General features: G+C 42.6%; 1 protein-coding gene across 1 annotated transcript; it reads right to left on the bottom strand.

Moving 5' to 3' along the window:
* Positions 1-38,058: 38,058 nt before the first annotated feature.
* Positions 38,059-219,312, bottom strand: bard1 (BRCA1 associated RING domain 1). The gene is made up of 11 exons (XM_041200077.1): positions 219,055-219,312; positions 216,419-216,475; positions 213,258-213,406; positions 176,058-177,121; positions 171,779-171,859; positions 166,356-166,528; positions 87,012-87,120; positions 85,584-85,716; positions 78,611-78,703; positions 44,711-44,814; positions 38,059-38,675 (listed from the first exon to the last, which is right to left on the bottom strand). The coding sequence occupies exons 1-11, from the start codon at positions 219,156-219,158 to the stop codon at positions 38,340-38,342; spliced, it is 2,403 nt and encodes an 800-aa protein (XP_041056011.1). The 5' UTR covers positions 219,159-219,312; the 3' UTR covers positions 38,059-38,339.
* Between the last annotated feature and the right edge of the window lie 69,046 nt (positions 219,313-288,358).

Raw genomic sequence — 288,358 nt, forward strand, 5'->3', positions numbered from 1 at the left:
ATCCCTGGAGTCTTCTAGGATCCACAGAAGCTGCAGGGATAGCTCCTCGGGGACAATGGTTACCCACAGAGGCTGTGGCTGATGGCACCCAGGCTGCGGCCTCAGACTGCAGCAGAGCAACGATGTAATGAGGCTCATGCTGCAGCTCGCAACTCAGTGGAGCAAACAATCGGGATGCTGAAGATGAGGCTCCGGTCTGGTAAATCCCTGCAATACAGTCTGCAGGAGGTGTCACACATTGTCATCGTCTACTGTGCCCTTTACAACCTGGTGCTGTAACGGGGAGACGAGCTGGTTGAGGAGGAGATGGAGGAGCTGCATGTCTCCTCCGATGAGGAGGACACCTACGAGGATGAGGCTGAGGAGGTCCTCGAAGGCGACGATGATGGGGATGAGGCTCTTGCATTGGCTAAATGAGGCAGGTGCACCCTCATAGCTGCTAGATTTGTGGAGGATGATGACGACATGCAGTGAGGCAACCCCATTCTTCCTCACATCGCATTTGTGAACGTTTGACTCCAGTCTGGCTTATGGCAGTATGAAAACCCTCTGTGAGAATGCTCCTGTAATGGAGATGCAGTGGAAGCCCTAATAGTCGCTCGATTGCAGGAGGATGATGACAACATGCAGTGAGGACACTCCATAAGTCTTCACATAGCCTCTGAGAATGTCTGACTCCTGTCTTGCCGAGGGCAGCTTGCTTGCACTCTGTGATCAGGGTCATATCATAGAGTCACAGCCATGGAAATTTAGTTCTGATGCTTTGTCAGCCTTCAGCACCTGAGCCCTTCAGGAGATGGATCACAGCATCAGTGGTCACAGATGCTGAAGAGATGGGGGCCAGCCCCATCTTAATGGTGCTGAGAGCACACAGAGAGAATGAGAGAATTCTGTGGTGCTTGCCCATTACATTCTGGCAGCAATGACAAGCACCGCCAAGGTGCAGGCTTCAGTCATGTGTCCAGTGAGTGTGAGGCGGGACCATCACTTTAGTCTGAAGGCGGCACGGAGCACAGGGAAGAGGCCCTGGACTGAGATACCTGTCTTTATCTTGTGCAGAAAGGTTTCACATCTGAGTTACAAGAACAAGGAGCCATAGGCAAGGAGACATTCTTGGGAGTTTATTGACAATAGTGAACATTATTGTCAAGTGATTAACACCCATACCCAGGCTGTGCAACTAATTCTTCTTCACTTTCCTAATACTGCTGCTATATCTTGGTGTTCCCCAGACATCCACAGTGCAGGTGGAGGTAGTCTGCTGACTGCGATGCCCTGTCTGTGATGACATTGGCGGGCATCCTCTGGAGGACCGAGACTTGGAAGGTCCTGGACTGTTTACAGGTCCTGCTGTGTGGCAGTGACACCCTCCTCGGCTTGTGGAGCTGGAGCAGCTGAGGTCACAGGAAGACGGGAGTCGGATGGACTGGACACTCTTAGAGTCACCTGGGTGGATGGCCCTGGGGTGTGCACCTGCTGAACCTCCTCCCTATGGGTGCCTGAGGGGCCCCAGGCTGACTCCTTGAAGAGAAGGGGTAGCTGGAGTGAGATCGAGCTATCCAACACCCCTCTCATGCACACACTTTTGGAGGCCAACTATGGCATCAGTGATGGAGCTAAGCTCGTGCAGCAGTGCAGGAGCGATGTCCTGGACCAAGGTCTCCATGGCGGCCGCCATCCTACCAGTGTTGACCTTGGAGCATTGGCATGCCAACGCTGTCACCTCAGCCTGAAGGCAGACGACTCCTCCATCATGCCTTGCAATCTAAGGAGTGCAGCAGACATTCCTTCCTGATGTTCCTGAGCTTGCCTTTGCTGCTCCAGCATCTGTGACATGACCGAGACCAGAGGCTCGTCATCTGACTTGGACTCAGCAAATTTCTGGTCCCCAGCAGTCCTCCAAGTGCCGGACACCAGGGAAGTCCCTGCCACTGCCTGCTATGGATCAGACAGTGTGATGTGCTCATCAGATTGTGTTCCTGAGGCTATTCTAAAGCTAGATCCCACCGAGGTGTGTTTCTGCGCTGTTGGAGGGTGTGGGTGAGCGCTGTGACAGGACTTCAGGTGCCTTCAGATTCCTGTCCAGAGGTTTCTTCAGGGCTCAATTGGAGACCCTGGGTCATGGACTCTGTCGGCTGTTTGGCAGATGTGCCTGTGAAAACAAAGGGAGGTAATTAGTGCATGGCAGTGGCCTGTGAAAGAGGACACAGCACTCACAGCATGGTTGTCTGATGGATGTTGCACTGCTGCATCCTCACTTGGTAGAGCAGCACCAACCTCGCTGTCAGCACAGGAACAGTCCATATCGTGGCCGGCCAGCTGGGTGACTCAGTTTTCAAATTCCGTGAGGACCTTGATTTCAGGCATTCTGCTACCGGTCTGTGACCTCTCTCTCTTGTTGTGTGCCAGCTTGTCCTGCATGGACAGAGATGGAGAAAGAGTAAGCAGCAATGCCTGCCAGGCCAGATGATAAGTGTGCCTGGCCTGTGAGGGTGATGAGTGGTCCCGTGGATGGGATGAGAACAATGAAGGTATGTGTGAGAGAGTGAATGGTGACATCCCAGGAGCTGGCAGTGAGTGAGATCGCTGTGGATGTGTGATGGGTTTGTGAGTGTGTCAGTTGGAAGTGAAGAGAAGAGTGACTTACGCTGGCGGAATGGAGAAGATTATTCATCCTCTTGTAGCATTGGTTGGCTGTCGTCTTCTGAAGGGCATTGACACTGACCACCGCTGCCACCGCCTCCCAAGCTGGATTGGTCAAACCGTTGTCCATCCTTCAGCCATAACTGGGGTACAGGAGATCCCGATGAGCCTCCACAGCATCCCGCAGTCGCTCAAGGGACCCATCGTTGAAGCTGGAGGCTGCAATCTTCTTTTCCTTTGCTGGCCATGTCTTCCATGTAGCAGTGGTGAGCTGGAAGCGACGAGCGCTGTTCTTGCGGCTGAGCTTTAAACATGGCGCCCGACATGATGCGGCAGTGGGGAGATGGTCGGCGGGTGGATGAGAGGACACAGCATAAATAATGAGGCAGATTTTGGGACGATATGACATGAAAAGCCGCCATCATGGCCGGCGGGTAAAATGTCACTTTACCTGCCTGCTACCGCACTTAGTGCAAATCTGGGAAAATTCCGTCCCTTATGTCCTCTTCACAACTTACTTTCCTACCTATCTTTTGTGTCATCAGCAGCGACCCTCAGCAGCTTTATTGCAGGGCCAATGCTCTGGGATGTTATTAGAGGTGTGAAGTTGGAGGGAAAGGGTGATGGGGGTGGGGTGTGGAAGCGAGGTTAGAGAGCAGGAGCAGAAAATATATTTTAAAACAGGCAGAAGTTAAATCAGAAATGAACTGGCAGCCCATTTGAAGCTGATGTAAATAAACAGGGGCAGCAATGACTCACTATCAGTCAAAATTATAAGTCACAATTAGCCCTATGATGTTGTTCTGTGGAGCTGAAGTTAGGACTGTGGCCTCAGGACAAGATGTTGTTGAGTATTTCTACTTCACAATGATAGGCTAATTTCTAACAGCCTGTCTGTGAACAAGCCTCTCAGTCAGTAAGAGCGTATTAAACTCTCTTCGAGAAGAACAGCTGGTGGATTAACATTTGCTAGGATCAGAATGGGGATCATTATAATACGTTTATATTATGCTAAGTGCTAATCACATACATGGGTTGTGCAATTACACATATTAATGGAAATAGGCCCTTATTGTTGCAGTCGGTAAGTGGATAGGTATTTTTTGTGGAATAGGATTTCACTCAAAGAATGAACGTGGGCAATTTGTCTTATTTTAAATAGGCTTTTTTCGAGTGCCAGCATTCCCTCCTGATCCATTTCTATGGAAGCTTTTCCTGCTGCTCTGCAATGAGACTGGTACACCTGTCACGGACCTCCACCTTTCACTTTGCCTGGGAATCCTGCTTCTGGGACTGGCAGAAGGCAGTGATGGGCACCATTGGCCAGCAGTATGAGTAAAGTCACAAGATAGGTTGGGATGAAAAAGGCTCACTTGATTGGATCCTTCCAGAATAGCAGTCCACCTGTCTATCCATTCCAGAGCTAAGCTGTTTCTTAATTGAATCTACTGCTCTGGTCTCAACCTCTCTTCCTGGCATCAGTTCCAGCTGTTGCTCACTCTCTGATAAGCCCTGATATTGGTCTAAATTAAGTGTCAACCATGGCTTGGTGGGGAGCACTCTCCAAGGTTCCACTTGAGACCCAACCATGAAACCCAAGCTGACACCCCAGTGAAGTACTGCTGGATGGTCGGAGATGCTGGTTTTCAAATGAGATGTTAAACCAAGGCTCTCTCTCTGGCCTATCTCTTTTCAAAAAGAGACCCAGCTTATAAAGCTATTGCTCACAGTTCTTCCCTCTGGTACCAGGACTCAGTCTCAGTGTTTTACTAAATGCCATCTCTAAGTCCAGAATGGTCCATTATGCTTCGGTAACCATAACGACCATATGTTCCTCCAAGTAGAGCTTGAGCATTGTGCAGCTTGGCAATGTAATACAACATCCTACATTTGCTTTGTTGCTCACACACTGTGAGAGAGATTTGGACTTTGAGCAAGGGTCACAGGTGCCTGTTATTGATCTTTCGCCATTTTCTATTCCATCAAAGTCAACAAACTTATTGCAGCCACTAATTCCCCTGAGCAGCTGAATCCTTCGCCCAAGTTTCTGTATCCTGCTTATTGCTTACTAGACACCTATCAGAACTCTGTCCAGCAACGGCTCCAGTTTAAAATTCTCTTCCTCAAGATTTCTAAGCTCCTCCAATTCTGTCCTCTCATACATCCCCGATTCCCTTCAGCCTACCTTTGGCAGCCATGTCTTCAGCTGCTTTGGCCCTAAGCTCTGGATTCCCCTCCCTAAACCTTTCTATCTCTCTCTCCTCTAAGATACTCATTAAAACTGCAGCTCCTTGACAAACCTGTCCTAACATGTTCTGTGGCACAGAGTCAAATTTTTGTTTAATAATTGCCATGACAAATTACGAGGTTATATTCAATAAATTTAATGGGATGTTGTAAAAATCCAACTGGTTCATTAATGTCCTTGAGGGACAGAAATCTGCCTGACTGACCTGGTCTGACACTATGGTTGATTCCTACTCAGCACAAATCGAGATGGGCAAAAAATGCAGCCTTGCCAATCTGAGAACAGGATAATACAAATATGATGCAAGGGCTAAATGCTCTATTAATCTGTCTCACTATGCACACCTCAAAGATGGAAAGAATGTCACTTTTAGACATTGTTCAAAGGAACTAGTCATTAATGTAACATTCAAAGTAAGCAAAAATATTCCACAATGTCACAAAGCTTAAAGAGAAAAACAAAGAGTAACCATGACAGTCGGTCTAGTGTGGCATTTCTGTATTCATTGGCATCACATGTGACTTAAAAGAGACTTCTGTGGCTCCCTCTGACCGCACTGATAACATGAAATCCACAGGAAATAGTTAAGAGAATTACACAAAGCCTTGATGCTCCCTCTACACAGCTGCCTGAGCACAGAAGAGATGATTCATCTCACCACACAGGGAACCCAGTGCAATTTATAGTCTTCAACTGAAAACTAGAAATAATCAAACATACTAAGCACTGGATTGGGTGGGGGTGGGTGGGTTTGTCCTTGTTAACACATAAGACATTCCCAGGGACCCCCTGTAAACACACAAGGTTCCCAGGGACCCTTTGTAAACATACAAGATTCCCGGGGACCCTTTGTAAACATACAATACATTCCTGGGGACCCCCGTCAATGCACAAGATTCCCGGAGACCCTTTGTAAACGTAAAATGTTCCTGGGGACCCCCTCTCAACATACAAAGTTCCCAAGGACCCCCTGTAAACACTCAAAACATTCCCAGAGATCCCTTATAAACACTCAAAACATTCACGGGGACCCCTTGTATACACACAAGACATTCCCGGAGACTCTTTGTAAACAGGAAACAGGGGGTAGCCATAAATGAGTGTTTTCCTGGTTGGCAGGATGTAATGAGTGGTGTGCCACAGGGATCAGGGCTGGGCCACCAACTTTTTACAATTTATATAAATGAAAGAACAGATGGTATGGTTGCTAAATTTGCTGATGACCCAAAGATAGGTAGGAAAGTAAGCTGTGAGGAGGACATAAGGAGGTTACAAAGTGACACAGATAGGTTGAGTGAACGGGCAAAGATCTGGCAAATGGATTATAATGTGGGAAAATGTGAGATTGCCCATTTTGGCAGGAAGAATAATAAAGAAGCATATTATCTAAACAGTGAAAGATTGCAGAGCTCTGTGATGCAGAGGGATCCGTGTGTCCTAGTGCATGAATCACAAAAGGCTGGTATGCAGGTACAGCAAGTAATCAGGAAAGCTAATAGGATGTTATAATTTATTGTGGTTGGAATTGAATATAAAGGTATGGAGGTCATGCTTCAATTGTACAGGGCATTGATGGGACCACATCTGGAGCACTCTGTACAGTATTAGTCTCCTCTTTTAAGGAAAGATGCAAATTCATTAGAAACAATTCAGAGAAGGTTTATTAGGCTAATATCAGGAATGGGCAGATTTTCTTATGAGGGAAGGTTGCACAGGTTAGGCTTGTATGCACTGAAGTTTAGAAGAGTAAGAGGTGACTTAATTGAAACACTTATGATCCTGAGGGGCCTTGACAAGATGTGGAGAGGATGTTTCGTCTTGTGGGAGAATCTAGAACTAGGTGTCATTGTTTAAAAATAAGGGGTTGCTTATTTAAGACAGAGATGAAGGGAAATTTTTTCTCTCAGAAGGTCATGAGTCTTTGGAACTCTTCTATAAAAGGCAGTGGAAACAGAGTCTGAATAATTTTAAGGCAGAGCTAGATAGATTCTTGATTAACAAGGGGGTGAAAGGTCATTGGGAATAGGCAGGAGGCTATAATCAGATCAGCCATCACCTTATTGAATGGCGGAGCAGGTTTGAAGGGCCGAGTGGCCTACTCCTGCTCCTAGTTCATATGCTTGCATGTTCGTATGTAACAGACAAGACATTCCCAGGGAAGCCCTGTAAGCACTCAAGACATTCCCAGGGACTCCTTGTAAACACTCAAGATTCTCGGAGACCCTTTGTAAACACACAAGACTTCCCCAGGCAGCCAGTGTAAACGCTCAAGAAATTCCCAGCGCCTCGCTGTAAACATTCAAGACATTCTGGGAGACCCCCTGTAAACTCTTAGACATTCCTGGGAGCCCCTTTACATATGGAGAATCCTGGGGACCATCCTGTAAGAACTGAGATTCCTGGTGGCATCCTGTAAATACAGATAGTCGGTGGTACCTGTGCAAATACTGTAATTCCCAGGAACCACCCCCCCCACGCCCGCCGTAAATATTGAAATTCCCAGGGACCCCCTGTGAATATGGAAGTTTCTGGGGACCACTAAAAACTCTCAGATTTTCCCAGGATCCTCTGTAAATACTGAGATTCCTGGGGTCCCCCTGCAAATACTGAGACTCTTGGGGACTCTTCAAGGTCCTCAGAGCGAATCGCTGCATAACCAACACACAGGCCTGGGAATATCTCCGACTTTTCCATATGGCTAGTGCATCCCCATCTATGCAGGTGAAAATGTGTCTGAACTCACTTAGAATCAAGCCCCTGTTAACAATGAATTCATTAAGGGAATTATTGCAAACTTCCTCCAGGCTCTTTTCCCTGTCTAGTTGTTTTGATGTTTTATTATTTCTGTCTAAACGATGAAGCAAACGAGCTGAGAGAATGTACAACGCCCAACAGCATTAGGGAGCTGAATTAACATAAGAGACATAGTCATTAACCCAGTGTGTTATGCTATCCTGTTATTTGTAATGTAGCTCCCTCACACTGCTGGGCCCAGTAATTCCTAATGTCCAGATGATAGTTCCTTCTGGTAAATTTCTTGATTGTCAATGTGCAAGTGCCCCCTTAAGCCCGCTTCAGTGCCAATGTAGCTGCTGACAGCGGGACTCAGAAGGCCGACCTATTGCTTGAAGCTTCATCAGCTGACATGTTCCCAGCGATCAATCCCTAGCTCCCTTCATCGATCGTCTGACATGTCCATCATTCTTCCTACACCAATCAGAAAGTGAATCGACTACATTTGCCATTAAATCCCTATTTCATTCATCCCTATGCCTGATGTTTTACAAAATTAATCAACGAGATTGCTCAAAGAAAATGTTTAAAAGCACATTTATTATTATATTTACTATCTGAAGAAGAGTCATATGGACTCGAAATGTTAACTCCGTCTTCCTGTCCACAGATGCTGTCAGACCTGCAGAGTTTTTTTCCAGCAATTTTTGTTTTTGTTTCAGATTTCCAGCATCCTCAGTATTTTGCTTTTATTTTTAATGCCCCTGTGATTTTTCTCCTGGATAGTTGCTCCAGGAAATTAATCTTTCATCCCTGGAGACTCCAGTGCAACCGCGTACAGTTTTGGTCTCCTTACTTAAGAAGGAATATACTTGCATTGGAGGCAGTTCAGAGAAGGTTCACTAGGATGATTCCTGGGATGAAAGGTTGTCTTAAGAGGGAAGGTTGAGCAGGTTGGGCCTATAGTCATTGGAGTTTAGAAGAATGAGAGGTGATCTTATTGAAACATATAAGATACTGAGGGGGGATTGACAGCGTCGGTACTGGATGTTTCCCCTTGTGGGGAGTATGGAACTTGGGGGCACAGTTTCAGAATAAGGAGTCTTCTATTTAAGACAGAAATGGGGAGGAATTTCTTCGCTTAGAGGATGATTAGTCTTTGGAATTCTCTACCCTGAACAGCAGTGGAGCTGGGTCATTGAATATATTCAGGACTGAGTTAGAATGGTTTTTGATCGACAGGAGAGTCAATGGTTATGGGGGGGCGGGGGCGGTGTGCAGGCAGTAAAGTGGAGTTGAGACCACAATCAGGTCAGCCATGTTCTTATTGACTGGCAGAGCAGGCTCAAAGGGCTAAATGGCCTACTCCTGCTCCTATTTCTTCTGTTCTTGTGTTCTACCACCATCCGTATCCACTCAGAGATGAGAGTGCCTCCAGTGAAGCCACCGCTGACAGCGGTTGCACTTCAGAAAGATTTTGATAAAGGACGTAGTGAAAGCTGAAAGCCCTGGGAAGTAGGAGAATAGACTGGATGTGAAGTTGACTGAAATGACAGGGAGGTAGGCACTATTGAGAAGTTGTTTTGTATAACAGGGGGCAGTTGTGCTCATCAGGACAGCAGTCTGCCCTTGGATCGCTGTCGTTTCTTATACACACACACACACACACCTGGATTTCCAAACCAAATGTGAAACTGTCCAAATGTGACAAAATCAGGTGAGAACAGAGGGGTGCTGCCAGGAATTGGCAAAGGGATGTGAATCATTTATGCAAGTTGGCTGGCAGATGGCAGATGAAGTGAATACTGGAAAACGCAGAGTGTTGCGCATTGGATGAAGCAACGTACTTCATAAATAAAAGGAAGAAATAAACAGGATAGGATTAGTACAAGGTCACTCAGAAAGGAATACAATAGTGACTACACTTCAATAAAAGTACTTCAAAGTGCTTTGCAATGTCTTGAGATTGTAAAAGACGTTCTATAACTGTAGGTTCATTCTTTCTTCTTTGTAGGGCCTTCTCATTAAATTAGCTGCTCTCAGTCACTGTTTAATCCTAGTTGTGAATAAATGCTTACTCTACAGCTGGCCCAACAAACCCGTGACCATTTATTGTGGTTAAATGGTTTGTTAGTTCAGAAACAGTTAAAGAATGAGTAGTGCAGGCAAATTGTATTAGCTCCCATTTCTTCACTGCTAATGAAATCACATTCCCAGCAATCAGATTTGCTGACACTACGTGCATGTAGTTTAGTCTGCTAATTCAGCAAAAAACATCCACTGAGAATTGTACGGTTAAAAGATTCATTCTTGGGGAACTGGCCAATGGATTTCCATTTTAAAGGTAAAGTTGAAGCTCAATGGCACACTCTCGCCTCAGAACGTTGTGGGTTCAAGACCCACTCCAAAGACTTGAGCACAAAATCTAGGTTGACATTCCAGTGCACTACTGAGGGAGTGCTGCACTGTTGGAGCTGCCATCTTTGAGTTGCAATGCTAAACCAAGGCCTGTCTGCCATCCCAGGTTCACGTAAAAGATCCAAGGGCACCATTCAAAGAAGCATAAGGGAGTTCTTCCTGTTGCCCTGGCAAATATTATCACTCAACCAACATCATTATAAAAGCAAAAACAAAAAATGCTGGAAAATCTCAGCGGATCTAACAGCATCTGTGGAGAGAAAGACAAAGTTAATGTTTCGAGTCCGTATGGCTCTTCTTCAGAGCACTATAAAAGCAGACTTGCAACTCATTATCACATTGCTGTCGGTGAGATTTTTCTCTTTACATTTGTGCTGCATTTCCCACATTACAACAGTGACTACAATTCAAGAGTACATTATTGGCTCCAAACCACTTTGGGACGTCCTGAGGTTGTGAAATGAATGCAAGACTTATTTTTTAAATTGGTTTATCTTGAATTCTACTTGCAAACTATTTAATCTTTTTGCTACTCCCTAATCGTAAAGAGAGCATTCATTTATCTTTCCTACATTTCACAAAGGCTGTATATAGTGACACCACAAGTTCCGACCAGAATGGAGATGATCTTGCCAATTGGACCTGGAGTCCTCAGTGCTACAAGTGACTGCGATTGATTTTATGCACGTAATTTGCACCATTCACATTTGATCTATTTGTATTGGAAAAAGGTTCTGTAGTTTTGATCATGAGTTCTGTTTTCTGCAGTTTGTAAAGGATCTGTTTAACTAGACTTTGTGTACCTTTTAAGTAAATAGATTTTGTTTCCTGTAAAATAGACTCTTGTCCGTTCTATTGTAACAGTCGCCTGTTTCCAATTCACTGGCTGGCACAGTGATGCCAATACTCACTTCATTAAAAACGACCCTTTCATTAAGGACAGGAATTCCTTCTCCAGATCATTTGTGTGTGTGGATATCAGGTCAGAACAGCATCAGGTGGGAGAGGATGGTGATGCAATGGTGATGTCACTGGACTAGCAATCAGGGGCCCAGGCTGACGCTGTGGGGATTATGGGTTCAAATCCCACTGCCACCACAGCAGCTGGTGGAATTGAAATTCAATTAATAATTCTGGAATATAAAGATAGTCTCACATCTAATGCCCATTAAGGGAAGGAAATGTCTCATCCTTATCCAGTGTGGCCAGGAGGATGAAGGTCTGGAGTCATGAGTTGGCTTCTGTCCATCAGCCAGGCCCCTTGGAGGCATTCCCCTTCCTCTGACAGTGGCAAATGGCACAGACTGAACAGCAGCTCTCCACCATGCTGGGATCTCAATGTTATGAGACCCATGAGTTGAGGACAAACCTGCTGCCGTGTGGGCTCCACCACAGAGAGGAGAACGCAACTGAGCATGGTTTGACTTCCAAAATAACAACAGAAAATGCTGGACAAGCTCAGCAGGCCTATCAGCATCTGCGGAGAGAGAAACAGAGGATGGAATTATCGGGTCCCACTGGCGGCAGACCTCATGGCTGGGGGTGGTGGGGTGGGGGTGGGGGGGGGTGGTGGGTGGTGGTAAAGGGGGGAACAATTTGACATGAGTCGCAGAATTTGGTGTCACGCCAGTGTGAAATCACTGCGGGATCGTCCACCATGGCAGAATGCGAACCCCGCTGGAGGCCAGTGTGAAAATGATTTGCATCCTGGTAATGGGATGCAAAGTAAGGCCTGATTGAAATTGTCCCCAATGCCTGATTTACCATTAGGCCGGTGGGAAAACACACGGCCCAGGACACATCTGGACAGGTATGACGTGCAGAAGTTGGGACTCAACTTTAGGGCCTTGCTCAGATTGTGGACATTCGAGGAGAAGAAGATGCTGGAGCCCCACATCTACCGTACCCCAGAGGAAAACATCCATCACATGCTGGGTGGATCCTCATGGACATGGATCCTCATGGACATGGCTCTGCCATGAAGCAGGTCTCTGTTGATGTCTGCTTTGGAACATCATGGTCTTGGCCATGGACTGCTAAGGATGATCAGTGATGTGGGGGGGGGGGCGCGGAAGAGGAAGGTCTAGGTGTGAGTGGGAGAGGAAGGTGTAGCAAGTGGGGTGAGGTTGGGAGGGGGGGATGAAGATGTTGGGGTTTGAAGTTGGGGGGGAATGAAGGTGTCAGGTATGGCGAGGTGGGGAGGGGGAGCAGGATATAACAGGGGAGAATGCAGCAAGTGGGGAGGTAGGTGTAAGGGAGAGATTTCAGAGAGGGAAGGTGCCCTGGGGGAGAGAGAGTTCGAGGGAACAAGGTGTACAGGAGGAGGGAGAGAGGGAGTAAGTGGGTGATATCTAGGTGAACGTGCAAGAGAGAGGTCTGTGGGGTTAATGACTGCCTTCTGGGGAGGCTTGTGAATTGAGGGTGAGCGTGATAGGAAAGAATGATGAGTGTGAGAGGGGGCAGAGGGAGCCAGGAGGGTGGGAGGGTGAGGGTGCATCATTGTGAACCTGAGCCTGCTGTAGATCTAGGTCCCACTGAGGTGTGTGTCTCTGCGTTGTTGGAGGGTGTGGGTAAGCACTGTGACAGGTCTTCCAGGCTGCCTATTTCTTGTTTGCTTTCGCGGCCATCTGGTCAATAGACATGAAATAGGCTGTGCTCTGACATGCTGTAAACATGGCGCCCGGAGCGAGAAAGCGCTGAGGTCACAGTATTGCAGGCAAATCTGAGCCTGCCAGCAGTGATCCAGAGTGTTTCCCGTGAATGCATTATTAATGAGGCACGCAGGGAAGGAGACGATAAAGGCACGAAAACCCACCATTCCTGCTGGTATGCAAAATGTCTTTTTTCACGCCCGCTACTTCACTTATTGCAAATCTGGGACGATTCTCCCCAGAGTTAATGGTTCAAGTCTGCATGACTCTTCTTCAGAGCTAAAGCAAGGTAGAAACTGTGTAGGAGGGGGTGGGGAAGGCGGAGCAAAATGGAAGCTCGGGAGAAATTTGACAAAGCTGTCATGGGTACAAGACAAATGGAGTGTTAATGATAGTGTTAAAGACTAAAGAAGGTGCTGATAGCAGCATAAAGGTTAGATAGCAGAATGTGTTAAAAGCAGAACAAGGGTCAGTGCTTTGTGAAAACAAAACACAAGAACAAGTGACAGATGGCTTGATGGGGGGTTGGGAGGGTTGGGAGAAAAAATTTGATTTAAAAAGGGGTCAAGATGGAGGAGAGAGTTCATGGTCTGAAGTTGTTGAACTTCATGTTAAGTCCAGAAGGCTGTAAAGTGCCTAATCGGGAGATGAGGTGCTGTTTCTCCAGTTTGCATTGGGCTTCACTGGAACATTGCAGCAAGGACGGACATGTGGGCATGACAACAAGCACGAGAGCATGGTTAACATCCGGTTGTTTCACAATTATTAGGGTGTCCCTTTAGTTGGCTACTAATCCCTACATGGGGTTCCAGACCCATAGCAATGATTGTTAATTGCCCTCTGTATGGTCTGGCAAGGCTCACAGTTCAAGAGTAATTAGGGATGGGCAACAAATGCTGACCTTGCCAGTAATGCCCACATCCCATGAAAGAATGAAGAAGGAAAAAGGCTAGGCTATGATGCCCTCTGTGCTCAAACAATTCCTCTGTCAATAGTATCTGCATTCAGAATGGGCATCTCATGTGAGATACCAGAGGGTAGCTGCCAGCCACGGAACCTGTGTCCTGAAAAGAGGTGGCACCTTAACGATGGGGGATAGAAGGTGGTAGATGCTGAAATTGGAACAATGTCAAAGAAGAATTTCAAGGTTTACAGGAGGTGCAGAGAAGATTTAGTAGAATGATATCAGCCTGGCAAGGCTTCAGAATGAAGAAGCTAGAGTAATTCCCCTTAAAGCAGAAAAAGTTCAGGGGAGAATTAATATTGGCATTCACAATTATGAAAGGTTTTGACAGAGTAAATAACATTAGTTTCCATTGTCAGGAAGGTCAGCAAATGAAGATTACAGATTTAAGTTAATTGGCAAAAGAACCAGAGACCAGAGATGAGGAGATTTTTTTTTTACAGTGAGTTATGATGATCTGAAATGTGCTGCCTGAACGGGTGGTGGAAGAGGATTCAATAGTAATTTTCAGAAGGGGATTAGATAACTAATTGATAGGTAAAATGTACAGGACTATGGGGAAAGACCAGGGGAGTGCAACTAATCATGTAGCTTTTTTAAATGGCCTCCTTCTGTGCTGTACTGTCCTATGGTTCTATGTAAAGATGTGAAGCATAAGCAATTCCAAATCATCACTGCCTCTTCAGCTGGATGGCTTACAACCTTGAATAGTACAAACTTGGCTGCTGCAGAAAGAGTACCTTACCGGGCTCAGCACACATGGGAATATGTGCAAGCAGCAAAAAATAAGGCTCTGAGCATCTTAACTGGTTTTATGTCAGAAGGTAATAGCTTCACTGACAGCAGACTGATTAACCATTGCACATTAAGTTGTTTAAACTGCAATCCATTGTCTATGAACTGAGAGTTATTTAGCTGCAGCCTCACTTTGACACAGAAAGACCTGACAAATATGAGGTCTCTTACTAAAAACCATAGTTCTGGAGAATACAAATTCAGGTCTTGACCCATATATTGTATTAATTATTTTGAGCTCTGATATTCTCCAATAATTGGCTGGTCTGATTGTAATATGGTAGGCAGACAATATTATGTGCTTTTATTTTATGAAGGAGGGTATCAAAATAGTAAATTGAAAGCAAATAAACTCAAGACACCAGCATAAAATCCAAACAAGGGCAAAATACTGTGGATGCTGGAAATCTGAAACAAAAAACAGAAAACGCCGGAAAAACTCAGCAGGTCTGACAGCATCTGTGGAAAGAGAAAAAAAAACAAAGTTAACGGTTCGAGTCCTTATGTCCTGTGCTCTGAAGAAGGATCATAAGGCCTCGAAACATTAACTTTATTTTTTCTCTAAAACCTAAATAGCTGGGTTTCCCCATTTATATTGCACACCCATTTGTGTTTTCAGCACACTAGCTTTAACCCAGTGTGAGAACCATTGCTGTGTAACACTGCAGTGATCATAGTAACTGCACCTTTATATCATGAGCATGTCCTCTCACTCATATCATCAAAAGCACAGATGGAGATCGTTCAGCTTCTCTTGCCTGCACTCTGAAAGATCTATGGACTCAGTTCCATTCCTCCCCATTCAGTCCATTATGTCTGTGCTGGTTCTCTGAATGAGCTGGTCACTTAGTCCCATTGTCCTGCCCTTTTCTTGTACCCCTTTCAATTTATAGGAGTACATAGCAGCTTGGTGTCCAACATTCCTGAAACCTCTCTCTGTGTGATGTTCATTCAGACCAGAATTGCCACCTTTTGTTAAGACCAAAACTGGACATCGGCCACAGTGTGGTTAATCCCTGTGCTTGCTCATAACAATGTAACGTATTAGAAGTTTCCAGGCAGCCACTTACAAACAGATTTTAATTACAATGGTTTAAAGCTAAGAGGGAGTCTTACAGAAACACGTGGTTTTGAGCCTTGAATGGATAAGTCATGTTAATATGCACCGTTCACAGCTCAAGAAAAGCAAACCATTAACATGGATCATTCAAAAATGTCAGCTTAGAGAACAGAAAGGTAGCTACAGCAATACAAGCAACTAGGTAGATGTTATATAAATAGGGATTTCCAAAAGGCAATTGATAAGTCTTGTTCAAAAATATACAACAGACAAGCATTGTGACAACAGACATACGGTGGAGGCCCAGAGAAGCAATGGAGCTGGATGTCACCAATGTAGCAAAGCTAACTGCATATTGGAACATCATCTTGATAAGTAGAATCATGCAAATGAGGAAGCGGAGGGATCAAAGTTAGATCTTTGTGCAATTCTGGAGGTAAAGCTGCAGAGTTGGTCACCAAAGCCATTGCTGGACATGCTCTGCCTATGATTGAGTAAGTACGAGGAAAACCAAGTAAGCTGGAGAATGGAAGAGAGGCTTTAGAGGTAAGTGGTGTGATAACTGTGTCAAGAGCTAGACAGAAATTGAGGGAGGAAAGGACAGATGCATGATGATGTTTGTGACTATAATTAGGGTTGTTTAGATGGTAGAGGAGAAACATGATTGGAAATTGAAATGAGGAGTTGCAGGAAAGATTTGAGAGGTGACAACACACTCAAAGACTTTGAAGAGAACAGGCAAATTGGAAATGTGGAGGTAGTTTGCAAGGACAGAGGAATAGGTGGTGGGTTTTGTAAGCAGAGATAGTATCTGAAGAAAAGGAACCATACACCCATCACAGAAATCATCAATAATTCTAAATTCTGCCCTAACTCCAGCCAACATGAACCAAAACAATCCACTCCCCAGTCATGCTGGGTGGTGCTGGACCTTCACTCTTTGCAAACTTCTAACGATTCCTAAATCCTAGAACCCGCCCTCAGTGTCACCAAGCACTTTCCTACAGCTCCCAGGTTTCCAAACAGACACAATGCAATTACATTAAAACTCAGTGATCAACACTTTTTCTCCAATATGCATTGCTTAATGTAGTTAAAATCCATCAGGTATTGCACCACAGTGAAAATGTAGAACTTGAAGCAGATTCATACTTTGTACTGTAAAGAATGTTAATGTTGGAATCATGCTGCAATGGAGTGCATGCTTTAAGTTTGTAATGGAGAGCACTTGCCACCAACTGGGGAAAGATGAGGGAATTATTGGAAGTGTACAAAAACCATTTCACACTGGATGTAGGGGGGAAACAAGAGGAATCTGTGCCTTAGTCTTGGGAATAAACTGGGATTAAGGAAAAAACTGGCTTCAGATTTATCCTTTCCTTCAATGTATGAACAGTGAATTTAACAAATAAGTATGCAGAAAGTATTTCTGATTTATCAAGGATATTTTTGGCATCCACAAAGAAGGGGAATTTTTAAAAATTCTTTCATGGGATGTGGGTGTTGTCCAGCCTTAATTGCCCTTGAACTTGCTAGGCCATTTCAGAGGGCATTTAAGAGTCAAATACATTGGGCCTAGAGTCACATGTAGGCCAGACCAGGTAAGTACAGCAGATTTCCTTCCATAAAGGACATCAGTGAACCAGATGGGTTTTATCATAATTGATGATAGTTTCATGGTCACCATATCAATTCCAGATTTATATTAATTTGAATCTAAATTCCACCAGCTGCTGGATTTGAACCCAGGTCCCCAGAACATCAACCTGGGCCTCTGAATTACTAGTCCAGTGACATTACCACTATGTCACCTCTCCCCATATGTGGTAGTCTGACTAATTCAGATCAGATTAATAGAATCATAAATTGATACAGCAGAGAAGTGACTGTTGTGACTTCCAGCTCTTTGGTAGAACTATCTAATTCGCCTCACTACCCTAGCTTACAGGCATGACATTTTTTCCCTTAAAGTATATGTTGATTTTTCTTTTGGATTTTATTATTGAGCCTACATGCACCATTCTTTTGGGTAGTGCATTCCAGATCACAACAACTCGCTGCATTAAAAATAATCCTCATGTCCCCTCTGGTTTGTATGCCACTTTCCTAAATATGCTCCCTCTGGTTAGTAACCATTTTTCCACTTCAAACAGCTTCCTGTTATTCGCTTTATCAAGGGTCATCATAATTTTAAATGCATCCTATCAAATCTCCTCTTAACCTTCTCTGTTCTGAGGAGAATAATCCCAGCTTCTCCAGTCTTTCCAAATGACTGAAGTCCCTCATCCCTGGTATCATTCTAGCAAATCTATTCTGCACTTCAGAGACATTGACATCCTTCCTGAAGTGTGCTGCTCAGAATTGAACGCAATACTCCAGCTGAGGCCTAAACAGGGAGCAGCTGTACTGGGAGCAGCTTAACTGGTCAACTAGGAACTGGTCAACTGGGAGTAGCTCACCTGGTCGACTGCAAGTAGCTCACCTGATCAACTGGGAGTAGCTCAACTGGACCAGTTCCAGTTTCCAAGAATGGCACCCATTGATAACTGATTTTTATTCCTGGGAGAGTTATATGAAAGTTAGCATAACTTCCTTTCTTTTGTACACTATTCCTCCATTAAAACAATGAGGAACTCATAGGAGAGAATTTTACCCCCGTTGGCCAGGATTTTCCCGTTGGGTGATTTGGGGGCGGGGCCCACTCGCCGACAGGAAAATGACGCGGGATGATGTCGGGAGAAACCCCCGATGTCATCCCGGTCCCTTTAAATTTTCAGGAAGGCGGGCAGACAGCGAAATCAGCTGTGCGCCTGCTGACCTTTCAATGCCCAACTGAGGCCATTGACAGGCTAATTAAGATTGTTAAAGACCTGCCCGTCCAACCTTAAGGCTGGCGGGCAGGCCAGTAGCCCCAGCGGGCTTCTGATAATACATGAAACCTCATCCACTGGCGGGAAGAGGTTTCATGTCCGTTTTTAAAAATTTCATAAAGTTTATGTGTTTCTTATTAACATGTCCCATCTCGTGTAACGTTGTCACATGAGGAGGACATGTTAATAATTTTAATATTTTTCTATTTTTGGAGTTTTTTTACCTGTCACTAATTTCCCTGAGACAGGACTTTGCCTCAGGGAGCAGTATGCTCTTTCGTGTGCATGTGTGAAAGACGCACTTTGACAGATGGGGAATCCCTCCTCCCCCCACACAGGAAGCGCATAGCACTTCCCATCGGGCAGGCCGCTGGGCGGGCCTCAAAATGGCAGTGGGCCCCATTTTGGCAGTGGAGTTCGGCTGCCCGCCCGCTACCGAGCTGGTGGGGCCCACCCACCCACCAAGGGCAAAATTCTGCCTGTTGGGGGGATTGTGCAGGGGTGGGCGCCCCCGATTGGATCCGCACCGCCATTTTACATGGGCGGGCCAATTAAGGCCCGCCCAGCATGATGCACACCCTTAAGGTTGGATGGGTAGCTTTCTAAAGAGCTTTAATTAGTTAATTAATGGCCTTCACAGGCCTTTGACAGTTCGGCGCGTGCACAGCCGAGTCGGCTGTGATATCACCCCGCGTCATTTTACACCTCAGCGAGCAGGCCCCACCACCGCTCATCGAGCCGAAAATTCTCCCCATGTGCTTTTTATCAGCCTCCTCGCCTGTCTTGCCACCTTCAAAAATTTGTGTATATACATCCCCAGGTCCCTCTGTTCATGCAACCATTGTACCATTTAGTTCAAATTGCCTCTCCTCATTCCTCCTACCAAAATGCATAACTTCAGACTTCGCTGTGCTAAATTTCATTTGCCATGTGTTTGTCCGTTTCACTAGTCTATGTTGTCCTGGAGTCTGTTACCATTCTCCCCAGGTTTACTAAGCTTCTGAGTTTATGAATTCTTTAAAATTATGTGCTGTTTACTCAAGTCCAGGTCATTAATACATCTATCTAAAGCAGCCTTAGAATCAGCAAGGATGCCTTTTACAATATTCAGATTAAACAGCTTATGTGAGGAACACAGAAGAACAGTAAACCCCCTAAATGTTGGGTTACTGTCAGTTATAACCATGTAGCAACCTACATCAATATTACTACATACAATAATTCAGGAAGCAAAATAAAAATGAAAATGCTGGAAACACCCAGAAGGTCAGCCAGCATCTGTGGAGAAAGAAACAGAGGTAATGGGTGGAATTTAATGCCCTACACCCTCCCCACCCTGAGGCGAGTTCCGAACCAGGGTGGCAGGGGCGGGGAGTGTGGAACGGTTTGATTGCATAGGAAGGTGTGGGTGGGGACTCTGCCGCAGACCCGCCCTCCCCACCTCTCCCCCCCCATTAAATCCAGGGCAGGAAAGCTTGCCAGTGGCCAGCCCACCTGGACACCAGCAGCAGGCATGGGACCCACCATGCAGGGAGGCTGACATGCAAACCCTATTGGGTTTGAATCTGTAAGGTTGTAAAGTGTCTAATTGAAAGACAAGGTGCTGTTCCTTCATCTTCCGTTGAACTTCACTGGAAAAGTATAGGAGGCCGAGGACAGAGAGGTTAGAGTGGGAGTGGGGTGGAGAACTAAAATGACAAGCTACAAGAAGCTCAGGGTTGGGTTTGCGGGTTGAATGGAGGTGTTCTACAAAGCGGTTCCTCTATTTGGTGTCCCAATGTAGAGGAGACTGCATCATGAGAAAAGTACATGTAAATTGCAGTTTCACCTAGAAGGACAGCCTAGGGCCAAGGTCGGTGAGAAGGCTGGAGGCAAAAAGACCAAAATTGCACCTCCTGTTCTTGCATGGGAAGGTGCCATGGGAAGGTAAGGGGATATGGGGGTTTTGGAGGAGTGGGTCAAGGTATCACAGAGAGAATGGTCTCTTCGCACTGCTAAAAGAGGAAGGGAGGGGAGATATGTTTGTTGGTGTCATTATTCTGTTGGTGATGGAAATGGTGGCAGATGATCAGTTAATTATGCAGGCTGGAAAGGGGTGGGAAGATGAGGACAAGAGGATTCCTGTTGTGGTTCTAGGGGCAGGAGATGGGGTGAGAGTAGGCCTGTCAGTTTGGCTTTACTGGGGGCGAGGTTTTGGGGTGAGGAGCAGAAGAGAAGAATATCATATTTTACAAACCTACTAGCATTCATTAACAAAGTCTCAGAGTTTATAGATAAAAAATTCCATGGATGTTAATAATCCTCATTTCAGCAAGGCTTTTGCTACAATGCTGAATGGAAGGTTACTCCACATAGAAAGGGAATCAGAATCAGTGAGTTGTTATTGAAGTGGTTTGATCCAGGAAACAATCATTTTTATCTTGATGTGATGTTAAATGTAGCCATTATCTTTTAGTGTTATGGAAGTCTGCAAGAGACAAAAAGTACAGCTTCAAACAAAGGCTTGACTCATTGATTCAATAGACTAAGATGTCTCAATGTTCTTTTGAATACTGAATGCAGCACTTATGCTTAAACAAAATCCATTAATCCCCTTTTACATTCCTAAACAAACAATGCATCGATTTCTACAGGTGGCTGAATGAATGCCATAGCATACAGAGCTATTTTCCCATTTCAAACAATTTAAGATTCCGCATTCACATCAGACTGATATTCTGAGATTCATCCCAAAGGGCATAACAACTCAGGAGCAACTTGCAATTGGATCCCAACTTCACATGGGGTCTTCAATGACTCTTATGGTCTCCTAAACATATTCAGCTTATTGAAAAGACTTCTGTTTCAGATCAAGCACTAACTGGCTGTATTATTCCAGAAAGTTTCTGAGGTAGTGAATGAGGGAAATGGAAATGTCATACTGGTGTGGTTAAGAGAATTCTCGAGACTGGGACTAAAGAACATTCGCTGAGCAGAGCTTTTTCCCGTTAGTGTTCTGGGACCTGGGGTTGCTTGATACTGAAAATTCTCCCACTTGGTGGCACCCTGCACTGTGATGGGCAAAGAAAACCCATCAAGGAAAAGTAAAATGCTTGTTGGCTCTTCAATCCTCGTTGACAACAAAAATATGCTTAGGCCAGGATTTTCTATGCGTCGGGCAGGCTCGGCAGGAGCGGGCGGGGGTGGTCAAGGAGCCGACTGCTGCCCGCGATCGGCCCCACACCGCGATTTCACACGGGTGGCCCAATTAAGGCCTGCCCTGCGTGGATCGTGAGTGGAGCGTTACCTGTGCGGGCGGGAGGAGGAGGGAGAGTCGGGTCCAGCGCTCTTTTGTGCATGCATGTGAAAGAGCACTTCAATCTCCCTGATTATGTCACCTGAGGTGGGACATGTTTTTATTTTTCAAAAAAAGTTTTCATTTAATTTGTAAAAGCTTTAGGAAACCTCAACCCGCTTGTGGATGAGGTTTGCTTAAAAACCATAAAGGCCTCTTGGCCTTTTCGCCTGCCTGCCAACTGTAGAGTTGGACGGGCTTCGTAAAATTCTGGTTAATTATCTGGTTAATGGCCTTAATAGGCCTATCAATTATTGGCGGGCATGCAGCTGACTCTGGCACACGCCTGCCGAATGAAATATTGCACGACTTTGCAATGATGTCGGGATGCACGCCCAACGTCATCGCGCGCCATTTATCATTCCGGCATGTTGGGCGTGCTCCCACACGCCGAATGGAAAATTCTGCCCTTGACAATGCAACAGATCTATTATCTGGACAATCTACAAACATATTTACATGCTTGTCACTCTTGTCCTCTTCACTTGCCGGACATTCAGACCACTCTAGCACTTCAACAGCAAAAGATTGAATTTATACAGTGCATTTAATGCAGCAACATGTCCCAAGATGCTTCATAAAGCAACATTTGAACCAAGCCATGCAAGGCGATTTCAAGCAGATGGCCAAAAGCTTGGTCATAGAGGTAAGTTATAAGGAGCATCTTAAAGCAGGAATGAGGTAGAGAGGCAGAGAGGTTTAGGGAGGGTATTCCGGAGTTTAAGGCCTAGGCAACTGAAGTCCGGCTGCCAGCGGTGGAGTGATTAAAATCAGGGATGCTCAAGAGGGCAGAAGCAGAGGAGCGCAGATACCTCAGAGGGTCGTGGTGCTGGAGGAGATTAGAGTTTGGATAAAAATTTTTAAATCAAGACATTGATTGACCGGGAGCCAGTGTAGGTCAGCGAGCACAGGGGTGATAGGGGAACAAGATTTGGTATGAGTTAGGACACAGGCAGCAGAGTTTTTGGATGACCTCAAGATTATGGAGGGTAGGATGTGGGAGACCAGCCAAGTATGCATTGGAATAGTCAAGTATAGATGTAACAAAGGCATGGATGAGGGTTTCAGCATTGGATGAGCTAAGGCAGGGGTGATGTCAGTCGATATTACGAACTAGACGGTCTTAGAGTTGGCATGAGGTCAGAAGGACATCTCGGGGTCAAGATTGCAAACAGACTGGCTTAATCTCAATCTGTCACCAGGATGAGCCATGGAGTTGGTCACTTGTTAACCATCCTCCTCAAGCAATGGGGAAGGGAGCAGAAAGAAACAGGATTCTTTTAAGGCCAAAATAGCTCCAGGGTGGTATCACGAGTGATGGAAATTTGGAACCAAGCCAATCCTTTGTGACAGATATGATAATCTGTTAATCGAACAAGTCTAATCTGTACGACTCTGGGCAGCCACTGACAGCAGATTAGTCAGTTTGATGTGGGAACTGGGAAAGATCGACCTCTTACTGAGGGCTGGGATTCTTCCCATAAACTGTATACAGTCCTGTAAGGTAACTCTCAAATAGATAGGTTCGAAGGTGGACACAGAGCTGAAATCTAATCAACATTTTTGTACTGGTAGGATGGGCAAGTTTTACTGGTTGCACTTCACTAGCATTATTGCACAATGGCCATTAATCCATGGCTCTGCACCTCAGCTCTCTGCTTTTAAGTAAGTGGTGTTATGATCCCACTGATGTTATTACTGGACAAACCAAATCCCAGAGTGGAACCCGGCTTGGTAGATCCTAACATTTATTTTTTGTTAAATATGTGGAGAGTGGATACTGAACAGAGTCACAGAAGTCAGCTGATGAACTTTTAACAAAAGAATAAAACATTTATAAAATGAGGAAAAAGGAACTATATTACAACATTCCTTTACCCACAACTATACCTTTACAAATATGTATAGATTTGTAAGGATAACACAAATTGCAAAACTGTCTTATACTCTAATGGTCACAGTAAGTACACAGTCCATGTCAACCAATTGGCGACATGTGGTCAGACACCCCACTCTCTGAAACCAAGTGACAGATGCCGCCCCAAGCAGATGCTATGGATCTCTCCTCAACTCTCCCCAGATGCTTGTCACATTGTGAGCCAACTAGTTTCACTGACTCCGTCTTTCACACGAGGGTTTCCAATCTCTACTCTCCGAGAACTCGCTTTTGAATCTTCTCCCAAACCAACGCTTTCTCTCAGATGCCTTCCACAAGGGTCCACCTCCAAGGATTCAAACTCTCCTTCTGATGTTCCTCTCCCATGGATCACCATGTGCATCCAGGTTTTCTTCCACACACTCTATTTCACTGACTCAGCCATGCCAACAGTACACCACTGCTTCACATGCCCATAGTAAAGTGTTATAGACTTCAGCTGTCTCTTTGGATCTTCTGGCTTCTTGCATGCTTTAAACCTGTATCCTGCAGCATTTTCTCTTTAAGCTTGAAACTTGGAGCCTTCCCCTCTGCTCCTTACTTTCACTTCCACAGAACAGGATCTTTTCCAGATTCCTGTCCTTGTCCTTTGACTAGAATGTCCTCTTGGGGCCTTTCCTGTTCCACTCCCCTGGATCTGGGGATTTTCTTCTTTAGTTTCTGGAACCTGTTTCTGCAGTTCCTTCTCCTGTCTCCAGCTTCTCCTGGCAGCTGCCTTCAACTTTAGTTTGGGGCTTGCTGTATGTCCCTCTGCTGTCCAGCCTCTCTGGAATCCTGGCTTCAACTGAACAGAAATTGCATTTTTTTAGGCTCTGTCTCTGTGGGCCTAGTGTTGCAAGGCAACAGCACAGTTTTTTTTAACCTTGCGTTTGTTTTAACTTCCCTTCAAGAGTCATAAAGTTTCCTTAGAAAGCAGACGCACACACAAAGTCTTAGACTCGCTGTCTCCACTTAAAAATAAAACTAGATCCCAGTTTCACCGTTTAACCCACAAATAGAAAAAAATATAAATTAACCTTAAAGATATACCTTATTCCTAACACACACAAATGCACATATAATTTAATTAAACTATCTCTATTTCCTGACAGTGGGGTGTGTCCCTATGGGCAGAGACTGTAAAAGAACTCTATAACTAAAGCTTGCATTTATGCATAGCCTTCAATGTGGTGAAACATCCAAAGGTGCTTCCCAGGAGCATTATTAGACAAAATTTGACAATGAGCCAGGTGAGGAAATTTTAGAACAGCTTGGTTAAAGAAGTAAATTTTAACGTATCTTAAAGGAGGATGGAGGGGCAGCGCAGTTTAGGAAAGAAATTCCAGAGTTTACGACTTCGGAAGATGAAGGCATGGCTGCCAATCATGGAGTGATGAGAGTTGAGGATGCACAAGAATGCATTGACCCACAGGACTAGATTTCCAGATATCTAGGTTTGGAGACTCTTAAACACTGCGTATGCATGCTCGCGATTTCAATGCACCTCAAATATCCGACTGACCCGAGTTTTAGGCTCACTTGGATTGGTTGGACTGTATCTTTCTATCATATCCATAGAAACTCATTAGTGCTGAAACCTGCTTGCCTTTTGCAGGATAAACAATTGCGTAATACCTGAAACTGTGAAACCATGTAGTGAATTAAATCCACATTTGCTATTTATATAAATACCAGTCAGATCCACTTCTATCTCTTAGCTTGATTCGAATGTTTGCTGGAAGAGAAAAAGTCAACTATGTGCAAAGAGTTTGGATGTGCAGGCAATAACTATGTATGGCCATTCTCAAGAAACCGAAAAATGTAGGTCAATATATCTGCAACAAGAACTCCAGGGATGGGTTGCCCTTGGACAGACAAACAACTTCACGCATCTCAATCCAGGGTTTCATAAAATTTTTGGCAGTTGAGAGAGAAAATTGATTGTGACACGGGAGTACTACATGTCAAGTTAAATCTCATGCAGAATTTACTTGGCTGATTCTGGCAACTCCAAAGTGTGCGTACATTGGTACATCTGTGCATTCCAACTCCCCAAGCAAATTTTAAACAAAAACTATAAATACTTTATGTACTTACAAAGAATAAATCTCCTGGCCTCATATTTGTTTTGCAAATGACTTGAAATAAGAACTGAAACTGCTGGAAATATTCAGCAAATCAGGCCACATTTGAGGAGACAGAAACAGAGTTAACATTTCAGGTCAATGATCTTTCATCAGAAATGATTTGAAGGTTGGCAAGTGATCTGTACCCCGTATTATAAAAAGGTTACAGGGGTCACTGGAAAAGATGGTCAAAAGATTTACAAAAGGTGATACCAGAATTGAGAGGAAGTATTCATCAAGAAAGATTGACAAGGATGGATCGGGTCCTTTTCTCTAGAAAAGAAAAGGCTGAGTTTTGTCCTGTTAGAGTCCTTAGAATTATGAAGAAGTTCAACAGGGTAGATATAGAAAAAATGTTTCCACTTGAAAGGAATCCAAAACCAGAAGTCAGAAATATAAGGTAGTCATCAATAAATCCAACAGAAAATTCAGGAGAAACTTATTTGCCCAGAGAGTGGTTAGAGCGTGAAACTCGCTACCAGAAGGCATAGATGAGGCTCATGGCGTCGATGTATTTAAAGGGAAATTGAATAAACACATGAGGGAGAAAGGAATATCTTGATAGGTTTAGATGAAGAGAGGTGGGAGGAGGCTCATGTGGAGAATAGGAATTGTAGCATACTTGTAATGCTGCTGGATGAGTAATCCAGAGGTCCAAACTAATTCTTCAGAGACATGACCTCAAATCCCACCACAGCGGCTGGTGGAATATAAGTTCAAATAATCAATAAATCTGGAAAAAAAAAACAGAGACTACCAGATTGTCATAAAAAATCATCTGGTTCAGAGAAGGAAATCTGCCATCATTACCTGGTCTGACTTACATGTGACTCCAGACCCACAGCAATGTAGTTGACTCTTAACAGCCTTCTGAGATGATCTAGCAAGCAATTCAATATTATCAAACTGCTACAGAAAAGTTGAATAAGAATTAAACCTGTTAGACCAACCGACATCAATGTAGGCAATAGAAATTGCTAAGAAACACCCTTCCCAGTCAACCCTGTGATGTTCCGCTCACTACCATCTGTGGACTTTTGCCAAAATTGGGAGTGCTGTCCCACAGTCTTGTCAAGAAACAGCCTGACATAGTTATAATCACTGAATCGTACCTCACAGCTAATGCACCAAACTCACTCTGTCACCGTTCCTGGCTATGTCCTGTTCTGCCAGCAGGACAGACCAACCAGAGGTGGCAGCAGAGTGGTATGCAGTTGGGAGGGAGTGGCCCTAGGAGTCCTCAACATCGACTCCAGCACCCACAAATCCATTGGCATCAGGTCAAACATGGGCAAGGAAATGTCCTGCTAATTCCCACCTACTATCTTCCCTCAGCTGATGAATTAGTACTCCTCCATGTTGAACACCACTTGGAAGAAGCAAGGATATACTCTAGGTGGCGGGTGCTTCAATGTCCAGCCCCACTACTGACCGAGCTGGCTGAGTCTTGAAGGAAAGATCTGCCAGATGGGGCCTGTGGAAGGTGGTGAGGGAACCTTCAAGGGAAAAACCTACTTAACCTCGCCTTCACCAATCTGCCTGTTGCAGATGTACATCCCCATTATAGTACTGGTAGCAGTGACTATTGCACCGTGCTTGGGAAGACTGAGGACACATCCATAGAGTTACCTGGCACTGCCAACATGCTAAATGGAGTAGACTCAGAACAAATCCAACAGCTCAAAACTGGGCATCCATGAGGTACTGTGGGTCATTGGCAGCAACAGAACTGTATTCAACCACAATGAATAACCTCATTGTTTGGCATCTACCATTACCATCAAGCCGGGGAGTCAACCTTGGTTCAATGAGGAGTGCAGGAAAGCATGCCAAGGGCAACACCAGGCATAGCTAAAAATGAGTTGCCAACCTGGTGAAGCTACAACACAGGACTACATCCATGCTAAATAGTGGAAGCAGCATGTGATAGGCAGAGCTAAGTGATACCACAACCAACAGATCAGATCAAAACTCTGCAATCATGAATCGTGTTGGACAATTAAATAACTAACCGGAGGAGGAAGCTCCACAAACATCCCCAACTTCAATGACGGGGGAGCCAGACACATCAGTGAAAAAGACAAGGCTTAAGCTTTGCAACAATCTTCAGCCAGAAGTGCCAAGTGTATGGTCCATCTTGGCCTCCTTCTGAGATCCCCAGCCATATTGATGCCAGTCTTCAACTTATTTGATTCACCCCACATGGTATCAAGAAATGGCTGAAAGCACTGGATACTGAAAAGTGTGGACCCTGACAACATTCTGGCTGTAGTACCGAAGACTTATATTCCAGAACAAGCCATACCCCTAATCAAGCTGTTCCAGTACAGCTACAAAACTGACATCTACCAGACATTTTTTTTTCATTTATTCACTCTTGGAACGTGAACGTCACTGACAAGGCCAGCATTTATTGCTCATCCCTAATTGAGCTTGTGGCAAATTGCCCAAATATATCCTGTCCACAAAAAGCAGGACAAATCCAATCTGGTCAATTACTGCCCCATCAGTCTGCTCTCAATCGTCAGCAAAGTGATGGAAGGTTCATTGACAGTGCTCTCAAGCAGCACTTACTCAGCAACAAGCTGCTTACCGATGCTCAGTTTGGGTTCCACCAGGGCTACTAAGCTCCAGATCTCATTACAGCCTTGGTACAAACATGGAAAAAAGAGTTGAATTCAAGAGGTGAGGTGAAAATGACTGCTCTTGGCAACAAGGCAGCATTTGACCCAGTGTGGTAAAGAGCCCTAGCAAAACTGAAGTCAATGGGGATTGGAGGGAAACTGTCTACTAGTTGGAATTGTACTTAGTGTAAATTAAGATGGTTGTGGTTGTTGCAGGTCAATCATCTCAATCCCAGGATATTGCTGCAGGAGATCCTCAAAGTAATGCCATTGGTCCAGCCATCTCCAGCTTCTTCATCAATGACCTTTCTTCCAACCTAAGGTCAGAAGTGTCAGTGTTTACTGATGATTGCACAATGTTCGGCACCATTCACAACTCTTCAAATTCTGAAATAGTCTGCATGCGGCAAAGCCTGGACAACATTAAAGCTTGGGCTGATAAATGTGCATGGTACACAAGTACCAGGCAATGATCATCTCCAAAAAGAGAGAATATAATCAATCCCCTCGAATTTCAATGGCTTTACCATCTCTGAATCCCCACCATCAACATCCTTGGGGGCAGGAGGGGTGGGGGGGTGGGGGAGGTATGGTTCACCATTGGCCAGAAATTTAAAAGAACCAGCCATATAAATACTGTGGCTACAAGGCAAGTCAGAAGCTGGGAATTCTGCAGCAAGTAACTCACCTCTGACTCCCCAAACTCTGTTCACCATCTACAAGACCAGTCCACAATCTCCATGTTATAAGCTAGGCTACCTGTGCCACATAGGTCCAAGAGCTACTTGATATATTCTTTTAGAAACTTGGGACATTGCTCCCCTAATGTCTCAGGTAATAAGTCATAGAGACCAGGAGGTCCAAAGTTGGATATCTGATCTGCATTGAGTTAAATGATCTCAGATGGAACATCAATTAGGGCACTTCAACTGACTCCAGAGTTTCAAGGAGGGAGGGTGGAGTTATGGGGAATCATTCATTATTCTTGCTTTGGACTGGTATCTCATGATTTGTAGGCGGACGAGGTAAGACTGTAGAAACTTGCATCTCTATAACCCCATTCATGACTTTAGGATGTCCCAAAATGTTTTACAGCCAATTAAGTACTTTGTGAAGTGTAGTCACTACTGTAATATAGGAAACTGCCAGCCAATGTGAACGCAAACAGCAATATGATAATGATCAGATGATCTGTTTTAGTGATGTTAACTGCTGGATAAATATTGACTAGGGCACCAAGGGGAACTTCATCTTCAAGAGTGCCATGGACATTTTTTTACATCCAGCAAAGAGGGTAGACAAGGTCTTGGTTTAATAGTTCATTTGAAAGATGGCATCTCCAACAATGCAGCTCCCCTCAATACTTCCCTGGAGTTTGGACCCATATTGTACACGCTGGAATGGGGCTTGAACCCACAACCTTCTGACTCAGAAGAGAGAATCGTACCACAAGGCAACAGCTGACACCATACTATTGATCATGGTTAAACTGCCCATTAAAAATCATTATCTGTGTTTACCTCTTAGGTACAGAGAGGCAAAAGGTGACTGAGGTGGGGAGGAGGATTGGAAATGGGATGTAGCCCATTTGGAGTCAAAGCCTTTGGAAGAGATGGGCAGAAAGTTTTTAAAAACATCCAACTATGAGAAAGAAGTTAGTCCAGTACACCGGAGGTAAAGGCAAAATATTCAGATACAGCCCCATTAATTAGGAGCAAAGTTTAAGTGTTGCAAACGTTGCATACCATACTACAAATACATTAACTCTGCTCATTAGACAGCTTCCCAATTCAATACACTATGTGATGAACATAGCAGTAAGAGGAGCAGGTTTTAATAATATGACCATTCTTGAAAATTGACAACCCACCTAAACATACAAAAGCCATATTCCGGCTTTAGGGGTACGATGAGGCAATCAGGGTTGCCAATCTGGCTGGGCGTATTTCTGGAGGTATAATCACATGACCAAACTGCCCCACAAAGTCAAGCAGCCTTTCTTCCCATCTCTAATGTTTTTTGTTTCTAATGAACAAAAGTGCTGAAAGAAAATGAGAAAGGTTTGCAATGTTTTTTTCTCAGTGCCCCTATAGTATTTCTCTCAGAGTTGCTGCCAGCAACATCCAGGAGATTAATTTTCACTTCCTGAACCCTCTGGGACAACCTTACAGGCAAGAGGCTGTGCTTTGATTCTGGTTTACAACCCAGCTTGTTTTGCTCAGTCTGTCTGTTAGGTTGCTGGCTCTGAAATCCCTCCCAATTGCTTGACTGATTAAATCCACAGTTCTGTTTGATGGCTTGTCAGGCAGCACTTGCTTTTAAGATGACTCAGTATATGAAATCCTTTAAATTCAAGATTCACAACACAAGGGTCCACCTACAGGGTAGGAGGCCCTCTGCAAGGATAAACAGGGTTGGAAAATGATACAACAGGCAGAATTTTGACCTTTGGACCTGTTCGCAGTAGAGGGAGGCTAGGAGCAGGTCAGGAACCTGAAAGAACATGGAACAGGTTTGGTGGTCACTTTCTAACTCAACCATTCCATTAGCATCCCACTTCCAAGATTACTGACCAAGCAGAGCGGGCGAGCATGATCAGGACCCACACCTCATTCTTCAAGCTTCACTATTTAAATGGACCTCAATGGGGGTCAGAATGGACAGACAGGGCAACTGCACTGATGGACTCTCAGTGTGGGATGGCTCTCCCCAGCTCTTGGAGGCATTCCTGGAGGTAATACTGTGGGTTTTAAGGGCCCGCAGAGCGATATTCTTTCTGGGAATCAGAAGATGCCAGCCTCTCAGTGCAAGCAGGTGTGGCTGTAAGTCATAGAGGAGGTGAACAGAAGGTGTGTAGTATCTTGACCAAGAGTACAGTGCCTAAAGAGGTTCAATGACCACATCAGGGCAGGAAAGATAAGTGACATCTCACATCCTGACTTACACAGTCATACATAGACACCCAGCCTTTTTTTTTACAGAATACCACAATATTCCCCAAAATATTAAAAACATCCATTCTCACACTCCCCACACCAGCACACTTTGCAGCTTGACCCATTCTCTCTCTCATGGCACTTCCTTACAATCCCATCTAAACAGCCACCATTGATACTCTCAATCATCTTGCTGCCATCTCAAATCCAACCCTCACAGTCACCCTCCGCAATTCATTCCATTCCATTCTCTCAAAACATTCTATTTCTCATACATGTAACTCTCTCTCCTTGCAGAAAAGAACACAGAACACCAGGGAGAGATGGAGAACCAGAGTCGTCATCTAGTCATAGCCACCCTGACCGATGCAGAACAGGCCATGAAGATCATCGGAGTGGTGGAGCATGTGGCCATTGGAGATGGAGCGGTGGGCTTCTCCCAAATACCTGGTGACAGAGCTAGTTATCACACAGACACATGGCACACAACATGCATTTCATGTTGAACTGACGTCATCCATTACTGAAATATGATGATCTACACAATGATGACATTGAGGTCTTTCCCTGAGTCAGTTCCAATTCATGTCTTTCATTCTTCACAGGTCCTTCAAAAGCCATACAGAAGATGCTACAGGAGGAGTAGAGGAGTCTTCAGAGGAGGTGTGCACTCTGAGGAAACACCACCACATGCCACTCTCTGCCAGCTCACGTATACAGACATTGGAGGGGCTGCCAAGGCAGGCTGTTGGATTGTCACATGATAAACTATACATTACAAGTCAAGAGGTGCAGGTATTGGAGACAAGACAGTAGTGGAGGGTCCTAATCAAAGGCCGCAAAGCACTCCAAGATCTCCTCAGCTGGATGCAGTTGCTGAGTCTTGAGGGTCATCAACAAAGGGGACTACACTGGGGCAGCAGCAGAAAATGTGTGAGCTTCTGTCAGCTTTCCAAAGGCAATGCGCATCATTAGAGGAGACCAAGATTTAGTCATCTGTCCCAATGTCTCTTTTGGCTCAGTATCAAATTGATTTCGTTGATTATATTCATATGAATCACCTTGGGACATTTTACTGTATTAAAGGCACTGTATAAATGCAAGTTGTTGACGACAGTAAAATAAAAAGGTGGGGAAGAATTCTTAAGAGATGAATATCATTAGCCAAAGTCTTGCTGAAGAAAATATACCAAGGACCCACTTATATTGTGTCATGGGCATATTTTGTATGTTTTATTGTTGTCTGTGATCAAAGCCTTTTTTATATGTGAGGTGTTTGTATTTTACCCTCAGAGTGACTTATCCCAATTTAAATCATTTCTAACAGAAAACCTTTGTGAATTTAAAAATAAAGTAAATTATTTAATATCACATTCTTGCCCAGAAGTTTTAATGTGACGTCTCACACACAAAGAAAAGATAAAAATGAGGAAAAAAGCAATAAAATTACAAGCTGAAATTATTTCAGTCTCTTCCGCTGCAGCCCTGTAGTTTCTTATCTGAATTGATGCTGTAGCTGGAGTGGGGGTCAGGCAAAGGCAGAGAATGCTCAGTAAGCTGCGAGGTTTCTTGTAGTGGTTTCTTGTTCCAGGAGGTTGGCTCTCAGGTGAGCTTGAGATTGGAACAGGTTAGGGGTGAATCTTTCTCCCACTGTCAAGGTATAGCTGTTTTACCTTGGCTGTGTGGTTGGCTTTTTGGATGATATTTCAGATAGGATTTCTCATGGTTTTTCTCTGTCCAGAATAGCTTCTGCTGGAACTTTTAAAAGGCAGGTACAAACATGGCTGCTTTAACCATGTGACCCATATAAGTCCAAAGACCTTTCCCAGATAAGGTAGTGGTTTGGGTGAATACCCACGCTGTGTTGTGGCCTTTCACATTTTGTTTTGAGACAGCCAGAGTCTTTGTGTTTGAGATGAGGGATCATCACAATACAATGAAAGGTCGCCGAGACTCACTTCATATTCGTCTAACACTCATTGAGTTTCGTTGTCTCTATTGTTCATGGTGAGACAAGAAGATGGACTGACTTCACAGTCCTGCTTGTTTCCAGTTCATACTTAACAAAAGGACTTGAGAGTTCCGCAAGTGGCTGGGATTGTTCATATTTTAATGAGATATTTGCTTGAGTTTCAGGTCTTGTCTGGAGCTCTATTGCCAAAGTCACATGACATGTCAGTCATCTTAAAATCTGCTGTGTCCTTTTTAAAAAATACAGCTTTAAAATTTAGAATATTGTTAGAGCAATGGGCGGAATCATCCCAGATTTGCACTAGGTGCAGCAGCGGGCGGGTAAAACGATGTTTTATCTACTGGCCATGATGGCAGGTTTTGACACTGTATCATCTCACGCCCTATTATTTATGCATTCCTGGGAAACACAAAGTTTCGATGGCAGGCAGGCTCTCATTCACCCACTCACCGCCTCGCCGCTTCATCATCTCGGGCACCATATTTAAAGTCCAGCCACGCGCACACATCTGTGTTTCCAGACCACGACTACTGCAGGGAAGATGTCCACGAAAGGCAAGAAGACTGCAACTCCCAGGTTTAGCAACACATCACTGGAATGCCTTTTGGATGCCATGGAGGCCTGCTGCGATGTCCTCCACCCCCGCTCTGACCACAAGATGGGCAGCTGAATCACCAATCTGGTACGGGAGGCAGTGACAGTAGTGGTCAGATCCAATGCCCTGCAAAAGAGGATAGCCACCGTGCTGCTACAGGCTGAACGGTCTCATCCATTCCACCAGGGTAACTCACTCTTCTCTTCACTCTCAACTCACACACTCATAAACCTATCACACATCCCCAGGGGCCACACATGTCAAGGGACAACACTACTAACTCTCACACACACACCCTCACATCTCCATCAGGCTCATATCCTCTCAAGCTCACATCCGCATCCCGTCCATGGCTTCGCTCACCACACAAACATTCCATGCAGTGTCATGTGTCCTGCTCACATTCTCTCCATTTGTTTTCATGTAGGAGAAGCCTGCTCACATCAGCAGGGAGAGGTCCCAGGCTGGGGGTAGAGTGGCCCACATTAGGCCCTTTGCTCACTTTGAGAAGCGTGCCATTGTGCTGACTGGTGAGGATGTGAACCCTGCCTGCGGCGATGGTGAGCTCAGCAGCGAGCATCCACCTGACGATCCTGAGGGATCGTCCTTCCCTCAACGCAACTGTGAGTGCTTTCTCTCCTGCTTTTGACTCTGCTGCCATGCACTATTTATCTCCACGTTGGTTCACAGGGGGTTCTGCCAAGGGATCAACACCCTCATCCAGACAGTCCCTCACCTACAGCCAAAAGGGCTCTCCTTCCAGTGAAGAGAAATAAGCAGCCTGGAGGACCCGCAATCACAGAGGGAGCAGCAGGGCCCACTCGTGATTCTGGGGGGAGAAGTGTGTATGTGTAGCAGGGTCCTTCGGAGCATCGAGCAAGCATTCTGCCACGTGGATCCTTCACGTTTCACGCTCATCTCAATGTCCTGAGCGTTTTCAATGCTGCCTGCTGGGATTTGCTTTCAGTTGTCCATCTGAACTGAGCTGCATCTCCACCCACCCACTGATCACACTCCCATGCAGCACCTGATCTCCCCAACACGACTCTCGTTTTACTTTCGATTTAGCCAGCATGGTCTGGTTTCACTGCACTGTGTACTTCCCCAACTTTTGCCCTCCCCCAGTCACCCATTTCCTCACCCCCATCACAGTTTCCCCCCCCCTCCCAACCTCACCCCATCCTGACACCTTCATTCCCCCTTCCCAATCTCACCGCCATCTCTTCCTCTCTCAGCCAATCCTAGCTCTTCCTCTCCCATCCCCCCGACCAAAATCCATTGTGAGCATTAACTGTGATTGAGCAAATCTGCTTTGCAGCAGGGCCTTGTCCATGAGAATCCAATCAGCATGTTATGGACATTCCTGCAGAGTGCTGTTGCTGTCGTGCTCCAGCATCCTCTACTCCTCGGATGTCTGTGATGCGAGCAAAGCCCTGGTGGGTAAGTCCCAACTTCTGCACGTCACAGTTGTCAAGATATGTTCTACACTGGCATGATTTCCCGCTGATGCAGGCGGACGATCTAGCGGGGCAGGGATGATCCTGAAGGGCTGGCCTAATACTGATATATTACAATGAGGTTCTCAATGTACGATGGCAGAGAACACAGCCTGCCATTAGCGTGCTGAACGGATTATCGTGAACTGGTTTCACGTCATTGTGAAACCAATCGCGCCATATTATCCGCTCACGCCACAGAACACAGCTGACACCGGTGGGCATGGAAAATCCCGGCCTACATGTTTCTTTTTTTAAACTTGAAAGGACATTGAGTTATTTGGACACTTTCTTGGTAACAGACCTAAGTTTTTTTTTTAAAGGCTATAATTCACTTTGGACTGTGAACAAACTGACTTTTCCAAGAAGTCACATGACTTCAGCTAAATGACCAGCAAGGTACCTGAGGAGCTGAGATCTATTTGAACTTTAATTGGAGAAAAAAAACTAGTATTTTCAGGCTGAGGCCTTGGTAATTTTCTGGAAACCAGGACCGAGATGAGTTTCTGTTTTGAACTTGTGTTTTAGACTTGGTTTTGGGAAGTAACCGAAAAGGAGAAGGTTGCCCAACCCACTCTCTCCCTGCCTTGACTGAAATTGTGTTGTTCAGTATCTAGCTAGAAATCCTCATCTCAGTATAGCTATCTATGTTTAGAAGCATGAGAAGCTGAAATGAAAGATCACAAGGATATCGATGCTGCTCTGTTCTCCACAGCGAAGCACTTTTGGACAACCACTGTGACCAGCGATCCATCTTCGTATGCAGGAACACCAGATTGACAGCATCAAAACCCTTCAAACTTTGTCCTTTTCCATAAAGCTTTCCCATTGGCCTAAAGGTGTTTTTTCCCCTTAAACATCAACCTCTGCAGAGACTCTCTTTTGTCCTTATGTGCATGTGTAGGGATTTAAAGGGGTACATTGTTATACTTCCAGGTTACAAATTGTATGTTAACTAGTTTTTGCCACTTGCTCTTTAGAAATGTTTCTTTTCATAATAAATCAATCATTGAGTTTATTGAAAAAAGCCTGGTTAAAGTCTCTTTTAGTCTGGTTCTAACGACAGTGAAAGTAAACAATTGGCCAGTTTGGTGAGTGAATAAAATACTTACACTTATGATGCGACCTGTGGAGTAGTGCGGCCAGTTGTAATATTGCTGCATGCCCATACTGGGCATGACGATTACCTTTTGGGAACTGGAACAGTTTTGAAGTCTGGTTGTCAAAGGACACAATTTTTTATTGAAATCACCTGGCTAGTGCAGCATAACTACAAGTTGCTTTTGTTAACGATAACACACCAAAGAAAGCACGAAATGGCACTTGCACATTTGTCCCACGAAGCTCTTTGGACAGCCAGCTTAAGCAAACCATGCAGAAGAGGTCTATAGCTGAGCTCAGAGACAAGAGTCCCAGAAACAAACATCTGGAAGGATAGCATTCTGTAGGAAGAATGAGGATAGGCAATGTGAACAAAATGGTACAGTGAAAAGGGAATGCTGAATTTTATTTATATATATATATAGATATATATATATAAAATACACATGCACAATTCTTTGAGGGGAGCAGGTCAAGATGATAAGACTGATTAAAAAAAGGCATACAGGATCCTGGCTTTATAAACAGAGGCATAGAACACAATAGGAAGGGAATTATAGTAAACCTTTATAAATCACTATTTAGGCCCAGCTAGAGTACTGGGTCCAATTCTGAGCACTGCACTTAGGAAGAATGGTGAGGCCCTGGAGGGTGCGCAGGAGATTTGTTAGAATACTAGAGATGAGGGACTAGAGAAGCTGTTCTCCTCAGAGGAGGGAAGGTGAGATTTAATAGAGATGTTCAAAATTATGAAGGGTGCTGATGAAATAATTTAAGAGGTATTGTTTCCACTGACAGGAAGATCAGTAACTGGATGACATAGGTTTAAGGCAATTGGCAAAAGAATCAGAGGGGAGATGAGAATTCTTTTTTTATTTACAGAAGCATGTTATGATGATCTGGAACTTGCTGCCAGAAAGGTATATTCAATAGCAATTTTCAAAATTGGATATATCCTTGAAAAGGATACACTTGCAGGGCTATGGGGAAGAACAAGAACGTGGGACTAATTCAACAGCAGCTCCTTCAAAGTGCCAGCACATGCATGAAAGGGTCAAATGGCCTCATTCTATGGCTTTTGATTCTATGACATTGTTGGAATTCATGATTTCTAAAAACTCGGGAGGCTTTTCATAGACCCGACTGACTGAACTCTGCTTAGCTGATAATGCTGCTGATAATTATACAGCAAGGTGCTACAGGTGGAAGTTTTCCTGCAAAGCTCTCCAGTCTGAACGGAAGAGGCCTACAAGATGATCCCAATTATCCTAAAATTATAGGCCTGGCTAAATCAAGAACAGTTTCACAGATTTTATTGGATTATTTTATTGGTTTATTTAAACTGCTGTTCATTTCAGTGATTTGGCAATAACCTGAGCGGTGGACAGAAATAACTCTGGGACAAACCCTCATTACAAAGCACATGATTTGATAACTAGCATGTTAATAATGAAAGGATTAACACACACCTACAAATGCTGGCACACAGCACGTCTGGATTCAAGTTAAACAGATGTATTTCATTATTCTTTTCATGTTAAAACAAATTGAGTGTGAAAAACGTGTAGAGCAAGATATAAAATAAATCTTTTTATTGAATGAGCCTAATTTAGCGTAATGAATACTTAATGTGACACAGTATAAGTAAAGTTACAGAGGAAGGTCATTATAAAGCAATTTTTAGTGATTAGTTTAACCAAATTTTGACACATAATTTTATTATTCACATTTTCTCTGAGCTGCTTTTACATCTTAAAGCAATATTTTTCATAATTTTTAATCAATAGTATATAGATGCACATTGTTTTGAGTCTTAATTTTATAAAATAAATCAACTCCATATATAGATATAATTCCATTAGTGCTCAGGAACCAAAAGCAGTTCAAATGATTTCACACAGTCAATCAGCCACGTAGAATGGGTAGTCCATACTTTGCCCAGCCTCACTTTTTCTGGCTTGTAATTACTGTCTTTGTCATAGATGATGTACTGTGTACAGAATGACTGATCTGAGCCAGGGAACGCATGGTAAGCCACAGTGTTGATGCTCTGAGTCACGTCGCTATCCGGCTTGGGCTGCCGGGCAAGGACCTGGCCCCCACCAACCTTGACCAAATGAACAAGCTCATCTTTCTTGTAACTTCTGAATGGCCCCATGAAATAGAAGTGGCAGCCATCAAACAGCTTTGGCAGCTAGCAGGCAGCAAAGGAGAAAGAAAAATGTTCGTTTAGAACATGTGACAGCACAGGACAACGATTGTTACAATACATTTCAACCCATACTAGAGACACACGCGGTACATAGCAAGGATCTGCAGAAAGAGTATTGGATTATAGAATAAATGTCGGATGCATGTACTTAAATAACAACAAAATTTCCCACATTCACCAACATAGAACTACCCAACAAATATGAAGCAAAAGGTTCAGCTGAAATAAACTCAAATGCAATAAAATGCTATTCCATGCAGGAGACTATGAGCATTTTGCAGACAATAGAACAGGTTATGTCAGTACACTGACCAAATATGAATGATGACAGTGACAATGACAGAGGGGGACAAATATTCAACCTTTCTAACTGACACCATATTCAGGGCCTTAGATTGAATTAAAAAGACTTTACAGCACAAACAGACTATTCTCTTGAAAGCCTCCTCTCACCCAACTTCATCTCAGCTTCTTGAACATACCCTTCTATTCATTTTTCCCCAAAGTATTTATCTAGCTTAATGCACCCCTTAAATGCATCCATGCTATTTATCACAGCTAATCCTTATGATAGCAAGTTCCGAGTTCTAACCACTCTCTGGGCGAAGAAGTTTCTCCTGAATTCCCTACTGATGACTACTTTATACTCATGGCCTCTAATTTTGGTCTCACTCACAAGCGGAACATTTTCCCTGCGTATACTGTATTAAATCTTTTCATAATCTTAAAGACCTCCATCAGGTTAACCCTAAGACATGCTCAGATCACTTTAGTTCAACTCAATGTGAATTAGTTATTTGCTTACTGTCTTATTTTTAATGCATTTACTGAAACAACTTTTGCTGCTTCAGGCATACACTCAGTCGACCAGAAAACCAAATTATCCTTGTCTCCACTCTTGATTAAGTAGCATACTCTTCACTCTGTAATTACGTGCCATTCTAGTTTCAATACTGTTTAGGATTTCAAAAATATGAACTCCTACCTCATCCCCAGGCATTGGCCTAGTTGCCAGGTTTCTACAGATCTCTCAATTATATCCCCCTTTTTAAAGCATTTTAATTATCTGCATAATACATTCAATATTCTGAACAACATAATGAATCATTATAATGAATAATTGAGATTCGAGGACCAATACAAAATTGACTGTGCTTGTCATATTTGGCCAATTAGATTTGCAATTTTTAAATTTGGCCTTGATTCCCATTATCCAGCAATTGATCACACAAGCAACAATTTCCTCATTCATCCTATTTGGTTTTCAACTTAGCATGAGGCAGCTGGTGGTATTTAAATACAGTTAGTAAGCTAGTCGCGGTTATAGTGACCATTAAACCACTGTCGATTGTCTTAAAAACCCATCTGGTTCGCTAATGTTCTTTAGGGAAGGAAATCCGCAGTCCTTACCTGGTCTGGCTGACATGTGATTCCAGACCGACAGCAATGTGGTCGACTCTTGACTGCCCTATGAAATGACTAACAAGCCACTCAGTTGTATCAAAGTCTACAAACAGGAATGGAACCGGCAATGATCACAGAGCACTGACCTAGGCCTTAGCTACATCTGAGGACTCGTGCCACGATTGGGACAGCAGTTCCACAGCCTAGTCAAGCAACAGACTGACAAGTCATACTCATGGAATCATACCTTACAGACTATATCCCAGGCACCACCATCACCATCCCTGGGTGTATCCTGTCCCACCGGTGACAGACCAACCAGAGGTGGCATCACAGTGGTTTAGAGTCAGGAGGGAGTTGTCCTGTGAGTTATCAACATCAACTCTGGACCCCATGAAACCTCCTGATTACCAACTTCAAAGGAAACCTCCTGATTACCACCTACTGCCCCCTCCCTCGACTGATGAATCAGTGCTCCTCCATGTTGAACACCACTTGGAGGAAACACTGAGGGTGGCAAAAGCACAGAATGTACTCTGGGTGTCCATCACCAAGAATGGCTCGGTAGCACCACTACTGACCAAGCTGGCTGAGTCCTAAAGGGCATAACTGCTAGTCTGCAGCAGGTGAGAAACATACTTGGCCTCATCCTCACCAACCCACCTGCCGCAGATGCAACTGTCCATGACAGTATCGGTAGGACGGACCACTGTACAGTCCCTCATGGAAATGAAACCCCATCTTACATTGAGGATACCCTCCATCATGTTGTCTGACACTACCACCATGCTAAGTGGGGTAGGTTTCGAGAACAAGTCTAGAAACTCAAAACCGGGCATTCAAAAGGCACTGTGCACCACCAGCAGCACCACAATTATATACAACCACAATCTGTAACCTCATGTCCTGGCAGATCCCCCACTCTACCATTACCATCAGGCTGTGGGAACAACCATGGTTCAATGAAGAGTGTAGCAGGACATTCCAGGAGCAGTACCAGGCATATCTAAAAATGAGGTGTCAACCTGGTGAAGCTACAACACAGGACTACTTGTATGCCAAAAAGCGAAAGCAGCATGTGATAGGCAGAGCTAAGCGATCCCACAACCAACGAATCAGATATAAGCTCTGCAGTTCTGCCACATCCAGTGGTGAATGGTGGACAGCAGTTAAACAACTAACAAAAGGAGGAGGCTCCACAAATATCCCCAGCCTCAGTGATGGGGGAACCCAGCATATCAGTGCAAAAGACAAGGCTGAAGCATTTGCAACAATCTTCAGCCAGAATTGCTGAGTGGATGATCCATCTTGGCCACCTCTCGAAGTCCCCAAAATCACAAATGCCAGCCTTCAGCCAATTTGATTCATTCCACCTAACAGCAAGAAATGGCTGCAGGCACTGGATATTGCAAAGGCTAGGGGTCCTGACCACATTCCAGCAATAGTACTGAAGATTTATGCTCCAGAACTAGCTGTACCTTTAGCCAAGCTGTCCCAGTACAGCTACAACACTAGGATCTATCCAGCAATGTGGAAAACTGCCCAGGTATGTCCTACTCACAAAAAGCAGGACAATTAGCGCCCCAGTCTCTCAACCATCAGTAAAGTGATGCAAAGTGTTGTTGACAGTGCTATCAATGGCACTTACTCAGCAAAACCTGCTCACTGACGCCCAGGGCCACTCAGCTCCTGACCTCATTGCTGCCTTGGGTCAAACATGGACAAAAGAGCTGAACTCCAGAGATGAGGTGAGAATGACTGCATGTGACATCAAGGTAGCATTTGACTGAGTGTGGCATCAAGGGGCCCCAGTAAAACTGGAGTCAATGGGAATCAGGGGAAAAATTCTCCACTGGTTGGAGTCATACTTAGCACAAACGAAGATGGTTATGGTTGTTGGAGGTCAATCATCTCAGTTCCAGGACATCACTGCAGGAATTCCTCAGGATAGTGCCCTAGGCCCAACCATCTTCAGCTGCTTCACCAATGACCTTCCTTCCAGGTCAGAAGTGGGGATGCTCGCTGATGATTTCAATGTTCAGCACCATTTGTGACTCCTCAGGTACTGAAGCAGTCTGTGCTCATATGCAGCAAAGATGGGGCAACATTCAAGCTTGGTCTGATAAGTGGCAAGTAACATTCATGCTGCACAAGTGCCAGGCAATGATCATCTCCAACAAGAGAGAATTCAACCATCTCCCCATGACATTCAATGGCATTACCATTGCTGAATCCCTCATCATCAACATCCTGGGGGGTTACCTTTGAACAGAAATTGAACTGGATTGGTCATATAAATACTGTGGCTACAAGAACAGGTCAGAGGCTGGGAATTCTGCAGCAAGTAACTCATCTCCTGACTCCCCAAACACGTCCACCATTTACAAGGCACAAGTCAGGAATATGATGGAGTGCTCTCTACTTGCCTGGATGCGAACAGCTCCAACAACACTCAAGAAGCTCGACACCATCCAGGACAAAGCAGCCCTCTTGATTGGCACCCCATCCACTCCCTCCACCACCGACACAAAGTGGCAGCAATACGTACTATCCACAAGATATACTGCAGAAACTCACCAAGGCTCCTTTGACAGCACCTTCCAGACCCCTGACCTCTACCACCTAAAAGGACAAAGACAGCAGATGCAAGGGAACACCACCACCTGCAAGCTCCCCTCCAAGCCACACACCATCCTGCCTTGGAACTATATCATTCCTTCACTGTTGCTAGGTCAAAACCCTGGAACTCCCGCCCTAACAGCACTGTAGGTGTACCTATACCACATGGACTGCAGCAGTTCAAGAAAGCAGCTCACCACCACCTTCTCAATTAGAGATGATCAATAAAAATGCTGGCCTAGCCAGCAATGCCCACATCCTGTGAAAGAATTTTTAAAAAGCAGTAAAGTAGCTTTTGCCTATAAACAGATGACTCAATAATTCAAAAGTTGTTTTTTGGCATTAAAAATTATCCAAATTATGGGGTGTAAAATGACAAAGCAAAGTAGAAATTTTTACATTTGTCTATGCCAGTTTTCAGGCTCCATATGACCCGCATCTCATTTCACTTAATCTCATCTTACTAATATATCTGTCTATTCCTTTCTCCCTCATTTACTTAACTAACTTCTCCTTAAATGCATCCATGCAATTCACCTCAATCCTACCACATAGAAGAGTGTTCCTCATTCTAATCACTCCCTGTGTAAAGAAGTTCCTCCTGAATTCCCTACTGGATTTATTAGTGACTATCTTATATTTACAGCACCTAGTTTTGGACTCCCCACAAGTGGGAACATCTTCTGTACATCTACCAGGGTGGCGCATTTGCATGTACTGGAAGCTACTTTTATTAATACACAGTGCCCTGTTCTTTGAAGACAAAAAGAACATGTACACACAAATCGTCTGTTTCAGCTAAACAAAATAAGTGATAGCCATTCGCTGGCTCATTCTTCAGGGCAATGCCCTGAGCAGAGTTAAGCTGCCTGGTTTAAATTTCAAACAATTCTTGGCAGTTAACTGTCAGTCACCATTTAGCAGTGCATTCTCCATGACAACACCTTAACCAATCAGTGTCCACTTGCCAACCGATCAGCACTCTCTTCTCATACAGCATAGAAGTTGTTGCTTCCCCTGACATTGGTGTTTTTGTGATTCTTCTAATGAATGCAAGATGAAAAGCTTTGGAAAATGTCTTTTTTCAGCAATACAACTACCCTATTGAAGCCCTTTTTAATTTTCAAGACCTCCATCAGGTCACCTCCCAGTTTTCTGTTTTTGAGAGAAAAGAGCCTTACGTGCAGTCTTCCTTCATTGTTATCACTTCAGTGCTACAAAATCTGCAAGGTTGATGCCAAAACTTTTTCCAGTGTCTCTAAATCATTTTATAATATGGAGTTCCAGAAAAATGCATAGTACACAGTGTGGTTTAACAAAGCTTCTATACAAGCTCACCATAACTTCCCCTCTTTGAACTGTTCCTGTAGAAACAAATTCCAGTGCTGTTTACACCTTTTATTGTATATGTTGTACCCGAAGATGATTCTAAACACATTTCTCTCAATTCCAAGACAATCCAATGGATAACCAGGGCATTGGTTAAGAATAGCGTAGCACCGGCCCGGAATGATACCGCACCACAAATTGGACGAGGTGGTCTCATGGAGGAAGAATCACAGCACACCGTTTCAGTACAAGTGGCAATTCAATTGAAATGTGCTGTCCAAGTCCTGCTGCCATTTTCACATCATCGCATAACCTAAATTACTATATGAAATTGGCAGCATAATTCAACGATGGAAACAGGCATTGACAGAGACACTCATCACAATTACCAATGCCAGAGGGTAAATATTTGCATCAATCTGCTAGGGCATGTATACACACATATGGTGGTGCTATGGTACTCAAAATCATTCTCATGGCAAGCAGAATTCTGATTTTTCTTTTTAAGCGTAGTTCTCAAACATAAACTTTACAAGAATGTTTCAAACGTTCCAAGATGGGAGATGAAAGGAAGAAGTGTTACAATTTGACAGCTTAAAGAATGGAAATGGTGTTGTGACACTAAGTAATGTTGTCATCATTAGACAAAAGCAGATTTGTGTTACCTGCTGCTCCTGGTTGAGTCGCCCACGTTTGGGACCATTTACACTGCTTATTTCATAGTCTTCTTCTACAACTCTGTCACTGATCTCCAGGCAGGCTGTCACCCCTTGGCAATTGAGGAAAAAAAAGCATTGCTGTTAACAAGCATTAAAGGCACATGGAAGCAATTCTCCCTAATACTTGTTTGTACACAGTGATGTGCTTTTCCTGTGTGTACAAAGAAAGCGACACAGCAGAGCAAACATGCGTGATTAAACCACTGTGCAACTACTCTGCAAAGAGCTTCAGTCCCTTTACTGCCAAAAAAGTTATTTATTCTGAAGCTGTACCTGCAATTGTTTTTTTCTTGCCATTACTTGTTTTGAAATATTTATACATGAATATGTCACAGTTAGATACGACATCAATCAGCAGAAATGTAAGCTGGCAAAGCTTGGTTGACAGCCAAACCTTGTGGCAAGGCACACAGCAAAATAGAGGTCTCTGAACTGACAATAACAACATGTTATTTATCTTCATACAATGGAAGTTGACTCAGTAACCCCTATGGTTAACATTATGAATTGATTGTAATTAATGGAGCCATTGGCAACTCTGATATTTTCCCCCTTTTCCTCAGGGTCCCTTGGGTAATACATTATTCTACACATGTAATGCTGAAAATGTGGAGACCTTGGGTACAGAACTTTCGTCTGACTAAAGTGGTTAATTGTTGACAGCCTGTTCTGGGAAGAACATCGAGTAAAGTGACAGAAGACAGGAGATACAATTTCAAACTAGGCTATTGAAAGTTCCCCAAAATTTAAAATATGAAAGCCACGTTAACAGGACAAATCAGTTTTCATGAAATTATAACGACATCAAAGAACAAAGTCTGATTAATTTGCATTTAGAATATGCATTATAATTTAAAAGAATCTGAGTAAACTAGACCAAAACTAAAATGTATTCTTTACCTAAAGTCTGTTAATATAATGAATTCAGGTTAAAACCTGATTTCCTTGAGTAAAGAAAACCTTGGATTGCTTTCATCTCCCCAGAGAGCTAAGCAGGAAATTTTATACCTCTCTGCAGCTGTTGCACACACTAAGGCTTTTTTGAAAAATAGCCATGTCAACAATGGAATTAATCAAGGCCTGGGTGAGAATAATTTGTTGCACAAATGCACACGGAAAGAGTTCAGTTTTACTCATTTGCATTAGAGAATAATGTCATGCACTGACCCATTATTAATGATGCGTTTGCCAATGAAATGCTGATTGTCACTAACTGTTGGGTTTTAACACTAGAAATCGCTTGTCACTATTTTAAACAGACTTCATAACCCATACAAATCAGTGTATGTATGCCTTCGTCTGCCAATTCTAGATGAACATTATAAGGCTCAGACTGAACAGAGTGCCTCACCAATGTACTCCAGTTTACTTAATATATCACATGATGCCAGGTGATCCTGACGTTGAGGTCAAATGACGACCCTCATTTGAAAATCACAGAATTACATAGCACAGGAAAAGGCCATTCAGCCATCATGTCTGTGTCAGCTCTTTGAAACAATTATTCGATTACCTCTACTCCCCTTGCTCTTTCCCCACAGCCCTACAAATTTCTCCTTTTCAGATATTTATCCCATTCCATTTTTGAAAGTTACTATTGAATCTACTTTCACCAGCCTTCAGGTATTGCATTCCAGATCATCATAACTTGCTGTCCTAAAAAAAGTCTGCTCGCCTCACCTCTAATCTGTTGCCAATTAGATAAAGACAGAGAATGCTGGAAACACTCCGCAGGGTCAGGCAGCAGGTCAATCAAGATTTATAATCACTGCATACATTTAATGATAGAAGTACAATACTTACACAAGTAGCATACTTACAATAATTATGAACTTTTATGAATCTCCTCAAAAAGTCAAGAACAAACTACTAAATATGAACAGAGATAAAAACTGAATATTGAATTCAACAACTTTAGGTCGTGAGCTTCCTCCCCCATCCCCACCCCTTTCTGTTTCCCCCTTCCTTTTTTTTCCAATAAATTACAAAGATTTTCCTTTTCCCACCTATTTCCATTATAAAAAAAACCCCACTAGAGCTATACCTTGAGTGCCCTACCATCCATTCTTAATTAGCACATTCGTTTAGATAATATCACCAACTTTAACACCTATGTGTTCTATTGTACTACTGTCGTTGACATCTTTTGATGATCTGCTTCTATCACTGCTTGTTTGTCCCTACAACCACACCGCCCCCCCCACCTCTCTGTCTCTCTATCTCTCCGCCCCCCACACACACACCTTAAACCAGCTTATATTTCAGCTCTTTCCTGGACTCGAACTCAAGTTCTGTCGAAGGGTCATGAGGACTCGAAACGTCAACTCTTTTCTTCTCCGCCGATGCTGCCAGACCTGCTGTGTTTTTCCAGGTAATTCTGTTTTTGTACTAAATATGAACGTCAGGCGAACCCCAAAAGACGTGTTTGTTTGACTTGCCCTTTCCATGAAATCAGAACATTCCAAGGCGGTTAATAACCAGTGAAGTATTTTTTCATTCATTGTTTTAATGTAGGAAATGTGACAGCAATTTGCACACATCAAGATTACACAAACAGCAATGTAAATGTTTTTTTGATTTGGTTGAGGTATAAGACACTGGAGGGAACTCCCCTACTCTTCTTTGAAATAGTGTTATAGTATCATTTACATCCATTTGAGAACACACGGGTCTCGGTTTTAGGTCTCATCTGAAAGATGGCACATCCTGACAGTGCAGTGCTCTCTCAGTACTACACTGCAGTGTCAATGAGATTCTGCACATACGCCTGTAGGCATGTACAGCACCTCTGATGGTTGGCAATCAAATACAAATCTAACCTGACTACAAAGATGCCCGCCAAAGCAACCACACAGAATCATGGCCCTGCTCATTCCTCAAATCTGAATAGTGTCTTCAACACCGATATGGCAGTCAACCAAGCCTATGGCTTAAAAAACAATCTACATATGATGCTTGAACTGAATGGAACACGCTGATCCATTGATCAGTTCCAAGAAAGTTGAATGCACTGCAACACTTGTCTGCATCCAAGGACAATGGCAGCAAACTATAGATACCAAGACACAAACAGCCAGGCTGCGATGTGCCTTATTTACACCAAGCTGAAACCAATGTTAATTCTGTGCATGCTGTGACCAACAAGAAAAAGTGCAATAAATAAGCCAGCATTGCCATTTTTGTTACACTAACATATGGTGCCACAAAGCAGTTGGAGAGATATCAGTTCATACCTACAAGTTCTTCACTCGACTGAAATAAGACCAGGAATTTATCCAATAACACTACTCGAGAGAAGCTGCAGGCTTTCTTTTTTAGTCCCAGAATAAAATCGGCATATTATTTGGGTGTGGGGAGGAGGAGAAAGTGACATTCTTGTGCACCCCAATATCTGATGTCACAATGGCTTGATCAGCACCTGTTTAGGTGATGGGTTTAATAAGGGAGCACAATTACTTGACCTCACACTAACATTACCACTTTGAAGCATTTGATAAGCCTTTTCAAGTGTATATGATAGAATCAAAGAAGAGTAAAACACTGAAGGAGGCACTTCAGGCCATCAAGTGTGCTCTGACTCTTTTGAAGGGCAATTTAGTTAGCCCCACTCTCCCTGCTCTTGCCCTATATCCTTGCGATTTTACCTCCTTGAAATATTTGTCCAATTCCCTTTTGAAAGCTACTACTGAATCTGTATTCTCCCCCCTATCAGGCAGTGCATTCCAACTCCTAACCACTCATTATGGAACTATTCCAGCAAATCTCTTCTAAAGCTTTCACATCCTTTCTATAGTGCAGTGCCCATAATTGAACACAATACTCCAACTGGGGTCGAACTGGTGTTCCATATAGATTTAGCAAAACTTCCTGGCTTTTGTACTCTAAACTATCCAGCCACCTTGAAAAATTCAACAGGTCTCTCTGTTCTTGCAACCTCTTAAAAATTGCATTGTCTCTCCTTTCTTCATGTACAATGCATCACCTGAAATTCTATTCAATATGTATTGAATTTCAACTACCATGTGCCCACCCAATCCATCAGCCTATGACAATGCCCTTTTGAAGTCTATTACTATCTTCTCACTGTTCACTACACTTCCAAATTTTGTGTCATCTACAAATTTTGAAATTGTGCCCTGTACCGTCAAGCCCAAGTCATTAATGTATGTCAAAAACACCATCGATGTCAATACTGAACTCTGGAGAATGCTGCCATATATCTTCCTCCAGTCCGAAGAACAATCATTCACCACAATTCTGTTTCCTATCTCTTAACCAATTTTAAATCCCTGTTTCTACTGCCTCTGTTATCCCATGAGCTTCAATTTTGCTAACAAGCTCAATAGGCTTAATATATGCCTAAGTACATCTAACAATGCTCTACTCTTTGGGCCCATTGCTGGACTGCAGTGGTTCAAGGCAAGCAACTCACCACCACCACCACCATCTTCTCAAGGGCAATTGGGGATAAACAACAAATGCCGGCATTGCCAGCTGCACCCACATTCCATGAATGAATAAGAAAACTTGAAGGACTATGCTGAGTTTGTATCCTTTCTCAATGTCAGCATTAACTCATCTCTTTCATCTCCCAGAGGTCTTGCAGGAGTGACGGGCGAGCTTATGATGGAGGAAGCCAAAGAGTATGCATAGGAGGGTGAGCACACTAAGGATGTATCATCACATGACTCCAACACACCCTTCATCTGCACAACTTGGTGGGTCCTGCATTGGTGATAGATAGGTTGGCACATGGTGAGCAGCAGATCACATGAGTTGGAGATAATGTGGGGAGGTGGTGACATAGTGGTATTTTTACTGGTCTAGCATTCCAGAGACCCAGGGTAATGCTCTGAGGACCCGGGTTCAAATCCCTCCATGGAAGATGGTGAAATTTGAATTCAATAAAAAAACCTGGAATTAAAAGTCTGATGGTGAAACCATTGCCGATTGTCATAAAAACCCATCTGGTTTGCTAATGCCCTTTAGGGGAGAAAATCTGCTGTACTTACCTGGTCTGGCCTACATGTCACTCCAACCTATTGTAACTCTTTCGAGTACAAACATGTTTCCATCTGTTCCTATTCAGATGAAGTTACATTGTTTCACCATTGTGAGATTTGAACTCTTAATCTTGGGGTTACAAACCCAGTACCATAACCACTTGGCTACTTAGGCCAAGCCTACATGTCACTCCAAACCCACAGCAATGTGACTCACTCTAATTGTATGTTATATTGTTAGGATACACAGGTGAAGGTCATTGTTTAATTAAGTACTTGGGACGGTGGCATAGTGATAATATCACTGGATTAGTAATAGAGGCCTAGACTAAATCCCACAAAAGCAGCTGGTAAATATGGGATAAATCTGTTAATTAGTTTATTTAAGTTCTATTGTTTTACTCAAAAGAATATAAATAGGCAATAGCTGGGTCACTGGGTGTGTGCGAGGAGAGCTGAGAGACTGAACAAAGCCAATAAACTCTCTCTATAACAAAAACTTGTGTTTTAGTTTTGACTTCACCAACCGATTTCAATCCTGTTAACAGCCATGACGTCTCAGACCTTTGTGCTGATCTCTGCTTCCATGGAAAGAGCAGCCATCTGAATGGAGCATCAGATGCGGCAGGTAACCGAATATATTCTGGCCAGCACCAATGGTCTGCACACTATCTGCCAGTTTACACAGCGTGCAGGAAATCTTTGCTCCAGTGGCTCAACTCCTCACTCACATGCAGCTAAATGCTCTCCTGCTGAGAAAGATGTCGTAGTTGCACTTGGGTGCTTATACCAATATTAATGTGGTTATAATGATGTTTATTTCAATGAATTAAAGATTTTATTTGAACACCTCATTCTCACAGCCTCCACTTTGTTGCAGCTCCCATTCATTCTGAGCAGTAGCTTTCAGGAATGATCAGCCATTATGGAGGAAAAGCTCTGAATATGATGACTGACTGCTGGAATGTGGCGGAGGTTGGTGGGTGGCTGCCTCAGGGTTTCCTGGCACTCTCAGATAACTTCAGACACAAGTGCAGCATGCTTGGATGAGTCATTAATGGATTTCTCTGGTAGCCTGGAGTGTAGCTGCAGGCACCATGGTCACATCTAGTTCCCCCTTAAACGCTGACCATTCTGTACCTTCCTCTTGCTGCAGCTCCAATCTTGGCAATGTTGTGAAGGGCACAGAAGATCACAGTTCTTCTGGAGACCCTTGATGGGGCACCTCCAGGTCTGTCCAGGCACCAGAAACACATCTTCAGCAACCCTTTGGTTCAATCTATAAAAGCCTGCATGGTGATGTGGCTCCTATTACATCTCTCCTCTGATTCACTGGCAGGGCTTCTCACAGGGCTTAGTAGCCAGGCCTTTAGAGCATAGCCCTCGTCTCCCAAGAGCCAGCTGCTGAGGCTATGTGGAGCAGAGATAATCTGTTGGAGATGTGATTGCTGCAGAATGACTGAGTCATGGTAATTCCCTGGATACTTAATGTAGACATGTAGGTATTGGAATTCCTTGTAATACATGAACACTCCAAGTTGATCTGAGGGAATCTTGATTGAAATGTGTGTGCAGTTAATCACTCCCTGTACATGTGGGAATCCAGCCACCGCAACAAAGCCAACAGCCCTATGTATCTGATTGGCCTCAGCAGTGATGCACTTATTGCCAGGATTTCGCAATCTGTGATCCAAATCACCAACAGACCCCGATAAGTAGTCGGGGGTGAAAAAATTCCGGGCTATATTAACCTTGATGGCCAGTGGCAATGCATGCTCACCTCGTCCTCTTGGAAGGAGGTCTTGCTCCAGGAGGTTTCAGCGATTTGCAATGACCTGCCATGAAAGCCTGAGGATCCTGAGGCACTGTTTGCTCCATCGTGTTGAGGAAGCTCACCCTCAGTCTGTAGACCCTGTGCTGGGGATGTTGCGTCCTTTGAGCTGGACCTCTCTGTCCATCCCTTCTGTCCTATGGCTGCAAAGGCGCGTGTTGCTGCTCCTTGTTGTTGATGCTGGTATGCCTGTTCCTCTTCAGAGGTACAGGCTACTCCCCTGCTGTAGTGAAGGCTGACAGCTGGTAAGCTTAGATGGAGGTGAGTAAACTCCAAGGTACTTAAAAGCAATTCCAAAAGGTTGAAATTGAACTCAACGCAGTGACTTCAGGCTGTCAAGTTGTCCCGCAAACTCAAGCCTTTCACTATGGCTGACCACAAGCTTCATGATTTCACTCTTTAAAGTCTTCCCAGCACATCAATTTCATTAAAAAATCTCTCCCCGCTGTGCTCTTGCCTCCTTTACCCTGACGAGGGGCAGAGAGCTCAGAGAACACATGAGCTGCCTGTTAAAGCCAGGATGCAGGGTTAAAGTGAAAATTGATTGAATATTTTAATTATTTAACCATCAGCTGCATGGGGCTTCCTCACTCGCCTGGGTCAAACAGGGAGTAGGCAGGATCATGTCATGTACATGATTCAATGCCAGTTTTCAGGAATTTAACCCATGTCCACACCAGGCCTATCTTCCACTGGCAGTTAAAATTCTTCCCAATAGGACAGTAATAGTAGGAGATCTCAACTACCCTAACATTAATCAGGATAAAACCAGTATACAAGGTATATACTACATATAGTACTTAAAATAGATTTAGGAGGACTTTCTTTAAACCAGTATGTAACAACTCCAACATGAGTAGGGACAGTTTTGGACTTGGTTTTAGCCAAGAATGAAGCAGGGCAGGTGCAAATGGGAGAGCATTTTGATGGAAGTGATCATAATTCAGTTAGATTTAGCATGGGTTTGGAAAGGGACAAAGATAGAGCAGGAACAAAAGTTTTATATAAGAGAAAGGCCAATTTTACTAAGCTGAGTTGTGATTTGACAAAATTGAACTGGAAGTTGCTACTTGAAGGTAAATCAGTGTCCGAGCAGTGGGACTCCCAAATCTAAAGACCCTTGGATGGCAAGAAGGACAAGGTTAAAAAAAGGGAATCTTATGTTAGATACAAAGAGCTCAAGACTGTAGAAAGACTAGAGATGTATAAGAAAGTGCAGGGGTGAAATTAAATAAAGAAATTATGAAAGCAAAGAGGGGACATAAAAAAATATTGGTGACTAAAATCAAAGATGCTTTAGAAATACAAAGAGATCAATCGTATAACTAGGGAAAGAGTAGCACCTATTGGAGACCATAAAGGGAATCTCTGTGTGGAGGCCAAAGACAACGGCATGGCTCTTAATACAGTGTCTGTGTTCACAAAAGTTGGAGATGAGGAAGACATTGTAGTTAAGGAGGAGGAGTGTGAAATATTGGATGGGATAAACAGTGAGAGTAGTAATATTAAGGAGTTCAGCATCTTTGAAAGTAGCTTAATCACCAGGCCCGAATGAATCTCAGGCTACTAAGGGAACCAAGGGAGGAAATAGCTGAGGCTCTGACCATCATTCCCTAATCTCCCCTGGATGTAGGAATGGTGCTGGAGGCTGTTAATGTTGTACCATTGTTTAAAAAGGAAGTGATAGATTGAGTAATTACAGCCATAGAGTCAGAGGTCTGCAGCACAGAAAAAGGCCCTTTGGCCCATCGAATCTGCGCTGGTCAAACAAGAACCTAACTATTCTAATCCCATTTTCCAGCAGTAGACCCATTGCCTAGTTAGCATAACCTTGGTGACACACAAATTACTGGAAAAGACTCTGAGGGACAGTAGTTATTTAAAAAGGCACAGATTAATCAAGGATAGCAAAGGGTTTCTTGAGGAAAAAAAACAAAAAACTGCAGATGCTGGAAATCCAAAACAAAAACAGAAATACCTGGAAAAACGCAGCAGGTTTGGCAGCATCGGCGGAGAAGAATAAGGTTGACGTTTCGAGTCCTCACGACCCTTCAACAGAACTAAGTAGTCAACCTTGTTCTCCTCCGCCGATGCTGCTGGACCTGCTGAGTTTTTTCAGTTTTTGAGGAAAAGTTTCTTGAGGGAAAGTTGTGTGCGATTAAACGGATTAAACATTTTGATGAGGTAACAAGCAAGGTCGACAAGAGTAGGATATTTGATTTGGGCCACATGGATTTTAGCAAGGCTTTTGATGAGAACCCACATGGGAGACTGGTCAGAAAAGTTCATATGGTCCAAGGGAAAATTGCAAAATGGATCCAACAGTAGCTCAGCTGCAGGAAGCAAAGGATAATGGTCGCTGGGTGCTTGGAAGGTTGTTTCCAGATGAGTACTGCAAGGTTCAGTAGTGGGTCCCTTGTTCTTGGTGGTATATAATACTGATATATGCTTAAATGCAGGAGGTATGATAAAGATGTTTGCAGATGAGTCAAAAACTGGCCACGTGTTTGACAGCAAGGAAGAAAACTGTAAACTGCAGAAGATATTAATGGACTGGTCAGGTGGGGCAAATGGAAATCAATCAGGAGAAATGAGAGGTAATGCGATGGGGGTGGGCAAATAAGGCAAAGGAATACGCAATAAATGATACACTTAGAGGTGTCGAGGAACAGAGTGACCTTGGGTTGGATGCCCACAGATCCCTAAAGGCAGCAGTACAGGCATGATAAGATGGTTAAGAAGGCATTCAGGGCATTTTTCTTAAGGCACAGAATATAAGAGGGAGGTTATGCCAGAGCTGTATAAAAAATGAATTACGCCACAGTTAGAATACTGCATCCAGTTCTGGCCACTGGATTACAGGAATAATGGGGCCATAATAGAAAGGGTACAGGAGAGATTTACAAGGATGCTGCCAGGAACGGAGAATGCTAGCCATGAGGAAAGATTGGGTAAGCTGGGGTTGTTTTCACTGGAACAAGGTGGGGGGAATTCAATTGAGGTGTATAAAACTTTGAGCACCCTAGTGTGGACGGGAAGGACCTATTTGTGCTAAGCCAAGGTCAATAATCAGAGGGCACAAATTTAAACTAATTAGTGGAAGTCTTAGAGAGGGTTTGCAAGATACTTTTTCAACCAGAGATGGTGGGCATCGGCAACTCTGAGGTAGAAACCCTCATTGTATTAAAAAAACACTTGAAGGGTGTCAGGGCTACGAGCCTGGAATGTGGGATCAGGCTAGATAACATTTTCTCAGCCAGCACAGACATGATGGGCCAAATAGCCTCCCTCTATGCTGTAAGTTTTCTATATTATGTATGATAGCTAGCACAAATCAACATTAATTTTAAGTTAAAACATATCTACATTTACAGCCTGCTTTTAAAATATGGAGTGAGCACTGACACCACAGTCAATGGGTTGGAGGTGGCAAACAGAGTCTATTTAAATAGAGATTCTATAAGCTACAGGGCCACTTAGTCCCTGACTTCATTACAGCCTTTTTTCGAAACACGGGCAAAATAGCTGAACTCAAGAGGTGAGAGTGACTGCCCTTGACATCAAGGCAGCATTTGACCGAGTGTGACATCAACAAGCTCTTGCAAAATTGATTTCAATAGGAATCATGGGAAAATGCTCCACTGGCTAGTCATACCAAGCACAAAGGAAGATGGTTGCGATCGTTGAAGGCTAATCACCTTGGCCCCAGGACATTGTTTCAGGAGTTCCTCAGGGTAGTGTCCATAATGTCAACTCCTCTTCTCTGCCGATGCTGCCAGACCTGCTGAGTTTTTCCAGGTAATTCTGTTTTTGTTTTGGATTTCCAGCATCCGCAGTTTTTTGTTTTTATCTCTGTGTTTGATTGACTGCCACTCCTCTTCAAGAAATGCCTACCTTGAAGTTTTGTTCGTCTCTGCGACAAGATTTCCGTATCTCTCTTTTGCCTTGTTCACCTTCACTGCTTTCCATTTCTCTCCTGGTGTTTGCCATTATTTTTAAATCTTTTATGCCCCCCCCCCACCCCCACTAGAGCTATACCTTGAGTGCCCTACCATCCATTCTTAATTAGCACATTCGTTTAGATAATATCACCAACTTCAACACCTATTGTTCGTGACATCTTTTTATTATCTGCTCTTATCACTGCTCGCTTGTCCCTACAACCACCACCCCCTCCACTTCTCTCCCCCCACCCAACCCCCACCCCCCCACCTTAAACCAGCTTATATTTCACCCCTCTCCTTGGATTCCCCTAGTTCTGTTGAAGGGTCATGAGAACTCGAAACGTCAACTCTTTTCTTCTCCGCCAATGCTGCCAGACCTGCTGAGTTTTTCTAGGTAATTCTGTTTTTGTTTTAGTGTCCATATTTAGCTGCTTCATCAATTATCTTCCTTCTATCATAAGGTCAGAAGTGGGGATGCTCGCTAATGATTACAAAGTGTTCAGTACCATTTGCAACTTCTCAGGTTCTGATGCAGTCCATACCAACATGGATAATGTTAGGCTTGGCTGATAAATGGCAAGTAACATTCATGCCACAAAAGTACCAAACAATGAACCTCTCAAACAAGAGAGAAACTAACCATCTCCCCATGATAATCAATAGCATTATCATTGCTGACTCCCTCACCAACATCCTGGGGGTTGCAGTGATCAGAAACTGAACTGGACCAGCCATATAAATACTGTGGCTACAAGAGCAGGTCAGAGGCTAGGAATTCTGTGGTGAATAACTCACCTCCTGATTCCCCAAAATCTGATCTTCATCTACCAGGCAGAAGTCAGAAGTGTGATTAAATACTCTCCACTTGCCTGGATATGTGTAGCTCCAATAACACTCAAAACGCTCGACACCATTGAGAACAAAGCAGCTTACTTCATCAGCATCCCATCCACTACCTTAAATGTTCACTCCTTCCACCAGATGCACTGTGGTGCCTTGTCAAAAGTCCTCCGAAAGCACCTTCCACACCTGAGACCTTTACAGCTAGAAGGACAAGGGCAGCAAAGGCGCGGAACACCACAATGTGCAAGTCCCCCTCCAAGTCACATACCATCCTGGCTTGGAACTCTATCATCATTCCTTCACTGGTGCTGGGTTAAAATCCTGGAACTCCCTACCTAACAGCACTGTGGATGTATCAACACCATATAGAATGCAGTGATTCAAAAAGACTGCTCACCACCACCTTCTCAAGGGTAATAAGAGGTGGGCAACAAATGCTGGCGACACTCACATTCTAAGAAAAAATTAATAGAACATAACAGAAACTCTCCAGAGTCCCTTGATAAAGTCAGCATTATTTTTCCAGCAAATTGCAGTGAGTGGCTAATAATTACATAACACACTCCAGCAAATTTACATAGATTTACATAAAACGTACAGCACAGTTACAATCCATTCAGCCTAAGTAGATCCATGTCAGTGTTAATACTTCACAAACACATCATCTTCCATCTAACTTCATTTCACTCCATTAACATATCCTTCTATTCCTTTTGCTCTCGAGTACTTATCTAACTTCCCCTTAAATGCACTTATGTTATTCACCTTAACTACTCCATGTGGTGGCAAGTTCCACATTCTAACCACTTTGAGTAAAAAGGTTGTATGTTCATATTAACGACTATCTTAGAATTTAGGGCCTCTAGTTTTGATCTCCCCACAAGTGGAAAATGCAGTGAGTGGAGGATAGTTCTCTCTTTCGCTTCAGGTACCATGCCCTGTGAGGGTGCTAACAAAAACAGAAGACACTGCAAAAACTCAGCAGGTCCAGCAGTGTTTGTGGAGAGAAAAACAGACTTAACGTTTCGAGTCCGTATGACCCTTCTTCAGAGCAGACCTCCATGTTAATCTTGCTGTAGAGGCGTGGATCATCTTCATTGGTGGTACATTCATCCAGTTTGCGAGGCTCTTTGAAAAGATCATTCTTTGTTTACCTCGATCTTTCCCATCAGCATCAAACTTTCTAAACCATGATTTCTTATTACCTGCCCAAGAAACTCCCCTGATCTCCTCCTGATCTTGGTCAGCAGAGTTCTTTTGACCTCAGATTTTACTAGCACCTCTTCATTGGTAGAATGATATGTCCAAGGTATTTCATTATTTGCCTCAAAAACCACAATTCTGCAGCCTCAATCCTTCTCTGCATTGCTTCACTGATAGTCCAACATTTGCTTCATATGTCAAAATTGGTGTGATGTAACATTCTGGGATTTTCAGCTTTGTTTTCATGGCTATTTTTGAGTTGATCATAATCTTTTTCATTTTTTGAAATGCATTGTTGGCCATTCCAATCATTTGTCTTATTTCTTGGCCACACTTTCCATCTGGATGTAACATATTCTCTAGGTAACAAAATTTGTTTACCTGTTTGAACTTTTCATTCTTTACTGTGATCTTAAATTCTAGTATGATTTTGGACACTACCAGACATTTTGTTTTTTTTTCAATTTATGCTCAGCCCTTTTTTCTCACTTTCACTCATTACTCTATCCAAAACCTTTTGCAGTTTCTCTTCAGAGTCGGCAATAAGAATGGTGCCATTGGCATATCTTATATTATTAAGGGTGTAACCTCAAACTAATAATCCACAAAGGTCTCCGAACTCTCTCAGAACGTTTTCACCATACAATCTGAATAAATCTTCACAAAATCACCTAGATCGCTCTCACCTATTTGGAACAAACTGCAGCCATAAAAGAGCTTTATTATCACTCGACGATCTCTGCCATCAAGGTCAAGAGACTTTAACATGCTCATCAGTTCTTCATGTTTCAATTTTTCAAATTCCTTGCTATGATCAATAAAACATATGAATACATCTTTTTTCATCTTGATGGCTCTTTCTGATGGCACGCGTACTGTAAAGATAGCATTTCTCATTTCTCTATCTTCAACAAAGCCACACTGAAGTGCTGAAATTTATGGCTTTATCTTGCTCCAGCCTTATTCATCAGTACTCAAAAGAAAGATTTTAGTAATGTGACTTGTCAGGCTGATAGTATGATGGAGTTCACAATCATTCAGGAAAATCATAGGAAAAGTTGGGTGTACATCTGGTGGATGCACCAAATGGAAACACAGGCAAGTTATCACGGAACGGAACCAAGTGCTTTCAAGATGGACTGAATACATACAAGACTTGAAGATAACAGACAAGAAAAGCCAACGAATTAATAATAACATGGATGGTCCAAAGATCATGAAAGACGAAGAAAGAACAATAAATATGATGAGCAATAAAGCCAAAGGCCCAGATAAAATAGTCACCGAACAAAGAAAAAGTTTAGAAGACTTCGGAATAGACAAACTGACTCTCATCTTTAATTAAGTTTACGACGTGGTAGAAATCTCAGGAGGTTTAAGTAAATCAATATTTATTGCGCTCCCTAAAAAGCCCATAGGACAGTTATAAAATACAAATTGTATGTGTAAAATCAATGCCAGCCACTTATAGTACTGGCAGGGGAGTCACCCGAGGATCTCCATTCTGGTTGGGACTTGTGGTTTCACTATAAGCAGCTTTTAAAATAAATCATTCGCAGCTGTTAAGAATTACCTGTAACTCTGTATATAGCAAACAAATAGATGCAAGTACAAACTACATAGAAGCTTGGCCTAAATAGCCAAGTGGTTATGGTACTGGGTTTGTAACCCTAAGATCAAGAGTTCAAATCTCACAATGGTAAAGTATGAAACAACGTAACTTCATCTGAATAGGAACAGATGAAAAACGTGTTATACTCGAAAGAGTTACAAACTGCATAGAAGCTTGGCCTAAATAGCCAAGTGGTTATGGTACTGGGTTTGTAACCCCAAGATCAAGAGTTCAAATCTCACAATGGCAAACTATGAAACAATGTAACTTCATCTGAAACAGATGGAAACGTGTTTGTACTCAAAAGAGTTAAAAACACTGGCTGACACTCCGGCGCAGCACTGAGGGACTGTGGCCTTGCCTGATGTGCCATCTTTAGGGCTTGGCCTAAATAGCCAAGTGGTTATGGTACTGGGTTTGTAATCCCAAGATCAAGAATTCAAATCTCACAATGGCAAACAATGTAACTTCATCTTAAACAGATGGAAATGGGTTTGTACTCAAAAGAGTTACAAACTGCATAGAAGCTTGGCCTAAATAGCCAAGTGGTTATGGTACTGGGTTTGTAACCCTAAGATCAAGAGTTCAAATCTCACAATGGTAAAGTATGAAACAACGTAACTTCATCTGAATAGGAACAGATGAAAAACGTGTTATACTCGAAAGAGTTACAAACTGCATAGAAGCTTGGCCTAAATAGCCAAGTGGTTATGGTACTGGGTTTGTAACCCCAAGATCAAGAGTTCAAATCTCACAATGGCAAAACTATGAAACAATGTAACTTCATCTGAAACAGATGGAAACGGGTTTGTACTCGAAAGAGTTACCAACCATTGATTGTAGTGCATTTTGCTTGGCCTAAATAGCCAAGTGGTTATATGGTACTGGGTTTGTAACCCCAAGATCAAAAGTTCAAATCTCAATGTGACAAACTATGAAACAATGTAACTTCATCTGAAACAGATGGAAACGGGTTTGTACTCGAAAGAGTTACAAACTGCATAGCATATAGTTCTATCACTTCAGCATCACAAGCATCACTTCAGATCATTTTCTAGCTAGTTGCTCAACAGTGAACATGGAAAAATTTACTTCTGGCCCCCAAACCAATTATTCCCCCCAACCCCACTGCCTCCAATCAAGCTAAACTGGGTAGAATGCTGTGCATCTAATATATTACTTCTAACATTCCTGTGACAACTCTGCAATTAAAGGGAACAAATACTTCACAAACAAACATTCACTTAGCAGGGCACCAATTATTTACTCCAATTGCTAATTTGCAATGACTCTGAAGTTGTGTAATAACTCATGGAGAGGAACAGATGGGACCCAGCACTTCCACATAATCACATAAATGGGTTTGTTATCAATGGTAACTCCCATCAGGGACCATTACATATTCATGTTTAGTAATTTGTTTGTGTCTTCAGAGTATATGTACTTGCAGTTGTATCTCCAAAAGAGTTACTTGCAGTTTTATAGTGCCTTTCACGTGGAACAAAGCCCCAAAATGGTTCACAGAGGCATAATCAGGTGTAATTGGGACAATAAACCAAAGGAGACCACGTTTAGATAGGGCGGCCAAAAGCTTGGTCAAGAGGTGAGTTTTAAGTAGGGTCTTAAGGGAAGGACAATGAAGTGGAGAGAAAGGAGGAGGGGTTTAGGGCAGGAATTACAGAGCACAGAGTCAAGGCAGCTGCAGGCATGATGCCAAGGGTGGGGTAAAGGCAATGGGGGATGGGAGGGTGGGGTGCACAAGGCCAGTGTCAGAGAAACAGCAATTGGGTAGAGGGTTGTGGAGGTATTTACAGACATCAGGAGGGTCAAGACTACAAATGAATTTAAAGGAGGCTGAGGATTTCCAATTGGTGGCATTGGGGAATGAGAAATCAATGTAGATCAGCAAGGACAGGGTGATGGGTGAGTGGGGCTGTGTACAGGATAGGAATACAGGTGGTAGGATAGAGGGAGCTAGGTGTTTAGGTAGGGCAGGTGGTGCAATGTATAGCTAGGCAGGGAGGATTCAGGGAGGGACAAGATGTTGCCTCCCGTGAGTTGGAAAGACCATGGCTCAGGCGTAGCAACAACTTGCCTCCGTGAACTAAAGATGGAAGGTAAACTGATAGGTATCCAATAAGGTGATTGTTAAATCAATTGATAAGAATCGGATTCTTAATTGGCTAAGGCCCGAATTGGCACTCTGGATGTTAAGATTCCAATAATAAGTAATGTGCATCTAGATTTGGATGCAGATTGGCAAGCAGACATACCATTAGTCAAAAAGAAACTGCCCATTTCAACCACATGGGAAATCAAAGAAAACATCCTTTCTGTACCATATTTATGAAGGCCAGTCCCTTGGAAATAATTAAGATCACCTTTGAAATTTATAGAGCAAAAAATTGATTTCCTCTGCTCTCATTTTAATGATAAGAGTTTTTACAAGAATTGAATACTTGCTCCTTAAGGTATGAAACAGCCAATTAAATTGGTCAATGTGATCAACACTATTCCACTTGGATTAGAACAAGGCTTTACCGATACTTGCTTTTAAATACAACGCAGCCAGAATAATCCAAAGTTAAAGGAATCCAAGGAATTAGGTTTCTCCTTCTTGCTTTGTGATCATTTCCTATTCAATTTTGTTGACCTTTTTAATTTTCGTTCCAACGGCGAATGCTGACAATAGCTGAAGTAGATTGGACAGGTTTTAAAGCCGGACATCGCAAAGGAACACAGTTGAAAAGAGTGAACTAGGTGTAAAAATACAAAATATGACAGGTGCTGGAAATTTGGACTAAAAACAGAAAATACTGGAAATGTTCAGCAGGTCAGGCAGCATCTGTGACAAGAGAAACAAAGCTAATGTTTCAAACCTGAAACGTTAACTGTTTCCCTCGTCACAGATGCTGCCAGAGCAGAGCATTTCCAACGTTTTCTGTTTTTATTTGGGTTCATCAACAAAAGTGGAATAATTGGTCTCGGAATGGCAGCTTGGCATCTAACACAGAAGCACCATTTCCAAAAGGAAGAGCTAAAGGGCAATACATAACGTGGCTACTTTCCTGCTACTTGACAGCTCCAAAACCTCTTGTGGTATTTTCTGATGGGAGTATACATTTTAAGGTAGTTAGCAGGCATCCAATAATGGTCAGGATTACCATCTTTAACTTTTCCCCATTTAGGTTTTGTTCAAGCCTTTAAGTGCTATTTTGGATTGTAGTCAGCTTGTCAGTTTTGGATTACAAAATAGCTGGACTGATATCCTTTTGAATGACAATGCTCTTCTTTAATACCTAGGCAGTGAAATGGACTTGAATGCAACAATTAGAGAATTTGTGGCTTTATCCTGTAAATTTTTAAAATATCAACGGTCAAAATTAAATCTGCCCTCTTGCTCTAAATGTCAACATAGAAGACAGGAGACAGTCAATGAAGACGATGGGGCAGTGCTTCAAAATCAATTGGGGTAAACCCGTTCTGATGACTGGAACAGCTCATTTGAAATGTAAGTAGATTCTTTGGTGGACAATTTCTAATTGTGATTAGGTGTGAAGCCTTGTCTTGGAGAAATACACAAGGGAAACCAGGAATTCCAAACTGTAAACACTTTACCTAGTAAGTTATCAGCTTTGCTGGTCAGTTTGCTTGTCCTCTTCAACACAAGCAACCTCTACATGAAAATAATAGTTCGACTTAATAACACGTTAGTTGTTAGTTCTGGTAATATGTTCAGGGTCTGTGGATGCAAGTGCACCTGACTTGTCTCAAAAGACTCCTTAACCAGATTGAAGGATTAGGAAATAAACATGAAGTACTGAGAGGGAGGGTGAATTCATTGTTATGTTTAGGTACAGCAAGAGAAATAAAAGGGAAAGAAAGAATAGATTAACAGAAAAAAGACAAAAAGATAAAGAAAGAAAAATAATTTAACTTTTTAAATTAAAATCTCCCCAAAAATTCAAACCCTAAAGTAATGAGATTCTTCCGCAATAATTAATTTTCAGTTCGAGAAAGTTTGATTTGCATTAACACATCGCATTGTTAAAAGGGGTACTGAGACTACTAATTATTAGCCCTAAATATTTGCATGGGTTTAGCTGGCACATCAAAAATACAGCCACTTTATGACACTCAATGCATTCCAATGTGAGACCAACAGCAAAATGCCATTTTTCTAAAGTTAACTGGGACAAAAACTCTTCACATTTAAACATTCATCAGCTCCACACCTGAAGTTGCTGTACCACTTACCCATAAACAATACAGGGCACCATTCGTCTCACCATTATTTTAACTCAAGTTCTGGCCCATAAATTTTAAATTAAACTTCCTGCTGCTCATTTGAACACTTCAAAATGCTTATGATGTTTCAGTAGTTCAGGAACCACCTCTTCTAGCCTAAGCAGTCTTCCAATCTCTTACTCTATTTAGGTGGCTCAGTGTGTGCTTACTTTGTCCATGTGCAAAGTGGCCCTCTTGTGAGGTATTTGGACTTAACCAATTTTTATTTAGTGTGGGGTTGACAGCTTTTCTACAAATTATTGATGGATACCATTACCAAGAATGCCTTTTGAATTTGGAAAAAAAAAATTACACTTTAAATATCTTCCAAACTCAAAGCTCAAGTAAAAATGATTAAAGCTTCCGCAGATGTTCACTGCTTTATTCTAGTCAATAGCCAGATTCAAATAAGCTTTTAAACTAGTATCGTGACCAGCTTTTTGAAAGAGCGTTTTTATAATTTTGAAGGGCTAAACAAAACAAAGGATAAGGCGACAGATTCTTCTCTCAGATGATATACAGTCCATACAAAACAGTGGTTGCTCTCCTGCCATCCCCAACCCCTCCGCACCCTCCGTCACTTCTTAATTTGTTTGGATCAAACTCGGACTGCTATTGCTCCATTTGAACAACATGCAATTTACCTACATCAGACAGCTATAAGCCAAACTAAGCACCTTGTGATGAATCTGCGTGCACTAAAACCCTGTTTCAAGAAAGCAAATGTAGTTACTCTACAGTGAAAGCATTTCTAAATTACCATTTGAAACACAGTTTTTCATAGTGGTGAAATCACATCCAATCAGAAGACTGAAGTGATTAAAGTATGCAAGATCTAACTGGAAAATTCTTAATTACTTCCTTGAATTAGGCACAATTGTGCTATGTGTAAGCTTCAGATGCTATGACCTGATTAAGTTTACTGGCCTTAATTCTTTTGAGCAAGGAACTCACAAAGAGGAAAAAAACAGCGAGATTGTCAGATTGAAAGCATGCAGGTCCCTGAGGAGATCTGTCAGCTGGAATATTGGCTTTCAGCCATAGGATATAGCTTTGAATCCAACTTAAGATAGAATGGATAAAGATCGCTGATAGCTGTTAAGCATCTTAAATGAAAAGGATTTGGTCAGCAAAGATCCATTTTCCAATAATTGTGAACATGCAGCACAGAATTTCCCTCTCTTCTGGCAACCTCAATTGGATTCAATAAAATAGCTTTCTGCAAAAAAAAACTGGACAAAAGAAAAAGTGGACAGCTGATTAGGGGCTGCAATTTAGACATATTATACAGAAGGGCTTTACACCTGGAGTTGGAAAAATTGATTGTGGCTCCTCAATGGCTACCAAGATTTCCAGGTAATCTTAGTGGTGGTGGTGTTAGGGGTGCAACATTTCGTTTCAACAGTCATGGGTTAAGAGGAAACGGGTCAACAGCAATTTCATCTGTAAGTGCATGCATTTTGACATTAAATAAGGGCAAGGTTGGGCTTGGCTATGATGGTCCCAGAGACTCAATAATCTGCCAATACCTTCTATCCAGGCTTTCTTTGGGTGAGGTATGGGAGACTGTGGTATCATATCTCCACAAGGAATCAGTACCTTCAGGCAGTGAGGAGGAAAGAAATATTGGGTGTAAGCTCAGAGGGAAGCTGCTCCCTTTCTCATCACTAGCATTCCTTACCTGCAGAAGCACCCGTAAATAAATCTGAAAATTACCCAGAGCTGCAGCACCGCAATAAAGCCATTGATTAAAGCAATATTCAAATGACAGCTACATTTCATAGATGTGATTGAGATCAACAGGTGGCAAATTGAATCAGCAGGACTTAGCGTTGCAATTATCAGCAAGTATAACTTCCAAAGTTACAAAAAAAAACTTTGCTTGAAAACGCTGAACTGAAACCTCTTTGATCATGAAATAAAGACTTGCCTAAAGGTCACGTATATTTGAGTTGATTGGATGAATCAGAATAATATATCTTAGAAAATTTGAAACACTTCATAATTTTTCTTTCCAAGTTGCCATAATTAAGGTTCCTTATTTCAATGTTCGTACACTGATTACACAGCTTACACCATCATACCATGAATGCTACATAAGATTCCTTTTCATACGGTTAATCATTATTTTCTCTTTATCAAGGCACTGCAGGGAACAGCATCATGGAAACTTTCTCAGGTATATGGGAGAAGGTTCAATGACCTCACACTAAAAGTAGAAGTTTAAGTCATCACAACAATTCCTCAGCCTTCAGTAGGTTTAATCAGTGAAATTCTAATATGTCAACATTATGGCCAGGACAAGACAACTAACAGAGTGATAGGATCTAAAACATACACGAAAGAACAAATTTGCCTTTTACAACCCAGGGTGTCCCAAAACGCTTTACAGCCAACTGAGTACTTACTGAAATAAAAATAAAACTTGCTGAAAATACTCAGCAAGCCAGGCAGCAACTGTGAGGAGAAACGGTGTTAATGTTTCAGTTCGAGATGACCTTCCATCAGAGCCAAAGGAAGACAGATGCGTGGTGCCATGAAATCTTTTGCTGATTAATCTCTCTTGCCTTCTACCCTATCACAGACCTTCCCTTTTGTTCTTCCTACCCCCTTCCTCACTTCCAATGGCTTAAAACCTACTACATTTCTATCTTTCGTCAGAACTGAAGAAAGATAATCTCAACCTGAAACATTAACTCTCTTTCTCTCCACAGATGCTGCCTGGCCTGTTGAGTGTTTCCAGCATTTTTCATTTTTATTTCAGATTTCCAGCATCCACTGTATTTTGCTTTTGTGCAAGTAATTTTTGAAGTGTAAGCACATAAGTGTAATAGTGTAACGAACATGGCAGCCAATTTGCACATCGCAAAGTTCTAATAACAGCAATGAGATAATGGTTGCATAATTTGTGTCAATGACATTGGTTTAAGGATAAATAGTGGCTTGGATAAAGGGTAGAACATCCCCGTTCTTCTACAAATAGTTCCAAAGGATCTTTTGCATCCAGCTCAGAGGGCAGATGGGGCCTCAGTTTAACATCTCATCTGAGAAATAATGCAGAACTCCTGCTGGACCATTAGCCTAGATTACGCGTCCACCGGAGGGACTTGAACCCATAACCTTCCGGCTTAAGGGGCGAGAGTTCTACCACTGCGCCATGGTTGATGCAAGGAAAAGGGAAGGGAGCAATTATAACAATAATCTGAAGGATTAAGTAAGGTATCCTGCTAACAGTCTGGAACTGACTAAACTCTACTGCAGAGCCGAAAACAGGTAACACTGAGTGGAGAACAAACCATAATGAGATGTAAAACAAGCATCCTTCAAAGATCAAGCAAGCTAATTAAAATAGGGACAGTAGCTATTTTTAAAATGAACATAGGGTGACCAAGTGAGATAGTGGAAGCCAAGGAATACATATAAACATTGCTCCTCTCCCATGACGTTGCTGTCCTCTCTTGCAGTCTCCATTTGGCCATGTGATCTATCTTAACCCAGAGGTATGGTATAAATATTTTCACCTTGCTGAGAACTTTGAGTTCAGACCATACAGATTGTAATCAGTTCCCTTTCACAACTAGAGGGGGGACAAAAACCGCTGCTGCTCCAAAATTCAGTGATACTTGTTCTCCTCTGCTTTTTGTGCATTTTCTTTTATCAAAAGCCAATGCTACATTTGTGCAGAGAAAAACAATAAATAGTAATAGAGCAGTTCAAAGTATAAAAGAAGCAAAGTCACTTATAGGGTTTATCACAAGTGCATACACAACGGCCTGAATGATCGAACATCAAAAACTTCAGTAATATAACCTGGCAATTCCTTATTCTAATTTATTACTTCTCTTTCCTCAGTAACTTCAGACACATACTTAATCGTATGACCTGGCAGTGAAACAATAATTCTGAACCACAAAAATTCAAGAGGTCATGTGTCACTGGACTTATTGCTGCTGAGATCAGTACATTTTCTTCTCATTTTCAGAATACAAAGAAAGGATTTTGCCTGTGAGCTAAGTTTCCCTCTAGGATTTCGTTTGCCCAGCAGTTAACATCTGTTATGGTCATAACAAACCTGGGGGCTCTTTGTGGGATTATTAAAATTCCTTAATTGGTTTGGAATTTTGAATCCAAGGGATACAAGTACAAAAAGAACACTGAACTCAGGAGCTTTGTGTTGAGGAATTTTCAAGTGGCTGGACTGCAAAATGGCCTTGGCAATTACTAAGGCTTTTCTGGGAGTGGAAAACATGATTGTGGAGTATTTGAAATCTCTGACTAAAACTCAGTTCAGAGAATTAACAGATAAAGCGCAGGTTGAGATAAAAGTGGAATTTCGCAAACCTGATATGGTTACAGTACTTACTCAGCATTTAAAGTTGGAGGAAGGGATATCTGAAACTAGTGTCTCACAGCTAGAGGTAGTATGACTTCAGGTGCAAATTAAGCAGCTTGATATAGAAAGCGATAGAGAAAGGCAACAGCTTGAATTGGAAGAAAAAGAGAGAGGAGAAATGAAAAAAACTTGAAAAAAGAAGGGATAGAATAAAAGAAACAGAAATAAAAAAGCTTCAATGGGAAAAAGAGCAGGAAAAGAAAAAGAAGTTGCAAGACATAGAAATGTGAAAGCTTAAACTTCAACATCAGAGAGAGAAGTTAGCAAGTGAGGAAAGAGAGAAAGAAAGAGGTAGAAGGCTTCAGAGAGACAAAGAAGCCAGATAGTATGAATTGTCTGAAGTGAAACTTAGAATAAAGGAAGAAAGGCAAGATAGTGATTATGTTGAGGAATTTGATTTAAGAACCTTTGGTTAGTTTAAAGAGAATGGAGTTGAAAGATATTTCACCTCATTTGAAAAGGTAGCTATGAAATTGAATTGGTCAACAGATGCTTGGGACTATGATGTTAGAGTGTTTTGTCAGGTACAGTAATGAATGTGTATGTGAGCTTATCAGAGGAACAATCTGCAGACTTTGAGATAGTAAAGGTGGCAATATTAAATGCTAATGAGCTTGTCCGTGAAGCTCATCAATTGAAGTTTAGGACTATAAGAAAGAGACCTAATTAGACTTCTGTAGAGCTTGCAAGAGAAAAGGAAATTATCTAGGATCAATGGCTTAGGGCATTAAAATTATACAAGACTTTTGAAAATGTCAGAGACGTTATGATTATGGAAGAATTTAGAAATAGACATCCAATAGACATCAAGACATATTTATATGAAAGATGAAGCAAAAAAATCAGGGTAGCTGCTGTTTTAGCTGATATGTACGATATATCACAAATAGTTGAGTGTAGGAAAAGGGTCATATGGAAATCAGCAAGGAAATTGGAGATATAGAAAACCTAGTGATGGTACAAGTGTTAGTAATAAGGGTCAGGTTGAAGGACACTAGTCTATTGAAGACAGAAAGGCAGAAAGTAGAGTTGAAGGAATGAAACTGATATGTTACCATTGTAATAAGGCTAGACTTACGAGATCAAATTGTTGGAGGTTAAACAGGAGACTGATTGCATTGATAGGAACTCAGAAGAGTTCCGTAAGACTATTGTGGGCTCAGAGATCCAGAGTAAGACAAACCAGTAGTTTTTGTATAGGTGGGGAAGGAAGAATCAATGGTAGCTAAAGAAGAGGGAAGGTGTTCACAACCTACCCAAGGGAGTTCTGAAGGGCAGGTTTCATAAATGTTTGAAGATTTTATATGCAAAGGGAAACTATATCTGTTTACAGGGAAGAGCAAGAAAGGATGTCAAAATTGAAGGGACACAGAGGCTGTTATGAGGTAGTGCCATCTGTTGTCCAGAAGGGTTAGTTAAGGAAAGAGTATTACTTGGTGGGGTTCATGGGGGAGTCAAACCTATTTCATTGTATAAAGTAAATTTAAAGTGATTTGAAAACAGGAAAGGTTATTGCTGGGTTAGTAGAGAAATTGCCCATTGCAGTGTTCAATTTATTCTGGGAAATGATATGGCTAGATTACAGACATCGACTATGCCTACTATCGTCAAAGCAGCCTGTTGAGACATAATCAATAGAGGTTTTACAGAAATATCATCCTGGATTGTTTCTAGATTGTGTGGTGACCAGGCCACAGGTGCACAAGTTTGAAGAGGAAGAATCTAAATGACAGGGGGAGGATGCTGAAATTCAGTCAGTTGGATCTATTTTTGGAAAAATACTCAGGAGGAGAAAGTTGAAGAGGATAAGGTTGAGGTATTTAGTTCATTGAAGTTAGTGGAGATACAGCAGCAGGATTCAGCTTAAAGCAGTTATATCAAAGAGCTTATTCTGAAACAGAAGCGGATCACATTCTAGAGTGTTATTACATTAAGAACAAATGTGTTAATGAGGAAATGGAGACCGCCTCATGTTCTGGTAGATGAAAAGTGGCGATAGAGCACCAAGGAGTGATACCATCAGGCTGCTGGAATGACATTTTGAGACTGGCTCATGAAATTCCAATGGCTGCACATTTGGAAATTATGAAAACTCAAACTAAGATACAAACAAGTTCTATTGGCCTGGACTACATAAAGATGCAGTCAGCTTCTGTCAAACATGTCACACATGTCAGGTGATAGGAAAACCTCAAGCAGTAATTAAACCTGTGCCTTTAATCTGTCCAGAAGCAATATCTTTAAGAAAGATTACAGCAAAGGTGTTTGTGGAGAAGTTAACCAAATTCTTTAGAAGGCATGGATTACCAAAAGAAATACAGTTGGATCAGGGTTCGAATTTCATGTCACAGCTGTTTAAATAAGTAATGAACAGCCTAGGAATAAAGCAATTTAGGTCGTCAGCCTATCACCCTGTGTCACAAGGTGCCTTAAAAAGGTGGCATCAGACTTTAAAGACTATGATTAAAGCATTTAGTCAAGGCTACCCACATGATTAGGATCGAGAGATTCCCTAATGATGCCCCTCATGCGTAAACAAGGTTCAGTCCTTTTGGGTTAATTTATGGTCATTAAATAAGGGGACCACTCAAATTGATTCAGGAAAAATTAGAGAGTCAAAGTTCTGAAACAACTCTCCTGGATTGTGTGACAAAATTGAGAGGAAGATTAAGTAAGGCATGTGAGCTAGCTAGGAAATATTTAAAGATATCTCGCCAAGTTATGAAAGCAAATGCAAATAAAAGGGCAAAGGCTTGTAGTTTTGTGGCTGGGGAAAATGTGTTAGTATTGTTGCCCGTGTCAGGCAAACCACTAAAGACAAGGTTTGGTGGACCTTACCAGTTTGAAAAAAGACGGCGTGAGGTAAACTATGAATACCCCCAGATAAAGAGTCAGCGAGTGTGCCATGTAAATATGCTCAAAAATTACTTTGGCAGAGGATAAACAGGTAGTGGTACTGGTAGTTGTAAGTAAAGAAATGGGGATAGAAATTAAAGATTCTGAAATTGACCATCCTCTGATTAAACTGGACAACGAGGAAGTACTTAAGAATCTAAATGTAATGTTAGGTTACCTTCCAGAGAAGTGTTGAATTGATTTAAAAGAGCTTTTGCAGTCGCATAAAGCGATTTGTGGAAATAAATTGGGAGAAACAATGCATGATGTTAATGTTGAGGATTCGGTTTCAATCAGGCAACACCTATATAGATTAATTCCAGTAAAATTAGCTCAAGTGCAGAAAGAAATTGAATTTATGCTTCAAAATGACATAAGAGCCCAGTCACAGTAATTGGACTCACCCATTGTAATGATGCCGAAACCAGATGGATCACAAAAGCTATGTATTAATTACCGAAAAGTGAATGCAGTGACAAAAGCAGATTCATATCCTATTCCATGATTGGAGGATTGTGTCGAGAACATGGGACAGTCAATGTTTATCACAAAAATGGGCTTGCTGCGAGGATTTGGCAAGTGCCCTTATTGGAAAGGGCAAAAGAGATATCAGCTTCTGTGACACTGGATGGTCTATATCAATGCAAAGTAATGCCCTTTGTATGAAAAATTCGCCAGCAACATTTCAGAGAATAACAAGCAAAGTGACTGAGGGACTGAGCAATTGTGCTGTTTATATTGACGACTCAATAGTATTCATTCAAACGTGGGAAGGGCATTTACAACATTTAAAGGAATTGTTCGATTGATTGCAGGAAGCTAAGTTGGCCAAAAGTGAATTTGTGAAAGTGCAAGTTACATACTTAGGCCACACTGTTGGACATGGTCAAGTGGCCCCACGAGATGCAAAAGTAAAAGCTATTGTCGAATTACCAGTGCCGATGACAAATTGGGAAGCTTTGAGATTTTTGGGTATGAGTGGATTTTATCAGAAATTTGTGCCAAATTTCAGCAGTGTTGTTGCTCCACTGACTGGTTGTTCAAAAAGAATAGAAAATTCCAACAGGCACAGAAGTGTCAGAGTGTATTCAACAGCTTGAAAGCTGTACTAATTACTACACCTGATTATACAAGGCAATCTAAGTTGCCTATTGACGTCAGTCATGTGAGTGTCGGTGCCGTGTTGCTATAAGATGATAAACTGGGAATTGAGAAGCCAGTAGGATATTTCTCATTGAAGTTAAATGCACATCAGGATATTTCTCACTGAAGTTGAATGCACATCATATTCAACTATAGAGAAAGAGATTTTTAGTTTGGTGTTAACTTTGCAGCATTTTGAAGTGTATGTTGCAAATAATTCTTCAGAGACAGTTATGTGTACTGACCAAATCCTTTGAAGTTTCTGGAGAAGTTTCAAAACAAAAAAGCCAGACTGTTTCGGTGGAGTTTATTATTGCAACCATTCAATTTATAAATTATACATGTTGGATGAGCAAATTTAATTGCAGGTGCATTATCAAGAGTTTAAAATTCAAAAGAACTTGAAATGGAGAATGGACTGGAATGAACTATTTTTATAGTAGACTTGTATATATACTTTCATAGTTGATTACAATAGTGTAATAGTTTCTGTGTGTAGATAAATGTAGTAAGGAATACCAAATGGGTTCAGAAAATGAAACCATCTTTTTGAAATTATGATGATTCATTTTTTTGCAAGGTGATGGATGGTTTTTTAACAAGTGTTTTTGGGGAATATGGTATTATTCTGTGAAGGCGATGGTGCTTCTGTGTGCAAATTGTTTAATTAAGCTGGGGAAAGGTTACTACAGGCAGATTGTCTGGGAAGTTTAGGACATGAAAGGATAGGGGTGTTAGGTTTGTGAATTTGTAATGAGATATTATGGTGGCTTGAGGTACAAGTAAATAGGTTGGATCTAACATTTGCATTTTTAGATAAGTTGAGAGTTTGTTTGAACATCAAAGGGAAGTCAGAGGTTACAAAAGACATTTTTGCATCTTACAGGAGTTCCATGGGTAAACAGAAGAGGGTATATTATATTTGATTGACCTGAAAGCAGAGAAGAAATTGAAACATGAAAGATTTCATATTTGGAAAGATCTGAATTTCAAAGAGGTCTGAGAACACTGGAACCAGAGATGAAAAGGAAGAAAAAGGTATTTTAGAGTTACTGTGGAGAGCTTAGTGGCTGGCTGTTGGCGATTGGCAGTACGAGGACGATCTCCTGGAAACAGCTCTAAGTTGGGAGGAAGATGCAGGTCAAGTCAGAAAAGTCTTGGGCTGCCAAAAGCATTCTGATTTGAAGTCTTGGATTTTCACAGCAGAGTGAAAGAGTTTAAGAGGTTATGTGGTTTGCCTTTATTAAAGCTACAACAGTTTGCATTGGGTAATATTACTGGATTTTATAATTAAACTTCTATAAGGTAGAGTTGCCTGGAAGGTGTTTACTCATGGGTTTGACCAAGCAGGGAGTCTTTTGGGGGGGAATGTTTTGTAAGACTAATTTTAACTGTGTAACTGTAATCTTGTGTGTTTAAGTTTTCTTTCCTTGTCAATAAAACTTTGGCTCTTAATTTTAAAAGTCCAAAAGTATTACTGGACTTACTACTGAGATCAGTACGTTTTCTTCTCGTTTTCAAAATACAGAAAAAGGGTATGACCTGTAAGCCAAGTTTCCCCCTGGGATTTGGTTTGCTCAGCAATTAGCATCTGCTATGGGCATTATAAGCCTCTTATTCTAATCTAATACTATCCTTAACCTCCATAGTAATCTTTCTTGATGAGTTTTTGTTGTTCAATGGAATGTACTTTCGGTTAACATATTGAATTGTTACTTTGTTTCACAGTGTTTATTTACCACCATATCTTTTAGTCTACTTATCCAATCAACCGTAGCCACTCTCCACTCAAATCCAATTACACAGGCACAAGTTTAAGATTCTTAATTGTGATTGCAGTATGTCATTTTCAAACTTAACGTGCAATTCAACTGTATTATGATCACTGTTTCCCAATGGATCTTTTGCTATGACATTACGAATTAACCCTGCCTTATTACACAGTACTAGATCTAAATTAGCTTTATCTGTGGTTGATCGCACAACATATTGTCCCAGGTAACTGTCACAAAAGCATCCTACAAATTCATCCTCCAAACCAATGTGAGTGGTCCAATCTATATGAAGATTGAAGTCCCGCACGATATTACATTGCCTTTGTTAGATATCTAATAATTTATTGTTTAATGCTCTGTCCAATGGTATAACTGCTGTTCGGGGGCACCTATTATTTACTCGTGTTTTCTGACCCTTGCTATTCCTGCTCACAATCCATTATGATACCACTTCCTGATTTTCTGAGCCAAAACCCTTTCTCAGAAATGTCCTTAAGTCATCCTTTATTATCAGGGTTACTCCTCCTCCTTTTCCATTCTGCCTGTCTGTTCAAAATGTTGTGTACCCTGGAATAATTATTTCCCAACCTTGATCACCTTAAAATGTCACTCTGAAATGGCAATTACCTAAACCATTTATCTCTATCTGTGCCACTACCTTATTCTAGTTGCTCCATTCATTCAGATAAAGTGATTTCAATTTTTTTGTTATTCTTTCCTGCATGGACCTAACTTTCTAATACACTTACTGTTAAACTCTCTGTCCCTTCCTGTCACACTCAGTTTGTCTTTGCCCACATTGATATACTTTCCTATTGCCTCAACTTTTATCTCTAGATTTCTAAATCTTCCTTCACCCAAATGCTCCCCCATCTTGGTGAGTTTAAAGCCATTTTTCCTTACTCCAACCATATTTGCTGGTGCACACTCATGTTTGTACGCTCTGTCCCTTCCTGCCACACTTTAGCTACCAATACTCATATTGCTACTCTGCACTATTGCCTTGCCCTGTCTCTAACTTTCCAAATCTCCGTGTGCACCAACTTGGCACAGGGAGGATACTGATACTCTTTGCTCCATGAGAGCTGAATATGTTTCAGTCTCTCTTGACAGATAGAAGCTGGTGGAGCAAGCCCCTGGCTTCAATAGGATTGCAGGCTTTCCCATAGTGCAGGGTGCTAGTGACTTCACTTGCCTCAGTTCCCAGCTACTGCATGCCAATCTGTCGTATACAGGAACTGAAAAGGATCCCACTTGTTCAACATCCAGCTGGTATGAGACCAAAGGCTGCAAGTCATAAAGGTCAAAGTACAGCATATGGAAGGAGTTATGATGCCTTCATTCTGTGCCAAAAGGTGGTTACTGGGCAATAAGGGCTATCCTGCTGATGACATGGCTGACGTCTCTGGTGTGCAGCATGTATACAATGAAAGCCATGCTGCTACATGAAATATGATTGTGCAAACCATTGACTAACCACTGACTTACCGAAACAATGCTGCTCTGGACAACCCTGCCGTACTCAAGCAATCTAGACAACTCTTTGCTGCTGGGTTGTCAATAAGGAACTTATCAGTGTGACACCAGTAACTGTAATCTCAAATCCCCATTTGCCAACAGTTTCATACATCACCTTCCCTCTATTATTGGCCATTGCAGCAGTGCCCACTTGGCCATAATGTAAAAACCACTTCAAAATAAACATTCCAAACTAAACTTAATACAATTATACCATATTGCATACAAAAGTCAACTGATCACCCTTGTGGACCCCATAGGGCCTATCTTCTGGGTGCCTTTCCCTTCCTAGTGCTATGCAGTACTAACCCAGTGTCTGCAGCATGGCTTGTAGAAGTAGGAAACTGCAGACAGCCTTGCAGGACGATGTTGAGTAGCTCTCGGCCAAGGCCAAGGTCCAACTGTGGACTGCGCCATCTCTGGGCAGCAGCAGCCTGGGAGGTCTGGCTGGCTGACAGGCAACAGCAAGGGCACTAGCGGTACGAGAGCACAAATGTTGTTATCCTAAAAAAGAACAGCAGCCTCATACTCCCCAGAGCTCTTGCCACTCCCCTCGGGAGGCACCTCAACAATCCCAGTAATTTATTAGAGGACTGATCAGTAGACTGCTGTGAAACTCTGCAATCCCCTTTGCACACTGAAATCCACAGCCATGATGGCAGCAGTCTGAGCTTCAATGGCAGTAAGCTGACCTTGAATAACAACAGTCTGAGTTTCCATTGCAGCACTCAAACATTGAGTGGCTGCTGCAACAGAAGCTCTGTTATTGGCCACCAGGCTCTGCAAGATGACTGGGTTCACAAGTGTGCAACGAAGTTGGCTACCACTTTCATGCTGGAAAGGTTGGACAAACTCTGCAGGAAGCTCTATGCCAAGTTGGTACTCGGCCCCTAAACGTTCCTCGACACTGACTGTAGGCTTTCTGGCAGGCTTCCCTATGCACCAAGCTTTTCATTTTCACACCCATCAGGGTTCTTCTACAGGCTTCCTCAGCAAAATCCTAATTTCAATCCCCTGCACGGAATTGTGTGTGACATTGCCTCCTGCAAGCTGGCACCTACTGCCCTGATTTCAGTCCAGTCCAGTGGCTCATTAGGTGCAGATCCTGTCTCTAATCTATCTTAGATGATAGATTATCGGCCGGATTTTCGGCACCCGTCTGCCGCTGCAATCTTCTGGTCCGGCTGCAAGTCAATGGACTTCTGGCTGGGGCACCGCCTCGCCTGCAGCAGGTCCCTCCTGCAACCGGGCCAGAAAATCCCAGCCATAGTGTCAGTACTTGAGCTGGTGGGTGGCTGCGAGATTGAAATCAACTGACACTGCTGTCTTCCATCATCACTCTCTTCTTGGTGTACTTGGACTGCATGGCCAAGCTGCATCTCCTGGGTGCCCGAAAGAAAAAAGGAACAAGAGTAAGCTTGGTGCAGGGATGTGATTGGTGGGTGGGGCAGGAGGTGGACAAGGCTGGGGGTGCAGGGAGTGCATATGCTTACACCATCTGAAACTTGTACATCAGAAGAGATTGCAATATGTAAGTTAAGTGGGATGTGAGCAGGACGACTGGCCATGAAAATACTGTCATCTTCAATGGTTTCAGCCCTGCTGCTGGCCACGTTCTCAGCAATGACCATCCCAATGACGGAAACCAGTCTCCTCCACGAGGACTGGAACATGCAGTTTCCCTCTGGTTAGCTCCTACTGTCCTGGGTGACATGCCACCTTGCCCTGGCAAAAAAGAGTGGTGTGTCAGTGAGAACTGTACAATGTTTGGCTGTTGTTGCTCTCTTAGTTGTCTAGCAAGCAGTGTGTAGAAGTGAGAGATGTGGGTATGAGGCTTGCAGCAGAGCTAAGTGTGTGAGGGTGCAGTGAAGCATGATTGTTAAGCATGATGTCTGATTGAAGGAGATTGTTTATCAGTTGTGAGGGGGGTGTGGTGATTTGATGGCTAAGGCGACTTGTGCAGTTGGGACAATATAACATGTGAAAATGCATTTGCTGACCTTGACCACTCGTGTGATGTCAATGAACTTCTTGTGGCACTGCGACCAGATCCTGCAGGCTTGACTCCATTCACCTCCGCTGGTATCTGTCCCCACTGCCTTTGGACCATGTCCTTGCAGATACAGGGCATCTCTCCTCCTTCCCACCTCCTCCATCTAAACCTCCAGTGCAGTTTCCGACTACCTTGGAGGACTTTCCTCACTCTTCCCCAGGTCATATTTTCTTCAACCATGACTCCCAGCATCTGTTCCAGCCACAAGTCACCTCCCCTTTATGAGGTGCAGGCTAGCTTTAAGCATTGCTGGCCACTCATGATGTGTCCCTGTGTCCAGCCAATGAATAAGTGAGGTTAGCACTGGTTGGATGCAAAGATCATTCAAAAGAGCAGACAGCACTAAGTTGGTGTGCTGTCTGCATTGCAAACAACAGGCACTAGTTAATCATGCATTGTGATCTATGACCCTGTCTTTGAGGACTATCCAATTTAGCCCCTATGATGTCTTCTCTGCTCCCTAACCTGAGAATCACTGAGCAGGTAGCATAAAACCCAGCTATTTTCACCTCCATTATTTATTTTGTGTAGGTCTCCAAGGAAGAACTTGAATATAAATGCAGAAAAGCTGCTCCAATGTGCTGAATTAGCACATCACAGCAAGTATGTCATTAGGGGCAGTACAATGGGGTTCAACTGCACTAGAGGGGGTTAAAAAAGAAATCAGTCAGGACTAGCCCACATCGATTGCTTTATAGTGATCCATGCTGAAAATACAGAGTCAAGAAAGGGTTTTTTCTGCTTGGATGTTGAGGAGAACTATGGCCATGATGGCTTCCACAGCCAAATAGTCTGCCTCACGTCACAAATGGAGTATGGCCAACTTGAGCAAGGTATTGAAGGGCTGCTGGCAGCCGCAGAACCATGCCCAGGTGTCAGGAGAAAACTGAAAATGAAAAAAAAGCTGGCCTTTAAATAAGATACACAGCACAGCAAGTTGAATTCAATAAAAAATAAAGTCACTTTTTTCTGCTCAGGGTAGGTGCTGTCTCAAGCACAGCAGGAATAGGTAAAATAGAACTACAGATTAGAGCCTGATCAGAGCCTGGTCAAGTACATCATAAAGCCATGCAGATAAGCACTAAGCAAAAATTGTGAGCTGGGAATTTGGGTTATTTCACAGTAAATAACAGGCAGCAGGTAGATGCTAAAGTAGGAAACACATGATTAGTTTACACTTCTAAAGTGTAAGTGATTTATTACAAGTGTTCTTAAAATTTGACTCAATATTAAATAGTCAACATATCCAAGCATCCATGTGTAATCTCTGGCCTCGCTGTTCCATCTAACAGCACAGCATTGATGTAAATTAGAGTGCAATTATTTCAAACTAATGGTCTACTTACATTGAAAATCCACAAGCCAGCAGCCAGAGATGATCCCCATCAAACATTTCATGGTACAGAGAGCATGGTCATTGGGAACAATAATGTGCGTCACTAAAAGCAAATAGGAAAGCAAAACACTTGGTTGAAAATATTTTCAAACAGTCTATAACATAATAAATCATTATCTTCCTTTCCCAATGGACTTCAGCTTGCAGGTCAGGCTCTGATAGTTCAGATAATAGGATTTGTCCATTCATAAAAGATAAAGTGAAACAGCCATCACTACCAAGCTGAATCACATCAAGGACACAGAGACCCTTAAACCATTATTCATGTTTCATTATATTACCTAATTAAACAGTGATGTGTTACTGAATTTTCTGCATTCACCTGCCAGCATTAAAACTGGCAACCGAGAAACAGGAGAGTACCCTCTTGGCAGTGAATCCTTAAAGACTGTAATACAAGACATACACAACTTTAAAACACACGCACAACGCAACATTAAGTTGCGCCCTTTTTAAACTACCATCAACTTGAGAACATCTGGCAAGGGCAATGTTTGCAAATTCAGCTGGTGGAAAAGTAACCTGCCGGCTGGTAGCACCACACACATCAGCCAAATCAGAAATGGTCACGCCACAAATTATTGGTGCACTCCATGGTTATGAGCTTTTCCATGCCACCATTCCTCTCCAAGTCTCCTCCACACAATGGCTTCTTGAAATCCACTGCTGCTTGTGATTTCACATCTTGGAGACAGACTCAGTGGCGCTGCAGCAACAAGTGGACAACTACGTAAGTTAGTCACAACGAGCAATCACTTTCTGGGTGCCAGGCCATCCCCTAATGTTGGCAAAAGTCTGAGCAAGAAATCTCATCGGGGGTCAATGCTCAGTCTGCCCAAGGAAGAAAAGATGGCAGCCCCTTCCCCTGGTTCCACTGCTGCCTGTGGAGGCAACAACATAAGCCAAGCTATTTTATACAGAGCTCAGTCCCTCTAGATCTGCTACTGCAGAAGTTGGGGCTGTGTTCTGTGTTAACTCTATAAGGAAGCCTCAGGACCATTTCCCTTTCATGCCCGTGTTCTGGTTCTCTTATCTTTCCTGAGATTACAGTCCATTTTTGGAAATGATGCAAGATCAGTACAGAATGCAAGTACTTTGGGGATTGCAGCCTGGCACGAATCTCATGCAACAGGGAGTCAAAAATGATTTCAATGGAAAAATGCCAGAGGGGGTGGAATAGAAGGGGGGCTGGGGAAGGTCTCAGCTGACTAAAACCAAACACAGCAAAAGGCACCGAGCCCAAAGATACAATAATGATGTTGAAACATCTGAAAAACCAAATGCAGAATGTCTGCAAAATTAATCAGGATAACTACATTATAAAACAGTAATGTATCATAGATTTCCACAGCATAGAAAGTCAACTGGTTCATCACACTTTTGCTGGCTCTATTCATTTAGTCCCACCTCTTTCCCAAAATAGTACGCTTTTATTATTTCTTACATACTTACCCACTTCCTCCTTGAATGCTCATATGGATTGTGCTTCCAACAGTTTTCTTTCCCCCAATGTACCTCACCAAGACACTTCATACATTTTCAACATTTCGATCAGATTTCCTCATAAGCTTTCTCTGTTCAAATGAAGAGTCCACAGTTTCTCTAGTGTCTCATCTTTATGAATCTCTCCTGCATTTTCTTCACGACCTCAAGATCCTTCCTAAAGTAAGCTGCTCAAAATGGACATAATATTCTAACTGCTGCCTAACCAATGATTTCTATACATTTGGGATCATCACTTTGCTTTGTACACCATGTCCTATTTATAACATCAAGGATTCCAATCTTTTTTCTTTGGCTAGTTCACTTTTTGATTACGACTCTAAAGTGCCTTGAAATGCTTTTGTATGCTAAATACTGTATGCTATTGACATATCAGTTGCTGTCAAGTTATCTTTCCATGTTTAAAGAGTTGTGTATATAAAATTCAAACTGTGCCTACTTCTTTTGATATACATTTCCTCAGTATTTTTCTCTGACAAAAGCATCATTTACCTTTCTTTCTGCAGTACATTTGATCTGACTTCTATCTGCCCAATTTACAAACGTGCCAATGATTTCCTGAAGTTGTCAACAGATCTCTTCAGTTAACCATTCTAGGTATTGCGTCCCCCATATTCAAGAAAAGATAATTTGAACAGACAGCAGGAACTCTTCTTCAGGTGTAACAACAATCTGCATTGTTTCAGGAAGTAGGAGAAAAAGCAGTAGCTCAGTGTGAGACCTGAGAAATAATGGGCTGAGTCACATCTGGTCAAGATGGCATAAAGCTCCATAAGAGAGAATATCTTCTATTGTTTTCCTACTCCCTGCACCACCAAACGAGTGTACAAATTTGTACTCCTGCCCATCCACAATTCTCTTTGCTTCATCACGGGCAGCCATTAACTGCCTCAGCCCTGAGCCCTGCAATTCCCTCACTAACCCTCTCCATCTCTCGCCCTTTCTTGCAAGATGCTCATTAAAATGTCCCTTTGACCAAACTTTTACTCACCTGTCATCTCCTTATATGTCAAATTTTGTCTGATAACACTCGTGCAAAGTGCCTTGGCATGTTTTATTATGTTAAAGGCACTATGTAATGAAAGTTGTCATAGTAGAGACTGAAAGGAAAGTGAATTCAAAATCTAATAAATCAAAACAAACTGCAATAACGATAATAAATCAGTTGGGATTTACATCAAAAATGTACAGGGAAACTGAATCATTTATCATTAAAGATTTACAGTAGCTTTCTCCGATAACTGACTTGTCATGGGTAGCGCATAAACTGAGCCACACAAACCAAATGGCCCAGGTTCAATCCCAATCTGGGACAAATTGGCTGCTTTCAGACAGATCAGAAGTAGGGTACAACTGAGTTCTGATAAAGGTCACTCAAACTGAAATTTTTAACTCGTACGCTCCACAGATGTTGCCTAACCTTTTGAATCTTTCCACCATTTTTTGTTTTTTTATTTCAGGTTTCCAGCATCCACAGTATTTTGCTTTTGCACTGCAACCGGTGTCATTGATGCTGAGTGAAGAGGGGGTTAAAATGATCCTGTGACCTAGGCTGGAAAGCCCTTATAAGAACACAGGATGAGGACACCACAAGGCTTAGTTGCAATATCTCCTACAGTTAAATAACTTGACAACACACAATGTCAGGCAACAGCAAAGTAGCAAAGGTCAATCGCGGTTGGGGCCCGATTGTGGACAGCGGACCGTTGTACAGCCATTCCTGGGTCCGCCCGAGGGGAAAATCCTCCCCAAAGACTCTGCTTCCACCACCTTTTGAGGAAGAGGTTTCCAAAGACTCACGGCCCTCAGAGAAAAAAATTCTCATCTGTCTTAAATGAACGAGTCCTTATTTTTAAACAGTGACCCCTAGTTGTAGGTTTTCCCACAAGAAGAAACATACTCTCCACATCCAACCTGTCAAGACCCCACAGGATCTTAAAGGTTTCAATTAATTAATCTCTTACTCTTCTAAATTCCAGTGGATATCCCAGAAAACTACCCAGGGTGTACTCATAAAATTCACTACCTTTCTGACATGTGCTGGTCTGCTTGTCGCAATCTACATGAAAGTCAAAATGCCCCATTAAGACCATTTCACCTTCATTACGTGCTTGTTTAACCTACTATTTATGCAAACTACCACTTCACAGCTGTAACCGGGGGCCTACAGACAACTCCTAAGTCTTAAGTCTTTTTCAATTTTTAATTCTACCCATAAAGTCTCCACTGCCTTCCTCTCATTATCTCCTCTGTCATTGTAATTAAGGATGAATGCACTTCAATAAATGCTGCTTCTCCTCTTGTACCATTTTCACAATCTTTCCTCTGGACCTTATAACCTGGTATATTTAGTTCCCAATCCTGACCATCTAGCAGCCACAAATCAGCACCCTCCAAGTTGAATTTTCACATGCAATTCATTCAATTTGTTTCTTATATTCCATGTGTTATCTGAAACTTATTTGGGCTACACCACCCCAACCAGTCTGTCAGCTGTAATGTTCTACTTCCATGCTTCTCATCACTCTTGCTCCTTGTTTAATTACTTTTCTCTTTTAGTTTTCCCTTTATCCCTTGTGACTAAAGTGCAATTTCTGACTGTTACTCTACTCTCTTCCTTTTTGCTTGCTTTCGAACTATTGTTAACAGCATCATTAGTGCTACCTTTATAAAGGTAAAGGCAAATATTGTGTTACAATCACAGCAGTTAGCAATATGATGGGAACAACCCCTGTCATACAGATAACATTTTGCTTGTGGCTAGTGAGAGGAAGAGGAAAGATTGGAGGCAAAACCCATTTTCTGTCTACCACCATAATGCGATGAAACTGCAAATAACAATGCCAGTGGAAGACAAAGCTACACAGGCCAATCCACACACCAGGCATTACACCCACCTCTGTTGCCACCAAAATCCACAAACTACAGAACTAGAACTTCTCTGAAACATATCATGCATGTGTTTCAAGGTAATGACAAGGTTGAGGTAGGGATTAAGGAGTACAGAAATCATGAATGGCAGGAGAATGCCACCAGTGAAGAATCATAACCTTGGGCAAGGCTGTTCCAATGGGACCAGTAATGTTAGTGGTATTGCTGATAGCACTCAACATTGGAACAAAGACTGGGGAAGGGGCAAGAATAACAAGGGCCGTAAAGTAAGCTTGGGGGAAGAAAGGGGAGAATATATTAAGAAGAAACAAGCAAAAAATGTAAGAATTTGAGAAACAGGAGGTAAGGAGTTAAATTGAAAATAAGCAGAAAGGACAGTTGGGGCAGATGATAACTCGTGCATGATTAAATTAGCAGAAGGCAAAGGACATGATCACCTCAGCAATTTATTAAATTAGGAGCTTGAAAACGCATTTACCTCAGGCTGTAAGTGGGAGTGGCTGAGATTGCTGAGGGAAGCACAAACAGAAAAGAGGATGATGCAGCATTTAACACAATGTGCAAACTTATAAACAATCATGGAGTTAACAAAAATAAGCAGGGGATTTGAACATATGGAGAGGGATGATTCAATTAAGGTATCGTCTGTAGAGCTTGTGCCTAGTGTTGACCATATCCTGCTTATCGCACTGTAACACTGAAATAAAGGCAAGGCAAGAAACAAGAACCGGAGTCTGCCTTTTAATTCACTGGAATAATTGAGCTTCATTTATTTTCACCCCGTCCCTGACACAATATTGGTTTCCTTGGAATGTCCAGCATGTTGCCTCTTCCTCTACTTTAAATGCTGATGCGAAGTAATTATTTAACATGCCTGCCATTTAGTTCTCATTTTTAAGGGGCCCATATTGCTCTTAACTCACCTCTCTTTCCTATTATAGTTGTGTTTTAATCCTGAATTTGATCTTCCACAAGTGAAAAAATATCTCCTCAATTTGATTCCTAATCTTAGGAACTTTTCAAAATGTTTTTTTTTTAATCAACAATGTTAAAATCTTTCAGCTGACTTCCTTTCTGCCAAAGTCACTATTCTTGGCAACCTCAATGTTCAAACACAACAATGGCTCTAGTTCACCTTTTCCATTAACTAGTGCCACACTAATGCAGAATCCTTTGCTATTCTAAATGACTGTGGACAATTTGTCAATCGGTTTACCTGATCATGATAAAAATTCAGCCAATATAATTTCTTAAACTTGCAAACTGACCTCTTGAACTGTAAACATCTACCCTACTGGGTTCTCTGACTACTGTTGTCCGTCTACCTCCTGCAGTATAGCATGAAACATATTCCCTCTCGTTTGGCACTTAACACCATATGCCGTGACAGTCTTGGCGAATTTGTGGTTGCCTTTCCCTCACTTTTATTCTTTCGTCCTTTCTTTCTGTACCAGGGAGTCAAACGTTATTTGTTAATAAATAATAATAAATGTTATTTTCAGTGGCATGGAAGGCTTTGTAACTCACTCTAGCCTTTCCAACAGGTCTATCATTACAGCTATGTTCAATCATGCCTCTCATTCTGCTGCCTCTCAGGCACATTATCTTGATCTATCGGATTTATCCTGAGCAAACATTATTATTGAAAAGTAGCATCAACTACTATCTCCATAAATCCAACAGGTTTATAATTCATATTATAAAAGGTGTAATAAAACCTCCCTCTCTTCTTTCCATCATGAGAAAGCTGTGCCTTTTTTTGGCTGAGATAGAGATCACCTCTTACAAAAGGTAGAGACAGTTTAGGATCATTAGGGCCAGAGGGATCTCCTGGGCCATTTTAGATCACCTGTGGGGTGGGGGTTCACAGAGAAACTTCACCAGAATTTTCCCCTCAGTTTGGCTTAGGTTTTTTAATCTCCTTCTTCACCTCTCCAAAAGAGAGCATTAATTTGGGTGATGTGGAAAGTGTATATACTAAGTCTTATTACCATTAACTTTTTGAGATCTTCCATTCTCTAAACTTCTTGGTGCTGAAGATATCCCTCCCATCATCCTCATGTTATGAGACTCTGAACTTAGCCTGGCCTTGTGTCCTCTCTTCAATCCTTCTTACTCCCTCTGCCCATCTTTCTTTCTCCTGGGAAATTTGCTCACATTTTTCCTATTCATAAGAGGTGGTTCTCCACACCCTTATTAATGCCAATTATTTCCTTCTATTACAGCATTTCAGGGAGTTATGGGGCTCTTGTTTATTTACAAATTATCACCATGAAAGTTTATATGGCAGCATAGTTTGATGACTTAGCAATTCCAACGGTGATTCTTTTGCCTATTTTACATGGTTGTGGAGCTCAAATTATTTAGCGGAGCAGCGCACCATCACTCAAATATCGATCTACATTCTTTCCAAATTTCCAAAATCTTAAAAAAAGTAATAGAAACTACTATCATTTCCATCTTTGTATGCTCTTGTCCAGCTAAGCAGCTAGAGTTAACATTTGGAATGTCTATGCAAAGAAACATACCCGAGGTATTAAATTCCGTGCAGTTCCCAGCTTTCAGAAGCTTGGCTAATTTGTTAAGTTTATTCTTCTTGGCTGGTAGGAGTTCACTTCCCAACATCACTATAGGTCTATCTCTTCGCTGGCTTGCAGTTATCTACTCGTTGGAAAAACAAAGAATAGGTTAGTCTCAAATAAAATAAACACCTACACAGAGACATACAAATCACTAGGAACCCACCCTTCATGATTAAACATGCACACACACCATGGAACTGAGCACCATGCGCTCATAACAAATGCTCCGTCAGTTATACCTCCTCTGACACCAACTTATGGATGCAAAAAATGCTAGCACTAACTTAACCCTTCTTAGGGCAAAGAATCAGTGAATGAGTGCTAAATACAATTACTCATAAGAAGATAGACTGTAAACATTAGAGTCCAACTGCAACAATTATTATTCCCTCAGTAACTGGGTCAATAATACTACTGTTTCAGACAAAATGAATGAATCAACTAGAAAATGTAGCTGCCCCAGTGGCTAAGTAATTCCACAACTAATGCTGTTTTGAACCCAGGTTTGGCCCCTGTTTACATGGTGTTTTCTGATCCCAGTTAGCGTGCCACTGGGCTAGGGACTAGTAAGGAGAAAAAAACAAAACAAAATCAGCCAGTGTGACCATTAGAAACATAGACCACAGAAACACTGAAAATATACAGTGCAGAAGAGGACAGTGAGACCCATTGTATCTTTGGCAGCCAAAAAAAAAAGAGCTATTCTACCGAATCCCATTTTCCAGCTTTTGGTCCGTAGCCCAGTAGGTTACAGCTCTTCCAGTGCATATCCAAGTATTCTTTAAATTGCAATGAGGGCTTCTGCTACTACTTCACTTTCAGGCAGAGTTTGAGACCCCCACTGCCCAATGTTCCCTATAAGTTGCACGAACATGCCCACGTGGGCCCTTTTATTTTTTGGTCAAAAAAATTTAAAGGCACCAGGCACTTCAACAAATCACCCACGCAGTCCAAAAATAAAGTAATGGGTTAGTTGCCATAACCATTTCCTATTTAACTCATTGTCCAGTGATCACTGCTGAAAGCATGTGGACATCGAGAAAGGAGATTGGATCCATCTGTGGCACCCATTAGGACTGAACAGCATACAGTCACTGTCCATGTTCATACAAGAATCGCCACTTGGGTGATGTGTAAAAATCTACCATTGTAGATGGAACTGCACACCAGTCAATTGACAAAAATAAATTAGACAACACAAGTGCTGAAAGGAGCTAAAATTTTCATCTAAGTATCTATTAAAAGGTTTATTCCATAGAATATTGCAGTAACAAAAGATGTCTTGATCGTTAAAGACAGTTAACGATAATGAAGTTACTAGATACTAAAATCCATAAACGCTAAAAGGATTGCGTCCCATCTCAGAATACATACTGCAAAGCTCTGCTCAGCAACTGGATCTTCATCTTTACGGGAGTGCTGTAGAGCTGCAATCATTTCTTCAGAATTTGCATAATCAACAGGCCGCAAACCAAAGATATTGCTGAGGAGACAATTTAAAGGTGAACATTTCAGCAATTTAGCAAAACAAATTCATTCTTAAAACAAATGAAACACGACTGACCATAGTTCAACTATTCATAGCTTTGGGAAACCCACATTTGATCATTTTGGATACTCAGCTCATTCAAAAAACACACTCAGTGAAGATTCGAAAAGACATATTCACCATCTCAGACACTAAGCACAGAAAACGGAGAATCGGGCAGCTCAGTGTTTTGAATAATATCAATTTAACACTTGGAAGACACTAAAATTTCCACGAAGTAAAACTGAACTACTATCCACAAATCCACAAGCCACGAATCACTGAACAATCTTCTCCTGCTCCTATGTTGCAAATTTTTCATTACAAAATGTGCTTTAAAAGAATTTGAGATATTGCTTGGATAAATTTATGCACTTTTAAGAGCGTCTCCTCTTATGTTCTTCCTCTTGTGCTCTAAAATTGCAAGGTATACTCAATAAATTCTTACATGAGAAGAGCTTCTAGTGGACAAACTCAAACCCTTATGTATGCACAAGCCAAGGGGAACAACTTACTGGATTTAACATGCTTAAAAAAAAAGCAATAGAGAAAATAATAGGGCTTAAGATAGACATATCTCCAGGACCAGGGTATTAAAAGAAACAAGCGGGGAAACTGTAAATAAGTTAGTCACAATTTTCAATCGTGCTATATTTGAGCACTATGTCACTGGATTGGAAAATTGCAAATGTCACTCCATTATTTAAGACAAGTGGTTACCAGATTCTGACTGGTCTATAGCAACTGTTATTAACTGTATACACAACAGCAGCCGACTGCCAAAATCTGACTTTCAAAAAAAAAGCCCATACCGAAGATTACACTGCTATTCCCGCATTTCTCAGTCTACTCGTGTCTTCTCATTGTGAAACAGTGACCCCCAATTTACAAAAGCATTCAAAACCTCATCGGAAAAATGTGTGCCCAGCACAAACAAAAAATTGTCATTGCAAGGTAAAAAGTCAGGATTATCAAAATCTAGTGCAAGTACAAATAATTTGGCAACAAAAATAGGTTTGTGCCATTTTTGAACCAGCATTCAGCCCTCTGTAAATTTTAGTAATCAAGCATAAAAGGAAAGCTTTCACAGTGCCATTTTTTTTCCAAAACACATTCACTGTTTTAAAGGGTGCACGTAACTTAAGAAATTGGTTGAAATCTAATAAAATTGAACTTCTGGAGATTGTACTCAGTGTTAATCAATGGATCAATATAGGCAGCTTTCACTTAATTAATTATGGAACAAAGCTGGCATTAGGATGAAATTCCTGGTCAAGTTCCACACTATTTGTGAAAGCGTTTTGATAGGATAGACATGGATGGTTTCCTGAGCAATATGCCAGTTTTTTGGTAGAATTCCTCATCACCAGAACTTTAAACAAACACCAAGACTTGACCGGTGGTAAAAAGTCAGATCCTTCCTGCATGGGGCAGCAGCTGCATAGTCTCAATGGGGCAAGGCCACTGTCTTAAGAGCCCCTGCCATTGTTTACTGAGGGACTGGAAATTATGTAAAACCTTTTGGGCTATATGCACTAGGGAATGTTTGACATGACATGTAAATGTACATTGTAAATATAACCTATAATGGCAAGGGTAGTGAGGCACCTAGTGTATTATATTATTGCACTTCATGTAATGTCAAATTTGAACTGTTATGTAAAATGTATCTGCAAATTTTATAAATAAAGTATATTTTAGGGGTTAAAATAAAAGAGGACATAGGAAGCTACAAAGAAACTTGACCTAACTTTTGTTCTTAAACTGTTAAGTGCCTTACATGTGCTAAATCTTAAATTTATTAACATTGGACACTTGGAGAATAGGCAGTTTATTTCTAGCAAGAGTTGATTTTGAAAGGAATCCAGTAGATGAGAGAAAAATTACTTATAATGGAAATGCAACTTGTCCATAGACATACAAACATGACAGTTTGCAAGAGTGCCAATTTTTCAAAAGCAATCCAGTAGTTGGGTGAAGGTCAGTCACTTATGGTACCATGGGCATCAGTCATCATTAAGTTATCCTTTAAGTGGCTTTCTGATTATGAAGCCTAGAGACTGAATGTCGGGAAGCCTATGAAATGGCAGGATCACACAGCCAAGTCTATTAAGTGGCAGAATTTGTTCTTATCCAACAGAAACCTCAAAAAGTGAGAAGGATCCCACCAGTTGAGTTCTGCTCTTCAGCCCACAGGCCACAAGATCAATTGCAGCATCCCAACTGGCTTCCTGATATCAGCAAACTCAGCACCAATTGGGAGTAGGACCTGAACACTTTAGGCCTGTATGGTTTGGCAGCTCAACCACAAAGGCCATTTAACAATTGTCTGTCCAACAAGAAATCTGCTTTTATTAATCATAGACCTTTGGCACTATGCACCATTATGAGGACAAGCTTACAAATATGGAGGTTATAAGATTTTTGAGACAGTCTCATTAGTTTAGAGTAAAATGGAGGTATGAAAGGGGTCATGTGACTTGTTCCGAGTGTTGTCCGACAACAAGCTTGGATGCCTTGGTTATCAAGGGTTAAAGGGGAGCCCAGGTTGTTTTAGTGGGAAGGTGTAAGATGCTTAAATCTGTGGACAATGGCAAGGGCATCTGTGATGACAGTGGGTAGACTGTTAGTCACCAAGTCTCACAGGGAGGTGTTAGGAATGTCAGGTTTTATAATTGGTTATACTTTAAACCGTCCATATAATTTCAAGACAGAACAGAATTGAGAGTTGAGAAGATGATTAACCAGCATTTCTATCTAGATACAAGGCCCATGTGACTCATGGGCTTTGTGAGAGGAACAGGGCATAGAAAGTTATTAGAATATTGGCTCACAAGGTTTTCCTAAGATATCCCTGAACCTTACAGATGGGTCAGTCTGTAAGAATCTGAGAGCGAGAGACATCTAATCCTGGACCTTAAGCATATGAACATACAAATTAGGCACAAGAGTAGGACACTCAGTCCCTTGAGCCAGCGTGGCTGATCTGACTGTAACCGCAACTCCACATTCCCACCTCTACCCCGATAACCTTTCACCACCTTGCTTATCAAGAATCTATCTATCGCTGCTTTAAAAACATTAAAAAAACTCAGCTTCCACCACCTTTTGAGGGAGCAAGTTCCAAAGACTCACGACTCAGAAAAAATTTCTCTTCATCTCTGTCTTAAATGGACAACCCCTTATTTTTAAACTGTGACCCCTAGTTCTAGATTCTCCCATAAGTGGAAACATCCTTTCCACATTCACCGTCAAGACCCCTCAGGATCTTGTGTGTTTCAATCATTGTGCTCAAAAATTCAAAAATTGTGCGCTTCTAAACTCCAGTCCACCCTGTACAACCTTTCCTCATAAGACAACCCACCAATTCCAGGTATTAGTTGAGTAAACCTTCTCTGAACTGCTTCTAATATATTTACATCCTTCCTTAAATAAGGATACCAATACCATACAGAGTACTCCAGATGTAGTCGCACCAACACATGTATAACTGAAGCATAACCTCCTTACTTTTGTATACAATTTCCCTCACAAACAATAATGCTCTATTAGCTTTCCTAATTACTTTCTGTACCTGCATACTAACCTTTTGCGATTCATGCACCAGGACACTCAGATCCCTCTGCATCTCAGATCTCTGACATTTAGATAATATGCGTTTTTATCCTTCCTGCCAAAATGGACAATTTCACAGTTTCTGGCATTATACTCCGTTTGCCAGATCTTTGCCAACTCACTTAACCTATTTATGTTCCTTTGTAGCTTCCTTATGTCCTCTTCATAACTTACTTTCCTACCTATTGTGTCATCAGCAAATTTAGCAAACATACCTTCAGCCCCTTCATTCAAGTCATATATAAATTGTAAAAAGTTGAGGCCCCCGCACTGATCCCAAGTGGCACACTACTTGCTACATCTTGCCAACCAGAAACTGACCCATTTATCTCTACTCTTTCTTGCTAGCTAGCCAATCTTCTATCCATGCCAATGTGTTAGCCCCTACATCATGAGCTTTTATTTTCCGCAATAGCCTTTGATGTGGCATTTTATCAAATGCCTTCTGGAAATCTAAGTACAGTACATTTATCCACAGCACATGTTACTTCTTCAAAGAACTCCAATAAATTGGTTAAACATGCTTCCCTTCTCACAAAACCATGCTGACTCTGCCTGATTACCTTGAACTTATTTAAGTGCCCTGCTATAACATCTTTAATAACAACTTCTAACATTATCCCTATGACATATGTTAAGCTAACTGACCTGTAGTTTCCCACTTTGTCTCCCTCCCTTTTTGAATAAAGGGGTAATATTCACATTTTCCAATCTAAATGGAACCTTTCCTGAATCTAGGGAATTTTGGAAAATTAAAACCAATGCATCAACTATCTTTATCTCACTAGCCGCTAAATTTAAGACCTTAGGATGAAGTCCATCAGGACCCAAGCACTTGTCAGACCCCAGCTCCAACAATTTGCTCTGTGCCACTTTGCTGGTGATTGTAATTTTCCTGAGTTCCTCCCTCCCTTCTATTTCCTGATTTACAACTATTTCTGGAATGTTATTTGTACATTAGTGAAGATCAATGCAAAACACATGTTCAATTCACCTGCCATCTTCTTATTATCCATTATTAATTCTCCAGCCTCTATAGGACCAACACTCACTTTGTCATCTCTTTTTTAAAAATATCTATAGAAACTCTTACCGTCTTTATATTTCTAGCTAACTTTCTCTCATACTTTAATTTCACCCTCCTTATTAATCTTTTAGTCATTCCTTGATGTTTTTTATATACTGTCCAATCTCCTGACCTGCTAAACATCTTTGCACAATTATATGCTTTTTCTTTAAGTTTGATACTATCTTTAACTTTTTTTGGTTATCCATGGTTGTTGGGTCCTCCCCTTGGAATTTTTCTTTGTTGCAATGTATCTGTTCTGTGTATTCTGAAATATCCCCTTAAATGTCTGCCACTGTATCTCTACTGATCCATCCCTTAACCTAATTCGCCAGTTCACTTTAGCTAGCTCTGCTTTCATGCCATCGTAATTGTCCTTATTTATGTCTAAAATACTAGTTTTAGATCCACTCTTTTCTCCCTCAAACGGAATGTAAAATTCAGTCATATTATGATCTCTGCTACCTAGGGCACCTTCATTTTGAAATTAATTAATTATTGTTGCACAATACCAGGTCTAGTCTAGCCTACTCTGTGGTTGGCGCCAGAAGGTGCTGTTCTAAGAAACTATCCTGAGAACCTTTGATGAATTTCTCATCTAGGCTACCTCAGCCAACCTGATTTTTCCAGTAAATAATCCCCCATGATTATTGTCGTACCTTTCTGAAAAGCTCCCATTATTTCTTCCTTTATACCGTGTGGTTAGTTAGGGAGCCTGTACACCACTCCCACAAGTGACTTCTTGATTTTATAATTTTTCAACTCTACCCAAACCGCTTCTACATCCTGATTTCCTGAACTTAGGTCATCCCTCTCTGTTGTGTTAATTAATTAACAGAGCCACCTTCCACCTTTTCCTAGCTTCCTACCCTTCCTAGATATCATGTACCCTTCAATATTCAGGTCCCAATCTATGTCATCCTGCAGCCATGTCTCTGTAAAGGCTATTAAATCGTACTTATTTATTTCTATTTGCGAGAGCAGTTCATCTGTTTTGTTTTGAATGCTATGTGCATTCAGATAGAGTCTTTAGTTTTGTCCTTCTATTACTTTTGTAATCTCTAACATTAGCTGCTGATTTACTCAGATTTGTACTTTGTCCCTTCCTGTCATAGTTTGTTTTGTCATTTCCCATATTAAAACCTTTCTCTCTTGACTTGTCTTAACACTTTGATTTACCAGATCTTCTCAACATTGATCCCTTGTCTCTACTATTTAGTTTAAAACCCTCTCTACTTCCCTATTTAAGTGGCTCACTAGAAAGGTCCCAGCACGGTTCAGGTAAAGACTTTCCCAACAGTACTGACCCCACTTTTCCCTAATACTGGTGCCAGTGCCCCATGAACAGGAACCCACTTCTCCACACCAGTCTTTGAGCCATGCATTCATCTCTCTAATCTTATTTGCCCTAGCCAATTTGCATGTGGCTCAGGTAACAATCCCAAGATTATTACCTTTGAGGTTCTGCTTTTTAATTTAGTGCCTTGCTCCTCATATAGACTATGCAGAACGTCTTTCCTAGTCTTACTCATGGTACCTGCTTGGACCATGATGACTAGACCCTCCCCCTCCCACTGCATGTTCCTCTCCAGCCCTAAGCAAATATCCTGAACCTTGACACTAGGCAGACAACACAACCTTCTGGATTCTTGTTCTCAGTTGATGAGAACAGTGTCTATCCCCTTGACTATACTGTCGCCTACTACCACTGCATTCCTTTTTGTTCCCACTGCTGGAATGGCTTCTTGTACCATGGTGCCATGACCAGCCTGCTCATCCACTCTGCAGACCTCATTTTCATCCACCTCAAGCACCTCAAATCTATTTGACAATTACAAAGTTTGAGGCTCCTCCGCTACTATCTGCGCAATCCCTTTGCCTGCCTCACTCACCGCCACACCCTCCTGTCCCTCACCGCTGACCAAAACAGACAGCCCTATTCTAAGAGGTATGACTGTTTTCTGGTACAAAGTGTCCAAGTATTTCTTCCCCTCCCTGAAGTTGCACTGTGTCTGCAGTCTACAGAGAAAATGCTGGCCCTGTTGGTCACCACACAAATGCAGGTGGGAGCTTGCGCTGCAATTGAAAAAACTGAAATTGTGAGGATTTATATGTGACTGGAAAATTCATCTAGCTTGGCGAGAGGAAAGAATCTCCAATTCGCCCCTCATTGTGAAAGTGAGTTCTGAGATGAGGAATTATCTGGGAAAGGAAAAGGAAACAAGCCTTCGGGAGCTGAGAATAGCTTTGGACTGGTTCCTGGAGAATTAAGTGTCAGGGTAAAGGGAGGATTTTCAGTCATCTTAAAAGTGAAATCGGGAAGCTTTTCTTATAGTTTAAAGTATATGTGGCCAGATTAAAGAGTGTTTATTTAGTGTTGATTTTAGTTTGCTTGTTACAGTAAAAGTCTTAAACTTGAAATCTTATCATGCGATTCCTCCAGTCAGTCACTGAAAATTCAAACATCTTTCTGAAAGTCATCAGTCTCCAAGGGTATCGTAACAAAGCGCAGTCTTTCACCAGAATTCTACTACGCTTCAATCACTCAACAGCAACTTGAAATACACTTCAGCCTTCCATACCTCCAAAGCCCACTGAAAAGCTGGGTTCAGATAGCTCAACACCAAAAGAACCACCAGGGAGAAGCCATGTCCTACATCACTGCGCCACAGAGTGTCAGCACACCAACATACTTGTCACACTGGACTTACTGTTAATGTGTAAGGGAGTGGTTAACAAATGATGGACCTTAGTGATTGCATTTCTAAATAGTGTAGTCAGATCCACCCCATCACAACTTAAAAGTACATTTCCTCCCATTGTGTAGATCCGTATACTACACACACGGAACTCAGAGTATGCAGGCCTACCCAAAACCATGTCAATGCTGACAACCTAACTTCCCACCCTTACCCCCTCTGACACTATAGCTGACACTATAAACGGGAAACATTCCATTGCCCAGCACTAACATATGCCACCTTGTTAAACACACAAAGAACATGTTTTAAAAAAAAATTATATTCTGCCAATGCTTTGAAATTTTCCTTTTAAAAATTAATTGGGTTAACTGCTTTCCTACTTTCATGGAATGACACCTGTTGGCTTTAAGGTCAATGTTCTAAGCGAACAGGTATAAATGATGATAATGTGCAATTACATACGTTATTTCCAATTTGTTTCTCTGTATCAAAATGCAGTATGGCATTGGACATCACAGGATAATGCTCCTTCAAGAGAAAAAAATCTACATAAAATATCCCTGCGTAATAGCTGATTTGTATGGTACCCTTAGAGAATTATTAGAAAACTGCACTGTCACTTCTTTCGGAGAGACTTGTATTGGAAGCCGAGCAAAATTTTTGTTCTAGGTGCCCTTTACTGTGAAAAAGTGCTGAGCAGATTTTCATAAACTCACGGAGCACAGGAGGCTGCTGTTTGGCCCATATGCCTGTGTCATTTCTTAAAAAAAGCTATTCAGTTAGCTCCACTCCACTGCTCTTTCTCCATGCCATGCATTTTTTTCAAGCATACACTCCCTTTTTTTGAAAGTTACTATTGAATCCGCTTCCGCTACCTTTTCAGGTTATGCATTTCCAGAACATAACACGCCACCCTAAAGCAATTCTCCAAATTTCCCTCTGGTTCTTTTGGTCTTTCAATCTTTGGGTCATGTCCAGAAAGAGCACTTGGGGCTAAATATCACCATGGTGAAACACCAGCAGTACAGGTCTCCCAGTGAAAATAATAGCAATTTATATTGCTGAGTATCACACAGATGTGCAATTTTTCTGACCACATGAACAGCAGAAAAGTCCCACTGCACAGGTGGTGAATAGCAATGACACAGTTTAATATCTTCAAGGACAGCAGCTGCTGCAGGATTTGATATCAATAAATCAGGACGATGCATTTTTAAAAAAGTAGTTTCAGATGATGAATTCTCATCTCAAACTCTACACTTAATATGCAATATTAGAGTTCCTGAAAGGCTGGTGTGTAGGACGTGGGCGATGCTGGCAAGGCCACATTCGTTGTCTATTCTTAGGCCACTTCAGAGGCAATTAATAGTCATTCACATAGTATCCAACTAGTTACGTGAAGGCCAGACTTAGTTCCCTTTCCTGAAGGATGCAAGTGGCTTCTTACAACATTCAAGCAACATTCATGATTACTCTGATGTACCTGATCGGTTGAACTTAATTTCACAACTTATCATAGTGGGAATTTAAATCACAAATTCTGTTACAATCACCACAGAACTACCATACCCGAAAGGCTTAATGTCACATTGAACCATACAGATCAACACTGCCCCGAGTTCCATCTCTGATCTCTGTTCTATTCAAAGGGCTCTGCTGGGGGTGTTGGGAAGCTACATTTGGCCTCAGCTTCTTTTATTTACCAGGGTTGGACTTTAAAGAGCTTCAACCGCAACTTGACTAACATAGTAGAGTGGGCTATTTTATAACGGAGCTTCTTTGAATGAGAGTCAACTTTAATCAAGGTTATTTTCAGGAGCATTTCCACATTGCTCCTACCCTGGCTTGCTTTTTTAAAACTACCCACTCATCAAATTATTTCACTACTAAAACTGATTAGGATTACAGGTCTTGTATTAATCCATACACAAACCACATCATCCTGAGTTTCTGATTTCAGATTCCTGCCACAGTCAACATCCTTGAAGACATTAAACAGTATCATTGATTCACTATATGCGCAGTGTGACTTTTTAAGGGCTCACTAGGGACCTGTGAATTTGACCTCCACTCATCTGAGATGGAAAAGTGTTAATGGTCTAATTAACAGTAGCCTTCACTGTCGTATGCTTGCACAACAGCTATAAATTGACTACAGTCCAGTGGGCAAGGTTAAACAGAAGGTTTTTCTTAATTATAACTGCAAATATATATGAAAAAAAATACTAATTTCACAGCTAATTTTCAATCAATTCTATTAAGGAAGTATGGTGGAAAGGATATTTTGCAGTTAAACAAATACGCATTAAGCGTGCATGCTTTAATAATGGAACTATAAACAACTGGGTGGTTACCATACTTGTGCTTCAGTATCCAGATCTGTTTAGGACTACGAAGTTAGGGTTCCAAAACCGCATCATTTGTGATGGATTCTGAGAGAACTGATTGTTAAGAATAAATATGGCAATGATTTCTTCTAGTGCCTTATGTATAAGAAAGTATAACTCCTTATATTTGTCAGAAGATCTCAAGTGTTTCACACGTAAACTGCTTTGTAATATAGTAGCTTGCTATGCAGGTAAATGTGACACCCCATTTCTGGCAGGAAAGTCCCAAATACAGAAAAGCGGTGAATGGATAATTAATCTGTTTTTGGAGTTGTCGGGTGATGGAATGTAAAGGCCAAGGGGAGAACTCTCTACTCTTCTTCAGATAGTGCCAAGTGCAGCTTTAACATCTCATCCCTAGGGTAGCAGACTGAGAGTACAGAACCCGATACAGCCCTGGTGTGGAAGTTTTAAAACACAACCTTCTGAATTCTACCACAAAGCCAAGCTGAGGATCTCTTCATGTTATTTCTAGTAGGCTATATACTTATGATTTCACTACAAATTCCAACTAGAGCTTTTGCTTACTAGCTGAACCTTAATCCCCAGTGGAAGTTATTTGAGAACAGCAAAGGCAACAATAGTGAGAAAACAAATTCAGTGGGGTACTTTTGCTTTTCTAATAATCCCAAGCATAAACTGTGATAAATGTCCAGTTTGAGGTTCCATTGCATAAACAACACATTTTTACTTAATTTCAAAATACCCCATTCCATCATCTTCTCTGGTAGAACTGTATGCTGATTAACTGAGAGGTGTCAGTATTTTTAAAATATATTTACAAAATCTCTATGCTGAGCACGAAGAAAAATAAAGGGGAGGGCTCTAGTTTTTCTCTGTAATACTTTTCTACATTTGTAAACAGAACACAATAAAGGCAGTCACAGCAACATGACTGCCTGCGAACCTACATCTGATACTTTGCTGAACCAAACATTCTCTTGGCAGGAACTGGTTACCCCCTGCAGCATTGAGACACCTGAACGATTCATCAGTTCTAGCAAAGCTGGATTGAGATCGGGATCAAAGGGAAAAAATGTAGCCATAAAATAATCTCAGAAGATGACTTTTGCTCTGTCCAAATAAGCCACTGCCAGAGCTTCTCAGCAAATTGAAATTTCAGGAAGGAAGGAAAAGTTGGCCACACTATAAATATGGAACACCATCACAGAAATGGAAGGCAATGATTTGTAGATCAGCTCTGCAAGTTTCTTAACCTGGGCCATGAATGCTGCTGTGTTCTGAATTTTATAACTTCTAAACTTCTGAAGCCTTATGAAATTGAGTGGAATATGCACAAAGTAAATGAAGCATTTGATTTAGAAACTAAAGCCTGCACATGAACTCGAGGCAGATTTTAAATTTAGCTATAGGACACATGGGACTATATACAAATGACAGAGAAATGCTTTCTGTGCTTTCAAGAACCAGCATAAATGAGGACTGACAGATAACATTATATAAGGCATAGAAAGGGGAATGGCATACAATGAAATAGGCATCCTACCTATTACCCCTAATCAGACAACACAATACTTGTTTAAGTTGAATATGATGCACAAAAAGATAAATAATTTAAAAACATTAAGTTAATTTAAAATAATTTTTTGAAAAACTAACGTACCATTAGAACTGAGCATTTTCACAGGGAAATCAGCATTTGTCATAGCAGAGAGAGCAGTGACACTTAAAACAGTTTGCTATCATTCCACAATATGTTTGTGTGAGAGTGTGTGCGCGCATGCATGCACATGTGTGAGAGAGAGCTTGCATTGATATGCCACCTTTCACAATCTCACTGCTTGTAGTACGCTCTGAAGTATTTTTTAAGTATGGACATAGCTGCAATGTAGGAAACACAACAGTCTATTCATGCACAGCACAGTCCTGCAAACAGTAATGACGTAAATGAACAGGTAATCTTTTTTAGTAATGTTGTCTGAGAGATAAATACTGACCAGGACACATGGAGAATTCCCCAGCTCCTCTAGGCTAGTGTTGAGGGATGCTTTATATCCACCTGAGGGAGCATTGCATCTGAAAGATGGCACCTCCAACAGTGTAGCATTCCCTCAATACTGCACAGGAGTATCAGCCTAGATTATGGTCTCTGAGGTGGTACATTGGAGTGGGGCTTGAACCTGCCACCTTCTGATTCAGAGGTGAGAGAACTACCATTGAAACCATTGCTGACCATACTTTGGATCAAACTAGCATTCATATTTGGGCTTTACACTTTCAGACTGAATATTTCCGATGACAGCATTATGACACTAACACATCTTTGATTTGGATCTCAGTTGAAGAAAGCAAATAGGCAACTAATGAAAAGGAAATGAAAAGAAAGCAATGTATTGTTTGAGCTAAATTCATGATACAGGGTGGCTGAACAGCTCCGGATTCAGACACCCAGTGAATTCCCACAAAACCTCTTTTGATAGCTGAAGTGTGAACTTGCACTAAATGCAATAAATAGGAAGACTGCAGAAAGATACTTGCTATTCACAGGGGAAATAAGAGGAAAGGAAGTACTGCTTCAGGGTACGGCAAGAATAGCCAGAGGCAAGGTAGGTAGCTGACAAGGATTTTGAAGCAATGAATGTGTTGGAAGTTACAAGTGGGAATTACAAAATAGAATTGACCAACTACATTTTTAATCATGAGATAAAAGAAAGTGTCTGCTGTGCCAGTACTGGCAATTTTTTTTCTTCTTTTGGCATATTAAAGTCTGGCTTAAAAAGACACTATTTTTATAAACTTAAAATCAGACAATCACCAAAACTTAGTAAATGTGGGGCTGATTTTGCCCAAATTGGGTCCTATGAAATGGCAAGGAAATGTACTTGCAAATAGTCACCAATGCTTTAACCAAAGTAGCTGCTAATGAACACCCCAAAAATTCATAGTACTGCTTGCATACATATGCAAGGACTCATAGCAACACTTTTTGACACATACTGTAAGTTCTGCTGAGCTTCTTAATGAGTTTTACACAGCTGCCATGCTTCATCGATTAGATTACTAATATGCCATGGCTTGAAATTCCAACATACGCTTTTCATTCAAATTTATTGTAACAGTTAAAACTTATTAAATGACTCATGCGGTTTGCTGTCTATGATTATAATAATTAATTTAACACTTTCACGTAGCTGAAAACCCCTCAACAGCTAATGAACAGAGCTTTGGCACATTACCAAATGCTTCATGCTTTCCACTCAGATTAAATGTAATTGTTTAAAGCATAGCAAGGCATCACGGGAATTGCAGCTCATTTACTACTGTCTAGCGACTCAGAACTCTGTACACATCATCAATGCACTCACTCGAGGCACTTGGAAAACATTAACAGCTCTCTCCTTGTGATGTGGCTGCTCGCTTCTTTCCCCCCAGGCCAGCAATGGTGATTAACATTTGTAGGCAGCTGCCCAGAGACTGTTTACTCTGTCAAACTAGCACAGAAACCACTGTTCTGTTGCAGTGGAAAATTGTGAAGGCTGTAAATGTGGACATACGTACATGGGTCTGTCAACTTCTGAAAAGGACAAGAACCAGATTACACATTTCACATGCACACTGCTCTACACTGCTCCACACCCACCTTGCACCACCCCAAGTTTCTCATTTTTTGAAACTGAGGCATGTGCTGCACATTTTCTGCTTTTGCATTTTTTTTTTGCAAAATCCATATGGCATTCTGGGTTGCTAAGAAGAAAGAAGATTTGAGGTTATTGGGTTGATTGTTTTTTTAATAAAATACATTTTCTAACAAACACCTCTCGAGAATAATAAATTTGTTGACTTAATTAGCGTTCACTTTTTAAATGGTGAACCGTATTATTGCATACAGAGACAGATGGCTGAGCATGTTATTCTTACAGCAAGATTTGAACTAAAGGGAGTTAAAACACCACTAAATACACCATTTACCTGGGAACCAATGATCTGAATAGAATTCAATCTCCTCAATGTTTGGGCAGCACCTGGTCCCTGATGGTTTTGTACTGGAAGGCAATGATTACACTTTGATGAATGCGCTGTGCTGCACAATAGGGCAGAAAACCAGGAAGTATTTGTAATAGGCTATTTACAAAAGGCCTTATTTGCAATTAGTTTAAAAGGACCCAAGTGAAGTGGGCATTTTTACTCAGTAAGGGAAAGGGCAGATCAGCATCATTTGCACACATTACAGCAACTTGGAGCAGCTGCAAATTCTTGCACTCCTGAATGATCTCCTGTGAATGGAGCAACATGGACCTGAAGGCCAAAGCAAAGTGCAAGATTGCTTTTTGTCGATGCAGACCATAAAACCTGCCTCTAGCAGCTACAAGTTATTGATTTAATGAGGCTTTAAAAAAGCGAAGCAGGTATCTAAATGAGGACAGAACAGCCAGCCTATCAATCCATGCAGCATTTGCAGGATCTTTCCAGCCTTCCAAATCTCAGACTTTCACCTTTCACAAGATACCAAAAAAAATCACTGTAACATTTGGGTCATCAGCCTGATGCGAAGGTGGACAGCTGAGTGCAAAATGTTGTGCAGATCTCCCACACAAGACTGACATGAGCACAATGGAAAAATGCCAGCACAGGTGATAGCTTCACTTCCATGGACAGAGTGGTGACACCTGAGAGATGGCTTTAGGTCTGATCCTTGCATCACTCACAGAAGGCATCTTTTAGAGCACTGCTCCCCAGGACAGTTGAAGATAAGAGATACGTGCTTTGGTTAGTCTAATTAGTTGGTTAACTGCAACACTCCTCAGTTGTTTGGACACAACTGGATTCTTCTTCAACTCTACTTCTCTTCATCAGGGAAGGCCAAGTACAGAGGAATGAACCACACAGGTGCCCCAAAGCAAATTTTCCTTTAGACATAGCTGAGAGCCCATTTAAACCCATCTCTTTGTGGAACCATTGCTTCAGGTCTTAGTAATAACATCCTTCTGTTCAAACTCATCAATTAAATACTGTCACTGTCTCCCAATTATACAATGATATAGCTCTTTGGTTAAAACAAAATTGAAGTTTGTTGCCTTCTGAAAGTCTCTGCTGTTTCTCAAAACTCGTCGGATTGCCTGTCTTGTACCAGCAGGTCTGGTGGTTAATGCAGGGGTTCCCAAACTGTGGGCTGTAACCTCCAGTGAGGTTGCAAGCTCTGATCCAGCAAAGGCAGACGTGGAACTCGGACTGAGTTCAGACAGCTGCGATGCCACTTTAAATGTTTTTTTTCGTCAGTGGTTGTGGCTTAATTGCCTGTTCTTTGAGGTCCCATTGTTGCAATAAGCACAGCCTGTAACAGGTGGGCCCTCGCTTTTTTCATCAATTTAAACCCCCTCCCCCACATCAACAAAATCCTCCCCATCACCACTGAACTATTCTCAACACCCTGCCCTACCCCAATTTTCACTCCAAGTCTGAGACATTAAAATGGGGTCACATCAGGAAAATGTTTGGGAAGCCCTGGCCAAACACAAGGAGGAAAGAGTTGCATTTCTGCAACACTTTTCACAACCTCAGGATGTCCAAAAGCATATTACAGTCAGTGAAGTGCTTTTGAAGCACAGTCACTGCTGTAATAGAGGAAATGCAGCAGCCAATTTGTGCACAACAAGCTTCCACAAACAGCAAGATGATAATGGCCAGGTAATTTGTTTGTGGTGATGTTGATTGACGGATATATTGTGGCCCAGGCCCACCTGGAGAACTCTCTGCTCTTCTTTGAAATAGTGATGTGGGAGCTTTAACATCTTCCTGACGGGAAGACAGTGGCCTTGGCTTAATGTAATTTGAAAGACAGCACCTCCAATAGCGCAGCACTCCCTCAATACAGTAAAGTCCCGCCATTCGCAGGAGTTATGTTCCTGCAAACGGGGAACATGCTTCTGAATAGGAATCAATTAGATAAGTTCCAGCCATGTGAGGGGAGCATTGGTTTGGGCAGTATTGTGGTGCAGTACCTGTACACAACAGATGGGGGAAGCCTCTGAACAATACATCGATGAAGGTTTCAAATTGAATCGGCTGTTAGTTTTGATGAAAGATTTTTGGTAAATGATATTTTTGGTTGGAGGGAAAGCAGAAGATCCAAAGGATTTGAGTATTATTTCATCGCAGTAGTGTCACCACAAATGACAATTAGTTATTTTGCCTAGGCATATATTAAAAAAATACTCCAACCCACTATCCCAACCCCTGCACTCACTTCCAGCCTACCCTACAGGTGCACCACTATCCTGGTTTCTACCAGATGAATTCACTCCCTTCCTGGCTGATGGGCTGCCTCAGCGTCTTTCAGACACTCACAGCCTCTTGTTAATGTGGCCGACATTAATACGGCCCAACCACCAAGTTGGTTTGAGCTTCTCGCTGATGCTCTCTGTGCACCGCCTGCCCAATCAGTGCAGAAAGCTAAAAACACAAGCCATTTGTTTAAATATGCTGAGCCTGTGGCCGGGACTTTCAATCCTGGGCCGGGATTTTCAATTCTGGGTTGGGAAGCTGCCCGCCAGTTCAGGTCAAGGTCCCTTCCCCGCACACTGTGTTCCTGATATGTCCACCCGGGATTTTCAAAGGGCCATGCCAATTAACGGCAGGAAGGGGTTCACCATCCGATTAAGGATGGCGGGAAGGCTTCTCGACGGCTGAAGGGTCAAATGGAGGCCCTCCAGCCCTGACATAACAGCAGCCCCTCTGGACGAGCTGGGATCTGCCCGCTCGTGATGCAGGAAGAGAGGGTGTCACAACATGAAGAAAATGCAGATAACCAAACATTGCTCACGTGGTGGACGAAGTGGTGTACAGAGTACAAAGCATGGATAAGTGAAAATGCGAACGGCGGCTCTTTGCTGTACCGGGTTGGAGTGTCGGCCTAGATTTTGTGCTCAAGTCCCGCGAGCGGCAGCAACCTCCTGACTCAGAGGCATGAGCACTATCCACCGAGCCACAGCTGACAAGGGAGGGCCGGATGATGATAAATCTCAGCAATGACACTGCACCATCTTATGATGATTTGTATGCAGGGAAAATATAGGTTAAAGCCTCAGCAAGCAGATCAACTTTGGATCAAATCCTGGAACTCCCTCCCAAACAGCACTGTGGGTGTACCTATATTATATGGACTATGGAGTTCAAGGCGGCAGCCCACTACTGCCTCAAAGGCAATTAGGGATGGGTAATAAATGCTGGCCTAGCCAGCGGTGCCCACGTCCTGTAAATGAATAAAAAAAATTACAAGGGAACATGAAATCACTATGAGCTCTTAAAATATTACAGGATACTGAAGGCAAGACAAGTGGCATTGATCCAGAGATACACCAAGCATTAACTAAATGTATTGGCAGATTCAAGGAAGAAAAAAAAAAGTGGAATTGACAACTTTGAGCTACATTATATCAAATATTGGCTGTGAAACCATGATAAAGAAAATAATTGAGCAAAACAGTATGCTAGTCATATAATCAATTGTCCTGTAAGTACACTATAGCACTCAATTTGCTCTAGATATCGCTTCCATGGAACTAGTCACAAATCTTTAGAGTTATAAACCAGAATGCCCAGATCTTTCTTTACACCTGCTTTCATACTTACCCTGAAGGGTGTATGCGTTTTCAGTATTTGTCTTTCCCACATGCATCATACTGCACTTTACTAAGTTAAAACTTTTGCCTAACTATCCACTATGTTTCCCTCATTTATTGAAGACTTCTTCAAAATATACAAAGTGGTGACATAAGATATTCTTGTCTTGAAGCCATTTTGCGTGTCCCCGACATTTCCTTTGCCCATGTCATCCCTCCTGATCCCCTAAATCATTTTTCCTAATACTGACATCAACTAATGGACTAAAAGCAACATACTGTGGATACTGGAAATCAGAAATAAAAACAGAAAATGCTGGAAAGACTCAGGTCTGACAGCATCTGTGGAGAGAGAAACAGAGTAGATAGTTCAAGTCCGGATGACTCTTCAAAGGGTCATACTGACTTGAAACGTTAACTCTCTCTCTCCACAGGTACTGCCAGCCCTGCTGAGTTTTTCCAGCATTTTCTGCTTTCATATCAACTAATGGGCCTTTGATTACCTCTATCAGTTTTATCACCATTTTGTTAAAGGTTGGAACTACATTAGCTTCCTTCTAGTCTAAGGGAACAGTTCAGATTCCAGTGAGGTATGGAAGATATGGCTCAGGCACTCGCACAACATCTGTCCCATCTCCCTGTGGGCTCTCGAGTGGATATCATCCCTATCTATTTTAAGGTGCTGATGCTATCTAAAATATTTTAAATATATTAACAGTTCTTTTTAATAATTGAATTCTGACAGTCAAGCAATGAAGACCGATGCAAGTACTCATTTCAAATCTTTGCCATGTCCTGAGAATACTCTGTAGTCTTTTCGATTAATTATTAACCCAAGGTTCCAGCTGCCCTCTCAGGTAATGTAAAGGATCCTTCAAGGCTACTGGAAGTAGGAGGCAGCCTCAGCGGTTCACACCTTCAACCTGACATAACTCTACCACTGACTTTTTACGCTTCAGCCAATTCCTTCATCATTAAAACATAGCATCAAACCTTATAGTTTACATCCAAAAATCCAGAGAGAAACTGGAAGAGAAATTTTATGGACTATAATTTTCCAAAAAATCTGTGGATAGTAAAATTGCAAAAGGTTGGAGGGTGGCAAATGTGATTCCTCCCACCAAGAAAGGCAACAAGATCAAGGTAGAAAATTATAGGTCGGTTTGACCACAAAAATACTCAATTTGTTGTGGAGGGCTTTAGGACATCCTCAGGTTGCGAAAGGCCCCAGATAAATGCGAGTTCTTTCTCTCGCTTTAAATCATTAGAGATCAATATATGTAAGGAAATTACTAAGCATTTGGAGAACACATGAACATAAGAAATAGGAGGGGGAGTAGGCCATACACTCCTTGAGACTGCTCCATCATTCAATAAGCATAACATAATCAACACCAGTGAGCAGCAGGATTTCAAAAAGGCAGATCATGCCCAACCAACCATAAAGAATTGTTTGAAGATATAACAGGGGATATGGGAAATTAAGTGAATGTGACTTATATGAATTTTTAAAAGCATCCAATAAGAACCCAATGACAAAGATAACGGCTTATTGAATTAAGGGGCAATGAAGCCACATGAATAGAATAGAAAGAGAAGAGGTAAAATTACATTCTCCTGACTTAAGATATATTGAAACTGGTACTCAACTAATGTATTTATAATAGATATTTTTATTTATATATAAATGTAGTAAAGGTGGGGCAGTACTTTTTGAAAGTAGAAAAGGGAATGGAGATGCAACTTAAAAGGTAACATTTTAACAGGAGTAAGCAGAAGAACCTTGGTGTGTGCAGATACACACGTCATCAAAAAGTAGCTACGCGATTAGATTAGACCATAAAGGCTAGCAGAATCCTGGTTTTCAGGAATATAACTCCTGCGAATGGCGGGACTTTACTGTATTGAGGGAGTGCTGTGCTATTGGAGATGCTGTCTTTCAAATTACATTAAGCCAAGGCCACTGTCTGCCCATCAGGAGGATGTTAAAGCTCCCACATCACTATTTCAAAGAAGAGCAGAGAGTTCTCCAGGTGGCCTGGGCCACAATATATCCGTCAGTCAACATCACCACAAACAAATTACCTGGCCATTATCATCTTGCTGTTTGTGGAAGCTTGTTGTGCACAAATTGGCTGCTGCATTTCCTCTATTACAGCAGTGACTGTGCTTCAAAAGCACTTCACTGACTGTAATATGCTTTTGGACATCTTGAGGTTGTGAAAAGCGTTATAGAAATGCAACTCTTTCATCATTTTCCTGATTTGACCCCATTTTAATGTCTCAGACTTCAAGTGAAAATTGGGGCAGGGCAGGGTGTTGAGAATAGTTCAGTGCTGATGGGGAGGATTTTGTTGACGGGGTGGAGGGGGTTTAAACTGATGAAAAAAGCGAGGATCCACCTGTTACAGGCTGTGCTTATTGCAACAATGGGGCCTCAAAGGACAGACGATTAAGCCCACAACCACTGACGGAAAAAAACATTTAAAGTGGCATAATACAGAAAAACAAGAGGGAGTGTTGAACCCTTACAGAATCTTAGTAAGGTTACGGTTGGATTACAATTTTGAAAACTCCTTTAGTAGATGGATAAAAATGCTAACTGAAAAGGTGCTAAACTAGATTCACTAGGCTATTAGTCGTGATAACAGTTTATATTTATGAACAGAACATTTTAAGAAGTGGGGAATTTTTATTTTTAAGTAGAACAGAGAAGACCAAGACAGAGATGTTCAAAATGATAATGCTATGTTATATAGCAACAGATTATTTCCACGGCTCAATGAAACAGTAAGGAGAAAACACTAATTTAAGATCACAAAAATAAAAGGGAAATATACTGGTTGCACAGAGGGTGTTTTGGCTTGAAATTCCCTGCTGCAAACTGGCGATGAACCAGAGAACCTAAGTACTTTCAAACGGCAAATAAATAGCTGCTTTAAAAAAAAGGAATATTAAAGGGTGGTAGAAGAGAGTGAGATTAGGTAACCTGTGAGGAAAAGTATCAATGAAGACCGTGAATCACTGGCCTGTTTCTGCGCTGTAACATTCTATGACAAGCAAAGTAAGTTTGGATAGACTTAGTGGGTTCAAGATGTAAACATAAGCTGCCTATAGTTGGGCAATCTCACTCAGAGCAGCTTTAACATCTGGAACGGGTGAAATAGGAAAGGGGATGGCAGCATGGTTGTAGCACCAAACTTTCATTTGATAAATAGAATCCTGGTGTTCCAGAAAGTGGGAATTTAACACTGGAATTTGATCACGTTGTTGGGACAACGAAGGAAGGACTCTGAATTGTATCCAAACTGAGCAATGTTTTAACCATAGAAAACTTACAGCACAGAAGGAGGCCATTCGGCCCATCTTGTCCATTAACATGGAGTTTGGATGCAAAACCTGGGACTGTTCCATTCTACCACTATTTCCTCAACTTGATCAGCAAAAATAATTTCACACGATTGGATGAATTCTTGTTTTGTTGTAATAAGCAACGACAAAAATAGCTAAAATGGGAAACAACATATGACTCATACAGCCATTGAAAGTGAAGAAAATCAGTGGACTTTATGGGGGAAGCTAACACCCCGGAACTTGTCCTTGCCATTTGATCCATTTTGTAGCAATGATATTGAATAGCCACCAAAATCACACACATAGTCCCTGAAGGAGAAGGGGGAGAAATAAATTCAATTGTTATAATCTCTTAGAGACAATAGGGAGCATGTTATTGTTGTCCTATTTATATGGTGCAGTAGGCACATGGCATGTTGAGAGATTTGTTCTGATAAGTTACAAGATCAGTTTTCTCCCCAGTAAGAAATGAGGTTAGAAACTGCATAATTCCAAAACCACAAATAGGAGTAAATGACAGGTTTTCAATAATGCTAGCCCATAATATATGCCAGAAATCTGGCTCAGAAGTATGCTCAACACTGCCTGACTAGGCTGTCTGCTAAGATAGATTGAAATAAAGTCAGTAATCGGTGGATGTGCTTTCCACCTGGGGACTGCAGCTTCTCCCTCAAACCTCCCTGGAGGCAGAAATAAATGATGGTATGTGTATTTAAAAGTAAGCTGTTAAAAGCATTTAAAGGCTTATTCACCAGAGAATCTGTAATTGATTTTCAACTTTCAGAAACCAGAACCATTTTCTCAGAGTACACTCAAATCATTTTAATGGACCATTTTCTACACTACTGTATATTCAAGTTAATGTATACATTTTATCAGGTCATTTAATACAACCACATTACTGCATCACCTTCCGAGAAAGAGAGAATTTAGAGAGTATGCCTTTTCGTCGAACAATAACTTCCTCAGCTCTCGACTGGAAAAACATTTTCATCTACAGGCAGTAGCCGTCCTCCAGCCCACCCGGACAAAAAGGTTTCAAACAATTGTTCAAAATCTTTTCAGATGTGAAACCACTCAAAATCAAAGCAAACAAGTGAACAGGCTGAGCTTCTTTTCACTGAAGAGGAGCCCGAGAGGTGACCTAACAGAGGTCTCTAATTTATGAAAGAGTTTGATAGGGCAGGCTTAGAGGTGCATTTTCCACTTTCAGGAGCGTCATAAATGTAAGGCAGTCATTACTAAACATAATAAGGTATTCAGGAGAAACCTCTTACTCAAGAGTGGTGAGAAGGTGCAATTTGCTATCACATGCAGTATTTGAGGCAAATAGCTTAAATGCATTTAACTGGAAGCTAGATAAGCACATGATGGAGAAAGGAATGGAAGGATATGCTGATAGGGTTGGATGAAGTAGCGTGGGGAGTGGCTCGTGTGGAGCATAAACAGTGGCGTGGACCTGTTAGAATGACTTGTTTCGGTGCTGTGAACTCTACACAATAAATACTGATGAGTGACATTATACAGAAAGAATAATTGATACAGCGGGGGACCACAAGAAGTCAATGCTTGAGGGATTCAAATGGCCAACTATCAGAGGCAAACTAACCACCAAATGAAGTCAGGAATTAGATTTCAGTACTGAAATCACCATAGCGTTAACTGTGTTTAGCATATACACTACTTTCATTAAGTGCGTGTTATTGGTCATCTTTTGTATCCGTGGAGCATGAAGCCTTAAAGTCAATAAATTCTGTGTGTTTTATAAGCAACAACATTCACAAGTGGAACCACCACTCTAATAACAATGCAACTTAATCGAGATACAGCTTCAGTCTCCTGCTGGGGATTTCTATGCCCAATTTAAATAGTCAATTTGCATGTTATTACAAGAAATACAGTTAAATACATTTATGTCAGAAGAATATCAAATGACATTAATTAACTAGCTCATGCAAACAGTAATCTTATCAAATGTTCATTTTTAAAATTACAATATTTTAGCCATCCTTTTTAACCAAAGAATGCTGGTTGCCATATTTTTCAGTGCAATCATTTTTGTACTTTTTCTAAAGTGGAGTAAGCTTTTTAATTACACTCCACACTCTAGTCTGATGGAATTGGATTATAAACCTGGCTGACAGAATGTACATTCTACTCTGGTCTGAAAGAAAATAAGCTTGGGAGAGTTGCAACAGAGGTCCTATTAGTGCAGGGTTACAGCACAAAACTTCCCACATATTGACACTACATTGGGGTCTTCAAACAGGAGTGTAGCCTACAGGCAGAAAAACATACAGGGTCAGGAGGAATGCTTGCTTGAGATTGTACTCAAAGTGTCTTGTTATGCTAAATGCAAATTGGGAAGCTCAACACATTATGCAAAATTGCTTACCGTGTCCCAAGCCAACATTCCTAATGGCACAAATTCATCAAAAGACCCTTAATTATAACAGTACATTTAGATCAAACTACAGGCAGCTTTACTTATCTTCTGAAACAATGGAATATTCAGGGACTTTCCATTCTAGGTCAGGTCAGGTCAATACCTGAATGAGCTACACTATTCTTTATACTGCAAAGCTCAGGAGACACTTCAAGTAGCTTAGAAGACCTGGTGTCGATTCGATAATAACTCCCGTCTTGGATCAGAAATCTGAACCCTACAAAAATACCTCAGTGGAGAATTCTTTCCTGTTCAATTTGGTTTGATAGGTAAGTTTCTGGACTCCTAATCCATATTTTTCAGCTGACTCTAACAACTACAGATGGCATCTATTTTGTAAGTTGGTTAATAAACATCAATACGTACAAGTTAGTGTTCAATTGAAGTAAATGAATTGCTATCCTATCATTGTAAAATATTCCCCCACATAACACATGCTGGCACAAATCAAGTCAATCCAACACTGCCAATTCAAACAAAGTTCACCCCAGGACTGCATAAAAAAAAACAGAATTACCTGGAAAACTGCATAAACAAACCATGGTACTATTGAAGTTTAAAATAAAATGTCAACCAATTAACAATATATCATAATATATCAATATATCATAAATTAAATATTCTAGAACAAAACTGCATTGCGGAGCCATGCACTGGGAAAACTTAAAATATGCATTACAGCGTGGAGTGCGAAAGGCACCAACTTGGCTCCCCAGAGGAGTAGAACAAAGGTTACCTAAATTTATTTTGTTGAGAGCCCTCTTCAGAGGTTATAGTCCCATGATTTAGCTGGAATCAATACTTCAGCAATTTGATCACTTTAGCCATTCTAATTCTGTTTCCCTATACTTTCTGCATTTGGTATTAAGTCCAACCACGTCATTACAACTCACTGGCTGGGAATTTCCTCAGAGCTACTGCTGTTTGGCTATATTACTGGGAGTGTGCCAAGTATATTTTCTGCCGGATTTCCAGCGAAGTAGTACTGGTGAAGCAGCAGCAGATTGGAGGAATTTTAGGGCCACTGCACCCAGTGCCCCCAATAGCCAGATTCTGTCCAACTCAGAAGACTACAAATATGAAGGACACCGCTTGGCCAAAGTACAGGAGGGGTGTTACACCTGTACAAATGAGAAGTAGGAGTCAGTGCTGTTAGGAAAGTAAGAGTGAAAGTTGAAGCAGAAAATAAAATGTCATAGAGCCTCAGAATTTAGAGGATCTCATCTGCGAACCCATTTCAGCAACAGCTTTCTAACATTCTCCTGGCTATTAATATTCTGTAAGCAATACAAATTCCCAGAGAGCTTACCTAATACTTTCCAGATCTCATTTACTGACTGAGGCTCAATTCTGAATCAAATCTCAAGAAGTTTTTACGTTTGCTCGAATGAAGTATTTGAAGAAAAAAATCGGAGAAACCAGATGCTGACTGCAAAGGCTGCATTTCAACAGAGATCTAGTGTGAAAAAGCTTATGGAGCTCGAGGATGGAAGAAAGCATCTGAGATATATCCAGGTGAGGAGATGTTGTAGCTGGTGAGTTCAATCTAATGTTGAACTGTCTGTAACGGTGGCTAGATATTATTATACAATCTATTTACAATGTTTAGAGTCTGAAAAATGTCAAAAACCCACATTTTCAATAATGCCAAGTGCAGTCAGTACATGCTTAAGCAATGCAATAGTTCATAAGACCATAAGACATAAGAGCAGAAATTAGGCCATTTGGCCCATCGAGTCTGCTCCGCCATTCAATCATGGCTGATAAGTTTCTCAACCCCATTCTCCTGCCTTCTCCCCGTAACCTTTGAACCCCTTACCAATTAAGAACCTATCTATCTTGATCTTAAATATACTCAATGACCTGGCCTCCACAGCCTTCTGTGGCAATAAATTCCATAGATTCACCACTCCCTGGCTAAAGAAGTTTCTCCTCATCTCTGTTCTAAAAGATCTTCCCTTTACTCTGAGGCTATGCCCTCGGGTCCTAGTCTCTCCTACTAATGGAAACATCTTCCCTACATCCACTCTATCCAGACCTTTCAGTATTCTGTAAGTTTCAATCGGATCCCCCCTCGTCCTTCTAAACTCCATCGAGTATAGACCCAGAGTCCTCAAACGTTCCTCATATGTTAAGCCTTTCATTCCTGGGATCATTCTCGTGAACCTCCTCTGGACCCTCTCCAGTTCTCATGTGAATACACAAAGTGTAATATTAACTGACCACCCAACCCCACCTACTACAATGGATTCAGCTCTCCTTTACCAGACTTTCCATTGTTCTTCCACCTTTATGCTCAGTCCAACTCACACAGTGTTTTTCATTAATGTCCTGATGTGGACATACCTAACATCTGACTTGACAACCTTACTAGTCAGATTATCACTCTGAAAAATAAGAGGGTTTCCAATATTTATATAGAGGGCATAGAGTACAAAAGCAAGGAAGTTATAATAACCTATATAAAACACTAATTTGGTCTCAACTGGAGTATTACATCCAGTTCTGGGCACTGTACTTTAGGAAGGATGTGAAGGCATTAGAGAGGATACAGAAAACATTGACAAGAACGGTCCTAAGGATAAGCAGCATCAGTTACGTAAGTGGATTGGACAAGCTGGAGCTGTTCTCCTTGATGAAGAGAAAGTTGAGAGGAGATTTGATAACTGTGTCCAAAATCATGAGGGTCTGGACAAAGCAAATAGGGAGAAATTGTTCCCATTGGTAGAAGGATTGAGAACCAAAGGACACCGGTTTAACATCACTGGTAAAGGGATCAATGGCAATACGAGGACAAACTTTTTTTATGCAACGAATGCTTAGGATCTAGAATACACTGCTCAACAGTGTGGTGGAAGCAGATTCAATTGAGGCTTTCAAAAGAAAATTGGATCATTACCTGAAAGGGAAAAATTTGAAGTGCTACAAGAAAAGGCAGAGGAGTGGCAGATGGTGAATGGCCCTTGCAGAGCTGGCACAGATACGAAGGCTCAAATGGCCTCCTTCTGTGCTATGTTCTATGATATTGAAATATTTACATTAAATATTGACCATACTATGATTTATGGTCTAGAATTTATCTTTCAGCAGTTTAAATCATGCTATCTTGTCCTACTACCCTGACTTGAGGTTTCCTTTAACTATATAGATATAAATACAAAAAACTGCGGATGCTGGAAATCCAAAACAAAAACAGAATTACCAGGAAAAACTCAGCAGGTCTGGCAGCATTGGCGGAGAAGAAAAGAGTTGACATTTCGAGTCCTCATGACCGTTCAACAGAACCGAGTGAATATTAGGAGAGGGGTGAAATATAAGCTGGTTTAAGGTTTTGGGGGGGGAGGTGGTGGAGAGAAGAGAAGTGTGGGGGGTCGCTGTGGTGTGGTTGTAGGGACAAGCAAGCAGTGATAGGAGCAGATAATCAAAAGATGTCACAGACAAAAGAACAAAGAAGTGTTGAAGGTGGTGATATTATCTAAACGAATGTGCTAATTAAGAATGGATGGCAGGGCACTCAAGGTAAAGCTCTAGTGGGGGTGGGGTGGAAAGACTAGCAGGGCATACAAGATTTAAAAATAATGGAAATAGGCGGGAAAAGAAAAATCTATATAAATTATTGGAAAAAACAAAAGGAAGGGGGAAGAAACAAAGGAGCTGGGGATGGAGGAGGGAGTTCAAGATCTAAAGTTGTTGAATTCAATATTCAGTCCGGAAGGCTGTAAAGTGCCTAGTCGGAGGTGCTGTTCCTCCAGTTTGGGTTGGGTTTCACTGGAACAATGCAGCAAGCCAAGGACAGACATGTGACCAAGAGAGCAGGGTGGAGTGTTAAAATGGCAACCGACAGGGAGGTTTGGGTCTTTCTTGCGGACAGACCGCAGGTGTTCTGCAAAGCGGTCGCCCAGTTTAGTTTGGTCTCTCCAATGTAGAGGAGACCGCATTGGGAGCAACAAATGCAGTAGACTAAGTTGAGGGAAATGCAAGTGAAATGCTGCTTCACTTGAAAGGAGTGTTTGGGCGCTTGGACGGTGAGGAGAGAGGAAGTGAAGGGACAGGTGTTGTATCTTTTGCGTGGGCATGGGGAGGTGCCATAGGTGAGGGTTGAGGAGTAGGGAGTGATGGAGGAGTGGACCAGGGTGTCCCGGAGGGAACGATCCCTACGGAATGCCGTCGGGGGGGTGAAGGGAAGATGTGTTTGGTGGTGGCATTATGCTGGAGTTGGCAGAAATGGCGGAGGATGATCCTTTGAATGCAAAGGCTGGGGGGGTGATAAGTGAGGACAAGAGGAACCCTATCATGTTTCTGGGAGGGAGTAGAAGGCGTGAGGGCGGATGCGCGGGAGATGGGCCAGACACGGTTGAGGGCCCTGTCAACCACCGTGGGTGGAAAACCTCGGTTAAGGAAGGAGGAGGACATGTCAGAGGAACTGTTTTGAAGGTAGCATCATCAGAACAGATGCGACGGAGGTGAAGGAACTGAGAGAATGGGATGGAGTCCTTACAGGAAGTGGGGTGAGAGGACCTGTAGTCGAGGTAGCTGTGGGAGTCGATAGGCTTGTAATGGATATTGGTGGACAGTCTATCACCAGTAATTGAGACAGAGAGGTCAAGGAAGGGAAGGGAAGGGAAGTGTCAGAGATGGACCATTTGAAAATGATGGAGGGGTGGAGATTGGAAGCAAAATTAATAAATTTTTCCAAGTCCCGAAGACAGCATGAAGCACCACCGAAGGAATCATCGATGTACTGGAGAAAGAGTTGTGGGAGGGGGCCGGAGTAGGACTGGAACAAGGAATGTTCCACATACCCCATAAAGAGACAGGAATAGCTGGGGCCCATGCGGGTACCCATAGCCACACCTTTTACTTGGAGGAAGTGAGAGGAGTTAAAGGAGAAATTATTCAGTGTGAGAACAAGTTCAGCCAGACGGAGGAGTTAGTGGTGGATGGGGATTGTTCGGGCCTCTGTTCGAGGAAGAAGCTAAGGGCCCTCAGACCATCCTGGTGGGGGATGGAGGTGTAGAGGGATTGGACGTGAATGGTATACTATTCTAATACTATACTATTTAAGCTTCAAGTATACATCAGCAAGCAACTTAACTATAACTATATAACTTCACTATAGGGACTTTCTTCACAACACATTCTCTTTTAAGACACAGCTTGCTTTTTTTTAAAAGCACCTTTCATGACTTCAGGACTTCCAAAAGCACTTTACAATCAATGACGTGTAATCACTGTTGTAATATATATCATTCCTTTCACCCTGCTCTACCCCTTGTTCACTGCAGACCATCTCTTCTGCATCTTGGTGAAAAGAACACCTTTCACCCAAATTGGTAACAATATACATTCCCATATGCAAAAAAACAATGTCTCTCAGCACTTTGCAGGCAAGAAAAAAGAAGAATTTGCAGAATGATTAACAATGCATTCATCATTAAAAACCATTAATGCTCCTTAGAAAGATCATGAGGTCATAAGAAATAGGAGGAGTAGGCCAATTTACCCCATGAGCCTGCTCTGCCATTCAATAAGACAATGGCTGACCTCATTGTGGCCTTAACTTCACTTTCCTGTCTGTCCCCCTTAACCCTCGATTCCCTTGCAGATCAAAAACCTGTCTAAAGCAAGGAGCACCTTGAATGCCATGTAAGATCTTTCAACTTGAAGGTTATAATTGTGGTTTATTTTCAGTTTTGATCAGTCTCCCATTCTTCTTTCTCTTATCCATTTTTACTCCATACACAAACAGAATAGATTTAATGCAGCAATGTTTGTATTGTCTGCAGGCAGGCACATCACAGATCTCAAGAGTCTCTCTGCAGCTCCTTGTTGATTCAGTTAGCGCTTGAAAGTAGTGAAAGTTATTAAAAGTCAATTCAGGGAGATTTACACCAATCCTCATTTGCTTTCTTAATCACATATATAGGAAGAATTACATGTCCAATAATAAGGATTGCAAAGCTGTATTATAATGAGGCCATTGCTGCTTGCAGCACAAGGGACCCGCCCCGTCAAGTGCAGTTGGAATGCTTGACTGAGGTAAAGCCAACAAGTAGAAAGCTGCAAGCCATCATAAAGGTCAACCACGCTCAACAAACTGTAAACCCAGAAACCTAATGTTAGGCAAGCTTTTTCTCTTGTTGATCACAGCTTTATGTAGCAGAAACACTGGCAATCAATGCTGTGGTCAGTCTGTGCCTTTTAGGAGATATATATATATATTTTTTTAAAGATGTATGCAGTTAGGGAAAATGGTACAATAAGAAAAACAAAACAGGTAGTCTCATCAGGGAACTTCCACACCAAAAACTGATAGCTTTGAAATGAAGCCAAGAAATTTAATGGAATATTGGTTGATCTCCTACATGAAGCAAAAGAGCAGGCAGAGCTGGATAGGACAGTACGATCAAGGCATAGAATTTTAATTCTGTTCACATTTTAAAGCCCTAACTTGTATTTTCTATTATAATTTCCTATGGCTGCATTAGAATGGAAACTGCCTACGTAAATGTGTTACACCTGCAGTTCCACTGTGAAACTACAGCTTGACCAGTACAACAGAGGCAGTTTATCATCATCAATGTGGACATAGGGGTTTATAATGAAAACATTGACAGGAACTATGTAGAGTCAGGTTATTTTTCATATATTGCTAGTTGGTTTAAAAGATTGGAAAATCAGACAGTCCCCCTTTCCAAATGTCTGATCTTCCCTGTCAAGTTCTTATGAGCCACAGCTAGACAACCCTCTATGTCCAAGTGCTGCTTATTACATACTAAAATTGACCAGGCAGGGCTGCCAAATTCTATGCAATATCCTGTTACATCTGTATGTGGCACTGCAATGAGTATTTTCAATCAAAAAGAATAACATTCTAAAGGACATCTGAGGAGGCAGTGGTGTAGTGGTAATGTCAATGGGCTAGTAATCCAGAGGCCCAGGCTAATGTTCTTGGGACACAGGTTCAAATCCAACCACAGCAGATAGTGGAATTTAAATTTAATTAATAAATCTGGAATTAAGAGCTAGTCCACAAAACCATTGTCGATTGCCGGAAAAACCCATCTGGTTCACTAAATGTCCTTTACGGCGGGAAATCTTACTTGGTCTGGTCTACATTTTTTTTTAAAAATTTGTTCATGGGATGTGGGCGTCGCTGGCTAGGCCAACATTTATTGCCCATCTCTAATTGCCCTTGTTCAGAGGGCATTTTTAAGAGTCCCATGTAGGCCAGGCCAGGCCAGGTGAGGGCAGCAGATCTCCCTCCCTAAAGGACATTAGTGAACCAGATAGTTTTTGACAATCGACAATGGTTTCATGGTCATCATCAGAATTTTGATTCTAAATTCTTGTTGAATTCAAATTTCACCATCAAACCCAGGTCCCCAGAGGATTACCCTGGATCTCTGGAATACTAGTCCAGTGACAAAACCACCACTCCACCACCCCCCCCCCATAATGTGACTTGATCCACAGCAAAGTGGCTATGAAATGGCATGGCAAGATAATGATTTGTGCCAAACCACTATGAATTTTTAAAAGAGTGAAACCACAGATCACCCAGCAACGACTTAGACACCGGAAGGGACAACAGTACATGCAGCACTATTGGCCCAGCAAAGTCCTCCCCATTTAGGGGCTTGTGCCAATAGTTAGGAAGCCGTCCGACAGACTAGTCAAGCAACAGCCTGAAATAGTCATACTCACAGAATCATACCTTACAGTCAATGTCCCAGACACAACCGTCACCATTCCTGGATATATCCTGTCCCACCAGCAAGACAGACCCACCAGAGGTGGCAGCACAGCAGTATACAGTTGAGAAGAAGTTGTCCTGGGAGTCCTCAACATCTGGACTCTGGACCCCATAAAGTCTCATGGCATCAGGTCAAACATGGCCAAGGAAACCTCCTGTTGATTACCACCTACCACACCCACCTCAGCAGGTGAATCAGTACTCCTCCATTTTGAACACTACTTAGAGGTTTGGGGGGGGGGGGGGGGGGTATAACCATCAAGAGTTCGTTGGTAGCATGACTACTGACCAAGCTAGCCGAGTCTTAAAGGACACAGTTGCTTGACTGGGTCTGCGGCAGGTGGTGGTGAGGAAACTAACTGGAGGGAAAAACTTACTTGCACTCGTCCTCACCAATCAAAATGTCGCAGATGCATCATCCATGGCAGTATTGGTAGGATTGGCCACCGCACACTCCTTGTGGAGGCGAAGTCTCACCTTCACATCGAGGATACCCCCCATCGTGTTGTGTGGCATTACCACCGTGCTAAATAGGATAGATTTTGAACAGATCTAGAAACTCAAAACTGGGTATCCAGGGGGCGCTGTGTGCCATCAGCAGCAGCAGAATTGTATACAACCACAATCTGTAACCTCATGGCCCAGCGTTTCCTTCACTCTATCATTACCATCAAGCCACGGGATCAACCCTGGTTCAATGAAGGCTGGAGGGCGACATTCCAGGAACAGCACCAGGCATACCTAAAAATGAGGTATCAACCTGATGAAGCTACAACACAGGACAACTTGCATACCAAACAGTGAAAGCAGCATGCTACAGACAGAGCTCAGCGATTCTACAACCAATGGATTAGATCTGCCCTGCCACATCCAGTTGTGAATGGTGGTGGACAATTAAACCACTAGTAGGAGGAGGCTCCACAAATATCCCCATCCTCAAAGATGGGGGAAGCACAGCACATCAGTGTAAAAGATAAGGCTGAAGCACTTGCAACCATCTTCAGCCAGAAGTACCAGGTGGATGATCCATCTCAGCCTCCTCCTGAGGTCCCCAGCACCACATGTGTCAGTCTTCAGTTAATTCAATTCATTCCATGTGATATCAAGAAACGGGTGATGGCACTGGGTACTGCAATGGGTATGGGGCCAGACAACATCCTGGCAAGCATAGTAAAGGCATGTGCTCTAGAGCTAGCATCATCCCTATTCAAGCTGTTCCAATACACCTACAACAGTGGCACTCCTCAGAAATGTGGAAAATTGCCCAAATATGTCCTGTCCACAAAAAGCAGGACAAATCCGACCCCGTCAATTATTGCCCCAGTAGTCTAATCATTGGCAAAGTGATGGAAGGTGTTGTCAATAGTGCTGTCAAGTGGCACTTAATCAGCAATAACCTGCTCACTGACTCCCAGCTTGCAATCCACCAGAGCCACTCAGCTCCTGACCTCATTACAGCCTTGGTTCAAACATGGACAAAAGAGCTGAAATCAAGAGGTGATGTGAGACTGACTGATTGCATTTAACTAAGTGTGACATCAAAGAGCCCGAGCAAAACTGAAGTCAATGGGAATTAGGGGAAAAACGCTCTACTGGTTGGGGTCATACCCAGCACAAAGGAAGATGGGTGTGGTTGTTGGAGGTCAATTATTTCAATCCCAGGACATTGCTGCAGGAGTTCCTCAGGGTAGTTCTAGGCCCAATCAGCTTCACTGCATCATCAATGCCCATCAACCCTGGTTCAATGAAGGCTGGAGGACGACATTCCAGGAACAGCACCAGATATACCTAAAAATGAGGTATCAACCTGATGAAGCTACAACACAGGACAACTTGCATACCAAACAGTGAGAGCAGCATGCTACAGACATCATCAATGCCACACACCATCCTGACCTGGAGCTATATCACTGTTCCTTCACTGTCACTGGGTCAAAATCCTGGAACTCCCTTCCTAACAGCACTGTAGGTGTTCCTACAATATGTGGATGCAGCAGTTCAAGGCGGCAGCTCAACACCACCTTCTCAAGGGCAATTAGGGTTAGGCAATAAATGCTGGCCTAGCCAGAGATGCTCACATACCATGAATAAATTTTTTAAAAACCTGTTACTCCACAATTCAGCATTTCATGCAAAAGCACACCCTTGTCACTGGGTGGCTCCACAACAGAGTCCTAACCAAATAGGCTGACTTACAATAAAATGAATTGTTATAATTAAGTCTGTCTGGTAGGATTTTCAGCCTCTGTATACATGCACGGGGGTCTAGTGACACAGCAGGTAGCATCCCTGCCTCACAGCCGGAAGCTCCAGGACTTGATGGCCAAACAGGTCGCATATCAGTCTACAAATGCTTCCAACATACGTCAATGACTTGCAGTAAGAACGGGAGAGATTCGACGTCAGCCATGAGATGTAAGGAAAATTGATGCCTCTACCATCACTATTCATAGGTCCGGAGTAACAACATGTATGTAAAACTGCAAGTTAGAGTTTTTATTTTGATTTGTTGAACCAGCTGCTGTGGGTAAGATTAGTAGCAATAGCACAGGTTTTGATCCCTATTCTGGCTGGGGTTCGGGACCTGCACCTTGACCTGTGGTGGAGGTGCTGTCAGTTCGACCTGCCTTTGGGCAAAGGATTACAGAAGGTGATGACACATGCATGTTGCTCCTCCGGTAACAAGTCCAGATGTGAATGATCCTGAAGTCTTGATTAGGTAAGTTTGCAGTTGCTGTCGCCATAATGGTTTAGGCGGCTAAACCCATCGGTAGTAAAACTTCTAATCTTCCTTTCCATTTCATATTGGCTTACTATGTTTTATGTCCCCCCAGCTACTTTTCCCAGCAATTCCTTACTGAGCATGACTCTCTATTTAACATGTTTACAACTCCTCTTCAACTGCATTTCCCCTACCTCCCCACCACTGAGCAGGTCCTTCTTCCTGCCTCATTTTCCCATGATCTTGCTCTACTTTTCCCACTCCTCTCTGGTCCAATCATCCCCTTGCCTCGAATGCCAGTGAATCCTCCATTTGCTCTGTCGTCCCCTCATGAAGTATCACATTATAATGTAGTTTGAGATAATGGGCACATTTTGGAATTATTTTGGATTTAAGGGAAAAAGATAAGAAAACTGAAAGATGAAGTTCAGAAAGAGTGGTCTGAAGTGCAAAAATGTTATTTTAAGAGGACAACTGAAACAGCATAATTTTGATGCAAGGGATTATTTGTTCTTAGTTTTAAGATGTAGCAAAATAGTTTACTTACTCTCTTTTATAGACCGCATTTGTAATATGCGAAATAATGCTAGAATGACATTATAGAATGTGACCATCACCCTTGACATTAGAACCAGATTACCAGAAGAGCTTTTTTTAAAAAAGGCTTCTCCAGAATTTATTGCTAGAACAAAACAGAAGCAGAGTTTAAATTAGTTTTCTTTTTAAAGAGAAATAAGGTACATCGCAGAAATGATTTAAAATAAATGCGTTTGCATTCAAATTTAGTTATTAAGTTTAATAATGTTATTGCACAAATGTCAGAAATTTGACTTGTTTCATTACCTGAATATTTGTTGTTTCGTCATGGCATTGCATGGTTTGAATGCTTAAAAATTGGCAAGAAAGTTATTCTCTGAGCCTGCAGTTCCAAGGTAATAAGGTATCTATAACGCAAAGTAGAAGCTACTGAACCCAACCAATAGGATTTGTACAAAAAAGACAGACATGTATTTACATAACACTTTTTACTAACACCAGGCATCCCAAAAGCACCATACAGCCAAGAAGTACTTTAAGTGCAGTCACTGTTGTAGGAAAAGTGGCATCCAGTTTACTATTTGTAAGTGTTTGCTCTGCACAATGTGATAAATGGCCAGATAACCTGTTTTACTGATGTTGATTAAGGGATAAACATTAGACAGGACACTGGGGAAAACGTCCGTGCTCTTGTTTGAAACAATGCCATGGAATCTAACATCCATCCAATATTGCAGACGCAATATCTAAAACAAAAACAGAAATACCTTGAAAAACTCAGCAGGTCTGACAGCATCTGCGGAGAGGAATACAGTTGACGTTTCAAGTCTGTATGACTCTTCATCAGAACTAAGGAAATAGAGAAATGAGGTGAAATATAAGCTGGTAGAGGGGGTTGGGACAGGTGGAGCTGGATAGGGGGCCAGTGATAGGTAAAGGCAAAGAAGAGATTGCCAAAGATGTCATAGACAAAAAGACAAAGGGGGTTGACAATGGTGATATTATCTAAGGAATGTGTTAATGGGGACATTAAGGGTAGCAAGCAGGACAAGCTAGTGGCAGATGGTCCTAGTGGGGGTGGGGTGGGGGGAAGGGACGCAATATCTAATGTTGGTTTAATGTCTCATCCCTCAGTACTGTATTGAAGTGTTAACCTTGATCTTTGTGCTCCAACCCTGGAGTTGAACCCATAACCTTGAGATTTGTATGGAAAATTATCGAAAGCTGCCTTTACAAAATAAGTATGTTGTTACTAAAGTTACTTCGTATTTTACCAACATGAGGCCTTCTTAAAAAGTCTAAATTAAAGACAATTTTTACTATTGAGCACATAAATGAAATGCTATTTAAGAAAGCAATGCTTAAAGGAACTTGCCAGGAAGGTACAAGCTCTGATGCAATGAAATGTTCACGTAAAGAAGTTTTACTTGGAACATAGCATAGAAATTATTTGCAACTCATCTTCCCCTCACATCCAGCCCTCACCAGACATGCTGCTTCCTACATCTCAATTCCTGAGTGTTTTTGGCTGCAAGTTGGAGAAAGGGTAGGACTTACAGTGGGACGCACAACAAACATCTATTTTACAGCAAAGTCTATTACTCAGCAGAGTCTAAGTAAACACTGCACTACAGCAAACAGTCTACAGAGTCTAGTCTCCATGAGCTACAGCACAGCATCTCAAAGACTTGCATTGAAATAGCACCTTTCACAATCCTAGGGCATTCCAAAGTACTTCACAATCAATTAAGTGTAGTCATTGTTGTAATGTAGGAAGCTCAGCAGCTATTTTTCACACATCAACATCCCACAGACAGGAATATGAAAATGACCAAATTTTAAGTGATGTTGATAGAGATATAGATGTTTGCTGGGACATCAGGGATAACTCCCCCAGTCTTCTTCAAAATTATGTCATGGGATCCTTTAACTCCACTGGTGAGAGCAGATGATTGCTCAGTTTATGGTCTCATCCTAAACACAGCACCTTCCTCAGTACTGCACTGGAGTGTCAGCCGTGATTTTTGTGCCCATGATCTTGGGTAAGAATGAACCCACAGCCTTTTTACTCATGACAGTGCTACTAACTGTGCCAAGGCTGACATTCTCACATACAGCATGTGAGATACCCCTGTTACAATAAAATTATTAGTCCTATTATTTGATTCCCTCTTCCTATGGGTTTATCCCTTTAACTCAAGGGAACCACAATTCCAGAGAGAGGCCTTTAAGCAAGACACTAGAAGCGATCACTGCCCTTAACCAAAGTTTAGCAAATAAGAGTTGTGTAAAGCAATACAAGCTCCAGATGAAACAGACTTCCTCCTTCAACTGTAAGGTCATGCATGTTTGAAGTGGTATTGTATTTTGTTATACCACTGGAAATAACAGGAGCACGAATACATACACAAGGATTAGCCTTGCTCAGAGTATGATCAATTTTATCTTTCCTTCATGCTCCTGTTCATCAACAGAATTGTATAAAGGACGTTTCACACAGTTCACAACTTGAACCAGCATTTTAATCTGGCTGCCATTCACTGAGTTTAGACTGGGACCATGTTGTGTCAGGCTCTACGACAATGGAATGAATCAAATGTCCTCATTTTAATCTCATCACAGTCAACATTGATGGAACTAGCTATTTGTATTCCTAAACAGTCCTGAATATCCAAAAGAAACAGAAGTTATTTTCAAAATTATGAGTTTATCCTTAGTAGTCATTAAATCACCAGGCAAATTGTTGCTTTTTAATTTACTAGCAAGACATCCTTTCGACAAACAAGCCCTGGTCTTGTCTGCCTCATGTGCCTTGCCAGAGCAACAAAGTAAAAGGAAGAGTGCATCCAATTACCCATAACCAAATTAATCTTACAATGAGCACAGAGTGTGTTGTATAAATCTGGGCTGATCATCATGCAGTGTTACAACAGGCTTTAGAAATAAGAGACTTTAAAATGTCAAAAATAATCTGGAAAATTAGAGGAGGAAAGTGGCTGATAAATGCACTTGTAGATGAACAAGACAGATTCCTCTTAATCAGTGAGAAAAAAAGCTAAGTTAACATCTGAACTTGTACAAACTACGTGAGCACCACAGATCAGAAACAATGTTTGCACAGTGGCTTGAAACTCGCAACAAAATTGAAATACACTGAAGGGATTTAGTTCAAGGCATAAAAATTACGAGGACAGAATCTGAACCATTTATGAGGGCATCCAAGCCCCTGAAGGGTGTTAACAGCCTTGGGCATGCTCCTTGCTGTTCATTTCTCAATCACCATGTGTATTTCATGGTGCTTTAATCTTTAAAAGATAACGCACTGGAGATTTCCTGCAATTTCATTCACTGTTGCCTTCTGTCATCATTATGGCCCCAAGTTTCCACGTCTGGTTCTTCCTTGTGACATTGTTTCAGTTATGTACAACTTTTCAGTACATAGGGCTGAATTTTGCCATTGGCGAGCAGGGGGCGGGGCCTGCTCGCCGATGCGCAAAATGACTCGGGATGACGTCGGGGGGAACGCCCGATGTTATCCCGTCCCATTTAAATCTTCAGGAAGGCGGGCCCACAGCAAAATCAGATGTGCACCTGCCAACCTGTCAATGGCCAATTGAGGCCGTTGACAGGATCATTAAAACAATTAAAGGACCTGTTCATCCAACCTTAAGGTCCCTCCAGGAGCCCCGGAGGGGATCAGAACAAACATGAAACCTCATCCACCAGCAGGATGAGGTTTCATGTAGGGATTTAAAAAGTTTAATAAAGTTTTAGTGAAATTTATAAACATGTCCCATGTTATGTGACATTGTCACATGAGGGGGACATGTTAAGGATTTTTTTTTCTATTTTTAATGTTTTCACAACTGTCAGCGATCTCCCTGAGTTAGCACTTAGCATCAGGGAGTTGTGCACTCTTTCATGCGCATGCGTGAAAGAGCGCACTCTCGCATTTGGGGAATCCCCCCCGTTGCCCGCACAGGAAGCGCATAGCCGGAGATTGGGCCTGCCCGGTAGGCAGAAAATTCTATCCATAGTGTTATTGCTAAGAATAGATTCAGTTGAAAAACACTTAAGTGCCACATAGGTTTTAACAGCACAACAGTCAATATTTAAAACCACTTTAATAGTACTTCTATTTTTATTGTTATTTCCACAGAGTTTCCATTGTTTCTACGTACTGTTACAGATATGCAGTTTATAAGATTGTTGTATCAGTTGTGCTGACAGTGGGTAGACTGCTAACATCCAAATGTCACAGGGAGGAATGTCAGGTTTTTAAAACAGTAATACTTTGAATTGTCTGTGTCATTCCAAGATAGAATGGAGTTAGGGGTCCAGAGGATAGCTAATCAGCATTTCTACCTGGATACAAGGCCCATGTGATTCCCACTGCCATGGAGATGGGCTTTGTGGGAAGGGAGAGTCCCTAGCAAGCCATTGTAGTATCCGGATGTCTGCAGCCATCTAAAAGGCAAAAAAGTAGGAGCTAGAGGCAGCTAGTCCTGAACATGGAGCAGAGAAAATGCTGACCCTATTGCTCATCAGACAGAACATGGATGGGAGCTTACACTCAGATTGCAGAGATTGATGCTGGGCCCAAATGAAATGTAAATAAATCCAAAACTTTATTCTTTTGGCATGTTTAAAAAATGGACTTACTGTTGAAGCAAAAATGATAGCTACTACAAGTCACATGGCTACAGGACTGGCCCTTTGTCTGGGAGCTACCACCAGGAGTTACAAGGACAAAAGAATTCCTCTCTCAGCCTGTGAAATCTAACCCCTCATTGTACAGACCCTTGTGATCAATGAAAGCAGGGAAAGTGCAGATGAACAAGCTCCCCAACCTGAACTATCACAAAAGAGAGATCAAAACTCATTACGCCTTCAAAGCTGTTAACAGATTCATCTCACACCTGGGGCTGCTTAGGTCCACTTCAAAAGGGGATGATTGAGGGAACAATGGAATTCTGGTCAGAAGCACAGAAACTGATTGTTAAGCTGCAATTAACCATTAATAGGCCATCTTCAACCAGAAACTCATCGGGGCTAAACTCAGCCATGAAGGAAACACCCTCTGGGCTTTGACTTCTTGGGACTCTGGAAATGACGCAAGCTACTATTCATTTCTGTAGTTCTTGTACTGTTACTATCCATGGTTGTACAACTTATTTTCTATCCCCCCCCCCCACTTACTGTGTGTGTGTTGTGCAGTGGGAGGTTGCGAAAAACTCCTCTCCCGGGTTTTGAATGTGGAATAAACTAACCTTCCAAGTTAATCATAACGTGAGTTTGCTGCAAGTTATTAGTAAATTGGGTCTTATAAACTGAGGGTTTGGTAAAACATGCCACAGCATACTTTAAAAATAATTCAAAACACCTTCTGCTTACAGATAGTTGGTGAGGAAATAAATAGTTTGCTTGTCTCTCTCCCGTTCATAACACCAAGTTCATGAGAATTTAAAGGAGGCTGGAAAATGCGCCTAGCTTGGGCTAGAAGGAAAGAATTTCCATTGTAACCCTCATAGTGAAAGTCAGTTCATGGATTAGAAGATACTCAGCTGAGAAAGAATAAAAGGAAGCAGGCCATTGGAAGCAGAGAATAGCTTTGGACTGGTTCCGGGAGAAAGAAGTGTCTATTTAAGGGAGAGTGCAAAATCAAGCCATAATGGAAGACCTTAGGTTGTGCTCAAGTTAAATGGGGAGTTTCTTTTCTGTAGTTTAGAGTATAAGTTGCCTTCAAAATAGTGTTTAGTCACTGTTGCTTTTAGTTTGTTTGTTACAGTGAAAGAATAAAAACTTGAAATCTTGTGTGACCAATTTAGTTGACCAATGGAAATTGAAATATCTTTTTAAAAGTTATCAGTCTCTGCAGATATTGTAACAATACTAACTGATTCAAGAAACTAAGAAAACTGCTGGCCACAGGCAACCACAGTCACAAGCAAACAAGGCTATTTTAACACAACCTGTAAAAATTATTAGCAAAGTAAAAGCACATCATTTATGAAGAAAAACTTGTGAATTAATGTATTCAGATAAAAATGAATTGTAAGATCCTGTAATTCTTATGCACGGTTGCTTTATCAATGGTAATACAGAACGTCCTCAAGTAGTTTTCAAAGCTCAATGCAAGCTGTTGTGATGCCTCTAAAGGGAAGCAACCATTGTTATCATTTAAGAACAAAATGTGCAGCATTGCCGTCTCAAATATAAAAAAAAATTGTGTTCTTCTCATGTGTAAAAATTGCATTTTTCCCCAAGAATCTACCCAGCCCCCTCTCGAGCCTGACAACACCACCCACCTTTTGCTGTTCCCCCTGCCTGTCTGGCCTGTATATTCCCCACCCTTGGTGTCAAATTAAACTCTCCATTCATCTTTGTAAAATTATTTCCACAGTAGACAACGGAATTGACTAGATAAAAGGAGCAGTGTGTTACTGTTAAGAGTTTGATAAATTGCATAGAATAAAGAGAGACAGGAACAAAGCAGCTGGCCATCAAGCCTATTGCCTCCATTGACTGTGTTCAATTTGTCTCAACTCGATCTCATACCCAACCTGAAACTTCCTGAAGAGAGACAATGTCAGTTTTTCTTGGTGCAGTGAATAGAAAATATCACAATTAAGCCACTACTTAAATTACGCCCAGCAACTGTGACAGAGAGGCCTAGTGTTATCCAGCCACAACATGGAATGGACTGTCTGATAGGGTGGTAGAAGTAGATTTGATAGTCATTCTCAAAATAGAATATGGATAAATGTTTGAAGAAGGAAAAATCTGCAGGGCTTTGATCAGGAGAGAGGGGTAAATAGGATACCTCTTTCAAATAGCTGGCATGGGCACAGTAGGACAAATAGCCTCCTTGTTGTTGTTATAGTGCAAAGATCAATGAAAACTCATGATCAAGTAGAGAAAATGTAGCTAAAGCTAACAAGTATTGGGTTGCATTATTAGAACTATTCAGTCTAAATTAAAGGACACCATTTTGACACAGTTCAGGTCAGACTGCAACTAGAATAGCGAGCCCAGTTTTGGTCCTGATGCATGGTGGATGATTACAGCAGTCTTGGAATTGATCCAAAGGAAAGCTACAAGAATGATTCCTAGTTTAAAGAACCTCAGCTATTCAGATGGGTTCAAGGAGCCCAAGAGCAGCACAGACATAGAGGTGACTTGACGGAGGTCAATAAAATAATAGAAGGGCTGTGTAAGATTATTCCAGTGTAACAGATGAGAGAAGACTAGGGGACATGAGTTTAAACTGTGCAAGAGTAGGAACAGATTGGTTATTTAGTGGTTTTGCTGTTCCCAGAATAGTGAGCCTCTGGAATACATCATCAGCTGATGTTGTGGGTGCTGACTCTCTTTATGCTATCAAGAGGGAGCTGAGTTAATTCCTGTCTGAAGCAGAGATTGCATCATGTAAAGGGGAAGTGATTTTTTAAAATAATACTTTTTTAATAACACGGCTCCTGAATTGTTTTTAATTGTCTGAGAGTGTTAGAGTAATTTTACAAGTATTTTTCCCCTTACAGGGCCTGTTGTTTTCTGTTTTTTGCCTCTCCCAGGAGATTATATAACTGAGGGTGAGTGAGAAGGGTAGTTCAGGAAGAAGTGTTTAGCCACAATGGTCCAGCAACCATGTGCATTAGACAGGCTTGTTGAGCCAATTGTCTTTTCCTGCCCATCCTTTTAATAAGCTTTCATGACTCTATAACCCAAGTTTGGAAGGTCAAAGCTTCCTTTTATGTCAGTTCATTTGTTCACATAAAACACTGCATACAATTCACACACCAGCATGATAATTTACTGAAATTCAAAATGAGTGGCACAACACCAAGGAAATAGTCCAGGGAAGGTTTACCGAAATAGTACTGCTGAGCCATATCTAACATTTCTTAAATTATGCATGTCTGAGTTAGCATTTTACATTTAAACTAAAGGGTAATGATTTCGCATAAAAACAAAGTGCTGTACAAACTCAGCAGGCCTGACAGGTGCTCTGAGAAACAGTTAACGTTTCGAGTCCAACATGACTCTTCTTCGGAACTGCTTTTTCTTGAAATACATCGAGGTGGGGACATAGGAAATAAAAAACTGAGTACTTTGCTGAGCACAGATCATTCAGTCAGCATGAGAGGGGGGAAGGTCACAGGGTATAGTGAATACACGGCGAAAGGTGGGATTAGAAGAGGAGATGGGGTCAAAGGGAAGGGGAGGAAGGATTCAGAGGAGCATCGGTACCCACAAGTTGTTGAAGCTTACGTTCCTCAACACCTGAAAGGAAGTGAGAAAGTTTCTTGTTAAGGCGTTGGATGAGATGAAGAATGAAATAAAACTGGGGACAAGGACAGTTTTGAGATAGGGGGAGTTGGTGCTGTTGGAGAGAGAGAGGCCATGTGTACATGTGGCGGCGCGTGTGGATCTCAGGATGCAGCGAGAACAACAGTCCAAGGAAGGTTGTATATCTTGAAGATACCTATAATCTTGGATGGATTTGAAACATGAAAGATTGAACTTCATTTGGAATCCACATGGGGGAAGTTAGGGCTGCAGATAGTCACTGAAAGCTAGTTTTGGTTAACACCTCATCAAACACCAGGAGGAAAATGAAAAGAAATAAAGGCAAACAAGGTGAAACAGACGAATGGAAGTCCTGTCAAAGAGAAGAGCAGCATTTTCTCAAGGTAGGTATTCCTGGAAGAGAAGCAGCAGTGAATTAAACATTAAAATAAATGCAAAATACTGCAGATGCTCGAGATCCTAAACAAAAACAAAGTGCTGAAAAAAATTTCAGGTCTGGCAACATCTGTGGAGAGAGAAACAGAGTCCAATGTGACTCTTCTTTGGAACTGACCATATGGCATATCAGAATAGCTGTGAGCATCTCACTATTCTAGAATCCATTTCCAAAACAATGCTACAGGAATAATAAAATATCTGTCTGGATACAAAAGTATATACAAAAATTATGACTTCAGTTTGCACCAAACTCAGAATTGATCACTTAGTCATCCTGCACACTAGCTCTAACCTCCACACCAGCAATATTGCAGTTCTGTTATGAGCCTTATATGCCATATACTGTATGAGAAACCTATGTAGCCAATAAGCCTCAATGCTGCATGATGCTTTGAATTCATTACCTCAAACTGTTTCTACCACTAACCACTAGTACTTCACCCTTGTGTTGTATTGTGCACACTCTCTATACCCTTTTATGTACTTTTTTATTCTAATTTACTTTTAAACAAATTCATGGCTCCTGCTTTAGTAGTGGTTTATAATAGAGAATTCCAATACTAATCAACGTATACTCAGAAATCCCTCCAGACTGCAACGTATGCGCTCTCATTACCAGTAGAAAGAGTCCATCTCTACTCAGCTCATCATAACCCTTCACAATCTTGAAGATTTGTCAGATCATGCTTTAATCTTTTCAGCTCTAATGACAAAAAGCCGTAACTACTTAAAGCTTTTCTTCAAACTGTAATCTAATTTCATTGGTAACATTGATAAAATTTTCCATGGTTGTAAGCTACAGCTTAGTTTATTAGAGTCGCTCTTATTTCTACTGTCAGAAGGTTGGGGTTCAAGTAGCACTCTGGGACTTCAGGTTCTAATTTAAGTTAATATTTTGAAATGCATTACTGAGGGAGCACTGCACTGTCAGAGGTGCTATCTTTCAGATAAGATTTTAAACTGAGGACCTGTCTGCCTACTCGGGCAGATGCAAAAAATCTAATGCATGAGTCAAAGAAGAGCAGAAAATTTCCCCATCCAGGCAACATATATTCCTCAAGCATTATGATCAAAACAGATTATTTCGTTAGTTATCTGAGTGCCATCTTTGGGAGCTTGCTGTGTGCGCCTACAAAAATAGCACTGACTACACTATAACAGTAATTAATTAATTTTGAAGTAGTTTGGGACATCGTGAGGATATAAATTAAGGTCCTTCCTTTCATTTTACTTATTCCTACAATGAGTGCACTAAACAGACCAGAATACTTCAACTGCAACTTAACGTCTTGTACAAGCTCAAAATCAACATGCTACAGATGTACCGATTTTACTGTTCACTACTTTATTACTTTATTCAAGATTCTATCAAAAGCAATATAAATCAACTTCAAGTTCCCAGAAAAAAAAGAAAGATTTATATCTATCCATTTGAAGTTTAGTGTCGACACTCCGAGTGCAAACTGGCTTCTCTTGATCCAGTTGCACAACTGGATCAGAATTTCTATTATGCTCAATTGCATAGTCAACCTGACATTCCAATACTGTACGAGGATTAAAAATATATACATATTAATTATCTTTTATCAAGCTTTTACCCTAAACCACTTTAAATTAAAATAAAATTATTTCTTCTGGCACACTGGAGCATCTTTCATGTGTGAAGTTGCAATATAAAAGCCTTTGGCTGTGCTGATAAAATATGACCCTGAGTTATTTGTGAAATACAACATCCCCAAAGCAGATCAACATAGAACGTAATGCCTAGTGTTGCAAACATGGTGCAAATACAATTTCATTTTGAACACACATCAACCAGAGATAGGAAGGTTCTAAATTAGATCAAAGGAGGAAACTCATCTTAAGTAACAGTATTCTCAATTTTTAAAAGAGGGCATAAATGGGGACGAGTTGAAAGAAATGCTGTCGGCATTTAGGCCAATGCCAACAGGAACGAGCAAGTGAATTCCAAACTGTCCAACCACGTGTGCATGTGAAGCAGAGTATGAAATTTGGTCGATATTGTGTGGTTTGAAATTACAAGAGAATGTGTTGCAAGATTAATGTCTTCTGTTGCCAGGTGGCCAATTAATAGGTCCAGTGGTCTATAACATTTCATTTCATTTTTCAATTCTTTCCCAAGCGAGCTAGAGTTAAAGGAAACCAGTGGAATTCTTTAACCCTCAGAGCATCTATTGCAGTTGGATCAAGAGGGCGCCAATTTTGCAAAAGCAAGCCTCACCATCAGAACCCTTTTCCAAAGATTCAACGGTTGCAAACAGCTCGCTTCTTTAGTGCTCATCATGAAAAAAAGTGTGTAACAGAGTGTTTTAACAAGAGAAATAAGATGATGGATAGGAGATTAAAAGGATGAGGATCAAAAGCAGTCAATTAGGCTTTTAACAGGCTTCTGAAAGAAAAGAAGTTGGAAGACAAAGTGAAAGTATTTAATATGTTATTTTCCTCCCCGCATTTAAATTGAGTTCCAATTACAATTTGGAACAATGGCATAGGAGAATTATAGCTTTGGTCAGTGAGGGAGTTGAATCATCAATGAGAATTATTATTAATTCAGATTGTTTCCGTTCTATGCTTATTAACTCAGTTCTCTTATATTGTCAGAGGCTGCAACCTTCCCTAATACACACAGGAACAAGAGTGGGGAATTCAGCCCTCGAGCCTATTCTACCATTCAAGGAGACAATGGCTGATCTGTATCTTAACTCAACTTTGGCTCTATGCAACTTGGAGGGAAATTTTAATTTAGCCTGCCTGTCAGGGAATGAATATGATTGGGTGCAATACCAGTTCTATACTCTGTTCAATCCTACTTTCTATTGAAAGGTCCCTTAGATTCATTTACCCCATCCACAGTTGCTGCTAGACCTGCTGAGCATTTTCAGCGTTATCTGTTTTTATTTCAGATTTCTGGTGTCCGTGTATTTTGCTTTTGTCTTAGCTCTTAAGCCTTTCAACTGTAATTTTCCAAACCTCTCCAGGACTTGGTGATTATCAGACCGATTTATTATCCGCCTTGTAAGATTGATTGCTTTGCTGAAGACAGTTTGAAGAAATCACTCCCTGTAAGATGAGTGGATTAAATTTTCCTGAACTGGTGACAAAATACTTTGGAATAAATTATAGCTTTGTGTTAAACTTTTAATGTGATTGAAACACAACATGAAGCCTGCACCCCAAAATCATGCAGCACACAATAACCTGAGAATAAAGTTAATTAAGAGTTAGCGTTGTTTCCAATCCTGTGATCACGATTCACTACAAACTTATGTTCTGTATTTCATGGGATCTTTAAATTGAATTAGCAACATCAGTTGGAGGGTTTATACACTTTCTTTTATCAAATGTAGGATGATTAAAGCTTTGGGGAAACTTCTGTTTTCTAATAATCTTACTCGTCTACTCTCCTCTTCTCCTGAAGGTATTAACTCACACAGTGTGATACAGTATCTTGTCCAATTGTCAATATTTATGTCGAAGCTACTCTGTGGGTACCTCGCAAGTTGTAAGCGGTGATGCACATAAGAGCTCAGCACGAACTTGCCTTCACCAAGTCAGCGCTGGTGTTCTTCTCCATATCATCAACATACTACATTCACCATTTGGCTCACACCCCACACCCTTTAAGATTCCATTTTTTCACTTATTGCAGTGTCCAAACTATTACTAGAATCCAAGCCAGTTGGTGAAGTCAAAAACCAAGTTACAGAGCTTTTCTTTACCGGGAGACTTTATGGCCTTTGTTCAGTCTCATACCTCTCCTTCCAAATCCCAGTGTCCCAGCTGTCCCCTATTTGTGTGATCATTTAACCAAAGAATGCCCTTTGCCTGTGTATCTTATTACAAACATTATAGGTTAACTTTCTTTCTTTAAACAATAAATTTTATAAGGCACTCAAGTAATTTCAAACCAAATAAAAAAAAGATCTTTCACATTTCATATAATCCATCATAATACAAAACATCCCTCTTAAGAGTCATACATACTTGAAACGTTAACTCTGTTTCTCTCTCCACAGATGCTGCCAGACCTGCCAAGTTTTTACAGCATTTCTGGTTTTATTTCAGATTTCCAACATCCGCAGTATTTTGCTTTTACCTCTCTTCTATCACAGTATCGCAGTATCTTTACAGTGCAGGAGGCGGCCATTTGGCCTATCGAGGATGCACTGGCTCTCTGAAAGAGCATTCCACCTAGTCCCACTCCCCTGCCTTATCCCTGTAACCTTGCACATTCCCTCTTCAGTCGTCTTGAATTTCTTCAAGCAAGCATTCCTTTTTGTAAAGCAGTCAGATAATCGGTGACTTGCATCGACACATCTTATCTTAGAGCATCTCTTTTCTCTCTAACATTTCTTTTATGCTACTAAGGTCAATCCTTAACCTCTTCTCAGCCACACTCTATGTTGAATGTACATTAACCCATAGAGAATGGCTATCCACATAACATTCAATGGACAAGCTTTTCCCAGAATGCCCCTTGTATAGGATTTCCCTCAAAATGTTTGATAAGTAAAATCTCACATCTACCGCTTCTACTAGAACCGATGTTTCTGCAGCTAAGATGCTTTTAATTACCCTTTTTATTTTCTTCACTTCCCAAGTTAACGGACAATATTTGTTATTTCCCACCGTGTGAAGTATCACTAAAAATAACTAATTTCATATCTTCTGGATCACCCTAGGCTGGAAACATCATTTCTTTGAATTTAATTTCTTTAATGTTTTATTTACTCTCAGAACTTGCTCAACTGTAGCATGTTTCATCGTAGTGCTCAGTTCCCATATGTCATAACTACCATCAGGTCTAGTCTAAGTACACAACCAGTTCAGCTGTCCAATCAAACTTCTTAATTGGTCGATTTCTTCCTTGGATGCAAGATCCTCTTTTTGTGAGGACCTAGCCCGGTTTATTGGATCGCGACTGACATTTTCTAAATAAGATTGTTGAGTCAAGGTCAGTCCTGACTTATTCCGCTTAATGTCTAACCCTATATATTTAAAGGCACCCGAAGGCTGTCTTCCAATCTTAAGCTCCTTCTTTATTTTATCTATCACCCATAGCTCAAATTTTACAAAACCTCCCCCTCCATAGAAAATCAATGTGCATCATAAAGGTGCTGCTAGTTTCTCCTTGTGATACCATTAGAACATTACCAGGTCTGCTTTTAGCTGAATACCACCAGTTTTCAAGAGAACAGAACTAACCGAGAACTAACCAGCATCATTCAACCCATAAACACACTTGTTTAATTTCACATAGTTTCCGTTCTGTGTCACTTTGTTCATAGTAAGTCAGCTCTTTATCTGCCATAATCTGGTCTCATAAATGTCCAACATGTATATGTGAAGTGCACGCTCTCTCTTTAGTTTCTATTACCTGTTCAGATTCTGTAAATGTATAATCAGTGCCAATTACCTAGAGGAATGTACCCTAACACTTTGATTACTATGTTATAAAATTAGTGTTTTTCCATCACTAAAATCTTGCTTGGGCCTTTCTGCCCTTCTCTTTTATAATATGCCATAACCCCTGGATTAAAAATTATTCCTGATAGTCTCATGCAAAGCCATAAGGCTCGCCGAATTTTCTATGAAACCTCAGCCCTAATGCCCTTCTCCCTGCATGCAGGACATTCAAGTGCTCAGAAAAATTGAACTAATCATAGACCTTTCCAAGGCCATGGTCCCGCATCACCAAAGGTATTTTTGGATTTCTCTCAAACTAATTGATAGGGACTGCAGACCCCGACCATTAGAAGTGAATTCTTTGCATGGACTGCCCAAGCTGGGACAGATGTCAGTTTACAGCTCAGTTGGTCAGCGAGAATTTTGTGAAGCATCTCATCAATTACTGCGTGATTTCTTTCACATAACCCATTACTAAAGGGTATTTCCACTGCTGTGTTCATTACCACAATGTTCATATTTTCATACATAATTTAAAAATCATCGTTGTCAAATCCCTCCGCCACCCCCATTGTCAGTTCAGAATTTAGTCAGTGCTCTCAGTCCAGTTCCTATCCTTTTTTCCATTATCTTGTCCACAATCACCTTTTTATTATATATCACTGTTGACAGACTGAATCTAGTTGCCAGGTCTATGAAGTGTAAGAGAAGGATGTTTTCTTCTTTATCCTGTACCTTCAAGTCCATTGTTACAACTTCATTAAAGTCTCTTGCTAATGGGAGACTCATTATGGGCAATGGTGGTGTCCTCCCATATTTTTCACATATATCGCATTTCTCACTGATCTCATCTAGAAGTTTAATATATTCATTATCCATTGCCCCTGCATCCTTTAGTAGAATTTTTAACCTATGACAAGATGGATAGGCAAACTTCCGATGCAGTTGTAAAACAATTTTCCCTTTTTTCCTTTAAAATCCCACCCCCGATGTCATCAACACTTCCTCATCATGATTAGAAACGTTAGGTCTTGAGGGGATATAGTAATGTCCCAGCTGTGTAAACTGTAAATCTACAGATTTCCCAAAAACAATTGCCTTATTGTGTTCCATATCTAGTTTCATTTGAGCCTTTTTCATAGATAGCTTACTCAACAGTAAGGATATTTCACTGGATACTACATCTGTACTGGTAAAATGGTTTACCCCAACTATTTTACACATAATCACCACTCTCTTTAGTGGTTTTGTGTTATTGCTCCCGAACCAGAAGTAAGTATAAATTTCATATTCCTTAACTTACTTTGGTCTTTACTATTGAGAGAATCCAGATAACATTTTAACCAATCCACTCCACACACTGTAGACGTGCACCCACTGTCTAATACAGTACCACTGAATGAGTCCGCAACAGAACATCTATTACCCAGCTAAAGCTGCTAGTGACTAGTACAATTCCTTCTGACTGATCAGTATCGCCATCTTCCCCTTCCAAACCTTCCTTGTCATGTGTCATTTCAAAAACCCTATTACTGTTTGGGACAAATCATCACATAATGATACTTCGAGTCACATCTGAAACACTTGTTTACCATTCCTCAGTTATTCCTGGGGTTCATTCTCCTACCAGTTATCCAATTCCCATCGTCTATTAGATCTAGCAAAAGGGTCTTATCCTCATTTCTTTTGTTTATGGTTCTTCTTTCATATTGATGCTTGCAACTGGTCTTGAAATGCTGCCAGCATTGAATCCTGCATTAAACAGATATAGCTGGAAAAACTCAGTAGGTCTGGCAGCATCTGTGGAGAGAAAAACAGAGTCAACATTTTGAGTCCATATGACTCTTCTTCAGCAGAATCTAGATCCAGTCATGACCAGGAGCCTATCCATGTTCAATACTTTATCACAATCCAACAATTTGAAAGCAAGCAAGGAATTAGAGATCTCCTAGTAGAATTTCTGCAATCTGGTATATAACCTGTCAAATTCTTTGATTATATTCTTCTATGGAATAACCGTCCATCCTTCTAAATTTATCAAAGTCTAACCGTGCCTCATATGCATTGAGCAGATCACCTTTCTCATGAATTTTGTCCATAAATTTTAAAAGATTATCCAAACCTTCCTCAATGTCCAAATGATGAGCTTCTAGCTCCGAAAATACTTTGCACCCGATCCTGCTTCTGTTGGTAAGCACAAGTGCCAAGGCCATACCTTTCTTTTTCTTTGGTAAGGATGTATCCTGTGTCTTTGCATCCACTTCATTCTTCCACTTGTCAGAAGGTTCAGCTTCGCAGAACAATGGTGGAAAATAACACCCTAATACTTTCCACTTGGTTTCAGCCATTCTTCTCCAAAGTAACTCCAATTACAACCTTCTGTCTGAAAAGAAGCCTTAGTTTCCATTCTTTACCTTCAGGCCAACCATTCTCCACTACCAATGTTAATAGGATCCAAGCTGGTTGGTGAAGTCAAACACAAAACAAGAGATTTTCTTTACTAAGAGAGTTTATTGACTTTGCTCATTCTCATACCTCTCCTTCCAACCTCCAGTGTCCCAGCTATCCCCTACTCATATGTGATCAAAGTATCTAATTAAACAATGCCCTTCACCTGTGTATCTTAACAATATAATTTACATACTATTAACACTAACAATTTCACCTGATGGCTAATATTTAAGAACAATCAATCAGGGGAAATGCATAATTATTTCTCAAAGGGCCTGGCAGATTCAGATACAATCTGAGCCATTTGTGATGGATATTCACCACAACCATACTTGGAAGATTCTCTAGGAACCCCAACCATTCAACATCTTGGATACCTTCTCAGCAGGTCGCTCCTCATTTCTCTCACATTTGGGACACATCAAAGATCATTGGTGATGAAATGCAAATAACTTCCTTAGGTTCCAGTGGGGCTCTAAATACTGCTTATCAGGCCCAGGCAGAGGAAAACTGGCTCAAAACCTTACAAACTGCATCTGTTGCAGAGCTGGTTGGAGGGGAATGAAGGAGATTCCGTGGAAGAAGGCATCTCTACTAACTCCAAGACTCCCATATGCATGTGGGTATCTCCATTGGCTTTAGGACTCAGGTACAACAAAGTTTCAAATCCTCCAGGTAGAGGTACATTCAGCAATGTTGCTACGTACACAATAAACTTGTTTAAAGACCTGCCCAAAGTGTTGAAGTAACAGAGTCAGAAGCCAGTATATTTATCTCCCTGCCGCAAAAGACGACAACCCACATTCTGGTGGAGAATATTATGCCAACAATCGCTAACATGGTGCAGCAGGCCCAAGTATATAATGTGCAACAGAAGTGAAGTGCCAACTGATGGCTTAAGAATACATTCGGAACCACATTGCTGATCAGAGCAGCATCAATTAAGGTGACAGTATAAGCAAAACACAACCTTGCTCTAGAAACTTCAAGGTATGCACCTCAGCATCATTTGCTACTCAAACTTCCTTACTGTCGACACTTAGCTTTTAGGAAGTGTGTTCAGGAAAATCTGACATTTCATGAAAGCGTCCAATGCTTTTCCCTTGCTCATTTGAGACAACACATAGCTTGCCTGAAACAGTGCTTTGAAACGGATCAATAACAATGAGAAAATATAAAAATCACTCTGAGTTGGAACTCTCTGCTTCTTTTCACATTTTAACTATAGACCCAACTTTGAGAGTTGGTGAGCGGAGTTGTGATCAGAAAAAATTGCACCATCCTCAAAAAAAAGCCACAAACGAAACTGCAAAGTTTGAATCCTGGTACAGGCACAAGAAAGATTTAAAAAGTACAAATGATCCAATAAGCAGATAAATACACGTGAGCACCCAAAGTACTTGCACTGTGCCAAAACGATGATGGATAATGAAACTCAACGTGCTAAGTCTAATTCAAGGAAGATTAAGTTTCATAACAACCTTTTTGACTGGGAAGGGAGCAAAAGTAAGTCACTGAGCAATCGGCTGAAAAGTAGTTTATGGTATGGAAATAGGAAATCATCCAAGACTTCCAGGACATGAAACTCTGTCCTAGTGATTTCTCATGGGGCCTCATGTGTACATTCTATTTATTGGACAGTAAGGATAAATGAGTGAGTGCGAAATGTTGAATGCACCAGACAAACATGAGGAGTATTAAGGATCCGTACAAATCAGGACAATTGGTCCCAATGGAAATAATTTTGCCTTTAAAGGCAAAATTTGTCAGACGCCCAGCTTTGTTCAAAAACCCACAATTAAGTACAATACAAAACTGCACAGTAGCCAATTCACGTAAAGGCTCAGATATTTTCAGGCTTGTACTTTTGACAAAGCTCTAAGAATTGATATTATAATGACAATTTGAATGTGTCAACAGCATTGCAATTTGACCATGATTAGTGAGGAAGCACGTGCTCAAGGACTGCAATGTGCAATTAACCTGTACTCGTTGATAGTGATGCCAGCAATTACCTGCTCACTAAAACAGTTGTTGCATGCAGCCACTAATACCTGTGCTGTTTATTGGCCACGCATATTAGGAGGGGCCCAATATCCGGAATCCACAACGTTACTTAAAGGCAGTTGTGGCTACAACCACCATTGGAAAATATTTCAGTCAACCTCCAACTTGATGCAGGACTTTTCACAGAGCACGGAGCCCATCCTTTCCAACGTAGAATGAGTGGTCAGCTCCATAGCACATCTGCGGAATCCAGCAGGATGAAGCATCTCATGACTAATCTGACAGCTAAGCGGCAGGACAGACCAAGCAGAGGTGGCGGCACAGTGGTATACAGTCAGGAGGGAGTTGCCCTGAGAATCCTCAACATCGACTCCGGACCCCAAGAAGTCTCATGGCATCAGATCAAACATGGGCAAGGAAACCTCCTGCTGATTACCACGTGCTGCCCTCCCTCAGCTGATAAATCAGTGCTCCTCCATGTTGAACATCACTTGGTGGAAGCACTGAGGGTGGCAAGGGGGCAGAATGTACTTTGGGTGGGGGACTTCAATGTCAATCACCAAGAGTGGCTCGATAGCACTACTACTGACCGAGCTGGCTGAGTCCTAAATGACAGAGCTGCCAGACTGGGCCTGCGGCAGATGGTGAGGGAATCAACAAGAGGGAAAAACATACTTGACCTCATCCTCACCTGCCTGCCAGATGCATCTGTCCATGACAGTATCGGTAGGAGTGACCACCGCACAGTCCTTGTGGAAACGAAATCCTGCCTTCACATTGAGGATACCCTTCATAGAATTGTGTGGCACTATCAGCATGCTAAAGGGGGTAGATTTCTAACAGGTCTAGCAACTCATGACTGGGCATCTATGAGGGACTGTGGGCCATCAGTAGCAGCAGAATTGTACTCGAACACAATCTATAACCTTTGGCCTGACATATCCCCCTCTACCATTACCATCAAACCACTGGATCAAACCTGGTTCAATGAAGAATGCAGGAGGGCATGCCAGGAACAGCACCAGGCATATCTAAAAAGACGTCAACTTGGTGAAGCTATAACACAGGACTACTAGCATGACAAATAGCATAAGCAGCAAGTGTAGGCAGAGCTAAGTGATCCCATAACCAACGGATCAGGTCTAAGTCCTGCCATATCTGGTGATGAATGGTATGGACAATTAACTCGCTGGAGGAGAAGGCTCCACAAATATCCCCATCTTCAATGATGGGGGAGCCCATCACATCAGTGCAAAAGATAAGGCTGAAACATTCACAATAATCTTCAGCCAGAAGTGCCGAGTGGATGATCCATCTTGGCCTCCTCCGGAGGTCACCAGCATCATAGATGCCAGTCTTCAGCCAATTTGATTCTCTCCACGTGATAGCAAGAAATGGCTGAAGGCACTGAATGCTGCAAAGGCTATGGGCCCTGACAATATTTCAGCAATAGTACTGAAGGCTTCTGCTCCAGAACTTGCTGCACCCCAGCCAAGCTACTCCAGTACAGCTATAACACTGGCATCTACCCAGCTACGTGGAAAATTGCCCTGGTATGTCCTGTACACAAAAAGCAGGACCAATCCAACTCTGTCAATTATTGCCCCATCAGACCCCTCTAGATCATCAGTAAAGTAACGGAAGGGGTCATCAACAGTGCCATCAAGTGGCGCTAGCTTAGCAATAACCTGCTCACTGATGCCCAGTTTGAGTTCCGCCAGGGCCACTCAGCTCCTGACCTCATTACTGCCTTGGTTCAAACATTGACAGAAGAGCTGAACTCCCGAGGTGAGGCAAGAGTGACTGCCCTCGACATCAAAGCAGCATTTGACCAAGTGTGGCATCAAGGAGCCCTAGCAAAACTGGTGCCAATGGGAATCAGGAGGAAAACTCTCTGCTGGTTGGAGTCATACCTAGTACAAAGGAATATGGTAGTGGTTGTTGGAGATCAGTCATCTGAGCTCCAGGACATCACTGCAGGAGTTCCTCAAGGTGGTGTCCTCAGCACAACCATATTCAGCTGCTTCATCAATGACTTCCCTTCCATCATAAGGTCGAGTGGGGATGTTCGCTGATGATTGCACATTGTGCAGCACCATTCACAACTCCTCAGATACTGAAGCAGTCTATGCCCAAATGCAGCAAGACCTGGACAACATCTAGACTTGGGCTGACAAGTGGCAAGTAACATTCGCACCACACAAGTGTCAGGCAATGACCAACTCCAACAAGAGAGAATCTAACCATTGCCCCTCGATGTTCAATGGCATTACCATCACTGAATCCCTCACTATCAACATCTTAGGGGCTACCATTGACCAGAAACTGAACTGGACTAGCCATATAAATACTATGGCTACAAGAGCAGGTCAGAAGCTAGGAATCATGTGGCGAATAACTCACCTCCTGACTCCCCAAAGCCTGTCCACCATCTACAAGGCACAAGTTAGAAATGTGATGGAATACTGCCCACCTGCCTGGATGAGTGCAGCTCCCACAACACTCAAGGAGCTTGACACTGTCCAGGCCAAAGCAGCCCACTTGTTTGGTACCACATCCACAAACATTCACTCCCTCTGCCACCATTGCACAGTAGCAGCAGTGCATTCCATCTACAAGGTGCACTGCAGAAACTCACCAAGGCTCCTTCAAAGCACCTTACAAACCACGGCCACTACCATCTAGAAGGATCAAGGACAACAGATAGTTGAGAACACCACCACCTTAAGTTCCTCTCCAAGCCACTCACCATTCTGACTTGGAAATATATCGTCATTCCTTCACTGTCGCTGGGTCAAAATCCTTGAACTCCCTTCCTGATCGCACTGTGGGTGTACCAACACCACATGGACTGCAGCGGTTCAAGAAGGCAGCTCACCACTACCTTCTCAAGGGCAACAATGGACAGTCAACAAATGCTGGCCCAGCCAGCGATGTCCAGATCCCGTGAATGAATAATAAACAAGGACAATGTGATGATGAATGCAAAGAGATAGGTAAGGAGCGAAGGTCTGCTAATAAATGAGGACTTGAAATTGTGGGTCTGCAATCAGCTAATGTCTTAAGAACTTGGGCAGAAATGATTGCTTCCTCTCTTCCTCAGTTTGGTGGTGCAAAGGTGGCGGTTAGGGCTGGTCCCACCCAATGGCAAATTTCTGGAGCATGCAGCAAATGGCCACAACTCTGGATATCCACTCAGAAGATGAGGCTGCTTCTGAATGGTCCATGCAGTGGAAGCGTTTCTCCGAGGATGCTGAATGATTGCTTAAGAGGTTCCTTTATGGCAGCATGGCCCTCACTACACACCTGCTGCACAAGGGTTCCTAACCAGATACTTGCTGCCCAATAACCAACCTTTAACTTGGAGGCCTGGTTGAAATAAAGGTGACAAAGGACTTACAAGAGAATGAAAGAGTCATGACTGTTGCTAGGATAGCAGATACAGATCTGCATGATGTGTTGCCTGTGGTCACAAACCAGTTTCACATTAAGGTAGTGGAGACCCTTTCAATTGGTGAGATTTCTAGTGCATGCAGTAAATGAAACCTTGCACTGGAAGAAGCCTGTCATGTTGATATGGTTCATATCAATTTCCAAAAGCTGTTTGATAAAATGCCACATAATAGACTTGAAGTTGAAGGCTATGGATTAAAAGGGACAGTGGCAGCATGGATACAAAGTCAGCTGAATGACGAAAAAGTAAAGGATACAAAAAGGGTACAATTCTAAAGGGAGTGCAGGAATAGAGACACCTGGGGGTATAGGTGCACAAATCATTGATGGTGGCAGGGTCAGTTGAGAAAGTGGTTAAAAAGACATGCGAGGTCCTGGGCTTTATAAACCGAGGTATAGAGTACAAAAGCAAGGAAGATATGATGAACCTCTACAAAACTCTGGTTCAGCCTCAACTAGAGTATTGCGCCCATTCTTAGCTTAGAGAAGGTGCAGAAAAGATTTACAAAAATGGTTCCAGGGATGAGGAACTTCACTTACATGGAGTGATTGGTAAAGCTAAGGTTGTTCTCTTTAAAAAGATTGAGAGGGGATTTCAGAGAGGTGTTCAAAATCGTGAGGGATCTGGACAGAGTAGACATAGAGAAGCTGTTCATGTTGGCAGAAGGATCAAGAACTAGAGCGCACCGATTTAAGGTGATTGGAAGAAGAATCAACAGTAACATGAGGAAAATCATTTTCACACAGTGAGTGGTTACAATCTGGATATATTGCATGAAAGTGTGGTGAAGGCGAATTCAAACATAGCTTTCAAAAGGGAATTGGATCATCAGCTAAAGAGAAAAAAATTTGCAGGGCTACAGGGAAAGGGCAGGGGAGTAAGACTGTTTAAGTTTCTTTTGCAAAGAACTGGCACAGAGCTGAATGGCCCACTTCTGTAATCCTTCTATGTGAGCAAAACCTTGTGCACTCTCCTCCTGATTCACTGCTTATGGAAGGAGATGCAAGTGCATCTCATGGTGTGGAGGGGCTCGTGACCTGACGGCTGACCCCTGACGCCCTGCCCCCAACCCCCCTCCCCGCCCAACTGAATGTCAGTGTAAAGCCAGGTGGTACCAATATCATCTGTTGCAGCCTGTAAAGAACTAGTCGCACTGAAGGTTAAGGGCAATGGTGATCTTGAAAGCCACTGGCAGCAATCTCTATACTCTGGTTTGATTCTGCAGTTGTGGTTTCAGCAGGTGACATTATTCAGGAACAACTTCCTTGGAAAGTGAGGGCACCTTATATATTGTTTCTCATTTAAGCTGACATTGGAGAAGTGCTCCCTTAAGACCTTCCGTCAACATAGCTTCTTGCTGAATGCCAGCCTCTTCTGGCAGATAGAGCTGCTCTGTGTTGTCTTGGTTCTTGATCCCAGTCATACTCTAATCCCAGAAGCCTCCCTAACAGATACCCCATGCTTTGAGCATTTTAACGTGTGAAGGAAATAACAACAGCAGTGCAAGGGCAGCCTGTCCTCTCTCTGGGCAGATAAACTGAACTTTGAACAGTGCTGGAACTCAGCAAAAGACACCTAGAAGTCAGGCGATAAGTAATATACCAGAAATTTCACTGTAAGCCCTGCATGATCCCCTTCAATATTGCTGGCCAGGGGATCTTCATGCCGGTTAACACAAAATTCTGCTGAGTGAAGGTCAGCACATGTTGTCCGACTCACTGGTGCCTTCCAAAACGGCAAGCATGCCCTGAAGGCAACGATGCACACTAATCCGTGTGATTTCCTCCTCCTTTACATCTTGCTGGCATGCAACACTCTTAGGAGCGCTCTCACCTAAGCAAAGGTAGAGTGTTGTAGGCTTCTTTCAGAAATGTCCATGCGCCCAACTTGGACACCATTTTGGATCCTGCACAGCCACTTTGTGCCTGCAAAATGGGGGTTTTTATACAACCCAATTTCTAGGCCAATGTGTTGCTGACTATGTCAAGCACTGACAACCTTAAATATTTTAACAGGTGAACAAGAAAATACTCTCTTACATTCACATTATTTTAATTACAAGGTTATAATTCTATCAGAGGCATATATGGTTTCAAACTGCTAACAATTTGCTTGAATGTGCTAATTAAATGCCCAGAGTTAGTTATCATAATTCACTGGTGCCTATTTTACCTAAACTATGTGCAGGGACACAATTCTTGTTCCAATGTCAGTATTTTTCTACACAAAATCTGTATCAACTCATTAATGATCTAGTGCAGAATGTAATATAACAAGCTTATGAGAATGCAAAGTCCCTACGGTGGCTTTGATGCATGAGTTAGCAATGTGCACACAATTATCATGCTAAATGCTTGAATTGGCACATTTTGAAGAAAACAGAAAATAATCTTTTGGAAATTAAATCTGAAGTGGTTGGATTTATAATTTGCACAACAAAGTTTTGCAATTTTTGAAAGTTTTCTACACTAGTAAACAGGAGTCAAAATGATGCATAGGTCAGCTTTCAAAATAACACAATACCAAAGATATGCTGTTTATCGAGGCCACCTTTGAAGGTTTCAAAATTCAACATCAGGAAGCAGAGTTAGCAGACAGAAGGAATGTGTGAGCTTGCATTTATATTGCACTTTCCACAACCTCAGGGCTTTTCAAAGCCCATCATAGCCAATGAGACACTTTTGAAGTATAGTCACTCTAGGGGGATATATGGCAGCTAACTTGAATACAAGGCCTTTCAAATAGCAATGAAACAAATGAACAATTAAACTCTTTCAATTAAGCTGATTGAGGGATAAATATTGGCCAGGCTCTGCTTTGAAATTACCCCATGAGATCTTTTACATCCACCTGAGGGGGAAGATGGAGGCTTGGTGTAATATCTCAACTAAAAGAGGCACCTCAGACAGTGCAGCATTCCATCACAATTGGCACTGGGGTGTCAGTTCTAGATTTTTATACTCAAAACTCTGGAGTGGGACTTGAACTCTCAACCTTCCAACTCAGATAAGGATAACATCATAAAATGATTACAGCACAGGCGACCATTTGGCTCGTTAGGTCTGTGCGGCTCTCTGCAAGAGTCAATCACCTAGTCCCACTCCCCTACCTTTTCCCTGTAGCTCTGCAAAAATTTCACTTCAGATAATTACCATATCTCTTTTTAAAGCCACAATTGAATCTGCTTCCACCACACTGAGGCACTGTATTCCAGATCCTAACCACTCACTGCATAAAAAGGCTTTTCCTCCTATCGGTTGCTTCTTTTGCCAATCACCTTAAATCAGTGTCATCTGGTTCTTGATCCTTTCACCAATGGGAACAGTTCTTTGAAGGAGTCACGTGCTATGGATAAAGGGGTGGATGTACTGTACTTAAGATTTTCCAGGAGGCAATTGATAAAGTGCCACATCAAAGGTTATTGTAGAAAATAAAAGCTCATGGTGTAATGGGTAATATATTGGCAATGGATAGAAGATTGAACAATAACAAGAAAGAAGGTAGTCATAAATGGGTCTTTTTCTGGTTGGTGGGATTTTGTGCCACAGGGATCAATACTGGGGGGGGCCTCAATTTTTTATAATTGATATAAATGACTTGGATGAAGGGACAAATGGTTTGGTTGCTAAATTTACTGATGATACAAAGATAGGTAGGAAAGTAACTTGAGGACGACTTAAGGAGGCTACAAAGTGACAAATAGGTTAAGTGAGTGGGCAAAGAAATGGCAAATGGAGTATAATGTGGGTAAATGTGAAATTGCCCATTTTAGAAGGAAAAATGCAAAAGAAGCATATTCTAAATGGTGATAGATTGCAGAGATCTGAGATGCAGAGGGTGTCCTAGTGCATGAATCACAAAATGCCAGTAAGCAGGTATAGCAAGTAATTAGGAAAGCTAATAGAATGCTATCATTTATTGTGAAGGGAATTGAATACAAAAGTAGGATGGTTATGCTTCATTTGGACAAGGCACTGGTGAGGCCACATCTGGAGTACTGTGTACAGTAGTGGTCTCCTTATTTAAGGGATGGTATAAATGCATTAGAAGCATTCAGAGAAGGTTTACTAGGCTAATACCAGGGATGGGTGGATTGTCTTATGAGGAAAGGTTGGACAGGTTAGGCTTATATCCACTGAAGTTTAGGAGAGTAAGAGGTGACTTGATCAAAACCTTTAAGATCCTGAGGGGTCTTGACAGAGTGGATGTGGAAGGGATGTTTCCTCTTGTGGGAGAATCTAGAACTAGGGGTCACAGTTTAAAAATAAGGGGCTGTTTGTTTAAGAAAGGGATGAGGAGAATTTTTTTCTTTGAGGGTTGTGAGCCTTTGGAACTCTCTTCCTCATAAGGCGGTGGATGCAGAGTCTTTGAATGTTTTTAAGGCAGAGCTAAATTGATTCTTGATTAACATGGGGTGAAAGGTTATTGGGGATAGACAGGAGATACATTCAGGCTAGTCTTGCTCTTACTGAGTGGCGGAGCAGCCTTGAAGGGTTAAGTGGCTTATCCCTGCTCCAATATCCATTACAAACCTACCGACTCCCACAGCTACCTCGACTACAGCTCCTCACACCCCGCTTCCTGTCCCACAGAACTCATTTCTCGTTATCTTGACTCCCTTCTCTCTCCCCTTGTCCAGTCCCTTCCCACCTACATCCGTGATTCCTCTGACACCTTACGTCACATCAACAATTTCCAGTTCCCTGGCCCCAACCGCTTCCTCTTCACCATGGACGTCCAATCCCTCTACACCTCCATCCCCCACCAGGATGGTCTGAGGGCCCTTAGCTTCTTCCTCGAACAGAGGCCCGAACAATCCCCATCCACCACTACTCTCCTCCGTCTGGCTGAACTTGTTCTCACACTGAACAATTTCTCCTTCAACTCCTCTCACTTCCTCCAAATAAAAGGTGTGGCTATGGGTACCCGCATGGGCCCCAGCTATGCCTGTCTCTTTATGGGGTATGTGGAACATTCCTTGTTCCATTCCTACTCCGGCCCCCTTCCACAACTCTTTCTCCGGTACATCAATGATTACATCGGTGCTGCTTCATGCTCTCGTCGGGACTTGGAAAAATTTATTAATTTTGCTTCCAATCTCCACCCTTCCATCATTTTCACGTGGTCCATCTCTGACACTTCCCTTCCTTGACCTCTCTGTCTCAATTACTGGTGATAGACTGTCCACCAATATTCATTACAAACCTACCGACTCCCACAGCTACCTCAACTACAGCTCCTCACACCCCGCTTCTTGTAAGGACTCTATCCCATTCTCTCAGTTCCTTTGGCTCCGTCGCATCTGTTCCGATGATGCTACCTTCAAAAACAGTTCCTCTGACATGTCCTCCTTCTTCCTTAACCGAGGTTTTCCACCCACGGTCGTTGACAGGGCCCTCAACCGTGTCCGGCCCATCTCCCGCGCATTCGCCCTCACGCTTTCTCCTCCCTCCCAGGAACATGATAGGGTCCCCCTTGTCCTCACTTATCACCCCACCAGCCTCCACATTCAAAGGATCATCCTCCGCCATTTCCGCCAACTCCAGCATGATGCCACCACCAAACACATCTTCCCTTCACCCCCCCATCGGCATTCCGGAGGGATCATTCCCTCCGGGACACCCGGTCCATTCCTCCATCTCCCCCTACTCCTCAACCCCCTCCTATGGCACCACCCCATGCCCACGCAAAAGATGTAACGCCTGCCCCTTCACTTCCTCTCTCCTCACCGTCCAAGGGCCCAAACACTCCTTTCAAGTGAAGCAGCATTTCACTTGCATTTCCCCCAACTTAGTCTACTGCATTCGTTGCTCCCAATGTGGTCTCCTCTACATTGGAGAGACCAAACGTAAACTGGGCGACCGCTTTGCAGAACACCTGCGGTCTGTCCGCAAGAAAGACCCAAACCTCCCTGTCGCTTGCCATTTTAACACTCCATCTTGCTCTCTTGCCCACATGTCTGTCCTTGGCTTGCTGCATTGTTCCAGTGAAGCCCAACGCAAACTGGAGGAACAACACCTCATCTTCCGACTAGGCACTTTACAGCCTTCCGGACTGAATATTGAATTCAACAACTTTAGGTCTTGAGCTCCCTCCTCCATCCCCACCCCCTTTCTGTTTCTTCCCCCTTCCTTTCGTTTTTTCCAATAAATTATATAGATTTTTTTTCCCCACCTATTTCCATTATTTTTAAATATTTTTAAATCTTTTATGCTCCCCCCACCCCCACTAGAGCTATACCTTGAGTGCCCTACCATCCATTCTTAATTAGCACATTCGTTTAGATAATATCACCAACTTTAACACCTATGTGTTCTTTTGTTCTGTTGTCTGTGACATCTTTTGATGATCTGCTTCTATCTATCACTGCTTGTTTGTCTCTACAACCACACCAACCCCCTCCACTTCTCACCCCCATCCAAACACCTTAAACCAGCTTATATTTCACCCCTTTCTTGGATTCACTCAAGTTCTGTCGAAGGGTCATGAGGACTCGAAACGTCAACTCTTTTCTTCTCCGCTGATGCTGCCAGACCTGCTGAGTTTTTCCAGGTAATTCTGTTTTTGTATTGCATGAACAATCTACTTAAAACATCTTTTTAAAGTTATTCATATTTACCTAAATATAATAGGTTTAAATTAACTAGTTTCACACTGACCCTAACACTGATGTGACTGACATTTAGAACTTAAACTCTAACAACTTACATTATTTATTTTGAAAATATGCAAAGCATATTGTCCATAAAGCTACCTTAAAACAGATCCTTCCACCAAACTGCTGATGTGATGATATGTGTATATTTTTATATTTCTGTGTTTATGGATATATTACGTGTAGGTGAGGGTAAGCTGTGTGTGTGTGTGTGTGTGTGTGTGTGTGTGTGTGTGTGTGTGTGTCCAGGGTTAATCAAAGGTGAGGTTGTTGGAGTCAGATTGTCTGCAGAATTAAGAGATGAAAGACTAAAGGTGTTATCTTCTTGCATTTTGTAATGAGGCCTTATGGTGGATGTTAACTTACAAGGAAACAGAGTCAATCTGAAATTAGCATCTGGGGATAAGTTTTGCAATTGATTTGTAGCCGCTGCATTTCAAAGGAGCCTCAAAGGTATAAAAGAACATTTGCATTTTACAGGAGATTTATGAGTAAACAGGGGCAGGCGTTTTAAATTTTATTGACCTAAAATAGAAGTAAAATAGGAACATGAAAGGTTTGAATATTTGAGAACCTGACTTTTCAAAGTGATTATTTGAAGACAATGGAAAACTAAGATGAAAGGGGTGAAAAGTTTTTTTATGAAAATGAGGTTTCAGCTGCAGTAGTTCCTGCAGGGGCAATCCCACTGAAAGCCAACTCTGGTGTTTTGGAGAGCGCTGGAAAGCTGTGAAAATCTTTAAATTGAAGAAAGCAACTCAGTTTTGGGCCAGGAGAATATTTGCCCTGAGAAACAGTTTATTTTAAATCTCCCTTTGGAAAATCCACATTAACATGGATTGTACTTCTGTTTAAAGTGAAAGCAATTTCTTGGTTTTATGGCTAAGAATCTATAAGGGCTGTTGTCGAAAAGATAGTATTGTGTACCTTTGATAAAACATTTTGGAGGTTCTTTTATATGATATTTTCCTGTGTATCTTTTATCTCGTGTGTTTAAGTTTTATTATATTTTCCTTTTCTTTTAATAAACATTTTAATACTTCAAGTTTTAAAAGTCAGCACTGGAGCCCAGTACTTTTATGTTCAGTAGCTTGCCCTCCTCTTTTCTACACTACCGAAAAAATTACAATCAGCTGAAAAGGATTTCAATTTGAGATCTGGCAGGCTCGGTATTATCAGCTGCAGTCATAACACTAGGGATGAGAATACCAGGAATTCCTTTATTTATAGTAGTCTTCTTTATGCCAAACTTAACTGCTACTTTAAGCTTTTATATGATTAATTAAATGGCCTGAATAGGTGAACACAATACACAATGATCAGAGGAATAAAAAAAGCCAAGGAAGTAATTTTTGGTGAGGTGGAGAAGTGCACTGTTAAACTCTTATTTTTCAAGTTTTATTCATTGATTCATTCTCAGAGATGAGGGTCACTGTTAAGACATCTTTACCCATCTCTAGTTATTCTGAGAAGATTGTGATGGGCCTACTTCTTGAACCACTGCAGTATTCTCTGAAAGTGGTTCAATACAGCTAAGTGGCTTGCTTGGCCACTTCAGAGGACAGTTAAGAGTTAACCACATGGGTGGTGGACTAGAGTCACATACAGGCCGGACTGTGTAAGGGAGACGAAGCACATTCGTGAACCAGTTGGGTGAAATTACTAAGTAGTTAGTAAGCTGCCTAACTGTAAAGGTGGAACTAGTACCAGAAGAAATAGCATCAAAATCAGTTATACTAAAAAATACAGTAGGAAGAATACAGTAAGAATGTTCATGGCCAATGACTCATAGTAATCAATAACTACAAAAACATTCATGCTTTCAAAATTTCTTAGATATCCTGATTCAGAGTAAAATATTAGCAAACAATCTCAAGTGTTTTCTTCACCCAGCAATTTCTACGTTTCAATTCAAATTTTTCTGGATAGTAATAATAAAAGCAAGAGCAAAATTTATTGCCTACAGAAAAACATATATAACTCAGAGCCCTACAACCAAAATGTGTAACTGCAATGATGAGTGATTACAGGTGCATTTCAGAATCTAGCCCCTAGGTCCACAAGTATTATTCCAACCTAACGCTAATGAGTGATTTGTAGAACGCCAGAACCAAATAGTAACCCAAGACCAACTGTAAACAAAAACTAGTTCCTTGGTTTTATGAGAAATCATGATTAGCTGAATTTAGCTGAGAAAACTATAAATCTATGAACAATACGATAGGAGTACAATTTGAAAAGTTAAGGGGAAGGATGGGCAAAGGGAATCTTGGTAGATTTTACTTTCTATATGCGCGGAATATCTTCTGTCATTCTTACTTTTGTTTACCTTCCCATAATCACTTGTACATACATTTGTCTCGACTAACACACCACTCAATCTGCACTGTTGTGAAATAATACAACTCTACTGCATGACTTCAGTCAACGTGGATCCAAATGCAATGACCAATTCAGTGCCGCTAAGTCAACTTCATGCCATTTGGAGGAACAGTAAAAATCTGGTTTCTTTCAATTCTTAAAATCAAGTTCTTTCATATAGCTGAAACAAAAGAGCTAGTAACATAGTGTCAATTGCGAGTTCAATTCTCACCATTAAAATTACAAAAAGTAATTCAATAAGTTTAGTCATTTAAGAACTGGCACCAGAAAAATAACAAAATCTTTGAAAAACCTATCCGGTGCTTTAGTGTTCTTCAGGGAAGGATGTCTGTCACTCTGACATGGCCTCGCCTATAATTGACAGTTTCTGTTACGTAATTGACTGTTAACTTCCTCTGAAGTGGACTGGCATCTGGTCTTCGTTCCTGAGTCTACATGCTGGATGTCCTACCTCATACCATTGTGGGAACACCAATATCACAAAGAATACAAAGGTTCAATGAGAGAGCTCACCACCACCCTCTGAGAGCAACCCTGTTGCCCAAATCTGAGAAAAAAAATTAAAAAAAAAATCTTACATGTTGATGACTACACCCATGGCTCTGGGCATCTATCAACATTCCTGGCCTCTATCTTCCCTCACCTCAAATGGAAATCTCCTCACAACTCATGCACTATGCCAGCTGGTTTCAATAAACTCTCCTACCCAACACATTCTCAGCTCAATAACTCACCTTTATAAAATACCAAAGTTGAGCTGAAATTTAAAGACTAAGTACTAGTTCTTGATTTACCTTGAAATGTATTTTAAAATAGTATTGATCCTTGGCCTGTTACATTGGTTTCTCAATTTTAAAAAAAGTTCATTAGTTTCTCCAGTATCACAGGCCGCTGACCAAATTGAAATAACCATTTGCATTCTAACAGATATCATTTTAGACCTTGTGATTTTTATGGTTTCCATATGACTGAAATAATTATACAGGTTTCACAAAGTAAAAAGGGGTTTTAAAGGATGTATTAAGAGTTAATTTAGATCCATTAGTAGAAGTGCGAGGGGAGAGAGGTTGAGTAAATTATTTCCTTTCAGTCTCTTACATGCTACCAGGTCTTTCTCAGTCATGTGGTTATCCCCAGCTGGATTACCAATCACAATTGACCTATTACAATGAAGCTGGAGGTTTTCACTGAAGCCTTCAAATCAACCTGGCCAAATCTGCATTAATTAGGCTCTTTTTCTAATGGTGCAAAAAACATATTGAATTAATATTGAGATTTCTTTCACCTGCCACCCAGTGAAACTCTACAAATGCAGGCAATCCATCTTTTGGCACTAAATCAAATTCTGTATAAAGTTAAATCTAATATGTTGTATTAAAATATGATCTCTTTTCCTGAAAGTATTGATGACATTTTTATCTTTAATTATAAATCTGTGCCTTCCCATTTAAAATGGGCTTACATATAAAATACCTACAACTTTCTATTATAACAACAGAGTAAGGTTAAAGGAATGCAATTAAAATACCATATAGATGATTGGTGATTGTAACTGATAGAGCTAATGGGGTTGCTTTTCAATGTTTTATTTCTCTGCTATTACACTTCACTGTTTTCCCTTTGGTTTTGTTTCCATTTTTCAAATTATAATTTTCTCTCCACCATTTCAATTTGTAATATATATCTTCAGTGATACAAGTCAGCATTATATATTTGAGAAAGTAATACCATATACTGCAGCATTCTACATTTACCAAGTTCACTGTTACAATTTAGGCTTTTACTCATGCTTTCTTGATGCAAAAAGTAGGCTATCATTGATAAGCCTGTGATTCATTTGAACCAAAAGTTAATCTTACGTTTGTTGTATTAGCAATGTGTCGCAGGGTGAATAATCAATCTTTATATCATTGGATCTACTGGAGCAAGAAATAGTACAGCCCACTAACCAAGTCTTCCAGTTCTCTCTAATTAGCAAACAACACCGCCTTGACAGGCAATTTTAGTTCAGGCTAAAAATTGCACAGAGTTTGTTATACATAAAATTCGCAAGAATACCAAACGTAAAGGGAACAACACCATGAAAAGAGTGCTGATTCATTGGCAAGTGGACTCTGATTGGTAGAGGTATTGCCATGGCGAAAGCACCAGTTCATCAATGTTCCACTTAAGGAAGCCATAGCTATTTGAGCTGCAGCACTCTATCATGGCAATCTAAACCTGCCACCATTGTGTGAATCAGTATACACTGAACTTATAAACTCGGCAACTCACACAGTTGAGTTCAGTTTTAATGACACCATGTATATACGCTGTTGTCATGGGATCCCCTCTAGGCCCAACTCTCTCAAACATCTTTGTTGGGTTCCATGAAAAACGTGTCTTTGATGGAATAACACCTAAGCTCCTATCCATTGCATATTCCTGATATGTGGATGGTACATTTGTTATATTTAAATCCGCAGCTGCATGTAATAATATTGGCCTTATCGGCAACCTTGTAAATAAGGCCCGAGCCATTTGCTCACCATGCAAGCTTGATGCCAAAATAAGGTGCATCAAAGGCATCTTGCAGGATAATGGCTACCCTGATCAGATCACAATGCGCTGTATATCACGCAAATTCATCAACAGGCCTAAGGCTGTCACTTTTGGACCTGAAGCGCCCAGTCTACCTCAGATTACTCTGGAAGGACAACATATCTCAAAGATTTAAGCAACAGGTGAAGCTAGCTGTTCCACATTGCTACTATGCAGTAACATGTGTAGTACTTGCCACTAACAGGATGCTGCCATCAAGCCAAAAAGACGTTCTGCCTATCACACAAATGAGCAATGTGCTATATGAATTTCAGAGCCAGTGTGATGCTAGGCATGTAGCCCATACATCTCAAAGATGGGTGGATCATATCAAACTTCATGGCCCTTCCGCTGTTCACAACAGGCAAGGTACAGACCAAACCTGACCAGCCCACGCTTGCAAAATTCAACAGTATCCATCATTAGATGTGATTCTGCAATTGGACAACATTTCCCAAATAATCCTGTGTGCTAAGAATTACATTGACAACCAATTTAAGATTGTCAGTTGGGCTTGCAGCGTGGCACATTTGTGTACTGGAAGCTACATGCACACAGGACCGTTCTTTGCAGACAGAAAGAACATGCATTCACATTGCACCTGTTTCATAAGTGATAGCCATTCGCTGGTTCATTCATCAGGGCAGTGCCTTGACCAATCAGAGTTGAGCTGCCTGGTTTAAATTTCAAACAATGCTTGGCAGTTAACTATCAATCACCATCACTGGTGTATTCTCCATGGCAATGGCTCTACCAATCAGCAATCTCTTCTCATACAGTATAAACTGTTGTACCCTTTACATTTGATATTCTTGCTAATCGTCCTAATGAGCGCAAGACGAAAAGCTTATACAAAAAAGTTTATTTTGCAGAAACACAAGTTATTTTCTACCAAATTAGTATTTATACCTAAAATTAAACAGAAGCAAAATGCACATCAATAAATAAAAACAGTCCTCCATTCTTACCAATATTTTAAAACTCTTGATATCAGAATCCTCATAGTTCATTTCCTTATGGCTCTTTGGCTGAAATTATTTACTATAATTGATCGTTTAGACTGTAGAGACACCCAGTTCAGCAACACAGAACTATGTGATTGAATTATGTAAACTAATGCATTTGTCAACAGCTCCCATAATAGGTCTTGCGCCATCTCTTAAGGCGTAACTGTCAATCAAACTTTACTTCAGAGACAAAAGATTGGCACTTATAACTGATTTTCAGCAGATATGTACACCCTCAAAACAAATCAAACTTGTCTCATTAGAGTCTTGCAAAAGTAGGACAGCTACCTTTTATCTAATTACCCGGAGAAACAACCTGGAATGTTTCTGTGGAGAAAAATTCACATACATTGTCTGAGAAAACAATCAAATCAATTTTACCTGACAAGAAGATGTCTATGAAGAATCAGTACAATGGCAGGATACTCTTTTGAATATCAATGATCACCCCAGGCAGACTTGTTTAACCATTCCTCTCCACTCTCCATAAAACACTAAAGAATTCTTAGTGCTACTAAAAGAAGCTCAATTTTAAACTGGATAATTGAACAAAACAAAAAATGGAGGATGAAGAGGGATTAAAAGTTAAATAGCTTTCAATAAAACACGAAAGTAACATTATAAAGTAAACTTCAGCAAATCACTGAAAAGATACTAAAGGAACAAAATAATTGATAAAAAGTACTGAAAATGCTGGAAGACTGAAATAAAAATAAAAACAAAAAAAGTGTTGGAAAGGCATAGCAGGAAATTATATTGAAGGCAGGGCCCTGCCAGAACTGTTTTCATATACAGTGCTCACATAGCAACCCCAATTCACTCTCCATCTCAGACATGAACAGGCTAGCTCTACATCGCTGCAAGACCTGAAGGAAAATGGGAGATACCCAAGTGGCTAAAATGAACACAAAAAACAAAAAGCTTCAGGGTGCTCAGCAGACAAAATGCTATTCACGAAGCTCGCACTGAGCTCAGTTAGAACAGCGCAAGACTTTGAAGACAGGCCAGTGAGAATGGTATGGGCACTTGAAATAATGAACACACTTCAGCTTCTACAACATAGATACACCTCACTAAAAAGAAAGAATTTTCTTGATGCAGCATCTTTCATGACCTCAGGACACCACAAAGTGCTTTACAGCTAATTAACAATTACTTCTAAAGTGTAGCCACCGTTGTAATATAGGAAATATGGCAACCAACTTGCACGCAGCCGGGTCCCACAAACAGCAACGAGATAATGATTAGATATTTTGTTTTAGTGACATTAGTTGAGAGGTAAATACCTGCCAGGGCGCCAGGGAGAACTCTTCTGTTCTTAATTGAGTAAAGTCATGACATTTATTTGTCCATCTGAGTGGACAGATGGGTTCTGAGTTTAATATCTCATCTCTCCATCAGTACTGCACTGATGTGTCAACCGGCATCTGCACTGAAGTCTCTGGAGTGGAAGTTGAATCCATCCCCTGATTCAGAATCAAGGAGTCAAGGTTACCACTAAATTGGAAGAAATAACATAAGCTCGCTCACACAGAAGAACTAATTGAAACGCTGGTCAATGTTGTGGGAAAAAGTCAATGCACCTAAGGCTGTATGGTAAAGTGTCAAGGTACAAGCACCTGGAAGTTGCAGTGGTAGAAGAAAAAGCAATTATATTTCAAACAGAATAGTTCCCCTAAAGATCAAAGGGGAAAGGAGAGATATGTTTGTTGCATTTGTGTTTACCTCATAGAACACAGAATAGCAGAACACAAAAGGATGTCATTTGGCCCACCAAGCCAATGCCTGCTCCTTCAAACAGCATTCCAGTTAGTCCCATTCCCCTGCTTCCACAGTGACCCCTCCCCTACACCCCTAAATTCCCTCCAATTTTATCCTTCAACCATTTAACCAATTCCCATCTGAAGGCCAGAACTGAATCTGTACCCACCACCCTACCAGGCAGTGCATTTCAAATCCTAACCACATATTTCTTAAAACTAATTTCCTCATGTCACCTCTGGTTCTTTTAATCACCTGCACACATGGAGGCTGGTGAGGTGGAACCTGAGAACACAGAGGACCCTGCAGTTAAGATAGGAAAGAGAAGCGATGAAAGCAGTCTGTCAACTAAGATCCAGGGGAAGTCTCAGCTGACCAAAAAAAGGTGAGAGAAACTGTAAAACCTGGAGTCATCAGAACAGCTACAGATAAGAGAAATGTTTGGAACAAAAGGATGCAATTGCTATAGAAAGCGAGGTAAGAAAACGTGTGGCAATTGCAAGTGTCTTTGATAAAAACAAAAAACTGCGGATGCTGGAAATCCAAAACAAAAACAGAATTACCAGGAAAAACTCAGCAGGTCTGGCAGCATCGGCGGAGAAGAAAAGAGTTGACGTTTCGAGTCCTCATGACCTTCAACAGAACTGAGTGAATATTAGAAGAGGGGTGAAATATAAGCTGATTTAAGGTTGGGTGGGGGGAGGGGGGGTGTGGTTGTAGAAAAGATCAACAGAAGGTAAGAATTCAGAGGGAGGGGTCCAGGTGGAGGGAGAATATTGGAGTGGGTAAAAGGATCTGTTGAACGGGGAGAGGACTCCTGCCCAGAACCACAACCACACTGCACCCCCCCAACCCCACCCCACCACATCCTTCCTGCATCCACCATGGCAAGCCCTGTAAGAATTTTGAATGTTTCTCATTCTTCTAAATTCTGGAGAATACAGACAGAGTCTCCTCAATTTCTCCTCATTGGACAATCCCATCATTCCAGGAATCACTCTGGTGAATCTTCATTGCGCCCCTTCGATGACAAGTATATCCTTCCTTCAATCAGGAGACCAAAGCTGTATGCAATACTCCAGGTACAGTCTCACCAAGGCTCTATATAATTGCAGCAAGGCTTCTTTACTCCTGTACTCAAATCCTCTTGCAATAAAGGTCAACATTTGCCCCTTTGCCTTCCTAATTGTTTATTGCACCTGCATGTTAGCTTTCAGTGAATCTTGAACAAGGACACCCAGATCCATTTGGAGATCAACACATCCCAATCTCTCACCATTTAAAACACACAGCATTTGTTTTTCCTACCAAAGTCAAAAACTTCACCTTTTTTCATATTATACCCCATCTGCCATGTTCTTGCCCACTCACTTACCTTGTCTAAATCCCCTTGAAGTTTCTTTGCATCCTCCTCACAATTCACATTCCTACCTAGTTTGGTGTTATCAGCAAACTTGGAAATATTACATTTGGTTACCACATCCAAATCATTGATATAGATTGTGAATAGCTGGGGCCCATGCACTGATCCATTCAGCACCCCACTAGGCACAGCCTGCCAACATGAAAATGACCCATTTAATCCTACTCCATTATATTCCACGCAATGCCATGTGCTCCAGTTTTGTTTCCTAACCTCTTGTGTGGGACTTTATGGAAAGCCTTTTGAAAATCCAAATAACACATTCAGTGGTTCTCCCTTATCTATTTGCTAGTTATATCATCAAATAACTCCAACAGGTTTCTCAAACTTGATTTCCCTTTCAAAAATCCATGTTGACACGGCCGAATCCTACCATTATTTTCTAAGAGTTCAGTTATCACATTCTTTATAACAGATTCTAGCATTTTCCCAACTACTGATGTCAGGCTAACTGGTCTGTAGTTCTCAGCTTTCTCTCTCCTTCCTTTCATACACAGTTACATTTGCTACCTTCCAACCTGCAGGAACCATTTCAGAATCTATAGGATTTGCAAGAAAGAACAAATGCATCCACTATCTCTACAGCCACCTCTTTCAACATTCTGGGATGTAGATCATTAGGTCCAGGAAATTTACCAATTTTTAGTCCCATTAACTTCTCCAGTACTACTATTTTACTAACACTAATTTCTTTCAGTTCCTCATTCCCACTGGTCCCTTGGTTCTCCAGTATTGTTGGGAGGTTTTTTTTCTATCTTCCTCCACGAAGACAGACCTAAAGCATTTGTTTAGTTTCTCTGACATTTCCTTATTCCCCATTATAAATTCACCTGTCTTTGCCTGTAACAGGCCCACATTTGCCTTTGCTAATCATTTCCTTTTTATGTACCTATAGAAGCTTTTACAGTCCGTTTTAAGCTTCTCACTAGTTTACTCTCATATTCTATTTCCTTTGTTTATCAGTTTCTTGGTCCTCCTTGCTGAATTCTAAAAAGCTCCCAATCCTCAGGCTTAATACTTTTCTTGGCAACTTTATAAGCCTCTTCCTTTGAACTAATTTCTAACTTCTTTTGCTCGTCACAGTTGGATCACTTTTCCTGTTGAGTTTTCGTGCCTTAAAGAAATGTAAATTTGTTGTAAGCCACGTATTAATTCTTTAAATGCTAGCCATTACCTGCCTACCATCATATGTAAATTGAGGTCCCCCTACATGCACCTGAAATTTCCTGATTTATACCATGCTCTACATTACCATTACTGTTTGGCGGCCTTTAAATAACTCCCAATAATTGCTGCCCCATGCTGCTCTTAGCTCCACCCAAAACAATTCCACATCTTCATCATCCGACCTAAGATCCTCTCTCAATAATGCACTAATTTCATACTTTATTAACAACGCTACTCCATCTCCTTTTCCTTTTTGCCTATCCTTCCTAAATGTTAAATACCCTTGAAAATTCAGTTCCCAGCCTTGGTCACCCTGCAGCCATGTCTCCATGATGGCAATTTGATCATACCTGTTTACTTCTATTTGTGCCATCAATTCATCTACCTTGTTGTGCATGCTGTGTGCATTCAGATTTTGCCTTTTGAAGATTTGTCAGTGTTCTACATTCTGTAATTTGGGGCAATTTCTTAGAGCAGCACACACTAGAGCCACCAGAGAACAGGCTATCTGGTAATGTGCAACAAGACAGGGTTAATTAATGACCTCATAGTAAAGGCTCCCCTAGGTAGTAGTGATCATAATATGATTGAATATCGCATCCAGTTTGAGGGAGAGAAGAGTGGGTCTAACACTAGTTTTCTGAACTTAAATAAGGGCAATACAAGGGTATGAAGATAGAGGTAGCTAATGTGAACTGGGAAATTAGGTTAAGTGATAAGTCAGTAGAGATGCAGCGGCAGACATTTGAAATATTTCATAACACTCAGCAAAGATACATTCCAGTGAGAAAGAAAGACTCTTGGGGAAGGACATACCATCTGAGACTATCTAAGGAAGTTAAAGATAGTATCAAATTGAAAGAAAGCATGCACAATTCCACAAAGATTAATGGCAATTCAGAATATAAAAACAGCAAAGATTGGCTAAAAAAAGAGAGAAATTAAAGCAGGAGTAAAAGCTAACTAGAAATATAAAAACAGATAGTAAGAGTTTCTACAGATATTTATAAAGAAAAAGGTGAAGGGAACGTTGGTCTTCCAGAGTGAGTCTGCAGAATTAATGGAAAATAAAGAAGTGGAGGATGAATTGAACAGATATTTTGCGTCCATCTTAACTGTAGAGGATACAAATAACATCCTAGAAATAAGTGTATATTAAGAGTTGAAAGGGAGGGAATTAAATGAATTACAATCATCAGGGAAAAGAATACTGAGAAAATTATTAGAACTAAAAGCTGACAAGTCCCCAGGTTTTAATGGACTTCATGCTAGGAAAAAGAAGTAGCTGCTGAGTTAGTAGATACATTGGTTATAATGTTCCAGAATCTAGGGGACTTTGGAAAAGTCCCATCAGATTGGAAAATACCGAATATAATTCCTCTATTCAAGACAGGAGGAAGACAGAAAGCAGGAAATTACAGGCCAGTTAACTTAACATCTGTTAAGGAACCTATTATCAAGGAGGTTATGGTGGGGCACTTAGAAAATTTCAATGTTACCAGGCAGAGTCAACATGGCTTTGTAAAAGAGAAATCGTCATAGTCATAAAGGTCTATGGCACAGAAAAAGGCCCTTTGGCCCATCGAGTATGCACCAGTCAAACAAGTACCTAACTACTCGAATCCCATTTTCTAGCACTAGGCCCATAGCCTTGTATGCCATGGCATCGTATTTGACTAATTTATCAGAACTCTTTGAGGAAGTAACATGGATAAAGGGGAACCCATGGATGTGCTGTACTTAGATTTCCAGAAGGTATTTGACAAGGTGCCACATCAAAGGTTACTACACAAAATAAGAGCAAATGGTGCAGGGGGCAACACATTAGCATGGACAGGAGATTGGTTAGCTAACAGGAAACAGAGAGTAGGCATAAATGGATCAATTTCAGGTTGGCAAGATGTAACGAGTGGACAGCCACAGTGATCAATGCTGGGGCCTCAACTATTTACAATCTATATTAACGACTTGGATGATAGGACCGAATATATGGTTGCTAAATATGCTGATGACACAAAGGCAGGTAGGAAAGTAAGTTGTGAAGCGCACATAAGGAGTCTGCAAAGGGATATAGATAGGTTAAGTGAGTGGGCGAAAATTTGGCAGATGGAGGATAATGTGGGAAAATGTGAACTTGTCCACTTTGGCAGGTAGAATAAAAAAAGTATATTTTTTAAATGGACAGAGCTTGCAGGACTCTTGAGATACAGCAGCATCTCAGTGTCCTGGTACATGAATCACAAGAAGTTAGTATGCAGGTACAGCAAGTGTTTAGGAAGGCAAATAAAGTGCTGTTGCACATTGCAAGGGCAATGGAATATAAAATAGCGATAAAAGCAAAATACTGTGGATGCTGGAAATCTGAAACAAAAACAAAATGCTGGAAAAACTCAGCAGGTCTAACAGCATCTGTGGAGAGAAAAATACAGAGTTAACGTTTCGAGTCCTTTGTGACTCTCCTTCAGTCATAAGGACTCGAAACGTTAGCTCTGTTTTTTCTCTCCACAGATGCTGTTAGACCTGTTGAGTTTTTCCAGCATTATCTATAAAAGTAGGGATGTTTTTCTACAGTTGAATAGGGTATTGGTGAGACCACATCTAGAGTATGCTGTACGGCTTTGGTCTCCTTACTTTAAGAAAGGAGACAAACTGCATTAGAAGCAGTTCAGGCAAGATTCACTTGACTGATTCCTGGGACGGTGGGTAACCCTATGAGGAAATGTTGGGACATGTTGGGTCTGTATCCATTGGAGTTTGGAAGAATGAGTGTTGATCTTATTGAAACATATAGGTTTCTGAGGGAACTTAACTGGGAGCATGTGGGCGAGACTAGAACTAGGGGACACAGGTTACAAATAAGGAGTTTCCCATTTAAGACAAAGATTAGGAGAAATTTTCTCTCTCAGAGTTGCGTGTGTGGGACTCTTTTCCCCCAGAGAGCAGTGGAGGCAGGGCCATTGAATATTTTTAAGGCTGAGTTAGATAGATTCTTGATTGTCAAGGGGGTCAAAGGGTATAGGGGGCATGATGGTGAGTGGAGTTGAGGCCACAATCAGATCAGCCATGATCTTACTGAATGACAGAGCAGGCTCAAGGGGCCAAATGGCCTACTCCTACTCTTAATTCTTATGTTTGTACATTGATCCTATTTGATGCTGGCCTGTGTTTCCGATTTTGCTTACTACTTTTCTTCCTACCATTACCAGCTTTGTTTCTCTTATTCCTGCATTCCCTCTCTGGTCCCCATTCACCCTGCTAAGTTGGTTTAAAACCTCCCCAACAGAACTGGCAAATCTCCCAGTGAGGATATTAATCCCAGTCCTGCTAAAGTCTAACCCGTTTACCTTGTACAGGTCCCACCTCCCCCAGAGCCAGAGCTGGTCCCAGTGCCTCAAAAATCCAAAGCCCTTCCTCCTGCACCACTTCTCCAGCCACTCACTCATTTGCACTACCTTCCTATTTCTGCACTCACTAGCACATGGCACTGGGAGTAATCCTGAGATTATTACCTTTGAAGCCCTGCTTTTTAATCTCTTTCCTAGCTCTGTAAAATCTGCTTTCAGGACCGAATCCCTCTTTCTACCTATATCATTGGCACCAATGATGACCACAATCTCTGGCTGATCACCCTCCCTTTTAAGAATGTCCTGCAGCTGCTAGGTGACATCCTTGACTCTGGCACCAGGGAGGCAACATACTATTCGGGAGTCACGTCTACGGCCGCAGAAACGCCTGTCTGTTCCCCTAGCTATTGAATCCCCTACCACTATCACTCTTTCACTCTTCTTCCTCCCCTCCTGTGCAGCTGAGCCACCCATGGTGCCTCAGTTGGCTGTAGCTGCACACCACTGAGGAGCCATCGACTTTACCAGTATCCAAAACAGAAAACTGGTTAGTGAGCAAGGTGGGCATAGTGGACTCCTGCATTACCTGCCTGGTACTACTAGGCTGTCTGGCTCTCTGCCTGCACTCGCTTAACCTGCAGTGTGATCAACTCTCTAAACATGCTATCCAGATAGTTCTCAGCCTCACAGATACACCACAGTGACTCCAGCCATTGCTTGAGTTTCAAAATCCAGAGCTCAAGCTGCTGTAGCTGGTGACACTTGCTGCACATGTGGTCATCTAGGCCACAGGAAGCATCCATGAATTTCCATGTTACAGGATGGCAATCCACTCAGCCAAGCTCCCCTGCCATGCCTTAACTTTACAGACTATTTATTTACAGACGAGAAACCTTGACCCTACTGCTCCTAATAAGCTTTACTACTGATAGTTAACCATACTACCACTACTAACAAAACCTTTCAATCATTATTCAACTGCCTGAGTTTTGAAAGATAACTGAGCAACATGCCCATCAACTACTTACCCATTTCCCTGTGACATCATATTTTGAATTTTTTTCAGGCCGCGGCCAGTCCACAGACTGAGCCCCCTAGCTCTTCTAAACTGATTTGCCGTTCTCCTCATTCTTTTAAACTCAAAATTTAGGTAGCTATTTATGTGAACAGCACCTCCTTCCTCACTCACCAAATTCCCAAGCTCACACTTTGTGACTAGCTGCACTCAGCGATCAGCTGCTGCCTTCATGTGTGCTTACTTCATGCACTTAACAAAACCACCTCTATTTATACTAGCTGAAATTCTACAGAGATGAGTCAGTGCTGTTGGCTAGAGAATCTAGTTCAAGCTAGCTGCCTAATTAACCAACTTCAGCCGCCTCTTCTGTAGCAAGCTTGTTTATCCCAAAGACAGAAAGGAACTTAACTTTAACAGTAAATTGTAATTAAATTCTAAATGCAAACTAGACTAGACAAAATGCAAACTAGACAAAATTTCCTCATTCACCGAGTTCTCAAGCTCATTCTCTACGACTAGGTGCACTCAGTGACCAGCTGCTGTCTTTGTGCTTGCTTACTTTCTAGGCTCAAGACCATCCATGCAACTGCTGGAAGTGTAGTGGAAATGAAAATAAACAGTAAAAAGCAGACGATTAGGGCCAAAGAGCCTTAACTGTTGAAGTGGCAGAGGGCAACAGAAGATTTAGGTGGGGAATAGGCAAAAGGATACCGTCACGCTGAAAATTAAATAGTGGGCCTGTGAGACAGATACATTTGTTTATCTTTGGCAGAAGGTGGAAGTGGAAACCTGTTTAGTGGGTTTGAGAATTATGGGTTGAAATTAAGTAGTAAGAAAACCCAAAAGATGATTTGAGAGATTATGATTGAGAGCTAGAAGTAGTAGCCCAATATTTAAACAGAGATGGTTTGTTAAGCTTCTTGTAATTGACTACAAATTTATGAACTGAGACTGGTCAGATTCTTGAATCCATCACACATGAAGCCAAGTCACAGACAATGCAATAGCCAACTATTACCATCTCTGTTTGTTCGAGCTGCCACTGATAATGTAATTAAAATAAGTGAATTTAAACTCTCGCCAGGGCAAGAGTAATGCAACAATTTATTTTTTATGACCAGAAAGTGAAAGTCATGTCTAAAAGCATTACATAAACTAATAGATATTAGCGAGCCAATTTAACATTGTAATTCAATGTCAGGGCTCTGCTGAAAGCATTCAAACTGCTCTGCAGATTTGTCAGGGTAACAACAGAACTCCTGAAATGAATTACAATCTCAAAACTCCTAAAATTCCACCAGTCTTGGCCTTTATTCATTTTGCACAATGATGCATCTTTGAACATAGAAACATTCTGGAATTAAAATATCATTACTTAGCTGTAAATTTATCAGACATACTCTCAGAATAATAAGATTTAATACTTAGGACAATTTCCTTTGCAAAAGGCTTTTTTCAGCTGATTATGAAGTACATTGCTTATTATAGGTTCTACAGTCTCCTTTAACAGCATTATTTAATCAGGATGAAATATTTTCTTTTGCTACACGGAGTTAAATATAACCCAGGGCTGATGACTGGACCAAGTAATGATTACTTACATCACATTCTGAGAGGCTCGGTGTAAGATCAGCAGCTTGACAACATCTACATGTCCATTCCTGACAGCATCATGCAAGGGAGAATCGTTCTGGTATCCCGGTGTGTTCAATAAAACGCCAAATTTCAACAACAGCTCTACAATTTCCACATGTCCATGGTTACAGGCTTCATGCTATAAAAACATAGCCATTGATTAAAAGCTTGAAGAGAGTTCTGCACAAAGATCAAATGTCAACATCAAGTCAGATATTAAAGCATGGGATCAGATGAAAAAACTCAGCAATCAAGTAATGGATTTAACACTCTACCACTGGAAGGTTCCTGAATATTTGAGAAAAGGACGATTTCTGTCCTGCTACAACACGCTGGAGCTACAAAGTACATAAACTTTGTTAATATTCACAAGATGCAGGGGCGTGTAGCAAATAAAAATTTCTAGTGCTAAAACAGCAGGAACTGCGAGTTGGAGCAGAGCTCCACTGGGCAATGGGGACATGCCTGCAATCCACACATATGTTAAATTCCTGCTCTCCGTTGCCTCAATAGGAAGATTCCAGGATAAAAACCCTGGCATGTCTGCACATATGGGGAGAACACAAGAGGCAAACAGTGTCAGACTTCATTGCACACTCTTCAACTGTTAAATGAATTTCTTTTACCAAAAGATTGGCAGAATGTGGAAATTGCTACTACAGGGAGCAACTGAGGTGAATAGCATTGGTACATCTAAAGAAATCTAGATAAGTATGAGGAAGAAAGGAATAGAAGGATATGCTGAGAAAGGTTAGATAAAGACGGTTGGGAGAAAGTTTGTGTGGAGCATAACACCAGCATGAGTCCGGTGGGTTGACTGGCCCATTTCTGTGCCATACATTCTACTTAATTATACGTAATGGACAGCAGCAACACCACAGGTCTGCCAGAAGCTCACGCATTCTCTGCATAAGACATAGGAGCAGAAGTGGGCCATTCCGTTCATCGAGTCTGCTCCGCCATTCAATGAGATCCTTGTTGATTTGATAATCCTCAACTCCACTTGCCTATCTTTTCCCCATAACCCTTGATTCCTTACTGATTAAAAATCTGTCTAGCTCAGCCTTGAATATACTTAACGACCCAGCCTCCACAACTCTTTGCGGTAAAGAATCACAGATTCGCTACTCTCAGAGAATAAATTCCTCCTCATCTCTGTCTTAAGTGGATGATGTCTCACTCTGAGATTATGCCCTAGACTCTCCCACACGGGGAAACCACCTCTCAGCATCTAACCTGTCAAGCCCCCCAAGAATCTTTTATGTTTCAATAAGGTCACCTCTCATTCTTCTAAACTCCAATGAGTGCAGGCCCAATCTACTCAACCTCTCCTCATAAGAAAATCCCTCCACATTCGGGATCAACCTAGAGAACCTTCTCTGGGCTGCCTCCAATGCCAGTGTATCTTTCCTTAGATAAGGGGACCAAAACTGTTCACAGTATTCTAGGTGTGGTCTAACTAGTGCCTTGTATAGTTTTAGCAAGGCTTCCCTATTTTTATGCTCCATTCCCTTTGAAATAAAGGCCAACATTCCATTTGCCTTCCCTATTACCTGCTGAACTTGAATGCTAGCTTTGTGTGATTCATGCATGAGGATCCCCAAAACCTTCTGTGCTGCAGCCTTCTTCCATTTAATTAATATTCAGCTCCTCTATTCTTCCTGCCAAAGTGCATAACCTCACATTTTCCCACACTATATTCCATCTGCCAAGTTTTTGCCCACTCACTTAACCTGTCTATGTACCTCTGTAAACTCTGTCAACCTCACCGCTTGCCTTCCCACTTATTTTTGTGTCATCTGCAAACTTGGCAATAGTATATTCACTTCCCTCATTCAAGTCATTAATATATATTATAAATAAATGTGGCCCCAGCACTGATCCCTGTGGCACTCCACTGAGGTTGCCATCTTGAAAATGCCCCCTTTATCCCAACTCGCTGTCTTCTGTTAGTTGGCCAATCCTTATCCATGCTAATATACTAGCCCCAGCACCACGGGCTCTTATCTTAAGTAGTCTTATGTGCGGTACCTTATCGAACACCTTTTTGAAATCCAAATATATTACATCTACTGGTTACCCTTTATCTATCCTACTTGTTACCTCCTCAAAGAATTATAATAAATTTGTCAGGCATGATTTCCCCTTCATGAAGCCATGCTGAATCTGCTTGATTATAGTATGCATTTCTAAATGCTCTGCTATTACATCCTTTATAATGGACTCTAACATTTTCCCAATGAAGGATGTTAAGCTAACTGGCTTATAGTTACCTGTTTTTTGTCTCCCTCTCTTTTTGAATAAGGGTGTTACATTGGCAGTTTTCCAATCCTCTGGGGCTTTTCCAGAATCTAAGGATTTTTGGAAGATTACTACCAGTGCATCCACTATATATCTGTAGCTACTTCCTTTATTAACCTAGGATGCAACCCATCAGGTCCAGGGGACTTATTGGCCTTTAGCCCCATTAGTTTCCCTAGTACTTTTTCTGTAGTGATGGTTATTATAGTTATTTCCTCCCACTCTTTTGCCCAGGATTGATTAGTATTTTTGGAATGCTTTTAGTGTCTTCTACTGTGAAGACTGATGCAAAGTATTTATTCAACTCCTCTGCCATTTCCTGGTGCCCCATTATTATTTCCCCAGCCTCATTCTCTAAGGGGCCTATGTTCACTTTGGTTTCTCTCTTCTTTTTTATATATTTAAAGAAGTTCTTACTGTCCATTTTTATATTACTTGCTAGTTTACCCTCAAAGTTTATTTTCTCCCTTTTTTTTTGGTCATCTTTTGCTGGTTTTAAAACTTTCCCAATCCTCTGGCTTACCACTAATCCTTGTCACATTGTAAGTTTTTTCTTTCAAATTGATACTATCCTTAAATTCCTTGGTTAAACATGTAGGTTTATTCCCTTCCTAGAATCCTTCTTCCTCCTGGGATATATCTTTGTTGTGAGTCATGAACTATTTTCTTAAAAATCTGCAATTGTTCATCAACTGTCTTTTCTGCTAACCTACTTTCCCAGTCCACTCCAGCCAACTCTGTCCCGTTTCTCACTCTCAAACTGAATGCTAAATTCAACCATGTTATGGTCACATTTTCCTAGGGGATCTTTTACTCTGAGATCATTTATTAAACTTGCCTCATTATACAAGTTCCAAATAACCTGATCCCTGGTTGGATCCACAACATATTGTTCTCAGAAATTGTCCTGAATACACTCTGAATTCTTGCTCGTGGCTACCTCTGCCAATTTGATTTTTCCAATCTACATGAAGATTAAAGTCACCCATGATTAATGTACTGTCTTTTTTACATGCCCTCATTATCTCCTGATTTATTCTCTGTCCTACTGTATAGCTACTGTTAAGGGACCTTATAGACTACTCCCACCAGTGTTTTCTTCTCCTTGTTATTTCTTACCTCCACCCATATGGATTCTACATCTTCCAATGCAAGGTAATTTCTTGCTATTGTACTTATTCTGCCTTGTACTAACAAAGCTACCCCACCACCCTTTCCCTCCTGCTTGTCCTTTCAAAAATTCACATACCCCTGAATATTTAGTTCCCAGCTTTGATCTCCATGTAGAAGAACAACTCGCAAAAACAATTATTTTGCACCTTCCAGCTTTCAAATGACTTGAATTAAGCAAAACAGTACTTAGCAAACTTTTTTTCATTAGCTACCACAGGTTGGTCTCTCACGTGGTTCTGTTGCAAATGGAAATTTTTCGAGGATTAAAAGAAAGCACAGCTAAATGTAGCTTGCTCAGCTAGAGTGCTCTCAATAAGCTAATCATCGATATGGGAACAGACATAAAACTCATTTAGATGCAGCTGCTGCTATTGGGCATGCAGTAAAATGTGGAACCAAGCTGAGCCTCAATAATAAACCCTTTGTTCTCATATGTTCTGATCACCTGCATTTAAAGGAGTTCAGCCATTCTTTGAAAGCACTGTGCAAAATAAGCATCTTTTACTTTTTTGACATCCAGACAATCTTTGATGAACAATTTGAATGATGTTTAAGTGAACATCTTTTGTTGCAGCTCTTGCAATTTAGAGGCTGGAACCTCAAAAACCTATTTTTTGGCTCTATACAGTTATTTTCCTTAAATTTTAAGTCATTATTGCTTTTAGCACTTCATGCCAGTAGGTACTGATTGGGTTTTTTGAGGAAGATCAATGGAATTGCAGAATACGATGAAATATCCAAAACTTGGATTTGCCAATGATGGGCCACAAAATCTCATGATCATCTTCATTTCACCCAATTTGTGATCTGCTGCCAATTCCGACTCAAGACTCCAGGCACAGTCGTTCATTACACTGCACTGCTACAAGAACAAGAATGCTGTGGGTTCTCCCTAAAAAGTTTTCTGGACACAGCTTCTCACACATTATTCTAAACACAACTGTCCCAATTTTACCATGCATGCTGAAAGAAAGAAAAATAGCTGTTCAGGAGATGAAATAGTGGCCAAATAACTAATTAGCATTAATAGTACAGCTTCAGGAACACTGAAGAAAATAGCTGATTCTCACCTAAGTAGTAACACATTTGTCATTTAACAGCAAGGTTTCTATTACAATAATTTGTATAATTAATAATATCTTTGAAAAGTTCTGTAAATGGCTGCATTCCAAAGTAGTCAAATGCAAATTAATTCAAAAGCCTGTAAAGCAATTATGAAATACTATCATTGTTTAACCTGTGCAAGCAAGGGTACAGTAATTTAGACAGTGCAATATGCATTTTCCAAGTACTGGTAAAATCCAGATCTGCAAAAAGACTGGTAAAAATCATGGAATCCTATGCAACAAAAATGAGTTTGCCTTACTTGGCTACCAAAAGCTGGTGACCTCTGTAGTTCTTTGACTGAACAGCAACCGTGACAATGAATTCATCCCCTAGATTGGGCAATTGTTGGTGTTACATTCCTACACTTTTCCCATCTTCCATGAAAGCTGCAGACTCGGGCTCTGTTATAAATGCTTGTGGGAGACTAAGGGTCAGGACTGAGTTCCTAGTTGGGAATGGAAGTAGTCTTGTTGGGTTAATCGGAAAAGCCTCAGGTTCATCCATTATAAAACGTTTTGAAGCTGTGTGTCAGATACTCCGATCCAGGGAAACTTGCTACTGCCTGAGAAAATTCGTGAGACTGAAATAGAATAATCATCATGGCTTGTGAGATACAAGCATCTCTCCTAAGAAAGCTGACTGGTAATTCACAGGCACCAAAGCCATAAGTTAGAGCAATCCTTATGAGAAGAGATACTAATCACATCTGACTGGCTATTTACAGCTTACGTTTAATTGACAAGTTTTTTGAACCAGTTCATGTTTTTAAATCAGATTCAGGGAATACAAAATATGCACAAATACATACCAATGGTGTCCATCCTGCATGGTCTTTGATGTTTGGATTAGCTCCATTCTCCAATAGCTGTTCCACTGTTGTAATGTCACCCTATAACATGATAAAATGGTCGAATCAGCATTGCACAGGTTAAATAATATGGCTCAATTTTTGTACATATTCTGCTTACACACAAATACATTTGTAATACTTCACGTTTGGTAAGATAATGTAGTGACTAATTTACCAAAATTGTAATGTTAATTAAAAGGTTTCATATTAAATAAAATCTGACAATAAAATTTCAGCTTTATTATCCTTATGTTAAGAACTTAAGAAATAAGAGCAGGGGATTCATGGCCCCTCGAACCTATTCCGATACCGGGGTGTGAACAATTGTGCTGTAAACTGTCCATTTTCTTCTAAGATAAAGGGGAGTTGAGTCAAGGATAGCTTGATGCCTAGATGCAAGGTTAATATGTTTCACGTTGCCATTGGGAAGAGGGCAGAGGAAGCCATGTTTGAGATCAGGTTACAGGCTTCCCTACAAACCAAGGAATATCACAGACAGCAGGGCTTCTGCATGGTCAGCAAAGAGAAAAGGCTGCTTGACTTTGAGAGCCACCACAGCCAGATACGGGCAGTCTTTAGTCAAAGAGACACATCCTACAACCTTCTACGATTTCCAGGAGATTTGTTTTGGAATGGCCAGGGGGAGGAATCATCAGAACAGGCTTGACTACTGGTGGTGGATTTAAGAAATGCTCCGAAAACTAAGAAAAGCGCCTAGAGATGGTCCTTCGAAGTTACTGCTCAGTGAAGGGGGGAAACGGAAGCCCTTTGGGAGCTGGGAGCAACTGAGGACTGTTTGCAATAAGGATTGCAATTCCATGGAGAGGGCGAAACATGATAAGTATAAAAGAGGAATGTTCCTCTCTATAGTTTAAAGTATAAGTTGCCTACAAAAAGGAAATAGTGTTTGGTCAATAGAGGTTTAGTCACTTGTTACAGTAATTTTTAAAACATGAAATCTTGTCCTGTTACTCTTCCAGCTACAAACTGGAAGTTGGAATCTTGTTTTTAGAAGTTATCAGTTTTTATGGAGATCGTAACTATGTGAACAATATAAGGGCATCCTAAAAAAGAGCCTTACAAACATCAGCATTTCAGACCATCTCTCCTGGGAAAACAATGCAACCGAATGACTCATGTGGAGGCAAGTACGGAAATATGGTTCAGCATGTTTTGAGGTCCATCTACGTCAATCTCACATCATCCAACGTGTCCAGAGGAAGGCCAGAAGTGGTGCAGCTGCAGAAGTTCCCACAAGCACCAATGACAATGTGAACTGCCAGTTCTCTGGACGTCCATGGCAATTTTGCATTTCTAATCATGAGAAAATGCAGAGAAAGCAATGAAATAAGGTACAGCTTGGGCATACTCAAATGAGGAGTCTACCATGAAAATTTATGTGCCAACCTGGTGAAACTAAAACACAGAAGTAGATCTGCGTGAACAGAATGAGAACATTAAGGGATTATATAATCAACGATTAGATCAAGCCACTGCAGTCCTGCCACATCCAATCTTAAGTGGCGATGGAGAATTAAGCAATTAAGAGGAGGTTCTATGAATATATCCATGCTGCATGATGGCAGAGTCCAGCACATCTGTAAAAACAAGGCTGAAGCGTTTGCAACCAACTTCAGCCAGTGAGAAGTGAGTGATCCATCTTCGCTTCATCCCGAGATCCCCATCGTCACAGTTGCCAGACTTCAGCCAATTCAATCCACATGGAATCAAGCATGAGTACATTAGAGATAGCAAAGACAATTGAACCCAACATCACTGCTGTAACGCTTAAAGCTTGATCTCCAGAATCTGACACAACTCTAGCCAAGCTGTTCCAGTACGCCTACAACACTGATATCTGCCCGGCAGAATGGAAAGTTGCCCAGGTATTTCCTGTCGACAAAAAGCAGGACAAAACTAATCCACCCAATTGCCATCCTATCAGTCGATTCTAAATCATCAGTAAAGTGACAGAAGGTATCATTGACAGTGCTATCAAGTGGCACTTACTCAGCAATACTGCTAACCAATGCCCATTTTAGGTTTTGCCAAGGTCACTCACCTCCAGATCTCATTATAGTCTTGGTCTACACATGGAGAAAAGAGCTGACATCCGGAGACGAGATAAGTGAGAATGCTCTTGGCACAAGGCAACAAGTGTTGACATAAAGGATCCCCAATAAAACTGAAGTCAATGGAAATTGGGGGGAAAACTATTCACTGGCTGGGGTCTCATTTAGCACAAAGCCTCAGGACATCGCAGAGTTCCTCAGGTAGTGTTCCAGCCCCAACCATCATTAAATGCTTTATCAATGACTTCTCCTGCATCATAGGTCAAAAGTGAGGGTGCTCATTGATGAGCGCAAAGTTTTCAGTTCCATTCACAGCTCCTCAGATAATGAAAATGTCTGTGTCATCATGCAGCAAGATCTGGATGATACTCAGGCATGTGCTTAAAAGGGGCAAGTAACATTCGTGCCACTAGAGACTTACTAGCCATCGCCCCATTACATTCACCGACATTACCACTGTCGAATGCCCCACCTCAATATCTTTGGGATTCACCAAGGCCAGAAATTTAACTGAGTCAGTCACATTAATACTGAGGCCATAACAGCATGTCAGAGGCTGGGTATTTTGTGACAAATGACTCACCTTCTAATTTCACCTTCTAATTTGTACCTGCAGGGTACAAGTCAGGAATGTGATGGAATACTTGCCTGGATGAGTGCAACTCCAAAAATATCGAAGAAGCTCGACACCATCCAAAACAAAGCAATCCACTTCATTGCCACCCCATCCACCACCTTAAATATTGACTCCCTCCACCAATATGTAACATGGATGCAGCATGCGCCATCTACAAGATGCACTGTAGCAACTTGCTAAGGCTCCTTCAACAGCACCTTCCAAACCTACAATCTCTATCACTTGGAAAGGCAAGGGCAGCAGAGTTTTGGAAACAACACCATCTCCAAGTCATATACCATCCTGACTTGGAAATATATTGCCTTTTCTTCAGTGTTGCTGGGTGGAAATCCTGGAACAACCTACCTATCGTCACTGTGGGAGTACGTACCTTCATCACATGGACTGCAGCAATTCAAGTAGGCAGCACACCACCACCTTCTGAGGGAATTAGAAATGGGCAATAAATACTGGCCTTGCCAGAGACACCCATATCCCATGAATATATGAAAAATAAAAAGATTTCTTTTAAATTGAATGGCTAGTATGTCTTCTCAAAAATTTTAAGGGTCTTCAGGGAACTTGGGGCAAGCTTACTTTGTGTGTAAAGGAAAATAAAATTGGGGCATCAGCTTCCCAAAACAACTTTCAGGGGTCTTTTTCTTTCATTTCTCCATCAATAAAATGTCATCTGCCCCTATATAGAAAGTTCAGGAATTTAATGACATTTCACTAAATTGCAGTTAAGAGTCCCTGCTCATCATCATCGAGTTTTGGATGAGATTATGTTACTGGGGGATGTATCTGACCCTACCTGACCTAGCACCAGTTGATGTACAGCCTGTTCTAAACCCCATTTGAATAGTGAAGTGCTCCTACTTCACTCCAGGGTCATGCAGAAGGAGTTCTAGTCTGTCGGAGGGTGCTAACTTTTGGATGAGATGTTAAACAGAGACATTGTTTTCCCTCTCACCCACTGCTTGTGGATGTCTTGTTTCCTGCATCACAACAGTGACTATACTTAAAAGGTACTTAATTGGCTATAAAAACACACTGGGCAGTCTTGAAAGGTGCTATTGAAATACAAGTCTTTCTTCCCCTCTTCGACTGTAACCATTCCAAAGTGGAAGCTAGTTCAACACACTAGTTACAAAGACAGTGACAAAGCAGTGACCTAAAGCTATAATATTCCATTTCAAATTATCTGCACTACATTTCAGCCACATGCCCATAGCATATATCAAATTAACCAAATTTTTTTCCATTCATTCTCCAAATCTCCATCTATAAATATGTTACCATTGTCAAATTGAAACAAATTGCAAATTTAAATTGTCAAGCCACAGAAATTGGATAAAATACTAATGAAAGGTGCTGCCTGCCGGCCAAGTAGGAACCGATATATTTAACAAGAAAAACTCAATGCTGTGAATGCTAGAAATCTGATATAAAAATGGAAAGTGCTAGAGAGAGTCAAAGTTGGGCAAGCCAAACAGTCAACGTTTCAGATCGACGTCCTAGTATGTTAGCTTTTATTGGTGTACCGTACCTTTATGGAAGCAACATGAAGTGGAGTCTCACCCTTGTGATTTCTCTTCATCGTGGGAGTAAGAGGAGAGATGGGAGTCATTGCACAACTTCCAGGCGGCTGGTTTCTAAACACAGGTAATGGCGTTCGAGGAGATTTCTGTGTTGCATATTGTTTTCTCTGACTATTGCCTCTGCTAGATGGTGTACTACAGCTATTTTCTGAAGAGAAGGCTTGTGGCCCATTGATATCCTTGTTCAACTGAGATCTAAATACTGGAGTAGCTGGCGATTTCTGTTGCGTGTCTAATTTAGCTGGCTCACATACATTTGCAATATGATTTGCAGGTGGCCTTTCAAAGCAAGGACTCTGTACTTCTTTTCTGCTCTTTTTTGAGGGAGTGTTGGTTCTTGAATCTGATGATTTTCTTGCTCTTTTGGATCTGAAATGTGTTGTTGGCACAGGAACAAGAGAAAAAGTGTCTCCTTTCTTCTTGAAGGTTTGATCCAACTGTCCAAGGGAAACATCATTGCAGCTGGAAACTGTTGCAATGGAACATGCTTCAGAAGGGTGGTTAATTAAATTTGTGGCTGACGACTCTGTACTGGAGCCAATCAGACTGTCGGCCAGTGGAACTGCAAGTGAATCTTCAGCTCTCTCACCTGGAATTGCTTGTCCCTGACTGGAGACCTCTGGTTGGCTGCAAAATGAGACAACTCTATCATAATCCACTTTCCCAGGGCTGTCATTTTTTCTCTCCATTTTCTTGCTTCTTCTCTTTCCAAAACCCCAATATTTATTGGCATCAGCCAATCTTTTCCTCACTTCCTGTTTTGACTTGGTTGGACGTTTCTTCTTTGGAGAATCAAGGGGAGGAGATGGCGACGACAAGAATTCAAACACTGAAGATGGTGTCCCATTAAAACCAGAGCTTGGATTCACTTTCTGATTTTTCCTACTAACGTCCATATCCAGCACACATCTCATTTTTCTACTGCGAGGACTGAACCATGTTCTCATTTGCCATTTTTTACCAGTTACTCCTTCAGGGCTAATTTCTGGCCCAGCTGGAAAACATTTAGCAGCTGAAATGAACAAGGAAATTAGAAAATGATTAAAAGAACAAATACTTTGTATTTATTTTTCAATAAATAAGCAGTACATCAGAAGCAAAATTTAAGACCAACTTTCCTTAACATTTGTCCACAAAACTCCAAGTTTCCTGCACCTTGTGCTGCAGAATCTCCTTTTCCCAGGAGCAAGGTTAGAAAGAAAATAATCTATTTTCCAGACCTGCATCTCACCCCTCCCTTTGCAATGCCAGAGGGCCCAGATTTCCAGTCATTCCAATTCTAGCCACCAAATCTATTTTAGCTTTCCCAACCACACTACTTGAAGATGTGTTTGTGTCTGTTATCTAGGCTGTTTACCGTAGGCCTAAATACAATTAGGAAGACAAATGAAATGTAGGCCTTTTGCAAGGTGACTGGAGTAAAGGAACAAGGCCAGAGACAAAAGGTTTCTTCTCAAATCGGTATTCCTACATTACAACAGTGAGTATACATTCAAAGTACTTCTTTGGCTGTAAAGTGCTCTGGGACATCCAGAGGTTGCGAAAGGTGTTATAAGAATATAAGAAATGGAAGCAAGAATAGTCTATTCAGTCCCTCGAACTTTCTCTGCCATTCAATATAATCTTGGCTGATTTTCTGCCAACTTTCCATATCCATCAATTCCCTGAGCGATCAAACACTTGTTTATCTCAATCCTTAATATACTCAATGATGGAGCATCTGCAAACCCCTGCAGTTGACAAATCCAAAGATTCATAACTGTTTGAATGAAGAAATTTCTCTTCATCTCAGTCTTAACTGTTCAGTCCCTTAACGTGAGACTGTGCCCCCATGTTCTAGATTCCCCAACCAGGAGAAACAACCTGTGTTCACCCTGTCAAGCCCCTTCAGAATCCCGTATGATTCAGTGAAATCACCCCTCATTCTTCTAAAGTCCACAGAGTGTAAGCCCCAATGTATTCATCACAGGGCAACCCTGTTATCCCAGGAATCAATCTAGTGAACCATCATTGTACTTCAACTAAGACAAGTATGTCACTCCTTAGATATGGAGACTAAAACTGCATATACTACTGCAGATCTGATCTCAACAAAGCCCTATATAATTGTAACAAGACGTCCTTGTTCCTTTACTCCAGTCACCTTGCAAAAGGCCTACATTTCATTTGTCTTCCTAATTGCTTTCTGTACCTGCCTGCTCACTTAGTGTTTCTTGAATGAGTACACCCAAGTCCCTTTGAACATCAACACTTACAAGTTTCATTCCTTTTTAAAAATATTCTGCTTTTCTATTCTCACTACCAATGTGAATAGCCTCACACTACCTCACATTATACCTCATCTACAATCATGTTGCTGACTCACTTAATCTGTCCATGTCTCTTTGCAGCCTTTGTGTGTCCTCCTCACAGCTTACATTTTCACTTAACTTTGTACCATTAGCAAACTTTTGGCCTCTTTGTCTAAATCATTAATATAGACTGTAAGTAGCTGAGGCCCCAGCGCTGATCCTTCAGCACCTCACCTGCTAACTTGAAAATGCCCATTTATCCCTATTCTCTTCTTCCTGTTTGTTAACCAATCCTCTATCCATGTTAATGTATTATCCCCACCTCCATCTTAACTTGCATATCAACCTTTTTATGTAGCACCCTATCAAAAGCCTTTTGGAAATCCAAGTACACTACATCTATGGTAACCCTTTACCGACTCTAGTAGTTACATCCTCAAAAAGTTCTAATAAATCTGTCAAACATAATTTTCTTCTCATAAAACCATATTGACTTTGTCTGATAAAAATGATTTTCTAAGTGAATTGTTAATAATTCATTAAGAATAAGTTCCAGTATTTTCCCAATGACTGGCCCAGGCTAACAGGCCTGTAAGTTCCCTGCTTTCTCTCTCCCTCCTTTCTTGATTGGTGATGTAACATTACTAACTTCCAATCTGCTGAGACCATTTTGGAATCCAGGAAAATTTGGAAAAATCATAACCAGTGCAGTTAAAAAATAGGTCTTTTTTTCTGTATTGACCCAGCCATTTGATCATTTAATTTGCTTTAGGTTGGTCAAAGCCAATATTGAATATTTAAATTCACTAACAAATGAAGGGAAGAGGACAAAAAGCAAGTTTTTGACAAGGAATAGGGCAAAAATGCAAAATGCTGGCATTATTAGTGCATGTTGTTCCATTTTTTGTTGGCAGCTAGTGAACCTAAGAGTGATACTATAACATAGTACGGAGAAAACCTTCAGTCCATCAATCTTGCATTTTCTTGGTGCATTTCTAATAAGGTTGAATCCCAAATGTTGGCAAGAACCCATTTTGTTGCTTCTTGAAACCCATTAGAGTTTCTCGTCCACCAAACATGCCACAGACGTGTTCAGCATATTTGCCACACTTTTAAATAGTTCCTCCTGCATTTCCTATTTTATGTTGAACTCAATCTATAAATCAAGTTCATGTGTTTAAAACTAGAATTTAAAATTCAAATTCAACACTATGCACTGCACTCCACGTTTAACAATAATAACTAAGCATTCCATTATTTAAAATATTCAAATTATATCTCTCAATTACCTTTAGCTGAAAGAGCTCAACCTAAAAAGCAACTTGAAGGTTATGATTATACCCAGCAATTAGCAGTTAATAGAAACTGCACTATTTCACATTCCACCAATAGGGCATAGAAGTCAAAAGTAAATATTCTACGTGATCCAAACACAGTCTTGAAGAGAGTTATTACTATTTATCCCAGTATCCATGTACAGCAGAATATCTATACTTGCCTTACTGTTTTTAAGCTTTATTACTTGTTTTAATGTTAATTGCTTTGTTTTAATGAACAGTCCAGTTTCACTATAAACTCTCTCCAGAGTTAGCCACCATTTTGGGGCCCCACCCCTCAGTCTTCCCTTTTCACTTGAGTGGGCATTGTGCAAAAATTTTCAACATGGTGGGGTGAGTAACCCTCTACTGCCATTTGTTTTGTTTGGTTTTAACTGATTATTTGTATCTTGTTTTGTCTGTGTCAAACCTTGTTCTCTTTTTTTTCTCGTTGGTTTGTTTAACTCTTTCCGGTTTTTTTTGCTATTTTAGCATTGTTTCAACAGTAGAAAACTTTCACCAGCTTAAGTAGTTGCCCCTTAAGAAAAGTAGACATCAAAAAAACATGGCATTTGAGGCATTCAATTCATCCCAACTGAAATGTAAAGAACCTATTCTCTCTCCATCTGACTCAGGTGTCAAGCTTTTATTCTCATGCTCCCTTAGATGAGGAGGCCACATACAGCCTTGGAAAATAATAGCCTAAATGGGGTAAAGCAGCAAAGGAATTTAGGGGGTACACAATCACAAATATTTAAAAGTATCAATGCAAGTTAATGGAAACAATCACAAAAGGAACATCGAGAAGAATGATGCAACTACTGTGCTATCCCTTAGATTCAAATTTTAAAAGTCATACATACCCTGGTCCAATAAACCATGGAAAAAAGCTGTAAATGTGTACGACAACTATAATAACTTGTTCTAGATTGTTTTTCTTTTACATGTGAATCATTCAAATTGGAAAGGCTGCAACCTTTCATTTTCAAAACTGATAATTATGCCCCAAAATTACTTCACTCTTTATGTGTGCGAGAATGAAAAATGAATTGCTCACATTATAACCATATCTAAAATTTTTGCTGTTATCAAAGTGAAGAAAACAACTATTCAATACATTGAAGTAATCTCACTTATCCCACAATTCAACAAATAATTGGCAAATATATGAAGCAAACTAGCAGAAAGCTTCACTGAAGTCAATTTTCTTTCAACAAATGACACCTTATATCAAACAAAGTAGGTTCAACTACATATTTAAGCCCAACCTTGAGTTTGGCTTTAAATCAGCAACTTGTATCATCATTGTCCCAGGCACTAAATGCTTGGCATTGAGCAGACAAGTCTCTCTAATTACTTACAATAACTGTACACATGAAATAATAAAGCACAAATAAAAGATCTTTTCAAAAATCTGAACCCTTAGCCTCCCAAACAGATAAAGATGTGAGATCACACAGCTGAAGTGAATTTTTTTTTAACCAATTAAAACTAGATACAGGTCATTTCACACAATGGGGTTTGAAAGCAGATCAGTTGCTTGCGCTGATCATATTGACAAGGAAAGCAGCCCAATTAAACCAACATCTGTATCAAATCAACATTTCTCTGTCCAACTGCAATCTGACAGTTATGATTTTCTATTCAGATCAAGAATCTGCTACAATGAAAGCAATCAACTGAATAGAACAGGACCTTCACTCAATTCATTATACTGGCAGATAAATATTAAAAATCATGCCGCGGGTACACTGATGCCGAAGTTCCATGCTGCTAAATAAATAGCCACTCTAGTCATTCTGAGCTAGCTCATGCCAGCTGATGCATTTCCACGCAAGGAAACCAAACTGGGCAGATTTGTACAGACTTCCTCGCTGTTGTAATTTGTAATAATATGAAACAGTGGCTATCAGCAAGCTGCAGTTTGCATTCAACTGAGAAAGCAAAACAAAGGCATTTTTGATGCAGGTGTGTTTAACAGCAACTTACAATCAAATTAGGAAGACAGGAACAGGGGTAGGCCATTTATCAACTCGAGCTAGTTCCGCTATTCCATGAGATCATGGATAATCTGCAGCATAACTCCATATACTCACCATTGCCCCATATCCCTCAATACCTTTTGGTGAATAAAAATCTATCCATTTCAGATTTAAAATGAACAATTGATCTTGCATCAATTGCTATTTGCTGAAGAAAGCTTTGAACTTCCACCACCCTTTGCGTATAGAATGTTTCCTAATTTAACTCCTGAGAGGTTTGACTAAGTTTTTGACTGTGGCCCCTAGTCCTAGACTCCCCAACTAGCAGAGATAGTTTCTATCTACCCTATTAGTTTCCCTAATATCTTGAAAACCTTAATCAAATCATCCCTTAACCTTATAAATGTTAAATTCTACATTCAACTTAGCCTTCATTAAACCACCCATTATGAAAGAAACTCAGGTGAGGGTGACGTTAATGTTATTTCATTTCAAATTTATTTCCTTCCCGTTTTCTCTCCTGTAGGTAGGCACACTTGCCTGGGGGATTGTGCACACGTGCCTGAAGCCTGCTTGGATTTTGCCACAGTTGTTAATCTTCATATCCGAGCTAACTACGAATGTACATAGCACATTCAAACACAAAAAGCTTCACAAAAATTTGTATTCATCGGGCATCCTGAACAAGTAAAACATCCTATTGATTGCTTAATCAATCACATCCAACCACTCACCCAATGTCCTAACTGGACAGTGATCAGTGCTAGTTCCAAGATGCAGGAAAGCACATCAAAATATATATCCCTTTCTCTATCCACAATTTATTCCCGCAACAGCTAACCTGTGAAATTTCAAATTGAAAAGGCAAAAACTGCAATCATTCCATAGAGGGAAACAAAAAAACTTGCATTCCTGAGGCACCTTTCACAACCTCAGGAAGCCCTAAAAAAAACTTTGAGGTGTAGTCACTGTTGTAATGTTGGGAAACATCTGTCAATTTGCACACATCAAACTCCCATAAACAGCAGAGATAATGACCACATTCTGTTTTTTCAATGGTACTGGTTTGAGGGATATAGGTTGGTCAGTACACAAGGGGGAACTGTCTGCTCTTCTCCAAAATAGTGTCGTGGGATCTTTTACGCCCATTTCAAAGAGCAGATGAGGCCTCAGTGTAATGTCTCACCCAAAAGATGGGTGCAATAATTCCACAAACTGCTTCATTAACTATTACCATTGCACTCTGAAGATCCAGCGCAGGATTCCAAATTAAAAGTCATCAAGAACACACAAGAATTAAGAGTAGGCCATTCTGTCCCTTGAGCCTGCTCTGCCATTTGATAAGATCATGGTTGCACTGATTACTGCCTCAACTCTACTTTCCTCTCTACCCCCATAAACCTTGACTCTTTGTCAATTATGAATCTAACTTAGCCTTAATACTCTACTGCGCTCTGGGAATGAGAATTCCACAGACTAACAACATTCAGAAAAAAATTATCATCTCTGCCTTAAATGGTAGGCCCCTTTTATTAAACCATGTCCCCATAATCCCTCCCATAAGAGGAAACATTCTCTCAGCATCCAACCTGTCAAGTTCCCTCAGGGTTACCTCTCATTCTTCTAAACTCTAATGGATACAGGCACAGCCTGCTCAACCTTTCCTCACAATCTAATCCTTTCATCCCAGTAATCAGTCAAGTGAACCTTCTCTGAATTCCTTTTAATGCAATTATATCTTTTCCCAAGTAAGGAGATCAAAACTGTATACAACACTACAGATGCAGTCTCACTATGGTCCTGAACAACTGTAGCAACACCCCCCTACGTTTATACTTGATTCCCCTTGCAATAAACATCGATATTCAATTTGCCTTCCTAATCAATTGCTATGCCTGCATACTGACTTTTTGATTCATGTACCAGGACACCCAGATCCCTTTGTACCTCAGAGTTCTGCAGTCTCTCTCCATTTAAATAATATACTGCTTTTTTATTCTTCCTGCCAAAATGGAAAAGTTCACATTTTCCCAAGTTATACTCCATCTGCTAAATTTTTCCCCCATTCACTTAATCTACCTAAATCCCTCTGTAGACTCCATTTCCTCTTCACAACTTACTCTCTTACCTATCTTTGTGTCATCAGTGAATTTAGCTACCATACATTCAGTCCCTTCATCCATGTTATTGATAGAGACTGTAAATCGTGGAGTCCCCATCACTGATTCCAGGAGCACTTCACCAAAAACAGCTTGCCAACCAAAAATGATCCATTTATCCCTACTATCTGCTTCCTATTAGCTAACCAATCCTCTATCCATGCTAATATGTTAGCCCCTACACCACAAGCTCTTATTTTGTGCAGCAACCTTTGATGGAGCATCTTATCAAATGCATTTTGAATATTCAAATTCACCAGCTCTTCAGATTCCCCTTTATCCACTTGCTTGTTACTTCCCCAAATAACTCCAATAAATTAGTCAAGCACATTTTCCTTTCACAAAACCATGATGACTCTGTCTGATCACATTAAGCTTCTCTAAGTGCCCTGCTGTAACCACTTTAATGGTAGATTTTAGCATTTTCCCTATGACAGATGTTAGACTAACTGGAAGTGATTTCATGCTTTGACTCCCTCCCCTCCTGAATAAAGGAGTTACATTCACTATCTTCAAATCTGATGGGACCTTTCCAGAATCTAAGGAATGTGGGAAAATTACAACCAATGAATCTACAATCGCAGCAGCTATTCTTTTAAGACCCTAGGATACAAGCCATCAGGTTCTAGAGACTTGTCGACCTTTGGTTCTAATGGTTTCTCAGTACCCTTTACCTAGTGATTGTAATTGTTTGAAGTTCTTTCCTCCCTTTTATCTTTTGATTTCTGGGATGTTATTTGTGCCTTCTACGGTGAAGACACACAAAATATCTGTTCAAAGCTTCCGTCATTTCCTTATTATTAATTCTCCAGAATCTCTCTCTCTCTCTAGAGGACCAACACTCACTTTAGTTACTCTTTTTATTTTTAAGTGCTTAAAAATTCTTATCATCCATTTTTATATTTCTAGCTAGCTTTCTCTCATATTCCAATTTCTCCTCCCTTATTGTGTTTTTAAAATCATTCTTTGGTGGTTTTTAAATTCTGTCCAATCTTCTGGCCTACCACTAACCTTCACAAAATTGTACTGTTTTTCTTGCTATTTGATATTATCCTTAACTTCTCAGTCAGCCATAGATGGTGTCCTTCTCATGGATTCTATTTCTCAATAGAATGTCTTTGCTGACTGTTATGAAATATCACCTTAAATGTCTGCCACTGCATCTCTACTGTCCTACCCTTTAAACCTAGTTTCCTAGTTCACTTTAGCCAGCTCTGTCTTCATACCCTTGTAATTGCCGTGACTTAAGTTTAAAATTCTAGTCTTAGACCCACACGTCTCACCCTTGCACTGAATGCAAAATTCAATCATGTTATGATCACTGCTATTTAGAGGCTCTTTTACTGTGAGGTCATTAATTAATCCTGTCCCACTGTACTTTACCAGGTCCAGAATAGCCTGCCCTCTAGTTGGCTCTACAACAAGCTGCTCTAAAACACTGTCCTGAATATACCCTATGAACTAATCTTTCAGGCTACCTTTGCATCTGATTTGTCCAATCTTTATGTAAATTAAAATCACCCAAGATTATTACCTTTCTTACAAATCCCCAATATTTCTTCCTGTATACTCTTGTCTTTCAGTGTAGCTACTGTCAATGGGCCTGTAAACTACTTCCATAAATGAATTCTTACCTTTGCTATTTCTTTTCTCTACCCAAATTGATTCCACATCTTGATCTTTAGAATTAAGGTCATCTCCCACTCTTGTACTAATGCCATCCTTTATTAACAGTCCTGCCCCACCACCTTTTCCTACCTTCCAAAATGTCAAGTCCCTTGAATATTCAGGTCCCAGCCATGGTCACTTTGCAGCCACGTTTCTGTAACGGTTATCATGCCATACATGTTTATTTCTATTTTCGCTGAAAATTGATGTGTTTTGTTAGAATGCTGCACAAGTTCAGATGGAACCTTTAATACTGACATTTTTACTATTTTTGCAAACTCTGGCCTTATCTGCTGGCACACACTTAAATTTGTACACTCCGACTATCATTACCCTTTTTGCTACCTTACTCTATTGCCTTGTTCTATCCCTCTAATTTACCACATCTTCCCACACTCTTCACCCCCACCGCCCACAATATTTAGTTTAAAGCCCTCTCTGCTGCCCAAGTTATGCAACTCACCAGAACACTGGTCCCAGCATGGTTCAGATGAGGACCGTCCTAACAACTCCCAAATTCCCTAGTAGCAGTGCCAGTGCCCCATGAACCGAAACCCATTCTGCCCACACCAATCTTTGAGTGGAGCATTCAACTCCCTAATCTTATTTATCCTATGCCAATTTACTTGTGGCTCAGGTAATAATCCAGAAATTACCACCTTTGTGGTTCTGCTTTTATATTTAATCCCTAGTTGTTCATACTCCTTAAGCAGAACCTCTTTCTTAGTTCTATCTTTGTTATTGTTACCTACGTGGACCATGCCATCTGGATCCTCCCTATCCCACTGCACGTTTCTTTCCAGCCCTGAACAGATGTCCCAAACCCTGGTGCTGGGCAGGCACACTGCCTTCTGGAGTCTCGCTCGCAAATACAAGGGACTGTGTCTATTCCCCTGACTATACTGGTCCCTATTACTGCATTTACTCCCCCACTCTTCAGTGATTTCCTGTACCACGGTGCCATGGTCAGTTTGCCCATCCACCATGTAGCCCCTGCTCTCATCCATACAGGCTGAAAGAACCTCAAACTTGTAGGACAATTGCAAAGGCTGTGGGGCTCTTTCAATTCTGCCTTCTCGATCCCTATGCCTTCCATGATAGCATGGCATGAAAGCTACGCAAGTCAAAACCCTCAAGTATTAAACAATGATTAAAATCAAGTAGATTGCTGCATTTCAGTGAGACGTATCAATACTATAGTTTTTAATTTTCATATTTTGAGAGTCTATAGGGTCATGAGACCAAAAACGTAATTGACTGTCAAACTGGAGCTTAGAATACATCAATTGTTCAAACTTAAATTAGTTTGATCAAACCATCCTAATTTGTTTCCTTCACCAAGACTACACAAAGCCAGTAGCAGCAGCAGAGAAGAACAGCAAAGTAACAAAGGCAATTACCTTGATAACCATGCAGGTTATCACTAATGACAGACTTATTCTTTCTGTAACTTTGTAAAGAGATGCAAAAGATTTTCTGTGTCTGTGCTGAACAATGAGTGGAACTTGCATATTTGCATTCTGTTGCTACAACACAATCAGCTGCGGAAAATTACTGCATGTACATCAGGTGATTCAGGTGAGTATGATGTGAAACAGAACACATTGTGAAAAGTCAAATTCTAGCCTACAATCAAGGTCTGGCAAATGATCCGATCCTGTGGTGTGCAATCCCAGCTAGTTCGAAAGCAGCAAAAGTAATAGAATCAAATGAAAATGACAGAAGCCAAGTTCCACTTGCAGACAGGGCTCTGTGGCAGACTCGTTAAAAATAAAATGATAAACTGTTCTGCAGCTGTACCATTAATTCTGTGCAATTGCTCAGTGACTAAGTGACAATCCGAATTATCTTGATTCACACAGCTACCCTCGAGCTTCCCTCGAGTATTACAAGCCAGACTAGCTTTATTTTGTTTTGTGGAAAGGAAATATTTTATAGCTCAAATTTGTTTTTTTCTGACAAAGCAGCACCTAGCCACCCCATCTCCCAGCAACATTAGAAAGATTTGCAATATTCCCAGGGCCCTTAGCTTCTGCAGTTCTTCAGCTGTGGAAAATGACAAAAGTACTTATTTACCTTTAGCTTCAGAATTACTCATTGCTGCCTTTTCTGGTATGTTTAAAGTGCTTTTTTAAAAAGTCACAGAACAAGAATGAAAAGAAAGTACCAAAATGGCCACCATATGAATAAGAAATTCTCTTCAAGTGATGTAGTGGGAGATTTAATTTTACTTTTTCAAAATCCATCCACCTACATAGAGTTAAAATCGAGCCCAGCTGACATAACATAGCCATTTGGAAGATTGAGGGCAACACATCCAAGCAGCAGAAGAAACACAACGAAGATGCTCAATAATTTATCATTAATCTGCAGACTTGCCACACCCGCCAACACAATCATATTTATAACTTTTTCATAAGAACATCAAGTCCTTTATATAATTAAACTTGGATTCTTATTCATACTGTGCGGAGCTAATAATTAACTCCTGATCAGAGTAAAACACTTGATGAAGAATATGTGGAATGGCCACCACAATCAAAATTATCACCAGGGTGGTAGGAACAGGCTCAAACTATGAAATCAGATTTATTTACAGGCAAAAGAAAAAACAGCAGAGATGCAGCAAGATACTAAAATAGTACAAATAATCAAATTCTCACAATAAATGAACTGGTAGAATATAAAACAAATTGTTCAAACCTCCTGAAGTTCTTTGCAGCATTAGTTTTAGTCTCCAATGCTTTTAGGGCCCTGTTCTGTCAGACGGGCATCATATTTTTGCATATTATACACACTACTGAGGTCATTCATTCTTGGAAAAAGTTAGATAGAAACAGGTAGAAATTACACCATTATTGTGGAAAAAATAATGCTTCATGCACATGCACACTTTGGTCAGTTATTAGGCCACAATACAACTGAATTTCCATGATCTTTAAATGTTATTCAGTTCCTCATTCTAGCTTTCAGGGGCCAACTTAGCACTGAGCTCAGGATACTATATTTGGCTGATCTGCAGTCTCCGAATAAATAGGTGAAACATAAAGGAACCCGTGAATGCTGTTCTGAATCCATCAGGGGCTGAAGAAGCAGCTGCTGGTGACATCTAAGGAAGTCTTCAATATAGCAGCTTTGAAGCATAACAACAAATATCGGGTAGTAGGCAATATGGATTTTGAACCTCAACACTATGTAGAGCTAGATTTCCCACTAATTCGTAATCAATGGGTGGAAAATTCAGCCCATAATATAAAAGAAAGAGGACAGGCGAGGCTTAAAAAGTAGCACTCCCACCTCTGATTTAGGCTATGGGTTCAAATCCAAGGAGCACACACAATCTCAGTCTAGGCTGACACTCCAGTGCTGTTCCGTTGGAGTGCTGACAGCAAAATTGGGATCCGCAGTGCCACTGGTATTGGCACTACGGGGGAGGGGAGAAATAGGGTGACATGCCTGTGTTGGAAGCAAAGTGGGAAAAATGTGAGGTCACACAGTGTCTAATGCTGATTTGATGCCAGAATTGCCATTTTAGACTTTGCAGGTGCTGTTAACTCCCTCCCAAAACACACTCAGCTGAACATGAGTGATCTCCTCACTAGCTCTATTTAAAGGCATTAGTGAGGAACTTTCAGGTGAACTGCTTTTGTCTTACACTATTTCTGCAGGAACAAAGGAAAGTACTGTATACTATGTTGTTGAAAGAGCTCTCAAAATTTGAAGTCAGAGGGAGTGGTGCTGCACTTATCCAAGGAGTTCAGTGGTGTTTGCAGGTCTGAGAGTTTCTATTCTAGGTAATGCTGAAAGTAATGCTAATACTTTCAGCCTGTTTTCAGTAATGGGGTTATAGTTGCAGACCCTCCTGGGCCACAGCAATGACAGGAACATGGAGCACGTGCGCCAGAGAGAAGAAGCTGTACACAGAGGGAGGACTCACAGATGAAGGTTGTTTGTGCCCAGGAATTCATGGAGCACTATGCCTACTCCCAGCTAAAATAGGAGCAGTGTCAGAGATGACTATGATTCATCAAGGAGGTGCCTCCAACTGGGCCTGTAGCTGGGGGGAGGGGTGCCGCAAAGAGGGAGGATAGGGGGGGACCCGAAGAGGGAGGAAGGTGACAAGGGGAAAGGAAGGGACAGCATCACTCCAGGAGGGCTGTGAGCTGCTAATATGACTTCAATTCCTCTATAAATATGCCCATATCACTAGAATTATCCATCTTTCCATTCATCACATCCTCATAGCCAAAATCCTGAAATAAATGACACCTCTAAAAAACCACTCCAAGAGAACATTAGCCAAAATTTCCAATAATATGTACAAAACTGAATTCTTCAGCCTCGTGCATTCCCTTAATGCCTTTCTTAAAGAGGCCTTTTACTGTGATGAAACAGAAACACCATTATCCCATGTTGGAGGTCAGGAACTTAAGTTCCCGACGAACCTCAGGCCTTTTGAGCTTGCGCCAACCAGGAACTGGCCCTGTCACCTGAGCAGAAGTTAAAATGGCCAAAATGCAGGTCAGGTGGCCTGAACCAGAGTGCCATTACCAGAAGTCCATCACAGGCTTGGATGAAAGCAGGGATCAGAAAGAGGTCCCAGGAGTCAAGTTGAAAGAAAGGAACAGAGAAACAGGCTCCAAGGTACAGAGAGAGCTGCAAAGAGCAGACTTGAAGCAAAGCAGACTTGAGAGAAAGCCTGACGATCTGAAGAGGCAGCCGAAGGTCAGTGACTCCTTACTGTGGGCTTTTTGGAGCAGAGGTGTTTTGATTGGCATGGCCAATGATCTGAAATTGTGCTTGGAAGGTGAAGCTTGAGTGCACTCTGATAATCCAGGGGCAAGGAATCTTGGAAAGCAAGATTGAAACCCTGAAGGTGGATCCTTGTTGAAGCCATTCGAGAGTGACATTTGGAGAGAATTTCAAGGTGAGATCTTCAAACGTGTAGATTGTCTTTTTCAGTTTCAGTGAGGCTGGTTGGGTCACAATATGACATAATGTCTGGGTGGGTTGTCGAGAAATCCATGGAACGTGCTTTGGCTGCATCTGTCATTTATTTTGGAGTGTGGTGTGTCACACCACAGTTCGCCTGTTAATTCAAACATACCTCATACTCTCATATTCAGGATAAGTGTAAGATAGATATTGCAAACAGTTTTAACTTTGTGAATGTGCGTGCTTCTGTAAAAAGGTTGACAGGGTTAAGGAAGTGTGAATATTTGAATAATTTTGTGTTTGCATTGAGATTTTTCCAACCTCTTGGTGTAATATAGTTCATTTTTTCTAGTTTAATGAATATTTTATTCTGTATGTTAAAAGTTCATCAGCAGACTCCTGTGAATTTGTTCAGAAACTTTCCTCCACAGTTTCTGAAAATAAAGTTAGGATCTATCAAGCCAGGTTTCACTCTGGGATCTGACTTGTCCAATCAGCTGGAATCGTAATGCCACACAGTGCTACCCTTTATGCTATAGCATATCTTTTGGAAGAATGCTGACTTTCACTGGGTGGAGAATGCAGATGGCCTCGTAGGATGACCTCAAGCAGCTCTGGATCTTGATAGCCCAGCTTCAGACAGCACCACCTCAGCATGGGCAGAATTACTGAGAGAGATTAGTGGGGGCACTGGCAAAATGGCAGCGGTGGGAGCACAAATGCTGTCCTCTGAGGGAGCACAGCAGGTTCATGTTCCACAGAGTCACTGCCACTCTCCCTGGGGCAGTGCCTCAATAATCCTAATAACCTGTTCAACAGTAGATTGCTGGACTTATCTGGGAGTCTGCAAGCACCCTTGAACACTGAAATCCACAGCCATGATGGCAGCAATCTGAGCCTGTAAGGTACTGTATTGGGCTGAATGGCACCAGGCATTAATCTAATGGCCTCAGTCTGAGCTTCCAGTGCAGCACTGAGAAGTTGGGCTTCTGCCTATGCTGCAACAAAAGCTGAGACATCAGCCACCGGACACTGTATCATGGCTGGGTCTGCAAGTGGTGTCAGAGTTGGCCGCCACTTCTAAGTTGGAAAGAATGGGCTCAAAGCTCTGCGTGAAGCCTTATGCCAAGTTTTTTTATTCCTTCATGGGACGTGAGCATCGCTGATAAGTCCAGCATTTACTGCCCATCCCTAACTGCCCTCGAGAAGATGGTGGTGAGTCACCTTCTTGAACTGCTGCAGTCCATGTGGTGGAGGTATACCCACAGTGCTGTTTGGGAGGGAGTTCCAAGACTTTGATCCTGTGACAGTGAAGTTGGAGTCAGGCTTCTCCATGCTCTTTGGAGATGCTAACAGGCTGTAGCAGGTCTGCCAATGCACCAAGCACCTCAGAGTGCATGATCATCAGTGTTCTCCTGTACACCACCCCATTGATGTTTCTGCAAATGAACCAGTCTGTAACCTCAGCCTTCAGGGAGCTGGCACTTGCACCATCCTTTCCTCCAGGTCTGGCAACAACCCACTTGTGACTGGTGATTCACCATGTACTGATTCCACCTCTATAATACCCTCTAAAGTACACACAGTGCCAATATCTGAGCTGTGGTTGCGACTGACAGATCAAGTGATGGTGCTTCTTCATTAGACATGTGCTCTTGCTTGCTCCATTCATGGTAAGGCTGCACTAGCTGGCCAGGCAGCAGGTCTCAAATGTCTGAAAGCATAAATGCAAAAGTGGAGGGTTCGGGTGAATTTAGAGCTTATACTTCATGTTAGGCCGCAGCACGGGGATGAAATGGGATTTGAGAAGGTGCATTAGGCAGGAACAGTTTGGATGGCTTTAGCACTACCACTTCCAATGACCTGTCATTGCCAAGCCAATAATTTGCAGCACCGTCTGCTCCAAGGGACTCAGGAGATGCAGCCATACACATCTCCCGCTGGTTCCTTGCTTCTGCCTCCCATTATGGGCCACTTTGTCGCAGAAAAGAGGGGGAAAAGTTTCAGTGAGTGTGTTGAAATGTGTCCGGGTTGAGTGCCTGGAGCTGGATTTGTGTGGAAGCTGCGAGGTGTGGTTGTGAGGCCTGCAGCATGGGCAAGTTTTTGAGGGAGAGGTGTAGCATCTGAACATCCAGCACAAGTCTTGATTGCTAGATACTGCTGATAGGTGACTGATGCAGTCTATTGGTGGTCAGTCTATCAGAAATGGCAACTGAAGATGCACTCACAGACCTCAACCACTCCTGTGATCCCACTTAACCTTTTGCTGCACTGCAGCTAGGTCCGAGTCTACACACCTTGAACTCACCTTCATGCTCCCATTCCCTTCGCAGTTTGTGCATCATGGGTAGCCTGGACTCGTACAGAAACATGATCTCTCTCCTCCTTTCCACCTTCTGGATCAAGGCCTCTGTCAGGGAACCTGGAAGCCCTTTATCTGGCCTGCTAGCCCACTGATGATCTTATTTCTTCCCTGAAATACTTTTGGAGACAATCCCAGAAGCTGCTGCAGCCTGAATGCATCTCCTCTTTAAGAGGTGCAGGCTGCTTTTACACCATGCAGTTTTGCAGAAACTCATGCTAGCTACTCCCACATATGAGCCCGCTGCTGAACTTACAGTCAACCAACTGCGTGTTCAGCACTGGGCTGCATGTCACAATCATGCTGATGAGCAGGCAACACAATGTTTACTGCCTCCATCACCTCAACCAAACATGAAGTAATCAAGCATTGCAATCCCCAGACCTGAAAACTAGAACTATCAGATTTTTAAGTCAGATGAGACATTAAACCCAGGCCCTATCCACCCTCTTGGGCATATGCCAGAGATCCCACAGAACTGTGTCCTAGTCAATATTTATCTCTTAATCAATAACACAAAAACAGATTATCTAGTCATGATCTCAATGCTGTTTGTGGAACTTTGCGCTCACGTTTCCTACACTGCAATACTGACAACATTTCAAAAGTACTTCATTGGCTGTAAAGTGCTTTGGGTCATTCTGAGGTCATGTAAGATGCTTTAGAGATTAGGCTTTTTTTTAATTTTACAATGCTATCCAATGATTGTGGGATATTTGATACAAAGAACTTAAAACATACTCAATAACTATGGCTCCACATCACACTGCCAAAATCCAAAAGACCTGGTAAAAACGTGCAAGCCTGTTTGTACCGCAGTGCTTAGCTATGGTCTGCATCAACAGATTTACCATTTCTGCAAATGTATAGAAAACACCAGTTCAACAGAAAATACTCAGGAGGGAAGGGCCGTCCAAGTAGAGCTTCACCATGCTGCATTGTTTAAAATTCACTCCCAACCATCTAAATTTACCAGCCCCACCGCACTGTTGGCTGAATCTTCCCCTCAGCCATCTGCTACTCAACATACAATACCATTCATCTCCTGAACTCCAAACTTGGGGGAAAAATGTTTTCACAGCATTGCAACAGTACATTTAGAAGGTGCTTAAAAAAAATGCCATCATTTAATCCTCTTGTTGACAGTACAATTCCTACCCTGTAGCGTGAGGGAAAAGGGTTTGCACACAGATTGGTGATAATCCAGCAGCTCTCTGGCAATTGAAATATTGCAAAGTATTCAAATTAGATGTCAAAAGGTCTGAGGAAAAGTTGCTCTGATCACCGTGTATAGCGCTTACCATATTGTTACAGAATTGAACCATAGACTTTTGGAGGCCAGTCTCCTGAAAGAGCAATCCATTTAGTTGTGTAGTACACAGGAACCAGCAATAATTTTCTCAATGCCACGCTGAGGTGTAGTCACAGTGACAAAATAAAAAGCATCTCCTTATGACTTCCTGCTACTTAAAAAAAGTCAGACAACGCCAGCCCCTTTACCTTATAGCGGTACCAGGCCGTTGCTCTCTAGTGCTTTAATAATTCAGGTGGTGCCAAGACAGATACCATTGAAGAAGTGCATGCGAATGAACATGGCTAATCTAACTGGCAGCACCAAGACGCAAAGCATTTTGCTCTGCAATCACAGAGTCAAAAGCGAAAACGACAAAATACGATTTAGCCCTCTATTTGCCCCCTACCAAAAACAAGTCTAGCATAGTTAGTCTTGTTGCCTGCAAAATTAATAACCTTTATATTAAAAATAATTTCAATAAGGATTTAAATTAAGTTTTTTAAAATATCTTATAGCTCCATGCTTCATTGCATCATATAATAGAAAATATTTGATTAGAAAACAAATGGGGCACAAGAGCTAAAGCGGGAAATAAATATAATGCAGGGATATGCAGAAAGCATTCTGAACATAAGCCACACTAAAAAAAAACATACAGCGCATGCAATTGTCCTTCTTACAGGAAAGTTATAGTAATTTGGATTTTGGAAATAGATTTTGAACAGATCAAATTGAAGTTTTCAAGATTGAGGGGGCCTGACCAAAACTGATCCAGGAAAATTCTTCACTATAGCAGAACTGTCAGATAGCAGTGGTCACAAGTGAAAGATTTGGGTATTAGAGCAAAAAATTAAGCAGAGTGGAATTTTTCATCCAAAGTATAATAAATTAGCAAGGGTAAGTTACCAGGTGAAGGATTTTGGACTTTACAATGTAAAATCAAAAAAGTTTCAAGGGAACTCAAACAATTGACCGGAAACCTGACTAAACCTAAGCTACCCACTAAAACAGCTGGGATTGGGTCAAAGTATTAATTTGACAAAGCAAGTGTTTAACAGACTGTTCAAGGGAACATGCTGGGGAAGTTGGCCACATTGGAAATATCTTATTCAGCAAGCTCTCTAGAAAGTTAAAGACAGCTGCAAGACCTCAATGGTCTGTGAGAAGCTGTTGTGAATATCAGATTCTGTAGCATAAACTTATTTTAAACCATAAGAGAGAGAGGGAGAGAGAGAGACAAAGTACTAGAAGCTTGTTATGCACCAGCAATAAAGGAATAAAACCAGCCATTTCAGTGAGCTTGAGGTGACAGTCCACAAGATAAAACTGTGCTGGACATTGACAGATTATTAGAATCTTCGGGCTGAAATTTCATTAAAGGTCAGGCTCAAGATCAGAGGTGGGCAGTTCCTCAATTTGGCACTGCCAGGTGTCGTGCAGTGCTGCAATCCCAAACCAGAGCCATTTCCAGAGAGGCTGGATCATGAACAGCTACCAACTCTCATGCAGTAGGTAGACAATTTGAGTCAAGTTAACATATGGCCTTGTTCCCATATTGATATGGATTTCCAATCAGCAATGCAGCCACCCACATCAGCCTGGAACATGTCAGGGCCATCGTGGTGGGCTCAGGTCAAGAAAGGAAAACGACCACACTTGAACCAGCAGGGAAACACTCCCCCCTACCTTCTTCACCCTTAATGGCCGTCGGGCCACAGCTCCAACCACTGGCCACCTCTAGAGGGATTGCCCCTCCAAGATAATGACCAGGCAGCTGCAGTCATTTTAAAAATTAAAAAGACTTACCTCATCTTCTCCCCTCCTTTCCCTCATCTTCAGATTAGCCGCTCCCATCTTGCCAGTGGAGAAGCCAACCTGTGAGCACTGGAGGATCTCCCATTAGTCCTCCAGCCTCAGGAGTCTACCCGCTCCCCCTGACTGGATGATGAGCCCACTCTTACTTGGCCATTCCTTTAAAAATATCAGTGGGCGTGTCTGGATCATGCCGTGCAGCGAGCCAGTTCCCACGTCGAGTTCCCAGCCCCAGAAGGAAAATTCAACCCTCAGTCTCCCAAAGCAGAAGAATCTACTACTTGGAGTTTCGATTCATAATACTGACTCAAAGGTTGTGCGGATTTGTCAACCTATTGTGCTTTAATGTTAATAAAACCAATTAGTTAACAGCAATGAGCCTTGATTGATTCTCACCACTAATTACACTTAGGAGCTACAATAAATACCCAACACAAAGCAGTATAAATGGGTTAAATGGCAATCAGATCTATTTCTTAATGAGAGAAGGGACTGAAGACCACTGTGCAAATGTTGGTAGGCGGTGTTTGATCAGGCCAAAAAGGGGCAAGCTTGTTGGGTGCAATGGTTTTCTTGTGGAACTGAAAATTCTCATTCCATACATTAAAAGGCAGCTTTTTCCAAAACTGTAACCTAGTATTTTCCACCCGAAAAACCTATCAGTGAGAGTAGTGAACAAAACTAATGTGCTCATGTGGCATTCAGGAGCATTCACCTAATTAAAATCAACAGGCTAACTGGTGCCTGTGTCATATCCTTTCACCTATTAGCACTTACTTTATTTTAAATTTTTAAAAAATTATCAAGTAGTATTATTTAATATTAGTTTCCTTCTTTTTTTTCCCCGTTGATTGTTTTTAATGTTTTATTTCAATGCCTACCAGTATCGTATTTGGGGACTCGGGAGAAACTCTGATTAAACTAAGGAGTTAATAAATCCAACAGCATAAATGAATTAGAACTTGTACTCTGTGTAGCTAACCTTGGAAGCTTCACAGAAGTTTATACTTTAAATTCTATTCCTGCATGTTGATCAGACTTATTCTCTGCTCACAATCAGCTGGCATCAGCACCACAGTGACAAAAAACCACCACCTTTATGTAATAAAATGTTCCAAGACACTTCACAGGAGCCTTGTAGAGCAAAGTCAGACGCCAAACCACATATGATGAAAATAAGGGCAAATAGTCAAAACTTGGCCAGAGTTAGGTTTTAGGGAGCAACTTAGAGAGAGGCTGAGAGCTTTAGGGAGAAAATTCCAGAGCTTAGGGCCAAGGCAACTGAAGGCACGACCACCAATCGTGGAGCAATTAAAACTGGGATGCTCTCAGGAGACAAGAATTCGAGGAGCACAGATATCTCGATGTGTTGTGGGGCTGGAGGTTGTTACAGGGATATGACGGTGCGAGGCCATGGAGGGATTTGAAAACTAGGATGAGAATTTTTAAAATCAGGACATTACTTCATCTGGAGCCAATGAAGGTGAGCGAACCCCTAAGGGTGACAGGTGAGCAGACTTGTTGTGAGTAAGGACGTGGGCAGCAGAGTTTTGGGTAGCCTCAAAGTCAGCCAGGAGTGCACTGGAATAGTCAAGTCTAAAGGTAACAATTTATTTGGAAGCTAGCAGATGGGAAAGGACCATGCCATCTTCACCTGCTGGCAACCTCTCTACATCATCCTCACTCCATTCCAGGTGGCAGTAGAATCGTGGTGTTTAAATACTTTCACCAGCAGGAAAATCAACATGTTTAGAATTAGCATCTGCCTCAAGGAGATTATTTTTAAACTCCAGTCAGACAAGCGTGTGACAAGCTCAGTTCAACACAATTTTAGCTTGCTTATCAGTCTTGCCGAGGCAGAAATCAACTGCTTCTGAACAAATGCAGACTGTGATTTGTTCAGTTACATGTTTGCCTACCAATTATTTTTAAATCTAGTCAACAGCTACTCAAAAAATGCAGTGAATACAAGTAACCACTTTTGCTTTTAGGGATATTTTGAAAAAAGAGTGGAATTGAGCTATATGAAATTGAGTGTTAGTTTGGTATTCTCCAGAAATTAGTTTAAACAGGGTAAGAAATACATTTTAAAAAAACATGCATACATGTAAAATTATTCCAAAGAATATATAATTAGTGCTATATTGCAACTTTATAATCTTAGGAAACTAGAAGGGTTTCTGTTGTAAATAAATGTATATTAGTTATTCACTCGTACATATTTTGTACAAAACAAACATTAAACAAAAATATCCATTGCTGTGTTATTCTCTGTCCTTCACTGAAGGATAAAAAGCCTTTGATGAAGTGGTACAATCTCAGCAGCTTAATGTATAATTCCAGGAGATAAAAAGGAATTCATGGAAAAGTTGTTCTGTTGGTCATCCTGAGTGTTACTGAAAGCCTACCTAAATATCAGGGCTAGTCAGCCTACAGGGAAATTGGGGGTGCTCTAAGATACAAGTGCCAAACAATCTAGCGCAAAAAGGCAGAAGAGAATCAAGACACAAACATGAAGGTTAAACAAACATATTCCACAAATAAATCTAAAAATTTGAAATGCACAGAATACAATTCAATTCCTCAGATGAAGGAATAGAGAGTTGTATATTCAAGTTTTCAGAAGACAGGCACAGTAAATAAGAGCAAGAAGTTTCAAAAGAAGTAGACTAAGTGAGTGGACAAAGCTGTGCAGATGCAGTTCATAGTGGGATGAGTATGTCGTCATCCACTTTGGATCTGAACAAAGCAAAATAGTATTGTAATGGTGAGAGACCAGGAGTTGTGTGGGAACAAAGGGATTTAGATGTCCAAACATAGAATATCATTTAAAACTAGTGCATTAGTGCAAAAGGAAATCAAAAAGGCTAATGAAACGTTGGTCTTTAACTCAAAAGGGGGGCTGGAATTCAAAAGTGAGTTGTGGTGCTTCAGTTGTACACATCCTTGCTCAGTCCTATTTGGAATGCTGCAGTCAGTTTTGGGCACTGAATCTTGGGAAAGATGTAATGGCCTTGTGAGGGGTACAGCACAGCTTCACCTGGATGATATCATGACTTACAGGGCTAAATTATGAGGATGGGTTACATAGGCTCAGCTTGTATTCCTTTGAGTTGACAAGGCTGAGGGACAGTCTAATCGAGAGTTAAAATGATAAAATGGATTCAATAGGACCAATAGAAAGAAACTATTTCCTCCTGTGGGGAGGTTGGGGTTGGTTGTGGTGGGGGGGGGGTGGTCCAGAACAAGGGAGCATAATCTTAAAATTAGTGTTGGTCCATATAGGCATCAAATCATGAAGCATTTTATCACAAAGGGTAGTAGGAGTCTGAAATCCATTACCCCAAAACATTGTGGATGCTGAATCAATTGAAATTGTTAAGCCCAAAATTGATCATTTGTTAGTTCAGTTAATTATAGGATATGGAACAAAGGCACGTAACTGAAGCTTAGGTACAAATTGGCACTGATATAATTGAATGGCGGAACAGACTCCAAGGGCTGAACGCCTGCTCTTGTTACTATGTTGTCATGAATGCTGAACTTTACAAGATGATTATGTTTTAAAATGTTCCCTTTAAACACCTCATTTCGGAAAAATGCCTCTGTGATCTGGACGCCAGAGGAAGAAACTCAAGTAGAAACCCATTAAGGTGAAGTGACAGTTTTAACACCTTTCACTGTATCTCACAGAAAATGGACAGCTGCTGTTTGAGACGCAGTAACCAAGAAGCTACTCCTGTGAAAAAGCGGGGGAACTGTTTTGTGCTAACAACCAAGCAGGATACTTGTCAGATTTCAATTTCTATTCAAGAGAACAGATGGGGCTCTTGAAGATTTAAGGAATGGGGAATTATTGAGATAAGCCTTGCTGGTGATAATTATATCCTGGAAAACTCGGCGGGGTGGAACAATTGTCAATGGGCAATGGAAATTTCGACCTGGAATGACGGGTAGAAGTGAACCTCTGCTGGAAAGCTGAAGTGGCTATGGAATTCTTCCCATAATGCTACATTTCGGTTACCTGTTAAGTAATGAAAACAAATGAATTCCTCCATCCTCACCCCCTTTTTTCTACATTCATTTTTATTTTTTATCCACTTACTTTTTTATTCATTTATCTGTGGCTTTATCCCTTTTTCATCCCCCCTTCCATCCCATTTTTTATCCTTTTTCTCCCCGACCTCTGCCCCCTCCCCCAACTCCACACCCTACAGGGCCATTTGTTACTTGTTCCATGTTGTTCTTTCACACAATACTACCCTTGTTCTGCTATTGTCACATTCTGCTTTCTAACCTTTATGCCACTATCAGCACCTTTTTTTTATCACTAACCACTACCATTAACACTCCTTTGTCCTTTAGTTCATGACATCTTTGTCAACCCCTCCTTTGTCCCTAGCTATCACTGGCCTTCGATCCAGCTCTACCAGCCCCACCCCCCCCTTAAACAGTATAAATTTCATCATATTTCCATTTCTCTTCAGCTCTGAACAGTCATATAGACTCAAAACGTTAACTTTGTTTCTCTCTGCACGGATGAGGTTAGACCGGCTGAGGTTTTCCAGCATTTTCTGTTTTTGGACCTGCTTGATCCAAGCTGATTTTAGTTTGTTTGTTAGAAAGATATAACAATTCTCAATGTTATTGGAATTTACTGTAGATTAATAGTGGGATCTGTTTCTATGGGTCTATGTCTGTGAGTGTGTGTGAGATTTAACTGAATTAAATGCAGCTGGTGTGAAGGCTTTCAAGTTTTAGAAGATAAGCTAGGTTTGAAATGTTAAGTAGGTAGGCATAAGTGTAAAGGGGACATTTGTATTTTTAAATAAACAGAACAAGAGCAATTTCAAAGGAGAGCTGAAATGTGTCACCTAGCTAGGTCAAGTTCAGAAACAGTGTGTTTACTTTTTCCAATGATTATTGATAAAATTGGTACGAAGGGAGATTATCAGAGAGGTAAAGTCCAAAGACATAGTGAAATAATGGGAATTTGCATTCAAAGGGGAAAATATGTATAAAGGAGCAAAGGTTGTGCGTAAGGGCAGGATTCTAAGATCTGAACAAGTGTGAAAAGCCTTCAGCATCTAAGCCTCAAGCTGCTGTCTACAAAGAACTGAAATTAAGAAAACTCACTGAATTGAATTGTTCAGGATATCCTGTTTCTGTGCCTGGGTCTTTTAAAATCTGTGTGTCTTACTGTTGCCGTAACGAAAGTGTAAGTGGGAATTAGATTAACTAGGAGATTTAGAAGTTATCATAATAGTAATTTGTAGATCTACGTATGTACATAAAATCATTTCTTCTATTAATAAAGGTTTAGTTTAGTTTTGTAAGAAACCTATAAGACTTAGTGGTCTCATTACTATTGAAATCAAGGCAGGCATCTCAAAATGTATAAAAATTGCGAAACATTTTGGCAGTTGTTTCAAGTTTCCCTTTGGGATTTGAGCAGCTTAGCATTTACCATCAGCTGTGTCAGAACATTGTTACAGTAAAAGTCTTGAAATGGGAAATCTTGTCCTTCAGTTCTGTCAGTTGTTGGGAAATTGATCTCTTTTTAAAATCATTCATCTCTATGGGGATTGTAACAATGCTCCTAGTAACACAGTTCATTTCTCCATTCCACAGAGCTGCTGATATCAGATGTGAGCTATGGGCAGGAAAGAGAACAGAAATCAAATGCTTTTCCCACAAGGGAGAAAGAAAATGATCCGGGAAGAATCGTGCCCAAGGTGCTATTTACATTATTAAAAGATTATTGTAGTCTCTGGTTGAATGTGGACATGCTTGAATACATTAAAAACAAATCTATATTCCATGTACAACAATTACATCAAGTAGAAAGTTCTGAATTATACAAGGCTATAAGTTAATAAAATCTAATAAAGAACAACACTGTTTAGAGGTTCCACTACATATGAACTTTAAATCATTTCTATAATGCTCAACTCCAACGTCCTGCCTTCCATTCAGTTCCTTTGGTTAAACAGAGCTGAGCTTCAGCTTTCTACAGTAGTCTTGACCAATCATTCGTGGGAAAAAGGCACAATGATATGACCCATCTTCCATCACAACTGTCACTTAAATTTTAATCAGGAAACAGAATGCAGCAAAAAATGAGAAACTGCTCTCCAAGAGGTAGAGAATGGATTGCGATGCGAATTTCTGATAGCCTATATAAAACATTCAATACAGAAACGTAGGACTTAATCTTAACCTTTCTCACCCAGTGAAGATGGTGCAAAAGAGGCATTAAAATTGGGCCAAGACCACTGACCGGCCTGAGGTCACTTTCCTATGTCATCTTATCTTTGCCAAGTTTCAAGTCGGGTGAGACTTCTGCTTCAGGCAGGCAGGGTCCCACTTAATATTCAAAAGTAGCAGCCTGATGATGTCTTTAGTGCCTTGATGTGATCTTAACTAAACGGTACAGAGAGATTCTCACTGTCTGCAGCCTGGCAGCTGAGCTTTGGTAAGTTTCAAAAATATACTTGTGTCCAAACTCTTTGTGGGCCAGGAGCAGGAGTGTTCCCCAGACTCCACAAGGAGTCCATGGGCTTCCACAGCCCCAGCCTCCCCTGACCCGATCGCCATCGAATCTCCAGCAGGACTTCTCCACTTCCCCCACACTCCAAATGCATCTGCAACCACCCAGATTGCCTCCAGCTTCTGCTCTTACAGACTGCCAGGGACTGTTCTCACAGGTCCCAACCACAGTCTCCAACCAAAAAGTTTTATTCCTGCCAGCTGGCCAAGGTTTTGATTTGGCCGCCTGTCAGGAAAGAGACTCAAGGAGCTTGAATTTACTTGAATCTCTGATGTTAAGATTACCCACTTTGGGGCTCACCTCCACAATTTGTTACTCCCTTATAAAATCAGTGCCTGTATCTCTTCAAACACCCCCAGTGCTACAACTGTGACAAAAGTCTTCATGTACAACATATTACCAGACTGGAAGAAATATTGGCAGAGGAAATGTTTGCTCAGATACAGGAAATGTACATAATCCATAAACAGACTCAGGGTGTTTTGATTTCTTGTAATATGTAGTGAAATGAAACCTGGTATCACTGCAGTTCAAATCATTTCACGCAATCACCCACCAGCTTGAGCCATCTAATTAGATTCCGGGAGCCTGCCGATCATCACTGTCCAACATGACACCCATAACTGGCAAAACATTTAAAAAGAGCAAATGCCATAAAAGCAGAATAAACACTGTCCTCGCTTTAACAGAAAAGTTAGTGTTCTGATGCAACTCATCCAGAAACTAAGACAATCGTGATAAAAGATTAGTGAGTCTCAGTTAGACATCTGAACCACACCCTGTACCAAACATGTTACTAACCAATAACATTTTACATTTTCACTGTAAATATGGAACAACATGATTTAAATAATTGAGGGAATCTCGTCACAAGGGAATCCCACACGAGAAGTAGGGGATGCATGGAAAGAAGACAATGATGGAGTAAGGTGTGAACAGAGTGATTTGTTGGGAATTTTGGTTCAGGTGGGAATTCAGTGCAGGGGAGCATTTTTTTTAAATTACTTTTTCTACTTTTCTTCCTTGAGTTTTCTTCCTTGTCTCCAAGTGAGGGGAGTGCAACTTTTAATTACTTTATCTGTGTAAATTATTAATTGACTAATTAAATAAATAAGGCTGGACAGGAATGTCAGGGCTGGTGGCGTGCCATGACTGCAGTAGGTGGGAATCTGTGGAATGTACTGCAATCCTGGGCAACCATTTTTGCAGAAAGTGTCTGCAGCTTAAGCAACTTCAGCTCGGAGTTGCTGAGCTGGAATCTGAGTTGCGGACGTTGCGAGGCATCAGGGAGGGGAAAAGTTAACTGACTACTTTGTTTCAGGTGGCAATCACAGCCCTTAGGTTAGGCAGAAGTTTAGAGTTAGTCAATAGTCAGGGACAGGAGAGTGTGACTGCAGGTTAGGCAGGTATGGGGAAAATGTGGTGATGGAGGAGCCTCGGGCTCTGACATCGTCCAGCAGATGCGAGGTGCTTGCTACTTTTGTGGATGAGGAGAATGGCTACAAAGTGGATGAGCGGACTGAGCATGGCATCATGGTGACAGATGCCATTCAAGTGGGGGGAGCAAAGAGGAATGCAGTAATGATAGGAAACAGTATAGTGAGGGGTGTAGATCTCTGCAGCCACAACCTGGAGCTCTGCCCGGTGCCAGGGTTAAGGACATCTCCACATGACTGGAGTGGAACTTGAGTGGGACGGGGAGATAATCCAATTGTCGTGGTACACCTAGAAACCAACAATATAGGTATAACCAGGAATGATGTTCTGCTAAGAGAATTTGATGAGCTAGGGACCAAATTAAAACACAGAACATCAAAGGTAATCATCCCTGGATTGTTACCTGAGCCACGTGCCAAATGGCATAGGGTCAAGCAGGTTAGAGAAGTAAACGCATAGCTCAAAAAGCAGTGTGGGCATTGGGGTTTTTATTCATGGGGCACTGACATCAGTACTCAGGGAAGAGGGAACTGGAATTTTGTGTACAGGAAGGACATCATTGTTCTGAAGAGGGTACAGAGGTTTGCAAGAATGTTGACAGAGCTTGAAAACTGCAGCTATGAGGAAAGATTCGATAGGCTCGGGTTGCTTTTCTTACAACAGAGGGGGATGAGGCGTGACTTAATTGAGATGTACAAGATTATGAGGGGCCTACATAGAGTAGATGGCTTGGCCTAAATAGCCAAGTGGTTATGGTACTGGGTTTGTAACCCCAAGATCAAGAGTTCAAATCTCACAATGGCAAACTATGAAACAATGTAACTTCATCTGAATAGGAACAGATGGAAATGTGTTTGTACTCGAAAGAGTTACATAGAGTAGATAGGAAAGACCTGTTTCCCCTAGCGGAGTGGTCAATTACCAGGGGGCATTGATTTAAGGTGACTGGCAGAGGGATTAGAGGGGACATGAGGAAAAACATCTTCAGCCAGAGGTTGGTGGGTGCCTGGAATTCGCTGCCTGTTTTGGTAGTGGAGGCAGAAACCCTCAACTCATTTAAAAGGGACCTAGTTTAGCACCTGAAGTGCTGTAACCTGAGACACTACGGACCAGGTGGTAGAAGGTGGGATTAGAATGGGTGGCTAGTTTATGTTTTCTTTTTCAACTGGCATTGACATGGTGGGCTGAGTGGCCTCATTCTGTGCTGTAACTTTTCTATGGTTTATGAGCTAATCTGTTGGGATGGCCTCCACTTGAAATGGGCTGGGACCAGTGTCCTGGCCAACCATATAACTAGAGCTATGGACAGGGCTTTAAACTAACATGAGGGGGTGGTGTAGGGTGTGAGGAGGGTTTGGATGAAAGAGATTTAGAAATCCAGAGGGAAAGATTGAGGCACCAGAACAGTATAGCAACATGGGTAAAGACAAGCAAAGTGAGACGGGAAGGAAGGGAGTTTAACAAAAATTGTACATAAGCAAATAAGGACATTCCAGTGAATAGAAGTAAAAAATTGAAATTAAAGGTTCTTTATCTGAAAGCTCAAAGCAACAGATAGATGAACTAGTGGCGCAAATAGAGGTAGGTTTAATCGCCATCACAGAGACATGGTTACAAGGTGATCAAAGATGGGAAATAAGTATTCCAGGGTACACAATATTTCGGAAAGACAGACAGAATGGCAAAGGAGGAGGGGTAGCCGATAGTAAAAGGTGACATAAAGACATTAGTGAGAAAGAATCTGGCCTCAGATCATGAAGTAGAATCAGAATGGATGGAAATTAGGAATAACAAGAGTCAGAAAACACTGGTGGGAGTAGTTAATAGGCTCCCTAACAATAGTTATACAGTTGAACAGAGTATTAAAGAAGAAACTATTGGCACTTGTAACAAAGGAAATATAATAATTGTGGGGGATTTTAATCTTCACATAGGCTGGGACAATTAAATTGGCAAGAATGGTCTCGACGATGAGCTTGTAGAATGTTTGCATGACAGTTTCTTGGACCTAAATGTTATGGAGCTGACTAGGAACAAAGCCATCTTAGATCTAGTGTTGTGTAACGAAGCAGGGTTAATTAGTAATGTCATAGTAAAAGATCCAATGGGAAATAGTGAACATAATACAACTGAATTCCATATTAAGTTTGTAAGTGACATATTCCTATCACAAGCAAAGCAATCCATGTCCAAATGCTGAGACTTGTACAATATCCAGCCTTGGGCTGACAAATGGCAAGTAACATTCATGCCATACAAGTGCTAGGCAATGATCTTCTCCAACAAGAGAGAACCTAACCTTCACTCCTCGATGTTCAATGACATTACCATTGCTGAATCCCCCACTATAACATCCTAAGGGTTACCACTGACCAGGCACTGAACTCGACCACCCATATAAACACTGTGGCTATAACAGCAGAGGCTAGGAATCCTGCGGTGAGTAACTCACCTCCTGACTCCCGAAAGCCTGTCCACCATCTACAAGGCACAAGTCAGGAGTGTGATGGAATAAACTCCCCTTGCCTGGATGACTGCAGTTCCCACAACACTGAAGAAGCTTGACACCACCCAGCACAAAGCAGCCTATTTGATTGGCACCCCTTCCACAAACATTCACTCCCTCCGCCACCGACAAACAGTAGCAGCAGTGTGTACCACCTACAAGACAAACTGCAGAAACTCACCAAGGCTCCTTAGGCAGCACCTTCCAAACCCACGACTGCTACCATCTAGAAGGACAAGGGCAGCGAATACATGGGAACACCACCACCTGGAAGTTCCTCTCCAAGACACTCACCGCCCTGACTTGGAAATATATCATCATTCCTGCACTGTCGCTGGGTCAAGATCCTGGAACTTCCTCCCTAACAGCACTCTGGGTGTACCTACACCATGTGGACTGCATTGGTTCAAGAAAGCAGCTCACCACCACCTTCTCAAGGGCAATTAAGGATGGACAATAAATACTGGCCTAGCCAGTGATGCCCACATCCCACAAATGAATAAAAAAAACAAAAATCTTAAACTTAAACAAAGCCAATTACATAGGTATGAGGGGAGAACTGGCTAAGGCTAATTGGGTAAATAGACGAAAAGGTATGGAGGTAAATGAACAGTGGGAAACATTTAAGAAAACAATTCAAAATGTTCAACAAAAACACATTTCACTGGGAAGCAAAAATTCATCAAGAAAGACCCATCCGTGACTCATTCTTGAAGAATAATATTAGATTAAAAGAGGTTTACAACATTGAAAAAACACTAGCAAGTCTGAGGATTGAGGGTGTTTTAGAAACCAGTGAGGGTCACCAAGAAGTTGATAAAAAGGGAAAAAATAGAACATGAGGGTAAACTAGCCAGAAATATAATAGATTGTAAGAGCTTTTATAAACTCTTATAAAGCTATGTAAAGAGGAAGAGGAGCTAAAGTAAACATTGGACCCTTAGAAGCAGAGATAGGAGAAATTATCACAGGGAATGACGAAATGGCAGAGGCATTGAACAAATATTTTGTGGCTGTCTTCACAGAGCAAACATAAGTTTCATACCAGAAACGGTTGGTAAGCTAGGGTCTAAAAAGTGAGGAAATTAATATCAGTAGAAAACAAGTATTGGAGAAACTTAAGGGACTAAAATCCGATAAATCCTGGGACCTGGTGGCCTATATACTAGAGTTCTAAAAAAGACAGCTGCAAACAAGGGGATGTACTTGCTACGAATTTCCAAAATTCCTTAGATAATGGTTCCGTTAGCTTGGAAGTTGGCAAATACACCACTTTTCAAGAAAGAAGAGAGAGAGAAAACAGTGAACAACAGGCCATTTAGCCAAACATCAGTGGCTGGGAAAATGCTGAAACCTATTCCGTATTAAGTCTTAACAATGTACTTAGAAAAGCTCAGTATGATTAAAACAAGTCAACATAGTTTCACTAAACGGAAATCCTGTTTGACAAATTTATTAAGAGTTTTTGAGGATGTAACTAGTAGGGTAGGCAAAGGGGAACCAGTAGATTTAGTATATCTGGATTTCTAAAAGGCATTCGATAAGATGTCATACAAAAGGTTAATAGGCAAGATAAGGGCTCATGGAGTTAGGGTAATATTTTAGCATGGATAGGGGGTTGGTTAACAGATAGAAAGCAGTGAGTGGGCATAAATGGGGCTTTTTTCAAGTTGACAGGCAGTGAATAGTGGAGTGCCACAAGGATCAATGCTGAGGCCTCAGCGATTTACAATCTATATTAATCACTTAGATGAAGAGACTGAGAGTAATGTATCAAAGTTTGCTGATGATAACAACCTGTTTGGGAAGGTAAGCTGTGGGGAGGACACAGAGACTACAAAGAGATACAGACAGGTTAAGTAAGTGGCCAATATGATAGCAGATGGAGTATAATGTAGGGAAGTGAGAAGTTATTCACTTTGGTCATAATAAAAAAGCAGAATATCTTTTAAAAGGCATGAAACTTTTAAGTGTTGATGTTCAAAGAGACTTGGGTGTGCTTGTACATGGAACGCAAAAAGTTAGCATTGCTGGTGCAGCAAGCAATTAGGAAGGCAAATGTTGGCTTTTATTGCAAGGGGATTGGAGCACAAGAATAAAGAAGCTTGCTACAATTGTACAAGGTTTTGGTGAGACATCTGGAGTACAATGTGCAGTTTTGGTCTCCACATTTAAGAAAGGATATACTTGCATTGGAAGTGGTACAGCAAAGGTTAACTAAATTAGAGCCTGGAATGAGGGGGTTGCCCTATGATGAGAGACTTGGTAAATTGGGCTTATATTCTCTGAATTTTAGAAGAATGAGAGGTGATCTCATCAAAACCTACAAAATTCTGAAGAGACCTGATCAGGTAGAAGCTGAGAGGTTGTTTCTGCTGGCTGGCGGGGGTGTCTAAAACAGAGGGGCACAATCTCAGGATAAGGGGCCAATCATTTATGATTGAGATGAGGAGAAATTACTTCATTCAAAGGGTTGTGAATCTTTGGAATTCTCTACCACAGAGGGTTGTGGATGCTCCATTGTTGAATACATTTAAAGCTGGGATAGACAGATTTTTGGTCTCTCAGGAAATTAAGGGATATGGGGAACGGACGGGAAAATGGAGTTGAAGCCCAAGATCAGCCATAATCGTGTTGAATTGTGGAGCAGGCTCGATGAGCCATATAGTCTACTCCTGCTCCTATTTCTTGTGTTCTTGTTTTATATTGTCTCTGTCTCTACTTTGGCAAATTGATGTCAAGAAACAAATCAAGCTGAACAACTGAGCTATTTACACCATCAGTAACACTAACACACAGGCAATTTTTTTAAATAATAAGGAAGCAACGAATAAAAAGGTTGAAAATTCTCTACTTTCTAATTTCGTTCACGCACTAAACAGTGTTAGTGCAGGAACACTTCAAAATCCATTCTCAGGTGGAAAGCTCTCTTTGCAAGTGCTGTTGAAGAAATATTCCTGTGGAGTATAAAGTTCCCTAACCCCATTACTTATAGTCACCCACTGGTAAGTACACATGCCCGCACACTTTGAAGAATTTTTGGACTTTAGCTGGGTTACTTACCTGTTAACATAGAAACATAGAAAATAGGAGTAGGAATAGGCCATTTGGCCCTTCGAGCCTGTTCCGCCATTCATTATGATCATGGCTGATCATCCAACTCAATAGCCTGCTCCCGCTTTCTCCCCATATCCTTTGATCCCTTTCGCCCCAAGAGCTATATCTAACTCCTTCTTGAAAACACACAATGTTTTGGCCTCAACTACTTTCTGTGGTAGCGAATTCTTCAGGCTCACCACTCTCTGGGGGAAGAAACTTCTCATCTCAGTCCTAAATGGTCCATCCCGTATCCTCAGACTGTGACCACTGGTTCTGGACTCCCCCACCTTCAGGAACATCCTTCCTGCATCTACCCTGTCTAGTCCTGTTAGAATTTTATAGGTTTCTATGAGATACCCCCATATTCTTCTGAACTCCAGCGAATATAATCCTAACCGACTCAATCTCTCCTCAAATGTCAGACCTGCCATCCCAGGAATCAGTCTGGTAAACCTTCGCTGCACTCCCTCTATAGCAAGAACATCCCTCCTCAGATAAGGAGACCAAAACTGCACACAATATTCCAGGTGTGGTCTCAACTAGGCCCTGTACAATTGCAGCAAGACATCCCCTGCTCCTGTTCTTGAATCCTCTCACTTTGAAGGCCAACATACCATTTGCCTTCTTTACCACCTGCTGCACCTGCATGCTTACCTTCAGCAACTGGTGTACAAGTCCACCCAGGTCTCGTTGCACATTCCCCTCTCTCAATTTATAGCCATTTAGATAATAATCTGCCTTCCTGTTTTTGCTACCAAAGTGGATAACACATTTATTCACATTATACTGCATCTGCCGTGCATTCGTCCACTCACTCAGCTTGTCCAAATCACACTGAAGCATCTCTGCATCCTCCTCACAGCTCATCTCCCCACCCAGCTTTGTGTCATCTGCAAATTCAGAGATATTACATTTAGTTCCCTCATCTAAATCATTAATATATATTGCGAATAGCTGGGGTTCCAGCACCGATCCCTGCGGTGCCCCACTAGTCACTGCCTGCCATTCGGAAAAAGACCCGTTTATTCTTACTCTTTGTTTCCTGTCTGCCAACCAGTTTTCTATCCATCTCAATATACTACCCCCAATCCCATGCACTTTAATTTTACATGCCAATCTCTTATGTGGGACTTTGTCAAAAGCCTTCTGAAAGTCCAAATAAACCACATCCACTGGCTCCCCCTAATCAACTCTACTGGTTACATCCTCAAAAAATTCCAGTAGATTTGTCAAGCATGATTTCTCTTTTGTAAATCCTTGCTGACTCTGTCCGATTCTGCCACTGTTTTCCAAGTGCTCAGCTATTAAATCTTTTATAATGGACTCTAGAATTTTCCCCACTACTGACGTCAGGCTGACTGGTCTATAATTCCCTGTTTTCTCTGTACCTCCTTTTTTAAATAGTTGGGTTACATTAGCTACCCTCCAATCTGTAGGAGCTATTCCAGAGTCTATAGAATCTCAGAAGATGACCACCAATGCATCCATTATTTCTAGGGCCATTTCCTTAAATGCTCGGAGATGTAGATTATCAGGCCCTGGGGATTTCTGATTTCTTTCAGTTCCTCCCTCTCACTAAACCCTGTGTTCCTCAACATTTCTGGTATGTTATTTGTGTCTTCCTTTGTGAAGACAAAACCTAAGTATGCATTTAGTTGGTCAGCCATTTCTTTGCTCCCCATTATAAATTCCCCTGTTTCTGACTGTAAGAGATCTATATTTGTCTTCATCAATCTTGTTCTCTTCACATACCCATAGAAACTTTTACAGTCAGTTTTTATGTTCCCCGCAAGCTTACTCTCGTACTCTGATTAAGAAGGGGAAAGTAATCCCTTGGTCCTCCTTTACTGAACTCTAAAGTGCTCCCAATCCTCAGGTCTGTTGTTTTTTCTGGCCAATTTGTATGCCTCTTCCTTGGATCTAATACTATCTCTAATTTCCCTGGTAACTAATGGTTTGGCTGCCTTTCCTATTTTACTTTTGCACCAGACAGGAATAAACAATTTTTGCAGTTCACCCATGCGCTCTTTGAATGTTTGCCATTGCCTATCCTCCGTCATCCCTTTTTTAAGTAACATTTCCCAATCCATCATAGCCAACTCCTGCCTCATACCATTATAGTTTCCTTTATTAAGATTCAGGACCCTAGTCTCAGAATCAACTACATCACTCTCCATCTTGATGAAGAATTCTATCATTTTATGGTCGCTCATCCTCAAGGGGCCTCGCACAACTAGATTGCCAATTATTCCTTTCTTATTACACAATACCCAGTCTAGGATGGCCTGTTCTCTACTTAGTTCCTTAACGTATTGGTCCAGAAAACCATCCCGTATACTCTCCAGGAATTCCTCCTCTACAGTATTGTTACTAATTTGATTTGCCCAATCTATATGCAGATTAAAGTCACCCACAATTACAGAGAAAGAATTAAAGGCGAGTTATGGTAGAAGACTGTGAAAGAGGGTATACAGGGAAGGTTGACTAAACTCTCAACAAGTTACACAGACTGACTGGATGGCTAAAACTAAGGAGGCCTTGAGAGACTGTGGTAACACAGGTAGTGTCTGGTAACATCAGTCTATGTAACCATGGGAAAGAGAATGGAAAATTACCAAGAGGTTCAAGAACAGTATGCGAGTCTGTATACAAGATCAAGTGCTTAGTGCACAAGGCAGACCAGAAGAATGCAATGCAAGATGACAGTGGATTATTAAATTATCACCCAGGGTATAGCGAGAGGATTAACCTTTGCACATTCATGAAGCAGAACAATCAGCAATTCGGAGTTTCAAACTCCCAGCTTATGATTTAAAGGCTGTCTGCATCACTATCTGTAAACCTTGTTAATAAAAGCATTAATTCAAAAAGTTTAAAGCCCTACTTGATCGTACCTTTGATTTACTCTAGTTAAAAAACATACAACATACACTGCAGCATGGACGCACAAACCCTGGCCAATTCTCACAGAAAATGCTGGGAAAACTCAGCAGGTCTGGCAGCATCTGTAGAGAGAGAATTAGAGTTAACATTTTGAGTCTGCATACAGACTCAAAGCGCTAACTCTGCTTCTCTCTGCACAGATGCCACCAGACCTTCTGAGTTTTTCCAGTATTTTCTGTTTTTATTTCAGATTTTCAGCATCCGCAGAATTTTGCTTTTACCTGGCCAATTCTCCCCTCCTCACTCAGGGTGCGATCAGCGAATTCAGCACAAGCATTGATAAAGCAGGAAAATTCTAGGTACACTCACTAAAGCACCAAGAAAGGACCTAAACATATTTCAGCTTTGCTTAGCTTATTTAACTTAGTACTTTAATGACACTGTACCAAGAGAGATGTATGCATTTATGAGGAGAAAATAACTTAAGTGAGACAAATTCAGTCCAACACAGGCAAAAAAGAAAAGTTTTTCAAATAGCAGAATCAAGGTAATGTTCCTTCAATCTGAACATGAGTTAGTATCAACTGAAAGTGCTGGAAAACTCAGCACACCTGGCAACATCCATGGAGAGAGAAACAGAGATAACATTGAGTCCAAGTGGAGTTATATTGGGCTTGAAACATTAACTCTGTTTCGCTCTCTCCACAGATGCTGCCAGACCTGCTGAGCTTTTCCAGCACTGTTTTATTTCAGGTCTCCAACATCTACAGTATTTTGCTTTTATTTTATGAGTCAGTATCAGACTGTCAAACAAACTGTCAATGGCAAACACCATTCTCGAGTCCTAGTTTTACCTGGAGAGCCTCTTTCATCCAGTAGACCTCGAAGCTGGCTGCACAGATTGGCCATGCTGTGTAGCTGTCTGTTTGGCTGCAGATCTTTCACCCAGGCAGGAGAGTGACATACTGGACAGTTCTTTCCAAAGGAATCAGCAACACAAACTCTGTAAAAACAGCAGACTTCAGCTCATACCAATTCTCTTCACAATATTCAAACCACCTGCAATTTTCCACATCCAAGTTCATTACTTGCTCCTTCCCTCTCCCTATCACTCTGCTGGCAGCCTCTGGGTGAGGTGCAGCAGTGTGCCAAGAGTCAAGTAGCCTTATAATCACCCTCTTACTCCAAGTGAGAGCAACCTGGCCTCTTCTCTGTGCCTCCCAAAATTGAAAACTAGCTGAAGAAAACTAAATTGCAAAGTAATGCAGATGCTGAAAATCTTAAAAAAAAAGAAACACAGAAAATAATGGAAACACTCAGCAGGTCAGACCATAGAACAGATGAATTATCCTTCCCAGTGTGGACCACACTTATTATAGGAAGTGGACAGGTATAGCATCACAATTAGGAAAAAACACATGTATATGTGTTTGAACTAAGTGAGGGGGAGACAGAGGTTGAAAGAGAGGGAGAAAAAGAAATAAACTCTCAATGGAATTATCAAGGTTAAGTGAAGTAATGGGCATTTTAAAATTGTCCTTCTAGTACTGCTGAGGAACCTACTGAGGGCATAATAAACCATCTCAACTTTTTCATTTGGAGTGTGTATGTGCACATCTGCCTGCACAGGAAGGAATCTGTTCTAACTGCTAGAAGAACAATGCTCATTATAACAATGTTAAGACAGACTTGCATTCATATAGCACCTTATATCTCTCAGAAGCATCTCAAAGGGTTTCACATACAATCATATGCAAATACAGTGACTGGGCAGAAAAGTGATGGCCACCTTCTGCATCATGTGATCACCACAAGTAGCAATGAGATGAATAATCAGATCATTTCTTTTTGTTTAAGGCAAAGAGAAATGTTGGAGAGGGTATCAAAAAAACTGCTTATTACAGAACCACGTTTTTAATTGAGCAATACACCATGATACAACTAAAGTAGTTATGCTAAATTGGTCAGGTGCGGCACAGAATTTATAATGTTTCATTTTAAGAGCAGTCGAGTGAACAGTGGTTTGTTTTCACAATTCTGATTGTCACATTTGAGCTTTGAGTTAATAAGCTAGATATCTCTTGGATTCAATGTCATTGGACACAACTTCAGGGCCCTGCAAATCAAAGAGCACCTTTCCCTCCTCAATATCTGGGTAAACAATAGTGATATGTAAGGAGCATAACTCTAAACACTGGCTACTTGATTAATCTCTCTTCTACAATGGACTGAATTATCATTCCTACCAAGTACTAAGCCTTTGAAACAACTGTTTTCATTTATACCAGGCAGATGAGCAGGAAGCAGTGAGATATACATTACTTTATTCTCTCTGATACATGAAATAATAAAATCACCAGCAAGCAACATGATTCCAGTCTCACGCAATGTGATTGACCCTTCATGCAATAATAATTACTGCTTTGTCAGTGTTGCCCATATCCCAAGAGCAAACAAATAAAATCAAGAATTAACTGGCTCCTGCTGCATTGGAGTCTTTAGGGTCATTATGGATGGATACATTAAGATGCACTGAATATCTTTCTTCAGCTACAATTTTTGTGACTGTCAAAGAAGATTCCAGCCAATCAATGATATGTCCCCTTCGCAAAAGGTCTCAAGGCAGAGCTGTTAATCAGCCATGCTATCCCCAGGCTTAGCCTATTCCAGCTCCTCCCCCTAACATTGCTGAAATAAAAGCAATAAATGGCTACAGCTCTGATAATTCCCTAAAATCAAAGCCATTTATCAAAATCAATGCATCATTTTTACAGTGCAAGTGACTGCACATCAAAAGTACTTAATTGGCTATAAAGATCTTTGCAATGTTCTGAGGTCATGAAAGGCATTATAGAAGTGCATGTCCATCTTTTTTTCAAACATAGAAACTTTGACAAAGATGTCTGCGCTTTGACAATACTTTAGATAACCATCGTACAGGGCCTTTGAATCTCACACCTTGTGAAAACCACTGCAGTCAAACTGTCCCAGCTGAGCTTCTGGCCTTCTGTTGAGAAATCCCGAGACACACGTGGGCAGTTAGCAGTTACATCTCCTAACATACCCATTATACAAAGGGTTTGAACAGTAAAGGGGAATGCTCCTTATGTTGTTTGAAATTGCACTGTTTTGACCAAGAACTTGCATAAAATTAAAGAGCAAAACATTGGAAATCAGAAAAATAAAGCAGAAAAACGCTTCAGAATAATCAACATTCACAAATAGAAACAGTATGGTTTTGGGATAAATGAAGCAAGGTAGCTTAGTCAGTTGTCCCCATTTTCCTTTATCAGTTCTGGTGATGGGTTTCAAGCCGATAGAATATCTGCCCTTTTAAGAAGATCAACCTGTTGCATATTTTCAGCTCTATGTTTACTCTGTGGACATTAACAGGTAGACTTTCAAATTGAGGTTGCTGAACTCAAAGACAGTCCCTAAAATCTTCAGATCGATGTCAGTCAAAAACTTTCCAGAGGTGGTTGCTGGGAGCTGAGGGACGATTCCTTGACTTAACAGCATGTTTTCTCCATTATTTTTCACTGGATAAGGTGATATAAGCCTTTGGAAGTTAGAAATTACCTATCATTCAGCTCCTTCTATCCTTGGCTTAGGAGGTTAGCACCCAAGGTTTACGGCTCTCATCTGCTCAGTGAAAACATCTGTCAGGAATTTAGAAGGATCATCTGCGCAGCATTTCTGGCTGAAGGTGGTTGCAAATAGTTCAGCCTTTTCTTTTGCACTCATGTGCTGGGCTCTGCCGTCGCCAAGGATGGGGATGTTCATTGTGTCTCCTCCTTCTACTGGTTACTGAATTGTCCACCACCATTTGTGACCAGAAGTGCCATGGTTACAGAGGTTTGTCCTGATCCCTTGGTTGGGGGATCACTTAGCTTCATCGCTAATAGCAGCTCCTACATAGTGTTACGTGAACATGAACAAGACAACAGCATTCTTAGCAGCAATTTTATTTGCCAATAGTCAGATTTTGACAACTCATCCTACACTATGCTCTTACCGGCAAAATACATGCTCACAGCCTCCAAGACAGACAGGCTCCTGAAGCAGTTTGCAACTGAAAAACAGAATGACCAAGAAACATACTGTAAAATAAATATATTTGCTGCTCTCCATGTGCGAGACTCAAACAGCTATCAAAAGCAGAAAACACACCTCAAGAAATACATAAAAATCTTACAATGAATTATGCTTTTGTTTTTTGGTATCTATTTGGGGAAAAAAATTAAAGGATGCAGGGAAGCTACAGTACACACAGCAAGCTCCTGAACATACAAAGTGAATGACCAGATCATCTCGGTTGTTGTTCTGGCACTGATAATTTGACATAAGGAACTGCACAGGAATAGGTCATACAACCCCCTCGAGTCTGCCCCACCATTCAGCAAGATCATGGCTCAACTCTTACATTAACTTCAATTTAACATCCTGTCCCCCTATCTCTTGATTCTCTTAGTGCCCAAATATCCATCAATGTCTGCCTTGAAGAAACACAGTTACTAAGCATCCATAGCTGTCTGGAACAGAAAATTCTAAAGCCTCTAACTAATGACTTTGATCTCAACTCAGTCCTAGTCAACTCCTTATCCTGAGACTGTGACCCAATTCCAGACTCTTCAGCCAGTCAACACAGTCTCTCACATCTACCTGTCAATAAACACTTCAATTAGACAACTCTCATTCTTCTAATCTCAACAGTATGTAGGCCCACTCTACTCCATCTTTGCTCACAGGACAGCCCTCTCATCCCAGGAATCAACTGAGTGAACCTTCACTCTGCACCCCCCTCCCCCCACCCTCCTAAGCAAGTACATCCTTCATTAAGTAAGGAGACCAAAACTACATGCAGCACTCCTGATATGGCATCACCAAAGTGCTATTAAATTGCAGCAACACTTCCTTGTGGTTATACTACAGCCCCTTTACAGTAAAGGCTGACATACTATTTGTCTTCCTAATTTCTTGTTGTACCTGCATGTTAACTTGGTGAATCATTCAAGGATGCCCAAAACCTTCTGAATACCAGTATTTATTGGACTCCTACCTGTTAAAGATATTGTTTTTCCATTTTTCTACCAAAATGGGTAATTTCACACATTATACTCCATCGGCCACCTTCTTGCCACTCACTTAACCTGTCTATATTCCTGCGCAGCCTCTTTGTGTACTTATCACAGTTTACTTCGCTAATTAGCTACATATTGTCAGGAAACTTGGATATATTACTGAGTTCTTGCAGCATCACACCAGTGACATTGTGCCACCCTGAACGTGACCCATTTATTTCTGCTCTTCAGTCCATTGAACAATCTTCAATCCATGCTAATAAATTACTCCCCAATCCCATGAGCCCCAACTTTGTGTAACAAACCTACTGTGTGGCATCTTATCAAATGCCATCATATAATCCAAGTATATTACACCAAACTGGTTTCTCCATATCTAGTCTGCAAGTTACACCTTCAAAAAAACCTAAGATTTGTCAAACACAATTTCCTTTATAGAAAACCATGTTGACTCTAATTACATGATTTTTTTTTAAGTGCCCCGTTTTCACATACTTAATAAGAGATTCCAGCATTGTCCCTCCTACTGATGTCAGACTACCTGCCCTGTGGTTCCTTATTTTTTCTCTCCCTCCTTTCTTAAACACGGCGTAATATTTGCTATCTTCTAATCCATAAGGAGTGTCTTATTACTGTTGGTTAAGGGAGGAATGTTGGTCAGGACATCATTAGAATGCCCTGCTGTCTTTGAAAGAGTATCGGGATCTTCCCATCCACCTGAGTGGGCAGACGGAGTCTCGTTTTTAATGTCTCATTCTTGAGACAGCATGGCACTACCTCAGGGCTACCATGAGTGATGCAGACAGCTAACCATCATGTCGTGGATCAGCACTTCTGGACTGGGACAGGGGTCAACACAAAAAGCCACGCTCCAACATCACTGAACGACACCCACTTGTCCAAACCACCTGATAGATTGCTTGCTGTTGCTCTAAGTTGGCGAGCAGCATGGGCCAGGTCTGCACTAATAAAGACTGGACCCAGCAGCCAAGGTCAAACCATTGCACAGACCCAGTCCACTCCCCCACACTCCACCCCCATCCCCATCACAATCGCCCCCCAGCCCCATTCCACACCCACAAACCCCCACACACCCTCACCTCCTACACCCCCTTCCACATCACAACCTTCACCCAGCCCCATTCCACACCCTCAAACCCCCTCACACCCTGACCCCCTACACCACTTTCACATCACAACCTACACCCAGCCCCATTCCACACCCTCAAACCCCCTCACACCCTGCAACCCCTTCCACATCACAACCCCCAAGCAGCCCCATTCCACACCCTCACACCCAGACCCCCTACACCATTTCCCCGTCACAACCCCCACCCAGCCCCATTCCACACCCTCAAACCCTGACCCCCTACACCCCCTTCCCCAGCACAACCCCCACCCAGCCCCATTCCACACTCTCAAACCCTGACCCCCTACACTCCCACCCCACGCCACATTCTCAAGCCCCTCCCCCCCTCTGGATCCTATTACCTCCACCCCCACCACCCCCCCCCCCCCCCCCCCCCAACCCCGGCTCTCTAAACCTCGCCGGTATAAGCTCGGCAGTTACCAGCCCGAGCACTCTAGCATCGCCTCCAGCGCGGCCAGGGCCTCAGCGGTGCGAACCCAGGCCTGAGTCAGCCCGAAAACAGGCTCCGAATGCAGCCCCGACATCCCCACTCTCCTCTTCAGCCGCCGCCAAATCGCGCCAAAACATCAAAGACGGGGCGGGAGGAGCACCGCCATGATTGACAGCACGGGGGGGGGAGCGGCACCGCCATGGCTGACAGCCCGCGGGAGGGGCCTCGCCATTGCTGACAGCCAGGGGGAGCGGCACAGCAATGGCTGACAGCTAGGGGGCGGGTCACGGCTATGATTGACGGCACGGGGGAGGGGCATTACAATGGCTGACAGCTAGGGGGAGGGGCACCGCCATAATTGACAGGTTGGGACGGGTGCTCACCATGATGTTGACGGGCTTGGGGCGGGGTCGTCATTCTTGACAGCTTCATGGGCGGAGTCTCGCCATGACTGACAGACTGCGACGGTGCCTCGCTGTGATTGACAACTCGGGCGCCGGGCGTCTCCATCGTTGACAATTCGTGGAAAGGGCCTCTCGGCTGCTGGTAGCCCAGGGGCCGAAGAATACAGGTGATTGACAGGCTGCGGCGATGCGGCATTATCAGTGTTCGACCCAATGGGTTGGGCCTGGTGACTGGGGCGTGACCTGAATGTGACAGCGGGGCGGGCGATGCGCGCGCAAACCGTGTGATTTTCTCCCCCCCCCCGCCCCCCCCCGACCCAGTGTAATGGCTCCACACTGCCCCATCAAGGGAGGAAGGAGGAGTTACACAGGGTAGCTGTCAGGTTAATGACTGGGTTCACACAGGGGACCGGTTGTCCGTGGCTGTGTCGGAGGGGTTGAGGGTGTGGTACAGTTCTCTCAGGGAGATGAGTGATCCTAAGAAACCCTGCCTGACCTTTTGTGTCCCTCCATTAAAATAACTTTTATATACATTTTTTAGACTGGAGCTATGGATAGTGATGGTAAGAGGCTCTAACATTTTTTCCATCACACGGTTGATCAGGAGTCTCTCACCGCCTTGGAAGGATTTATAAGTTGATAATCAACCTCTTTGCCCATGTTATGAGCACACCTTAGATAAAAGCAAAAAACTGCGGATGCTGCGAATCCAAAACAAAAACAAAAATACCTGGAAAAACTCAGCAGGTCTGACAGCATCTGTGGAGAGGAACACAGTTAACGTTTCGAGTCCATATGACTCTTCAACAGAACTAAGGATAAATAGAAAGGTGAAATATAAGCTGGTTTAAGGGGGGTGGGACAAGTAGAGCTGGATAGAGGGCCAGTGATAGGTGGAGATAACCAAAAGATAGCCTCGACAAAAGGACAAAGAGGTGTTGAAGGTGGTGATATTATCTAAAGGAAGGTGATAAATGGTGACATTAAGGGTAGAAAGCAGGACGAAATAGCCTTAGTGGGGGTGGGGTGCGGCGAAGGGATCGAAATAGGCTAAAAGGTAGAGATAAAACAATGGATGGAAATACATTTAAAAATAATGGAAATAGGTGGGAAAAGAAAAATCTATATAAATTGTTGGAAAAAAGGGGGATCAGAAAGGGGATGGGGATGGAGGAGAGAGTTCATGATCTAAAATTGTTGAACTCAATATTCAGTCCGGAAGGCTGTAAAGTGCCTAGTCGGAACAAGAGGCGCTGTTCCTCCAGTTTGCGTTAAGCTTCACTGGAACAATGCAGCAGGCCAAGGACGGACATGTGGGCATGAGAGCAGGGTGGAGTGTTGAAATGGCAAGTGACAGGGTGGTCTGAGTCATGCTTGCGGACAGACCGAAGGTGTTCCACAAAGCGGTCACCCAGTCTGCATTTGATCTCTCCAATGTAGAGGAAACCGCATTGGGAACAGCGAATGCAATAGACTAAATTGAGGGAAGTGCAAGTGAAATGCTGCTTCACTTGAAAGGAGTTTTTGGGCCCTTGGACGGTGAGGAGAGGGGAAATAAAGGAGTAGGTGTTGCACCTTCTGTGGTTGCTTGGGAAGGTGCCGTGGGAGGGGGTTGAGGTGTAGGGGGTGATGGGGGAGTGGACCACGGTGTCCCGGAGGGAACGATCCCTGTGGAATGCCGCCAGGGGGTGAAGGGAAGATGTGTTTGGTGATGGCTTCATGCTGGAATTGGCAGAAATGGTGGAGGATGATCCTTTGAATGCGGAGGCTGGTGGGGTGATAAGTGAGGACAAGGGGGACCCTATCACGTTTCTGGGAGGGAGAGGAAGGTGTGAGGGCGGATGCGCGGGAGATGGGCCAGACATGGTTGAAGGTCCTGTCGACCACTGTGGGTGGAAAACCTCGGTTAAAGAAGAAGGAAAACATGTCAGAGGAACTGTATTTGAAAGTGGCATCATCAGAACAGATGCGACGGAAGTGAAGGAACTGAGAGAATGGGATGGAGTCCTTACAGGAAGCGGGGTGTGAGGAGCTGTAGTCGAGGTAGCTGTGGGAGTCGGTAGGCTTGGAATGAATATTGGTGAATAGTCTATCACCAGAAATTGAGACAGAGAGGTCAAGGAAGGGAAGGGAAGTGTCAGAGATGGACCATGTGAAAATGATGGAGGGATGGAAATTGGAAGCAATATTAATACATTTTTCCGGGTCCAGACGAGAGCATGAAGCAGCACCAAAGCAATCATCGATGTACCGGAGAAAGAGTTGTGGGAGGGGGCCGGAGTAGGACTGGAACAAGGAATGTTCCACATACCCCGTAAAGAGACAGGCATAACTGGGATCCATGTGGGTACCCATAGCCGCACCTTTTATTTGGAGGAAGTGAGAGGAGTTTAAGGAGAAATTGTTCAGTGAGAAACAATTCAGCCAGACGGAGGAGAGCAGTGGTAGATGGGGATTGTTCAGGCCTCTGTTCGAGAAAGAAGTGGAGAGCCATCAGACCATCCCAGTGGGGGATGGAGGTGTAGAGGGATTGGACATCCATGGTGAAGAGGAGGCAGTTGGGGCCAGGGAACTGGAAATTTTTGATATGATGTAGGGTGTCAGAGGAATCACGGATGTAGGTGGGAAGGGACTGGACAAGAAGAGAGAGAATGGAGTCAAGATAGCAAGAAATGAGTTCCATGGGGCAGGAACAGGCTGACGTGATCGGTCTGCCGGGACAGTCCTGTTTGTGGATTTTGGGTAGGAGGTAGAAGTGGGCCGTCTGAGGTTGGGAGACTATGAAGTTGGAAGCTGTGGAAGGAAGATCTCCAGAGGAGTTGAGGTCAGTGACAGTCCTGGAAACAATGGCTGGATGTTCAGTGGTGGGGTCATGGTCCAGGGGGAGGTAGAAGGAAGTGTCTGCGAGTTGACACTCAGCTTCTGCGAGGTTGTTATCCTAGTGTTTAATTGACTGCCACTTCTCTTCAAGGAATGCCTACCTTGAAGAAGTATTGCTCTTCTCTCTGACAGAATTTCCATCTCTCTCTTTTGCCTTGTTCACCTTCATTGCTTTCCATTTCTCTCCTGGTGTTTGACAAGGTGTTTACTAAAACTCGCTTTCACAGCCATATTTCCTTCCTCAGTGACTGTCTCCGTCTCCGACTTACCCCACGTGTATGTCAACTAAAGTTCCATCCCTCGTGTTTTGAACCCACCCAGGATTACAGGTATCTCCGGGACATACAACGCTCCAAGGACTGCTGTTCTCGTCGCATCCTGAGATCCACACTCAGTGCCATGTGCTGCCATATGAACACACTCGACCTCTCCCTCCAGCAGCATCAACTATTTCTAAGCTGCCCATGCCCCCAGTTTCATTTTATTCTTTGTCTCATCCGACGCCTCAACAAGAAACTTTGTCTCTTTCTTTCAGGTGCAAAGGAACCCAAGCTCCAACAACTCATCAACACCAACACCCATCTAGGACCCTCCACCCCTGCTTGTCCCTCTGTCCCTATCCCATCTTCCAATCCCAGCCCCGGCCATGTATTCACCACACCCTCTGACCTTTCCTTCTCCAATGCTGAACGTTCAGTGCTCAGCAAAGGACTTGGTTTCATACCCTTGCACCCTCATCTCAATGAATTTCGGGCTCGGCACGATGCTGAACTCTTCTTCCGCCGTCTTCATCTCCGTGCTCACTTCTTTGGGCAGGAGTCCTCTCCATGTTCAATGGATCCTTTAACCCACATCCAACATTCTCCCTCCACCTGGACCCCTCCCTCTGGATTCTTACTCTCTCTGTTGGCGTGACATCAGTGGTCTCAATTTCTCTGCTCCTCTCACCCACTCTAACCTGTCTCCCTCTGAACTTGCTGCACTCCGTTCTCTCAGGTCCAACCCTGACATTTTCATCAAACCCGCTGACAAGGGTGGTGCTGTTGTTGTCTGGTGCACTGACCTCTACCTCGCAGAGGCTGAGCGTCAACTCGCAGACACTTCCTCCTACCTCCCCCTGGACCATGACCCAACCACTGAACATCAAGCCATTGTTTCCAGGACTATTACTGACCTCGTTTCCTCTGGAGATCTTCCTTCCACAGTTTCCAACTTCATAGTCTCCCAGCCTCAGACGGCCCGCTTCTAACTCCTACCCAAAATCCACAAACAGGACTGTCCCGGCAGACCGATCATGTCAGCCTGTTCCTGCCCCATGGGACTCGTTTCTTGCTATCGTGACTCCATTCTCTCTCCCCTTGTCCTGTCCCTTCCCACCTACATCCGTGATTCCTCTGACACCCTACATCATATCGACAATTTCCAGTTCCCTGTCCCCAACCGTGTCCTCTTCACCATGGATGTCCAATCCCTTTACACCTCCATCCCCCACTGGGATGGTCTGATGGCTCTCCGCTTCTTTCTCGAACAGAGGCCCGAACAATCCCCATCTACTACTGCTTTCCTCCATCTGGCTGAACTTCTTCTATCACTGAACAATTTCTCCTTAAAGTCCTCTCACTTCCTCCAAATAAAAGGTGTGGCTATGGGTACCTGCATGGATCCCAGTTATGCCTGTCTCTTTATGGGGTATGTGGAACATTCCTTGTTCCAGTCCTACTCCAGCCCCCTCCCACAACTCTTTCTCTGGTACATCGATGATTGCTTCGGTGCTGCTTCATGCTTTTGTCTGGATCTGGAAAAATGTATTAATTTTGCTTCCAATTTCCATCGCTCCATCATTTTCACTTGGTCCATCTCTGACACTTCCCTTCCCTTCCTTGACCTCTCTGTCTCAATTTCTGGTGATAGACTATTCACCAATATTCATTCCAAGCCTACCGACTCCCACAGCTACCTCGACTACAGCTCCTCGCACCCCGCTTCCTGTAAGGACTCCATCTCATTCTCTCAGTTCCTTCGCCTCCGTCGCATCTGTTCTGATGCCACTTTCAAAAACAGTTCCTCTGACATGTCTTCCTTCTTCCTTAACCGAGGTTTTCCACCCACAGTGGTTGACAGGGCCCTAAACCGTGTCCGTCCCATCTCCTGCGAATCTGCCCTCACACCTTCCTCTCCCTCCCAGAAACATGATAGAGTTCCCCTTGTCCTCACTTATCACCCCACCAGCCTCCGCATTCAAAGGATCATCCTCCACCATTTCTGCCAACTCCAGCATGAAGCCACCACCAAACACATCTTCCCTTCACCCCCTGGCGGCATTCCGCAGGGATCGTTCCCTCCGGGACACCGTGGTCCACTCCCCCATCACCCCCTACACCTCAACCCCCTCCCACGGCACCTTCCCAAGCAACCACAGAAGGTGCAACACCTACTCCTTTATTTCCCCTCTCCTCACCGTCCAAGGGCCCAAAAACTCCTTTCAAGTGAAGCAGCATTTCACTTGCACTTCCCTCAATTTAGTCTATTGCATTCGCTGTTCCCAATGCGGTTTCCTCTACATTGGAGAGATCAAATGCAGACTGGGTGACCGCTTTGTGGAACACCTTCGGTCTGTCCGCAAGCATGACCCAGACCTCCCTGTCACTTGCCATTTCAACACTCCACCCTGCTCTCATGCCCACATGTCCGTCCTTGGCCTGCTGCATTGTTCCAGTGAAGCTTAACGCAAACTGGAGGAACAGCGCCTCTTGTTCCGACTAGGCACTTTACAGCCTTCCGGACTGAATATTGAGTTCAACAATTTTAGATCATGAACTCTCTCCTCCATCCCCATCCCCTTTCTGATCCCCCTTTTTTCCAACAATTTATATAGATTTTTCTTTTCCCACCTATTTCCATTATTTTTAAATGTATTTCCATCCATTGTTTTATCTCTACCTTTCAGCCTATTTCGATCCCTTCCCCCCACCCCACCCGCACTAGGGCTATCTGTACCTTGCTCATCCTGCTTTGTACCCTTAATGCCCCCATTAGCACATTTCTTAGTTAATATCACCACCTTCAACACCTCTTTGTCCTTTTGTCGAGGCTATCTTTTGGTTATATCCACCTATCACTGGCCCTCTATCCAGCTCTACTTGTCCCACCCCCGCCCCCTTTAAACCAGCTTATATTTCACTTCTTTTCTATTTTTCCTTTGTTCTGTTGAAGAGTCATACGGACTCGAAACGTTAACTGTGTTCCTCTCTGCAGATGCTGCCAGACCTGCTGAGTTTTTCCAGGTATCTTTGTTTTTGTTTTATGAGCACACCTTCCTTAGCCATCAAATCCTAGGGTGGGACTTGCACCTGAAGCTTCTGGCTCAGAAGCAGGGACGCTACCCACTGCACCACAAGACATCGCTACAGCTGACCTACCCAAGCCATAGACATAGGCTGACTCCCCTATGATTGAAACAGCTATCTATTTGAATACACAGCATCTGATCACATGACATTGGTGATACTTGCCCAACGTTTCAAATAAAATTGCAATTACAGCCAAATTGCACACAGCAAGATCCCACAAATAGAAATATGATAATGACCAACTAACCTGGTTTAATGATGCTGGTTTTGGGATTTATATTTGGTGGGACACCGGAAGTGCCCCATTTCTTCAAACATACTGCAAAGCCAGTAAATGGAATATAACGATGATTATAACGAATTGCCTTAAAACCCTCTGAAATGAGTTCTATAATGGAGAGACTCACAAGATCAGGCAGTGTTTTTTCACTAAATTAGCAGAAGCGTTTGGGGCTTCACCCTCTGGCCACCCTATTTATTGTGTGAGGAGAAGTTAGCACCTCCAAAAAAACAAGGCCCAAAGCCCTCCTGCAAATCTGTGGAGCCGATTTCCTGAGGGGAAAAGATGTGCTCAAGTACATTTCACCACCATTCCACTGAACGTTCCAGCTGACAAGAAGCTAAGAGAAGCAGAAATCAAAGAAGGTGAAACAGCAAAGAAGCAGGTTGTGAAAAATTGAATTTTTAAGTACATTCTTGTGTTAATAAAAGATTACCACAGACTGCATGAGTCAACATGATACCTGTTTCCTCCCAGCTTGGCAGGGCAAATTTCCTCTAACACTGATGCATGTTATGTGATGTAGTATAGTATCATAAAACATTTACTTATGGGAAGAAAGTGTCTACTTCAAAGAACTGGAAAACACACTGAATAGAATGTCAAAAATCCAAATATTCTGATGGATACACTCTAGTTTCATATATTGAAGTCTTCCTCAAAATCTACTGGATGGAGGGTCATCCAAATAGAAATGTCTCACAATATGGTTGGAATGTTAAATACACTGACATTCACTTATCTATTTGATAGGTCACTTTGAATTACACCCCCTTCTTCAAAATGTTCTGGTGTCTTACTCAACTTTGAATCACTTGAAAACACATTGTTCTACTTGCAACGCTCATTTCCTGCTCAGTGAGGAATATTATTACACCATCATCTTGCAGCAAAGGAGATTGAGGGGAAATTTGATAGACGCAAATAAGATTTGGGACAGCTTTAGATAAGATAGACAGAGAAAAGCTGAAACCAATCGCTGATGATACAAGGAATTGGGAACACAAATTTAAGGTTTTGGGCAAGAGATATAGGGGGTACGTGAGGAGAAACTATTTTATGCAGTGAATTCTAATGACCTGCATGAAAAGAAACTGACAGGGCTACAGGAATGAAATGGTAAATGAAGCTGACTGGATTGCTCTACAAAGTGCCAGCATGGACTCAATGGACTGAATGGCCTCCTTCTGTGCTGTAATGACTGTGACTTTATGACTTTATCAAGAGAAATTAGACTAGGTTTGAAGCAGGGGCATTAAATTCAGGACAACTCAGCTTTGTGGAATGATTTTTTGCCAAATATATTACACAGAGTAGGTGATTTATTCTTTCATGGGATGTGGGTGTCATTGGCCAGGCCAGCATTTGTTGCCCAAACTTAAGTGCCCTTAGAATTGAGTGGCTTGCTGGGCCATTTCAGAGGGTAGTCAAGGGTCAACCACATTGCTGTGGGTCTGGACTCACATGTAGGCTAGACCAGGTAAGGATAGCAGGTTTCCTTCCCTAAAGGGACATTTGTGAACCAGATGGGTTTTTACAACAATCAATGATAGACGTCATGGTCACCTTTACTAAGACTAGCTTTCAATTCTAGATTTATTAACAGCTGCTGTGGTGGGACTTGAACCCATAATCCAGAGAGTATGAACCTCTCATTTACTAATCCAGTAACAATACCATTATATCACGGTCTCTCACTCACCCATCTCCACCCAAACTATAACTTGTAACGCTTCAATGCAGCAGAAAGTGCATGACAAAAGTACAATACTGCAGATGCTGGAAATCTGAAACAACAACAGTAAAAGCTGGAAATACGCAGCATGTCAGGCAGCATCTATGGAGGCAAAAACAGAACTAATGTTTCAGGTCCATGACCTTGCATTAGCAGCTTCATGGAAAGTTTATTCATTTTATTGAATAATTTAGAATAAGCGGGATATCAAATACTCAGAACTGAATCTCTGGGTATGGAACCTCAATACTGTAAGAGAGACTGAGAAAAGTTCTGCTGCCCCCATCCTAACTCGCACCAAGTTTCATTCAGCCATTATGAGCATGCTCGCTGAGCTACATTGGCTCCTGGTCCTGCAGCATAGAGAATTTAAAATTCTCATTCTTGTGTTCAAATCCTTTCCTGGGCCTCATCCTCTACACCTCTGTCACCACATTCAGCTCTAAAACCTTGCAAGAACTCTGCTTCCAATTCTGGCCTCCTGTGCATCCTTGATTTCATTCATCCTATCATTGGAATTGTGCCTTCAGTTGCCTAGGCCCTAAGCTCTGGAACTCTTGGCCCTGAACCTCTCCACCTCTCTTTGCTTCTTTGAGAGACTCTTTAAAATCTCCCTCTTTGACAAAGCTTTGGTCATCTGTTTTAAATATCTCCTTATGTGGTTTGGCGCCAATTTTTTTTCTGTTAACTCTCCTGTGAAGTGCCTTGGCATGTTTTACCATGTTAAACGTACAATATACGAGTTGTTGTTGAGAGAGAACTGTTTGATTGCCACCTTGTGAATTCACCAATTTAGATTTGTGATTTGAAATTATAAGCAGTCATTAGAAGGCCATCATCTAAAATTTGTCTTGGAACCATTTTAATTTTCACTCCTTGGCATTGACAATATTATTCACTTATAAGCACATCTCAAAATTAAGGCTCTAATGTAAGTGCTGGTAATTTGGATGTGTTTCCTGTCTCAATTTCCCATATGACAAGTTAAAGAAGAACACTAAATGTGAAGCTGAAGCAAGGAGTGCTTTCTGCTTAGTTATAGTTAGTAGTAAAATAGCAATATTCTCATTTAGTTATAATGACAGAGTCTCTGAGCCCATATTCTGCCAGGAACAGATTTATGCAGGCAGAAGCAGGGTAGCTGTTGACAATTTATTTAGCAATGTAGTCCTTTACCATTTAATGGAGCAAATTAGGCAAAACTGAGGCCACTAAATACAAAAAAATGTCAACAGCAAAGACTTGACGTTTGAATTTTGACATTTTAAATGAAATATTCAGGAGACAATTATATTTATATATCCAGGGCTCCCCCTTCTCTTGGTCAATATCAAAACACCCCAAGTCAAAGTTACATCATCGCATCCGTCCATCTATGCAAGAGGGTGGGTATGCGGCAAAACCAATCCTGTGGGGTTGGGGTAGCTTCATATGAAGCAATCTTGCTGATGGCTGAAGAAGCCAGTCTGTGAGAAGCAGGTTCCACCTCAAGTTGCTGCACCTAGGAACACTACCACCTCCAAGCCACTCACCATCCTGACTCGGAAATATATCACCGTTCCTTCACTGTCCCTGGGTCAAAATCCTGGAACTCCCTGCCAAACAGCACTGTGGGTGTACCTACACCACAGAGACTGCAGCGGTTCAAGAAGGCAGCTCACCACTACCTTCTCAAGGGCAATAAGGGATTGACAATTAATGCTGGCTGAGCCAGCGAAGCCCACACCCTGTGAATGAATTTTTTTAAAAGTGGTTTTCAGGCGTTGTGGGCTGTTGTTCTCGGCTTTGGCACCTGTTGCCAAGCCGCTGCAGCCACTTATCATCATGGTGGTGCATATCAACTCACAAGCAATCTCACCACTTTTCCTCTGTCTTCACTAGTGTCTCCCCAGTGTTTAAAACAATGTTTAGGGTTTTCATGTCATACTCGTGAGCATCCTCGAAGTGGAGCTTTGGCTGGTGGTCTGGCCCTGACTACCTCACCACACAGAAAACCCTTAGGTATGTGAACATCTTCCATCCTTTGAATGTGCCCAAGCCAACAAAGGGCGAAATTGTCCCAGATTTACGTAAAGTGCAGTAGCCGGCAGGAAAAACTATGCTTTACCCGTAGGCCACAATGGTGGCTTCTCACGCTGTATCATCCCAATCCCACCTCATTAATTATGCATTCCCAGGAAACACACCATTTCGATGGCGGGCACGCTCTCATTCACCCACCATGCCATCATCTTACTGCTACGTCATGCTGGGTGCCATATTTAAAGTATAGCTGCACGCACACCTCTCAGTGGTCCCAACCCACGACTGCTGCGCAGAAGACATAGCCCCAAAAGGCAAAAAGACTGCAGTCCCCAGGTTTAATGATGCATCCCTTGAACACTTTTAGGACACGGTGGAGGCCTGCCGTGATAACCCCTAACCCCACTCTGGCCACAGGATGGGCAACAACATCACCAATCCAGCTTGAGAGATGGTGGCAGCGATGGTCAGCACCAATACCCTTCGAAAGAGGACAGCCACCCAGTGCCGCGAGAGGATGAATGATCTCCTTTGTTCCGCCAAGGTAAGTCATTCTTCTCATCATTCTCAACTCACAAATCCATCACGCATTCATAGGGACCTCACTCAATGCCAGTTCAAGGGACCTCACCATTTTCTCTCTAATACATACCTTCACTGTCCTCATCCTGCCCATGGCACCACTCATCACTGACACATGCCAGGCATACTTATCATCTGGCCTGGCAGGCATTCTGCTGACGCTCTCTATTCATGCAGGACAAGCTGGCACACAACAACAGGGAGAGGTCACAGGCCAGTGGAGGAATGCCTGAAATCAAGGTCCTCACAGACTTTGAAAACAGAGCCATCTAGCTGGCTGGCAAGGATCTGGACTGTTCCTGTGCTGACGATGAGGTTGGCGGTGCTCTACCAAGTGAGGACCCAGCAATGCAACATCCATCAGACAACAGTACGGTGAATGATGTGTCCTGCTTCACAGGCCACTGCCGTGCACTAGCTATCTCTCCTTGGTTTCACAGGCACATCTGGAAAATAGCTTATAGAGTCCATGACACAAGCCTCGAAGAAACCTCCGAAGAGGAATCTGAAGGCACCTCCATTGAAGACCCGTCACAGCGCTCATCCACAACCTCCACCAGTGCAGAGACACACACCTCAGTGGGACCTAGCTTTACAGTAGCCTTGGGATCACAATCTGGTGAGCACATTGCACGGTCTGACCCATAGCAGTCAGGGGCAGGGAGTTCCCAGGTTTCTGATACTTGTAGCTCTGCTGGAGGCCAGACGTTTGCTGAGTCTGAGTCAGATGATGAGCCTCTGGACTTGGTCATACCTCAGTTGCTGGAGCTATAAAGGCAAGCTCAGGAACATTAGGAAGGGATGTCCGCTGCACTCCTCAGATTGTGAGGTACAATGGAGGAGTCTGTCTGCCTTCAGACAGAGGTGATAGTGTCGGCATGCCAATACACCGAGGTCAACACTGGTAGGATGGCGGCTACCATGGAGACCTTGGTCCAGGACATCGCTCCTGCTCTGCTGCGAGGGCTGAACTCCATCGCTGATGCCATATTTGGCCGCCAACATTGTGCAAATGAGAGGGCTGCTGGGCAGCTCGATCTCACTCCAGCTACCGCTTCTTGTCAAGGAGTCAGCCAGGGCCCTCGGGCACCCATAGGGAGGAGGATCAGCAACTGCACACCCCGGGCCCATCCACCCAGGTAATTCCGGGAGTGTCTGGCCCATCCGAATCCTCTTTTCCTGTGACCCCAGCATCTCCAGCTACACAGGCGGAGGAGGGTGCCACTGTCACACAGCAGGACCCCGAAAGCAGGCCGGGGCCCTTCAGGTCTCAGCCCTCCAGAGGATGCCCATCAAGGTCATCACAGACAGGACGTAGCATTCAGCAGACTGCCTCCACCTCCACTGTGGATGTCTGGGGAGCAACAGGACTTAGGGGCAGGATTAGGAAAGTTAAGGAGAATTAGTTGCACAGCCTGGGCACGGATGTTAATTACTTGTACATGCTGTTCACTATTGTCAATAAATTCCCAAGAATGTCTACCTGTCTATGGTTCCTTGTTCTGATGAGAAGCGTTCATGTCACTCAGATGTGAAACCTTTCTGCACAAGATAAAGGCAGGTGTCTCAGTCCCGGGCCTCTTCCCTGTGCTCTGTGCAGCCTTCAGACCAAAGTGATGGTCCAGCCTCACACTCCCTGGAAACATTACTGAAGCCTGCACCTTAATGGTGTTGGTCATTGCTGCCAGAATGTAATGGGCAGGCTTCACAGAATTCCATCATTCTCTCTGTGTGCTCTCAGCACCTTTAAGGTGGGGCTGGCTCCCATCTCATCAGCTTCTGTGACCAGTGACACTATGCTTCTGAAGGGATCAGGTGCTGAAGGCTGACAAAGAATCAGGTGCATTTAAAGTTTCACGGCTGTGGCTCCATGATATGACCCTGATCACAGAGTGCAAGCGAGCTGCCCTCAGCAAGACAGAAATCGGACATTCTCAGAGGCTATGTGAAAATCTCACTGCATGTCATCATCATCCTCCTGGAATCGAGCGACTATCAGGGCCTTTGCTGCATCTCTATGGCAAGAGCATTCTCACAGAAGGAATGTGCGCTGCCAAAAGCCAGACTGGAGTCAAACATTCACAGATGCAATGTGAGGATCTATGGGGTCACTTCACTGCATGTCGTCATCATCCTCCAGCAGCTATGAGGGCCTCCAGAGGGCCTGCCTTGTCTGGTCAGTGTGAAGGCCTCATCCACATCATCATCATCATCCCCAAGGACCTTCTCACCCTCATCACCATCGACATCCTCCTCATTGGAAGAGACCTCCAGCTCCTCCATCTCCTCCTCAGCCAGCTCCTCTCCCCATTGCAGCGCCAGGTTGTAAAGGGTGCAGCAGGCGATGACGATGCATGACTCCCTCTGTGGACTATATTGCAGAGCTCCACCAGACCAGTCCAGGCACTGGAACCTCATCTTCAGAATCTCAACGGTCTGTTCCACCAAGTTGTGGTTTGCAGCATGAGCTTCGTTATGCCTTCACTCTGCTGCAGCCTGAGGCCACTGCACGGGTGTCATCAGCCATGGCCTCTGCAGGTAGTCCTTGTCCCCAAGGAGCCATCCCTGCAGCTTCTGTGGAACCTGGAAGAGGTCAGAGATCCATGACCAACTGAGAATGTAAGGAAACCGTGCGCAGACCTGCAGGATGCATTTGTGGTGGTCACACACAAGATTCGTATTGATCGAATGGAAGCCATTGTGATTGACATAGTTAACCACATGGTGCGACGGAGATCTTAGCCCCACAAGAGTGCAGTCGATGGCACCCTGCACCTATGGGAAACCTGAGGTCTGGGTGAATCCAATCGCTCTCGCCTCCTGGCTTTCCTGGTCCCGGGCAAAATGCACAAAGTTGTGTGCCCTTGCAAAGATGGCACCCGTGACCTCACGGATGCATTTGTGAGTGAAGGCTTATGATATCCCTCAGCGGTCACCTGTTCAGCCCCATAAGGAGCCACTGATGTAAAAATTGAGCGCCATGGTCACTTACACGGCCACAGGCAATAGATGCCCTCCATGTCCCTATGGCGCCAAATCCTGCAGCATCTGGCAGTTGTGACCAGCTATTTCCCTAGACATGCACAGTCTTTGGCGACACTGGTTCTCAGTCATCTGCAGGAATGAAAGGCGGCGTCTATAGACCCTGGGTCTAGCTAGGCACCGATCAGGGATGGCTCACTGTGGCTCTTCAGCGTGTGCGGGGGCCCCAGCCGCTAGTCCTTCCTGAGGGTGCTGCTCCTCCCTCTGCCCAGCCAGGCGCCTCCGTTGCTTTCTTCTTCATCTCCACTCTCTATAAGCCATGAGGCATTAGGCTAGTTCACCAGGCTCCATGCTCCTGATGTACTCCCACTGCAGGATGAAGGAGAGAGATGCATGGGTTACTTTGGGTGTACTGAGAACCTCTCTTGGTTAGGTCTGAAGACTCCTTAGTGCATCCTGGAGAGTGTTGGCCACCACTTGGATGGCCAGCGTTTAGTGTGCTGCATGGCTGCCTGAAACCTCACCCACCTCCGCCCCGCTCCACCTGACCGATTGGCGACAGCTTCGCCCACTGGACTGCATGCTGTGCTCTCAGCTCAGGCACAGACATTCTCCTAACCCGCACTGCAAGGCTGCACTGTTAGCCTGAACCATGGGGGAGACTGGTCCAAACCTGAACGATGACATTGCAAGGGACTGTGAGCACCTCCACCACTGACTGCTCCATGGCCAGCTTTAGCAAGGAGATCGTACAACATGCCCAGTCTTCCATCTGTTCTGCAGTTCACTAAAATGCTCATTAGTCTGCAGTCTGTGCCCAAGGGATGAAAAGCTCTGGAGCATTTGGTGGCTTTCTTGCCTCTGTGTTGCTTGAATAGGCAGATAAGCTAGAGGCCCAACTCCATGCATGTTAATGTGGCTGCGTCTGAACTGTCTCAGCTGTGGAGGAACGATCACTTTATACAAGGTTTCTGTAATGCGTGGCCGCTTTAGACCTCCCCCCATCCCGCACATGCTTGTGCACTACTTCAACTGCAGGGCAGCCCTCGCACACCACCCACCCCCCCCCACCCCCACCCACCCACCCACAAGTTGCCTCAACCACAGGGCAGCCCTTGCACCTCCTGCTCCAATGCGTCTCAACCACAAAGTCCAACAGGCAACCCAGGCGAGCACTACTCCGATGTGGGCGGACATTCCAGCGGGTTGGGGGTGGGGGGCGTGGGGGGGGGTGGTGGCTGCTGCTGCTGGTGGAATGATTCTGGCTTATAATGGTATGGTGGCGTATTGCAATGAGGTTCCCGAAGTCCGAAGGCAGGAAAGAAGGCCCGCCGTCGACAGGCTGAGCAGACGATCGCAAACTGGTTTTATGATGTCATGAAACCAATTTTTGGCCTTCTTGCCAAATTGTCCGCTCATGCCGCTGAAAACAAGCGACGCCAGCGGGCACAGAAAATTCCACCCAAAGCCTCTCTGTTTCATGAGTGGCAACATACTTGGGAGATTTGCCTTTGAGAGGCCTTTCACATTCGTGATTTTATCTTTCAAGGAGATGCCCAGAATGAGCCACAAACTGCAAAGATGGAAGTTGCTGAGCTCCCTTTCTTGATAGCTGAAAGTCATCCATGTTTCACAGCCATACAACAAGGAGCTGAGAACACAGGTCTCACAACCCAGCATCTCCATCCAAAGAGTCAGCTTGATGCTATCCCTTGCACGTTTTACGAGTCGGTCAAAGATGCGGAGGATGTGAGTACTGAGTTCTGCATCAGGGGACATATCGTCTATCACCGTGGACCTGAGGCAGCAGAATTTGCTAATCACCTCCAGTAGGGTGGTATCTAATGTGATTGGGGCAGAGATGTGGCCTGTCCCACATGATGCCTATAGTAAGGGAGAACAAGTTACAGGCATGGGAGCAACAGTCCATGAGTCTGTGTAACTGTGTTTCCGTATGGACAACTAGTGCAGCACCGTTTGCGTATAGGAGTTCTCTGATCAAGACATATTGTATTCTTGTCTTTGCTTTCAGTCTTGATAGATTGTAGAACTTGCCGTCTGATCTAGTGTGCAAGTAAATTCATTCCATATCAGCAGGGGAGCCAAAGGTCAGGAGCATGGAGCAGAAGATACCAAACCGAGCGGGGGCTAGGGCACAGCCCTGTTTCACTCCATTCTTCACTCTGAAACTGTCAGAAATGGAAACATCAAACTGTACATTGCAGTTCATGTTGTCATAGAAGGAATGGATAAGACTCATGAACTTTGGTGAACAGCCAATTTTCCCTATAATCTTGTAGAGTCCTGCTCCACTGGTGGTGCTGAATGCCTAAGTGAGATCTACCCTGCACAGATCCCTGTGGTGCCCCACTACTGACAGCCTGCCAACACAAAAATCCTTACTCCCTGTCTTTCACCTGTTAACCAAACCTCAAACCATGCTAAATACTACCTGCAATACTGAGCCTTAATCTTGTTTAACAATCTCTTATGTGACACCTTATCAAATGTTTTTGAAAATCCAAATACACTACATCCACTGGTTCCTCTTTATTTGTCCTGCTAGTTGCAGCCTCAAAAAACCTCCAACAGATTTGTCACACATGATTTCCTTTTCATAAACCCTTTGCCAAAGAATAGTTTTGGTGAACCACAACATAAAAGTTAACTATTGCATGCTTGTACAGATTGGCAGACAATGTGAGATGGTTCCCTCCACCAGCAGTCATACAGAACAGCTGGCTGCCATTCATTCATCTTCTCTGGCAGATGCCTTCTCACAAACCCTGCAAAAGTGATGAATCCTCAGAAAACATTGAATCTACGGCAAGTACTGCGGCAGAGGGCCCTGGCACTGACACAGATCCATCAGGGCGAATCATAGCCATGAGCCACGAGCAGGCTTTTGGTATTGTCAGAGGTGTTTCATTTGGCTATGCAGCCATCCAGTAATGACATTCCCTCATCTGGGGAAGCACTTAATATTCAGCCAGCACAGAGAATTTTTTGCCACGGTGATAACTTTCTGGGCCTTAATTTATTGTTAAGATAAATAGAGAGAGGAATGACAGGCTCTGCATTGATTAACTCTTCCTACACAGTAAGAGTATAGCCTTTTTGTACATGCTCAGACAGTGTTTGACGTTTCTCATCCTTCTTTTCAAAGATCTTGCTGACCTCGCCCCTAGTTCTCTCTGTAACCTCCTCCTGCCCTACAACCCTCTGAGAACTCTACATTCATACAATTGGCATCTTGTGTAATCCTGATCTTGGTCGTTCCACTGTTTATTGGTGTTCCTTCAGCTACCTATGACCTAAGCTCTAGAATTCCCTCCATAAAATTCTGTGCCTCTCTACCTTTCTCTCTTTTCCTTTAAGACGATCCTTAAGGCCTTTCTCATAGATCAAGCTTTTGGTCTTCTCCTCAGTGTCAAATTTTGTTTGAATGTGCTCCAGTGGAATGTGTTTTGCCACACTAAAGGTGCTATATAAATGCAGGTTGTTGTTGTTAATCATTTCAGATGAACATAAATTAATTGCATTAAGCTCACAGTATTTCCTACTTGCTGTGTAACCTTTTACACTGCTTCTTCTTGCCTAAAGTTGTGCAGTCATCTATTCAATAAAACAAAAGGGCAATTTGCTGAACTGCAGGTTCTGCAGCATTGAGATTCCATGCAGGTCCCATTTACCAGCTACCTATGGGGCATGTCAGAGGGTTTAGCCAGTCATCTTCAGTCAGATGCCGGATCAGCACAAAAAATAACTGATGCTTTCTGTATTTGCTCCCCTGAATGATTTCATTTGTCAGCTTGGACACAGTGCAACATGCTGCAGCATTGACAAGAATTATGTTAAATCATGTCCAGGAATTAAGTTATCTTTTGCAATTTTGTAGTACATTTAATTAGACTGATATCCTGATGTAGGATTCCATCTCAACCTGCATCGAAAACAACACTTGCATTTATATAGCGACTTTTAAAGTAGTAAAATGAATGTCCCAAGGCACTTCACAGGTGAATTATCAGACAAAATTTGACAGCAGAAATTTGTCACATAAGTACATCTTTGGACAATTAAGCATAGAGCTTGCTCAAAAAGATAGATTTTAAAGTTTACTATAATGGAGCATTTTAAAGGAGGAGATAGATGGGAGATACAGAGGTTGAGGGAGGTGCAGAGGTTTAGGGAGGTGCAGAGGTTGAGGAAGGTGTGGAGATTGAGGGAAGTGCAGAGGTTGAGGGAGGTGTGGAGGTTGAGGGAGGTGCAGAAGTTGAGGGAGGTGCAGAGGTTGAGGGAGGTGCAGAGGTTGAGGGAGGTGCAGAGGTTAAGGGAAGTGCAGAAGTTGAGGGAGGTGCAGAAGCTGAGGGAAGCACAGAGGTTTAGGGAGGGAATCTAAGAGCTTAAGGCCTTGGTAGCCATCAACTCTGGAGCTATATTCTGTTTTTAATTTGTTCCATCAATATCCCGGTTTATCTCGTACAATCATCCCCTCTGTCATTCAGTCTCTCCTGCCTTCCAGCCTTCTCGCTGACTTGCACTTTAGTTCTTTCCTGCCATCTGTCCCATTCCTGTTATGCTACTCGCTTGATTCTGTTAGATCTCTCATTTCTTTCAGTTCTGATGGAAAATCATTGACCTGAGATGTTAACTTTGTTTCTCTCACTACAGTTGCCACCTGACCTGCTATTTCATGCATTTCCTGTTCCTATTTCAGATTGCCAGCATCTGCAGCATTTTGCATTTGTAACCCTCTGAGATCCCTGTGCTGCTCCTCCACAACTAGGAAAAGCAGTCAACAGTCATGATCTGAAACTGTTGAATTCAATGTTAAGTCCAGAAGGCAGTAGAGTGCCTAATCGAAAGACAAGGTGCTGTTTCTCAAACTTACATTGAGCTTCATTGGAATAGTGTAGGAGGCTGAGGACAGAGAGGTCAGAGTGGGGCAGAGAATTTAAATGACAGTCTACTGGAAGTTCGGCGTCATGCTTGCAGACTGAAGAGAAATGTTCCTCAAAGTGGTCGCTCAATTTGTGTTTGGTCTCCCCAATGTAGAGGAGACCACATCGTGAGCAACAAATATAGTATATTAAATTCAAAGAAGTGCACATAAATTGCTGTTTCACCTGGAAGGAGTGTTTGAGGCCTTGGATAGGGGAACCGAGAGGTAAAAAGACAGTTTTTCTAGGGCTGGAGGAGTTTGCAGAGGTAGAGAGAGGTGAGGCCATGGAGGGATATGAAAACAAAGTTGAGAATTTTAAAATCAAGGCATTGCCAGTTTTGGAGCCAATGTAGTCAGTGAGCACAAGGGTCACGGCTGAACAGAAATTGGTGCATGTTTATCAGCTGCTCAACTGATCTGCAATGCAAGCTTGACATATTGAAAATGTAGCTTTGCCTGGGTAAAGTAGCTAACTTAGTTTGCAGGTTTGATGCTAGAGGAATGAAGATAGCAAAGTGTCAAGAAACAAAGGAATCCTTCATGGCAATACCTATCAACTTCTTAAGAGGCACCAGAGGGTCTCGTATATATCCAATGTACTAAAACATCAGTTTCACACATCTACTGCCTGGAAGAGAACTGCCCTGTCACCCAACAAAACCAACATTGCTGCTGCACACATGGCAAATATTTACCAGATCATCAAATCAAACAATACAAAAGGAGATCATTCAAAAAACCTTCAGCAAAAAGACTTGAGAGCTGCTTTTAACTTTCAGGGTCATTAACCAGGCGACATAGATTTAAGAGAATTGACAAATTGGCAAAGGGGGAGAGAGAACCATAGTAAAGGTACAGCACAGAAAGAGGCCATTCAGCCCGTCATGTTTATGCTGGCAGGAAATGAGGAAACTGTTTGAACTGTTAAGAGCCAGAAAGTTTAGATAGGTTGTATTTGTATTTGTGGGTGTTAGGAATGAGCTTTAGCTTTAAGTTTAAGTTTGATTTGTATTTCTGTATGTGTGTTAAGAAAAGGAGAACTTGAGTTTTAGTTTCACTTTAAAAGGTGCCTGCATTTTAATGAGGTTTACGACTCTTGAAGGGGAGTTAAAACAAATACAAGTTAGAAAAAAAATTGTTTTGTTGCCTAGCGACAGTGATCCAGAGAGAGGGACCCACCAAGACAGAGAAAAGAGAAAAAGTAGTTTCAGTTCAGTTGAAAGGAGTTGCCAACAGAAGCAGCATAGGAGAGGGACAGAGAGCATGTCCCAAAATAAAGTTGAAGCCAGGAGAGGCTGGACACAGCAGAGGGAACTGCAGAAAGCTGGTTTCCCAGAAGACAGAAAAAGGTCCCAGAAACCAGGGAGTGTGGGGAACAAGGAAAGTAACAAGACCTTCAAGTCAAAGGAAGAACAGTAATCTGGAACAAGATCCTGTTCAGTGGAAGTGAAAGTAAGGAGCAGAGTGGAAGGCTCCAAGCTTAAAGGAAGAAAGCTGCAGGATGCAGACTTAAAGCAAAATAGGCTTGAGAGAAGCCAGAACATCCAAGGAGACAACTGAAGATCTGTAGCTCTTTACTATGGGCATGTGAAGCAGTGGTGTTCCGTTGGCACAATTGAGCATTTGAGAGAGAGTGCATGGAAGGCAAAGTTTGAATTCATGTGGCAATCCAGGGGAGAAGAACATTGAAAGAGGAATACAAAATCCTAGAGGTGGACCCTTCTGGAAGGTGTCCGAGAGAAAGCACATTTGTGAGAAGATTCCAAAGTTGGGTTCTTTGAGAGTGGAGATTGGAAACCTTCACGTGAAAGACCAGTGACCACATTGAGGAGTTCAGTGAGACCAGTTGGCTCACAGTGTGACAAACGTTTGGTGGGGAGTGGAGGAGAGATCCATAGCATGTTTGGGGTGGCATCTGTCACTTGGTTTCAGAATGTGGTATGTCTGATCACAGGTCACCAATTGGTTTACATGGACTGTGTATTTACTGTGAACGTAAGAGAATAAGATAACTTTTGTAACTTGTGTTATCCTTATAAATCTGTATATATCTGTAAAGGTATAGTTGTGGGTGAAGGAGTATTGTAAAATAGTTCATCTTTTCTTGTTTAATAAATGTTTTATTCTTTTGTTAAAAATTCATTAGCTGACTCCTGTGATTCTGTTCAGTAGCCACTCTCCACATTTCTAAACAATAAAATATAAGTTAGGATCTATCAAGCCAGGTTCCACCCTGAGGTCTGGCTTGTCCAGTAGTAACATCAGCTGGGATCATAACAGAACACAGCAAGTTGTTATAATCTGAGACACTGACTGAAAAGGAGGTAGAAGCAGATTCAACAGTAATACTCAAAAGAAATTGGATATATACCTGAAAGGGAAAATTTTGCAGGGCTATGCGGAAAGAGAGGGGAAGGAGGAGGGAGTGGAACTAATTGGATAGATCTTTTAGAGAGCCAGTACAAGCATAATGGGCTAAATGGCCACCTTCTTTGCCATGCTGATTCTTACCTTGTTAGAATCATATTTCTCCAGACTGAATTTTGTTTTACAAAATGGAAGGACATGGCATTATCTGTACACTTGGATGCTAACCTGGGATTCTTTTTTTAAAAAGATCATAAGTTCACCTTGGAACAGTGAACAAGCAGGCCTCTTCCAAGACATCACCTGACCTTTATGGTGCCTGAGGAAGATCTGTTTGTTTGTTTTGAACAGCAATAACTTTAATTGATGGAGAAAAAAGTGAAAAGGCAAGGTTAGTAACTTCCTGGAAATCACTTTGGAGAGAGGAAAAAAACTTAAATTGTGAACCTGCTTGTTTTGAAGGCAGACTTGTTGGAGAAAAGCTGAGGAAAGAAGGCTACCCTAACCGGCTCTCTCTCTCTCTACCTTTCTTAAAATTATGTGTGGCTATCAACCTGTAGCCAGAGAACCCTCATCTGAGTGTAACTGGTCTGCATTTGGACATGCAAAGCTGAGACCAGTTGGTGAGAACTTCCAGACATCCACTGGGACCACGAGGAAACTCCAGGTCAACAGCGTCAAGACCCTGCGAACTTTACCCTTTATTTTTTATAACGCCCATCTTCTAAAGTCCATCTCTGCAGAGATACTCTATCTGTTTGTCTTTTGTTTTTCTGTGTGTGTGTCTCTGTGTACACTGGGTTAATGCTTAGGGACAAATAGTTAGTTATACTTCCCGATTACAATTGTATCAACCAGTACTTGCTGGGCTAGGCTTGTATCTGCTGGAGTTTAGAAGAGTAAGAGGCAACTTGATTGAAACATATAAGATCCTGAAGGGTCTTGACAGGGTGGATGTGGAAAGGATGTTTCGTCTTGTGGGAGAATTTAGAACTCGGGTCACTGTTTAAAAATAAGAGTCGTCCATTTAAAATAGAGATGAGGTGAAATATTTTCTTTCAGAGGGTCACGAGTTTGGAACTCTTCCTGAAAAGATGGTGGAAACCGAGTCTTTGAATATTTTTAAGGCAGAGGTGGATAGATATTTGGTAAGCAAGGGGATGATAGATTATCGGGGTAGGCGGGGTGCAGGTTTGAGATTACTATCAGATCAACCATGATTTTATTAAATGGCAGAGCAAGATCAAGGGGCCGAATGGCCTACTGCTGATCCTCGTTTGTATGTTCGTATATTTTCAACTTGTTAAAAAGAAGTTTTGTTTTTTAATAAACAATCATTCTGAGTTTATTAAAAGAAGCCTGGTTGAAGACTCTTTTATTCTGGACATCCGTAGGGGAAATAGATGATTGGCTATTTTAATGAGAAATTTAAACTTTTAAATTAATGGTAAGCCCTGCAGAGTAGTGGGGCTAGATCATACATGCACTCCTCCCATCCCATCCCAACCTCTAAATTGGAAGGTTATGAGTTCAATGCCCCACTTTAGAGATTTGAGCATGTGTTCTGGACTAACACTCCCAGTGCAATGCTAAGGGAGTGCTGCACTGTCAGGGGTGCCAATTTTTGAATGAGTTTTTCATTAACGGATTAAAAGTAAAGGCTGTCAGAGGAGCAGTGAGGCTGATTATGGACCAAAATGGAGATCTATTGGTGGAGACAGGAGGCATGGCTGAGCTAGTAACATGTGTCTGTGTTTACCAAGGAAGCAGGCATGTCAACTCTCGTGAACTGATGGCCAAAGACACTGTTTCTGGGTAAAATTATGTCTCACTCATGATCTTGTGAGAGGGCTCTGAAATCTCAGGATTTCACAACACTTGACGATCCGAGGTGAAGCTGGCATCAGCCACATGTGAGGCCTGAAAATAAGAGTAGCACAGAGGCCCCAAGAAGGACGAGTGATGGCTTCTGCCAGCAGAGTGAAAAGGCCTTGGGCAGTGTGGTGGTGGTCCGGCAAATCAGTGCTGAGGGGAGGGAGTTGGGTTACTCCAAATATCATAGTTTCGGTGTCTATTGGCTTCTGTGGAGAAGATGTCACATTAATAATAGTGATTTTTTTTCACAGAAGGCACAAGATTACATATCAGACAATTAACAGTCACGTCCTACCTGTGACACTACTTTGTAAAGTGGCCACAGACTATGCCGCAGGTGAAAAACCAAAAGGACTACTTAATGATTATGTTGGAAAATATTTACATTTGGCATGAATTTAACAGATCCAGATATTTCCTTTAACAGTTTCTGCAATCAAGTTACAGCCTTGTCTACACTGAGTCTATTCACAGTTAAACCCAGACATTTTGTTGTCAAAAGCCCATTTTTGAATTAAAATCAGTCCAAACAGAATCATTTCCAGAAATGTTACAATTAATTCTACCTTGTTGGCTCCCACCATCAAAATTGTGTCACTGATAATATTCCGAAGACTGGCTGCCTACCCTGAGATTTTTCAATACAACTCGAACTATGCACTCACTTTGATGCATCCTTTTCTCCCTCTGATGCCAGTTCATGCTATTGCAAGCAGCTGATTTTACTTTTGATTTATTCAAAAATATGCTGGTGTTTTACTGATTTTCCAGCATCACTGACAAGAGGCGTGTGACAAGACAATTAGATGTGAGTACTATTCTCTCTGTCCAGTCCTCTTCTGTGTATCATTGCTTGCCTTAAAGGAGGTGCTGATGGTAAATAGAGTGCTGAATTTTTCAATCAATGTGCATTGGTGAGAAGGAGCACAAGTAACATTCATACAGTCATGTAAACAAAAAAAAACCTTTTCAATTAACATACGGCTTTCATTTTCCAAATTTAAAATTCTGAAACACTCGTTTGCCATTACCTGTCATAAGCAAGGTGGTAATAAAGGTAAAGGAATTTCCTGTTAGGTCAGATGTGGTACATTTTCCATCTTCATTGTCCATGCGGGGAGATAATTTGGCTGTGCGGCCTTCTGCAGAACCAGCCCAAAGGCATTGAACAAGAAACATCAGCTGAGATGAAAAACAGATCCACCACTGCAAGCACTCCACTTCTACTGATGTGGCAATTTCCCCCATTGTCTTATGTGGTTAAGGGCCCATGCCAATATTCATGACGCCATCAAGGTGGTAAAATGTGGATATTTGTTGACATCAATCATTACTGTAATTTAAAGGTATTAAATGCTACAATGTCAGGTCTACATCTGTAAGAGGCATCCGAGCTTAATGCAGCACTTTCAGAATTCACATAGCTGAGACTGGCAAAGCTGCCCCACAGTTGCAGCAATTTTAAATAATTAACTTAAACCAGCGCATTCTCAGAAAGGGCATTTCCACTACCTGTGGTATTTGATGGAGAAGGGGTTGTAGTATTGAGAAAACTGGTGCCTATAAATGGAGGACAAGAATGTAATGATCACAAGAAAGTTTAATCTACATGTAGACTGGGCAAATTGAATTGGCAAAGGTTGCCTAGAAGATGAGTTTGTAGAATGCTTTCAGGACAGTTTCCTAGAGCAATACGCTGTGAAACTAACTAGGGACTAAGGTACTTTAGATTGAATATTGTGTAATGAGGCAGGGTTAATTAGAAATCTCATAGTAAAAAGTCCTCTGGGGAAAAAGTGATCATATTACAATTGAATTCCATAAAGTTTGAGAGTGACATTTTCTAGTTCAAAACAAGAATCTTAAACAAAGCCAATTATATAGGTATAGGAAGAGAAAGCTGGCTAAGATTAATTGGATAAATTGGTTAAAAGGTATGGTGGTAAATAAACAGTAGGGAACATTTAAAGAAATGATCAAAAAGTTCAGCAAAAATACATTCCACTATAAAACAAAAACTCAGAAAGAAAGATCCATCTGTGGCTTACGGTGGAGGTGACGAATAGTATTAGATTAAAAGGAACATTTCATGTTGTGAAGAATAGTAGTAAGTCTGAGGGATGGGAGAGTTTTAGTAACCAGTAAAGGGTGATCAAAGAGTGGATGAACAGGGAAAAAATGGAATATGATACTAGAGTAGCCAGGAATATAAAATGGTTTGTAAGAGCTTTTACAAGAATTTAAAAAGGAAGATGGTGGCTAAAGTAAATATTGGTCCATTAGTGGCAGAAACAGAAGAAATTATCATGGGGAATCAGGAAATTGCAGACACTGAACAAATATTTTATGTCTGTCTTCACTATAGAAAACACAAATCATATACCAGAAACAGAGGGTAACAAAGGGGCTGATAAACATGAGAATTTAAGGTAATTAGTAAGAGCAGTGAAAAAGTATTGGAGAAACTTGAGGGTCTAAAATCTGACAAATCCCCAGGCCTTGATAGCCTACATCCTAGGTTTCTGATTTTCCAAAGTTCCCTGGATTCTAGAATGTTCCCAGCAGATTGGAAATTAGCAAATGTAACTGTTATTCAAGAAAGGAAGGAGAGGAAAAACAGGGAACAGAAAGCCAATTAGCCTGACATCATTCATCAGGAAAATGCTGGTCTCTATTATTAAGGAAGTCTCAACAATGCACTTAGAAAATCATAATACAATCAGAGAATGTCAACACTGTTTTACAGAAGGGAAATCAAATTTGACAAATTTATTAGAGTTTTGAGGATGTAACTAGTAGATAAAGGGGAACCAGTGGATGTAGCATACTTGGATTTCCAAAAGGCATTCAGAAATATGCCACACAAAAGGTTAATATGCAAAATAAGGGTCTATGGAGTTGAGGTCAATATATTAGGATGGATGGAGTATTGGTTAATGGACAGGAAGGAGAGAGTGGGGATCAATAAATTGGGCATTTTCAAGTTGGCGGGTTGGAACTAGAAGACTGCCACAGGGATCAGTGCTGGGCCCTGAACTATTTACAATCAATGTTAATGATTTGGGCAAGGAGACTGATTGTAATGTATCCAAGTTTGCTGATGATTCAAAGTTAGGCAGGAATGTAAGCTGTGAGGAGGGCATGAAGAGGTTACAAACAGATATAGACAGGTTAAGTGGGTATAGAACAAAGTGACAGATGGAGAATAATGTAGCAAAATGTGAGGTTATTCAGTTTGACAGGGAGAAGAGAAAAGCAGAATCCTTTTAAAAGTTTTAAACTTTTAAATGTTGATGTTCAGGAAAATTAGGGTGCACTCTTACAAGGAACACAGAAACCAACAAGCAAAGAGAGCACTCAGTAGAGTGCATACCTCCGCCACACTATGTTAACTCAACATTATTACAAATACCCAACTCTTCCTTGAAGCTTTTCCCAGCCCGGTTGATGCTTTGTGACTACAAAGCTGAAAAAAATAAATCTTTTTATTAAGAACTTCCATCTCACTGAGAAGGCTTCAAGCCAATACACATCCAACAACCTGCTCTGAAAGCTCTGCTCACAGTTGATAGTTGTGACAAATTGCATCACAGTAGTTGAGACAATCCACAACATTCTAAATCAAATAACCCATAACATTCTAAAAAAATGTCAATTCATCCTATTTCCCAATGTTAACTGACCATTTAAAAAAATCCAGGATCCAGATCTGGATCCACATCTTGATTAAAAACTAATCAGTTCTTCAGTAGGCCATACCCTATCTGTGTGCAAAGTTTTATTGGAATCCACCTGCTAACTTTTGAGATACATTATTTACAGGCAAACTTACTAGCAGCAGCAAAAACATTACGTCTGCTCACCTTCATTGGTGGAGGTAATTAGGAAGACAAATGATATGTTGACCTTTATTGCAAGGAGACTGGAGTACAAGAATAAGGAAATCATGCTATAATTGTTTAGGACTTTGGTGAGACCACAGTACCTGGAGTACAGTTTTGGTCTCCATATCTAAGGAAGAATATATTTGCCTTGGAGGTGGTATAGTAAAGGTTCACTAGATTGGTTCCTGGGATGAAAGGGTTGGCCTATGATGACAGGCTGTGTAAATTGGGTGTATACTCTCTGGAGCTCAGAAGAATGATCCCATTGAAGCATGCAAGATTCTGAAGGGGCTTGACCTGGTAGACACTGAGAGGTTGCTTCCCCAGGCTGGGCTATCTAAAACAAGGGGGCACAGTCTCAGGATAAGGGGCAATCATTTAGGACTGAGGTAAGAGGAAATTTCTTCACTCAGAGGATTGTGAATCTCTGGAATTCTCTATCCCAAAGAGTTGTGCATGCTCCATTATTGAGTATATTCAAAGCTGAGACAGACAGATTTTTGTTCAGCGAATGAAGTGATATGTGGAGTGGGCAGGAAAGTGGAGTTGAGACAGAAGGTCAGCCATGATTGCATTAAGTACTGGAGCAGACTTGACAAGCCATATGGTCTACTCCTGTTCCTAGTTCTTTCATTCTCATCTAGAGGGGAGCTGAGGAAAAATTTCTTTGCTCAGAGGGCTGTCGGAATCTGGAACACTTTACCTGAAAAGATGGTGGAAGCTGATTCCATGACCTGAATTTTACCTGTACCATTGAGATGGAACCGGAAGGAATGATGAAAGCCCTTTCATTCTGACCTCTGTTCCAGCAGTGATCTTGGACTGGCTGGTCAATTAGTGGCCAGAAGGCAGGGTCATTGACCACACTACATCTGGGGGCAGGACTTAAGGTGGCGCCTGTGTTACATCCTGATACAAAAGAAGCTGCTGGCTGCATGTTTAAAGGGCCAGCAGTGCTTGATGTTGGAATACAACTGTGCCCAGCAGGAAGCCTGTATGAAGTAAGCAGCCCTCAGAAGCCTAATATCATCCATCCTCTACTGGAGACCGCTCCTCATCTACATGAGACCACCCCTCCTCAGTCTGCAACCAGCCTGTCCTCAGACTCACACCAAGGAAACCCTTTCTCCCTGAGATTAGGGAACCCCCGTAAGCATCAGACAAGCAGTTGCCCCTGATCCTACCAACCAGAGCACATTTGGAGCCCACTTGTGGATATGATGGATGCCGGAGCCCGGGTGGCCCTCATGTTTAGTGACAACTCCCTGTTATGTCTTCATCCAGGCTTTTGGGCAAGGCTGGAGGTCCTCCTAGGGATGGAAGGAGACCTCTCCAAAGAACCAAGCCTGGGTAGAGGTCCTGGAGGAGGTCAGCAGCCATGGAATCGTCTGGAGAACCTGGCTGCAGTGCTGTAAGCGGGTCAATGACCTTCTGCTTTCCAAGGTGAGTGACAAACTTCAGTCATCTTTGGGGGGACCAGCAAATAGGTCAGTGTGATGGTGCGGACAATGGGAGTGGGGTAGGGGGGAGAGTCCAGCCTGTTGGTGTCAATGGGTGGAGGCTGCATCATCTCCTGGAGGGGAATGACTGCAGCTCTGCCAGGGGACTTAAGCCTGGCGCTACCAACTCATGAAGTTTGCGCAAGGGTGGCCCAGTTCCACATGAATGCCCCTGGCTACAGATGCTGCAGCTACCAAGCAAAGCAATTAGACAATGCATTTGCCTTAGCGCAAACACTAACATCATTCTCCTGTGTCTCCGCAAATAATTGCCCTTCTCCTTTCTTGCAATTAAATGAAAATACCTCAGTGACTGTCTGCTGCGTGCAGCAAACCCCAATAGCTGCTGTCCTGGAAATGCTGCAAAGGCTCTTATCCCCTCCCCCACCGTGTCACCTGTGTGCTGCTTGCAAAATTCTTAGAGGCTCATAGAATTGCTGTCAATTGTCTCCTTGATGATCTCAATGATTGGATTCTGAATTTTAGTCTACTTAGTGACCTCAGCGAAGAAGTGCTTTCAGGCATAGGTTTTGGTGTGCTCTCACAAACGCTGAACTTTACAAGGCAGTTATGTTTTGAAATGTACCTTTAGCTCAAAGTAGAACGGTGAATTCCAGATAAACACCTCACCTCAGAGACATGCCCATGTGACCTGGTTGCCATGGGCTTAGAAAATAAACAGAAACCCACTGAGATGGGGATGGCAGTTTTAATACCTTTTGATGGTATCTCATTGAAAAAAGCTGTTATTTGAAACACAAAAGACAAAGGAGCTACCGCTGTGGAAAACCAGGGGAGAACTGTTTTTTGTGTTAGCAACCAAGCAGGAGGCTTTTGAGAGCTCTGTTTCTGTTCAAAAGAGAGGAGTGGCTCTTGAAGAATTAAGGAATGGAGAGTTGCCAAGGTGTGCTTTGCTGATGATAATGGCATCTGGGAAAACTCGGGTTGAGTGGAAGATTGTCGAAGGACATTGGAAGCTTCGATCTGGTGTGGCAGGGAGAAATGAACATCCACTGGGCAGCTGGGAGTGACTGTGGGGCTGTTCCTGGAATGCTATATATCTGTTAGGAACACCGTACATAGTGAAAGGATTTCATAAGATACATTTTGGTTGCAGTAGTTAGCTAATGAAAGAGTACCTTTTCTTCAGTTTGATGTACTAGTTCCCGGCTAATTAATGTTGGACCTATGCTGATTTTAATTTGCTTGTTACGTTAAAAGTCTTAAAAACTGAAATCTTGTCCCTCGGTTGATTTCAGTTGGTTGTTTGGGAAATGCATCTCTTTTTAGAAGTTATCAGTCTCTGTGGGGATTGTAACAGTGTGCCTATTTTTGTTAATATGTGGATATTGGGGGAAAACAAGATTTTGCTCATCTCTGATGCCCTTCATGCTTGAATAGCTGACTGAGGAGCTACCTGTTTGAGATACCAGTTGAATTGCTACGTCTCCAAAACGTGGAGCCTAAAAGAGGGAGGAAGGGGGAGCAAAAGTAAATTGGATAAGTACATGAAGGGAAGGGAAAAATTTTCCAGGACTATGGGGAAAGAGCAGGGGAGCTCATCTAATTGGCTCATTCAAAGAGCTGGCGCATGCATAATGGGCCAAATGGCCTCCATCTGTGTTACCTCATTCTGGTGTAATGGGAGATTGGATCCTTTTTAAACAGTTGCTGGGTGATAAAATCAGATTTTGAAAAAGTCTTTTTGCAAAGCATTTTTAGATGCAGTGATAGAGAGGTGAATTTTCACATGGGAAACAAGAGCTGGGTTTGCCTTTGGCTAAGAAGCTCACCTCTGGTGGAAAAATGATTAGAGTTAAGATTTCTAAGTGAGTACCTCCTCAGTCAGCTATTCAAGCATGAAGAGCATCAGAGATGAACAAAATCTTGTTTTCCCCCAATATCCACATGCTAACAAAAATAGGCACATTGTTACAATCCCCATAGACTGATAATTTCTAAAAAGAGATGAATTTCCCAAACAACCAACTGAAATCAACTGATGGACAAGATTTCACTTTTTAAGACTTTCAATGTAACAAGCAAATTAAAATCAGCATAGGTCCAACATTAATTATCCTGGAACAAGTACATCAAATTGAAGAAAAGGTGCCTTTTCATAAACTAACTATTGCAACCAAAATATATCTTATGAATCCTTTCACTATGTATGGTGTTCCTGACAGATATATAGCATTCCAGGAACAGCCCCACAGTCACTCCCAGCTGCCCAGTGGATGTTCATTTCTCCTTGCCACACCAGATCGAAGCTTCCAATGTCCTTCGACAATCTTCCACTCAACCCGAGTTTTCCCAGATACCATTATCATCAGCAAAGCACACCTTGGCAACTCTCCATTCCTTAATTCTTCAAGAGCCACGCCTCTCTTTTGAACAGAAACAGAGCTCTCAAAAGCCTCCTGCTTGGTTGCTAACACAGAAAACAGTTCTCCCCTGGTTTTCCACAGCGGTAGCTCCTTTGTCTTTTGTGTTTCAAATAACAGCTTTTTTCAATGAGATACCATCAAAAGGTGTTAAAACTGCCATCCCCATCTCAGTGGGTTTCTGCTTATTTTCTAACCCTATGGCAACCAGGTCACATGGGCATGTCTCTGAGATGAGGTGTTTATCTGGAATTCACCATTCTACTTTGAGCTAAACAGGTTTCCTGCCCAATTAAGGGTGGCGGGCTAGCTCTTAAAGCTTGAGGGCCAATCAGAGGCCTGCAGCTCCAGAGGGGCACCCAGCTGCAGCGCAAGGTAAGTAATTGAGAGGGCACTTCAACAAGAATGTGCCCTCTCAGCTACTTCTTTCTAAATCTAATTTTAAAAGATACACGATAAGTGGCCAGGCCAGTACTGTTTGAGGGTTGGGTTGGGGGGTTGTGGGGGGTGGCGGGGTGGTAGCGGGTTGTGAGACCCATGATAGAGCTCCTTTGGCTTTACCCCCACCCAGGATATGGATAGGCTCGAGAATCAGGGAGTAGTTCTCCCGAGAGCAAAGAGAGCCAAGAGGAGATATGATAGAGGTATTTAAAATCATGGAAGGTTTAGATAGAGCAAATAAAGAGAAATGCTTTCCAATGGTTGAAGGGTGGAGATTGACAATAGACTCAGAGGAGAAATGAGGAAAAACATTTTTACAAAGAGTGGTTAGAATTTGAAGTGACATGATTCATTAGTAGCCTTCAAAAGGGAACTGAATGGATATTTGAAGGAGAAAAAATTGCAGAGATATGGGTCAGAATTTTATAGGCTGATGGGTTTGCTGATAAGGAGGCCCAATAAAATTCCTCGAGATGCCTTCCCACTGCCTAGCAAAGGGCAGGTGAGGCCAACGCTTGCTCTTGCCCCAATTGATACCTTTAAATGGCCAATTAATTGCTACTTAAGGCCTGTTTTCCACCCAGCTGTAATTTTGAGGCCAGTGGGAGGGGATCAAGGTAGGGGGTGACCCTGCTCGAGCCTTGGGCTGGAAAGGGGGAGGGGCAGCCCCCTCTCAGTCCCTTTTCCCAACCTGAGGACCCCCCAAGGTCTATCAGCCTCAGGTGCTCCTTCAACTCCTGACCTTTCCAAATTGGTCCTCAAACCCACCGCCGCCCACACGCCACCTCCCCCTACACCCCACAGACACACCAGGGCCTTTCCTCCAGTACCTGCCATGAAGTTCCTACACTTACCTGATCCTGGGCTCCTGGTACTTTGAATCTGATGGTTAGGTGTAGCCCCAGTAATGGTCAATGTTCCCAGAGGTACTGCTGGGACAACAGAGCAGCCAGTCAATCAAATGGTGGGACTTCCTCCCAAGTGAGTGGCAGATGTAGCACCTCCAGCCAAAGAGGTTAAAAGGCTGTGGGGCTGCTGACATTGGCAGGGGTGTGGAAAGAACCAGCACAAGCTTGATGGGCAGAATGGCCTCCTACTTTGCTGTACTATTCTATGATTACATCATTCTGCGATTCTATCATGGAATTGGGCAGAAGAGGATCTGCTGCCTGTTAATCATTGTGCCTCATTTTCTTTTCCAGTGCAGACAATAAAAAAAACAAGATAGGCCAAGGTGTATAACGGAGGTGTATCACTGACAGGTTATAATGGAAAGCCGAGCCACTCCTGCACAACTTCAGAACAGAAGTTTGGAACCCTCTTCTGCAAATGGCTATTGCTGCTTGACCAATTGTTAATTTTAGAATTGAGAAGGGTAGATCTTTGTTCACCAAAGGCGCTAAGGGATATGGGACAATGGTGGATTCAAACATATAAACAAATATATGAATTAGGAGCAGGAGTAGGCCACTCAGCCCCTTAAGCCTGCTCCGCCATTCAATAAGATCATGACCGATTTGATTGTAATCTCAACTCCACTATCCTGCCTACTCCCGATTTCACCCCCTTGCTTCTCAAGAATCTATCCACCTCTGCCTTAAAAATATTGAAAGACTCTGCTTCTACCACCTTTTGAGGAAGAGAGTTGCAAAGGCTCACGACCCTCAGAGAAAAAATGAAATAGGTGACCCTTACTTTTAAACATTGATCCTGAGCCCAGATTCTCTCATAAGAGGAAATATCCTTTCCACATCCACCCTGTCAAGACCCCTCAGGATCTTAAAGATTTCAACCAAGGATATATGGAGCGGATATGTCACAGATTAGCCATGATCTCAGTGAATGCATGCTCGAGGGGTTAAATGAGCTCGTCCAGTTCCTCTATCCTTATGGCATAAGTTACAATCAGCTCTCAGTGATTTTGTCAGTTTCCAGTAGTTGTACATATGAGATAAAAACAAAAAAACTGCGGATGCTGGAAATCCAAAACAAAAACGAAAACAGAATTACCTGGAAAAACTCAGAAGGTCTGGCAGCATCGGCGGAGAAGAAAAGAGTTGACGTTTCGAGTCCTCATGACCCTTCGACAGAACTTGAGTTCGAGTCCAAGAAAGAGTTGAAATATAAGCTGGTTTAAGGTGTGTGTGTGGGGGGCAGAGAGAGAGAGAGAGAGAGAGAGGTGGAGGGGGGGGGTGTGGTTGTAGGGACAAACAAGCAGTGATAGAAGCAGATCATCAAAAGATGTCAACAACAATAATACAAAAGAACACATATGTGTTAAAGTTAAAGTTGGTGATATTATCTAAACGAATGTGCTAATTAAGAATGGATGGTAGGGCACTCAAGGTATAGCTCTAGTGGGGGTGGGGAGAGCATAAAAGATGTAAATAAATAAATAAATAAATAAATAAATATTTTTTTTCTCTTTTTATAATGGAAATAGGTGGGAAAAGGAAAATCTATATAATTTATTGGAAAAAAAGAAAAGGAAGGGGGAAACGGAAAGGGGGTGGGGATGGGGGAGGGAGCTCACGACCTAAAGTTGTTGAATTCAATATTCAGTCCGGATGGCTGTAAAGTGCCTAGTCGGAAGATGAGGTGTTGTTCCTCCAGTTTGCGTTGGGCTTCACTGGATCAATGCAGCAAGCCAAGGACAGACATGTGGGCAAGAGAGCAGGGTGGAGTGTTAAAATGGCAAGCGACAGGGAGGTTTGGGTCATTCTTGCGGACAGACCGCAGGTGTTCTGCAAAGCGTAACTGTTTTTGAAGGTAGCATCATCGGAACAGATGCGACGGAGCCAAAGGAACTGAGAGAATGGGATGGAGTCCTTACAAGAAGCGGGGTGTGACAGGGCCCTCAACCGTGTCCAGCCCATCTCCCGCGCATCCGCCCTCACGCCTTCTCCTCCCTCCCAGAAACATGATAGGGTCCCCCTTGTCCTTACTTATCACCCCACCAGCCTCCGCATTCAAAGGATCATCCTCCGCCATTTCCGCCAACTCCAACATGATGCCACCACCAAACACATCTTCCCTTCACCCCCCCTATCGGCATTCCATAGGGATCGCTCCCTCCGGGACACCCTGGTCCACTCCTCCATCACCCCCTACTCCTCAACCCCCTCCTATGGCACCACCCCATGCCCACGCAAAAGATGCAATACCTGCCCCTTCACTTCCTCTCTCCTCACCGTCCAAGGACCCAATCACTCCTTTCAAGTGAAGCAGCATTTCACTTGCATTTCCCCCAACTTAGTCTACTGCATTCGTTGCTCCCAATGTGGTCTCCTCTACATTGGAGAGACCAAACGTAAACTGGGCGACCACTTTGCAGAACACCTGTGGTCTGTCCGCAAGAATGACCCAAACCTCCCTGTCGCTTGCCATTTTAACACTCCACCCTGCTCTCTTGCCCACATGTCTGTCCTTGGCTTGCTGCATTGTTCCAGTGAAGCCCAACGCAAACTGAAGGAACAACACCTCATCTTCCGACTAGGCACTTTACAGCCTTCCGGACTGAATATTGAATTCAACAACTTTAGGTCGTGAGCTCCCTCCCCCATCCCCACCCCCTTTCTGTTTCCCCCTTCCTTTTCTTTTTTTCCAATAAATTATATAGATTTTCTTTTTCCCACCTATTTCCATTATAAAAAGAGAAAAAAAAAATATTTATTTATTTATTTATTTATTTATTTACATCTTTTATGCTCTCCCCACCCCCACTAGAGCTATACCTTGAGTGCCCTACCATCCATTCTTAATTAGCACATTCGTTTAGATAATAACACCAACTTTAACTTTAACCCCTGTGTTCTTTTGTATTATTGTTGTTGACATCTTTTGATGATCTGCTTCTATCACTGCTTGTTTGTCCCTACAACCACACCCCCCCCCACCTCTCTCTCTCTCTCTCTGCCCCCCACACACACACCTTAAACCAGCTTATATTTCAACTCTTTCTTGGACTCGAACTCAAGTTCTGTCGAAGGGTCATGAGGACTCGAAACGTCAACTCTTTTCTTCTCCGCCGATGCTGCCAGACCTGCTGAGTTTTTCCAGGTAATTCTGTTTTTGTTTTTGTTCCAGTAGTTGTACGTTTACTGTGGTGAAGGAGCAGAGTGTTATGTTTGAGCATGTTGTGTGGGGAACAAAATAAAGTTCCAGTATTATTTTAAAAATTGCCCTCTACCATACAGGTGGCAATAAATATTCCAAATATGTTTTTCAAGGCAGCACGCATAAATTTGATGGAAGGATTGCAACCTGCAATGCGGTTGAGTGCCAAGCTGGAGATCAGAAGTAGATGATTCCAGATCTGACTAGAATACTTATATCTTTACAAGCTGCTTCCCAGAATATCTCCTCCCAATTCACTTCTCCACTCTTTCCGCAATCTTTAATTAATCCACTGTTGAGAACGTTTTGGGCTTCTTTCATCGTGTTTAAACTCTCTCAGCTCATCCCTCAACCATCTTTATTCAAGGAATACCAGTCCAGTCAATGCAATCTGTCCTCATAATCTCAACCCTCTAAACTCTGATATTATTCTGGTGAATCTGCACTGTGCCACCACACCCCCACAGACCCACCCTTTAGCTTCCTTTAATACATTGATTTTATATTATTCTTTCTAGCTAATAGCAAAACATAAAGATAAATGGGAAGCAGAAATGTAAGGGCTGATTTTAACTTCTTGTGTGAAATGGGTCATTTGCCCATGGGGCACGAGTCATTTCCAGGCTCAGAGCTTGTTGGCATCGACCCAGCAGCTGCACATGCCAAACCAAAGCTTCCCAAGCTAATTTGGCATCGGGCTTAACAACTTGCAGTGCCTTCAACATGGTAAAATGTTATTAGGTATTTCACAGGAAGATTATGCAATAAAATTTGGCACTGAGCCTCATAAGGAAGTATGAGGTGGCCGCAAACTTGGTTGGTTTTAAGGAGTGATTTTAAGGAGGAGAAAGAGAGAGAGAGAGGCTTATGGAGGGAATTCCAGAGCTTACGGCCTAGTCAGCTGAAGGCAAACCCGCAAATGGAGGAAAGATGAAAATCAGGGATGCACAAGAGGTCAGAATTGGAGGAGCACAGGGATTTGTCCATATATTCACTGGGTTAATGCCTCAATAACTTCACAGTTAGATATTCGATGTATAGAAATGTTACAAGCGGTCAGGGGTTATGGGACATATGATTAGGAGTAGGCAATTCAGCTCCTCGAGCCTGTTCTGCTCATGCAACTAGATTAGGCCTCTGCTCACGAGGAAATGAAACCAAACTGCCCAAACTTACTTGAGGGAGAACCTTCCATCCAGTCTCAGATTTGAATGCAAAGGTGAAAGGCCAGCTTGTTATCACAGCTGTCCGCCCCAGTCATAGAAACACAAGAACAGGGATTGACCATTAAACCCCTTGAATCAGTTCCACCATTCAATGAGATCACAGCTGATCTGTACCTCAATTCCATTTACCAATTTGGTTTCATACCTCTCAATATCTTCACTTAATGGCAGTCTAACAATCTCAGTTTTGATATTTTCAATTGCCACACAGCCTCAACAGTTTACGGGGGAGCAAGTTCCAGATTTCCACTACCCTTTGTGTGAAGAAGTGCTTCTTGACATCATCCATGAACAGCTTAGGTCTAATTTTAAGGTTAAGCCGCATCACTCTCTTACCAGATGAAAAAGTTTTTCCTCTATCCATCCTATAAAGATCTTTTAATGCTCTTAAACAATTTAACTAGATCATACTTTAATCCTCTATAATGCAAGCCTAATCTATGCAACCTTTCCTTGTAATTTAACCCTTGTAACCAGGTAAAAGTCTGGTGACTCTGCGTTGCACCCCATCCAAGGCTTATACATCATTTCTGAGGTGAGCTGACTAGTGACTGCAGTACCGCAAGTAACATTTAACCAGAGCACCCTAAATGCTGAGCTGTGTGTACAACGTTCCCAGATTTCCTGCTGTAACCCTGGAGGAACAGTGAGAGACAATATTCTATCTGCTTTGACATTGACTTAAGGTTGAAGAGTCATATTGGACTTGAAACATTAATTCGTCCAGATTTGCACTAAGTGCAGTAGTGGGCGGTAAAAATGATGTCTTTCCTGTCAGCCACAATGGCTGCTTTTCACACCGTATTGTCCAAAGCCTGCTGCATTAATTATGCATTCCCGGGAAACACGCCGTTTCCATGGCGGGCGGACTCTCATTCGCCCGCCATGCCATCACCTCGCTGTTTCATCACACCGGGCATCATATTTAAAGTGCAGCTGCGTACACACCTCTCAGTGCTTCCAGCCCATAACTGCTGCATGGAAGACATGACTCTGAAAGGCAAGAGAACTGCAGCCCCCAGGTTCAATGATCCATCCCTCGAGTGCCTTTTGGACACCGTGGAGGCCCACCGTGATGTTCCTCTACCCCAGCTTTGGCTGCAGAATGGGCAGCAACATCATTAATTCGGCTTGGGAGGCGGTGGCAATGGTAGTCAGTGCCAACACCCTTCAAAAGAGGACAGCTACCCAGTGCCACAAGAGCATGAATGATCTCTGTTCTGCCAGGGTAAGTCACTCTTCTCATCACTCTCAACTCACACGCTCACAAACCCATCACACATCCACAGAGATCTCACTGCCAGTTCAAGGGATGTCACTATTCACTCTCTCATCCACAACTTCATTGTCCTCATCCCGTCCATGGGACCACTCACCACCCACACATGCCAGGCATACTTATCATCTGGTCTGGCAGGCGTCCTGCTTACACTCTCTTTGTCTCTATTCATGCAAGACAAGCTGGCACACAACAAGAGGGAGAGGTCACAGACTGGTGGAGGAATGTCTGAAATCAAGGTCCTCATTGACTGAAAACAGAGCCATCCAGCTGGTCAGCGATGATCTGGACCATTCCTGTGCTGACAGTGAGGTCGGCGGTGCTCTACTAAGTGAGGATCCAGTAGTGCAACATCCATCAGACAACCATGCTGTGAATGATGTGTCTTGTTTCACAGGCCACTGCCATGTACGAATTATCTCTCCTTACTTTCACAGGTACATCTGGGGAAACAGCCGACGGAGTCCACAACCCAGGTCCCTACTCAGGCCCAGAAGAAACCTCTGAAGAAGAATCTGAAGACACCCTCCTTGAAACCCCATCACAGCGCTCACCCACACCCTCCACCAGTGTACAGACACACGCCTGGGTGGGACCTAGCTTTACAGTAGCCTCAGGATCACAATCTGGTGAGAACATCGCAATGTCTGATCTGCAGCAGGCGGTGGCAGGGACTTCCCAGGTATCCCATCCTCGAAGGACTGCTGGAGGCCAGAACATTGCTGAGCCTGAGTCAGATGATGAACCTCTGGACTTGATCATGTCACGGTTGCTGGAGCTGCAAAGGCAAGCTTGGGAACATCAGGAAGGGATGTCCGCTGCACTCCTTAGATTGCAAGGCACGATGGAGGAGTCTGTCCACTTTCAGGTTAAGGTGATAGCACCGGCCTGCCAATGCACCAAGGTCAACACTGGTAGGATGGCAGCTGCCATGGAGACCTTGGTCCAGGATGTCGCTCCTGCACTGCTGCGCAGGTTCAACTCCAACGCTGATGTCATAGTTGGCATCCAACAATGTGTACGTGAGAGGGGTGCTGGGCAGCTCGATCTCACTCCAGCTACCCCTTCTCCTCAAGGAGTCAGCCAGGAGCCCTTGGGCAACCCATAGGGAGGAGTTTCAGCATGTGTCCCTCCCGGGTATCCATTCAAGTGACTCCAGGAGTGTCCAACCCATCTGAATCTCCTCTTCCTGTGACCTCAGAAGCTTCAGCTCCACAGGCTGAGGAGGGTGCCACTGCCACACAGCAGGAGTCTGAAAGCAGGCCGGACTCTCCAGGTCTCAACCCTACAGAGGACGCTCGCCAAGGTCATCAGTCTGCAGGCTGCCTCCACCTCTGCTGTGGATGGCCAGGGAGCACCAAGCTGTAGTGGCAGGGCTAGGAAGGTTAAAAAGATGTTGTTGCACAGTCTGGGTATGGGTAACTTAATCACTTGTACATACTGTTCAATATTGTCAATTGATAAAGGATCAGATACTTCCAAAGTTTCATGACTCTGTCTCTATGATATGACCCTGATTACCTAGCGCAAACGAGCTGCTCTCAGCCAAACAGGAGTCAGACATTCTCAAGGGGTTATGTCAAGGTCTATGGAGTGTCTGCACTGCATGTCATCATTATCCTTCCGCAATCGAGCAACTATTAGGGTCTCCACTTCATGTCCAAGACATTATCATTATTACAGAAGGTATGTGTGTTGCCATAAGTCAGATTAGAGTCAAACATTCACAACAGCGATGTGACGATCTATAATGTCTCCTCACTGCATGTTGTCATCATCCACCACACATCTACCAGCTATGAGGGTCTCCTGTGCGCACTTGCCTTGTCTGGCCAGTGCTCATCCCCATCATCGTCACCTTCAAGGACCTCCTCACCCTCATCCCCGTTAGTGTCCTCCTCATTGGAGGAGACCTCCAGCTCCTCCAACGCCTCCTCAGCCAGCTTCTCTCCCTGTTGCAGCACCAGGTTGTAAATGGCGCAGCAGATGACGATGATACGTGACACCCTCTGCGGATTGTATTGCACGGTTCCACCGAAACAGTCCAGGTACTGGAACCTAATTTTCAGCATCCGGATGGTCTGCTCCACCAAGTTGTGAGCTACAGCATGAGCCTCATTATACCTTTGCTCTGCTGCAGTCTGAGGCCACCGCACGGGTGTCATCAGCCACGGTCCACGCGGGCAGCCCTTGTCCCTGAGAAAGACTTTAGGGATCAGTGACTGACTGAGAATGGAGGCGTCATGCACACTCCCTGTAAACCATGCGCCAATGGGTGCCCTCCATGTCCCTGTGACACCAAATCCTGCAGTCTTTGGTGACACTGGTTTTGGGTCATCTGCAGGAATGAAAGGCAGCACCTTTAGACCCTGGGTGTTGCTAAGTGCCAACCAGCGGTGGCTCGCTGGGGCTCTTTGACAGCATGTGCAGGAGCCCCAGCCGTCCCTTCTTCCAGAGGGTGCTGCTCCTCCCTCTGCGCAACCTGCAGCCTCATTCACTCTCTTCTCCTTTGTCTTCACTCTCTGTAAGCCACGAGGCATACAGTTAGTTCAACAAACTCCATGATTGTGATGTACTCTTCCTGCAGGATGAAAGATAGAGATACATGGGTCAGCATGGGTAAACTAAGAACCTGTCTTTTTATGTCTGAAGGACCCTTAATTCAGCTCTGAGACATGGGCAACACTTGGATGTCCAGAGATGATTGCATTGCATGGCTGTCCGAAACCCCACCCACATCCGCCTCACTCCGCCTGACCAACTGGCAGCAGCTTTGCCCCTGGACCGCATGCTGTGCTCTCAGCTCAGGCACAGACATTCTCCTAAACTGCACTGCAAGGCTGCACTGTTAACTTGAACCATGGGGGAGACTGCTCCAAACCAGGATGATGACATTACAAGGGGCTATGAGTGTCTCCAGCAGTGACTGCTCTACCGCCAGCTTTAGCAAGGAGATTTTACAATGTTCCCAGTCATCCAACTGTTCTGCAGTCCACTAAAACACTCATTAGTTTGCAGTCTGTGCCCAAGTGGTGAAAAGCTCTGGAGCACTTGGTGGCACTTTGATGACTCTGTGTTGCTTGAGTGGGCAGATAAGCTAGAGGCTTATCAATGTGGCTGCGCCTGAACTGTCTCAGCTGCAGAAGAACAGTCGCTTTACACAAGGTTTCCCTAATGTGTGGCTGCTTCCCTCACTGCCCCCCCCCTCCCCCCCAAACCCCCCCAGCCCTGGACCCTGCATGTGTTTGTGCCCCTCCTTCAACCGCAGAGCAGCCTTTGCCCCCCAACAATGTGCCTCAACCGCAGGCCAGTCCTGGCACCCCCCCCCCCACCCCCCCCCCCCCCGCCCCAATGCGTCTCAGGTTTGAAGTCCAGCAGGCGACCGGGGCGAGCTGTTACTGTGTACTCACTTCTGAGTTCCCCTCAAAGTGCAGCCCGCCAAGTGCACGCCTTTTATATGCTGTGGTGAAACACGTTGGCAGGCAATCACGATCCGGTGGGGTGGGGGGTGGGGGGTACAATTCTGGTGGGCTGGGCTTCCAATGATATGCAGATATATTACAATGAGGTTTCTAAAGTCCAATGGTGGGAAACGCGGCCTGCAGTCAGTGGAAGGAGTGGTTTCACGGCGTTGTGAAACTGATTTTTGGCCTTCTCACCATATTGTCCACTCACACCACTGAACACACCCGACACCAGCGGGCACGGAAAATCCCAGCCTCTATTTCTCTCTTCACAGATGCTGTCAGACCCGCTGAGTTTTCCAACACTTTCTACTTTTATTTGAGGTTGGCTTATACTTACTACTATCCATGTGAGGATTGCAAATGTGTCACAGCCTCAGGCCAAAGTGAGCTGTAAGGAGACAACAGGGAAATGAACTGATTCCTATGTCCAGAGGAGGACTGGCTCTGCCGGAATGTGTCAGGATTTGCATTGATAAAAGGTAAGGAATTGTCCAACTCTTCTCGGTTGGCACTTAGGAAATCTTGGGAACCATCCCACCTGCACATTCCCATCATTGGTTGTCCTCCAATTGCATTGCCTTCCCACAGCCAATTGGAGAGGGAACCATCTCTAAGGCCCCAACATTAACTCAGATGCACGTTGTGGATGGAGGTTCTATTGGTTGGGAACACAGCCAGCTCATTATCATTTTAATTCTGGGTCTGACATCCAATGCACAGCAGCGGGTGCGATGAGAACCTGAATGACATGATCTCAAATCCACTATTTAAAGGCACAACCCAAAGATGGAATTTGGAGGAGACTAGAGTTGGGAACAAGAGAAGACACTGCATAAGAATGGATTCAGGGTGGTCAAAGGCTACGATCTACTTCATTGAATGCCTTCCTCAATGTATTAATGAGTGCTGTGGTGAGGCAGAGAAAGAGATACTCTTCTCCAGCAGCGGGAGAAAGAACCTTTTACTGTCACAAGGAAAGCAAAACTTGAGGTAGCCCAAGAGCTCAGCAGCAGGAACATTGTGCCATGCTCCTGGATTCAGTGCAGGAAGCGCTTTAATGACCTAACTAGGCTGGGAAAACTGAGTGCCATTGCACACTTACTTAAATCCTGTGTATCACCTGACCCCCTCACTTTGCTTTGTCAAACCGACTCAACCACTTACCTTGGAGATGGACCCATCCTCCTCTTTCTCTCCACATCCACACATCCCAATCCATCATCTGCCAGTCCCACTCACCGTCACCCTCACAGATTTTTGTGCCTTTCCCTGAAAATCACCTTCACCAAATGTACTGCATCCGTCAGGCTGTCAGGTAATGATATGCCACCACACTCACTCATAGATCTGTTATGAACTTATGAACAAGGACCAGTAGGCCAATTGGCCCCTTTAGACTACATCATTATTTAATTAGATCATGGCTGATCTGATACTAACCTTAAATCTGCCTCCGATAACCTATCACTCCCCTGTTTACCAAGAATCTATCCACGTCTGCCTTAAAAATACTCAAAGACTCTGCTTCCACTGCCTTTTCAGGAAGAGAGTTCCAAAGACTCACAACATCTGAAAGAAAAATATTTCATTCTCATCTCTGTTTTAACTGGACGACCCCTTATTTTTAAATAGTGACCCCTAGTTCCAGATTCTCCCACAAGAGGAAACATCCTCTCCACATCCACCCTGTCAAGACCCCTCAGGATCTTATCAAGTCACCTCTTAGACCTCTAAACTCCAGTGGATACAAGCTTAGCCTGTCCGACCTTTCATAAAACAACCTGCCCATTCCAGGTATTAGTCTGGTAATGGGCTTCTCGGAACTGCTTCCAACACATTTACATCCTTCCTTAAAAAAGGTGACCAATACTGTACACAGTGCTCCAGATGTGGTCTCACTAGCGCTCTGTATAACTGAAGCATAGCCTTCCTACTTTTGTATTCAATTCCCCTCGCAATAAATGATAACGTTCTATTAGCTTTCCTAATTATTTGCTGTACTTGCATACTAGCCTTTGTGACTCATGCACTAATTCACCCAGATCCCTCTGCATCTCAGAACTCTGCAAATTTTCACCATTTAGATAATACGCTTCTTTTTTATTCTTCCTGCCAAAATAGACAATTTCACATTTTCCCACATTATACTCTATTTGCCAGATCTTTGCCCACTCACTTAACCTATCTATATCCCTTTGTAGCCTGCTTACATCCTCCAACTTACTTTCCTACCTATCTTTGTGCCATCAGCAAATTTGGCAACTATCCCATCCATCCCATCCATCCAAGTCATTTATATAAATTGTAAACAGCTGAGTTACCAGCACTGTTCCCTGACACCACTTGTTGCATCTTACCAACCTGAAAAAGACCCATTTATGCCTACTCTTTGGCAGGTATGATGTGGTGGGCACCATGGAGACATGGCTGCAAGGGGATCAGAACTGGGAGATAAATATCCAAGGATATGCATCCTACCGAAAAGATAGGCAGGTTGGCAGAGGGGGTGGGGTTGCTTTGTTAGTAAGAAATGAAATTAAATCGATAGCAAGAAACAACTTAGGGTCAGATGATGTAGAATCTGTGTGGGTAGAGTTGAGGAACTGCAAAGGTTAAAAAAACCATAATGGGACTTATGTACAGGCCTCCGAACAGTAGTCAGGATGTGGGGCACAAGATACACCTGGGGATAGAAAAGGCATGTAAGAAAGGCAAGGTTACAGTGATCATGGGGGATTTCAATATGCAGGTAGACTGGGAAAATGAGGTTGGTAGTGGATCCCAAGAAAAGGAATTTGTGGAATGTCTACGAGATGGCTTTTTGGAGCAGCTTGTGGTGGAGCCCAATAGGGAACAGGCAATTCTAGATTTAGTGATGTGTAATAAGGCAGATTTGATAAGGGAGCTTAACGTGTAGGAACTCTTAGGAGGAAGTGACCATAATATGATAGAATTTACTGGCAATTTGAGAGGAAAAAGCTGGAATCAGATGTAATGGTATTATAGTTGAATAAAGGCAACTACAGAGGCATGAGGGAGGAGCTGGCCAGAATTGACTGGGAGATGAGCCTAGCAGGAAAGACAGTGGAACAGCAATGGCAGGAGTTTCTGGGAGTAATTTGGGAGACAGCAAAAATTCATCCCTAGGAAGAAGAAGCATATTAAAGGGAGGACGAGGCAACCATGGCTGACAAGGGAAGTCAGGGACAGCATAAAAGCTAAAGAGAAAGCATACAATGCGGCGAAGGGCAGTGGGAAACCAGGGGATTGGGAAGCCTACAAAGACCAACAGAAGGCAACTAAAAAGAAATAAGGAGAGAGAAGATTAAATATGAGGGTAAACTAGCCAGTAATATGAAAGAAGATTGCAAGAATTTTTTTAGATATATAAAGGGTAAGAGAGAGGCAAAAGTGGACATTGGGCTGCTGGAAAATGACACTGGAGAAGTAGTAGTGGGGAACAAAGAAATGGCGGAGGAACTGAATAGGTACTTTGTGTCAGTCTTCACAGTGGAAGATACAAGTAACATCCCCCAAAGTTCAAGAGAGTCGGGGGGCAGAGGTGAGTATGGTGGCCATTACCAAGGAGAAGGTGCTAGAAAAACAGAAAGGTCTGAAGGTGGATAAATCACCTGGACCAGATGGATTACACGCCAGAGTTCTGAAGGAGATAACTGAAGAGATAATGGAGGCATTAGTGGTGATCTTTCAGGAATCACTTGAGTCAGGGAGGGTCCCAGAGGACTGGAAAATTGCTAATATAAGTCCCCTGTTTAAGAAGGGAGTGAGGCAAAAGACGGGAAATTACAAGCCAATTAGCCTGACCTCGGTCGTTGGTAAGATTTTAGAGTCCATTATTAAGGATGAGATTTCAGAATACTTGGAAGTGCATGGTAAAATAGGGCAAAGTCAGCATGGTTTCATCAAGGGGAGGTCATGCCTGACAAATCTGTTAGAATTCTTTGAGGAGGTAACAAGCAGGTTAGACAAAGGAGAGCCAATGGATGTTATCTACTTGGACTTCCAGAAGGCCTTTGACAAGGTGCCGCACAGGAGGCTGCTCAGTAAGATAAGAGCCCATGGTGTTAGAGGCAAGGTACTAGCATGGATAGAAGATTGGCTGTCTGGCAGGAGGCAGAGAGTGGGGATAAGGGGGTCCTTCTCAGGATGGCGGCTGGTGACTAGTGGAGTTCCGCAGGGGTCAGTGTTGGGACCACAACTTTTCACTTTATACATTAATGATCTAGATGAAGGAACTGAGGGCATCCTGGCTAATTTTGCAGATGATACAAAGATAGATGGAGGGACAGGTAGTATTGAGGAGGTGGGGAGGCTGCAGAAGGATTTGGACAGGTTAGGAGAATGGGCAAAGGATTGGCAGATGGAATACAACGTGGGCAAGTGTGAGGTCATGCACTTTGGTAGGAAGAATAGAGGCATAGACTATTTTCTAAATGGGGATAGAATTCAGAAATCTGGAGTGCAAAGGGACTTGGGCATCCTAGACCAGGATTCTCTTAAGATTAACTTGTAGGTTGAGTCGGTAGTTAGGAAGGCAAATGCAATTTTGGCATTTATTTCGAGAGGACTAGAATATAATAGCAGGGATGTGCTGCTGAAGCTTTATAAGGCTCTGGTCAGACCACATTTAGAATATTGTGAGCAATTTTGGGCCCCGTATCTCAGGAAGGATGTTCTGGCCCTGGAGAGGGTCCAGAGGAGGTTGATGAGAATGATCCCAGGAATGAAAGGCTTAACATATGAGGAATGTTTGAGGACTCTGGGTCTATACTCGATGGAGTTTAGAAGGATGAGGGGGGATCTGATTGAAACTTACAGAATACTGAAAGGCCTGGATAGAGTAGACGTGGGGAAGATATTTCCATTAGTAGGAGAGACCAGGACCCGAGGGCACAGGCTCAGAGTAAAGGGAAGACCTTTTAGAACAGAGATGAGGAGAAACTTCTTTAGCCAGAGAGTGGTGAATCTATGGAATTCATAGCCACAGAAAGCTGTGGAGGCCAGGTCATTGAGTGTATTTAAGATTGAGATAGATTATTTCTTGATTGGTAAAGGGATCAAAGGTTACGGGGAGAAGGCGGGAGAATGGGGTTGAGAAACTTATCAGCCATGATTGAATGGCAGAGCAGACTCGATGGGCTGAATGGCCTAATTTCTGCTCCTATGTCTTATGTTCTTATGGTGTTATGGTCTTTGTTTGCTGTTAGCTAGCCAATCTTCTATCCATGCCAATATGTTACCCTCTATACCATGAGCTCTTATCTTCTGCAATAACCTGTGATGTGGTGCTTTATCAAATGCCTTCTGGAACCCTAAGTACAGTACATCTACTGGTTCCCCTTTATCCATAGCACATGTTACTTCCTCAAAGAACTCCAATAATTTGGTTAAACATGATCTTATTTTCACAAGACCATGTTGACTCTGCCTGATTACCTTGAACTTATCCATGTGCTCTGTTATAGCTTCTATAATAGTAGCTTCTAATATTTTTCCTATGACAGATTTAAGCTAACTGACCTGTAGTTGCCCGCTTTCTGTCTCCTTCCTTTTTTGAATAATGGAGTTACATTTACTTTCTTCCAAACTAATGGGACCTTCCCTAAATCCATGATGTTTCGGAAAATTAAAACCAATGCATCAACTACCTCACTAGTCACTTCTTTTAAGACCCTAGAATGGAGTACATTACGACCCGGGTACTTGTCAGCCCACAGCTCCAACAATTTACTGAGTACCACTTCTCTGGTGATTGTAATTTTTCTGAGTTCCTCCCTCCCTTCCATTTCTCAGTTTATAGCTGCTTCTGGGATGTTACTTGTATCTTCTATAGTGAAGACTGATGCAAAATACCTGTTCAATTCATCTGCCATTTCCTTGTTTTCTTTGTTTTCCTAACAGCACTGTGGGTGTACCTGCACCACATGGATTGCAGCGGTTCAAGAAGGCAGCTCACCACCACCTTCTCAAGGGCAATTAGGGATGGGCAATAAATGCTGGCCCAGCCAGCAAAGCCCACATCCCATCAATGAATAAAAAAAAGATCAATTCTCCAGACTCACTTTCTATAGGACCAACGCTCACTTTGTTAACTGGTTTCTTTTTAAAATATTTGTAGAAGCTCTTACTATATGTTTTTATATTTCTGGCTAGCTTTCTCTCATACTCTAATTTTTCCCTCATTATCTTTTAGTCATCCTTTGGGTCCGTTATAGTCTGTCCAATCTTCTGACTTTCCACCTATCTTTGCACAATTATATACTTTTTCTTTAATTTTGATGTTATCTTTAACCTTTCCAGTTAACCACGGATGGTGTTTCCATCCCTTGGGCCTTTTCTTACTTGTTGGAATGTATCTATTCTATGTGTTCTGAAATATCCTCTTAAATGTTTGCCACTGCATCACTATTGACCTATCCCTTAACCTTATTTGCCAATTCGCTTTAGCCAGCTCTGCTTTCATGCCTTCATAACTGCCCTTATTTAAGTTTAAAATCACAGGGCGGAATCGTCCCAGATTTGCACTAAGTGCAGTAGCGGGGGGCAGAAAAGGTGTTTTACCCGCCAGTCATAATGGCGGCTTCTCATGCCGTATTGTCCCGAACCCGCCGCATTAATTATGCATTCCCAGGAAACACACCATTTTCATGGCAGGTGCAAACTCATTCACCCACCAAGCCTTTACCTCGCTGCCTCCTCACGCTGGACGTCACATTTAAAGTGCAGCTGTGCACACACCTCTCAGTGCTTCCAGCCCACGGCTGCTGCACGGAAGACAGGATGTCCCGAAAGACAAAAAAGACTTCAGCCCCCCGGTTTATTGATGCCTTCCTTGAGTGCCTTTTGAATGCCATGGAGGCCCGCTGTGATGTCCTCTACCCACCCCCCACCCCTGCTCTGGCTGCAGGATGGGCAGCTGCATCCCCAACTCAGCATGGGAGGCTGTGGCAGCTGTGGTCAGTGCCAATGCCCTTCAAAAGAGGACAGCCACCCAGTTCCGCTACAGGATGAATGTTCTCATCCATTCTGCCAGAGTAAGTCACTCTTCTCATCACTCTCAACCCACACACTCACAAACCCATCACACATCCACAGGGATCTCACACCTCAAGGGACAACAGCACTAACTCTTTCACATACACCCTCACATCTCCATCAGGCTCATATCCCCTGGAGCTCACATCCTCATCCCTCCGTGTCTCTGTTCACCACACAAACATTCCATGCAGTGTCATGTGTCCTGCTCACACTCTCTCCATCTGTTTTCATGCATGAGAAGCTGGCTCACAGCAGCAGGGAGAGGTCCCAGACCGAGGTTGGAGTGGCCCACATTAGGGCCCTCACTCGCTTTGAGGAGCGTGCCATCATGCTGACTGATGAGGACGTGGACCTTGCCTGTGGCGACGGTGGGGTCGGTGGTGAACACCCTCGTGAGGATCCTACACCTCATCATCCCTCTCTCAACACAACTGTGAGTGCTGTCTCTCCTGTTTTTGACTCCGCTGCCATGCACTAAGTATCTCTAATTTGGTTCAGAGGGAGCTCTGCCAAGCGACCGACACCCTCAATCAGCCAATCCCTCAGCTCCACCCAGGTCCTCACCTGCAGCCAAGAGGACTCCTCCTTCATTGAAGAGCTGGAAATAATCAGCGTGTAAGACCCATCACAGCGCTTTACCTATGCTGTCCACCAGCGCAGAGACATGTATCTTGGTGGGACCTAGATCTAGAGCAGGCTCTGGCTCATAATCTGGAGGTCACCGCACAGAAACGTGTCCGCAGCAGGAGGAGGCAGGTGCGGCCAAACTCCGCGGCACTCAGAGGATTGCTGGGAAAGAGGTATCTGTAAGATCCAAGTCAAATGACGAGCCTCTGTATTTGGCCTTCAACTCATTCTGGAGAGTCAGCAGAAGGTGAGGGAACATCATGCAGAGCTGTTGGAAGCCCTCAACAGAGTGGCTCATGAGTTGGAGGAGTGTGTCCGCCAGCTCTCTGATGAAATGGTGCCCACATGTGCACATATGGAGGTGTCCATGGGGAGGATGGCAGACACCATGGAGACACTGGTCTAGCAGAAGGCTGAGAAGTGTGCAGACCTGCACTCCATCGTGGGAGCCATGGGTGAGTTCCTACAGTGGCAACGCAAGAGGGAAATGGGTCACCTCGATGCCCCTCCAGGTGCTCCTTCCCCTCAAGGAGTCAGGCCGGTGCCCCCAGGCACCCGAAGGAAGGAGGAGTGGGAGCTGGACACCCCTGGGTTATCCACTCAGGAATCTCAGAGGCTGTCATCTCCCTCCAAGTTCCCTTTGCCTGTGAGCTCTTCAACCTCGACCTCTGTCACCGCAGAGAAGGCAGCTGGCCAACAAGTGATTTTGGAGGGAGCAGTGTGTGTGGGGCAGGGCCTTTTGGAGCATTGTGCAAACACTCTCCCACATGTACGGATCCTTCACGTATCACACTCACCTCAATGTCCTGAGCATTTTAAAAGCTGCCTGCTGGGGTTTACTTTCAGTTGTCCATCTGAGCTGAGCTGCATCTCCGCCCACCCACTGATCACACTCCCATGCAGTATCTGATCTCGCCCACCATGACTCTCGTTTCACTTTCGATTTAGACAGCATGGTGGTGATGCAGTATTTCATTCGCTCCCCTGTCCTTTTCCATCCCCGAGTCACCCATTTCTTTTCCCCTATCACTGTTGACACCCGGCATCACCTTCCCACCTCCCCTCCGTGACCTACCAGCCACAACTCTTATCTTTCAGGGATGTCCAGATGAACATGCACGTTCCCTTCCTTCCCAAAAACCCCACCCTCATCCACATTCACCTCTCGGACCTCCTCATGGGTGGGAGTTGTCTATAGGTCCCCGACGAGTTGCCTCAGACAAATTATAAATCAGGAAATAATGGAGGTGTGTAAGAAGGGTGCTACAATTGTCATGGGTGATTTTAATCTGCATATTGACTGGACAAATCAGATTGGCAGGGGTAGCATGGAAGACAAATTTGTAGAGTGCATCAGGGATTGTTTCTTAGAGCAATACTTCAGAACCTACCCAGGAACAGGCTATTTTGGACCTAATAATGTGTAACAAGGTGCGATTAATAAGAGATATCGTAGTTAAAGATCCTCTAGGGGGTAGCGATCACAGCAAGGTAGAATTTCAAATTCAGTTTGAGGGCGAGCAACTTGAGTCTCAAACTAGTGTTCCTAACTTAAAGAAGGTCAATTACAGAGGTATGAAGAAAGAGTTATCTAAAGTAGGCTGGGAAAAAAGGCTAAGGGAAAAGTCAGTGGATGAGCAATGGCAGACATTTAAGCAAATATTTCATAACGCTCAGCAAAAATTTATCCTGGTCAAAAAGAAGGCCTCGATGAGAAGGAAGAACCACCCGTGGTTAACAAAGGTGGTCAAGGAGAGTATCCAATCAAAAACTAAGGCATACAAAGTGGTGAAAACTAGTGGTAGGCCAGAGGATTGGGAATTTTTTAGGAACCAGCACCGGATGACTAAAAAGAGGGAGAAAATTGATTATGAAAATAAATTGGCAAGGAATATAAAAACAAACAGCAAGAGCTTCTACAGGTATAAAAAAGGAAAGAGAGTAGCTAAAGTGAGTGTGGGACCCTTGGAAGATGTGACTGGAGAATTGATAACAGGGAACAGGGAAATGGCAGATAATTTAAACCAATATTTTGCATCAGTCTTCATGGTGGAGGACACTGTAAACATCCCAAAGATGTCAGATAAGCAAGGAGCTACTGGGAGGAAAGATTTTGTAACCGTCTCCATCACGAGGGACAAAGTATTTGACAAGCTAATGGGACTAAAGGCAGACAAGTCATGGCCTGCATCCAAGGATTTTAAAGGAAATGACTGCAGAGATAGTGGAGGCGTTCGTCGAAATATTCCAGAACTCTCTGGATTCTGGGAGGGTGCCAGCGGATTGGAAAACCATTAATGTGACACCCCCGTTCAAGAAGGGAGGGAGACAAAAAGCAGGAAACTATAGGCCAGTCAGCCTTACATCTGTAATTGGGAAAATGCTAGAATCCATTATTAAGGAAGAAATAGCAGGACATTTGGAAAAGCTTAACACAATCAAACAGAGTCAACATGGTTTTGAGAAAGGGAAAACATGTTTGACAAATTTGCTAGGGTTCTTTGAGGATATAACAAGCAGAGTTGATAAAGGGGAACCGGTAGATGTTATGTATTTGGATTTCCAGAAGGCACTTGATAAGGTGCCACATAAAAGGTTATTGCACAAGATAGGAGCTCACAGTATTGGGGGTAACGTGTTAGCATGGATTGAGGGTTGGTTAACACACAGAAGACAGAGAGTCAGGATTAATGGGTCTTTTTCAGGTTGGAAAGACACAACTAGTGGAGTGCCACAAGAATCAGTCCTGTGGGCCTAAATTATTTACGTCTATAATAATAACTTGGAGGAGGGGGCAGAGTGTAATGTATCCAAATTTGCTGACGATATGAAAATAGGTGGGAGAGCATGTTGTAATGAGGACATAAGGAATCTGCAAGGCGATATAGATAGGTTGAGTGAGTGGGCAAAAACTTGGCAGATGGAGTTTAATGTAGGAAAGTGTGAGATCATGCACTTTGGTAGGAAGAATCAAAAGGCAGACTATCATTTAAATGGAGAGAGAGACTTCAAAAAAGTGCAGCACAGGGGGATCTGGGTGTTCTTGTGCATAAAACACAAAAAGTTACCATGCAGGTCCAGCAAATAAACAAGGAGGCAAATGGAATTTTGGCCTGTATTGCTAGGGAGTTGGAGTTTAAAAATAAGGAAGTCTTGTTACAACTGTACAGCTTGTTGATGAGGCCGCACCTGGAATACTGTGTACCGTTTTGGTCCCTGTATTTAAGAAAGGATATACTGGCATGGGAGGCAGTTCAAAAGAGATTCACTAGGCTGATTCCTGGGATGAACTGGTTGACTTATCAAGAACGGCTAAACAGGTTAGGCCTTTATTCATTAGAGTTTAGAAGAATGAGGGGTGATCTTATTGAAATGTACAAGATTCTGAGGGGGCTTGACAGGGTACACATTGAGAAGATGTTTCCACTAGTGGGGGAATCTTGAACTAGGGGACACAGTTACAGAATAAGGGGGCACTCATTTAAAACTGAGATGCGAAGGAATTTCTTCTCTCAGAGGGTAATGAATGTCTGGAATTCTCTACCTCAGAGAGTTGTGGAGGCTAGATCACTGAAAGTATTTAAAGAGGAGGTGGATAGATTTTTGAAATATCAGGGAGTTGAGAGCTATGAGGAGCTGGTATGAAAGAGGAGTTGAGGTCTGGGGCAGATCAGCCATGATCTTATAGAATGGCGGGACAGGCTTGAGGGGCCGAATAGCCTACACCTGCTCCTATTTCTTATGTTCCAACCCCAGGGTCCGCATCTGCTTCCGACACCCCCAACCAACCACCCTAGCTGCCCCCTCTACCGCAACCGTCAAACCATCACCCTCCCACCCTACCACCTCACTCTGCCCTCAGTTATTCCCACCATTCCCTCGTACCACGCCCACCCTCAGTTCGCCCCCCAGGAGGCAGTCATGGACTCATCAGAGCCCTCCCTTGCATATTCACCTGGACATCCCCCCTCCAGATCCCTTCACCCTTGGAACTGCCTCCCCCCACAACCCCTTCCCCGCTTGGAACCCCTTTCCCTCTTAGAACCCCTTCTGCCCCCCTCCCCCCGGGACTACCTCCTGAGTCCTTCTACAATCCCCCGTCCTCAGTCCTTCCCCCTTCCTGACTCTTTCAGACATCCTTACTTCTTCTGCCATCCTTAGTCGTTCCCCTGCTTGACTTCTGCCTCCACCCTTACTTCTTCCTCCACCCTTACTGCCTCTCCTCTCCAAACTCCTTCCTCCCCCCAGAATCCTCCCCCCTCTGCACTCCTTTCCCCCTTCAAACTCCTTCCCTTACAACTTCCACCCCCTGATACACCTACCTTCCCAGTTGTCGTCTTCTCCCCGGTTACACCCTCCTCTCCCCGTACTCCCTGCCCCTTCCTTGACACTTTTGTTCTCCCCCTCCCAACCTCACCCCTCTGACACCTTCGTTTCCCCCTCCTCCTCAACCACCCCCACCCTCCTGGACATGCCTTCCTCTCCCAGTCGGTCCTAAACCTTCCTCTCCCACACTCCCCCCACCCCTGTCCTCTCTCAAAGACAGTTGGACCTTTTTCTCCAACCATTCGACCATCATCCGTTGTGAGCAGATCCTCAACGGTGACTTTCTAACTTCCGTGAGCTGCTTCACAGCAGAGCCACATCCATGAGAGCATGTGATGGACGTTCCTCCTGTGTGGTGTTGCTGTCGGTCTCCAGCATCTTCTGCTCCTTGGATGTCTGCAATGTGAGCAAGGGCCTGGTGGTAAGTCTCGACTTCTGCATGTCACACTTGTCAAGACGTGATCTGTACTGTGTATTTTCCTGTTGACCTGGGTGGGCAATCCAGCGCGGGGGGATGATTCTGGCAGGCTGGCTTTATATTGATATGTAGATGTATTACAATGAAGTTCCCAACTTTCAATGGTGGGAAATGCAGCCTGGGCAGACGATGGGAAACTGGTTTCATGACGTCCTGAAACCACTATTTGTCCTTCCTGCCTTATTGTCCGCTCATGCTGTCGAACATGCATGCACTAGCATACATGGAAAATTCCACCAATAGTCTTGGACCCACTCCTGTCTCCCTCAAACTGAGTGTAATATTCAATCATACTATGGTCGCTGCTGCTTAGGGATGTCTTCACGATGAGATCCTTAATTAATCCCATTTAGTTAATCCCATTGCAGCAGAAGAGAGTACAGAACATCATGGAGAGAGAGAGAATGGGAAGTGGCCCTCCACAGATGTCACAACCAAGAACTGCAGAGGAAGAAGGCCTGGAGATGACCCTGGCCATTGGAAATACAGACATGGGAACATCCCAGCTACCTAGTGACAAAATGAAATATAACACACACACATGTCACACTTTACTCAATCGTGTTGACGTAACTGCAGCAGCAAGTGAAATACAACCACCTCCAGAATGATAAATTGCAACAGATTTACCTTGCAGTTTGTGAACCTCAGGAATGGCAAAGCCCCAGGGGAGCCGAGTTGTTCCGAGGGTGCACCATCGCAGGATTCATGCTTACCATGCACCAATGGAGATACTCATAGGATGGTGGGACCTTCCAAATAGACAGTTGGGTTTTCAATTGGTGATTCACAATTCATGAGTGTGGAGACAGGGACAGCAGTAGAGAGCTCATGTCACAGTGTGCATCCCTCTCCAGTTCTTCTCAGCTGGACATGAATGCTGTATCCTAGAGCTTCATCTAAATGCTGCTGACTGTCTCTGGGTCCTCTTTTCTCTCGTTCTTCTAGATGCTGCTGACGGTCTCTGGCTCCTCTTTTCACTCATTCTTCTAGATGTTGCTGACTGTCTCTGGGTCCTCTTTTCTCTCATTCTTCTAGATGCTACTGACTGTCTCTGGGTCCTCTTTTCACTCCAGATGCTGCTGACTGACTCTGGGTCCTCTTTTCACTCATTCTTCTAGATGCTGCTAACCGTCGTTGGCTCCCCTTTTCACTGGCTGTCCGAGATGCTGTTGACTGTCTCTGGGTCCTCTTTTAACTCGCTGTTCTAGATTCTTCTGACTGTCTCTGAGCCCTCTTTTCACTCGTTCTTCTAGGTGCAGCTGATTGTCTCTAGGGCCCCTTTTCACTCCCTCTTCTAGAGACTGCTAACTGTCTCTGAGCCCTCTTTTCACTCTAGATGCTGCTGACTGCCTCTGGGTCCCATTTTCATTCGCTCTTCCAGATTTTTTTTGCTGAAAAATATACTTTATTCATAAAATGCCTGGAAGAACATTATGAAACATTTCTAAATTGCCATCATAAAAAGTGCAGATAGATTCAACTTTTGCACATGGATCACAAGGTGCTTTAATACAATCAATGAATATTACAATCATTTCAATATGGTCATTACAGACAGTCAGATAGTGCAATGGTTTTGGAGTTATCAACATACATCATATTGCATTCTGAGGTGTTTCAATACAATTATAATACAATTAGTATTCAATGCATACATTCATTGTGAGCTGTACAGCCCGAGGGATCTGTACCTTACCCAGCCCCTCGGTGCACTATGGCAGAAAGGTCTTAGACCGCGACCTTTCCCTATTGCGGCTTTGCGGCAGCTGCCCCAAGCTTTAGTGCGTCCCTCAGCACGTAGTCCTGGACCTTGGAATGTGCCAGTCTGCAACACTCGGTCAGGGACAGCTCTTTGCACTGGAAGACAAACAAGTTTCGGGCAGACCAAAGAGCGTCTTTCACCAAATTGATGATCCTCCAGCTGCAGTTGATGTTTGTCTTGGTGTGTGTCCCTGGGAACAGCCCATAGAGCAGAGTCCTGTGTCACAGCACTGCTCAGGATGAACCTTGACAAAAACCACTGCATCTCTCTCCAGAACTTCTTTGCAAAGGCACAATCCACAAGGAGGTGAACAACAGTCTCTTCCCCACCACAGCCACCTCGGTGGCAACGTGCAGAGGGGGTGAGACTCCTGATGTCTTGGAAGGATCTGACGGGGAGGGCCTTTCTCACTACCAGCCAAGCTACATCTTGGTGCTTGTTGGAAAGTTCTGGTGATGAGACATTCTGCCAAATGACTTTGACAGTCTGCTCAGGGAACCATCCGATAGGATCCACCATCTCCTTTTGCCAGAGGGCCTCTAGGAGTTTACGTGCCGACCACTGCCTGATGGACTTGTGGTCAAGGGTGTTTCTCTGCATAAATTTTTCCACGAGGGACAGGTGGTACAGCATAGTCCAACTACTTGGAGCGTTCCGCTGCAGCGTAGCCAGACCCATCCTTTGCAACATCGAGGACAGGTAGAACCTCAGCACGTAGTGACACTTGGTGTTTGCGTACTGAAGGTCTATTCACAGCTTGATGGAGCCGCACACAAAGATGGCCATCAGGTGATGTTGGGCACGTTTTTTCCCCCCTTTATCTAGAGGCTTGTACATCGCTTCCTTGCGAACAAGATCCATTTTCAAGCTCCAGATAAAGCGAAAGATGGCTCGGGTGATCGCCATTGCGCGGGAGTGAGGAATGGGCCAGACCTACGCCACGTACAGCAACAGCGAGAGTGCCTCACACCTGATGACCAGGTTATTACCCGCAATGGAGAGGGAGTGTCGCTCCTACATGTCCAGTTTCCTTTCCACCATAGCCACTCGCTCTTTCCAGTTTCTAACGCGTGCCCTGGTCCTTCCGAACCATATCCCCAGCACCTTCAGGCCATCAGCCCTGACAGTGAAGGGCACAAAGGATCGGTCAGCCCAGTTCCCAAAGAACATGGCCTCGCTCTTCCCATGATTTATCTTGGCTCCCAAGGCAGTTTGAACTGGTCGCAGATGTGGATCAGTCTGCGCACCAACAGTGGATCCGAGCAGAAGGCGGCGACATCATCCATGGAGGAGGCTTTGACCTGAGTGCCTCCACTGCCTGGGATTGTCCCTGTTCTTATGCTTGGATCCTTCCTGATGGACTCAGCAAAATGTTCTGTGCAACACACAAACAGGACAGGGGAGAGAGGGCCGCCCTGCCTGACTCCAGATTTAATAGGAAAGCTACCTGATTCCCACCCATTGATTGAGACTGTGCTATTGATGTTAGTGTAGAGCAGTTGGATCCAAATGCGGATTCCATCCCCAAACCCCATTTTGGAGAGCACATCCATCATGTAGGTGTACGATACTCTGTCAAAGGCCTTCTCCTGATCCAGGCTGATGAAGCAGGCGTCCACACCCCTGTCCTGCACATAGGCAATCGTATCCCTGAGTAGCGTGAGGCTGTCAGAGATCTTCCTGCCAGGTAGAGTGCAGGTCTGGCCAGGGTGGATCACCAATTCCAGAGCAGATTTCACCTGACTGGCGATGACTTCGGACAGGATCTCATAATCCACATTCAACAGTGAAATGGATCGCCAATTTCTAATTTTCTCCCTTTACCCCTCGTATTCACTCTTCTTGATGCTGCTGATTGTCTCTACGTCCTCTTTACATTCATTCTTCTAGATGTTGCTGGCTGCTTCTGGGTCCTTTTTTAGTTCACTCTTGTAGATTCTTCTGAATGTCTCTGGCTCCTCTTTTCACTCACTATACTAGATGCTGCTGACTGTCTCTGAGTCTCCTTTTTACTCACTCTTCTAGATGTTGCTGACTGTCTCTGGGTCCCCTTTTCACTCGCTCTTCCAGATGCTGTTGACTGTCTCTGGGTCCCCTTTTCACTCGCTCTTCTTGATGCTGCTAACTGCCTTCAAGTCGGGTTGGCAAGGTGGGTGTGAGGGGCAACAGTCGGTGGGTGAAGGGGCATATTTTGGTGTAGGGGGCATGGTTAAGACCTTTTGAACTTACCTTTCAAAAGGTTCCCTCATCCAGACTATGGTTCCTGAACCTTCTGCGGATCTGTGAACCACGGGTCATTGAAAACCTGGCCCAACTTCATGAAAATGACAAAGGTCTAGGAGATGCCCATCCCTGCCATGCAGCTGGCCAGGCTGGGAGAGCAGGGTGAATCCTTGCACCCTTTCCCGTGCTGACATAAAATGGGAATGCCGGGAATGGGGTCAGGAATTGGTTGCCTGCTGCCATTTTTAAAGTTCCATGGTGTCTCCCCAACTCTGTGAAAATTCAGCCCATGAAGTCTAATTCATGCTAATATAACGCCAATTATTTTACACTCATCGATACAATGAAACAATATTTTTTGTTTAATTATACAATGTAATGGCTCATCCTAGAATTAACATGATAACTGTCATTGACTTTAGGCTTGTTTTGATATAAAATCAATCTCAGGTTGATAATTTATCTTTCGTAACCAATAATAAAATTGATAACTGCTTGAATGGATGGATGAACCAAGAGATGCACTAAAGAAAGGTTAGTATTTCTATAGTGCATTTCACATTCTCAGGATGTCCCAAAACACTTTACAGCCAATTAATTTTGAAGTTGTGGTGTAAGAAACGTAGCGCCCAATTTGCGCACAGCAAACTGCCACAAACAGCAATGAGTAAAATGACCAAGTGGTCTGTTTTATTGGCATTGGCTGTGGGCTGAATGTTGGCCAGGGCACTGGGAGAGCTCCACTGCTCTTCACATTGCCTCATTGGGTCTTCAAAGCCCACCTGTCATGTTCTTAGTTTGACATCTCATCTGAAAGATGGCACTTGTGAGTACGTAAGCCTTCCCTCAGTACAGCACAGAATTGTCAGCCTAGATTGGATGTTCAAGTTCTGGGACAGGATTTTAATGCACTTGCATGTAGCCATTCTGTTCATCTTCTTTAAATCCACTACTGTCTTTGTTGCCCATCCACAAACAGTAAAAGCTATATGAAGATTTAACCGCATGACATGTTGTGAGCCTTTTTGTAGAAATTGCTTTGTTATAGTAATGACACAGACTGTGAAATGTCAATGTGAAAATGTCAATTTCTCAAATTCAAAGTTGATTTGTTAATGTGATGTTAGTACCCCAAGTGAATTAACTCACAGTTTATTTAACCCATTAAAGGGATAAAGATTAGTTGCTGTGTATAATGTTTACAAAACATTGTGCCACACAACAAACTTTAATAATATTTCAATTTTCATTTGCCATTTTGAATTACCTGAAGAACAGATGGTGTGTAATGTACCCACAAGAATGTGGTAATATAATTTTCAATGTCATTATCAAGATTATGCATCTTTTGCTGACCCAAAATGATAAAATGGTGCTCCTGACTCTACTTACTAGCTAATTAAAATATATGTCAGCCATGACTCAGTGGGTAGCTCTCTCTCTCTCTCTAAGTTATGGCCTTAAGCTCTGTGCTAGCAACTTGAGTGTAAAATTGCAGCTGACATTTCAGTGCAGTAGATTGGGATTTCAGTGCTGGTGGAGGTGCTGTTTATAGATGAGTTACTAAACTAAGGGTCCTCTGCTCTCTCAGGTGGATGCAAAAAAATCCTGCAGCAGAATTTCGAAGAAGTGCAGGTTCTCTGGGCTCCTGGGCAATATTTACCCTTCAGTCAACACCTCTAAAAATAAATGATCTGGTCATTATCACATTGCTGTTTGTGGGAACCGTGATGAATTGCCTGCCATATTTTCCACATTATAATAGTGCCTACACTTCAAATACTAATTCATTGGCTATAAAGTGCTTTGGGACATTGTGAGGTTTTGAAAGGCGCTACAGAAATGCAACTTTTTCTTTTTTAGTCCTTAATCATTTTAGCTTCAATGTCCACTAGCAATAACTTATTCCATATTTTAACAACAACTTGCAGGGAAAAAGACAACTATTTAACTTGCGCTTTAACATCCAGAACAAAAAGGTAGTTGTGTTAAACCCAAGAATTATGTTCAATAAAAGAATCCCGATGCACTTGTCAAAGAGTTAGAGATTATCTCTTTATTTCATGGCCAAAAGATCTGCACATGTACAATAAAAAAATTCCAAAGTTACATTGGAGGCTTTTACTGAAGAAGCCTGCTTCACATGCTGCTCTGGCATTCATCAATTTTAGCTTGGCATTGACATTTTACTAACCATTATCTTTCGCACAACAACAGGGAATGCGCTAAAGTTCAAGTTCATGGGTTGTGGTTTTTATGACATGATTTTTTTTTAAACTACGTTAAAGAAATCCAGTTTTATGCAATGCAATTACTGGAGCACATCAAGTGGTTATAGCAGGGAATTTATCACAAGGAGACACTCTCTCTTGTCTATAAAAGATGTGGCAGATATTCCAAATACAATTTATAGCTGGATAACTGTTATTTTATATTTATGATGCCCAGGAAATTAATTTGAATTTCACCGTAAACACTGAAGATATTTTGATTGCAGAGGTGCTAACTTTATGAAAAGTGTTTAGCAATTCCTTTTCTGTGTGCAAATTGTATTAGTGTTTGAAACAGTAAAGATATATGCAATTCTTCCAGCTTTTCCACTCTTTGGACTGAATAACACTCTCCCAAAATGGGAGCAATTTCCACATCGGGAGGCGTATTATTGGACATGATGACGTTAGGCGGCATTCCTGACATCATCACTCCGGTTTTGAATAATACCGCATGAGGGTGGGCTTAAAAGTCGGAGCCTCACCTCCACCATGGTGATCTCAATTAAATATGTAATTAAAGTTGTTAATGACCCAATTGACTGCGATAATATGCTCTGAAGGCAATGATACACCTTTAGATTCAGAGTCATGCCATTTTATCATCTGTAGGCTTGTTAGGGTGGGTTTAGAAGCTGCAGCTGAGCACAGAGTCTCAGTTTAGCAGCTAGTAAATCAGTGGCTGCAGGGAGTGCTCTTTTGAATGAGCACACTAAGCATTCTGAAATAATTTGAGGTAGGGGCCTTTTCTCCATTGCAGAGTGCTCTGCTGAGTGCAAGGTTTTGTCCCTGCCCATCTCACAGTGCTACAAAGTATCATTGACAGATGGGGATTGTGGTTTCATTGGCAGACACAGGTTGTGGTTGTGGTTTCATTGGCAGTGAGGAGGAGAGGACAAGTGAGAGGAAGGAGGGCACAGCAGGAGGTCCAGGTGCATTAAGGGGACAGAGCAGCATCAGAGACTGAGGGTTAGGAGCCACCCAGAGACCCTCAACAGAAGCGCAGAAGGTCTAATGCAGCCCCTAGAGACTATAGGCAGCAATTGAGCCATCTGCTACTGTCAGAGACTCCATGCAGGAGAACGCTCAGCCTATCAAGAGCCACAGTCACATCACTCTGTGACATGCATGCAGTGGAGATCTCCTCCAACTGCATAGCAGGAGTACCCAATGTCTGTGGCTTTGAAGGTTACTGTCATGTTCAACATCTTTACGACAGGCTCCTTCTAGGCAGCCTGTGGAGACCTAAGTGGCATCACACAGTCTGTTGCATGCCACTGTGTATACTGATGTAATGTTCTGGAGGTCAGGGAATTACATCTTCTTCGCACAGGATGTCCCGGGACAACTAAATAAAGCACGAGGATTTGCGATGATTGCAGGTTTCCCCAGGGTGCTGGGAGACATTGATTATATGCATGTCGCCATAAAGGCTCCTGCTGGACAGCCCTGCACCTTCATCAACAGGAAGGGCTTCCACTTGGTAAATGTCCAGCTGGTCTGTGACCATCAATGCAGATCATGTAGCTGTACCCGAGCAGCAGGCACGACTCCTTCATCCTTCAGAACTCACAAGTGCCAGACCTCCTCAGTGGTCCAGATTCCTTGGAGGGATGGTGACAAGGGGTATGCATTGAAGGAATGGCTGATGAGGCCTGTGAGGGTGCCCAGAACTGAGGCAGAAAGGAGAAACAATGAGAGACACCCAAGCACTAGGGTCATAGTGGAGTGAGGTTCAGATGTCTGGACAGATCTGGAGGGGCATTGCCGTACTCCCCCTCACCCATGTCCCTGAAGGCCATGGTTTGCTGTGCACTCCATAACCTCACTATCCAAAGGGAGGATGCTCTGGAGGATGAGGGCACGCCAGATAGAAGCCAGTCATTGGAGGAGGAGGAGTGCGAGCATGAGGTGAGAGAACACAGTGACGTTCAGGTTGAAGGCCCTGGCCATGATCGTATGGATGGCTGTGACACCAGGGATGCCTTAATACACCAGGGGTTTCTATAGTCTGTAATGCCACTGGGTCAGAAATGCTTGGAAGCCACCTGGACAATCCTTTGCCCATGTGTCAAGAGTGAGTCCTGTCACTGTCAAATCCACACAGTATCCAATCCCTGGCAGGATTCCTCCTGCCCTCCTTCAACATTCTCAAGCTCTCCTCAACCTCCAGGTCCAAGTGCCACAGCTGCAGTAAATAATTAAACATCAGCATGAGGGTCTGTCAGCTGTGTGTTCATTTGTAAACATGAAAGGATTATTAACAACAAACAATAAGCAAGTCACCCTTTTGTCTCTCTTTGTGCTGAATGTGGATCTTTTCTAAAGCGTTGATGTATGTTCTGGCACAGTGCTTCCTGCTCGCTTGCTGCTGCACTGGAGAGAGGCGGCTGACCTGCCACCTCCCTTGCCCTGGTTGACCTCGGCAGGCGTCCTCTGTGCGGCTGAGACATTGAGCGGTCTGCCACTTTAGAAGACTCTGCTGGGACGCATGAGAAGCTTCAGATGCTTAATCAAGTGCACATAATGTCTGCAGAGACTCATCACTCATGTTGGACAATAGAACAATTGATAAGCATCTTGTAATAGCGCTGATTTGGCAATTTTAATTGTCTACTAATCCCTTTACTTATGTCTCTTTGTCACAGGAGAAGCCCCTTCCGCTGCCACTCACCTCCGAGGATGAGGAAGAACCCTCGGAGGATGCAGCATCACATCTGCTCTCAGCACCAAGAACCATCGCAGATACTGGCGCCTCGGCAGGAACAAGTGCGTTGGAGAGAGGTTATACACACACACTGATGAGTGCACTTCACATACACACGTGCACTGCTGGAGAGTGTGGTGGAACAGGCCTCGGGTAGTCGGAGGATTGTCCAGGATGATCCAGAAGCTCGTTCTGAATTGGATCTTGAGCCTCTGGAGTTGTCCGTAAGGCATAAGATGCTGGATATCCAGTGAGAGGTCCATGAAGATTTGGCGTGTATACCAGAGGGCTGTGAGGAAAGTCTCAGGCTGGTTTGGGCCTTCTCCCTCACTTCTCCCTCTCTCCAACTGTGCTGACATCTCTGGAGGGAAGTGGTTCCCAAGCTTTTTTATGACATGGCACATCTTTATGCAATAAAAACATTTGAGGCACATCTCCTATTTTCTCCAACTAAACTGCCCTCCAGCAAAAGCCTTTTATCTCTAAAACCTCTTAAAAACACATCAAATCATCATCTAATACAATTTTAATTAGTTTAAACAATTTACAATGCAAGTCTTATCACCAGTTGCGTGTTAAATACAATACTTTTTACAGAAAATGTACACATTTTATAAGTGTTTCCCATTAAAGATTTCAATTGTTCTCAATTTTTTTTAAAGTCTGCATTCCTCAGTGTGAAAGTTTATAGTCAACTTAATGAGAAAAGTTCAGTTATTTCTCATTCATTAAAAAGAAATCAAAATTAAAAGTATATGGAATCAGAGCAAAACACAAATGAAGGAAATACTGTGAGCAGAATCTTATCGACAATGTTAGTGTGACACCTGGGCCTGCCCCTGTGAGCAGAGTCTCTTGATCTGGGAAGGAACAGGATCTGGGAAGACCTGCAACTCGCAGGTCTTGCTCCACTGACAGGTGCTGCCTCCTTTTGTTTTTTTTTACATAAGCCAGTGTTGAGAATGCCAACTTACACAGATAGGTTGTGGGGGAACATAAGAGTACTGCTGTGTAGCGTGATCTGAAACACATGGGTATTCTTATCCCGCAAGTAACCTAAACATACCCAGAGGCCTCTCTGTAAGCTTCAGTTTCAGTGTACGGTCCATCCCGAGCTCTGCAAATCCCTCGTGTTCTTTTTATGATCATTTCTTTGATGATTCAAAAGAAAGTGAACTAAATAGATTATGTACCCAATCAAAATCTTCCATACTTGTGGAGAGAGTGTGGCATTCAAAGGTCTCTGGTAGTGTTTTAAGATGTGTGGAGATGAGGTTTTGCCAGCAGGATTCACTGATGCCAGCTTGAACATCTCAATCGACCCACCTGTTAATTTTTCCTGCCAAAGGGTCAGTTCTGATCTGAAGCCTTGAAGTTTATGTGTGGCAGTCAGAATGTTCTCATTTTTCCCTGGCATTTTATCATTCAGCTCATTCAGATGGCTAAATATACCCGAAAGATAAGCAAGCTTGGCACACCAAGAATCAACACATATTAAACCTTTGTGTGGCAATTTATGCAGAGCCAGAAACTCTTTTAGCATGGTACACAGCTCATAAACACAAGAGAGGACCTTCCCCTGAGACAGCCATTGCATTCCTGTGTGCATGAGTAAACCCTGATACTCAGCTCCCATCTCTTCACACAAAATAGTAAACAAGCGTGATTTCAAAGGATGTGATTTTGCATAATTCACCAGTTTGATCTAATACTGCAGTTAACTCAGGTGGCATTGTTTTAGCAACAAGGGCTTCACAGTGCAGGACACAATGGCTGAGCTGGATGTCAGGACTTTGTTGTTTTACCTTACTCATGATTCCTTCGACTTTTCCTGTCATAGGAGCTGCTCCGCCAGTGCAGATGCTGTTGCACTTGGTCCAGTTAAGGTTGTTTTCCTCCAGGTAAGAGCCATAGAAAGGTTATGGCACAGAAAGAGGCCATTCAGCCCATCATGTCTGCACTGGCCAAAAATAAAAAATAAAATACTAGCCACCCATTTTAATTCCACTTTCTAGCACTGGGTCTGTAGCCTTGTAGGTTACAGCACTTTAGATGCAGATCCAGGAGTCTTTTAAATGAGTTGAGGGTTTCTACCTCCACCACCAAACCAGGAAGTAGATTCCAAACACCCACCACCCTCTGTTTTTCCTCATGTCCCCTCTAATCCTTCTACCAATCATTTAAATCTGTGTCCCCGATAATTAACCTATCTGCTAGGGGAAACCGGGCATTCCTGTCTCCTCTATCCAGGCCCCTCATAGTCTTGTACACCTCATTCAGGTCACCCCTCAGCCTCCTCTGTTCCAAGGAAAACAACCCCAGCCTATCCAATCTTTCCTCATAGCTGCAATTTTCAGGACCTGGCAACTTTCTTGTAAATCTCCTCTATACCATCTCCAGAGCAACTACGTGGTGACCAGAACTGTGTGTGCACAAAGTTCCAGCGGTAGCCTAACCAGCATTTTATACAGTTCCAGCATTACAGTTGTCCTCCTCAGTCACATAACCAGGCAATTCTTGGCAAAAGGAGAAATCCTCTGATAGAATCTCCATCAACATACCTGACATTGGCTAAGAGCTGGCAGCGTCCGTTAATATCTGTGGAGTCATCAATCTGCAGGGCAAATTTTCCATTCATTTCTAATTACTCTTGAAGAACCTGTTCAATATCAAATGGCATCTCATCAATACACAATTTGATTGTATTATCAGGAGGAGGAACTTTGTCGATTTCTTTGGCAGCATCAACTCCTAACATTACTCTCACAATATGTTTGCATACTGGTAGAATTAGGGGGTGGGGGGGGAATTTTCTCGGCTGCGTGCCGCCATTTTACATCGGTGGGCCAATTAAGGCCCGCACAACGTGACGCGCACCAGGAGGCGTTGAGCACTTCCTGTGCGGGTGGGGGGAGGAGGCTGAGTCGGGGAGTGCGCTCTTTCGTGCATGAACAAGAAAGAACCCAGAAATCTCCCTGAGACACAGAGTTGCCACTGAGGGATTAGTTTGATGTTTAAAAATTTTAATACAGAAAAAAAAATTTTTAAGACACATCCCCGCATGTGACAGTGTCACATGGGCTGGAACCTGTCAATGAACTTTAGTAAAAACTTACATTCAATTTAAAAATACTTCATGAAACCTCATCCTGCCCGTGGATAAGGTTTCATGATAAATGTGAAGGCCGCTTGGGCTCTTCGCCTGCCACCGCCCCCCCCGACCTTAAGGTTGGACGGGCATCTCTGTTCATTATTTTAATTGCTGTTTAAATGGCCTTAATAGGCCTTTGACAGATCATTGGGCATGCGGCTGACTTTGGTGCGTGCCCGCTGAACTGAGGCTCAGAATGATGTGCGGTGATGTAGGGACACACACCCGACATCACCGTGTGTCATTTTCTGTGTCGGCGAGGGGGGCCCACCCCCCGCCCCCACACGCCGACCCGAAGATTCTACCCAGGGTTTCGGCAATGGTGTATGGCATCTTCCATTTCGCTACGAGCTCAGCCAGCAGGTAAGTTGCCTCCTGTGCATTATCTGAGACCCGCACATACTTCAGCATATGCTGATTTTGCTTTATGTTTTGTTCACTCAGGCGCTTGAAGTGTTGTATACCCTTGCTGGAGAGCAAACAGTGTTCTGTGTTCAAATGGTGCCTCAGCTTGGTACCATTGCAGTGTTTGAGAGCTTCTCCCTGCAAATTAGGCATTCTGGGACAGGGCAAGAGGCATCAGCCAAAGGCCAAGTAGCTGTTGCTGTACTGTCACTGTTTTGTCTTGTGGTTCTGCTGTTTTAGCCACATTTGAATCAGAACGGGATTCTTCATTTCTCTTCTTCAAGAACTTATTCATGGCTGTGTATATCAGGTACTCTATGCCCACAATTTATTCCGTGTAATTATGATGTACATGTGAATTAACCAGCAAATTGTGGTCAAACATGCCAAACTACACAGTAAATGCCCTCAGGCATCAACTTACAAGCACAATTTCACCTCTACGGCTGTGTCAAGAAGAACACTACTGCTCGAAAGGTGTACCTTTGCCCCAAAGCCCCGCTGCATGGAGTTACTAACCTTTGGTTGTCTTCTCAGGTCATCTGGGCTTCTTTTGAGGTCTCTTTGAACAGTAGAGCTTCTCCTGAGCCCACTCTGCTTAAGGTCTACTCCCTGCAGCCCTTTCTCTAATTAGAGCCTGTTTCTCCTTTTCTTAACTTTATTGGTTCCTGTTTCTGATCCCTGTCTTCTTCCCTCACTTGGAACTTCCTTTTAGTACTTCTCCCTGTCCTGTATCTCCTGTTTGCGACCTCTCCCTGTCTCCCTCGCTTGTCCCTGGGCTTTCGTGTAAAGAAGTGGGGAACTTGCTGAGGTTTAAAAAGAATGCCACCTCTGAACAGTGCCAAGGTTTTGAGACAGCAGAACTTTGAATAAAATGCATTCACCTCAGAAGCCTGCAAAGTGCACAATGACACTTCTTCCAGAGACATTTTATGCAATCCTACATCGACTGGGTGCCCTGACACTGTCCCGAACCAGGGGGCCCTTTAAAGCACTGACCATGATCTTGTTCCGGGTCACAGCCTACAACATCAGAGGCTGGACATCCTGTCCTACTGCACTCATTGGGTGGGATGAAGGCCTCAAACCCGCCCTTCAGTTTAGTTAGGCCTAATCAATGTATTATCGTGCGCATTCCGTAGGAGGACCCAGAAGTCGAAAGGCCGCTGACTTCCGGGTGCAGGACCTGCCTTCGGTGCCCAAGCGTATTATTCAGCCCTTTATTTTACTTCCTATCCCATTCTGTTTGCCTCTGTCCAAATCATCCTCAAAGCCTGAAAAAAAGGGAAGACTCACATTTATATAGCTCCTTTCTCGACCACCAGACATCCCAAGGTGCTTGTAGCCAATGACATGCTTCTGAAATGTAGGAAATGCAGCAGCCAATTTGCATCCAGCAAACTCCCATAAACAGCACCATCGTAATGACCAGGTAATCTATTTTCTTCTTCTTCACTTCTAATTATAACCTTCACTGTGTAACACAATCCTGTTTGGAAAGACAGAATTTTAATTGCTCAACTCTTTAAAAATAAGCACTGGTAGGCAGTGGCAAAGTAGTATTGTTACTGGACTGGTAGTCCCGAGACCCAGGTAATGTTCCGGGGACCCTGGATATGAATCCCATCGCAACAGATGGTGAAATTTGAATTTAATAAAAACCTGATGATAACCATGACATTATTGTGAAAACCATCTGCTGTTCTTACCTGGTCTACATGTGACTCCAGACCCACAGCAAAGTGTTTGACTCTTAAATGCCCTCTGAACAAGGGATTTGGACAGGTACCTGAAGTTTTCTGATGCAAGATTGATGGTCCCTTGGTCTAACCAAGAAAGATGACATCTCCAACCATGCAGCACTCTCTCAGTCCTCCACAAGGGAGTCAGTCGGTCTTCGTTTTGTGCCCATGAGTGGGATATGAACACACAACCTTGTATCTCAGAGGTGAGAGTCCTACCAACTGAACCATAGCTGACACAAGCCGCTAACAAACCATTAACTCTCTGTTGGGGTGCAGTAAGGGGTGCCAGGCTGTACATCACCATTCTTCGCAGAACATCTGTGCCTAACACACGATGTAAATACTGTTGATAACCAGGCACATCTAGTTTAATACAAGGCATTAGTGAAGTCCATCTTAAGTTTGTGCCAGCAAATACTTGGAGGATTTAATGTGACCTTGCTTTGTATTGTTTGTTTTGGTGTATATTAAAAGAAATTTGAACAATCTGTATGAAATTGGAGTCTCCTAGTCAAAGAGTCTGACTCTTTTGTCATCTCTATGGCAACAAGTGGGCACATCCATTGATTGCACTGTACAAACTGAACCCCAGATCAAACTACTTCAAAAGAATAAAAAAGAAAGCCCTTGAAGGTGTAATGAATATTTCTCAAACACAAAATGGGGCTAAGTAATTTAACAAAACATTTTCTGAAATATATGTAGGTATATACTGTTGTGTGCATTCGCTTGAGTATAGAATCTTAAAGGACGATCTAATTGAGTTGTTTAATTAAAGAATCATTGACAGCACAGAAGGGGGTCATTCAGCCCATCTTGC

Source organism: Carcharodon carcharias, chromosome 12, assembly GCF_017639515.1.
Source record: "Carcharodon carcharias isolate sCarCar2 chromosome 12, sCarCar2.pri, whole genome shotgun sequence".
NCBI classification, from domain to species: Eukaryota; Metazoa; Chordata; class Chondrichthyes; order Lamniformes; family Lamnidae; genus Carcharodon; species Carcharodon carcharias.

What these genes read in the sequence shown, in the direction of transcription:
- bard1 (XM_041200077.1), bottom strand. Translation starts at nt 219,158, where the DNA reads ATGTCGGGGCTGCATTCGGAGCCTGTTTTCGGGCTGACTCAGGCCTGG. An exon ending in TGTGAGCATGTATTTTGCCG is followed by an intron (nt 213,407 to 216,418) that starts GTAAGAGCATAG and finishes CTGTTTTTACAG; the next exon opens with AGTTTGTGTTGCTGATTCCT. An exon ending in ATGCAGGATGGACACCATTG is followed by an intron (nt 166,529 to 171,778) that starts GTATGTATTTGT and finishes ATGTTTTTATAG; the next exon opens with CATGAAGCCTGTAACCATGG.